Source organism: Dermacentor andersoni, chromosome 2, assembly GCF_023375885.2.
Source record: "Dermacentor andersoni chromosome 2, qqDerAnde1_hic_scaffold, whole genome shotgun sequence".
NCBI lineage: Eukaryota > Metazoa > Arthropoda > Arachnida > Ixodida > Ixodidae > Dermacentor > Dermacentor andersoni.
In genome coordinates, this window is record NC_092815.1 from 69,340,966 (window position 1) to 69,629,323 (window position 288,358).

General features: G+C 45.3%; 10 protein-coding genes across 21 annotated transcripts in view; 5 read left to right on the forward strand and 5 right to left on the reverse strand.

Annotated features, from left to right (window-relative positions):
• Positions 1-281: 281 nt before the first annotated feature.
• LOC126541908 (uncharacterized) lies at positions 282-4,987 on the reverse strand. 6 transcript variants are annotated; one of them, XR_011892766.1, is made up of 10 exons: positions 4,875-4,987; positions 4,063-4,150; positions 3,839-3,882; positions 3,581-3,688; positions 3,127-3,198; positions 2,818-2,897; positions 2,605-2,644; positions 2,367-2,414; positions 2,193-2,277; positions 282-580 (listed from the first exon to the last, which is right to left on the reverse strand). XR_011892766.1 is itself a non-coding variant. In XM_072286423.1 (10 exons), the coding sequence occupies exons 5-10, from the start codon at positions 3,163-3,165 to the stop codon at positions 524-526; spliced, it is 366 nt and encodes a 121-aa protein (XP_072142524.1). In that variant the 5' UTR covers positions 3,166-3,198; positions 3,581-3,688; positions 3,839-3,882; positions 4,063-4,150; positions 4,875-4,981; the 3' UTR covers positions 282-523. The 6 variants fall into 6 exon arrangements, 4 of the variants coding, with proteins under 4 accessions (XP_072142524.1, XP_072142525.1, XP_072142523.1 ...); XM_072286423.1 differs by having other exon boundaries at positions 2,193-2,294; positions 4,875-4,981; XR_011892767.1 differs by lacking the exons at positions 3,581-3,688; positions 4,875-4,987 and adding an exon at positions 4,775-4,866.
• Positions 4,988-5,193: 206 nt separating this feature from the next.
• LOC126541906 (G kinase-anchoring protein 1-like) lies at positions 5,194-72,281 on the forward strand. 2 transcript variants are annotated; one of them, XM_050188870.3, is made up of 12 exons: positions 5,194-5,327; positions 14,219-14,300; positions 20,376-20,569; positions 21,086-21,172; positions 28,803-28,880; positions 36,313-36,508; positions 40,045-40,178; positions 52,363-52,464; positions 56,571-56,634; positions 61,348-61,418; positions 64,396-64,467; positions 71,928-72,281. In XM_050188870.3, the coding sequence occupies exons 2-12, from the start codon at positions 14,282-14,284 to the stop codon at positions 71,949-71,951; spliced, it is 1,041 nt and encodes a 346-aa protein (XP_050044827.2). In that variant the 5' UTR covers positions 5,194-5,327; positions 14,219-14,281; the 3' UTR covers positions 71,952-72,281. The 2 variants fall into 2 exon arrangements, with proteins under 2 accessions (XP_050044827.2, XP_054932977.1); XM_055077002.2 differs by lacking the exon at positions 5,194-5,327 and adding an exon at positions 13,337-13,468.
• On the reverse strand, positions 15,882-20,394 carry Mthfs (methenyltetrahydrofolate synthetase). Its single transcript, XM_050188871.3, has 4 exons — positions 19,454-20,394; positions 19,217-19,350; positions 18,995-19,122; positions 15,882-16,202 (listed from the first exon to the last, which is right to left on the reverse strand). The coding sequence occupies exons 1-4, from the start codon at positions 19,568-19,570 to the stop codon at positions 15,985-15,987; spliced, it is 597 nt and encodes a 198-aa protein (XP_050044828.1). The 5' UTR covers positions 19,571-20,394; the 3' UTR covers positions 15,882-15,984.
• Positions 72,282-78,669: 6,388 nt separating the features above from the next.
• Pmvk (Phosphomevalonate kinase) lies at positions 78,670-105,533 on the reverse strand. 2 transcript variants are annotated; one of them, XM_050188868.3, is made up of 5 exons: positions 105,338-105,533; positions 98,905-98,992; positions 84,918-84,981; positions 80,226-80,517; positions 78,670-79,048 (listed from the first exon to the last, which is right to left on the reverse strand). In XM_050188868.3, the coding sequence occupies exons 2-5, from the start codon at positions 98,988-98,990 to the stop codon at positions 78,912-78,914; spliced, it is 579 nt and encodes a 192-aa protein (XP_050044825.1). In that variant the 5' UTR covers positions 98,991-98,992; positions 105,338-105,533; the 3' UTR covers positions 78,670-78,911. The 2 variants fall into 2 exon arrangements, with proteins under 2 accessions (XP_050044825.1, XP_054932976.1); XM_055077001.1 differs by lacking the exon at positions 105,338-105,533 and adding an exon at positions 104,644-104,890.
• LOC126541904 (schlafen-like protein 2) lies at positions 86,684-95,040 on the forward strand. Its single transcript, XM_050188867.3, has 7 exons — positions 86,684-87,093; positions 87,971-88,070; positions 88,414-88,541; positions 88,955-89,051; positions 91,131-91,292; positions 94,623-94,684; positions 94,774-95,040. Exons 1-7 carry the CDS (start codon positions 86,891-86,893, stop codon positions 94,817-94,819), a joined length of 798 nt encoding a protein of 265 aa, XP_050044824.1. The 5' UTR covers positions 86,684-86,890; the 3' UTR covers positions 94,820-95,040.
• Positions 105,534-105,676: 143 nt separating the features above from the next.
• On the forward strand, positions 105,677-128,599 carry LOC126541903 (uncharacterized). The gene is made up of 11 exons (XM_050188866.3): positions 105,677-106,701; positions 109,631-109,742; positions 109,811-109,870; positions 109,953-110,008; positions 110,935-111,079; positions 111,663-112,595; positions 113,372-113,483; positions 115,169-115,304; positions 118,056-118,173; positions 124,165-124,274; positions 128,444-128,599. The coding sequence occupies exons 1-11, from the start codon at positions 106,010-106,012 to the stop codon at positions 128,520-128,522; spliced, it is 2,553 nt and encodes an 850-aa protein (XP_050044823.1). The 5' UTR covers positions 105,677-106,009; the 3' UTR covers positions 128,523-128,599.
• Positions 128,600-167,690: 39,091 nt separating this feature from the next.
• LOC126541901 (serine hydrolase-like protein) lies at positions 167,691-173,333 on the forward strand. The gene is made up of 2 exons (XM_050188865.3): positions 167,691-168,032; positions 171,414-173,333. Exons 1-2 carry the CDS (start codon positions 168,022-168,024, stop codon positions 172,381-172,383), a joined length of 981 nt encoding a protein of 326 aa, XP_050044822.1. The 5' UTR covers positions 167,691-168,021; the 3' UTR covers positions 172,384-173,333.
• Positions 173,334-192,022: 18,689 nt separating this feature from the next.
• On the forward strand, positions 192,023-243,356 carry Hydr1 (abhydrolase domain containing Hydr1). 2 transcript variants are annotated; one of them, XM_055077000.2, is made up of 5 exons: positions 192,023-192,451; positions 194,718-194,996; positions 201,066-201,332; positions 228,087-228,209; positions 243,022-243,356. In XM_055077000.2, the coding sequence occupies exons 1-5, from the start codon at positions 192,233-192,235 to the stop codon at positions 243,109-243,111; spliced, it is 978 nt and encodes a 325-aa protein (XP_054932975.1). In that variant the 5' UTR covers positions 192,023-192,232; the 3' UTR covers positions 243,112-243,356. The 2 variants fall into 2 exon arrangements, with proteins under 2 accessions (XP_054932975.1, XP_050044821.1); XM_050188864.3 differs by lacking the exon at positions 243,022-243,356 and adding an exon at positions 232,510-234,198.
• A 2,342-nt stretch (positions 243,357-245,698) lies between these two features.
• On the reverse strand, positions 245,699-287,814 carry LOC126541891 (transmembrane 6 superfamily member 1-like). The gene is made up of 9 exons (XM_050188854.3): positions 286,957-287,814; positions 284,008-284,079; positions 276,219-276,348; positions 270,284-270,366; positions 266,776-266,876; positions 264,653-264,751; positions 261,507-261,605; positions 254,807-254,926; positions 245,699-253,471 (listed from the first exon to the last, which is right to left on the reverse strand). Exons 1-9 carry the CDS (start codon positions 287,183-287,185, stop codon positions 253,268-253,270), a joined length of 1,137 nt encoding a protein of 378 aa, XP_050044811.1. The 5' UTR covers positions 287,186-287,814; the 3' UTR covers positions 245,699-253,267.
• Positions 287,815-287,878: 64 nt separating this feature from the next.
• LOC126541894 (repulsive guidance molecule B-like) overlaps positions 287,879-288,358 on the reverse strand; it is a 26,804-nt gene continuing 26,324 nt past the window's right edge. For all 4 annotated transcript variants that reach the window (XM_050188856.3, XM_050188857.3, XM_055076998.2 and 1 more), the window contains exon 6: positions 287,879-288,358. This exon is cut by the window's right edge and continues 148 nt beyond it. The gene's annotated coding sequence lies outside the window, so the exon portion shown is untranslated.

The following is a 288,358-nucleotide window of genomic DNA, read 5'->3' on the forward strand; positions in this document are numbered from 1 at the left end:
TGCCGAGAATGCCCACACATACTTCCAAATACTCTTTACTTGCTTATACTTAATGCTAAAAACTGAACAGTTCAGGCACCTGTTTCGGTACTTTCAGCGACACTGGACAAGGTCCGGTGCTGTCCTTTCGAAGAAGCAACACAGCACCTGTTTTAAGAAATGCTATCTGATGAATTGCGCATGTAAGCACAGATTCAAACATCTTTGAAAAAATTCAGGGTATTCAACTTGGCCTTATGCTTTAAAGTGGACCTATTAAGATATGCAATTCAAAATGAACATACCATTACTCAGTATCTTTTATTTACATCTTTGGCAACAATGGTAATTCAATCATAACCATAATCTTCAAGCTTGGAAAAAGCATCTCTGAGTGTCTCGTACACACGAGTCTTAGACATGCCAATGAGTTGAGCCATGCCACGGATGGTCTGCGTTGGATACATCTCCAAGGCTCCGACCACCTTCTGGATGCGCCACCTCTCCCGATGACTAGGAAACACTTCCATGCACTGTTCGTCAGTCAGCCGCCGATATGCCTGTATAAATTGGGACCGATGTGCCTTCGAGAATCGCCACACTGCATAAGGAAAGAATGAGCCTCAGTCTAGCTCATCCTATCTTTCGAAATGTGAGCACACATTTTGGGGGGCACTTATCTGGAGACTATTTCTGTGAACCTTTTCTTGGTAACTGTTCCAACATCATCATCAAAGGTGATAAACTATTATCATTTGGTGCTTTTAGGTGCATAATAGGGCCCAGTAGTATGACGAGTTACGAGTTATAAGAACGAGGTGGTGGCACACCATCATGAGCCATACACAGCTATCTTGCATAGTGGCAAAAAATATCAGCGAATGTTCTCAACAGCTTTCTCTTGATTGCCATCAATTTTTTTCCCACACTGTCCTTGCTCGTATGATTACAAAATCCCTACCATCCAGATAGTGTTCACATACCGCAAGACTGAATATTACAAAATTCCGGAGCAAAATTCTGAACCTTATTTCTTACCAGCTTTTTTTGTGCGTGCACAGGCTAGCTGTCATGGCTGACTTTCTTTTATACAACGCATACGGAAAATATCTTTTTCACTCTAAAGCCAGAAAGAGCCTACACGAAGGAAAACTATTAAGGCAAGAGATTTTCTCAAGCAATTTTGGGTACACAACTTTCAGTACGCGAAAACTAGCCAAAGAAGCAGAATTAGATCACATGAAAGGAACTGTTGAGCAGGGTAAAAAAAAAAAGAAAAAGAATCTATTAGCATTACCTCTACAAATAATTTATGTAACTATGAGAATGGGCAGTGGAAGTGCATAGCAATTTATGCAGGACGAGCATATTTGTCTCCCACAATCAACACATTTACATTAAGGCAAGGATACCCTGCATTTGTTTAAACCTGTACCATGTTAATTTGTGCAGATAGTGTCATCCACATTAAGTTACAAATACACAACTCTAAAGGGCTCCAGCAACAAAATGCAAAAGAACAATATTTAAAGTTTCATTCTCTAACAGTGACATCAAGTCTAGAAGCCACAAGTGTAAATTTAGCAAACAAGCACAATACTTATGAGGGCAGAATGCACAGCACCTACCACCAGTTAATATTGACAGCGGAATGCGTGCAAACAGAGCTGAGACAAAGGCACACCCAAGTGCAAATAAATAAGCAAAAGACCACTTTTCAAATCGCCATGGCCACTGTTGCCAAGAGCGAAAAGACAATTCATTTGATCGTCTGCCAACAAAACACCACGACATTAGTGCACAAATGAGAGGGCGATATCAATGATACAGTTGCAGCACATTCTGGCCCGAATTGGCTAAGAACGTGCAAAGTATATTGCCAAAGAAACTGATTATGCCATGAAAAAGAAAAATGCTGTGCAAGTCAACTTTGAAAGCATCACCACAACAATGAAAACCTAGTCCACAAAGCACACTGCAGCTGCATAAATGTCTGTACCATAGGTGCCACAATGCCATGTCCTAATATAGCAGTACAATGGACAACTTGCACCAGCAAGACCACCAGCAAGACAAACTTTCATTTTGGCCTAACCTGCTAAATAAAATCCACCTATACCGTGGATGCTACTAACGGTGCTTCAGAACAGCACTAAGGCACATGCAAGCCATCTACAAGTGCTTAATAACAAGTGCATCAAATGCAAACACACACTATCTGCAGAAACAGGATCTTCAGTGAAGAAGGTGACTTCCACGGAACTGCTTAGTTCTTGTAGATGTGCTGGAGCAAGAATGCTGAAAGGAACAAAAAACTTGGTGAAACTGCATTGGATTATTTCAAAAAAAAAAAAAAAGAGTAAGCATAAGTTGTCCAAGAATCTCACCAACAGGGTTCCGCACATTCCGCTGCATGGTCCATTGCCTTCAAACCCCTGAAATGTATCAAATCTATCAACTCTTCTGGAAGTGTCCTTCCTTACAAAGCCCAAGCATTGCAAAAATCAGTGGCTGAATAATCAACTCATTTCTTATCAGTGTTGGATCTCAGTATTTTTCATCACCTACAACCTATTTTCACAATACATTTCGATCTAGTCCAGATCAAAAGAATTCTACACTCACCTTATTTGAAAGGGTGGTCACACTTGCACACCACACCATGCTGAAAGCAAAAGACAAAGATATTTAACATACACAAAGGCATTTAAATTTATAACCTCAATGCAAACAAAATCAGCAAAATTTAGTTCTCCTCAAGTATACTTCGGTGTTGGATTGCTCTACTAATCATCACAGTTCACTTTTGGCACAAGATTTCAAAGCTCTAGAACTTACCTAGAGGTTGGTAGGGATGCTTTGTGTCGGGAATCATGATCACTGACAAGCTGGTCAGTTTCCTGTGTCAAGACTGGCCTCTATGTGAAGGAATGAAAGGGTGTGTTTAACATTACAGCCTAAGAAATCTTGCTAACAACAGCCAAGCACACATTTATCAGAAAAGTTGATATTCACCAAAGCAATTCTGAGTTGGATCTCAGATTTTTCATCATTTGAGCATACACTATAATACAACTCGGATGCGTTATGAAAAATAATTAACTACGATACTCTGACAAGTCAAAATAGCATGACTACAGTACTCACATTGTGTTCACAGATGCCATTGTCAAGAATTGTGGCCATAAGTATTCACACCATAAACAAATCATGTCATGCCTGGAAAAAAGAAAGGTGAACTTAAATCACACCCCACTCTCTGCACCTTTAGCATGAGCTCTATACACACCCGTCCAACATAACCAAGCACCATGTTGATACTAAATAGAGGAAATTCACGCTTTCACCTTGCGTTTTGCAGCGTGCCTCAAACATATCGTGAAAATCAGTTCTGTAAGCAAGCTTTCTACGCATTCTTCATGACAGTGAAAACACAAGGGAGTTATATACATGCACAGACCTGAGCGATGCTGATAAAAGTGATATGCACACAATATGAGGAAGAATATAATTATTACAATAATTTAGGCAAAATACTGATATCAACAGGAAGAGTACAGTATCAAGAGCAGAAAAGCGGTCTAGTTGACTTGCTACCCACCTAACATATTGGACGCTCCAAGATCTGCATCACTCCCACGAAAAGCGGTCAACTGCCATACCCATGAAATGTTTCATATCTACAAGAACTCTTCAGGCAGTGTCCTTCCTTACAAAACCCAAGCATTGCAAAATATCAGTGGATGAATAATCAATTCATTTCTTACAATATTCGAACGTCAATATTTTTCATCACCTACAACTAATTTTAACAATACATTCTGATCTACTTAGATCAAAAGAGGAATTCTGCACTCACCTGCATTGAAACGGTGGTTGGTCACACTTGCACACCACACTTTGCTGAAAGCAAGAAAGCAATGCTTTTCAAAAACACACAGAAGTATTTCAATGTTACACTGTCAATAAAGGCAAAATCAGAAAAATTTAGTCCTCCTCAAGTACATTTCGGTGTTGGATTGCTCTACTAATCATCATAGTAAATACACCATTGGCACAAGATGACAGAGCGTTAGCACTTACCTAGGGGTAGGTAGTGATGCTTTGCGATGATTGTCAGGACACATGGTCACTGGCAAGCCTGATCCGTTTACTGTGACAACTCTGGCCTCTGTGTGAAAGAGAACGAAAGGACGTGTCTAAACGCAGTTCAAGAAGTCCCGATATGAACAGCCAAGCAACCACTTATCAGAAAGTTGATATTCACCAAAGCACTTCTGTGTTGGATCTCAGATTTTTCATCATTCGAGTGTTCGTTAAAACACAGCTTAGATGCATTATGCCAGCCAAGTTCACTACGGTAGTGCACTATAGCATATAGCACTCACATTCGATTCATGGATGTCATTGTCCAGAATTGTGTCCGTAAGAATTTACGCCATGAACAAATCACGTTACGCTTGGAAGGTAAAAAAAAATGCGTTCACACCCTTATTGCTTTGCGTGCACACACATGCTTTGCGTACACGCTAAGCATGAGGTCTACGTTCGTCCAACGTAACCAAGAACCGTGTCGATACCAAACACAGCAAATGTATGCGTTCACCTCGCGTTGCAAAGCACGCCCAAAACATGTAATGAATATGCATTATGTAAGCAAGCATTGTAGCTATTTTTCGCGGCTGTGAATACATTTATATACGTGGGCATGATATGATGATGCATGCGATCAATATGCGCATGACAAAATGTGGATGAATATGATTAATACAATAAGCCACGAGAAAAATATTACCATCCACAGAAAGAATACAGTATTAAGAATAGTAAAGCGGTCACGCTGACGTTCTGTTGCAACCTAATTGATCAGATGCGCGCGGATTTGCATCACTCACCGAGAAAAACAGTCCCGGCAGCCGCCGCAGCAGTCCGTGGCAGTCCATCTAAACATGGCGACATTGCGATATCGGCAGTAATCATGATGGCGTTGACATTGGGCTGGCCCAAAGCCCTTCGATCCACGCGCCACCACCGTCGGCGAAAACGTGTATGGAAGGGCTTTAGGCTGCCCGGGGCCGAGGTAGGCGCTGCACTGTGAAGCACTATAATAACTTATTAGAAATTATCAAAAAAATCACGAATGACATTACGTCACTTTTCGTGCCAAGCAACACATGCCAAGCAAGACTCACAAGCGCTCGCAAGACCTTCAAGATTGGATTTTGTGAAAATGGCTGCCATGACGTCCAAGCTATATACCAAATCTATGCGTGTCTTACCACGGCGGAAGGAAGTTTCTACTTCCATGCGTGGTACCATCGTACCGTCACAGAATTCCTACAAATAAGGTATCGTGTCTTTGAGAAAATGCGTCGAGGTAACGGGCTGATAGAATAAAGACGGGCTGTTGCAGATAGGTTCTGTTCGATTCACGCGTGCAAAATGTGCTTAGCGTGTTCCATTTGCCACAGAACAACCAAATCCCCTTCATCCACGCCATGGAGTTTCATACAATACACGCGGTAGTACGGCCTCCGAAATTGTGCGGCAACGTGCTGTCCAACAACAGAACTAACGGAACGGCCGCAATCGTGCTCACACGCAGGACGAACTTTGCAAAAGGAGGCTGTGGACAGTGGCGTAGTAACGGGGGGGGGGGGGGGGGGGGGGGTCATATTTCTGAAGACCCGCATCCATGCCCGCATCTTTCCGCCGGCTTGGCTGAGCGTAAATAGTAGCGGAACGTTTCATGTGCGATGCGTTTATGTCCCACCATAGTTTGTTCGTTTGTTTGTCGTCAGTATGTATGGGCCCGACAGGTTGCCTAGGCGGCGCTGCGGAAACGCCGGTCAACAGAGCCCTCTATGCCGCGCTTTTAGGTTTCGGGTAGTACAAAACGCGATGGTTCTTTATTCTATGACGCGATGCCCTGCTGGTGAATGCATGGCTCCGCAGTATATCTGGTCGTCTCAGTTGCGCCGCGGTGGGAATTTTGGAGAATTTCGTGCATGGGAGGCTTTGTAGCATGCCTTCCGTCGCCAAGGAAGCAAAGCGTTGTGCCGAATGCGTGCACTGCGCACGAGAAGTCGCAGATGCCGTTTCGGTGCACTACCGCTTTCGTGCGTCTGCTGATCAAGTCGCGCGATACCAAGCTGCAACGTCAGACTGCTGCAATATGTATCTATTTGCTTAAGCAGGTGCTCCAACTCAGAACTGTTGCCCAATATAACAATGAATTGGTTGTCTAATGAAACTAATATAATAATCTGCTGGCGTTAGCACCAAACTCAGCTTGAGGGGTTCTGACATGTGTTGACACTGAGACTGCCGGCCACATGCATGCTTATGCGGCAAAAGCGCATTTCCAGACATGGCAATCAGTGAATACCGTGATTGAGTGTCTGTAGCCTTAGCGCAGATGAACAGTAGCTTTTTATGTATTTTTTTTCAGAAGAACGATGCTGCAGCAACAGTTTCGTTTGTTGTCATTCTTTACAGTAACATATAATGTGACAATGGCTGTTTAAACACCACTTTTTATATACAGTACCATATATGTTATTGCTGCTACTGACTGTGCCACCTCAGTCGATCAATTTTCTTTCGCTTGTTCTCTCAGCAACGCATTCTGAAACAGGTTCAAGTGCTCTATGTATATGGACCTTTGCTTAATTAGGCGGGCCGCTTCACCATAAGAAATTGCTTTAGGTTATGTAAATTCCTGTGCATGGCAGTTTTATAATAAAAAGAAATCACCCGCATGCACCTTTTTTCATGGTTAAGCTAAAATGGGACGCACTCTTGACGAGATGATCTACAGGCTACTCTCTCAGCAAATGCAGGTGCCTTTTCCAATAGCTGAACACCAAAATGAAACAACAAATGTACCCTAAACACATAAACAAAGCAAGTGAGAACAGCTGTATACAGCCCGGTGACAGCACAACTTAATGAGGAGAGCTGCGACTTGTATATTACCCAGCCGTTTTGTTGGTCGCCACCAAGTCGTCACACAGTGTGTTGAAAATTCCAGCGTGTCAGGCCGATGACCTTCATGACAATTCGCTATGCATCAATAATGGCGGTGACGATGCTTGGAGACTGCGCACTGCTTGAGCTAGTCTGGCATATTATTCTAGAGTTTGCTACCAATTCACCAGGTCCGCCTGCCTTCAGCACGGTTTGTCGAACAAAAAGCGCCTACATTCCATGACCTGTGCGGCATTCGATAGTGCACAACGCCCTATGTTCGTGTCAAACACTTTTCAAGTGCGAGAACTATGCACAAAACAAGTGAGACCCGTGTTGCTCTACAGGACGGCGTATTTTCAATACTACCCAGCCAACTTCGTTGACTGCTGCCATGTCGCGTTCAAAACTCCAGCGCGTCAGCCCTATACAGTGTTCCATTTATCAGTTTTGTATCAGTTTCGCAGTGTTTGACGTAGTAGTTCTGCGAAAACCCGCAAGGTGGAGAGAAGTAATTAATAAAGGGAAAATGTGTTTGACGTAGTAGTTCTGCGAAAACCCGCAAGGTGGAGAGAAGTAATTAATAAAGGGAAAATGTTGCCTGTTGCCTTTGCTTCGTGTGTTGTCGACAAATTCGACTTCGCCCTGCCATCTGCTAGCCGCCTGGTTAGCTCAGATGGTAAAGCGGCTGCCCCGGAAAGGCGGTGGTCCCAGGTTCGAGTCCCGGACCAGGACGAATTTTTCTTCAACTATGAGGCTTTTCTTTCGAGGAACCCGTATGGGTTTCCTTTGTAGCAATTGCTACGAACGGGTGGATGTCTGATTTTCCCTTTATTAGTTTCGCAGTGTTGAATAAAAACACTGTCTCCTAGTCATAGGTAACCATCTCTTTGTCATTTTGTTGTTGTTGTCATGGTTGCATCCCACAGGGCAGGGCATTGAGCCCTATTCTCTTTAATCCAACTGTGGTTGGCCTTGGTGAAATATTACCTAAGACAATTCACCTATCAATCTGCGCTGATGATATTTGTCTTTCGTCTCCTGCGGCGACTCATCTTCAAGTGCGTGCAAGAATTCAGTGGGTAGCCACCCAAACTTGTTTGTATCTCCGCAAACAAGGCTTTAGTGTATCCATCGAAAAATGCAAGTTAATCGCGTTAATGCGCAAACCCATGGCACCATACCCTGTGTCTCTAAATGGCTAGAGTATCAAATACCAGAAGTATCACCGCTTTTTAGGTGTGATTATTGACAGGGCCCTTTTGTGGAGCCCCCGCTACATCTACCTGAAGCGGAGACTAATTTCATTTGTACAAATAATGAGGTTCCTGTGTGCAAAAACCTGGAGCACGTTGGTATGGTCCATGCTGCAGCTGTACAGATCACTGCTTCTGGGCTTTTTACATTACAGCTTGCCGGTTTTGGCAAATATTTGTACCCTCGAAAGTTTCCAAGGCCAGGCTCTACAGACATGTCTTACCTCGATGCACCTCGACTCATGCAACAATCATGATTGCTAGAGACTACTTGGTTCCAACATATATAACGGTTGACAACCTTAGAGCACACATTACCCAGTCACTATATTGCTGCTTTCCCAGTACAAAGACCTCAAGCCATATTTTCCAAACTTTCTGCGACACATCAAGGCTACCTTCCGTCGGGCTTTGCCCAGCAGCAAGACCACTGTTACCACTCTGGTGCCTATGACAGCCACAAGTACATCTCACGATTCCAGGAATTATGAAGAAGACCCATCAATCAACAGTGGCTCTATGTCAGTTCACACTGTCATTACTGAACAAGTCATATGAACAAAGAACGCACATTTACACTGATGGATCTGTCTCAGCCACCAGCTCCACAAGTGCTGCTATCATCCCGGCCTTACAAGTTACAACTACTTTCAAAGTGTCCCATATAGCAACCTCTACGGCAACAGAACCTGCTGCTCTACGTGCCGCTGTTAATTACATTGCACAATTCAAACCTCGAAAGTGGGTCATTTTTTGTGACTCCAAGGCAGCCCTTCAGCATCTGCAGCCAGCCTTATGACACAAGACACGTGAACAACTGGTGTTTGAAATCAAAGAAATTCTCAATGAAGCCCTCATAAATGGACCTGACATCATCTTCCAACGGCTCCCGGTGCACTGTGGTATCATCGAAAATGACCTTGCTGATGATGCCGCTCGGTCAGTCCATAAAGAAACCCTGACGCTTCCCATACCCTTATCAAGGACAGACGCTGTGAGAAATTGTTTGCTTGCTCAAACCAAGACTGAAACTTTGTGAAACACCCCGATTTTCTCCAACTGCCATCTCCACCAGCTGGATCCTACATTGAAGCTGCGGATTCCATCGAACTTCTCCTGCCGTGGTGCAACCTTACTGTGCCAAGAGTGCAGATTTTTGGGCTACTTGGTTCATTGAATCAATTGCTGCCTCTGGTTAGAGGCGGCTTTTACAAAAGCCTACTCATTCCTTACTGGAATGACCGACACACCGATTTGTGACTCGTGCAAATGCGAAGAGACGATCGAGCACGTGTTGCATTTTTGTATTCTCTACGAGATCGAAGGCGACCTTCTTTGGAGGGTGTCAAACCGATTGGCAGACCATTTTCACAGACTAAGATTCCTGGACCATGGTCACACGTGTCGCAGGCTCACGAAGCGATGCGGGCACTGCTACATTTCATGAAATCGACTGGCCTCAGTGACCAATTATAGGCATGAAGTTATGGACAATCGCACGTATTCACACTGATAGTACCTTTTTCCCTCCCCCTCCTTTCTTTTCATCAATTAAACACCTTTCCCTGTCTAGGGTAGCAAATCGGACATGCAGCTGGTTGACCTTCCTACCCTTCCTTCCTCCTGTGGTTGTTGTTGTTGTGTGACTTCACGTCACAAATACAGTGTCCTGTTGCAGAAGACCTATGGGCCCCAGGTGCCAGACGACCTAGCTACGCCACTGGGCTATGGACGTGCTCGTAGTGGTTGAAAACAATGCACACGTGTCTCAATTGGCATGTAATCTAGTTTTCAATTAAACTGTCCTGGCATTACTTAATATTTTTAAAAGGTACAGCCGCCCCTTCCACCAGTGCAGACTTGCTGGCAAGAGGAGCGCAACTATAAGGTCAACATCTCTGCCTTTCTTCCCATTATACATTTCTCTCTCTTGGCAGGGCACATCCAATTATTTTCTGGCATCCACCTGCACTAACTTTTGGAATATGTCATTTGGCAAGGTTATTTCAGTTGATGCCACGAGTACGAATAGTAAAAATGAATATATATATATATATATATATATATGGAAGAGCATGATGATTGAGATGTTAAGAGTGAGACTTTGTACACAACAAAAACGTATCTCTCTCAGTCACGTCTCTTAGGCCTTGAGGGCAGCAAAATAACACACAGGCAGAACCTCAACAAGATCACCCACACTTACGCGGGAACCAATGATGAACTTATTCACGACATACAGAACAAATACATAGGAAGCATTATGCGAGAACTGCAGAACATGTAAATGGGCAGGGAAAACTCCGTGATAGACGGGGAAATCATGGAGGCCAAGGTGAGAGCCGAAATACTCAGGCTATGCACAAAGTCGGGGCCGGACCCAGATGGCATCGCAAATAAAATTCTCCAAAACCTAAACAACGAATCCATCCCGACAATCACAAAGTACTGAACAAGTGCTGGGAGCAGGGCACATTACCGCGGCAGTGGAAAACTGCACTTGTGGTGATGATCCCCAAACCTGGCAAGAAATTACTGATTGAGAACTTCAGGCCCGTCTCTCTGACCTCGTGCACAGAGAAGCTGATGGAGCACGTCGTTCTCACTAGATTAAGCAACTACATGGAGGACGGAGGCCTGTATCCATTCACGATGCTTGAGTTCAGGCTGAAACTGTCCACTCAGGACTTCCTACCCCAAATCAAACATCAAATCCTTCACTCGTGGGCAGAGGAGTGGGACAAAAAGCCATCTTAGGGCTGGACCTCACCAAGGCCTTCGATAATATGACGTACAAGGCTGTCTTAGGGAACTTCCAGGATCTGAGGGTAAGTCAAAAGGCCTACACCTTTGTCCAGAACTACCTCCTGAACCGCACAGCTCAAATCACGATAGGAGAAATCAAGTCGGATGACATAGAACTGGGTAGTAGGGGAATGCCGCAGGGCTTAGTGTTGTCGCGCTTTCTCTTCAATGTGGCCATGATCGGTCTGCCGGAAATCTTCAGCAATATCCGCGGCCTCAACCACAGCCTGTATATGCCAACGACATAACATTGTGGGTGACAGGCGGCGGCGAGGGTGAAATCGAGGAAACCCTTCAGCAGGCCACGGATGCTGTTGAACACTACACAGTGGAGAGGGGGTTCAGTATCTCCTCAGAAAAGTCCGAACTCCTGCTGGTGTACCCTACTACCAGGAAACAATATGGAGGAACACCAAGCATTAACATCAAGGTAAACGGGGGCCCGATACCTTTCATAGATAAGATCAAAGTATTAGCACTCTGGTTGCATGTGGAAGGCAGAAAACTCGATGCCATCAAAGCGCTACAGAACAGCGCACAGCAAACACTAAGACTAATCAAATGGATTGCCAATAGACACTATGGCATGAGGAAGGTCAGCCTAGTTCGTTTAGTGCAGGCCTTCGTCATCATCCGCATCGTCTATGTGGCATCTTACCTAACATTTGGCATGGCAGAAAACAAAAAGATGGAATGCATCATTAGACGAGTGTTCAAAAGGCAATTAGCAACCCAGTCACAACACCCAACAACAAACTCTTAGAATTGGGGCTACCTAGCACGCTTGATGAACTAATCGAGGCGCACACCATCACCCAATACGAAAGACTCACACAGAGCCCCATGGGGCGACACATTCTATGGAAACTAAACATTCACTACGAAGCACAACACAGCACGAAACTCAGCATTCTATTAGAGAAGAGGAGGAACTTTAAAATTCCTCCACTGTCAAAGAACTTGCACCCAGAGCATCACAAGGAGCAACAAGAGGCAAGAGCGCACCACATTGAGCGCAAATCATGGCCTATGTAGATGCCGTGAAATATAGAGACGTAAAAGGATGGCCATCGTAGCGGTAGACATGGATGAAGAACCCCTTGCGAGCAGAACCGTGAAAATGAACAACCCCGAAGTTGCGGAGGAATTAGCAATAGCATTAGCGGTGGCCTCCACCAAAGCTAAATTTACCATAAGTGACTCAAAGATCGCAGTTCATAGTTTCACAAAAGGTTGCATCTCGCCAGAGGTGCTCAAATTTCTAAATAATAGCATCGACCATCATCGTGGGAAAATCCAAATTACTTGGGCGCCCACACACTCTTCTCTCCTGGCAACGATGCGGCTCACAATGTAGCTAAAGGACTTACTTGCTGAGCAAGTGAGCCAGCCCAGCCGGAACCGAGAGGAGACCGCATGGTCGGCTACAAAGAAATCACCGATTACTATCGGCTGGGTAGGCCCGGTACCCACCAGCTCATCCAGAGCTAACCAAGAAACAGGCAGTAGCCTGGCGTCTCCTGCAAACAAACACCTACCCTAAACCGGTGGCCTGCAGCAGATTCTATCCAGGGCAATACAATGATCAATGTAAATTATGTGTGGGTAGAGCGGATCTGCCACATATGCTATGGGCATACTCCAAGGCAGCTCTTTTCGAGGGTTGCAAAATTAAAAACCAGCAGCAGTGGCAGACCCTGCTGCTCAGCTCAGACCAGTGAGACCAGGTCTGGGCCATCCAGCTAGCCAAAGCAGCCGCTGAGACCCAGGGGATCTCAGCCGTCTGCTAGGCGGAGGGAGGCTGCATCCGCCCTCGTGATTGCTGGCATTATTAATGGTTGACTCTCTCTCTCTCTCTCTCTCTCTCTCTCTCTCTCAGTCACAATATAGTTAAAGAGCTCGTATCATTTGTAGTGTGTATTACATGAAACTAGGTACTTCCATGCATTTATATCTCTGTTTTCTTCTTTCCTTTTTTTCAATGTTCTGTTCTGTCTCAGCATTACTGTCGTGCTGCCACATGTACAACAACGAAAAGTCATGTACATAACCTCAACACTATATATTCTTATACCCCTGCACCTCTGCCACAACAGAACAAAAATTAATTATGCAGATCCAACGCACATGCTGGAACCTGTGAAGCGGTTAATTCAATGCTTTATAATTAACAACGATGCATACAATTTAGTTTACTTTCACCTCATTCAACAAGTAGTCTCATGGAATGTTTTTGTTGATCCACCACAAAGGTAACAACTTTATTGTCATACACTGTTAATGTTTATGTACTTTAATGTTCACACGCTATGCCGAAACGCAAACTCCAATTCACGCAGATGCATAGTGGGGACTTGGACTCGGCGATGCCACAAGGATGAAAGTGATGTACGATGATTGTTGGGGAAAGAATGGTGTAGAATATTATGACACATATCAATGAACATTTAGGCATAGAGGTGGGCAAATGCCAATTCTTTTTTTTGTATGCGAATCGAATACAGTATACTCAAATGCAAATTCATATATTTGCAGCAGGAAGATTTATGTTTCGGTATCATTAAGTACAACACCTGCACTGAATAATGCAAAAAAGATACCTAACTATCAGTGACACAAGATTAGTAGTGTCATTAAAATATCTGCATGAATAGCCTCTCAACATTTTTAGATCCTGGCTGCAAACAAGATCTCCAAGAATAAATGGCTGTTGTATGGTTTCAAATAAAAGAATAACAAGTTGCTAAAAAAAAAAAAAAAACACTGCTGAAGGACTACTGCACCATAAAAAAAGTAAAACCGCCCATTGCACAGACGATAACATTGGTTGTAGTGTAAAAGATGAAACTGCTGCATAGCTAGACGGCCAAAAATACTAAATCACGGAATACAAGCAAAAATCAGATTGTGACGTAGGTTTCTGTTGCGAAACCAAGAACAAAGCTTGATTACCCACTTTGTTTCTGCATTGCTTCAAAAACTTGTGCTGTTGTCACGCTTCTGATATTTAGCAATACTTTGCTTAAGAGATGTAGAACAGAAACCAGGCTTAAACAGTCGGTTGTAGAGATATCCTTGGTTAGTTTGGGTATTCTAAACTACCAAATAGTTGATTATTGAATACTACACACTAAATATTCATATTCGTATTTGGATCTTTGTATATTTGCCTAGCCTTATTTAGGAATTCTGTACCTCTTGTGTCACAGCGAGACATACCCATTCCGAAAGATTGGCCAAGAAGAGGCAACATTTGCAGCGGCACATACAAAATGGCTAAAAAGAAAAAAGGTAAGTCAGAGAATTTGTGAAATATAATTAACCATTCTATTAACAAATCGGTGTGCTTTAGGGATACCTGTAAGCCGAGATAAAATATTCAGGTTTTATGTAGGTGTCATAGTGGGAAATGCCCATTCTGGAGGAGTGTCTGAGAACAGGCATGCACACATACTTCGTTAGTTGCTAAATAAAAAAAAATTAATATAGCAAAGCTGTTCAATAGAATTAACCCTTTTATTTATAGATCGGTGTGCTTTAGAGATGCCTGTGAGCCAACATTATATGTCACGTTTCATGTAGGATGTTAACATAATAAAAGAAATTCAGCAGCATGTTACACTTCTGTAACATGTGAAGGCAAAAGCCTGCTGCGCACAGGGTAATGCATTAAGTTTATCAGAGGGGTCAGACTTCTTGAAGACATAACGAGCCGCAGTGTGAAGTAAACATATGGCACTGCTGGTCTACCTCCTCAACAACACATGCAAGTACCAAATGCTCTGCCTAAAGGTTCTTTCGTTCTCTCTTTTTTTCCTCCTTTCTTTCTTTCATTCTCTTTGTTTGTTCTTTCTCTCTTTCGTTTCTTCATTCATATTCAGCCATTGCATCTTTGCTTGCGTACGGGGATATGAGCCATTCCTGATTATGATATCTTTTGCATCACCGCACTAGACGCAGCTTTTTTCGGGTTTGAGCCATTGCAACGAGTGGCTTTCGCCTTAAAAATATAATTATTATATGTATACTTCGTCAGCATACAAAGGTTGTATAACCCACTTTGCTGGTAGTTTCACATAACCTTCACATATATATCCGCAAATATTTCTGCTAGAATAGTGATCAACGTAGGCAAAGAAAGCTTCGATTTACAAGTAATAATAAGAATAATTCCTTAATTTCAGTACTTTCAGAGGTGGCATCATGCATAAATATTTCATGTCCTTAATGGCACATTCAAATGGTCGTTTCAGTGTGCTTTGGTATCACTATGAAATGTCAGACAGCAACTAAGCCACATTGCAGGTGTAAGAATGCTCTAATGACAAAAATGGAGCCATATCATTAATACTGGTCCCGCTTTTTCTCGAAATAGAACTTTAAAGTTGTTTTATATGACTTTCATAGAGCCACACAGCGCTTTGGAATGACCAGGCAAAAGTGCCGTAAGTTTCAGGATAAAATCATGCCTAAATATCACATGAACACTTTCACATAACCATAATTTTTTATTACTATTTAGAAATTTTTGCGTACTGTATTTAAAAAAAATTGTGTATCAATTCTTGCTTCATAGTCAGCACAGTAGCCTTAAGGGTAAGGAAGTGCCACTACATTTAGTTAGAATTTGCACAAAAAAATATTTTAGCCTGCGCAAGAGTGTTCTAGCCATCTTCCTGTACTGTCACTAGCACTAACTGAAAATTATGAATAGATTTCCCTTTCTCATTTTCCCTTTATTAAATATGAATATATGTTTTGTTTGGTGATATACTGCTCCTCCAAAAAGATGTTATACACCTGCCCAATCAGTCAGGCCTACATCAAGATGTACGGTTGTGTACATATTTTGAAGAACTGAACATATAAGAATTTAATAAAATATGCCTCTCTTTTATTACCCGATGCTTGTCAGTGACAGTGGTCATGGTAGAATAAATGCGACATCACAAAACTGGCAGAGTCCTAGCATCAATCAGGCATGGAGAACCTCATCAACAATCATGTCATGGTCATCTAATGGTATGTTTGGCACAATTTGCTGGCAGAAGCAGAGACCTAGAGTGTAAGGCCTTTGAGCTTGCGCTTTGAGGCAGCGACTGTAGTAGATATCATAGTATCCTTTTCCATGGCCCAGGCGGGCACCCTGTGGCGTGAAGGCTACAGCAGGTACCACGAGAAGGTCAAGGCCGCCTGTATTCAAAAAACAAAAAAGAGGCACAGCATTGTTATAATGCTCAATCAAGCTTTTATTTTGAGTCAAGTAATGCTATAGGAGAAAAAGTGCAATGAGCTAACAAAAATATTTGTGATTACTTCCCCTTTCCTTTAAGTAGTTAAAGTGACCACATTTTGAGCGAGACAAGTAGTTGCATCGGAGAACTTCAGCGCAACCTAGCTCTTTTCTCTTTCGTTTAAGCTTTTCACAAACACAGGCCAATGCAAATGGGTCACAACTTCCTCGGAAACAGTGCACCTTATATACCAGAGTCAACGCACTATGTAGAGGGTGGTCCTTTATGAAAGGGAACACACGAACGCGTGGCCTGTGCTCTGCGGGGGCTCTGTTTAGAGTGCCAGCAACAGGCAGCAAGGGGAAGCACTTCCACTTGTAGCACCATCCATTGGTGACCAGAATGAGCAGACACGGCTGATAGGCAAGCGGCTGTGGATTGCCTCCAACGCCAGGTGGATTCCCAACATGTGGGGCCTGCAACGCAGCACCTGCTGCTATCAAACCGCACTCGGCCGTGTGCACATTGGAAATGTGGAAGGACCAACATATGCCCGCTAGTTAATAGGCTCTACCACTGTATTTCAAAGAGTAAGCATTCTTTGGCGAGTACCGCAGCAAGAACTGTCCGCCGCGCGAAAAGTGTATTGCCTTGTATCTGAAAAAAAAGAAAAGCGACATGTGTGAAGTTACGACATTTAATCATTATAATAGTGTAAATGTAGATGATTGGTAGCTTTATAAGTGATGAGGAACAATCGAAAAAGAATGATAAGAGAGAATAACCATAGAGACACATAGGGTCCACAGAAAATCCATAGGGAAGCCTATTGTAGGGGTGGGCCAACCTGAAATTTGCGTGTAGGCCAACAAATTTGGAAGTGGGCCAATCTATATTTCGGGATTCGCCCACTTAACATTTGGGGGTGGGCCAACTTGAAATTTGGGGTGAGCCAACCTGAAATTTGGGTAAAGACCAACATAAATTTGGGCTGAGCCAGCTTAAATCTTGGGGCTATTTCTAGCAGGCGCTTGCCTATTGGCCATGCCTGGTTATTCTTACTGCCAACAGATGACGCCACAAGCTGCCACTTGCTGGCACTCTAAGCAGCCTCCGCAGGGCACGAGCCACGCACTCACGTGTTCCCTTTCATAAAGAACCACTTAAAGGTTCTTTATTCTATGACCACCCTGTACAAGAGTCATACAATACATACAGGGTTTGTCTATAAAGAAATGATACTGTCTGCCACATGGCGCTGCAGTCGCCAGTAGCATACAGTAGCGCGCTTCCCGGAGGCGGGATTTGTAGTGAGGATTCTAAGCTAAGTAACACGCCCGGCCGGCGGCAGTAGCGTCCAAGCTGTGACGCAGTGAGGATCTGAAGTGACGCAATAGTTGTTTTCAAGTTTTTGTGTCACGACAGAAAACGTCAAAAATGTAGCGTTCACTGGAGCAGCGGTGCACAATTAAATTTTCCTTTCACCTGGGCAAAATTGTTTCAAAGACACTTGCCTTGGTTAAGGATGCTTACAAAGACGACGCCCTGTCAAAGGCCCAGGTTTTCTGGTGGTTCAGTGAGTTCAGAACGGACGAGAGACTGTTGTAGACATGGAGTGATCTGGATTCCCTTCGACAAGTGGCTTGGACGAAGATGTGGCCAAAATAAAAAATCTCCTGGACTCCGACCGTCATTTGAGTATGAGGCTAATCGCCAAAGCCCTCAACATGTGCAGAACAACGATTTACAAAATTATTTCTGAAAATTTGAACTTCACCAGTTTGTTCAAAATTGGTGCCAAAAGTGTTGAGTGATGAACAAGAACACCACACCCACATCGCCTTCGTTGTGACCGCCTACCTAGGCCAGATAGGGGTTGCAACCTTGTCACAGCCACCACACAGCCCTGGTGAGAGTCCGGCAGACTTTTTCTTACTCCCAAAGGTCAAGAGAAGCCTGAAAGGTCACAGTTTCGACAATGTTACCGCCATTCAACAGGCTGCCACAGAGTCTGCGAAAGAGGTTATGGGAACTGACTTCCAGGAATTCTTTGCAGCATGGGAATCGCGTTGGCAGCAGTGTATCGACGCCCAAGGAGACTGTTTTGAAGAATTTTAATAATATGTACCGATCGGATCAATAAATTTATTTTACCAGGCCCAGCCTCATTACTTTATGGAAAAACACTGTATACACTACATATACAAGAGCACAATGCGCTAGCTACGCAAGAGTCCTGAACGAATGAAGTTCAAGTGCCCGATGTCTGCCACATTATGCGAAGCGCTGACGCATGAAAAGAAACATACAATTAGCCAACGCCTCCTCCATATCCCTCCCTCTATGATACGCAAGCACGAAAAACAGTGTTTTGCCGGATTAACACATGGTTCTCCCAACAAGCTATATGTTTTAATTGTTGGTGACTGCACATTCCTCTCTTGGCATGGTTGTTGTTAGCCTCATTGTCTCTTTTCTTCTTATTTGACTATAAGTGCAACAGCTTTGCATTGTTCCTCCGCAAAGGAGCTTTTAAAGGTTCCATATTTTTCTGAAATTTACATGTATTATTTTAGACGGATTGCACAGTTGCTACTTCTAGGTCCAAACACAAAATACGTATTTGCTAACAGTGATACGGTGTTTACACACGCAACAGTCATCCGTGTATGCACGGCGAAGCTGTAAATGTTACATCTGTGGATCAATTAAGACGAAAAATCAAGTGGTAATGTCTGTAACACATCTCACCAGTCACCAGTGCTTCTTCACGCGGGTCGAAATCAGTGTGCTGCTTGATGCGCCACTTTGTCATTGGCAGCTTCCCCAGTTCTTCAAGCGATGCGAGTTTGACCATGTCCATTTGTTGTGACTGATCGCTACATAATTTGAAAATCACATATTATTGTTGAACGAAGTGCTCCGAACGAAAACGCGGACGTCCAACGTTGTAATTTTTTTTTTAAGACTTACTCGTATTTTGGGATGAAGCACTCTTTGCCGTCGTTGATGATTTGTCGAATGATGGGCTCCGTCGAAACTTCTGTCTCCATGTTCACAAAAATGGATATTCGTTTACTTGCCTTGTAGCGGGAATGGTTTACAAACTGCAGATGACAAGAGTCAGTTGTAGCACACAGCCGGTGAACATACGCCGTATCTTAATTTAAATATGCTGTTTTGTGTTCAAGTTAAGTGAGTTGTAAATACCTTGTCTAGTATGATCTTAGACTGTCGGAACCTGTCTTCTGCTGTCATCGACTTCAGCTGCTTCTTGATTTCAGCTCTTATTGCATTTTTAGCCGCCTTCAATGACGCCGCGGCCATGGCAGCAGAGAAAGTAATAAAGCGCCTAAAAAAAAAAAAAAAAAAAAAAAACGTGCCGTCGAGGGGCACCTTGTCATCTTATCAACATCGTGGTAAAACCACGAGAAAACAAACCACGACAGCCATGACGGCGTCAGTTCGTTGCTTGCATGGTTGCTAAGGAAGTCAATGTGTGGTGCCGTGGTGTTCTTTGTTTCGGATAGCGCCAAAGCTAGTGCTAAATTTTTTTTACTGTTGGGCAACAAAATAAAGTCACGCAGTGCTCTGTGTTACTGAATATAAGGTAAATAAAATAAATAAGGTTTTAGGCGTTATAACTTGGCAAAAAAACGTTATTATGTTTTAATCGGTTTGAAGAAACAAGAACTGCAAGAACTCTCAAGCGATCGTCGCGCCAGATGTTGTTGGTTGTCTTCCTTGTCATATGCGGTCATATGGTCATATGTTGTGAGCAACGTTTGAAGCGGTGGGATGATGACATAGTAAGCGCGTTTTCTCCGATTCGCAAACTATAAACCTCTGTTTTGTGGATTCATTTTCCACGGCATTCTGCAGTGTGATTTATCGGGTCAGTTAAGCGGCACGTGTTCCCACCGTGTGCACGGCGACGACGAAAACAAAGTTGCGTTTTCTGAACGCGTGGTTCAGTCGTTGGTAAAGGGTGATTGTCTGCAGTGTCTCCAGAAGCCTGTGGTCTTGTTGCCTAGTCATCTGCGCAACTATTTGATTGACTTGCGTCGTTCTGCGTTTTGTGCCACTGAGCCGTCCATTTCTTTTTGTCGTGACCAACTCGGTACTTTTTAAGTGCAGCCGAATTGCGGTGAAATGGCCGCTATCCTGCCTTCGCGTTTTGCCGTTCTGAAAGTTGAAGGCGAAGATCCCGAGGATTCGAAGACAACAAAAAAGCCGCAGCCCGCCAAGAGTGGTTCAGCTGGGGATCGCAACTCCGTGACGACCAAGCCGAAACCCAAGAAGAAGAAGAAGCCGGCGGAAAACCAGGTATGCTCCGACTACATTAGTTTCTTTGATGTTCGCTTTCTGGCCGCTACAACTAACAGGTGCATACATATTTATTGTGCTTAGCATGTTAGCGGGGTCAATTGAATGCTTACCTATGTTATGTGAACTTGCTTCCCAGCAATCTGGAGGTGCGTAAGGCTTACGTTATGTGCCTCAATCTGGTGGCACCGTAGTTTCACTTTGCAGCCGATAACTAGTAACCAGCTCAAACCACTCTTTTTAAGATGGAACCATGCGCATTAAATCTGCCTGGGAATTTATGGTGCCTGGAGAATGACTCTTCTCAATTTAAAACGCACTTTGCAGTTCCTTAAATGGCTGTTTAAGCAGTAGTTACAACTGACCGCACTTTCTCGCATTTAAAGTGTGTGGCATTCTTCTGTTGTAATTCTGGGGCCTGTGGAGTCTGTTGCATAAATTGAGGTTAGTGTTCATGTTTGAATAATTTGAAAGGAATGATCATGTCCTCATGCTCTACTGTCATTGTTCAAACAGGCCAATGCGAAACAAGCCGCTCCGCAGGCTGGCAAACCTCAGGAACGAGGGGACGACTGGGAGTCTTGGAAAAGGAGAGATGATCAGGTAACCAGTGTTGTCTCCGTCTAGTGCTGCGCTCTGTTTTGGTTTCCATTATGCTGCACTTATGTGTGTATACCAGCTGCACCTAGTTATATAGCTAGCTTACTTGCACACTGTTTTCCAGTGAGATTTGTGGAACTTCACAACGCGAGGCAAACCAAGTGTATAGGTGACAACGAACCCACCTGCGCTTCCGAAGCATCCATGTGGCTTTAGTTTCGTCTAGCCTTGAAGGAAAACTGTTGTGATTAACTTGTTGAATGGGACCTTGCAACATATGGTGTTTGCCACTTGTGCCGCTCGAAACAATGCTATATATGGGGCTGTTGCATTGCCCAGGGTGCGCTGCGAAAATGGTGCTAAAGAGTGTCCTCTGTCCTAAACTGGGTAGTACCAAGCTCGGTCGTCTGCTTTGGAAAGCATGTTTACAATATGGACCCGCCACTTTCGGTTTTGTTGTACCACGGCTTGCAGCTAATATCGGATGCCGAAGATATTTTCAGGGGTGGCACGCTGCGTAAAGGTAATAAATTATGCAATGCCAAATAAATGTACGCCGTTCAAGAAATAAGCGGCGAAGTTTTAGTGCGGTGTCAATCGCAAAAGAAGCGAGTCGCGTACGAAGTTGAACTTCAGGTAAGGTTTGCACGCTGCCAGATTCAGGCGCACAAACGTGAGGAAATGCTTGCTATAAATGAGTTCACAGCAACGACAAGCAGACATCATGTATACGGAACTGCTCAAGCGCACGACGGTACGCATCACGACAGCAGTGGTCTTTTATCATGCCGCGAAATGGCAGGCCTCCAGCAATCTTTGTTGACTGAATGCCGCTAGACAAGTAGTTATGTCTGCACTGTAGTAGTGGCCATCTGTCCCTTTAGCAACTGATAAATAACTGATGCAATGCATATGAGCTCGCAGCAAATTACGTGCGAATCGCGCTGCAGCGTGAGCTCATGCGCTGCTCACTTGATTTAGCTTTTAATGACAGCGCTCGAACATTGATGTGCTGCAATCAATACTACCTTGCTGCGCTGCCTCAACGTGCTGGCTTGTGGTCAAGGATGAGCACATTTAACTCTCTAACCTGTGCTGCTCGTAGTGGGTTAGTGAATTGTCACTGAATCAGCCTGACCATTTGTGCTCATCTGCACACACCTGGTCACTTCACCACTTCGCACCGGTCGAATTGTTAATTGTCGCTCGGCTGGGTCTCGAATCTTGAATCACCAGCCATGCCTGCTGCTATGTCGGTCTGCTGTCGGGTCTGTGTACAAAAGACCGAATTTTAGAACGCATATAATCAAGCAAGCTTCAAGACAGGCGAAGCAGTCAGCATGGCGCGAAGTTTCACTTGCCCAGCGCGATGAACTGCAACTATACAGCGCGCCCTACGCTCCGCTTCGTGAGGCCTTGAAGGAAAACAGTAGAATCTGATGTTGGGATTCAGACCTTCTTGTTCGTGGCAGCCCACGACGCAGAAGTAACGACGGTGACGCTTTTTCGAGGCTGAGCTAGGTCTCTCTGGATCAGCGTCGCCGATTCCTTCTGCTCCCAGCATTACGTCCCACGGCACACGAAGAGTCCGTTTTCTTTAAACTATAGGCCGCGGCAAGCTCGCATCGTGGTCGGCGTGGTCTGTATGAAGTGACGAGCTTTTTCGCACTCGCAACAGGGCAGTAAAAAGCGCGAATCGACGCAAAACTCGGGCTAGAAACATGCTTCGCCACAGCCAGGGCTCAATACTACCCAAGCTGGTACTACCCAGATAACGTTTTGCGCGCTGCCACCAGGCACCGCTACTATACCTCAAACTCCAGCGCAAGACGCCCATGGAGGAGGAGGAGGATTGTGCTAGCTATGGGGGAATCTGTTCTTCATACGGTGCATAGTTAAAGTCACAACAATAAATTAATTCATTCAACCATATATTGTAAGCTTTTTCGATGTTCTTGTAGAAAGCGAGCAAAGATATATAATATAGTTTTGGAAGCAAATAAAGATTGATCATCTTGCAGGATTCAGGCTACAAGCACATTACTGCTAACACATTTACATTTTACCCACGATGTGATGACAGATACTGTACTGATTAAATATTGACACATGGACTTTCTTTATCCTTTTCTTGGGAGCGCTTTTCACCGTCTAACAAATGTTAACGCTCAGCACAGAACGTGCCTGCATGTATCGGAAGTTTCTGGAATGTTATCGATGGTTCTATCTGCTGTCTGTTGTCACCGAAACTTGTGTAATTTGATTGCATGTATGCGCGACGCGAATGGTGTAGAACTTTCTGGAAGACACGCGGGCACCAGCGATTACTCTGGAACATTCGATGGCTCGTGTATAAAAGCCAACGCACTTGACCAGCAGATGAAATTTTTGATGATTGCTAACAAGGTTCACTGCTATTGCTGCGCTTTTGAGTGCAACTTGCATTTGTGTGCACAAGTTCGCCCAATAAAAAGTTAGTTCCATCATTCACAGTCTTACCGCTGCATTATTCACCGTCACTACTATGTGACAATATAAACTGATGTAGCCATTCAGGAGTTGATTGAAAAGAGGTGCGAGGGTGAATTGCCCGAGTGCAGTGTGTAGCTATGTCTGTGCTAATTGGTTCAGGGAATTCATTGTGGCATACCAGTGTAAACAAACATGTCTGTACAATGTTATAACTGCAAACCTTTCCGAATATTTCATAAAGTTTATGAATTTTGGCTCGTTCTGTGATTTTACAAAGGTTTCATGAAGGTTTACGGAAAATAAACCCTGTTGAAGGAACAATAGAGGGGCTACCTGCTTTGAGAAAGTTTCCGAAGTTTCTGAAAAAAGTATTTGTGAACTAAAAACAATCCATTGCTCCTCAGTCTTAGTTGTTCCAAATTTGCTGTTGCTTGTGGGCTTTATCTGAAAAAATCATTGTACTGAGTATGTACCAAGTCTGCCCCAAAGGTTCATGCAGTACTTAAAGAAACATTCATTTTACAAACTTTAAGATACAGTGATGCAATCTCCTTCAAAATAATCCCATTAGACATGGTGCACTGGCTCAGCCTCTTTTTCTATTGCCAGGAGCACCATTGGAAGTATTCTTCTCTTAATTGCTTCAGCAGTGATGTCTCCTTTCCAAATGCACTACATGCCTAAAATACCGCTTCCTGGAACACCAGCTTGCATTTGGGGAACAGAGGGATAAATGCGGCCAGTAGGGAGGGTGTTTCTAGCACAGTCATCTGATGGAATTACATGCCATGAACTTGCGCGTTGTCAATGCAGAGTGTGCAGGGGCATTATTATTGTGCAGAATCCAGCATCCCCCTTTTAGCAAATTTGCTCACACAAGGAGTGCATGATCTTTCGCATGCGTCAGAGCCTCCATGTAGAAAGCTGCATTGAGTTTGCCCGTCTGGTACAAATCATAGTGCACAATTTCATGGCATTAAAAATCACAATCAAAATTACTTTGACTTTTGCTTTGTTCTGTTGCATTTCCTTTTTTTTTTTCTTTTTTTGCTCTTGCTCTGCGACCAGCTCAATGTCATGTTCATAAATTTAAGTGTGGTTGCTGGTAATAACGCTTTACAAGCGTTCATCCCTGTCATCTGAATTGTCCCATCAACGCAGCATTCCTTTTTGTCATAACTTTTGCTCAGGGGCCAGCAATTTTGGCACCACGTTTGTGCAAACCTTTTTCATTTCTATAGTTTCACTCAAATCCTGTCAATGGACGACTTTCCAAAATTAAATGTTACTTGTATCATTCAAATAGTGATTGGAGAGTCAATGAACTCAAGAGAAAGCACATGTAAAATGCTCTGATCTTCACATGAGGTAGGGGGTTGTTCTGATCATGCATTGTTCTTGGAGTCTTCATAGCCATCCTGGAAATGCTGGGCCCACTTGAACAGTTCTTTCCTTTAGGGCATCCTTTCCATAGGCCTTTTGACATTTGATGAATTTCTGCACTATTCTTGCCCAATTTACAAAAAGTTTGAAACTGATCCTTTGTTCCATCAGTTCATCCATCTCCATTTCAACAAAGACTAAAAATAGGTTGCACAAAAGTGTACACATAAATTTCTGCCTTCTCATAGTGCAGTCTGGTTCATCGTAGAGGTCAGCTGGGTTTTTTTTTGAGTGGAGAGAGCAGAGCTGCTATATACACAGCCACATTTTAGCTTACTGCATGAACAGACTTCGTGTCCCACGAAAGATACGTGCTCAGCGTAGATTTTTAAAAAGAATGCAGGATATCTGCCCTCCATTTTCGGGTCTGTGTTTTTATGAATTGTAATGTTCACAGGTAGGCAGATATGAATGCGTAGAGCCCCATAATTTAAAAGGCAGGCATTTCCTAGTCAGGTCTTCATAGTGCCTGTAAACATTTTATTTATTTATTTATTTATTTATTTATTTATTTATTTATTTCATATTTTTCTTCACAAATGGTGTGTGGTTTGACTGTGTGGCAACGCTAAGAGTGCAAGGAGCAGTGATGGCACCTGCTAGGAAAATAGCTTGCAAGTGAAGCTGGCTGATGTAATATTTGGTTTAAAGAGGCCGTCAGGTACGCTGAAAGGCAAAGCATGAAATGCATCCAGTGGCAGTAAAGCAAAGCCCTAGTGGCTGCAGTGGTGTTTGGCAGCTCCCTTGTCACTTTCACTCCTTTCGATATTGAAGGGTTTCTTCTTTGTTTACTTCCTAAGTGAGAATCTCTAAAATTTAGATCCATTGGTTTGTATTACATTTAGTTCTGTTGTATAAAAGAAGTAGAAAGTGCATGCTTGCTGTTTGCAGCACTCAAGGCAACTACTGCCTCACATTAGCTGCCAAACCTCACTGCTGTGTGCTTAATTGAAATAATGAAGGAGCAATGACACAAAATATTGTGACACGCTGACGAAGATGTTTTAATCCTGGTCCGAAGAAGATGCTCTGGACTTCATGCACTGTCTACCATGTTGTCAGCTGCTACAATTATTGTAAATATCTTGTAAATATACGTCTGACTGTTTTTAACCCCGTAACATTTCATTTCTTTTCTATATTTCTTCATTTCTCCATTAATGATGGTATGGAGTCTTTATAACTCCATCAAATTTTAATGTAACCAGTTTATAATGTGCACAATGTTCAGTACAGTTTCAGTGGTGAAGCAGGCACTGATTATATCATTGCTGTGTCACCAAAAGCTGCACTTGGTAGAATATGAAGGTTGATGAGCTGAGGACCACTTCATCCACAGAGAAGTATTAGCAAAGGCCCAGTTTTACGATACATGTCACGCTGAGAAGTTTAAAATCAAAAGGGATGAAAGGGGCTGATTTGGCTTGTGTGGCCAGCTTTCTGCAGCATTGTAATTGTGGGGCCTTTAAAAGGCCTCTCACTAGTTCCCATAGGAAATATTCATTATACATTGGAAGTTGTAAAGCACCATCTAAGGAGCATTCTACCACTAGAATTTTTGGGAAGGATTTTAATAGTAGTGGTGGTAGAAGCAGGTGAAATATTGTGAGGCCATGGTTTGAGGAGGTGAGCTACTGTCCTTGCAGTAAAGGCATTCCTTCCCTGCCTTCTCCCCTAATCAAGGGCCCGTGTAACATTTACGTCATAACTCCATCTTGCTTGCTCTTCTGTGACTGTGGCACATTTCCTGAGTCAGTCTATGTACACTACATAACTAATTCTACACAAACTCAAAAATGAAACTGATTCTTACTTAAAAAAAAGCTCAATGCAAGGTAGCTAGCCACACTGCCATCAAACACGTTTTTTTTTTTTTTTTTTCTGCCTTGGTTTGCGGTCAAAATTTTCCAGTTTGCTGTATGTGTGGCATTTCTAATGCATTGGATGGAAGTGAAGATGACTTTCTGTGGTCGGTAGACAGCGAAAAGGAGATGTTGTTGGACTCGGATAGCAACTATCTGCTATGATCCATCTCTGTGTGTGTCTGTGTGTCTTTGTGTGTTGCGTAGGATTGTTTCAACATGGTATGCATTGACTAAGGCTTTATTACCTGATGTGCAAGGTAGAATTGGCCGCAAGTAAATTTTTTGATATTTGGGCAGTAATATAACTGTGCGTTACGATCGGGGGTGCGGTAGAATCGTGCAAATACGGCAGGTGCACATTCACGAACCCCAGGTGGTCAAAATTGATGCACAGCTCTTTACTTCAGTGTCCCTCATAGCCCACTGTGCTGTTTCGGGTTGGTAAACCCTGCAGGTTAATTTAAATAAACAAGTGTCAAAAAACAGGTTCATTTAGCATCACAGGGTCTCTATAAAGGACCCCTAAACCATGTTTTACATTTTAAACACAATTTAAATAAATGCATATTGTGTACACTGTACAGAATTCTGTGACAATCATTTTTAGTAAACATGGCACTGTTACGAACCATAAAAACACAAATTCAACAATCTCATGCTCCTCTCCGGGCTTTTCTGGGGACGTATTCTGCAGCAATCACTTTCAGCAATAGTATCACCAACAGGCTTGCACTGGTTGGCTAGTTGATCAAAATCAGATGAGCTGATTGGCTGGTTAAGCACTACATCGCACGAAAGCAATAGTAAGTATCGCCAAAGTGATTATTGCAGAATATGTCCCCTGGTACTTCCTTTGCATGCGGTGACATCACCAGGGTAAAAACTGTTAATTGGTCAGTTGTTGAGGGACAAGACGCCCCCGTGTGCAGAGCCGACTGTATATTCCAAGAAAGGAGGGAGTTTGCCCCCTTATGCAAAACTGATCATTTCGTCAAGCTTGCATTCAGTTGACTTTACATAAACAGGGTGGTGAGCAGGCGGACAATGAAAAACCTGTTCTATTGGTTTTTCTTTTATGTTTGGCTGACATGACTCGCAGCTTTTGCGGCACTCCTAGTAATCGGTAAGGCGGAGTATAGAGAATTAAGCTGCAAGGAGGAGAGAGAAATCGGGGGAGGGTAGTGAAGATGAGCAAGACTGTGGAAGCCATGTAGTCATTCATCAGACACTTTAAACATTTTATTATAGCATCATTTCAAAAAAAAAAAATTTTTCTGTTCATGTAGACTGGCACACAGCTGCCACTATATAACAGAATTTTGAGCTCAAAGAATGGTTTAAGGGCTCTTTAAGGTCAGTAACATTTCATATGTGACCATTAGACAGATCAGTTTGGGTGCATTTAAAAAATAAATGTTTTATTCCTGCTTTTTAGGCTGCTTTCACCAATGTTTGTCAGCTGGTTCCCAGTGGCACATCTAAAGCATGTGCTTCTGAATGGTATAGACGCAAAAAGTGACATTGTTGGTATCTCACTACTATACCCGCCGTGGTTGCTCGGTGGCTATGGTGTTAAGCTGCTGAGCATGAGGTCGCGAGATCGAATCCCGGCCACGGCGGCCACATTTCGACGGGGGCGAAATGCGAAAACACCCGTGTACTTAGATTTAGGTGCACGTTAGAGAACCCCAGGTGGTCGAAATTTCCGGAGTCCCCCACTACGGCGTGCCTCATAATCAGAAAGTGGTTTTGGCACGTAAAACCCCATAATTTAATTTCAATCTCACTACTACATTATAGTCATACTTGGAACTACTGGCAGTTATTGACTTACTGAATATTGTCCTTGACAGTTTGTCTCTGACGTCTATGAACAAGACCTCCAGCAAGCGCTGCTTCTGAGTCGGCTGGATTATGAAGAGAAGAAAGAGGTATGTCCCGCTTTAGATGTTGTGTGGCAGTCTCAAAAAACATGCCAGAGCAATGTGACACATCATCTTGCAATTAGTCTTTCTGTGGGCCTCTTTTTTTTTTTTTCCTGCAGTAAAGGCCATCACATCAGTGCATTAAAGGGACACAAAAGGCAAATATTAAGTCAACATGGACTCTTAAAATACCATTCCAGAAACCTCACAGTGCTTGTTTCGTGCCAAGAAAAGACTCAGTTTAAGAGAAAATCGTATTCTGTCCTTGTACCTTTAGCGAAATTCAAATCGCCCGCCCCCGAGCGAAGAGTGGTGATGTTGCATATGCCGTCACTACTGTTTACTGATGCCAGTGAGTAAAACGACATCCCACAGATGGCGTTACAGTTTCTTGCACAAAATGAAAACGCACACCCATGGAGAAATCGAGCCAAGACAGAGCATTGGATTCGCCGCTGCAGCTGCTCTTGGTCAATTGGGGTGGACCGTTGCATCCTGTAACATCACATAAACGTGCTGTTCTCTGCTACTTGCAATTTCTCGTAGTTTCGCGAGCCAGCGAAACTACCGTAACACTACGTGCTAACAAAACTACTGAAACACAAAAGCATGGGCAATGCAAAGTCACATGAAAATAATACCTTTCAATTGATTGCGTCGTCGTCAAAGTAATGTTGGGGAGTCTGTGAGACCCACTGTCTAGAAATCAAATAGAATTTGACAAGTAGCATTTTCTTCTGTCTTTTAATGCAATGAAATGATCATTTTATTATGAGTGGTTGAGTACTAGTGATGGAACTATAATGAGGAGTTCCTGTGTCATAGGACTATACTTCAGCTTGACTTAATATCAGCCATTAGTGTTCCATTAAGTAATATTCAAAACACTGCAAATAAGCATTGTTGCAAAATTTATCTGTAAAGAAGGTCGCTTCTTGCCAACTTGTAAGTACAAGCACCATTCTGCCTGTGGCATTATGTGATGCCTTACAGCCAAACTTGCTCAATTTTGAATGAGCCCTACATTATGCAGTTTCTGGTGCTACTTCCTTCAAGACATCACACTAATGACACCTATTCACTTCATCATAAATGGCTGGATGTTTTGAGTGACTTACACTTGATAGTTGATAGCTAGGTCCCTCTTGCCAGTGCTGTTGGTGTCTGATTTCCAGAGCCTGCATAATTTAAAAGATGCAAACTTCTTGGCTTTTAGTTTAGGTTTGGTTTGAGTCTGAAAGTGACTGTGCAGACCTGCATATTTTCATCTGGAGCAGTTGCGAGAAAGAAAGTGTAACGTCACAGCATCTGCACGTTTCAAGGTGCCAGATGCAACATAGCAACTTGCGTGTGTACAACGCTTTTCTCTGGCACTCATCATCAGTACTCATATTGTATTTCTTCTAAGCACAGTTCTACAGAAGAGTTACCTGCTGGGCTAGTTGGTGATCTTGCATACTGAAAAGATTTTGCGCCAAAAAACAACGCACACAAGAAAGATGACGACACCACAGGGGCTAACAAAGCACCCGTGTTGCGTCGTCTTTCTTGTGTGTGCTGTTTTTTGGCGCAAAATCTTTTCATTATACAGTCCTCAAGGGCTGTAGACAAGAGCTTGGGCATCTGTACGAATATCAAGGGGACAGGCATAGCCTAATCAATGGAGAGCTTAGTTACTGCAGCCAATAAGAAGCTGCGATGCACCATACTTTTGTGTTTTGACAGCTTAAGTGACAAAAGTACAGTAAATCGTAGTTATACAATGTCATCAGGACAGGAAATGAACTTTGTTAAAGGGATACAGAATGAATAACTTGTTACCAAAATTTCTGGCTCCAATGATAGCTATCGTATAGAGAATGACCAAAACAACATTCTTTCTGAACAAAACTGAGCGAAAAGTAATTATTTATATAACTCGCATGAGCCTTCCCATTTTTTTCTTCAGTTATCGCAGACTGGATGTTAAATCCTGCGCTTCACAAAGGTTGGTGGACTGCCTCATTCGGTCTGAATTTAACATTTAACTACAAGAAAGACAGAGAGGGCGAGCAACTAAATGTATTTATTTATTTCCACCATCTTTTTAAATGCAGCATTTTGAACTTAAGCATGCCAAAACATTTAATGACAAGTCGACTTCACTCCTCTGACATCATTGCCAACATGGTTGCTAAAACACGATTGTGTTGGCTGGTATTTGCCACATATTTGCCGTAATAAAGCAACAGATTGCTTTCTTATTCACAATGTTTTCGCCCATTTCTAAATCTTAGTGTACCTAACTGCACTCTGTACTCACCGGCGTAACTTTCCAATGCTGCGTGACGACGCTATGCAGGCCATCGGTGTGCGGCGACATCCAGTTAAATGCACTGTATTGGGGCTCGCGTTTTTTATTGGCTAGGCTAATAATTTTTAATAAAGCACTCAAGTAAAAACTTTATCTTGTCTAGATGTTCCTCCATCGACTCAGAAAATTTTGCGTCTGCGCAAGTTCTACTTACCGCTAGGACGCTTTCCTACGAAGGGGAACCACGTGCAAGCACAGAGACCGGTATAACATAAATTCAAACATATTTTTCTTGCTTGAAACAAAAAGTAATTTATTAATGTTTCTCAGTTTTTAGACAATGGATGTTTATAATAAAGGCACTATTTAGCTTATTTTTACCACAAACACCTCAATGCTAAATTTACGACCAAACATAGGCTAAAACTAACTTTTTTTCAAATTTGTTGCCAGCTGTATAGACCATTTCATGTTATATTCATCCCAAATTATTTTTCACTTACAGCACAACTTGCTGGCAATTAGTTACTATAAAATACAAGGTTTCGGTAAAAGTTATCTTTCTGCAAGAAAATTCCCATTATGCACCAAATTTTGCATATTTAGTGCCGTATAAAAATTTCACGACGACGTAAAGATCGATAACACCTTTTTAAAGTGAAAAGCCTATCTTCATTCTCAAGGGAAAATTGTGTGCTCGCCTAATTTAAGAAGAGAAAATTTTTTAACAATGCGTTTTACAACTCATACTTTCGAGCTTTCTAAAAAACTTCACGTTCCTAGCGGTGCTCAAAAATTTTTTTTCGCAGAAATTTTTGCAGAAAGACTTCTTGCTTTAAATAGATAGTCCTCAATTTTTTTCAAAGAAATCGGTGATGGTCGAGCGCCAAGGTTGGGACAGTTGGCGTGGAATGACCCAGACGTAAGCGGACGCAACAGGAAATTGCCCCTACTTTCTGTCAATGGCCTGCTTCTCTTCGTGTGTACGCAGTACGTTAGGACGTTGCCTTCTCTCGATTTCGAAAGACTTCGTGTTTGCTATTGCCCACGAGCCAGCTGAATGGTTTTTGGCACTCGTCGCTGTGTCGAAGCATGCGGACAAAGCCTTTGCAATGCTTGTCATCAGTATTTGCAGTGCTCGAGTGCCAGATTACAGGTGTCATAAATAGCTGGGATTTTCGGTCTGTATGGCCAACGGATGAAGCGCAGATGGCAGCACTCCCGGACATGAAGCTACGTAATAAAACTTGGATTGTCTCAAGCCTGCTAACCTCATGCACTAATGGTGGCAGTCATGCAGCAATGGTGGAATCGGAATTACCTCTAATTCCTTTGTCCGTATTCGTGCATGCTTTTAGCTCACTGTTGGTGTGGGATCGGCTGTGAGGGAAACTTGAGAAAGATACTATTTATATAATCTAGTAAGGATTAATGCATGTATGATGCACTTAGCACAAATGTGCGTCCCATAATTATGATATTACACAGAAATTGTCCACGTTTCATGTGCTCTCACTGCCTAAGCAACTTATTCATGATGAATTTGACAAGCCAACATGTGAAGGAAGGAATGCAGCCCAAAGAATACTGCTTGCATGTCACTGCATTCTTTGCAGACAAAAAGTAAAAACAGCATTATGATTAAACTGACAAGTGTCACTCAATGACGTGTGGGGATGCGTGACTCTCACGCCTCCCCTGAGATCTAGTTTTCCCGCATAGCTCGTCTCCTGCAGGGCGGCTTCGCCCGCCGCGTGGCCTGGCACCCGCGGCGGTCGGAGTGGTTGAGGCGCAGTGCGGGAGATGGCGCGAGTGTCGCGCTCTGCGGGGTTACTTGGGCGCCGAAAGGGAAGGCGCTTGCCCTCTTTGGCGGCGGGACAGCGAGCGGGACGGACCTGCCGTGCTGCGCGTGCGCCGACCCATGCTTCTGCGAGACCGTCTCGCGTGGCCGCCTTCGAACGCGCCACCGTTGGCGTGATCATACACGCGAACGACCAGGCGTTGGGATCCAGCATGGGGCGAACATATTCGCTCGCTATGCGGTCGCGGTGAGTCGGACTTCTAGATTTGTCGCGCGCCCATCGGCATGTTTTGTGGATAGCAACTCGGCTAGCAGGCATTGATCTATGAAAGGTGCAATAAATGCCCTTGTGACTGTTTGCACAACTGTGTTGTCATTCCTTTGTCCCAAGAGCACGGAGGAGAAGCCCACACATGATAAATATACGTATGTGCGTACATAAAAAATGCTTATTATATGGGTTTGTTTCAACATTAGTCATCTCTCAATTGCTGATGTCCAATTATTTGGTTGTATACCCAAATATATTGCAATCGTAAAACTCTCATGGGACAGCAGCCTCATGTAAATCCGAAGGTTTCAGGTGTACTGTGGAGATGTTTTCCAGAAATTATATATTAGTAGGGGTGTGCGACATTTGAATAACATATAGAGTAATGCCCTATTCAATTCATCTTTGGCAGGATTCGATGTGAAATGTTACTATTCGCGCACTCCTACAAAATAGACAGCATAGTACACAGGGTTAGGCTGTTTTATTGGGATAGAAATTACGCACACTTCCAGCGCATGTGCCATGCTGTCGCGGGTGTGTTGGCGCACCCGTTCGATAGCCCGCTCAGCCCGCGCACAATGTATTGGAGGTCGCATCATTCAAGTTTCAGAGCCGTGGTACAGTGAAATTATAAAAGAAGCAGTAGCACAGAACGTTCGCATTGGGAAAAGTACACGTGCTCACCGCTGCTAGCACTCATAGCGCAAGCATTATGATCACAGTGACCATTGCAAGCACACACGCATAGCACAGTCCTCAGATGTTTTCCTAGTTACGCCGACAGCTGTTTTCGTTGCTTTCGCAAAGGAGTTTCTTTACCTCCCCATGTGACAGGCATCCAATGCCAAGTCCTCACACTGGCCTTTGGAATAAGAATACATGCTCTACACAAGCAGGAACTGCATAAATAGATTTGCCAAAAGTACTTTTTTCTGAAAGTAATCAGTCTACATAGCGTAAATTGTGCACATATTGTCAACCTTTCTCGCGCTGTCTGTCCTTATTCATTCCCCCCCCCCCCCCCCCTTTTTTTTTCTGCTGAATCCGGAGACTTTCCAGAGCATGTGTGCATGTGCGCATGCAATAGTGGAAGGGCTTTGCAAAAAGAAATGGCGGAAAACTCTGCTTGATCGGCTGCCATTCACTGCAACAAGCAGATAGATGGCAATCACTGCAGTAGTTTTCGAGGATACGATGATTACTCAAAAATGAAAGTGGGCAACGGGGGGGTTCAAGTATTGTGCGAGTGCGATGTTTATGCAGTTAAATACGATATATCTTTGTACACGAGAAGACCACCTACTGGAAATCACATGTTTCAAAACTTCACTGGGTGTCGGAACACGTGGCGTACGGTTTGTTGCACATGGCTTGGAATGCTACAGGTCACGTGCCATCCGTGACCTGTAGCAGGCATCCGCACTTTTCACTGCAGTTGGGGAAATAAAGGCTTGCTTATTGTTTGCTGTTAATCCTGGCGTTCAACTGGCGTCGCATAGAATAGGGCAAACACAGTACTCTGCCAAACGCATTGTCACACCTCACCGCGTGGGGAAAGCAAGTTTCCAGTGTGGGGACCCTTTTGGACCCCCTTCTCTGGTTCACGCCCGACTTGGGCCAGTTTTTTGCCCAAAACGCAAACATGCAGCAATGGAGAAACCGAGCCAAGGCAGAGTTGTGGATTCACTGCTGAAGCTGCTTTCTGGTCAAGTGCCATAGACCATTCAGGCATTCTGCAACATCACCTGAAAGTTGAATTCTCTGCTGCTTGCAGTTTGTGCTAATTTTGCAAGCCAGCAAAACCAGCGCAGCACTACACGATAACGAAACTACTGAAACGCAAAAGCATGGGCGGCACAGAGTTGAGCGAAAATGAAGCCTTTCGATTACCTTCATCGTTGTCAATGGTAGTCTCCATGAGTTATTTTCTTTTCTTTCTAAAAATGAAGTAGAACTGGACAAGCAGCATTTCATTTTGTCTGATAATGCAATACAAGAATGTTTTTGTAATGAGTGGTTGAGTACTAGTGACAGAATTTACCTGAGGAGTGCTTTCGTCATCGGGCAAGTACTAGAATGTCCCGGTGGAGTCTCTAATCAAGCCGTGCATTCACCTCAATTTCTCGATTATTAAGCCTCTGTTCGCGATAATATTGATGCCTTAGAGATTCTCGAGCACTAATCTATTACTTTAGCTTGACTTGATATTTGCCTTTAGTGTGCCTTTAATGTGTTGCCTTCAGTAGATGAAGTGAAGTTTAGAGTAATAATAAAACATACAAACCAAATGTCTGCATGTTCTTGTTTTACTTCGTACCGTAGGAAAAGAGATGTACTTCCATTTTATCTGCTTGTTTTCACGTCATACAGTTGTGTGCGCAAAGAACAAAACTGTCATTTACTACCATGTTTCAACGTTGCGATCATGCTTTTTCATCTTTTCACGCCTGCCTCAGTGCTCGTGATCGTGGTACTAACTTATACCACTAATCAGCTGTCCTCGTGCAGAGCATGCAACAGCTCATGTGCGAGACCATCACCGGAAGTGCGCCACCTAGAGAAAACATGAGAGAGATAAGAAAGACATAAGGCGGGGCCTGTGACATCTTCGTCACGTGATCCTGCAGCTCTGGTTTTGGAGAATACAGGGAAGGAATTTCGCTTGTGGAGGCTAGACAGGGCAAGTGGAGAGTGTGTCTAGGTTGGCAGTGACACTCTCCTCCTGAAATCATGGGTTTGCGGCACTTCAAACATTTCTATCTCTGCTATTAATGAAGTAATTTGAAAAAATCTTGCTGTATGTGCTCCTTAGAGGGCACGTAACAACTTCCAGCGTATAATCGAAATTTGCTGTGTGGCCTGGCAAGGGTCCCTTTAAGCAAGCAGTCCTGTGTGGATTTCCCATCTTGCATTTCGTGCTAAGCAGTTTTATGCAGCTCCACTTTGAATCTTGAATCCAATTTGAGATGCACATGCTGCAGTCAGGACTACGAAATACTTTGAATAAAACAATATTTCACATCAATAGATTTAGCTTATTTCTGCTGTGCCTTGTTGTTCGCGAGTGCAGTTTTATGAAGCTCACCAAAAAGAAACCACCGTGGCGAACCTGGCAGCTCCAGGCAGCCGTGGCAATGTCAACAAGAACAAGAAAAAGAGCACAGCTGCAAAGAAGGAAAAGAAGACGACTACTATGACTCTAGAAGAGTTCAACCAGCTAGGTGGAAATTCGTCATGTTCTGAGATGGTTGAACCAGAGAACCGAGGTGAGTCCTGCTTAACAGCCGCCATGGTGGCATAATGGATTTGGTGTTGCACTGCTAAGACTAAGGGCACGGGATCGAATCCCGGCTGTGGTGGCCACATTTCGATGATGGCAAAATGCAACAATGCCTGTGCACCATGTATTGGGTGCACTTTAAAGAGCCCCAGGTGGTCAAACTTATTGCGGAGTCCCCCCCACTATTGCGTGCGTCATAATCATATTGTGGCTTTGGCACAAGAAACACCAGAATTAAAAATTTATTAGAGTCCTGTTTAAAGCGGTATCCACATGGGGAAGCCCTTTATGCGGAGCGGAGCATGACGTCATGGAGCCATGACACTGCTTCGTACAGCTTCCCTGCTCACACAGACTGTATGGTGCAGTCATTGAGGGATATCACTGTTTGCAGATGATCTTAGCGGCCTATACTCTTGACACCCAGCATAAGCATGGGTGCCAGTACGTTGTTGTGAGATGAAAAAGTCGCTTCATTGCCGAGCTTCAACTTGTCAGCATGTGTTTGTGCCACTGTTTAACAATGACTCCAAAGCAAACAAGGCTGCCAAAAAATGGGAAAGACAGCAACAATTCCTATGCTACCTCAATATACTGCTGGTGAGTGTTGTGTGACAGGCTACTAGACTAGTCTGCAGGATCCCTGCCGTCTCCCCCATGAAGAGCAAACTTTTTTTACCAGCACAGCAAAACTTATCCCAATCCCGGCGATGTCTATGTCAGCTCCTGGACTGCGAGAAAATGCAACACTTTCACGTGACGTGGATCGTGATTCACAGATTTCTCACCTCTCTGAATACCACTTAAGGCACCTAAAAATCAGGACAGATCAGGCTTCCTGTTGGTACAAGAAGAGGATGAAGATTGTGTACTTTGTTTTAAGATATTTGTGTAAAGGTTTACATTTTTCAAGAATGTTGCTTTTGCGCAAAGGCTTTACCTGTCCATTTTGAAGACACTTGTAAGACTTGCAGTGCCATTGGATAGGCTTATTGTAGCGGAGGTAAATTAGGTGTGCACCTCAATGCTGAAAGGCAAATCTAGAAACAGCAACGATAGTGGTAACATCTTATTAGTCATCAGTTGAATGAATTCTGGTGTTTTACTTGCCGAAACCACGTTTTGATTATGAGGCACGCCGTTGTGGCCGACTCCAGGTTAATTTTGACCCCCCCCCCCCCACCTGGGGATCTATAACGTTACTCCAATGCAAGGGACTCGAGCATTGATGCATTTCGGCCGCATTGAAATGTGGCTGCCACAACTGGTATTTGATCTCGTGACCTCGTGCTTAGCAGCACAACACCGTAGTTGCTAAGCCACCATTATAAGCATTTACAGATCTTCTCATTGATAAAAAAAAAGAATAAATGTAAACATTATCCTTGGGATAATTGTGCTACAATGGACATATTTGCATTAGACGTTCAATGGAAAATACCATATTTTCCAGAAAACACGCAGCTCCACATATGTCCCCCCGCCCCACACACACACACACACACGCAGACAGACATTTTTCGCGAATTTTGAGGAAACATTTGGTGTACAAGAAGCACCTATTTTAACGTCACTCTAAAAGTAGTTGCATCCTTTGGGGTATATATTTGCCACACAACTATGATCGGCATCTGTCTTGCCTGCATTTCCTTGCTTTAACATTGCGAGCCCAGTACTTCCAAGTCATGAACGGGATGCGTATTATCAGCATGACAGAGCATTCTTGATAGGAAAGTAGCGAGCGTAGCGTTTTTAAGAAAGGAAGCACAACCAAGACAGATTACGCTTAATGTTGTGTGACAAACAAACACCCCAAAGAGTGCAACTGTTTTTAGAGTGTTGGTCATCATGGTGAAACGGGCTTCTGCATGCTGTACACATTGCAAAATGCCATGCTTACCCATTTTAGGGATATATATTTGTGAAAAAATTCTACCAGAAACAAGTTTAACCAACACACCTCATAGGTGCAGAAAACCAACATTTATTGAACTTCACTTGAAGCTGTCGAAGGCTTCACACCTCTTAGGTGCAGAAAACCAACATTTATTGAACTTCACTTGAAGCCGTCTAAGGCTTCATCCAACACAGGGGGAAAAAAATCAAACTTGCTTCCTTAAACTTGAAATATAGTCATACCTTAACAACGCATACTAAAGCGAAATGGTGGCCGGAAGCCAGAAGCACTTTGACTTGTCATGCAGGTGAGAAGACATGGTTATGGTAACCAAGTGGTGCTTTCTGTAACAGGTATATCTCGGGTGCTACCATAAAAAGTGGAACCCTTTTCTTATTGCATCAGATCCGTGGGTTTAACCTTGTCTTTAAGAAAAACTGAACTAAACTATAGTTAGGTACAACTTTAGAAGGCAGTGGCATTTGCCCCCCTCAAAGGTGGATGCACACGAGCCTCCACCAATGGGCGTGCACAGATTTTCCTATCTCTGCCTCTGTGCACAAGCATATGAAAATGAAAAACGGAAGGGACTGCGAAGTGCGGGACAGAAGAAAAGAGAACCTGCTGATTATGCTGTATGTAAGTGGTATTTCACAGATTCAAAAAGGTTGCGGCAAGAAATGACGTCAGTCTGGCTTGTTCTGCACCCTGTAACCTTGCAAAACTTTGCATGAGGGTCTCGCAGCATAGTTCGCAAAGGAGTGCGTGCAATAGCAAGCATGTCAAGAAGTTTCACATGTGTGACGTGTAGAGTGTAGTATTCCGTTGAAATGTGGCAAAATTGACATAATGCAAACCGGCCGCTCTGTGAATGATTGGATGAATGTGAGCATGATAATCTGGTACCCACAGGCACGGGAGGTAATCTTACGCTACATTGTAAGGAGTGCGGTTGCACTCCCATCCTCGGCCATCATCCTCAGCCCCATCAGTCATGGGGGAGGCTTAAGACTCGCGAGGAAAGAGAGTTCCTTGAAACCTATTGTCTATAAATTTGGCCCGGGAAGTGTGTAAGCACGTCATTGGTGTTCCCAACCAAGAAAGAGCTTCAGTTGCTTTATCAGTGTTGCCATGTATAGATAAGGCGATTGTTGTGTATATGGTATGCTGTGTTTTGCGCATGTTCAATACGGACTTGGGGGACTTTGTTATCAAGAATAAAGTTCAATTGGTGGTCCAGCCACCTTGTCACTTTGTCTATGTCTGCTTCTCGTTTTTCCCTTTATCAAGTTTGCTGGCATTCTCCTAGTATAATCTGCACATACTATCATTTTTCTTCGGTTTCCAGAAATAGAACTTGGCATGGGGGGCGGGGGGTGGCTGGGCAAAACTCCTTACTGCTTTATTGAATTCAGAGAAAAAGAAAGCCTGCTTTAACAATCATGTTGTGACACTGTGCTAGAAGTGCTTGCCAATGTGCAAAATCAGAGTTTGCCAGCGCCAAGACCTGTACCAAAATGTCAAATGGCCTTTCCACCACTGGCACTCCCAAATATATTACTAAAGCAGTGTAGAGTAAGGCATGTTCTGTATTTTTCTGTAAATTCATGATACTTTGTTTGCAGAGGCACCTGACATAAGAAACAATGAGAAGAGGTCATTGTCACCACCAAAGGAGGCCATCTTCGAACAGGTAGCAAGGGATGCCAAAAATATTCTGTCACGGGAGCAAAGGATGGAAGAACTGAAGACAAAGCAGGTAAAAATAGACACCACTGCTATTTCATCCGGTTGACTGAGTTCTTTAGGTATTGTGACTAGCTGCATAGGCAATGCGGTGTCAGAAAACGAATTTATTTACTTTATTAAAGAAATTATTAAGCGTGTAGTACATTTCATGCAGTCCAGATTGGAACACTGGCTAGAAAAGAAAAGAAGAAAGGTTGACCCCAGTGTTGATGCGGAAGAAGACATGGTCAAAGTACATTCAATAATTAAATGTTGATTATATCTCTCTATTCTGTCTCTTTTTGATGTTCATTGTTCACTCATTTCGTATCTTATTCATATTGTATTTCGCATGCAATTACGTCAAACTTGTTTTATTAAGCGTCAGCACTTGGTTTACCCTTTCGTCTTTTAGCATTTGACACTGGAATGCGCCCAGAGTGTTTACGGTTTCCTAAAAATGCATGCCCAAGGCTTGGACAATGCACTTGGTGGCCAGTGGCTCTCCGCTTTCCCTCTTTTGACCCAGCTCTCCTCTGTCTCTAACATAGGCACTTGGTGGTGGCATGATAGAGAGTGACAGCATCAGAGGCACTCGCATTCAACCCTGTTTACGGCTCAATATACTCATTTTTGATTATATACTTAGTTGCCGAGCACCACTACTTGTCATGAAAAGCTGACACCATGTTTATGTTCCTACATCATCTTCAAGTCACTTAGAGGCCCTGAACCACTTTTTATCGGAAGTGTTAAGATGCATTTGAAGTTAAAGTAGGCTATTTCAGAAATACTTGCCGCAAAAAGTACTTCAATGTGCTCAGCAGAAGCGGAGTTATTGGCAATCAAACAATGCCCTTTGTAGTGCTCCTGCTCCTTTTTCGATGCCTTGCACTGCGAAGGCTACGGTGGAGCGGGGCCTTACATTTGGGGACTACAATGCGCTAACGCCACATCCAACTTGCGAATTTTTAAGCACCTGCAGTAAGTCTGCCAATAAATCAACCAGGAGCGGCTACAAGTCGGCGCATGCTGGCAAGTGTGTGTGTGGTCTGACCTTAACTTTTGTGTGCTTCAAGGGTAGTTGAGAGTTCAAAACTAGTCACAATTAGTGACACCCGACAGCTGCAACACCGATAAGCAAGGTGGTCAAAGTTTAATTCCTATGCGGGTGCCCGTGGCTATACGTGAGCAGATGATAGTAGGCTTCTTGCTGAAGTATGTAGTTACTATCAAAATTCTGAAGCATATTCTCGCTTACTTCAGCTTGTTTATTAATTTTCATCAATTAATATACACAGTAACAGTAGGAAGAGGTGCGCTGATCTAAACACCCTCCTTGATTGATGTCGGCTATTAGCCTATAGTAACCGCACGTGGTAGTCCATTATATTGCTACGGCACAATATGCGCGATCACGAAAGGCCAGCAGTGTGAAGACGACGACGACGATTAGAAGCTAGCGCGGGCTGTTGCCTCTTGGCCAAGCGCAGCGTATTTTCCTTGTAAATATATTTGTACATAGCTTTTCGTCTGCGTCTTCCTACGTAACATATCTGGTGGAGGTGGACGTTCCCTGTACCTCGTCACGGAGCTTCGCAGTGGACGGTACGTCGAGCCTTCCTTCATGGCTCCCGGCGACGACAACCCGACTCCGCCGGCTCCGACACCTGCTGCCACTTCGACGACCTACATCACTCTCCCCGCTCCCCGTGATCCTGGCGTATTCTCGGGCCAAGATGGGGAAGACGTCGATGACTGGATCAGCCTGTATGAACACGTCAGCCGCAATAACCGGTGGGACCCTACTATTATGCTCGCCAACGTAGTCTTTTACCTCGGTGGCACACCTCGAGTTTGGTATCGCACGCACGAAGATGAGCTCACCAGTTGGGATTCACTTAAGACACAGCTTCGAGACTTGTTCGGCAACCCCTACGGTCAACAACTTGCCGCGCAGAAGGCGCTTTCCGGCCGTGTGCAGACGTCTTGGCTCTGTGCCGCAAAGTTGACACCCACATGACTGAGTCAGACAAGGTTTCCCACATCCTCAAAGGCATTGCCGATGACGCCTTCAACTTGCTCGTTTGCAACAACGTAGCGACGGTGGATGCTGTTATAAGAGAGTGCCGCCGCCTGGAACTCGCCAAAAGCCGACGTATTGACCAGCAGTTTGCCCGTCTGCCCAACACCCCAGCGACATCTTCCTGTGCCGACGCTCCTCGTCCCAACAACACTGCCGATGTTACCAGGATCGTCCGGCGTGAGATCGAGGCCGCCTATCCGGCTGCCTTCGACTCCAGTCCCACCAACACATCTGCAGTCACGGTCTCACTGATCCAGGCAGTTGTCCGCCAGGAGTTTGAAAACATGGGTCTTCACACCATCTGCTCGGCCCATCGCCCTAATACCCGCCCGGCTTCTTCAATTTCGCCCCGTCCCGCATCTTCTTACCCACCACGTTTCCGCAACCCATCTGAATGGCGCACTGCTGACGACAAGCCTATTTGTTTCCACTGCCATCGAATCGGGCACATTTCTCGGCACTGTCGTAGTCGCTGGAGTTCCCCGAGCCGGCCTACTTATACTGCCTACTCTCGCCCCTCAGGTGGCCCTTCTCGTCCCTATGCCGCACGCTCCGATAATGCCGCCACTGATTCTCCTGCAACGAACCGCCCCTATTCTCGTTCGCCTTCGCCCCAACGACGACAATCTCGCTCTCCCCAACCCCGTCGCTCCTATTCGCCGACTCCCTTCGGACGCCGCTCCCAGCCGGAAAACTAGACGATGCAGCGCCTCGAGGTGACGCTGCATTGCTCCCTACGCCGCCAAATCCTCTACTGACTTTGCCCACTCATCTGAACCTTCTTGACGTGCAAGTCGACGGTGTTTCTGTGTCTGCTCTCATAGACACTGGGGCGCATTTGTCCGTAATGAGCGCTGACCTTCGTAACCGGCTCAAGAAAATTATCACGCCCGCCACGACGCCTGTTGTCCGTGTCGCCGATGGCGGAACAGCCCCCGTAATTGGTATGTGTACCGCCCGCGTCTCCTTCGCCGATCGCTCAACAATCGTGCTATTCACAGTCATCGCCCACTGTCCCCACGACATCATCCTCGGCTTAGACTTCCTTTCCGCACATTCTGCTCTCATCGATTGTTCCGCCAGTACTCTCCGCCTTGACCTGCCTGTTCTGGATCCTGCTGAACCACACCCCAGTCGCCTCAGTTCCGCCGACTTCGTTCGCTTGCCACCTTCGGCACTGACCTACGTTGACCTAGTGTCATCCCCACCAGTCCCCGACGGTCACTACATCGCGGCTCCTATGCAAGGCGTCCTCCTTACACATGGGATCACAGTACCCCATACAGTTTTATCTATTACGGCGAATTGCGTCTGCCTGCCAGTGGTCAACTTTGGCTTGACGACACAAGTGCTGCCACGTGGGATGTCTTTGGCCCAGCTTTGTTCATTCGAGGATCACTCAGTAGCATCCATTGCAGTAGACGACACTTCATCCGATACTCCTCTACCATCGCAGTCGGCAAATTGTACCATCGCTGACTTACGGAAAATGATTGCCCCCGACTTGCCCTCCGAGCACGCTCGTGAACTCCACCGCGTTCTGTTTTCCTACCACGATATTTTTTACTTTAACGATCGTCCTTTAGCCCAAACTACAGCTGTCAAACATCGCATTAATACCGGCGATGCCCCTCCTATTCATCGCCGCCCGTATCGAGTGTCACCAGCTGAGCGTCAAATTATTCACGCAGAAGTTCGCAAAATGCTTGCCAAGAACATTATTGAACCATCATATAGTCCATGGGCGTCACCTGTAGTACTGGTCAAAAAGAAGGATGGCTCATGGCGCTTTTGCGTGGATTATCGGCACCTTAACAGGGTTACCAAAAAGGACGTGTATCCCCTACCTCGGATTGATGACGCCCTTGACTGCCTCCACGGTGCTCGCTATTTCTCTTCTATTGACCTTCGCTCCGGCTACTGGCAGATTGCCGTGGACGATCTCGACCGCGAGAAGACTGCTTTTGTCACACCCGACAGTCTTTATCAATTCAAAGTGATGCCGTTCGGTCTATGTAACGCCCCTGCCACTTTTGAACGCATGATGGACTCCCTTCTTCACGGTTTCAAATGGTCCACGTGCCTGTGCTACTTGGACGACGTTATCGTATTCTCCCCAACGTTCGCTACGCACCTCGAGCGCCTCTCAGCAGTCCTGGACGTTTTTCGGCGAGCCGGTCTGCAACTCAACGCATCGAAGTGCCAATTCGGCCGTCGCCAGATTACCGTCCTTGGACATCTCGTTGACGCGAACGGAGTGCAACCGGACCCAGGCAAGATCCATGCTGTTACGCACTTCCCTGTTCCGAAGTGTGTCAAGGATGTGCGCAGCTTCATCGGCCTTTGTTCGTACTTCCGCCGTTTCGTGAGAAATTTCGCCGCCATAGCACGACCACTAACCGACCTTTTGAAAAAAGACGCTCCTTTCCAGTGGGGCGATAACGAGGCCTCTGCATTCTCTCATCTAATCGACATTCTCACAACGCCTCCCGTTTTGGCCCATTTCGATCCTTCTGCGCCTACCGAAGTCCGTACTGATGCCAGCGGTCACGGAATTGGAGCAGTACTGGCACAACGCCAGCGTGGCCACGACCGTGTTATCGCTTACGCCAGCAGGCTCCTCTCACCCGCGGAGCGCAACTATTCCATCACTGAGCGTGAGTGTCTGGCCCTAGTTTGGGCGGTTGCGAAATTCCGCCCATACTTATATGGCCGATCCTTTTCCGTTGTCACAGACCATCACGCGCTTTGCTGGTTATGCTCACTGAAAGATCCTACAGGAAGACTTGGTCGCTGGGCCTTACGCCTCCAAGAATATTCGTATACTGTCACCTATAAATCTGGCCGACTACACAAGGACGCTGACTGCCTGTCTCGCTACCCGGTCGACGAGCCTGACGACGCCGACAGTAGTAGCGCCAACGGCATTTTCTCTGTCTCTGCCTTCGGTAACATCGCCGATGAGCAGTACCGAGACCTATCGCTGCGAGCACTTATCGAGCGTCTGCGCTCTACACCTACCGACGCATCCGTTCGCCGATATGTCCTCCAGGGTGGCATTCTGTATCGAAGGAACTTCCTCCCTGACGGCTCTGACCTTCTTCTTGTCGTGCCAAAACAGCTACGACAGACTGTGCTCTTTGAGATGCATGACGCACCCACTTCAGGACATCTTGGGGTAACCCGCACGTACGACCGCGTCCGCCGCCGCTTCTATTGGCCTGGTCTCGCTCGCTCCGTTCGACGCTATGTTGCTGCCTGTGATCCCTGCCAGCGTCGGAAGACACCTCAGGTGCTACCTGCCGGTCATCTCCAGCCGATCACCGTCCCTGTGGAACCGTTCTTTCGTGTTGGATTAGACCTGCTCGGTCCCTTTCCCACGTCATCTTCTGGGAACAAATGGGTAGCCGTCGCGACTGATTACGCCACCCGATACGCTATCACTCGGGCTCTCCCTACCAGCTGCGCCACTGACGTCGCGGACTTTCTCTTGCGTGACATTATCTTGCTTCATGGCGCCCCGCGACAGCTGCTGACTGACCGTGGTCGAAACTTCCTCTCGAAAGTTATCGCTGACATTGTGCGTTCCTGCTCCATTCAACACAAACTGACTACTTCATACCATCCTCAAACCAATGGCCTGACAGAGCGGTTAAACCGTACTCTTACCGATATGCTGGCCAAGTACGTTTCCAAGGACCACCACGACTGGGACATTGCCCTTCCTTACGTAACATTTGCGTACAATTCTTCCCGGCACGACACCGCCGGATTTTCTCCCTTTTATCTACTGTACGGTCGCGAACCTACCTTGCCCCTAGACACGGCACTTCCTCCTGCTGCGGTCTCAACAAGCGAGTATGCGCGCGACGCCATCGCCCTCGCTGACCATGCACGCCAGCTTGCCCGTGCTCGACTGACGGCCTCACAGACCACTCAGCAGTGTCAGTACAACGCCCGCCATCGTGACGTACAGTTTTCACCTGGTGCGCTCGTGCTCCTGTGGTCGCCCTCTCGTCACGTCGGACTTTCAGAGAAGCTCCTTTCGCGATACACAGGGCCCTACCGCGTGCTGCGCCAGGTGACGCCTGTGACTTACGAAATTGCTCCTGTGGCCTCAACCTCGTCCTCTCCTGTGGCATCTAGTGATGTCGTACACGTCAGTAGGCTCAAGGCCTACTACACTGCTTCCGAGTCCGATCTTTAGTCGCTCCGGGACGGCGCTTTTGCAGCCGGGGGTAGTGCTACGGCACAATATGCGCGATCACGAAAGGCCAGCAGTGTGAAGACGACGACGACGATTAGAAGCTAGCGCGGGCTGTTGCCTCTTGGCCAAGCGCAGCGTATTTTCCTTGTAAATATATTTGTACATAGCTTTTCGTCTGCGTCTTCCTACGTAACAATATTACAAAATAAAGCATCCAGAAGAGAGTGAGGAGGAGGCTTTTGTTCAAAACAAAGTGTTTGAAAGAAAGGGACGTTCTGCTTGCGACTTCCACGCTCTTCGCACAACTGCAAAATTTGGCTGAGATGCATGTGCTGTCCGTGGACTATTTTTTCACCAAGCCTGAGGAGTGGTTCAGGACCCCTCAAGGGGAGACGTGGCTTTTGAAACGCTATAAATGGCCCAAAATTTGATTTTTTTAGATAACATTTTCAGTTTCTATATCCATTTTTCTATCTGATTCCGAAATATAATAGCTAAGACCATGTAGAAGCACCCTAAACATTTGTTGTAGCAGCCAAGGTGGCAAAAATTTGCTTTGAAATCACGAAAGAACAGTGTTTTCAAGCCACACTATCTCCAGAACAGCGCAACTGAGCACCGCCATCTTGGTCTTGTAGGAGAGTGCATTTCTCCATCAAATTTGCCGCTTCAACTATCTCCTCCATATGGAAACAAGCATACAAAAAGCAAATGATTGAAGGTAGTTCTGGAGTCTCCGACTGGCTGTACCCGCCGCGTGACTCCAGTGCAGTTCGCCACTAGTCCAGCGTCCGCTCCATAGGGGCGTTGTGTGCTCTTTGCACCTTGTGAGCTCTCGATGTCTTGACTACCGTGATCTTGTAGTGTCCACCAACGCTGCAAGGCTGGAAGGGGACAATGGTCAGTGCTCTGAGCTGGTGCTGGCTACAAAAGAAGAGAAAAATAAAGATGGGCAACACGTCCTCCATGCACAAGCAAAGCATGTGCAGTCCTGTTCTAGAAGCACACTATGCTGGTCCTCATAGTTGGCCGCTCCTTGGCGACCTCTCGGTTCCTTACAGTAGTAACCTGGGAGAATGCGCCTTTCACTGAGCGACACACTGCCATGGCTAACTGGCCGGAGCCCCAGTTAAGCCCACCGCTACCACTGTTCCAGTCACGCTGCATTGGTGCGTGGTTTGCGCAGTTTGAGACAGCTCTCAAGCTTAACAACATCACGACCCAGGAGTTCAAGTACAATCTACTCCTCTACATCCTGCCACTTGAGCTTCAACTCCACCTCAGTGTTCCATCGCCTGGCCCGCATCCATACAATGAGCTATGGTAGATTGGGCTGAACTTCTACGGTGCTACGTGTACTGCCCTCTTTTTGATGTTGATCACACAGTACAAGACTCCTCAGGTCCTAGCCGCCGTTCATCTACCAAAACCTCATCCTCTTCCTCATAATGCCACCTCGACACGCCTTGCTCAAAGCTCGTTGACACCACCATGAATGACAAAGGTGTGTTATTGCAGTGCCAAGTGTGCCTTCCATCACATGATGCAAAGCTGCATTCCCAGGGTACGAGCTGTACCATCTACCGCCTCCATTCGCAGAACGTTCAAGCCCACACTACGCCGTGGCTCTACAAGCCAGCAAGAACGACGGAGCTGCAGCAGTGATCTCTGTTCCTCACCTGGTACACATGCACTAGCCTCCTCCACTCTTTTCAGGCAAAGACGCCGTGTGTAACCCATTCACTGCACTGCTGCCAGCTTCGACCTTCTGAATGTCTTCACTGAACTATTCACTTACAACGGACTAAACTCGCCCTACGCCACAGTGCGAGGACGCTATGGTTGGCGTTCTCAGCCGACACCATGGTGCCGGCTGCAAACGAAGATGCAAACGCATGCCCGATGCACAAGCATGGCATGCACAATCCTGTTCTAGAACCCTGCTATGTTGGTCCTCTTGGTCAGGTGCTCCACGATGACCCCTCGGTTCCTTAGAATCTCGACGAGTGTCAAAATGGGCGTGACATAGACATCACAAAAGCACGGCTGACCCCCTCCATTAAGCCCAACAACTGGAATGCATTGACACGCGCCTGTGCATCAAATGCGTTAAATGAGTTGGTCATGAACGGGCTGACAAGTCGCGATGTGCTGAGATTTTGCTTACTACTGTTGCTAAAATATTGTGCGATGTGTCGCCGGCGTTCACCAATCAGAGGAATTTCGTGCAGTGATCTACGGTGCGGTTTTTCTTTCTTTATTTTTATTATTTTTAAAATTTTTCTTTTTTAAGGGTGCGTGTGATTGATGTGGTCTCGGGTGACTCAAGTTAAATTGGCTACCTCTGCTCTCTTTTCAGCTGCAAAAGTAACTTTCGAAATCAAGACACTAGTACCTGAACAATAGGAGGTACATCTTCAGTCATGCCGTCCATTTCAACTGACAGTGCACTCTTGATTCGACATGTGAAATCTAGTTCAGTACAAGTTCACGATACTCCTTCACTCACTTTTTTCAGTGCAGACTTCTTATGGGCTAGTTAGTTATGAATCCCTCGTGCAGCACTCAAGTGCACTGATGGAAACATGACGCAGCACTGTCATGTTTGAGTCTGTGTGTCCTTGTACTTAAGCAGCGCAATAAAATGACTTGTTTGAAATATGCGTACCATGTGCAATGGAAGAGGACCTGCATCACATAAGACCCACGCATGCAGCCACGTATGCCCCTACTGCTTCAATGGCTGCTTGAGCAGCAGCACATACTGAGTCAATGTAACTGTAATTGGCCTTTCATCTCTTTTTTCGTTTACTGAAAGAGCGGATGGTGTGAGTGCATGTGTGGGGAAAGGGAAAATATGTCAATAGGGCTTTAAATGTGTAGTCAGTATGCTTAAACTGTCCAAATCCCTTCAGCTTCAACTAAAATGTTTCTTGCTGTGACACTATAAACTGTAGTCAGCGAGAAGATTAACTCAAAACCAAGTTCCTAATGCTTCTTCACAGAATCCATTTGCTTAATTAATGAATTAACACTTCCACAGCAACGTATACAGCATACGTGCTTGAAAGGATGAAGTGCACAAGGCATCGTGATCAGTGAGAAAGGAAAAGAGGGTGGCAAGGCAGAAATAAAGCATGCATTCAGCGGAATGGCCTCTTGTCTGCTTCTCTTTCTTGCGATGGTGAAGTTGACAAGATACACAAGGAGATATGTCCTGTTTCAGCAGAGCCACATCCTTGGAGTTCAGTGCAGTCATTGGCCACATGCACATATTCACCCTCTGCTGAGCAATTTCTTGCAGAATAAAGCCAGTGCACACAACACGGCTAAGGTCATTACTATCAAAGACCTGTCCATGCAGCCCAAGTTTTCCTATAAGAGGTGTAAAATACAACAGGCTTCTTCGGGGCAGACGCAGCTGTCCCCTGCTTCTAACAAGGGAAAGTTGACGCCCCCACCTTACCAATAGACATGTAGTCTTTGATCAACATCCTAGCTTCTGACCAGAAAATGCCCTCTGCTCCACCTTTGGGTATCGACAGCTTAGCAGCACGTGACATCTTGTTCAGCTCGGGCAACTCGACCATGTTGGCCAGCAGTTGTTCATCGGCGGCAATGCTGCGAAGAGGCATGCGACGGCCGGGGAAGCGGCCTCACTGTTTGCATGGCCTGTCAGTGCGACCAGCCGATGTACGATGCCCAGGATGCTCTGCGCTGCTTTCCCAACTGCAACAAGAATGCAACACTCAATGTAGCCCGCACAAAAAGCCGTTTGTGTTATATGGCTCACCAATGACAACCTGGCTTCCCTGGACTATAACGTTTATCACTACCACCACCACCACCACCACCCTGGACTATTTGACCAAGGTTTCTATCCACACTTATTTTGCTGAAGTTGTTGCCAAGTTGTTGCATGTCAAGTTCCAAGCCGTGCTCAAAACGTGCCGCGCGACTGAGTGCAAAGGATGAAGTGCACAAGCCAGTACGGGAAATGAGAAGAGAAGATGACTAGGCAAAAGTAAGGCAAGCATTCGGCGGAACGGCCTCTTTTCTGCTTCTATAAGTGCTAATATTTCCTCTCTTGAGCTAAACAGAACATACCTTTGCCGCAGTCTCCATACCAAACTCACCTCACTGGCAAACTCAAGGTTGTTCAGCGCTGGGTAACATGCATCCACTACTCCAGTCTTTTTGGTGGTTGCAAGCTCAATACCAGTCTACGAGGATCGCCTCAAAGCCCTGAAACTCACCACGGTGGCTTAGCGGCCATGGTGTTGTACTGCCAAGCATGAGGTTGCGAGATCAAACCCTGGTCGCGGTAGCCGCCTTTCGATGGGGACGAAATGCAAAAGCACTTTTGTCCCCTGCACTGGGGGCTTATTAAACATCCCCTGGTGGCCAGAATCAATCCATAGTAAGTAATATTGCCGTGCAACTGGCCCCTCAAGGCACTTTGCGTGTATTCGCATGTTTCTTATATGCTTGGAAAAGCACTTTTATGTGGCACGTATTGAGCAACAGAAAGCTGTATCTGGAGATTTTCATGTTGCTCCACAATTTTCTAATTTACATTTTTCATCTAATCATAATATTTGAGAAGTTGAGTAATTAAGGCTAATTAAGTAATCAGGTAGAATGCAAAAAATAATGAGTATCTCCAAGCGACGGCAGACAATACTACTTTGGTTCCATCCAGCCACATGGTGCCTGCATATTTTTCAAGTTTGGCTCGAATTACATGGGCACCCTATATAGCCAACACAGTTATAACAAACTAAATCTAACAAACCTTGACAAACTAAAAATTTCATTGGCCACACATTACTTTAGTGGGTATTGTTGCTGCTATAAGGATACAGAAACTGCAAGATCCGATTATAGTGAAGCAATTTTTCGTGTTCGCATGACTCAATATGTATTCTTCTAGCGAAAATGATACTCTTGCTGGATGGGTTTTCTGACAGCCAATACTCTGGACCAGCACGATTCCATCATTGACCACTAGAACCAGTGTATAGCGGCTAACCAAATTTTGGATGTTGCACGATGCGCCACTCAATGTTTCAGATGGGATCTGCATGATTGTCGTGAACAAAATTGTCACGTCAACTTGGAACCAAATGGCAGCTTCGTTTGCTAACTGCTGACGTAGTGGCCTAAGCATTATGCCTGTGATAAAAATTTGTGGAAAGTCATTAGCTGGTAGTATGCTACGAGATCACACAAACAAGCTAGGCTAATGGCCATAGTTGCTTAGCTTGAACCTCCTCGGTATTGGTTGGTAGCTGTTCTGAGCAGAAGCAACTTGAAATTGCATATGCTAGATGCGCATGTGAAATTGCACATTCTGGATGCACTGTTGTATGTTGAGAACAATGCAAAGTTTGTGTATGTAATTTATTGTTTTTCCTGTGCCATGTATCAGCATGGAAAGGCACTGATGGGCATCAAAGTTTGCAGAAAACTCTTTGCTGGCTTGTATGAAGCATCGTGCTTGTGTTTCTTTTTCACAGACCGCGTAAAAAAAGAAATTGTGAAAATTTAGTCACCTGCAATAAATTGAACTCGGGCCTGCGAACCGTGCGAACAAAGGGAACCAAATTGTATGTATTGTACTTTGCTTGCACTGTCTCGTAATGGCTGCCTTGGGCGCAACAAATAAAGTGAACAATGATGTAAGGGAGTTTTAGTAAGCGTGTGTCATACGTATGCTGTCATGTAACTTAGACAACCATCATAGATGGGTACTGCTGGCTTTTTCCCCCCACCTATGTGGGGTGTATGCTTAGCTACAGCAGATATAAAGAAGGTACTTTCGTGTCGGATGTGGCTTCGTTATGATGAAGTTCAACTCGGTGAAAGCTGTAGTGCAATGAACAGTTGACATCTTAAACTTTGGCACTTCTTTTTCCCCAGCCTTTCTTAGCAGAGCAAGCCAGAACGTTGCAGTTCCAGGATGAACTGGAGAAAAAGGACCAGCAGATAACTGCACTTAAGAAGCATATTGAAGCCCTGGCTGTAAGTATTTGGTGACGCCTTCCACTTCCTTTTCACATTTGTTTATGATGGCTGCCTTCTCTCTCTCTCTCTCTCTCTCTCTCTCTCTCTCTCTGGGGCTGTTCTGTAAAAATTCAGCTCACCACTTTCTGCTAACACACAAGCTTAGTACATATTGTGCAGAGTTGCCCACGGACCTGAATGCATACCTGCCAACTCTTCCGAATTTTCCGTAAAATGTACGAATTTCGAGCAGTCTTACAATTTTATGAATTGAAATTTTACGGAAAACATTTTATTTGTGGAAAAAAAGAAATGGGATAATGTAATAAAACTACACCCTGGTACCTTGCGCCACCACAAGAGGGCAATGCGTATGCGTGATATCATCATAAGGAGCTGCAAAGTTGTAGTGACTTCTGTCGTCTGCTAAGGGAGTCATGAATCCATATCCAAAGCTCGATAGTGCCAATATTGCCTCTAGCGCCTCTGCAAACCTGTTGCCATGCTGTTGCCTTTGATCGCGCGGACGCGCGGGTTTGGACTTCAGTCAGCTTCAGTCACTGCAGTGTTGGTCTTGCCTCTTGTGCTACTAGCGGCTGCGTTGGACACAGTTCGACTCTGGCCTGTAGCGGCTTCTCAGTGCAATGGCGGGCTCGAAGCCTCTACAGTACTTCCAAGTGTTTTTGAAATCGCACACGGCAGAATTTCCGTGTTTCATGCCATCAGAGAAAAGGGACAAGTTCGGATTCTGCATCACGTGTGCCTGTGATGTGAGCATCTCGCATGGCGGCAAGTCTGACATCAAGGTCTACATCGCTTTGAAAAAGCATCAGGGATATGTGCGAGCCGCGGACAGCCAGCAAAGCCTAGCAAGTTTTGTACACAGTGACAACGACCTTGGTGTGATTCGTGCAGAATGCCTCTTCACGGTGTTTTTAGTTAAACACAACATCCCGCTGAGTGTCAGCGATCATGCCGGTCCGCTTTTCCGGAAGATGTTCTCCAAGTGCGAAGAAGCGAAACGCTACGCCTGTGGACGAATAAAGACGACATCAATTGTTCGGGAAATGGCCGCCAACGCGGAGACTCCTTTGCTGGATGCCCTAAAATAGCAAGTATTTTCGATCGCTGTGGGTGGCAGTAACAATAGGGATACGCAGCTTTGCCCTATTGTTGCGACATATTTCATTAAAGAAACGAGTAGTCGAAAGCCGCCTTCTTTGCCTCAGGACAATCCAAGGGGAAGCGACGGGTCACAAAATTGCAAATCTGCTTCTGGACAAGACGAAGTCTCGGAATTTGCCTGTTGGAAACTTGTTGGCTATGTGTTCGGTCAATGCCAATGTCATGATCGGCAAGAAAAACAGTGTTTCTACTGTATTGAGAGAGGCTCAACCGGGTTTGAGAGGGGTTGGTTGCTCGTGCCCTCTCATCAACTTGGCCGCCCAAAAAGGAGCTTCATGTCTCCTTGTAAAGGTTGATGAGGCCTTGGTTGACATTTCTTTTTACCTAGAGAAAAGCTCGAAACGGAAAGATCATAGAGTTCCAAAAAATGCATGATGCCGAGGTCAGAAAGAAGAAAAAGAAGAAGAAACTTTATTAAAGAACAGTCCGGCAGTTTTTGTTGTGGTGGCCTCAGGTGGCGGCTCAAAGCCCTTGGACTCGGGCGGCATCTTCGGCTTGCTGGACGGCCCAGAGCTGGTCTGCCAGCTCTGAACTTTTAAGAGCCGCCTCCCAGCGGCGGCGACGCCTACGGAGAAGGTCCCTGGCGGCTCCCGCATTCGGGGCGTCGTCGGGAAGAAGCGAGCTCGAGCCTTCCCATACTCTGGCAACGGCCGCGATTATGGACGCGTCGTGAACGGAGCTGTTTTGATTACCGTTGTTGCCGGCACATTCCCAGAGCATGTGTCGCACCGTTGCTCTCTTTCCGCAAGTTTTACACGCGTCTGTTAGATACAAATGCGGATAGTAGTGGTGTAAGATAGCGGGGCTAGGGTAGGTATGTGTCTGGAGCAAGCGTAAAGTAACGGCCTCGTTCCTGTTCAATTTATCCTGCAATGGCGGGAATGTGCGTCTTTCGAGTCTGTAGTTGTTGGGTGAGGTCTCTGAACGTGGTTAGGCGATCGCCCCACGCCCACTGTGTTTCTTGTTGCTGCATTTCTGTCGTAGTGTCCCAATCCGGCAGATCCGATCCCCTGCTTTCAGGGGCGGAGGTGGCGGCCACATAATCAGCGGCGGCAGATTATGTGGAAGCATGTGATTATGTTGAAGCATTTGCCGACACGTTGGCTGTTGTTGCGAAAGCATCCGAACAGGCTGCTTGGGACCAGTGGAAACCACTACTCAGCTTTTTTTTATCAAAAACAAAGCAGTGCAACAAGCAGAGCTTGTTTTTGGAGTCATACCGAATTCCGAAGACTTCCTCACAAACAAGTTTTGAAGCATGCTCATGATGCACCATTGCTTGGATGCTGGAAGTGTTGTGCTGAGTGCTGCCAAAAAATAAGTGTCATGATAAATTAGACAGTTATGACTGCCATTCACCCTTTTAGGGTCACTGCAGTATATGTGCGGCTGTGGAAACAAGTCTCAGGTTGTCAAAGGCATACATGTAAGCCAGAAATTGCACATTTAAAGAATGAAGCTTTTTGTAATAAAATGCCACCAGTGTTGCTAGGGTGTAGCTGCTGCTTCGTGCAAGTTGAAAAATATAATAATAAGGCGATAGCTTTGTTGCCATTACAGCCATTTTCCATGGCTGTTGATTGAGAATGTGTTTCTAAACTACAACATGCGGTGAAGCGTGTAACAAATGGTCCGCAGGCCCTCCCTCCCAGAAGTAAGAATATTTATCAGAAGTATGAACATTTATGCCCTCCTGTTAAATTTTTCAGTGTAATACCCCTGTTACACAGGTGACCTTAACCGCGGTTAACGTAACCGCGGTTATCACTAAATAGGGTTAGTGCGGTTACACGGCAGGGGAAATAGTGATTAGATCGCTAACCGCGGTTGACCGCCAACCGAGCTTAGCAACCTCGGTTTAGTGTAACCGACGTTTCGGGAATGGGCAAAACGGCAGACGGTACTTCTCCCGAGTGCAGCGCCGGCGCTTCCAAGATAGCTTCCAAAAAGCATATCATTTGGCCTGATGTGACAACTGAGGCACTGTACGCATTTGGGAAGATAATCTGGCCGCTCTGCACTCAAGTAGTCTAAACGCATGCCTGTGCACAGAGATGATGGCTACGCAGAAATTTCAAAATTTAAGAACTGCGCAATCAAACTGAACAAGTGAGACAAACACAAACACTGTGTGTTTGTGTGCGTCTCACTTTCTTGTCCAGCTTGATGGCGCTGCTTTTAAACTTATAACTTCAGTATTTCTAACATGTACATTTTTGTGATAATTTGTGCAACGTGAAATCGCAGTGTACAGACATTAACACCTGAAAGCACTGCCTTTTCTTCCTTTTCCTTTTCTTTTTTTTTGTAAATGCAATCATATAGTTCCAAAGTGCATTCGCATAAAGTTTACTCCCTTTAATTATGTAACCAATGTTTGTTAGTTGAAACATTCATTTGTTCATTAATATTTTTTTTACCTTTTCATTGGGTGGACTTAATTTAATTTTATATTTACCCATTTATGACCCTTAATTCTGACTTTTTATATACTTGTATGCCCACCAGGCATGCTCGCAACTGAGAGCAGGAGTATCGAAAATTAATAACGTACACGTGCAAAATGCAGTCTTAAACGTTAAAACTCTCAAATATGGCAATTGTTTTACTGACAAATAACATCTTTATACCACTGTAATCAAATGTTGAAGAAAATGATTCAAAATGAAGTCCATATGCAAGAGATCACGTGACTCGTCATCAGACCGTTAACCGTGATCGGGATAGCCCGTGTAACTCTGGCGGACTACGGTTCGCGTTAACCACGGTTGAGCAAGTTAACCCTAGTTAAGTTTAAACCGTGGTTAAGCTGCCCGTGTAAGTAGGGCATAAGCTGTGCAAAAATAGTACGATGTACAAGGTTGAGGTCGCACATTGCTCTTGTAAGTCTACCTATGGTTTGTGAACTAACACATAATCATCTGCCCCTTTATTCTAAGGCCGAGCTGAAGGTGGTGAAGCTTCGCAACAAGCAGTTGTGCAACATCTTGGCCCAAGGCGAAAGTAAGCATCAATTTAATTTATCATGCAATGCATCCTTATGTAAGAGCATTTCCAGTTCTGCCTGCAGTTTTGCAATTATCATTTTGCTTTGTCGCAGATCATCCAGTATTCTGCTTATTCAGGGACTGAAAATTCAAATCTAAGGCTCATGTTACTCTCACTTGTGGAAAGGCCAGCTAAGGTCACTGTTGCTTGCAGTTCTTTTGTCACGCGATGATTATAATAATGTATTTCTGTGCATGTGTCACTTGATCATAAATTTATTATGGCTAGCTTGTTGTCTTTAGTTTCACTGTCACTTGGTGTAAACCAGCTAGCAATATAACTGTGTGGTTTGTATTGCTCGGAGACAAATTTGCAGAAAGTCACTGTTCATTAACATAAATGAGAAAACGGTCAAAAAACGTACTTTCCTATTAGACCGAATGTAGTATTGAAGCATTCTCAGTGATCTGATGGCAGCATTCTCGAGAAACTGTAAGGAGGAAACATCTATACTACTTGTGTTTTGTGCCAGAGCACATGCCTGCATTATGCTAAGTTTCCATTGGAAAGGGTAGCAGCTGTGGGGTACTGGGGGATGCTGAAACTGCTAACTGTGCTAAGTTAGTGGGTGTGGGTTATAAGTTCTGGTGTTCAGATTTGGTTAATATTGTGATACTATCATTGTAGGACAACATTGGTTTAAAAGATTAAGGTTCACAATTCTGCTATGCTTTGCAATAATTTCATACATAAAGGATCACAAGGTGGAAGTGTGGCACTTCGTTTCTACAGGAGTCTCCAAAATGGCTTATCAGCCATTGTGGATATTACGAGGAGTATATTTCTGACTGCAAAAACTTGCAGAACACAAGAGCAGCGGGAAAAAATAGAGAATTCACATGCAGTCAATATGGTTGTTCTAGATGTTCTACCATATAGGCTCATGTAAGGGCCGCTCCCTGAACTTGGCAGCCCAAAATTTGTGTTTAAAAAAATATATCCTACAAAGAAGCAATTGTGTTCAGTGCCCCAATGCCGTGCGCGTGCATCAGAGAATCTTCGCGCGTTGTGTACTTCCACATGCAGCTACTAGATGGTGAGAGCTATGCATTCACCTTTGATGCAGTGGTACATGCAGGGTGTGCACAAGTCACCGGCTGCACCAGCACCATTTTGCCCAAAAGGTTTAGTGCCATGTAAGGGCCGCACCTCCTCAAAATTGGGGAAAAAAACTGTGGCTCTTACGTGAGTCTATATGGTAAATGCATTCTGAACTTTTGTGTGCGACCATGTTACTGTTTTTCAGTTTCGCCCTGCTTAGCTAAGTCACTCAAAACTTAAAATTTTGCATAGCCGTCTAGGCTTCTTCTCATGAGCTTCGTGGTAGTCTGTCGCAAGAGAACTATAGTCTGCCATGTGTGCAGTTGGAGGACATTGCATAATTCTGTGATGCACTGTGCTTGCTGGCCACAAGACTAGGGAAGCAGACAGAATTGAAGAGCGGCATGTTCCGTGTACTTGAACTCGATAAAACTATTGTACAATACATTATGCATCATGCAGCTATGCTAATTGCAGTGTTTGAGCTGAGTCACTGGTGCTGGACTCAGATAGACGAATGCTGACATGACATTGCAACTATCTTTTTTTTTTTTTCACTGCTTTGAATGAACCTCCAATACCTCTGTATCCTAGAAAAATATACTAGCAAGCATCACAGGACCTGCAATAATTTCATATGTAGCGACCGTCCATCGCTCCGCCCTGCCTCGTCGTGGGAGTCATTGCCTCTTGCTCCGGAAATCCAATTTACCTCGCCTTGCCTTGCTGTGGGGTCATTGCCCCCTGCTCTTTCTTGTGTAACTGAGGTGGCTGCCCGACTTGGGCCCCACTACTGCCTCTCAGCAAACCTGCTTTTACTTTTGAATAAAGCTAGTCGACTCTCCGTTCTCAAGCTGTCAAAACGTGTATTTCTTGCCTCCACTAAACTGAACTCCCGACAAATATGGCTGACTTCCGTTAATTTGACTTTGACGGGAGTGACGAAATTGATAGAATTATCCATCGGGACGAATTAAACAAGATGCAAAAACACATTGATGATTGATGAGCAAAAAGAAAAAAAAAATTTGTTGCCCAATGGCGGCCAGTTTCCTAAAGTCGGCTTTGCCAAAGTTTGCTTTTAAGTCAGCTTTGCCACAGTATATCCGTGCGACGTGGTCAAGCCTTAAAAGACTGCTTGGCAGTTTTGGTTTCGTGTCCAATTGCAACGTGCAGGCTATTTCGGGCCAAGTTCCTTCAAGAAAAAAGAAAAAGAGTTTGCTTTAGGATTATGTAAATACCATAATCAAACATTGTGAGCTATGGTTAATGCTTCAAAATCATTCTTTCGACGAGAGATGACGTGTTCAATGCATTCATTGTCTTCTAAGTTCTGCTGAGACGGACGCTGCCACTAAAGGTGTCGCTATTGGAGTTTAACATAGTAGTCAGGCGCGTGCTTGCTGACAAGTTCTAATTATGCGGCAAAGGCCAATTTTAGAATCGAGCTTTTCCTGTCATATGTTTGGAGGACGGTGTTCCTAGTCCAGGTCTCCAGTGGCCGTGGTGATGTTGCCAACCTGCCAGACCAGTGCCTGCTAAAACTGAATTCCATCGTGCAGCACGGTCTCCCAGTTATTCCGGGTTAGGATGTGGTTTGTGAAGGGTCTTTGCCCAGGCAGTGGGTCGTTGGCATGTGATGTAATTCGGTATACCCCACAGCCCGGGCAGCCACAGCAATAGGATGTGAGGTGTAGGACATGGAGGAAGTAGAGATTCAGGAAAGTGTTGGACTGTAATTGCATTGAGGTGGTGGATGGCGTTGCAACGTTTGTTACATTGACTTGCTACATTCTTATGATCGCTGCAGGCGGCTGCCACACATGAGCACAGCGAGAAAATAATGGGCACAAAACTCGTTTATTTTCTTAATAAGCACCACCACCATACGTAACCTCAGTGCTACACGACTTCAGAAAGTTTTGCTCTGTTTCATGACATCACGATAATGCCAGGTCAGGCATTTGAAGACCCAACTTTAGTATCAAATTAAAATGTCTTAAGTGTTTCCCAACCTGCATACTTGCCAAATGTTATCCTTCTACACACAACAAAATGTTCGGAAGAAATCTGCGAGAGTACTCTTTTTAACAGGGCTCTAAAGTCATATATCATGTTTTACCAGAATTACTGAAGCTGGCAGCACTGGCACACTTATTATTTAGCATCTTCAGTTTACATGCTTATTGTCTCACCTGATCCTTGTTGCTTGGGACTGGCTGAAAGTGCCTTGTTAAGCGACTTGAACATTGATTTGGTGAACATTAGTGAAAAAATATCATCGCCTTTCTACATTAGCACTTTGCAGTACAGTCGCCGACCGTTTATTTGGACCTCACAGGGACTGCGAAAATGTCCGAATAAACAGGTGTCCGAAAAAGCAGATTAAGAAAAAAAAAAAAACGAAATCCTTTATTTCCACGGACTTATTCGGGCTTAGCAGTAGGCTTGAAGAAATCGTGAATGTGCCGTTGCACGCTGTTCCGTTTATGCGCAATCAGATAAGCCTGAATCTCTGAGAGGGTCGTACAGTCACTATAGGCGGCTGAAAGCACAGTCACTGCTTGTACACGCTCCGCATGCGATGGCAGCGTAGCATATGGTGCGTCATCTTTCGACTCGGAGTCATCGCCTGGCGGTGCAGCAGAAACCTGACGAATGATCTCGCCGTCGTCAAGTTCTGCACATGTCAGCACAAAAGTGTCAGCAGCACCTGTGAAACTGTCGAATGAGATAGTGTCCAGAATCACCATGCTCGGCAGAACATTTTCGGCGTCAGTAGGGAGCACATCGAAAGGCGACAAATCCTAGGCCTCGCGGCACCCGCTTGCCAGCATTCCCCAGCGCAATCTGCGCGGGCACTGTCGGTGCAATTAGACACTTGATGCGATGTTTCCGTATGCCGCATTGGATCACCGTAACCTTGACACAGTACACAAAGCAAACATCACCGCACCGTCACGCCAACACCAGTCGCACAAACGAAAAACGTTGCTTACTCACAGTGTCGTGCACGAAGAAACAAACAAATCAGCTGCTGTATTGTCTGTATATGGCTTACTAAGCTAAGAGCGGAACTGCTGTAGCCACGAACCAGGCAGAAACGATGATGATGAGCGGGGATTTGAAGCAGCAAGGAGGCTCCGTTCAAAATAAAAATGGCGTTCAGCAAGTCGAACCATGCACCGTTCAGAGTCTGTGCATGGTGCTCTCGATCGAGTTGGCTCAAGGACTGTCCGAAAAATCAGACGAGCGGTTGCAAGGTGTGCAAACTTTCGGCAGTTGTTATACATTATGGTCTATGGGAAGAATGGCGGTGCCGCGAAGCAGACCGAATAATCGAGCATGTCCGAATTTTTGGAGTCCGAAAAAAACAGTCGGTGACTGTATATGTACATGCTTATTGTCTCTTTGGGGCCTTGCTACTTGTTTTTGTGCGTTGTGTTCGAACTGAAAGCACTTTTTTCGTTCAATATTGATGTGGACATTTTTAGTGAATTCTCGTGACCTAGTGCTAGTGTTATTGCAGAAGAGATTTTACTCAAGAGTCTCCAAAAAAAACATGAGTGCCTGTCAGGGATGCTCGATTGTTCACCGATTCACACCTAATTGCTTATACACTTGCAGTGCAAGACAAGGCAGAGATCCTGCGGGACTTCGAGGAAGTGACACAGGTCAAGGACGAACTGACTCAACAGGTATAGCACATTCATCTACTCTTGAACGAAGCACCTCTGATAGTATGTAGCTCAGCTTCTGCTTTGCGAGTGGAGTTTGGTGGACGGTGCTCCTAGTCCAGGCGGTCAACACTAGTCAACACAATGCATAGGTCAAGGCAAATGTCTAGCAGTTAAGTATTAATCTGCAAGTCTTCACTTCAAATCTAAGGTGCTATGATCACTTGAACAATAATTAGGTGCCTATCCTTTGTAGTACATACAGTAAAAGCTTGTTAATTCAAATTCCGCGGTGATGCTATGAAAACTCAAATTATACAAAATTCAAACTAATGGAAGTCGAATAAAAAAGGCACCCGGTTAAGGTGTGTTTATAGTCCGACATAGTGTGAGCGCGCACTTGCTACGTCACGTTGGCAAGAACAATGTCTTTAGTTCAATGCACTGGCGCAGCCAATGTGGTCCGATGTCAAGATGGCTGTTGCTCTATTCGCGCATTCGTCGCGCCGACTGTGCTGACCCTGTGCTGCGACTGTGCTGACCAATGCATGACGTGAAGAAAAAAATATGCCCATGCCGCTTCGCCAACGGTTGCAAACAGCCGTTCAAAGTCGTCAAAGCGGTGTGCGGGTTGGGGATTGTTCAGTGCATGCTCCGAAGAGAGCAGCTGACGGCACGCGCGTCGAAGTCTATAGGGGATGGCAGTTCGGCTGGCGCAGTGCAAGTGGCACAGCGTGACTGGCCACAAGCAATGCACGCCGAAAACATCGGGCTATAAACACGCCTTTGTTCTGCAGGAACAAGAGCTGAGCTCTAAAATGCACTCACGAAATGCACCACAACCTGCTGCGACGTTGGTCTCCGTTGTACTTTCGTAGCTGCACCAGCTGCCGAGTCCCACTACATGTACAGCCGGCGGCCGCACACATATCCCAGCGATGCTGGGATACGTGTAATAGCCACAAATCTCAAAGGCTATGCTTTGTGGTACTGCGAGCGCTGATAAACTTCATGGCCGTTATGTTTCAGACATTACCTGGTGCCGCTTCTCGGCAGAACAGCTCGTAGAAAATAGAGCATAGCCTACAAGATGTAACAGAAACATGCAAAGGTGTAAAGCAAGAAAAAGGAGGGAGAAAAGGCGCCTCGTCCGCTTTTTTATCTTTAAAGTCTTAAAAGAGGGAGAGAGGTGACCTGCAGCAGAGGCGTTGGCCATGGCTGACCAGGCGCGAACGTGTCTCTCCAGTCAGGCCTAAACAATGGGCTGCAGATGAAAAGAGCAGAGTGGCACGGCAACACCAGCGTTTCCAACGTGCTCCCGCACCCTAGCACACTCCCACACTCCCCCATCCACAGTGGCATGGAGTTCAAATTATTGGTGGCGGTGCGGATTTCAGTGTGAATTTGCAGGATGCGTTACATATTGCTTTCAATACATTGTGGGACGGACCGCGGCAGCTACTTCGAATTATCCTAAATTTAGAATTAACGAGTTGTTTTTACTGTAGTTTGGTGCCAGCAACATTGGCGAATAAGAGCAGTGGCAATTGCATGCCATTTAAAGCACTAGGAGTGAGCCTGCATGCTGTAGGTTCAATGGATGCAAGATCTGCAGTGTTGTACACAGATGCCTTCAGGCTGAGGCTTTTTTTGTTCAGCCACTGGCGACTACTTACCCTATGATACTATGTATCTGTAATCTTTCTTTCTCTGTTTTTATAACATAGTATTATTATTATTATTTATTTTCTTGAAATACACTTTTCAGTATTGAACTACAGATGAATGATTATTTAAGTGGTCTGCACCTAATTGGTGATCCACACATTTGGGCATATCTATCGTTGAAGCGTAACGCAGAACTGTCTACAGCTATAGCTTGAGTAGAGTAGAGTACTCGATGCACAGTAGCAAATCTGTAGCTGCTGTAAATGCCAAGGACCTGTATGCAGGATGCAGCTGTACATAAAATTAGAAGGGCCATGGCAGTTTACTAGCTGCTTCCTGATGTTCTTGTGAAGCACTTGATAAATGGCGTACTTCTAGGGCAGGACATTACTGCAGGTGTCATCCATGCTTAAGTCAGCTTAGGATTGTTTAGCTGCTGTATTTTCATTAATTTGATGGAAAGAGGTTGATTATTACTCTATAATTATGAAAGGTAAACTTCCCTTTTCGAATTTCGTACTGCAACCTGAGTGCAAATGCATCACAGTAGCATCACGGATTTCATTGTATTTTCTCATACTTTGGCTGTTGATTCTAAGGCGGGAAAAGTTCTCAAAACTTTCTTGTGGAGTCGTTTATTGCTTTAGACTGCAGTGTTGGCCTCCTTTACCAATTAAAGACAAGTGGGGAAAGAACTTCATGGTGGTGTTCTGACCAGCTTTCTATTCTTACCTTTTTTTTAGCGTACCTAGCCTCCTGTCACAGTTAGAGTGGCCACTTTGCTATTGCAGAAGCGTGGTTTACTAAAGCAGCTTAACCTAATATTCCTCTTCAGTTTCTTTAGCGACATCTATCGGCTGGCATAAGCAGTGCTCATTAACAAGGCATTCATTTAAAAATAAGCATATACAGCAACATTTCTGCAGCTCTTCAGAATAACAGATAAGAAGGGATGCTGTGTTAAGTATTTCCAGTCTCGTGTTAAGCATTGCTTTCAGGCTCCTCCTAGCAGTCGTCAGCATGGGCTGTGGCAGGCTGCAGTTTGTAGCGCTGCTTTTCAGTGTGCCTTGGAAGAAGTATATTATGGAGCAAGGGATGGGCAGCCCCATTCCCTCACCTAAGCTCTTCCACCGCAGCTCCCCTGCACTGTAGGTACGCACAAAGCAGGGAAGCATATACAGCACGATGACAATTTATCATGAAATTTCAGTTTTCATAACTAAACCAGTAGAGGTTGAAATTCCAATTGTGCTCCATTGTGTTTTTGTGTCGTGAAGCGATTTCACGTTTCTTAGAACCACTGATCAGTAGTGCACGACTTGTGTTGCAGGTTACCGAGCTACATGCTGCACTGGAACAAGAACGGTCAAAGGTGCGCTTGCTGCAGCAGGATCTCAAGAAGGTATGGCTGCATTTTCTTCCCATCCATGCATTAAGAAACACCAAACTCACTATTGCCATTGGTGTGGATGGATGATGGTCAGATATGCATCAAGCAAAGCATCAGCATAGCCATTGGTAGAACAGCTGCACTTATGGCACCAAATTGTGCCAAGAGCAGGCCTTTATGCCATCCGGCTCCAGAACAGCATTTTAGTGGGAAAATGCACCAAGCCTGCATTCGGTAGAAGCTTAAGAATTAAAGCCTCTGTCCATTAAAGCTGACTCGTTAGTAAAACTGAAATCAAAACCTAAGCACGCTGCCGTAGCCACAGGTCATGGATATTGACCCTTTTTGCGAAGCAGCTTGCTCTAAAGAAACAAGATGCCACTTACAGCAGCACGCCGCACTTTGCCTCAGCAAAAGCGTACGAATACAAAACAATTACCTCTTCTGCCTTGCTTCTGTGCAATCAGCTGTCAGAAATGCAATTGGGTTTTCGTTAATGCACTGTAGTCCAATCATGCTGCAAAATGGGGAATGAGGAGAGAAGACATGTGCAGTAGGCTCCAGAAATGGTGACTGGCATATTAAGGAATAGAATGAATTGGTGTGTCCAAGCTTACAGACGGCTGCTACATAATGACTGCCTGTGTTGCCGGTTCTTCACAATGCACTGCTTCCCTCAAAGATTTAAAAAAAAAATTCACTTATCCACCAGCGTTGTATCGCTAACCTCGTCGGAAAGGACCTCATCCCTGGAATGTCTGCACAAGTATTATACAGTGACAAAGGCAGTAGTGTCGCTTCTTGGCATATAATCAGTTTCTCACATTATTTATTCAAATCCAGCCCACTTCACATGTACTTACACTCACTCTATTACTAACGTATCAAGAAATGAACGGGCGGCCACGTGAATAAGTGCGTCGAGGCGTGGGTGACAGTGACTGCACCGACAGCACACTAATGTCCAAAGCTGAACATTTCGTAATAGTCCAGAGAGTAAGCGAGTGACTAGCGATAATAAGTATTTGCTACAAGCTATTACAAAGTACAGACCATCTATGTTAAGTTTGTGCAACGAAAGAATAAATCTATCTCAACTGAGCACACCCATGACCGATCAGGCACAAAATAAGGAATCAGATAGTGACCGCCCGGGGTACTTTACAGAGTCAGAAACGGCGGCAAGCCGCTGCTTAAAGGTATTTCCTAAGTAAAGAATGAAGAGCTAAGCACACTGATACTGATTCAATTCATAGGCGGAAAGTTAGGGTAGCTTTGAACACAGTTTTAGCCCACTTGTAGTACAGGCACCGTATACGCTGCTTGCTCCATTTGGGCAAAGGATAATGAGCTCCGAAAGCGCTTACATGTCCTCTGAAGCTGTGGTTAAAGCTTCACATGTCGTCCACCCAGTCACCATCTACGACAACTGCCGAAACAGGTTTGCAGAGCTGCACCGGCATCAATGAATTGATTGTAAACACAGAGATAGATAGCTGAGGCAATCAATGGATACATTGCCATGTGATAAAACATGGCAGCCTCACTCAGAATCGCAGTGAAAAGGGTCAATAGCTGATACTGTCGGTTGTCCATTTGCAGTTTTTTCGCTTTTGTTACGTTTCTCTGTGACAGATACTCCAGTGTACTGCCACTGTACTGTCTATTTGTTTGTGGCATTCATCTACAAGTTTGTTATTTCTTGTACTAGCATGGCATGAGGTTGGCTCAGTGGGATGTTGGATAAAAGAAACCTCGACTAACGTTAGGTCACAAATTGTTTGGCGTAGTTGTTGGCAGTGCCACTTAGAAGATAACTTGTAACATGTCTACTCAACTGCTGACATGTAATTATCTTGCAAGTGAGGACCTTTCTTGCAAACCTGTGCGATCAAATTAGCAGATTCCATGGTTGTAATATAATCGACTTTAATGAGTTTCCTGGCAAGTTATTTGGAGAGATTAGCCTATTGAAGAAATGTGTGGACCTCATGGCAGTAAATTCGGTTCAGTCGTGGACATTCTGGGCATGGTCTTGTTGACAGCCTCTAGTTCTGCATTTTTCTTTTGTTCTTGCTCGCTTGAGGTTCACTGAACAAGCTGCGCCTGTTGCATGTGTTAAATAGTGACTCCATAGCGCATTATATGCGTGGAGAAAGCCATTCTAATAAAAATAAAACACTAGTTTGGCCATTTTTAGCCTGAATGCCTCATTGATATACTTATAACACTAGCATTTATTGAATATTTGTTATTTCAGCTAAGACCATATTTGCCACATAGATGTATATTGGACACTTCGCCGAAAGTGCCTGACCTATGCCAGAAGGTCTAATGGTGGTTTCACCACTGCATAGCCAAGTCTGAAGTCAGGCGCCTTCTACCTCGTCATACAGTTAAACCTGGATATAACGAAGTTGACAAAAGCTCGCAATTTTTCGTTACATGCAGGTTTTCGTTACATGCAGGTTTCGCGTGAAGGCTCGTACGAATGATGCAGAAACGAAACCAAATAGCTCAATATATCCGTGAAGGTGAACTCACCCTTCAATCATTTATTTTACACTAAAAAACTGCGTAATTTCCGCTTGCTTCTTCGGCACGAGTGTAGGCACAACACGCGGCTCCAAAGAGGCTAAATCGTGTAGAGCTCCTTCATCGTCGAGCGAGCCGACGAAACGGCGCATAACGTCCATTGCGTTCATCACCTCCTTTGCAGTAGGCACGTCACACGGATCTGCCTCACAAGCACCATCATCACCGCCATCCGGATTTTGCACGCTTTCAGCTACTGCTGCATCAGACATTTCTTCTGTAGTCACGGCGGCGTTGTCGGCAAACAAAAAGTCAGTCAGTTCAACGTCGTCGGGTACACCACCGTTAGTACATAGCTCGTTCCACGCTTCGGCCACATTGGACGGAGTAGAAAGGTCTTCCTCCTCCTCGTCGGCACCAGCCCGTGCGTTTTTGGCTATTCTGGCCTTTAAAAAGCAATTCGCGATAACTTCTGCCCTGATCTCTTGCCAGGAGGCAGCAAGCATCTCGACTGCTTGATAAATGTCGATCTTCATCTCCCGTTCCAGACGGATGTCGAGAAGTATTTTCAGGATTAGTCGGCGCCGGTAACAGCATTTAAAACTGTTAATGACCCCTTTGTCGAGGGGTTGTATTAGGGACGTGCAGTTGGCCGGGAAGTAATGCAGTTCGATGTTCGACAGCTGCAGGCCCTCGACGTGGTGCGCCGAGCAATTGTCCAGCAGTAGGCAAACTTGACGGCCTTGCCGCTTGACGTCCTGGTTAAATTCCTTTAACCACTCAGAAAATATTGGCCGAGTCATCCACGCTTTGGAATTCGCCACATACTTCACGGGCATACGCTTCGTTCCCTTAAAACACCTGGGACGGGCACTTTTGCCGACAACTAGCGGGACTCGCTTGTCTGTGCCGTCGAGGTTGGCACACAGCAGAATCGTTATGCGGAGCTTGCTCTGCTTTTCACCGCGGCAGTCATCGCCTTTTAACGCTAGCGTGCGGCCCGGAAGCATTTGATAAAATAGAGCTGTCTCGTCGGCATTGTAGACATCAGCCGCCTCGAAGCGACTCAGGATTCCAGGCAGCTTGTCAGCCACCCACGAAGCAGCAGCATAGCTGTCTGCGGAGGCAGATTCGCCGCTGATTACTCTTCCGACGACACCGTGCCGGCTCTTAAATCCCTGCAGCCACCCGTTGCTTGCCTTGAAATCGTCATGACCCAAGATACACGCAAAATCCTTTGCCTTCTGTTGCAAGATCGCGCCGCTTATGGGTACATTTCTGGCTCGCGTGTCCAAAAACCACGTGAACACTGCCTTGTCCACATCAGTGTATGTGGACAGCTTCAGTCTTTTTTTCTTCGAGCTTGTTCCCGACTCCACTGCGTTTCTGATGCTGTGTTCCGCACTCAAAATCGTTGATAGTGTGCTCGCTGGAATGCTGAAATGGGTGGCAACGTCCTTCTTCTTCTCGCCCGCGGAGACTGCATTTAAAATTGCGAGTTTGTCTTCAAAAGACAGAACTTTTCGTTTTCTGGCAGTAGAACTCATCACGACCAACCGACGACGCAGTTAGAAGCGGAGACGCACGACTACACGCCGACAGGCAGGCCTAGCACCTCCAAAACAAGTCGGACAAACCAGTACCAGAGCACAGTTGACACACGCACACGTGCAGAACGCAGGACAACACTCAAGATGGCGAATGCAACGCACCCATAGAGAAAGAAAAAAAAGTGACGGATATCGTTCGTCATCGTCCCTCCCCCTCTCCCTTCCGGCGCCTTGGCAATGAAAGAACCGGCTATCAGCGTTGCTTTTCAAGTGAATTCTTACACATAAGTGTGTATAAGCCGTTGAAACAAATGAAAATCACAAAATAAGAATGCTTGTCCTCAAATCCATACGAAACAAAATAATTCTGCAAGAAAAATCAGCTGCCGATACCAATGCCACCTGGTGCCACGCTAGACAAGCAAAGCCTGAAAAGACTGCTATGTTAGGCACGGAGCGGCGCTAGTTGCCGCCATCATCATCATCATCGCTAACTTTGCTCGGTCGCGGCAATCCCTGGCGTGCGCGTAGCTGCTGGCTCCTTACAGCATTAATATTCAATAATCTAGAGCATTTCTTCGGCCGAATTTTCCTTAAAAGTGCTAAAAGTAATGACTGATCAGCTTTGGGAGTTCGTTACATCAAGGCTAACCGCCGCAACGCGTTCGTTACATCAAGGTCGAAAATACATGGGCTTCAATGGGGGCAGCGTTGGGGAATTCAAAAACTTCGTTAAATCCAGGAATTCGTTACATATAGGTTCGTTACATCCAGGTTTAACTGTATAATGTTTGTTTTCCCAGTTACTAATACCATTTTTGGGGTTGTCCCGACAGAATGAGACCTCACTGTTCGTAGCAAAGCCACTGTCCTGGTGATACACCTGTCGGGGCACTGTGGTCACCGTACCTGCTTTGTTTTCTATGTTATGTCTTTTCAAACTATGGCAGACACCAACTAGCCTAATAGTATGCTGGAGTCACCATAAGCACATTCTTCTTACATACTAGTTGAGTATTTTGTGTGCAGTGTATGTCATAAAACGACAGCAGCTGGCATTTTACCCCAATGCTATATCTTGCACCTTTTTTTGCGTCACCATCTTTCTCTTCCCGCTTATTGTTTGAAATTAAGTGGACGTGGGAAATAGGAGCCTGTCTGAATCGGTTTATTTTGGCAACCAAGATGGCAAAATATTGGCTCAATCTGTTACTCGGCTCCCTACCAGACCACCACACTATGGGCTGTGCCCTCCCTCCGATGAGACGCAGCTGGCTGTGTATCGGCTAGGGAATGCCGGTCAAGAAGAGAGAAATATGGAAAAATTGTGCAGTCTAAAAAATTGATTTTGCTGATGCTCTTGTCACCCTCTTGAAGCCTCTCCTACTGTATGTTATGCTAGCATGCGATGGGTGCATTTTCTTCTATGATGTCAGCCTTATCTGGCCACACTGGAGAGCAAAGTCTAACTTTGAGCATTGCTTCTGAATGTACTGTAATCGATGACCTTCAAGAAAATGATTGTTTGGGTAGTCATAATGAGCGATTCTTTCACTGTTTCACAGATAAGTCGCTGACCATTTGTTTTCTCTCCATTGGGATTGGCTAAAAGTCTGAAGAATCTAGGGTCTGAAAAAAAAAAATCAATTAATATGGAATTTACCACAAGAAGAGTTTCTTTATTCCTCAAGTGGCATGAAAAGCTTCTCAGCACATCGCTAGATGCCCATACCCCTGCATATTACCTGGGACATGATCGGAGATCTTTGTTTAAAATGTGTTCTCTTCAGTTGCTGCAACATCACAAACTGGGCAGTATGCAAAATTTGTGAGAACGGAAGGGAGAGAGCAGCCAATAGGCAAGTGGTGAACATTCCAGAAGTTTACATGCCTCATTTGTCGTCTGCTTGCAGACACTGTTACTACAAAACCAAATGTTTCTAGTCTTCCAATGAATAAAATCTTTATATATAAAAAAAGATGCTTTTTCTTCTCAAGCTTAAGCACATTCTCAAATAGTAATACGTACAGCTACTACAATTTTTAACTATTAGTTTCTCTGTGTGGTCGCTAGGTGATGTCGCACTCACCCCCCAAGGAAAAGAAACGGAAAACACGGGAACAGTAGCGTGCTTTTCAAGAGGGAACAACAACATTCCACTGGCTCGCTGGCACCTAATGATGGAGTCGAGTTCACCGCAAAACAAACTCACTGTTTGCTTCTGTAAATGAAAGTGACGCCGCTATTCCCTTTCTCCCCTCTCTTCAAACGCATTTCGCACCTCCAACTGCCCTGCTTTGTCGTTGAGCAACGCCAACATAACATCCAAAGCTTCCATTGCAAGCGCCATTTTCTTAAATGAGACTATGGATTGGATCCAAACGTGCCATGCAAAGCTGATCTCGCAATGAGCACATGACCGCTCGAATTTTACACTTCTCGTCGTGTTCTGCTCCTAGCAGATGACTTGCTCCGTTTCAACATGATTGGCAGAAGCATGTCATCATTATGGCATCACCAAAAACGTGGCCGTGCACCGCGGCTGACAGCATCAGCGCAGCTGCCTAGGCCAATCACGCACGGCATAACAGAACAATGATTTCCGGTTGCACCCCTGATTGGGCTATATTTTGGCCATTTTCATGCTATCAGATACTAAGATAGACAAAAGTATGGTCATGCACCAAATACTAATTTCTCGGCACCTTCAAACAGAGGTCGACTGCACTCCATTAACCAGATGATTGTGGATTTTTTACCACTTTCATTGACTGGTACTTCCCTGACGTCATTGTGGCCCTCATCACTAGAGATAGTGAAGCTCGAGTTGGCGACATATGAAGTTGTGTGATGGTTCTGAGTGACAAAAGCTCATAACGGTGACAGTGAAGTCGCCAGAGAGCATGTCACTATGTAGGACATTAAGGTGATAGCTGGACTTGGCTTATCCCACAATTTGGACACACTTGGTGGCGACTGGATTGTCTAGACTAGGTCAGTAGTGTCCTGTTGCTGGTTTTGTTTGTGTTTAAAAAAAGACACTGGCAATATATCAAAACATTGCCTTTCACCACGTTGCAGTGGTCAGATTAAGATGTCACGCAGGCCGAGTCCGAAGTGTTCAACAACATGCCATAAGAGTATCCCAGATTTTTACTATATTCTTTACATCTGTGGGATGTGCAGCAATTCTGCAAATGTACGAATAATCATGCCAGAATGGCTTATAGCAGTCTAAGTGCTCTTACACCTGTTCAAACATCAGATTTTACTAACCTTATTTTCCTATGCCTATGAAGGCATAGAAACAATTATCATGTATTATCTTGTCTACGTTACAGTACTATCTGCTCATGAAAGTGTGTTCTCCTTTTTTGTTATTGCAGGGTGGGAAGAGAGAACCTCGGTAGCATTTGGTCCGGCCCCAAGTTTTTTACTGTCTGCCTGCGAAGTGCAAGGGCTGCACTGTAAATGCCAGGACAAGACACGTCGCTAATGGGGCCTTGTCTGCTGAGAAACATTGCAACTACTGCCATTGCACATCTTCTAGCGGTCTAGCAGGCTGGCTCGCTTCTTATGTACATACATCAGGCGGACTGTGTGTTGGTTCTTTTTTATTTCTTACATAAACATGTGAGGTGTTTGTCCGTTACTTCAGGGAACAAATGAAGTGGCTACATCTGTTAATTTAATTTGGAGGTGATGTAGAACATTGTTGATTAAAGTCACATTCTCTGTTACCTTAGTGTGTCTGTACCGGTGTTTGTGTGTGCCCATTGCACAAAGAATGATCAAGGCAGTGGGTCCCAAGAACCAGTAAAAATGACAAACTAATGATGATGGCAGGGTTAAAATAGAAAAGAAGGCTCTAGCTCATTTCCCACCCTAACCTGGGATGGCCATTTTGATAACAGTATTGAAATGATAGTCAAATGATTAAGAATAATCCTACACAATGCAATGTGAAGTGCAATGTGAAGAAACTTTGCACATATAATCCTCATTTCTGCATTCTTCTTTTGAGACAAGAAATCTGTCGTGATCCAGATTCCTTGCCACAATTTGTTCCAAGAGTAAAAGTTTTTCTTTCCTTGATAAAAACACAGAGTCGAACCCGGATGTATCGAATCTGAAGGGGATCACAAAGAAAGTTCGATATATAGGTAATCCTACGTATAATATAAAAACTATACAATGATTTTCAATGGAATTTTACAGCTGTTAAATGTATACAATAATTCGTTATATGTGGGTTCGATACATCCGGGTTCAACGGTAGCAGATTTGTATAATAATGAGCTAGTGATAGGTGACAAGGTGCAAGCAAGGATTCTTTAACCCAGAGCACCCAGAACAGGTATAATGCTGCTTTCAAGTCTCATCTTGTTCAATAGAGCCGTAATGGTCCACCTGATGAAGAAAATTTTATGTTGGTGTCCTTGAGATGTACATATCTGTAAACACCATGCTTGTTTTGCTTGTTCCTTCTTCCGAGTCCCAGGGTGTCTATCAACCGGGAAAACCGGGAATTCTCAGGGAATTTGAACAGTCTGGAAAAACTCGGGGAAAACTCAGGGAATTTGTGCATCTATCAGGGAAAATTAGCTGTAACTTTATTGAAAGGGAACGAAAGTCGTGTTAATGCTGGCTCCAGTAACAGAGGAATCGCAACGAATCGTCATTGACGCCGTGTCATCGGCACGATGTATTGCCGAAGTAGTTAACGACCGATTTTCTAGACGCCCGATTTTTCGGACATGCCCAATAATTTGCACGGCTTTGCGGCACCACCACGTACTCCATATAGTCAATGTATATTGCCCTGACTGCAGGTCTGAAATGGCATTAATCAAAGCTGCCACCGCCGCTATTTTGATTATCTTGCCGCCTCGAACCGGCACTCTCGAACGCAGATCCGCTGGCAGCCGTAACCACCACCGCGGCAACGTTAGGCCTAGCTGCTTCTATGTTCGCTATTAAGCTTCTTGCCGTGCGGTGCCGTGTTTTTCATTGAAAGAATTTGCCGCTATCACCAATGGCACCGACTCCGCCTTTGTAATCCTCGCGATTGGCTTTGAAGCTCGCAGAGCACAGCGCATTGCGTAATGCCAGTCTCCGAAAGTTAGCTTCGCCTCAGTACACTAGTGTTAGGCGGTGAAGCATAAGCGTGGGAAGGGGGCAATTGTCACGGGACACAGTATGTATTCGTTAATTACACATGCGTGCACCCCGTCTCCTGTCACAGTACAAGCACTGATATGCCTAATAAGTGCACTGGCAGGCCTTCAGAGCTTTTTCAGACGTGCCTGTGGTAATTTTAGCCCTTAAAGGCAGTTAAAGACATGCATTAATTTTTTTCAGACTGCCCGATTTCATTTTTTTTTGCGGCCCCTAGGAAGACCGAAAGATCAAATGTTGACTGTACTACTGACCAAAAGGATGCTTCAGATGATCCATGTGGTGGAGGATGAGAACAGAAAGGACCGACGCACTGAGGAATTAACGGGAAAGGAAGGGTGCCACCACTTTTTGAAGGAGCTTGAGCTAAAAAAACTATGCGTTGGCTGACGCTGAGATACAGGTGTCCCTCATCCAAACCAAAATAAATTGTTTTAAGCAGTGAAACCCAACACTGAGATGTTGTGTACGGGCTGAGAGTATGTCAGGACAGTTGAGGTTGACTTCCCAGCTGCTGAGAGAGAACCTTAGTTGTGACAAAGTTCAGGGCCTCATATAGATGAGCTTGCTATCAGTTCATAGAAATAGCGCATATTAAAAAATATTTACTTATGTATGCATCTCCTTTTCATTCGTATTTGAAAATGTTCGACTCAATTTGGAATGGGCTTTACCATTTCTTTCGCTGTGCATTTTACTAACACCTTCCTACTGTTTTCTTTTTAAATAAAATAGATATTACTCCTTACTATTCAAACTGGATTAAGTCATTTTTTTTGTTTCAGCATGCTTGAGTGACAGCATCGGGCAACGTGGTGTCAGCCTGTCTTGACATAAAACAAAGTTCTGGCTCATTCAGGGAATTTTGCAAAGGTGCTCAGGGAAAACCTGGAAAACTCAGGGAATTTGGAAATGTCAACTTGGTAGACACCCTGGAGTCCTGTCTGTAACGTGCTTCGGCAAGTTTAATATGGATCGCCAACTCACCCAAGTACTTACCCTAGTATTTCTCATATTTTATGTGTAGGAAATGGTTCCTGATCCACACCATGCCTTGTGCTTCCTGAATCTTAAATTTATAATTGTACAGTGTGATCCACTGTCTGGAGGAACACTCTAATGTGTGGCTCTCACGTTGCAGCTGCTGTAGCTACAAGTGTCTGCTGAAGCTAGGCAAATGCACTGCACATGTGTGTTAAACGATGCCATGGCCATTAGTGAAGTCATCTGCTGCAAAGCTCAGCGATTGTACACATGCGGAAGGAAAAATGTAGTAGCTGCACTAATTTTCTTAAAATTTGTGTTACTTTTCTCAGCATAGGAAGTTGATGTTCCTGTAATCAGACAACATGCTGGAGACAGATTGAATAGCATATTGAACTTGGATCAGGTGAAAAGAAAAAGGTGTTATCTTTTGCGTGAATGTGCGTTCTAAGCACTTTGTAAAAAGGGACCATTTCATCTGTAAGCTCACGACAATGCTGCCTCTAGGTGTGATTACTTGTGCATTGACCTAAGTGCTAAGGTTACTGAAAAAGTGTATTAAATTTACACTGAAGAAATAATTGATGTTCAGCATTTTGGCAATTGTATCTAGTAAGATTTATTTTATGTGCTCTGCACAGTGCGAACGCTCCAAAAATTTGTCTTTCAAGGTTTTGTGTTAAGTGCGCAGGATTCTATGTGCATCTTTGGTTCGAGGCTATTAAACTTGCACGTCAATAATAGTATAGGCAAGCCTTGCACATTTGGTTTCATTTCGGTGTACAGCAATATGTATAGTCATCATCATCATCAGCCTGTTTTATGTCCACTGTAGGACGGAGGCCTCTCCCTGCGATCTCCAATTACCCCTGTCCTGTGCCAACTGATTCCAGCTAGCACCCGCAAATTTCCCAATTTCATCGCTCCTGTTTCTTCTGCCGCCCTGGACTGCGTTTCCCTTCTCTTGGTAACCATTCTGTAACCCTAATGGTCCAACGGTTATCTAACTGACGCATTACATGACCTGCCCAGCTCCATTTTTTTCTCTTGATGTCAATTAGAATATTGTTTATACCCGTTTGCTCTCTGATCCAAACCACTCTCTTTCTGTCGTAACATTATGCCTAGCAATCTTCGTTCCATCGCTCTTTGCACGGTCCTTAAATTGTTCTCAAGCTTCTTTGTCTGTCTCCAAGTCTCTGCCTCATATGTCAGCACTGGTAAAATGCATTGATTGTACACCTTTCTTTTCAATGATAATGGTAAGCTTCCAGTCAGGAGCTGACAATATCTGCCGTATGCGATCCAATACATTTTTATTCTTCTATGAATTTCCTTCTCATGATAAGGGTTCCCCGTCATTAATTGACCTAGGTAAACGTACTCCTTCACAGACTCTAGAGGCTGACTGGCGATCTTGAACTCTTGTTCCCTTGCCTGGCTATTCATCATTATCTTTGTCTTCTGCATAATAATCTTCAACCCCACTCTTGCGCTCTCTCTGTTAAGGTCCTCAATCATTTGTTGTAACTCGCCTGCATTGTTGCTGAATAGAAGAAAGTCATCGGCAAACCGAAGGGTGCACAGATATTTGCCGTCGATCCTTACTCCTAAGCCTTCCCAGTTTAATAGCTTGAATACTTCTTCCAAGCACGCAGTGAATAGCACTGGAGAGATTCTCTCTCCCTGTCTGACCCCTTTCTTTACAGGGATCTTCCTGCTTGTGTAGAATTAAGGTAGCTGTGGAACCTCTGTAGATATTTTTCAAGGTGTTTACAGAAGCATTCTGTACTCCTTGATTACGTAATGCCTCTATGACTGCTGATACCTCAACTGAATCAAATGCCTTTTCGTAATCTATGAAAGCCATATAAAGAGGCTTATTGTACTCTGCGGATTTCTCGATAACCTGATTAATGACATGGACGTGATCCATTGTAGAGTATCCCTTCCTGAAGCCAGCCTGTTCCCTTGGTTGACTAAAGTCCAGTGTTGCCCTTACTCTATTGGAAATTATTTTGGTAAACATTTTATAATCGGCTTATAATTTTACAACTTTATATTGTCTCCCTTTTTGTGTAGTAGTATAATGTTTGCATTCTTCCAGTTTTCTGGGACCCTTGCAGTCGATAGACACTTTGTATAGAGAGCTGCCAGTTTTCCAGGCATTATGCCTCCTCCATCTTTGATTAAATCGACCGTTATTCCATCGTCTCCTTCCGCTCTTCCTCGTTTCATGTGTTGCAAGGCCCTTCTGACCTTATCGCTAGTTACAGGAGGAGTTTCTGCATCTTGATCATTACTGTTTCTAATGGAGGTATCCTGACTCATCTGGGTACTGTACAGGTCAGTATAGAATTCTTCCGCTTCCTTTACTATATCTTTGAAATTGCTGATGATATTACCCTGCTTATCTTTTAGTGCATACATCTTGGTTTGTCCTATGCCAAGTTTCGTTCCGACTGATTCCAGGCTGTGTCCATTTTTTACAGCTTCAGTCTTTCTCACGTTATAGTTTCGAATATCACTTATTTTTGCCTTGTTGATCAGTTTTGACAGTTCCGCGAATTCTATCTTATCTCTCGAGGTGGACACTTTCATTTTTTGTCGTTTCTTTATTACGTCCTTTGTTACTTGGGAGAGCTTGCCTACTGGTTGCCTTGGTGCCTTGCCTCCCACTTCAACTGTGCTGCCTCTGAAACCAACCTAGTTACGCTTTCATTCATTAGCTCTATGTCCTCATGTATCTGTTCCGTAGCTGCATATTTGTTTGCAAGTACCAGCTTTTACCTTTACTGCCTCTAGGTTGACCTGTTTCTTCTTGACCAATTTTACTCATTCTCTCTTCAAATTGATGTGAATCCTAGCCATCATTAACCTATGATCACTGCACTTTACCCTACCTATCACTTCTACATCCTGCACTATGATGGGATCAGCAGAAAGTCTGAAGTCAATTTCACTTCTTGTTTCACCATTAGGTCTTTTCCATGTCCACTTTCTGTTGCTACGCTTCCTGAAAAAGGTGTTCATTATTCAAAGCTTATTCCTTTCAGCGAATTCTACCAGCATCTCTCTAGCGTTCCTAGAATCTACGCTGCAATTGCCAATTGCTTGCTCACTAGCCTGCTTTTTCCCCCACTTTTGCATTGAAGTCGCCCATTACTACAGTATAGTACTGAGTTTGTACTTTTCTCATTGCTAATTCAACATCTTCATAAGACTGATCTACTTCATCATCATCGTGACTGAATGTTGGAGCGTTGGTTTGTACTACCTTTAATCTATACCTCTTATTAAGTTTGATTACGACTACAGCTACCCTCTCATTAATGCTGTAGAATTCGTCAATGTTGCCCGCTATGTCCTTATGGATTAGGAATCCTACCCTGTATTGCTCCTTATCTGGCAGACCTCTATAGCAGAAGACATGGTCGTTATTCAGCAATGTATAAGCCTCGCCAGCTCTTCTAATCTCACAAAGGCCAATGATATCCCAAACAATGTCTGATAGTTCCTCAAAGAGTCCTGCTAAGCTAGCCTCACTCGACAGAGTTCGGTAATTAAAGGTTGACAGGGTCAGTTTTCATTGGCAGCCTGTCCAGACCCAGAGATTCTTGGCACCCTCTGCTGCGTTACAGGTCTGACCGCCAACTTGGTCGGGTGCTCCGCAGCTGCTGGGGACTGAGGGCCAATGGGTGTTGTAGGAATCGTCTGGGAGGTAGTGGCCGAAATACTGCACTAGGGAGGCCAATTCCTGTTCTCGTGAGGGAGTGACTTTGTTGAAGCTTAGTGGGCCTTCCCAATTTGGTTGTACCTGGTTTAGTATAGCCCCACTTGCTTTCGGCATCTTTTGACGATGTCAGGCATCACTCCAAGCCTGCAGATGTACTATAGTATTGCATCTGTATCGTTTTGTGCACTCTTTACCAGCGTAATTTATTGGACACTGAATGGTATCCATGATCAGTGGTGTTTAAACATGTTTAATAACAGGAAAATAACTGGAAACAGTTATACAGTTGGGTAGAATAGACCCCCCGAAGCTCAACTTTCAAAATATTGATTGCCTTCGCAAATGCTTGGAATGTTTCGTTGAACATCGATATGAATGCAGAAGCTGATTGTAGTGAGCAATATAGATCTGGTTATGTTAATGAGGCTTGGCACAGGCGGGAAATGCAGTCTTGAAGAAAGCCATTGGCACATCATGAACAGTGCTCGTGCACAGCTTGAAGAACAGATTCAAGTTGGCCTTCCAAGTTGTCGTCATCGTTGTTGTTTATCACAAAATCCCAGTTGTCCACATGGTCGAGCCCACACTCGGTTGTGGCATCATCGATACCTGCCGAAAAGAATCAGTGTCACATGGCTCGTTGAAGACTATGTATCAGGTGTACGAGCAAGCACAGCAGAAATTTGGAGGTGATTTTTAGGGGGGCAATATATCATTAGCGGTGGCAGATGTTAGAATCTGTTATGTAGACCAATAATGGAGGCATTAAGTAATTAACATTCAAGTTGATTCAGGAAACATGTGAAGTTTAATACTACTACTGTAATTCATAATTGAAGCCAACCAGTACATAGGACAACCATTTGCTGAAAACCCTCTTTTCTAGCATGAGAGAGGTACAAGAATTAGATTAATGAGATGTGCTTGCCTGAGGCTGCTGAAACTTCACATTCTTTAGATATGGTTCATGTTGAACAGATATTGAAGCGCACTGATACCCAAACAAAAGGTTAAGGAAAACGTCAAACTTATAGCCTGGCACCTATAGTCTTCATGTTCCATAAAAATTTTTAGTCACATGAGGCACTGTCCAGCCTGCTTTTCTGTAACCTTTCGTGTGTGTGCTGGTGTGCTTCAAGACGTGCTCAACATGAACGCTAATCGGCTCTACTAGCCACTTTGTTTAGACATGGACCTCAAGCATTTCTACACATTTTCCTTGTGCTCCAATTTAGCCAACCTCAAAAAAATTTACCTTTGCACCACTCATTGACGGTGGACATCACCACTATCCATTAGGAAATGTCATTCTTTCAGGCATTATTTATATTTATTTTTTTTCATTGTGGGAAATAGGTGATAATCTGCCATACATTACAAGGCCTGGCAATTAAGGCAAGCATGGCAACAGTTCGAGCCCACAAGTCTTGATTGCTTCCATGAAACAGCCTGCTCATAAGGCAGGGTGTACTGTCCTGGAGGGAAATGACCTCATGCTCAAGCTTTCAAGAATGCTTCTTCGCAGGGGCCCAACATTAAAATGGCCCACATCTAGGGTAAGCGCCTCACAGACACTTGAAACTTGTTTAAAAAGTATGAGAAATACTTCGCCCATGCTAACGAAAAAAGTTGTCCAACTTTCAGTGATTGATTCGCATTTATGAGGGAAAGTTTTTATCTATAAACCATGCACATACACATATGAAACGGAATGTATGGGCATTCAAGTTGGCATATTGCCGCACGGAGGAGAGATCTGTGCATGGATCAGCTCGGAAGCTCTCACCTGGGGTCTGCACCCATCCGCGGTCTCTGCGCGTGCCTTCGCGCGCTCTGACCCGGACAGTAAACGTGGGGCAGGCGAAAGTCTCCCGGAAGTACTCGATGTCACTCTCCCGCCGGGCGTCGCTCACCATCCACACAGGAAACTCGGGCCGGCCCCTCTTCTTGACCGCCAGGCGGCAGAAGAAGGACAAGTCCTGGTTGCGTTTCTCCTCGCCCCACGCAACCATCTTGGCGCGGTACAGCTCCTTGTAGTCGGACGAGTCGAGGAGTCGATTGTAGTCGAGGTTGTGCTCCTGCACCATGTAAGGGGAATATGTGGCCTGCTGCGATCCAGTCAGATTGACCCCGAGTCGCAGCCACAACCAGGAACCCAGCTGGACTCTTGATGGACTAGGAGTCGCTTCAAGTAATGTCTGCCATACAAAGTAATTTTGATCCTACACGCCTTCTAACAATAATTTGGACCATGGTGCATGGGACAATTCAGCACAGAAATGCCAGCAAACGGGAAGAAACCCAAAAAAAAAAGGACACAAGGAAAACAGACAAGGAACATAGATTGCTAGTAGATTGTGTCTTCCTAACGTTTTCTATGTCCTTCCCGTTTTCTGGCAATCCCTTACGTAATAGCATGTACCAATTCGCTCAAAATGCCACTTATGAAAACAAGGGACAATTATTGGTAGAACTTAAGCCTCAAAGCGTGCAAAACCGAAGTTAACCTGCAGTGCGGGTAGACACATCGAGTGCAATGGAAGCGTATATGTGTACGGGATCGAAAATAGGCGCACTTGAATGGTGTGTAGCAATGCTCGATCTGCGCCGAGTTTGATAACAGTGAGCTGTAGTTCTATGTACGTTTATGCAAGTAGCTGAACCGAGCCCTCTCGGTTGTGTAATCTTCCTTCGTGTAATTGTCGCATACTTAGTTGTCACAATACTGCAGCCCCCCCCCCTTTCTCTCTCTTTTTGTGAGTTCGAGTATAAGTGCTGCTGCACATGACTGATGATTATTCTGATTTCGAGTGAATTCGGCTTGGTCTCATTTCGGTTACTGAGTGAATTATAGCGTTCCCCAATTATCATGCACAAAGACTTAAAGAAAGAGCAGTTGCATTACTCGAAGAACACCTACTGCATATTGTTTCCAGTACAGTGGAGTAGCCGCCAGTAATTCTTTTGCTACTGAGATTTAATTCAGTAATTGCAGTTATTATATCTAACTCGAGAAATACTATCATAATTTTCAAAGTGTCAATGAGGCATTTGTAGGCACCCCAAAATGACATCTAAATGCGGTGTCTCTCAAGGCCAGCTGATCACATTGATAACAAAAGCCCCTTCATAATGCGGCCAAAGTGCCGCTCTGACCACATACAAAATGCGAAAAGGAATGGAATAGGCATAGAATTTTTCAAAATCACCGCACTGCTCGCACCGCATCGAAAGAGTGCGCGCGAAGCTATATTTCGCGCCAGAAACTTGCTTCAGACCAAAGCCAAATTAAAGTGACCATTTTATTTTTCATGAAAGTGTACACGTGCTACAAAAACAGGTTCGTGTCAAAAAATATAAGCAAAATAAATAGACCGGGAAGCGACCAACGTATAGAGACAAGGCAAAACCGAGACCGGGAAGCGACCAACGTGTAGAGACAAGGCAAAACCGATGCGTTCAAGAAAGTAAATATACCACTTCTAAATGAGCCGAACTGGCAACCAGGATGTCCGCACACAAAAAAAAGCATCAGATTTCAGTGTGCCCTTATTATCTACGAATTCGTAAGCTCCGTTGAACATCAGCCTAAAGGAGATGTTCGAATCAGCCTCCTTTTGTGGCTACCCAGTACTGTGTCCATTTTATCAAATCTTCAGTGGCTTTCTTGATGACCGATGTTGGAATTCTACGACAGACGTCCGTTCTCCTTGCCTTGAACTAATCTGACGTCCGTCTCGATCATGTAAGCACGATCTTTCACATAACCTCAAAGAAAGAAATCGAGTAGAGAGAGGTCAGGTGACCTGGCTGGCCACTTTACTGGCCCGTGCTTCCGATCTGTTGCACATGAATAGTCGCATCCAGCCAGTTTCGTGCTCAGCTGCTGCTGTGTGCTGGTGCCCCACCTTGCTGATACCACAGAAGTGGAAGACATGATAGCGGGACTTCGCTGAGAAACTCATCCACCAATTGTTCAAGGATTTCGTCTACCTAATGCTGTCCAGTCAGTGTGTGATTGAAGAAGATGGGAGCGATCATAGCACCGGCGTAAATTTAGAGAAAGGCATGGCGACTGGGACGAAACAAAACGCACCTTTAAACATTTGCACTGATGTTGTCAATTCGCTTTTGTGGCGGTAGGTGTTGTGGCAAAAAAAAAAAAGAAAGCACCATCCGTGCACTTTATCTACGCCAAGACAACAGCTATCACAGCTTGTTTTCAACTAACACCAAACGCGATGTGTTACTTTGGCCGAGGCATGGTAGATAAGGCACTAGCTTGACCACGATGTTTCACAGCTAAGCTGTATATGGCAAGCCGATTTGTTCGTCCGTTCATCCGTCTGTCTCATGTATGCCAAAAACTCCTCTGATGCAACCCCATGCAAATGCACAAAAAAAAAAAAAAAGAGCAAAGGAGAGGCACGCAATTGGCTGTGCCAGTAGTGATGTAGCTCTCCGTCGCAGCCGAGCGGGCGCAGTAGTTTCTCTCCGGCTCCGACATGGGTAGGCAACACGTCATATGGACTCCTGAGCAGCAGGCAGCTTTCGATCAGCAATACTGCGAGCAGAACTGGGAACGAGCTCGCCTACACCATCCCGATGCTGCAGCCTGGACACAAGAACAGGCTCGTGCAGCCCAGCACCAGCAGCTGCTGCGTACCGAGTATCTGGCAGCTTACCAAGCCGTCGTTTAATGAACCGTCGGGATTAACTCAGTGACAAACACCAGGGCTGCACATTTCAGCTTCGCTGGTTAACCATCCGTATGGAGTGCTTGGGCGGTGATTTATTTCTTTATTTCCTTCATTGCGCTCTACCTAACTTAAAAGGGACCTGTTCAAGGGCACTGCTTTATGATGTAGGTGGGAGTGCAGTCACATGGTATTCGCCATATTTCGCAGGGATTATTTATCAGTATGAAAAAAATAGTACAATCAGTACATCGCTGAAAATAGCGCAGTTATGATAGTTATGATAGTATGCCTCGAGTTAGATAATTAATTACAATTACCTAACAATTAATTCTCAGTAACGAAAAATAACTGGCAACTACTCCACTGTACTGGAAACAATATGCACTGGGTTTTCTTCGAGTAACGCAGTGCTTTCTTTTTAATCTTGGTGCATGATAGTTAATTAGAACACCCTGTATAAATTTATGATCGCTGCATGCAACTGAATATGTTTCAATCCCTAATAAATGTTGTAAATTATTAGAAGTATTTTTTTTATGAGTCGTTAGCTTTGCTTACTGGAAAGAGAAGTGAGACTGAGACACATATCATTCACGTGCATTTCACACGCCGTTTATAAAAGACTCTACCAAAGGGGTCACTAAAGTCTACAGGTTTTTTTTATAGTCAAAAAAGCACGCAAAGGAATTTGAAGTGAGGTGAACATACAGCAACATATTTATTCTCTAGGCATAAGCTATTCATACGTTTAGAAATAATTGTTAATTGGCTACCTTCTACTCTTTAAAAATATGATAAACCTTTTCCTGTGCATATATTTGAATATATTGTGTATGTGCACGGTGTTTACAGTGGAAATGTACAGTGGAACAATGTTGAAGTGAGAAAATACGGATGAGGCAGCCGCTGCTGGTATTTCTAATGCACTTGTTCTCCTGTTTGTCAGGATTCGCAGAAATAAAGCAAAGTGTGAATTAAAATCCGCGCATGTCCGCGCCAGTAATGTGAGCTATTAGCCACAATAACATTTTAAGTTAAAAGGTCGAGGCAAGTCAAAAGAAACCTGAAATAACATGGTTGACAAAAGTCTGTCAATGCCATGTCAGGAGATGGGGGGGTAGACTTTGGCATAGCCGAAGGGAGTCGCAGCCCCCAGAGCCTCCCCCGTAGTCGGCACCTATGATGATGTGTCAACCTGATAATGCGCAAGCCTTTGTGACTAGGAATTCGGTACCGGGCTCGCAGCATTAAAGAAAGGGAATGCGGGCAAGACAGATGATAATTGTTTGGGGACAAAAGTGTAATCGCCATCTGCCTTACATGCGTTTCCTTTATTGAAAACTCGGCGCTTGCTGCTTTCCTGTCGAAAATGCTGTGCCCACGCCGATATCACGCAAGTGGTTTGTGACTTGGAAGTACCGGGCTCGCAGTGTTAAGAAAATGCGGGCAAGACAGATGAGAAATATTGGTGTGGGACAAGATAATCCCCAAAGGATGTAAATTTTTTGAAGAGTATTATTGGGGATAAGATAAGCCCCAAAGGGTGCAAATTTCCTGTAGAGTACGAGTGCTTTCATATGTTGGTATTAAACTTTGATATCGTCCAGAATTAAAATTGCGCTTTACTGTTCACATGCATGCTGGTTTACAGAACTACAGGTGGTAAAAGCTGATCTGGAGTCCGCTACTACGGCGTGCCTCATAATTACATCGTAGCTTTGGCACGTAAAACCCCAGAATTCAATGCATGCTGCTCACAACAGCAAGCTGCACCTTACCTTTGCATATGCCTCTTTTATTGGTTCCGAAAGGCGCAGTATTGCGCACTTGTCATCTCCAATCCTGCAGGAAGAAAAGAAGCGCTCGTTATAGCACGCACGCACACGCACGCACGCACGCACGCGCACACACACACACACACACGCGCACACACACACACACACACACACACACACAGAGAGAGAGAGAGATTTCGTTTACCTAGAGGCTGAACTGAGCTAGCGCGAGCTCTATCTGCAGAGTTTACACGGATTGTTTGATCGAAGAACTGATTTAAGACCTTGACTGCGTCAGAGTTAAATAAACGATCGCTAAACGTTTTGTGTGTTCTCTCCTGTAAGCTCTGCGTCATACGTACGTCAGGGAGACACGGTTTTTCGAGCGAGTTGTCACGATTTTCACATATGCGCTCAATCTTCTTGAAATTTGGTTGTAGCCACATCGTCGTAGCGTATATATAATGCATGCAAGCTGTTGTTTCGCATTGTTGCTAAGAGGTCATATATAGCGAACTACAGCCTACTTGTCTTATGTGTCACTCTGCCGGCGAAGAAGCAAAGATTGCAGCGGGTTTTAATTTCTGCTGGGTTCATCCGAAGTGCTATCCTGGACATGGTAGAATTCCACCACAGTTTCAAAATCTGTTATAGCGGCACTGTGTAAGAACCACGGTGGTACCACCGTGGGCATCATCGTGTTCCAGAACACGGGAACTGGTCCTCGAATACAGCACAATATCACCCGGGCCCTGGTATGTGTAACAGGGAGTCTACACTAGTCTTCCTAGTAGCAATCACAATAAGAAATTGCAGTACTGACACAAATTTAGGAGATTGTAGAACTTACTCCACCACGCGCGCCCTTCTCGCACGTAAAAATGACACATGTCACAATGCTTATAAAGGTCGAGAAATGCGGTTTGACTATAAAAAAGATTCGCACTGTCAGTGCAGTGAACAATTAATGTGTCATTATTTAGTATACTTTCGCGGCCCCTCCAAGACACCAAAGCTGGAACCCGGACTGGTGCGTGGGAATGGTGCGTTAGTGCGTGGTTGGGTCCGCCAATGCCGGCCTTGGCAGCCCCAACTAGCACAGACCACTGGTGTGATACACGCCCTGCCCCTTGGTTATCCCGAAGATCCAAATATCTGGTGCTCTCCCGAGGCCTCCGCTCGCCAGTAGTATCATAGAGAAAGAACTTCAATGTAGTGCTTTTATTTTCGACGCGGAAATTCCTTTCTGCAGAAGCGCGAAAGAGGCGCGCTCTTCCGAGTTAAAGGCTTTATTCTGAGTGACTGGCTGCTACTGCCACCAGCCGGAATGGCCTGCGAAGAACCTCCCTCGTAGCAATACATGTATGTTACTCAAAATTAAATTCGGTTTCATGCACGAGGCAACTGCAGCGACAGCAGGAACAACTTCAAGTGAATACAACTTGTGAATAGTGTAACAAATTGCTTCGTAGAAATAAAAGCTATGGTAGATTATGGAGAGCGCTGTGACACTTGCAGAGTATTTTTTTTTATAATTGGAAGATTAATTCATTGCAAAAAAATGACAAATCGAAATACGAGCAGGGCATCATGCGCTCATCTAACACAATTTTTTTTAAATAAAGCTCAAAACTACGCTTGCTATTGAACAATAATCTGTGAAAGATTACACACACAATATATATATATATATATATATATATATATATATAAGAACAGCAAAACCACCGGACAGCGGTCTCGAATTTAGGACGCAGCGTTCAAGAGATATGGTGGATAGTCATCATCATCACGGTCATCTGTGCTGGCCTTTTTGTTAGTATTTGCCGTCGAGAAAAGCACGTGGTCGCGCGACAATCACTGCCTGTGAACCGGGGAAATCAAAACGTTTTCTGTATAACTGTGATTTATTGAAACTCGAACGCTAGTGCCAAGCGATCCGTCACATCTGGACAACGCGCCAGAACGAAATAACGATGCAAGACGGCGGAAAGACTGTTGACGAACGAGCGGATGACGCGGACGCCACCGTCGCTCCTAAGCGAAACTTCTACAAGTTCGGCGAGCACGTCCTCATGGAGGAAGATCAGCGCACAGAATTCAAGGCTCACAAGGATATGTCAATCGAAGAGCTGTCGCAGGCGTGCAAGGACCAGCACACTCGCCAGACCATCTCTAGGTAGTACATACCAAACTGTTGCAGCTAGAGAGCGACGCTTGTTTGGTATTGTTAACTTATTGCAGAAACTGTTAAACGACTCAGAGAAAGATACTGCACTCCACAATGCCATAAACGATTAAAGAAATGCAAGCATTAATGTACTCTAGCGACGCTGGTCCAATGACGAAATTGCAGCACGCCGTGTTAGCGGGGAACGCTAGTGAGTTGTCAAATGGTGCGGGCACTTCAGTACAGTGGCGAGTATGAAGGGCGACGTATACTAAAACGGAAATTGGTGAAGTTTATTGCTTCAGCACAAGAACAATGATGTGCGACGTACGTTAAATATTGATACTTGCAGGTTAGTTGGCAGTGCAGGCGCTGTAACGACTTTGGTCATTCTTTAATATTCAGTGTCGCAACGGGGTGCTATAACGTTGCCTAGTGAGTTTCCTTTTTTTAGTAAAGCCGTGCGCTTTCTGTTAAGGACACAAATACAGGATCGCATTTCTAAGATAAATTTTGCTTGCAACGCAATGCGAAAGTAGCAGCGCAGAAGCACATGAATTTATAGCGCTTTACCGGCTGTGCTCTTGCTTCAGTGTGCTATTCGTTAACAACAATTGGCCGAAACTTAAACTAAGTCATTAAGTATTGAGTGTATGAAATATTGTGTGCATGTAGTTAAATCAGAGCGAAATGCGAACCCGACATCCACCGAAGCTACGATAAAATACCTGTGTACTGTGACAAACACATAAATTGGGTAAGCACAAACTAAATATTCAATGTTTTTCAGCATAATAGTGCTTGCCCTATTCTTCGTTATAAGACATTTGATTACTACTGGTTCATCTCAGTTTCACATCATTATCTTGCATTTGACATTTTGCAGAACTATCTGTGCCTTCTTGAACACTGGAAGAGGTGGAACTGTCTTTCTGGGAATCCTTGACAATGGTGATGTCAATGGTCTCCATCTCACGGAATACCAAGTAAGTCACTAAAGAACTGCTTTTAGCCTTTGAGTGATTCCTTCAATAAAGTGACGGAATTGCAGCAGTGCACTCAACTGCTTCATTTTATTGCTGCATCATTCTAGAGCCATGATAATTCTACAAATTTGTGGCAGTTGTAAAACACTAAGGTGACACCTGCAGTGATGAAGCAGGGCCTATTTATCTGGCATTTTCTGCATGTGCTTTATCTGTGCTCACTTAACTGAACTTGTTCTCTATGGCCACTTTGGGGGTTCCAGTAGTTGCTTTGCCATAAATATTTTTCCACAAGCATTAGAGTGAAGGATAGCAAGCGGTCATTGATGTGATTTTCTTGCAGAAAGACCATTTGCTTTTGAGCCTCGAAAATCTGATGCTGCGGTACAAGCCACCTGTCCCAAAGCACATGTATGAGCTGCGATTTGTTCCAGTCATATCTGAGGGTGTTCCATTGCCAACAAAGCAAAGGTGTGGTACTCAAGGCAGTTATGTTTTGTGATATTGTGTAACTTAAGAGGCACTTTTCTCAAATAATACAAGAGGCGTCAGAAGTGCTTGGTGGTTGATATTGTTAAGGGTTTGAGGAGTGGCCCCTTGCCCACAGTGGCAGTCACCCCAAAGGACGAGGGTGACCAGCATTGTTTCCCTACCACTTATGAAACTACAGTACTGAATTGTGCTTTCAGAAGTTACTTGGAGCACATTCATTTGAAGCATGGGTCAAGCTTGCCATGTTGCATGTCTCAGTAATAGGTGGCCACTCCTTAGCAGTGCAACGTAATAGCCAAGATCATTTAATTAGAGTATGTTTACTCTTGCATTTTTTGTCTGGCTATATTGACCTGTTGTATTGAGAGAAGCCTGTGATCTTGATTGTGCAGTCATGAAATGAACAGCAAGGAGCGGTTTAGGCCACATGAATTGAGGTGTTCGAGGCCATGCTGGTGTGACAACGAAGCCACTGCTCAGCTGAATGTTGTAAGTTGCTGTCATATTGGTACCTGGACCTGCCGTGGTTGCTTAGTGGCTTTAGTGTTGCGCTGCTAAGTACGAAGTGATGGGCTCAAATCCCGGCCACGACGACCACATTTCGATGAGGAAATTCAAAAGCATCCATGTACTTAGATTTAGGTGCACATTAAAGAACCCCAGGTAGTCAAAATTAATCCGGAGTCACTGACTACGCCATGCCTCATAATCAGATCATGGTTTTGGCACGTAAAACCCCATAATATAATTTTTAAGATTGGTGCCTGATATGAGCTTGTTCTTGTTCCATCTCATGTAGCAGTGTATATGTGCATAATTTTATAAGAAAGCAATATAGTGACAGCAAGGGAAAGGAGATGAAGTCACCTTTGCAATCACGAACTCCTCGACTCTGTCATATGGAAAACAGTGCCAGCTATTGCCTGAAATATTCCCTGCTATTCAGTAACACTCCTCAGCATTTTCTGAGCTATAAGCTTAATGTCAAGCACTCTGAGAATCCACTCGAAAGTAATGTAACTGAATGGGGCTTCTCAAACAATGATTTTTCATAGAGATTGCTGAAAAGCATTGGTTAAGCGCATTGACTATTTCAGCCAGAGGCTTCCCTCAACTCAGAAGAACTTAAGTTGGCGGTGCACTTGTGAATGTGGTGGTCAGTGTTTTTTTCTAGACTGTGTTCCTACACCCTTGAGCTCTTGAGATTCCCTGCTGCAGCATTTTGGTGCGTGTAATAAATTAGCCTGCAGACACCACATTCATGTAGTTGATGCTGCATGAATGAGTAGTACGCTTGTTGAAATGTAACATGTTTGTGGTTGGAATTACCTGTTCATAAATTATAAAAATACAAATGAGAAGTTAATGTGAGCGCCCCATTTGTGTCTTGTGAGGGTTCGCTCTGCGTGCGGCCAGGGCTGAAGGCGAGCTCCAGATCTAGCCACACACCGTCGTTCTGTGGTACTCCCCAACTCGTAGCGCATGTAATCGCGGCTATGTCAGGTTCAAACAAATAAGGCAACGAGCGGCATCAACTCTAGCATGTTTATTGCTACAAGCAATAAAGGACACTGGCAGGGGGAAGTCCTCTCTGCAATAAGTAATAAATAGCATTGCCTTGTTGCCTGGGGTAGTCAGGCAAACGAGGTCACTCACGGGTTGCAGCAGCTGATCGAGTCTGGTAGGTTAGAGGTCGCGCGTCAGAGAGAGAGTAGGTCTTCCCCGGTGGTGCTGTTTTATACCTTTTCACCTTTGCGAGGGGAATGCCCTCCTCGCCCGTTGGATACCTTCCCGCGAGTTGGGGGGGGGGGGGGGTCGCGTGCATCAGGAGAGCGACGGAGAACTGGGAGAGGGCATAGTTGCGCCTCTCCTGTGTCTAAACCGGCTCTCAACGCGTCCACTACAATATAATGAGGCGGGGGAAGATGGGTGTGTGTGCTTCCCACAGTCTGCATGATTTCATTTCAAAAATTATTAATTTCAAGGACACTTTGTTACCAAGCACCATCTTCTGGTTTGAGGGTTAGAGATTCGGAGGGAAAGGGTAATGACGTTTGTATAAATTTGTGCTTAAATTTAAATACAGAAGCTTTATGATCTCAGGAAAAAGTAATAGGGAGGTTATCTGACGAATAAGCCCCTCATGCCACCTCGGCATCTATATATTGTTTTGAGAAAAGGTTATATGTATGGCAGCATGAGCAAGATTGATCTTTAAGAATATTCTGTGTGTGAAAACTCAACATGGAAATGCTTGGCCTAAAATAAGCTGAAGATTTAATATTTGCTTTTAGACATCTCATGTTTATTTTGGATGCATGCATAATATTTAAATGAATACTGTAGAAAATGAAAGACGATGCGCCCTTAATGGAAGTGAGGTGTTTACTTATCGTTTTCAGATGAGTAACAATTTCTTCAGTGTTCTTTTTAGCCACTGCATATGTCATGCTAACACTTGCCACAGCCAACACACACTAGCCCATTGCACAAGCTGCTTGATTCACTCCATTCCTTGCATGCATTGTACATTTGATTGTTTATCCTTGATCCGGCTGCATGAACCAGGGTGGACTGGTGCTGCGGTATGTTGTCGAGATTGACATATTCCCGTGGAAGAGCTCTGACCCAAGGAACCACACGCTCAACATCAGCAAGATGGGTATCCATCCCATGTTTGACAACGAAGAGGACATTTGCTTTGTGCGGCGTCAAGGCAGCAACATTCGGGTAATTCTATGTGTCTACAGGGTAGGGTGTCTCATGTAACTTGAGCCAAATTTTAAATGTATGCAAATGCCATGTAGCTGGACCGAACCAAGGTAATGCTGTGTGCTGTCGCTTAGAGATAGATAATTTTTTCATTCTTCCTAATGACATAATTAATGTTAATTAATTAATCAACTTGTCAATTATAATTATATAAAAAGTGCCAAGGAAGAAATTGTAGAGCAACATGAAAAACTCCCGACACAGATTTCTGTAGCTCAATATCTGCTACATGAAGTGTTTTTCAGAGAGCGAAAGAAGCCTGTAAATACACATAAATTGCGGGCAACTGGCTGCTTGAGGCACTTTGCATGCATTCGCGGGCCGCCTCCTTTCACGCTTGGAAAAACACTCTTATGTAGCATGTATTGAGCAACAGAAAGCTTTATCAGGAGTTTTTCGTGTTGCTGTACAATTTTCTCATTGACACTTTTAATCTAATTATAGTAACTGAGAAGTTGATTAATTATTTAAGACTAATTATCTAATTAGGCAGAATGGGAAGAATAATCTGAGTATCTCCAAGCAAGGGCAAACCACATTACCTTGGTTCTGTCCATCTATGTAGCATTTACATATTTTAAGATTTTGGCTCAAGTTAAGTGAATTATCCTGTATATTGGCATTAAGCAGCTAAATACAGTCACAACAATCGCAGTGCTAATAGTCTTTTGCTGCTTGCATTAAACTAGGTCCAAAAGGCAGCAGTGACAGTTTATTCACGACTGCTAGATTTGTGTTGCTGTTTGTTGTTAATGTTTTGGCACTATCTGTGTCTTTTTAGGGAAAAAAAGATACAGAAGAGTTCATTATAGAAGCTGCTGAACATCTTTCGTATAACAGTTGTCTCCACAGCAGAATGAGCACTGCAAATATTAGTGAAAGTCACTGTGTTAAGCATAGCCTTCCCACACACACATTTTATAGGAATGTGTATTAACACATATTTTTGATCTTGTAAAAATTGTACCACATGCTTTTTGCACTTGGTGTGAAGGTCAAGGAACACTCTCAAGATATTTTTACTTGATAATAAAGCTTACCACGACATGTCGCACCTGTACCCATTGCAATTATCTTGACGTAATGACAAACAGCGATGTTTGTCAACTTCATGTAGCAATATGGCTAGGTATGACGATGTTGCTCATAAAAAAATAAGCAAGAGTGCTGTGCGCACGTCTTCTGACTGCACTTGTGTGTGGCAGCCACTACTGATTGCATGAACAGAGGAAGCCAGTGTATTATGATATCATGATGCAACCACCACCTGTGTACTGAAACTGAAGTTGGTTCATAGAAACAAGTATAACAGTAAATTATATAGGGCACTCCAATGCTTGCTAGTATTCTGGTGTTCAGAGGGCCTTTAGATTCATTCAACAAAAAAGAAAAGGACTAGTCATAAATGTCATGGCAGTACTCCTTTCAAGTTTAAACGCTTAGTTTTTAGTCACCACAAATAAGTTCAATGCATGAATATAAAATTCACCATCTGACTGCAGCACAATGCAATAGAGAGGAACCGTATAGGTGTCTTGAAGAGCAAGCTCCATAGTTGAAGAAAAATTCATCCTGGTCTAAAATGAAATTTTAGGTGATGCTTATTATTTTATAAAGCCTGCTGCTTTCTTGTAGCTATGAAGTGCATGGAAAATACAAGTCGTATTACAATCTGTCATTACCATTTAGCACTGAACACACTGCAGTAGAATATGGTTATAGTTTCTTTGAACAAAGAAACAATTGTCATGTTCCTGGTTCTATTGGTTGTTTTGGATATATATGTACTGTTGTAATGTTATACCCGTGCCACACGGGTGAGGTTAATGCCACTAAAAGTTTAATACCTTAAGTTTCTTATTGCCATTACATTTCGATCACTGCTACAAGTGCATACTTAATGACATTAAATGTTGTGATGGCGATAGCTGCAGTGAAACGGTTAAGTTTGCTTGCCAATCGTAATACAATAAAAAACAATTATCTAGGGAGCAGACGTTTGAGAAATGGTGTGAGAAACATTAATCGGTGTATGGTATGTAGTTTACTTCAGGAATGTTATTGTTGCACCCAGCCGTAAATTGTTTGAAGCCAAAGCTAGCTCAACGGCCAATCCATAGCGTAGCCAAAGCATCAAAATTGGAAAAATGGCGCTCACAGCTTTAAAGCTCTCAAGCAGCGATCCTAAAGAATTTGATCGTGTGTTCCAGTTTGTTCTGGCATATGTGCTTCTTCAAGCCAAACATCGCTGAGAAATTCGAAGGCTTCAGTATGAGGCCAACAAGGCAAGGAGCCGCCGTCGTGCAATCAAACAGCTTCTCCTGGCTAATGCACTCACGGTTAGTGCTCTAGCCGTGCATAGCGGCAAGATCGCCTGCTGATCTCTACGAAAATAAAGAGTTCCTTTTAAAAAAGTGAAGAATATATTAGTTATATTTACCTACAAGTTAGCTTAATATCGTCAGAATGTGGTCACCACGGCCACGGCGGGGACATTGGAAACGAGAGTACGCATTCGACGGCCAAGTGAGTTGTAATAATTGTAAGAAGGCACTACGCAGTGAGAAAGAGCAATTTTTTAAAGAAAGTGAAGAATATATTAATTGTTATTCACTAACAATCCGTTTAGTCTCATCAGAATGTGGAGACATTGGGAATGAGAGTACGCATTTGATGGCCAAGTGAGTTACGAGAACGCTCTAAATCGCGAATAGCATTAAGTTTGAACGCCATTAAGCATGTCCATGTGGCACCCCACGAATGACATTAAAGTTTAAGGCATTAGCCAGGTAATGTCATTTTCTGTGCCAATGTGGCATGGGTATAAGGCAACAAGAATTGAATGTTTGCATTAAACATGCAAGAAAAACGACGACACCAGCGAGAATGACAGGACAAGTGCTACTTTCACTTGTGTCGTCGTTTTCCTTGTAGTTTTTGAGGCAAAAATGTAAGGCAACTTCAGAAGAGGTTAATCTTTATTTTATAGTAATTTGCAGGTATATAAAATACATATTAAGTACCTAGCATGCATCAAGTCACGCTGTCTGTTAGACCAGCACGGGCACTTGTGATAATGCATAGTAGGAACAGAGCAAAATATAGCATATATTTGGGACAGTCAACAGCTGAGCCTGTTAATGTAATAAGTTATCTTTTCCTGGTAGCCTTCACTTTCGCAGTATTGAAATTGTGTGCTTTCATTTGTAAATACTAATGTAAAATGCTGCCATTGGCAGTTCCTGAAGACCATGTCTTGTTCTTTCTTTTTCTTCCTAAACTTATTAGTGCACTCTTCAAGATGTCATTGACATGACTCGTCAGGAAGTTAAAGATTACTACTCTCCAAAGTAAGTTTCACGCTTTGTTTGCCAGTACTTCAAAATAGATGCTGTTTGTGTCTTTAACATGCTAATTTTGTGTTTGCTATTTATTCCAGGTCAGGCACTAAAAAGCCCTTGGAGGGAGCTTCCACGGTGACTTAGCATTATCACTTTTCGTTGTAAGGCTTGAAGTGTCATGCCTGATGAGAAAAGCCTTTGGAGAAGACATCCAATGGTGCTTAAACTTGATTACACTTGAGCACATTGCATTCTGAGGCATTAAGTGTCATGCCTTGAGTTTATGTTCCATTCCATTGTATATGTTCCTTGGCACCGTTTTGACCCAGTGACCTGAAATTCATTAAAGTCATTTACCCATACAAGCATTTACTGCATTGTCTCAGATATGTGGTATAGGGCTATTAAAGGGGAAGCTCACTACACTGGCAGCTCAGACACTGAGGAAGGTGCTTACATTTGAAGAACTGCCAGTGTGTGTAACAGAATGACCAGTATCTCTAATTAGTTAAGCTGATTGAGGCTTGTTCTTACTGCATCAGCCATAAAATGATCTAGTAAATTCTGTGCGTGTGTTCCAGATTATTGGAATTCATGCTGTTTAGGTGCAAGAAGAAAAGGGAATAATATACAGACCTCGATATAATGTACTTCAATATAACAAGGTATTTAACTTTTCCTAACTTTGTCCATAGATCACCATGTATTTTGAACCTCAATATAACGAAATTTCACTGCCACTGTGAAGGAACATCCAGACAATAAATGGAAACTTCTGCTGACGCAGATGGTCAAGTGGCAAAATTACATGGGGCTGTTTGTGAATGCACCTCTCAGATCGCGCCACCGAGAGCAAGGTCCACTCGAAGTAGAGCACTGTCATGTTCCGTATGAAGTCAAGTGCAATACGATCTTATCGCACCTGGGGCCCTGTAGGCTTTAGGTGCAAGTGAAAGAGTGCGAGGGTGAGCCAAGAAATATGGTGGCATGATGAGTGCTGTCTTCCTGTGTGCGCGAGCAAGGGGGAAGGAGGAGCGAGCTCGTGGTAAAGCGATCAAGTGCACGCCAGAGCGTGGGGTAGAGTAGGGGGCAGGTTTCCTGCGTCTCTCTCCTTTTCTAGTGCACCGTGGCGGCGGCTGGCTGTCAGCGTGGCTGAGCACATATGGGCGCTGTTTTAGAGAACCTGCCCTGTGCGCAAAGACCGGGGAACTGAGATGGTGTGACATCGTGCGCTGTCTACCGGTGTGCTTATTGCTGGAAGTTGCGTAATCTCGAGTTTCGAAGACGCATTGAAGTGAGAGGCAGAGGAAGCATTCGCTTCCCACTGCGGGCGACACTATCAGCCGCGGGAGGGGGAGTGGACAATATTTACCTTGGCGTGGACACGAAAGCGTGGCCGATGTGAAGATATTGTCGACACGAAGTGCAAACATATGTTTCGTCGCCGACTCCCAATTTCAATGAAATTATTTTTTTCATTAAAATCTTTTCTGGTTGCCCGATAATTAGGAAAATCTGTGCGGTCCCTTCCGTTTAAGAAAAATCCATAGGCCACTGTTCTTACTTGCATAAAAGATCGAATTTAAGTATACCAATATTTCGATATAACAAAGCAAATTGCCAATCTTACCGACTTCATTATATCGAGGTTTAACTGTATTGTTTTCAAGCGTCTCTTCCCCATCATTTATGAAGCTGAATCAGAAAGTCTTTGCCCTTATCTTCTTTTTTTTAAAGCCAAATTATGGCAGAAAATGTGAAGTCAATATATCCATTCCCCAACGGTAGACCTTCCACGGCTTTATCTGACGGTAGCTCCACGGCATGGCAGTGCTGTTATTGAATGTGGCGGTTGTGCTTCACATGGCCCCAGTGTACGAGCAACAAAGGATGATTCGTTTTCTATGGAGCAAGGGACGAACGTCCATAGAAATTTACAGGGAAATGCAGCCCACGTATAGGGAAAGGTGTCTCACTTTGAGAAGCGTGAAGTGGTGGTGTTTCGAGTTCACAAAAGGCCATGAAGTGCAACGGTGGTTCCACAGTCAGCCGGACAAATTTTACCTCAGGGGCATCTCAAATTTAGTGCTATGGTGGTACAAATGCCTGAACCGGTATGGGGACTGTGTGGAAACATAGTGTAATGTAAGTAGAATAGTACGTATATTTGTAATGACCTGTATATATGTACCGTATTTTGGCTAATAAAAAATAGGCGCAAAGACTTTCTGGTTTGCCCTTATACTTGCGACAATTTAGATTGTAATCAATTGTAATGACTACTAGTTATTTGCATTTTTATTTTCTCAAATATAAAAAAATTTGAACACCTTCCAAATGCATGCAACATACTTTTAAGTTAAATAAAGCGAACTTTTCTATAGGTTCTTCAAATTAAACATTACACTTGTTTTAAGATTGTGAATATGCCATGTGCACCTTGTATCTGGGTTTGTTTTGAAAGAGCCATTCACCTGTTAGTCAATATATATGTGAACTTTATATGTTTTTATCGTAAAATAACTAACATTGATAGCTTTCTACAGTTGTACTAATGACAATTTTACAATTTCTGGTAGCATATAGTTTGGTACAATATTGATTTAAATGTTCACACAAACATTCACTGGCCGAACTTGCAGAGCCTGTCTTGTCAAACCGGCTGGATATTTTAACCTACCCACAGTGCCCAGCTGTACCAACCCTATAGAGAGCCAACACTTTTGTTTGTACATTGTACAGATCAGTCTAGCTGTGACTATAGAGCAAGTGCCTAACTTCAGTGGCCCTACAAAGTAAGGTCATTTAATAATTTTCCCTCTTTTTCACCAAATTTTATATTTCTTCTCTACAATTGCAGTATTTTTCAAATTCAGGGATTTGAATGCCATATTCACAGGCGGAAAGTTTTTATTTTGCCAAAGGGGGGGGGGGGGGGGGGGGCTGGAGCTCGACCAGCTTTCCAAACCCCATATATATATATATATATACACCTTTAGTAACAGTTGCACTTGAAGAAACTCAAACAATTGTTCACTGAAGTGAGACGGCCTTATATGAGTATTTACAAGACCTCATAGTAGGAGGCACTGCCATTTCACAGCCAGAGTCCTCCTGCACCACCAAGAATCTGGCGTCTCTTGGTGGTGTAATATTTCTTCGTGGAATTGTATTGACTTCACTATCGCTAATACTGCTTCGCCTTTCCGGCAAAAGTGCAGCCTCTCATTTTTTTTTTTTTTATACGAGTATAAGCTCTGCTGCGCATAACTGCTATTGTTTCTGATTTCGAGTGAATCCAGCTTGATGTCATTTCGGTTACTGAGTGAATTATATACCAGGTGTTTCAGTGAACACTTCCAAATTTTTTAAAGGTTGCCTGTGGCAAATAGCACTATTCTAGTTCATGAGCTGGCCTACACGAAGGGGCGGACATTATTTGCACAAGAAATTGAAATGCATAATCAGCTAATTAAAAAAAATCAATAATTTAGTTTTTAACTAATTACCTTATGGCCCATATTGCAATTTACAATTTCTAACCGTGGAGTTTGCAAGGCAGATACACTTGGAATAAATTCTCAGATGACACCAGTTTCGCGATACTAATTCCCGAACTTTGCGGAGAAATGCGTTGGCATTCCAGTTGCTTTCTTAACAAAGCAAAGTTTTATGCATTCAAGCACAAAAGTAACTGCAACGCCAATGATATGGGTGACGGACCTCTGGTAATGACATGTTAGGGGGTAGGGGGGAGAGGGAGGGAAGGGATGCTCTAAGAGGGCTCAGGCCCCAGAGGCCCCCCTTGTCAGTGCCTATGCACCTGAATGTGCTTACAACATTTGGAATCATTTTGGATTTGCTCAATCTTGATTACAAGGAATCAAGAACTATATCCTATTGTGGGTTACATTTGTGCATGCCACTGCTCTTGCCAGTCGTGTTAGTCCTTCAATGATATTCTGCTGTGTATGCATCACGTACACTTGAATGCGAAAGTCTAGAAATTGCGGCATATGCAAAAGAAAAAAATTATTTCCTTCTAGCGCCGCCGTGCAATGTGAAATTGTAGGCACTGGTCAAGCATGCGCACGTGGGCAGTATGCTTGATTTCAGCCTTTATGCCTAGGCTGAGAAAGAAAACGAAATTTAGTGGCAACTCTGGTCCTTAAACTTTTGCACTGTACTGTACATCAGCGATGCAGTGAGAAGGCATACTGTGGGCTCACCTTTTCCTCAGCGTCTCTGTTATGTAGTCCTTTCCAGACTTTCTTTTTCCGCTGAACACAAGGATCACCTTGGGGTTCTCAGCCATTGCTGCACAACAATGTCCAATAACAACAGGCACATGAGCCATAAGGGATCTAGGCTTATTGGTTTAGAGTTGTCAATGGGTGTTGTGCGACAAGATGAGAAGGCCACAGGTGGGAAATAAAGGAAGGGTAAGGTTTCTTGTCTATAGTTGCTTTTCTCTTTGTGCCCTCACACCCTTTTGTTGCACATAACCAAAGGTTGCCACTGCACATCCTTAACTAAGCAGTTTTTGCAGACCTTAGAAAATTTTTAATTCATGGTAAAAAAAATATATATATATATGGTGCTGCAGCATGAGTGGTTGTGCACAGAACTACCCAGTGCTGAAATATTAGGAAACACACATACACACAGACAGCATGTTTCCAGATTTGCAGTGCATTCTGCAACTTTGCTTGGTCGTCATGCTTTCTAGAGTGGGTATAAATTGTAGGTTGTTACAGATATACACAGACAGCATGTTTCCAGATTTGCAGTGCATTCTGCAACTTTGCTTGGTCGTCATGCTTTCTAGAGTGGGTATAAATTGTAGGTTGTTACAGATATTCCGTTACAGCAGCAAATAAAGATAATCGCTAAATTAATTATAATTTACTTTTATTATGGGAGGAAACATTGCCTGTTAAGCCACTGCATTCTCTTAAGCATCACTGCAAGCCGGCCCAGTTAAAATTAATTCATCGTGAATGAATGAATAGAATTTATTGATAGGAAAGACAGAGAGGTCGACCTGAGCTAGTGCGCTCTAGTCTGCTACTCTGCACTGGGGAAGAGGGAAGGGGAGTGAAAGTATAGGGATGGATGATGATGATAAGAGAAGTGGTGAGTGCTTATTTACATGAGACAGTTGCCTCGCTAGAGCCGCTCGTCAAGCTTGGTGTCCTGCAGGAACTTCAACAATACTTTTGTTGCACGCATTGAAATTGCAGTGTCAGGCCATGGGCCGAGGATAGCTTCCTCCAACAGTAGTTGTCTGCCAACGCTGGCTAGGAAACTGTCTAACGTCCTTCGCTCCAGCATATATGCTGGGCAGTCGCAAAGTACGTGTTGCAGTGTTTCGGGCATCTGGCAGTGTACACAATCAGGGCTGTTCGATTGGCCGATGACGTGTGCGTAGCGACGGGTGAAAGCAACGCCGAGCCGAATCCTGAGTAGCAATGATGTTTTGCTCCGTGTAAGCTTCGGGGGCAAACAGAATTTGCAGTCTGGGTCAATCGTATGTAGACGTCTGTGAATGTTATCAGAGTGGGCTCTGTAAGCCTTTGTAAGGTCCTGCATGAGTACCTTGATCATGGAGTTGGTGTCAGGTCGCGAGTAGGCAATCCGTATTTCATCAGAGGAAGAGAAGGCCAATCTTGCCTCACTGTCAGCGAGTTCATTACCAAAAACACCACAATGGCTAGGCAGCCATTGAAAGGTGATCACGTGGCCACTTAACTCGGCACTGTGACAAAGTTCGACGATTTCCAGCACGAGCAGATAGTATGGTCCTTTCTTTAAAAAGTATTTTAGCGCCTGTAGCGCTGATTTGGCATCGCACAATATCGTCCATTTATGGGGTGTCTGCGTTCTCATAAAACAGACAGCCTCCCGTATTCCCGCAAGTTCCGCAGCCGTAGATGGCGATTTGTGGTCTAATCGAAATCGTTGAGTAATTCCAAGTTGTGGGATGACAAATGCGGCCGTTGTGGCAGATGGCGTGACCGAACCATCGGTATATACTTGTACAGTCCCACTATATAATGTAAATATACGGGACAAGGTGAGCTGCTTCAAGCCAATGGAGCAAACGTGAGATTTCTTCCTAATTCCGGGTATCTGAAGCCTCACTAGTGGTCTTGGCAATGTCCATGGAGGTGTCGCGGGGATGTCGGTGGCCTGGAATCTTGCAGGTACAATGCTTGCATGACATGCAATAGCTTTAGAAAAAGCACAGTCAAGGTTGGTGCTTGGAAGTGTTGACAGTGGATGGTGTGAGTGTCTGGTTAGCAGGCGAAGATAGGTTCGCACAGGTTCACAAGAACTGTATATGTCGATAGGACAAGCCCGTGCTTCCGCTATTGTGCCCTTAGTTGACGTGCAGCGTGGCAAGCCAAGACATATCCGTAGTGCTTGTGCCTGAAGGCTCTCCAGCGTGCGTATACAAGATGACCCCATGTTAGATAACGCAGGCATGCTGTAGCGTATGTAGCCCACAAAAAGTGCCTGGTACACTTGGAGCAAACTTCGCTCAGAGGGGCCCCATCTCAGTCCTGATATTACACGAAGAACGTGTATGAAGTTGGTCAGTTTAGCCCTAAGCGCAGTAACATGTTTGGTCCAAGAAAGACTGCGGTCTATTATCATGCCAAGATATCTCTGGTGGGTGACTAAAGGGAGCGCCGTTCCGTCGACAACGATTGGATAATGTGACATTGATTTGCGCGTGAATGCCATGACTGCACACTTAGTTGCTGAGAGTTGCAGGCCTCTACGGCGCAAGTACTTCGCTGTTATGGTAGCCGCATGTTGGAGCCTTGCACGCACTTGTGGACGTGTGACCCCAGATGACCAAATACAGATATCATCCGTGTATGTACTGATACGCGCTGTTTTAGGTAGCTCGTCTGCAAGGCCCACCAGTATGATATTGAACAATATTGGGCTAAGGACACCACCCTGCGGAACACCCCTGCGAACGTCATGTCTATCAGTCTCGCCATCCGAAGTGGACATGAAAATGGTGCGGCCACTGAGGTAACTCTGCAGCCATGCATACATCCGGCCACCAACACCAATATCCTCAAGCGCCTGAAGAATCGAATGGTGGAAGACGTTGTCGTAGGCACTTTTGATATCCAGAAATATTGCGCATACCAGATGACGGCGTCTCTTTTCCTGTTGAACAGAAGATACTAGGTCGATCACACCGTCAATGGATGATCGGCCTCTTCTGAATCCATTGATGAAATCAGGAAGTCCACCACTTTTCTCGAGTAGCCATTCCAGTCTGCTCAGTACCATCCGCTCCATCACTTTACCGACACAGCTTGCCAAGGCTATTGGCCGATAATGTGAGAGATCATGTGGGCATTTCCCAGGTTTTAGCAAAGCCACAAGACGACTGCACTTCCAGTGATTAGGCAAAGTTGCTGTGTCCCACGTAGAGTTGTAGAGCGCCAGGAGAATTTCTCGAGCTTCTACTCCAAGATGACAAATCGCGGAGTATGTAATTCTGTCTGGTCCTGGACAAGTTGACCGGCGGGAAGAAGATATCGCAGCGTCGAGCTCGTGCATAGTAAAAGGCGCGTCCAGACGGTGATCACTAGATGACGGGAAAGTCAGTCGTGAATGGGTTGGTATATCGTTCGAGGAGCTCACGAGTAATTTGCAGAAGTCATCGGCGACCTCAACTTCACGCCGGCCTTGCCGTATGGCCACAGCGCTGAACGGGTGAAGCTGTTGTGGAGGCGAGCGAAGGCTTCATACAATTTTCCAAATTCTAGAGAGAGGTTTTCTCGGATCCAGAGAGCCACAGAATGATCTCCAGCGTTGTTTGTCAAGCTTGTCAAGGTGGCGCAGGACATGACGCTGAGCCCGGCGTGATGCAGTGACGTCTAATGGTGATTTGGTCCTTCTGTATTTCCGTTCTGCTTGACGCCGTATCGCGCGAAGTCGCTCGTACTGGTCATCAATAGATGACCTAGGTGAGGGTGCGCTGAGGTGTTTTGTTGTGTCACGTAAAGTGGCCGCGATGACATCTTCAATATCGGATGGTGCTTGGATGGCTTGACATGTGGTGGTCACAGATTCTCGAAATGTTGGCCAATCGATAGAACGCACAGTGTGCGGAGCTGGGGGATGTAACCATTTCAACTGAACATATGTTGGTAGATGGTCACTTCCATGGGTGTCGAGATCAGTACACCATCGTGTAGCGAACAGCAGGCTTTTTGAAACAAACGCAATGTCAAGACAACTGCTGTAGTAAGAGCATCGAAGGTATGTTGGCGAGCCATCATTGATCACCATCAAGCCTTGACTAAGCATGAAGTCAGCCAAGTCTCTACCGCGAGCGTTCGTCGAAGCAGAGCCCCACATGGGATGGTGGGCATTAAAGTCACCGATGACTATGTGGGGACCCGGACAAGCTTTCAGTATGGACAGCAAATATGAACAGTCTATGCTCGAGGTTGGGGGTATATACCCGCCAATTACTGAGAGTGTGCGCCGCTTGTACTTCAGCGTTATGCAAACGTACTCGTTGGAAGCGTGTGCAGGAATGTCTTTACGAAGGCACGTTAAATTCCGACGAACAAAAGTGAGCACCTTGCTTAAATTGTGGTCATTCCTTGACCACAGTGGCACATATCCAGATACGCGTAGTAAAGACGTCATGTTTGGTTCACATATTACAGCCACGGAAAACTGGTATTTGAACATCCATTGCCGAAAGTCTGCGAGGCAGCCTCGTAGGCCTCTAGCATTCCACTGCATTATTGCAGATCTTCGTAACTGGTTTTCAAAAGAGAGCGCCATGATGCCTTATTGTAGAGCCGCGAGGAGCGGTTCCAAAGCATCTAGAACATGTAGCGCGGTCTTAGCAACCGGCGTCTGTAATCCGCAGAGAAGTGAACGCATCGTAGTTATCAGGTGTTTCAGCATACTTCGTACATTTTCATTTTCTGTCTTATCCTTCTCAACCACCTTTGCAGACACATCACCCGACGCATTTAAGCCTGTTTGTTTGGGTGGGAGCGACGGCCAGTCAATGTCAGAGTCGGTCGGCGGAAGCGTCGTTTTATGCAGTGCATGCGTTCCACGTGCTGCTGCCGAAGAAGGTACGTCGAGCCCGCATCTTGATCGCAGAAGCAAACTTGGCAAGCGAGTAGTTTGCCATGCGGCCGATGGTCCATCTGTACGGAAAGTACTCTTGTCTTGCTGTCATCTTTGTCGCGATCGACGTCTGCGGCGGCGTATCAATGTAGCAGCCTGTCTGTGAGTGGAGTTGTCCCGCACCATCTTTCGAAGCACTGACATTTCGTCCTTGATTTTCTGGCAGTCTTTTGATGTCGCTTCATGTGGACTGGCGCAATTAGGACACTTTAGGGCAGTAGCATCGCAGCTATCATTTTGATGGGCCCCTCCACACCGTTGGCATGTTACGCCGCCCTTGCAAGCTGCACTTACGTGTCCTATTTTGAAACACTTCCGACACTGCACCAGTTTTGGCACGTAAGGGCGCACACGGTGTCTTACGTATCCTACTTTTATGTAGTCAGGTAATGTTTCAGAGTCAATGACTATTTTAATGCACCGGGATTGACCGAAGCGGTGAATCTGCACTATTGGTGCGGTGGAATTCAAAAGCCTCTTGAGGTCAGTGTCTACGATTTCTTTGTCCACGTCAGAAATAACGCCAGTCGAGGTTCCTTTTCCATACGCAAAGAAGGAGCGCACTGGGATGTTTCCTAGTAGTGTGGCAGCCTTTAGCATATCCAGAATTGACTTGTTCACGTCCACCGAAAGGATGTTCCTCCGTGCGTTAATTCTGATCTCGCTGACTTGGCCTGGCGCAATTCGCTCAAAGTACTCCGTTAAGCTCTGCCTGTTCAAGGTATTCAGATCGTCGGTAGCTGTGGTAGGGACGTAAGCAACAGTGAATGATTGCTTACCACTGTCCTGCCTGGGCAACGATTCACTGTCTGTTGATGTCCTCCTGAGTTTTCTCTTCAAACGGCGACCAACGGCAAGTGTGAAATCGTTGTCCGATTCCATTTCTTCAACCGTTGAGCTGTCGGAAGATTCAAGGGCGACAGTGGAAGTGCCAGTGCGGTCCCTTGTCTTCGATGCAGCCAGTGGTGGACGACCAGGGTCAAACGCTTGGTTGGGATTCCTATCCCCCATCCTGGAGGATGACCTTGTGCCCTTTGCACAGCCTCTGATGTTGAAAAACGTCCAAGACACAGGAAAATGAAGAGACCACAGCTATACGTTCTTCTTCCGAGGCACTTCTTCCTCCTCTTTGCGCAAAGCAAATGGGGACAAAGAACGATACACAAGGACGAGCAGTCGTCCTTGTGCATCTTTCTTTGTCCCCCATTTTCAAGCGCAAAATTCCACGGTGCATCATTCTCTTGACTGTAGACGCCCCCCACCCCACCTCCTTTCATAAGAAAAAAAAATCATTTGTATTGACTGCAGGTACTAATATTAAAGGGCATTCGTGCGAAATAAATGGGTGCATAAAATCAACGTTACTAGATTACTCGATATTCAGTAACGTTGTCTAGATTCGCGTAAATGCGATGTTTAACCATTGGTTTAACTGACAAGAAGGGAATGGTTCAACTTCGCCATCTCGCTTACCGGCATTGCAGTGAAGCTGGCTGTCCTATGTACGACGAGAAATGTGCACAAGCGGTCATAACTCAGTTGAGGTCGCACACTAGCAGTACTCAACCGCTTATGAGCAGCGCAAAATTAATATGTTATAACAGTTTACACACAACTGAAGCCTCTGGCACCGCCGCAATCACCCGCCTGAATCGGTGAAAAAAAAATTGTCACGTGATCGTAATTTTTGCAAAGCGGCAGGTGGCAGCATAATCGTTAGTGCGTTTAATTGTGCCAAAAAACGTGTCTCAGTGTCGTTTGTGTCGTCACATAAGCCGACGCTACCGAACGCAGCGAAGTCATCGTCTCTGCTGACGCGAAATACAGAATCCGTGGTCGTTGTCTTTGCTTGTGCAAAGCGAGTAGACTGGCCATCGTGCTCATGTGCTTCTGTGGTTTCTTTTGTATTGTGTGGCCTTGTGCAAGAAACGATTTCAGGCGATTTCAACGCTTTCATTCTTGTTGCTCGTTCGGTGAAATCCTTGTCGTGCTCGTCTAGTGAGCGTAATTCTCCGACGTGGTGTTTCGTGATCGCTACCAGAGCGTCTGGGCTTGTCGAACGTGCGTGAGAAAGGAAACGACCTCCAGAAACATCCGTGCGAGAGCCCACTGTGTGCTCGAGTCCTCTATTGGCGCTGCCCACTTATGAGCCAAGGAGCGGCCGGTAATACCGAGCGTGATTCTCACGATGCCTTCGGCGTAAACCCGCAAGCTTCTCCGCGCTCGAGACGACCTCAGGAGCCTGCTGATCTGTCTGACAAAACAGGCAAGCCTGAAGATGCCCTGAGTTGCCTGAAGTCCGCACTCCGACCACATTTTCGACGCCGTGGCTTTTCACGTCGTGCTTCGAACGGTCCACTGTCAAGCAACGCTCCGGAAAGTGTACCCTGCAAGTTCTTTTCGAAAAATGGTCACTGTCGGAATGGGGACCGATGTCGGTACTCGCACGAGCTAGGAGTACAGTCTTCAGCTGCCGCTGCACTTACTACTGACAAACCGGTCGAAAATGACGTTGAAGGTGTTGCTCCAATCGACTGTACCGACAAAAGTGTCCAGCGGCCACCGCCGAAGGAGCCGTGCCTCTTCTTCGAGCGCCACGGATTCTGTCGCTACGGCCGCGGCTGCCGCTATGCCCACAAGCGCCGTTGCGACCAAGCTAAAAGCACTACCCAAGCTCCGCGAGAAGCCACCATGAACGACTCACCACAGCCAGAGAGCGACGTCCTTGGCCCGTCGGCGAGCTATCAGAAGTCTGCTGTTGGATCCGTCAGCGAAGTTGGGCAGGATGGCTTTGCTCAGCAACCACCCAGCGAAGGGGAGCTGCTGAAACAGTTGAGGTAAATTGCTCTAGGCAGCCTAAACGTGTTGCCTTCTGCCGTGCCGTCGGTTACTTTGCGTAAGCGTTAGCTACAGTGCATGTTTCTTGTTGCGTCGGTGATATAACAACCACGTTGCGATGCGAGCATGGAGGGTCTGGCTAGACAACCCGATTGACGGTCGGTGCCCTCGCAACTCGTCCTACTGGCGGGAGGTCTTCGCCTCAGCCTTCATTGCATTCCGCGGCACTCTGCGTTCTCGTTGTTTCGGCTTTTCCGCCTTCGACGAGACCTGAACGAACTAGAGGAAGTGCGTCGGCGGGTCCGCTTGTTTGGTTTTTGCCTTTCCGTGCAAGCGCAGATTTATTACATAGCCTCACGCATCGCTAAACTTTTTCCTGAAGCCCATATGCACAGTTAGTTCGAGGTCACAGGGCTGACGTCTTCTGTGTGTCTCAGCACATACTTGTTCGTATGCCTTCACCTTACCTTGATTAATGTCTGGATAAATCATAGAGTGGCCATTTATTCCACGTTCTCACATTCAGCCAGCAGCGGGATGAATACAAGTGTATAAACAGAGCTGTTCTGAAGAAATCCAGAATCTTGGACTGACCTTGCCACTTTCCTACCTTGTGCATTCTTGCTCCACAAGCTGCGAACAAAAAGCAAATTCTTATTAAACTAGCTTTGAAAGCCTTTATAAATTGTGTCTCTTTCACTAAAAGATAACCTTGTAGACTGAAAGCGAGCACTGAGTGTAGTCAGGGTTGAATGGAAAATTTTTTTATTTGTAAATGTTTGAGCAAAAAATAAAGATCAGTGTTTATTGTCTAAGACAGACTGCACCTTTGCACAAACATTTTTGACGGCTGGTGCTGCACATGTGGGATGCATTAAACGTGTGTTACGGCGCAGTGGCTTTGTCACACTCATTAACTATTCCTACGAACTCTTAAGCACTTTTCTTAATATCACTATGACTTCCCTTTTATTAAGTGGTTTCTTTCTTTATCGCACCTTGGAACATAGGGTTATGTCTCTCCTTACATACATGGTGTGAGGGGCAGTGTTTATTGCTCATCTGTTGCAGATTTTACATGAGCCACCATCAGCTGGTGTTTCTGTACAACCACAAAAAGAGTGGAGGTACCAAAGCAGGGGACTGCGTGACTACAGTTGATAATTTCCAGTGGACATTGCACACTTCTACCTAACACACAAACAGTGCAATCAGTGTACAGTCAAGTCTCTTTAGGCTGCATTCTACTCTACGTGTTTCTGAAAACGCTGCGGCTTTCTCTCGGATCCCCGGCTGCGGTGTAAACTGGAGTTGTGTGCCCACACCTGAAGGAGGAGACTTTTCGGGATCTTAATCTCTGGAATTTTCAACAAGTGTCAGGGAAATGGTGATAAGCCCTGAAATGTTTACAATGCAAGTGCTCTACTTGCTGGGTCGCATTGCTGGGTGCATTGCCATTAGCAACAGTGTATGCCAATGCTGTCATGTTTTGTTAAACAAAGTGATCGAATGTGCTTTTTAAACAAAAATGATGTCCCTAAAAAGCATTTTCAGGTGCCAAAAGCAAGAGCAGGCATATATAGGCACAATGGACAGAAACAGGCATTTATAGGCACTGTAACATTGGTGCTAAATGACTTCTGAAACCACAGTTAGTGCTCATACACTACAAGATAGGAGCCCTAACACATGGAAACAATTAGGCACTTGCCTATAATTCGATCTGTGATCATGATAAATGTCCCTGTGGACATTTTCGCAATTGGCCCTGGGACTCCTGGACAGAATGTTTGAATCACAAAACCTTATTTATACCAATGCTCTATGTGAATATACTATTTCTAACCATCGTCAAGTTTTTCCTGTGAGAAGAATAGTAAGCCATTGTGAAATATATGCACGGCACACAGCCAGGGACCTGATGAAGTGTCAAACCCTATTTCCGAGGCCAACGTGTTGAAATGTAGCAGCTTGCATTCGAAATAGGCAGTTGGTGTGTGAGCAGCTTGGTAATGCACTACCCTTCTAGAAATGGTGCTCATGTGACAAGTGTTCAACACTGCAGCTTACACCCCTGTCACAAAGGTACTTACAGTCCTTTGCCTGTATCGGACTTCTCCAGGACAATTGAAGCAGAAGTTATGATGAAGAATATGTGATCCGAAGTAAGGTGTGCCTGAAAATCATGTATATCAACACTGTCTGCATTGACTTGAGCACACTCTAAAGTGCCTGTGTGATAGTTATAGTAACCCTTGTGTTACAGAAAGGCAAGCATACAAAACACTGACACAAGAATGAGGAGGACAACACATATGCATTGTCTTCCTGTGTTCGTGTTTTGTACTCCTCTATATTGGTAGCTTAGCAAGAAGCTTGTCTAATTTAGAGTTTTTTAGATACTTTAATAAGAACTTTGCCTTTTCAGAGTATTAACTACTTCAATGACATAAATAGTCAGGTTTGGTTGTACCAAGCATCTTTCAACCGAATGCACATCTTGAATAGGCAGGAGAGAGCGCAAAAGGATACAAGGCACCGCACAGTCTTGCTTTGCATCTCACACAGAACATCTCATTGACGAGTGTGCCCTGTGACCATCCTTGGCCACAGTGATGGCCATTTGCAAGGATTCATCACATTTGCTTTGTGTGATTTGGAAGCTTTTTAAAAATGGGAGTGAATGTGCTTGCTTGTTCTTTTAGTGTGGTATGCTTACAAAGCTTCAACAAGTGACATGCCACCAATCAAGTAAAAGCATTGTGGAGCTGCAACTACTGCTGCTATGTGGTAACCAAATTATTTCTCAAACTGTTAAGATATTACTGCATGCTTTGAACTTGGGTGTATTTCCATTTTGACCCTGTTAACTGGCTCTGATGTGCAGATCTGTAATGCTTTTGATCTGTTTTCATTGCCTCTTTACAGGGACAGAGAAATTGATCAGTTTCGAAAACGATTTAGAAAAAGCAAAAAGATACTTGGTGGGGATAGCACCGACAAGTACACTTTTGTATTTGGACCTACAGATCCTGACTGGGTATGCTTTGCTTCCAACTTTAGATTGCATGAATTTGCCCAGAGCTGACATTCTATTTTTCCCTACAGCCATTTGATGTCAAGGAGCTAACAATGATGGTTACATTTCCAGAGTTCTATCCGAGAGAGGTACGCCTTTTGCTGTCTGCAAAACATGGCTTGGTATTAATTTTTTTTTTCTCTTCCTCTCTTTTGCTTCCCTCTTTTGCAGTGCTTTATGATGTCTGTGCTTGATGAAGAAGGTGTCTTACCCCCGATGCTGCTGAGGTAAATAATCTCCTGGTTTGTTACCTTGATTGTAAAGGTTTGTGAATGTGTAACACAACATTCTGTTGTGAATTTGTGACATTGACAATGCAGAACAAGCAAAGCACAAGGTTATATGCTGTCTACAAAAATATAAAATTGTACCAAATAAAAATGGTACAGCCATTTTAGAGGCTTGATTTACATTTTTTACTATAGTAAGTGTTTTCTTCTTCTTTTTTTTTCTGTAATGGCTGTTCTCAGCATTCTCATTCATAGGCCTTTCTTCCAAAACAGAAAGTTGAATTTTCCATATAGTCTCATTGCCCTAGTGAAAGGAGCCTGTTCGTATCTAGTCGGTAGATTTATTATGAACAGTGAGGCCCAAGAAACATTGACATTGCAGGATTAGGTAGGGCCTGTGTACATCATATATGTGCCTTGTTCTGTTTATCCACACCAATTCACTCACTCGGCAGTCATTGGCATGATGGTTATGGCCAGCACGTTACCTTAATTGGACTTAAATTTGTGGAAATCGGGATTAAATTTAGTCTTAATGCACAATTTTCCCTTGCATGCTGATTCCTCCATATGCCGGGTGTTTAATCGTTGCCCTAGCAATAAGCAGTGCCACCATGTTTTCGACAGATGTTATGGGAAAAGGCCAACTTAATGCTTTTTTGATAGGAGTCTAAAAATTGTTTTCCTGTCAGGACTGCCTGACAAAGATTGAGGTATATTAGATGCAAGGCCAAGAAAGAGTCAAGTAGAAAGGATAGTGATCGTGGTTTCTGGAATGTTGTGATTGTACCCAAATTTGCTGAAGGAGTATAGCATTATGAATGACTAGTTGTAATGAGCTCCAGTAAAGGACACATTTTTAAGGCTTAAAGTGACTATAATTTTTTTATAGTGTTAATTGTTACGGTTTTGTGCACCATCAGGGACCTCAACAAGGCCATTAAGGCATGGCTGGATGAGAAACATTCCACAACAAAACAAGTTGGCCCAGGATCACTTCACTTGCGTCCATTCCTTCGCTGGTTTGACCGCAACCTTGAGGCACTCTTTATTGAGGGCTTAAGGAAGGTAAGTTTGTCATATGTGTTCTTATAGTTATGGTATTGGTATAATTTGGTTTGGTGCCTAAATGTATTCCACTGACCCCAGTTTCTTCATTGAAAGTTTGTTTAGGCATTTGTGGGAATGATAACGTATACACAGTGCTGGTCTGTTATAAAGGTGAAATATAGCCTGCTTTGAATTTACCCATGTTGTAAATTCTTGACAATTAAGGTTCATAGTTTTGATGCTTTGTGGCAAAAATGCAATAATAATGGGGTTTGTGCAGCTGATTCTCTGGCACATGCAGTTCAAGCCATGGGCCAGTTATACTATAATATTTGAAACACAGAAAACAGTTGTTTGATGGCTCCTTTATGCTTCTTCTTATTTGTTTTTATCGCTGCATGGAATGTACTCGTGAAGCAATGCTTCATTATATTTATTTCGACCAGATCATTACCACATTGCAAATAATGTAAGGTGTAGTTGTCTGATGATTGCTTGATGCCCTTTTCCAACTTTTCTTTGTTGGAAATAATTATGACGTGAAACCAACCTAATAGTTTTTGAATTCTTAACGTGCTGATCTTTTTTGCTTTTTGTTTAGGTGAAAAAGATTCAACTTGCTGAAGCTGCTGGCCTTGAATTTGTGCCCTTTGAGCAACTGGCAGGTGCCACGATGGAAGTTGTGGAGTCAACTGTAGATGATGCATTATCCGAAGGAAACGAAAACAATGCAGATGCCGAATCTGGCATCATGACAAACAGTGCTGCCTGTTTTCAAAACAAGGCACATCAGGGCACATCACAAGACGATAACATAACAGACAGCTTGCATGTGTTGACTATTGATTCACGCGCAGAGGAGGAAAGATCCATAGAGAAATGGCCATCCGGGTCATCAAACGACCAACCTTCAGACTGCAACCAACAAGTCAGTGGTGTTACAGGTGTTTTGAATGGCTTGGACATGTCCCTAAACACAAGCTTTGTCTCCAGCACTGGGAATGGTGAGAGACCCGACCAAAAAGAAAAGAGTAAGAGGCATGAGAGTGTTGAAAAAAAACAAAGTGAGCCTGCAGAAAACAAGGTTCCACATCATATCATAGCCTCCTCTACTACGGATGCCGATGTCTGTTCTGGGAAGCCTGCTGCTGATGAGAAGCCCTCATGTGGTGCTCAGAGAGTGGGTGTCGACGTTCATGTCAACCAGAAGAAAGGCACCGAGGTGAAGTTTCGGCGATTAGAGCTTGGTGAAGGTGTAGCCACCTTGGAGTGCACAAAAGTGGCAGTCAGGGTGCAGTGTGGCAGGTGCCGTTGCAATGTGGATGTCGTCTCACCTGCACGTCGCCGCAATGTGGTGACGTGCGGCCGCTGCTCACGCACCTGCAGCGTTACATTTCGACCAAATTTGATGCATCAGTACAACTCCGTGCTCGGCTATTTTGACCTTGTGAACTGCTTAGCTGTGGACCTGGTGCTGTCTGGCTGTGCCTTTGCCCTAGACTGTTTCAGCTGCAACAAGAGGATGACTGCTGATGTGAGTTAACTGCATGTGGGTGCTAGTCTTGCAACTTACGGTAGGGCTTAGTGTGTATTATCATTACTTATGCGACCAAACACATTCTTCCTATTACTGTTGCTTGGGGGTACATGCTCAGTTCCTTTGTACATAACTTCTGTATGGCATCTTGTTGCCATCGTTAATTGTTTACAGGATGACCTTTTGTGACAGTGCTCAGAAGAGCATTAAGGAAACCATTAAATTTGAAATTAAATTCGGGGTTTTACGTGTTGAAATCACGATTCGATTATGAGACACGCAGTAATGGTGGACACTGGATTGATTTTGACCACCTGGGGTTCTTTAACGTGCACCCAATGCATGGTACATGGGTGTTCTTGCATTTTGTCCTCATCGAAATGCATCCACCGTGGCCGTGATATGATCCCGCGCCCTAGGGCTTGGCATGAGGAAGCCGTTTATATGCCAAGGTCATTTTGACCTAGGTAATGGTAATGAGCTGGTAATGAGATCTAGCTGTTGAAATCGAGTTCAACCATGGGACTACCTAAGAAGATATTTTTATTGCTGCATTCCTTCTCTTTTGTTTGTAACGTTGCATGTTCTTTGTAGAACGTAATTTTGATCTTCTTGTAAAGAATTGTTGCATGCATGTTGCTTACAACTGAAAATTGTTTTTATTTTTATTGTTGCCAATGCACTGTTAAAGTCTTCATGGTAACGCCTAGTGCTAACAAATGGTGTTACATGCACTGAGATTTTTCTTTTTCTTTTCTGTTTTTCATATGCAGGGCATTCACTATGGACAACGTCGTTCCCTTTGGTGCCAGTTTTGCAATGCCAAGATAACTGTACTCATGGAGTCTGTCAAGTTTCTTCAATTGCAACCATCTAGAGAAGCTGGTTAGTATAGTGATCACGGTAACACGATTCCATCTAATTTCTTTTTCTGATGCATTCACCTTGCTATTGGGTCGCTTTTGAATATTCAGTTTCTTCAGCAATCATTTCAACATATTTTATTGGTCTGTGGATTTTTCTGCCCATCGATTGCTGTTGGACCTAGTGTGAAAAGCATTTATTTTTGCAGAAGTGCTGCAAATTGAGCTTGTTGGTGCATATTTACAAGAATGCTTGGGGACAGTGTGAAAAGATGGGACAAGAGATAGACAATATAAGCACAGACTAACAACCTTTATTTCAAAGGATGTGCATATGCTTGGTGAAGATCCACAAACAATCAAGTTCATGAAAATGAGACACCAAAAAGCTACATAACAATGTAAAATGATTTCTGGAGCACACAGTTCAGCCATGTAGTCAGATGCCCAAACTATCTAAATTCTACTCCTTGCAGTAGATTATGAGGTGGCACACCAACGCATGTGGTGCCTCTCCTGTGAATTTTTATGCCTAGAAAATTTTGTGTAATTTTTGGTCTTTGTATTGCCTTAGAATTTCATTAAAAGCGAAAAGAAACAGTGACAACCAAGATGCAAGACCAGAGGGAGACATACACACAGTCTTTCTGGTCCTGCGTCTTGGTATTCACTGTATTTTTTTTTTTCCACTTTAACATGAATCAACTGGCCCAGCAAATCATGATTGTAAGGTTTCCATTCTGCTCAAAATTTAATGTACAGACATATAAAGCAGCATGAGGCCAGGTTTTTCCTCCATCTCGTATGCATGTTCCCTAAGGCGGTGGTTGAAGCATTGGCCTGTTTGTCCTATGTAGCTGCAGCTGCAAGATAGTGGGATATCCTACTGAACACAAACTGTACTGCTGACAAATTGCTGCAAACTTCATGTCTTGGCTTGGTTTAGTTGGCTTTTCTGCATAACATGCCCAGCTTCTTCAATGCAGAAATAAAGGCAAATTCCAGCTCTTCCAACACTTTTCATCAGGCTGTGGCTGACCTTGTGTACGTACAGTATAACAGCGTTAGCCGTCAGCTTGCTTGAAGCTCTCCATCCTGAGGCATCATCCATGCTCAGTCTTCTTAGCGATGCCTACCAGAAGCTGGCGTGAGTACCTTGCAGAAGGCAAACGGACCTTGATTTGGAAGCTCTTCCCTACTTGGTGGTGGTGGCGTGGCCTGTTAAGCGTGCTCTTCAGTGCTCTTATGGCAATACTATGATTTACAGTCTTCGTTTAGCCTGATGAGAAAGAAGCCTTCTTCGATTGCACGGCTTAGCTCCAGGAGACATGATGCCCACCAAAGAAAAGCTTGAGGCACAGAAAACAGAGCTCGCCATTCGCTGGCAGTTTTTTATTAGGATAAGCTTGCCTTTTGCTTTGTTTTCCTTTTACTTTGTTATGTTGCTTACTGCTGGCACACTTTACTGAATTTAGTTTGCGCATCTCCCCGTAGGATAGTATGTATGTCCTTTCAAATAAGAGTTGTTAGTCTGCACTCATGTCGGTTTATCTTGTGTCCCGTCTTTTCACACTGTTTTAAGTATCCACATTTATATTTCTTCATTTATTTTGTATGTTTATGTGACAGGACTTGCATTTAATCTATTAATAAAAATCACTATAACAGTCTACATTTTCATAATTGGCACCCCAAATTTTGCTGCAGAACATGCAGGTTCGGCATTCTCCATAAAGGCTCCCAAGATGGTCAAAAATGTTAAAGATCCAGCCATTCAGGAAGGCAAGCCTCTTCCAGATGGGGGCATCTGCAAGCACTACAAAAAGAGCTTCCGGTGGTTGAGGTAGGAAAGGCTGGCATTTGATTCTCTTACCTCAGTGGTTATGGTGTTGTTTTTATTTGTCTGCTCTGTGCTAATGCTTATGCTCTTTTCAAGAGCATAAACGAGTGTAATGATCATTACCTCTTACAAAACTCACTACTAGCTATTCATCAATGGTGCCTTAAATGGAATATGCAACTTAACCTAGATAAAACTGTCCTCTTGCGAATTTTGCACAAAAAGCAGGTTTCTCCTTTCTCTTACAGCCTTCTAAATCATTCTATTATGCAGGTCACACATCATAAATACTTAGGGGTTACAATAACAAACGATTTAACCTGGTCTGCGCATATTGCAGACATTGTTCCTCATCATTTTCCAAGCTGTGCTTTCTGAGGCGGAAGCTTAGAGGCGCTTCAAGTAAGCTTAAACGTCTTGCATACATAAAATTTATTAGATCAAAATTAGAGTACGCGTCGGTCTTATGGGACCCATTCATATAGAAGGACATTTACCAGCTTGAGATGGTGCAAAGGAAAGCGATTAGGTTTATTTATAACAAATACAGAAGGCTTGATTCACCTACGACACTAATGAAAACAAATAACATCCAACAACTTCAAGTACGTAGGAAAATATCCCGTTTGTTGTTCATGCATAACCTTTTAGCACATAAACTAAACATTTCGCATCCCGCAGTACTTAAACAGCTATCGTCTAGACGAACACACCACACAGGAAGTCATTTACTGGAACCAATTTTTGCGAGAACTGAAACATTCAAACACAGTTTTTTCCCGAGGACCGTTTCCGACTGGAACTGTCTTCCGGGGGCCATTTTCCAGTCCTCTAATATTGTTAAAGCTCTAGAAGAGTATTTGTTTGAGTGAATGAGTGCTGTATATGCGCATATACGTGTATATATGTATAAATGTGTACATGTGTATACACATTTTTCTGCTTGTTTATTAGCGGCAATCTGTTAAACTGCCCTTCTTTTATTTTTATTTTTTATGTCGCAGTGTATTTCCATGCCTTGTATAGCCCCTCCTGCATGGGCCATAACTGTTGGCCTGCAGTATTCTGAAATAAATAAATAAATAAAAGCAGGTGATTTCAGGGCTGTACACAGCTGTGAAAATGTTTTTAGATTGAATTTTGTATGTAAATTTGAAGCTGACCATTCGTCGATCTTAATCTCAAATTGCCTTACTTTTATTGCGTTTATGAGAAGATATCAGCGTCATCAGGTGTTAAGAGCGGAGCCTGCTTGACATGGTGTCAGTAAAATGTGAGTTATCAAATACTCACGAGTACCATGTTTTTTTCATGAAATTGTGGTTGTTCTAGCTGCTGCAGCTGTTACGTTGATTTTGCTGTTGTGATAGCATAAAATTGGCTCTTTGTTGTTGGCACTGAAATGCCCACCAATCGAAATGACATCACGCTGCACATTTTATTTTGCCTCTGCCCATTCCAAGTAGAACCACTATGTAATGTTGTAGGGCGAGGTGTCTTACTGGTTACTGTTTTGACATCATCTGGAATACTTTCAACAGTGCATTGACCAAATCTGTTTAATACGTTTTTGCATATTGCAAAAATAGGCAATAGACAGACAATTTATCAAACCAATGGTGCACTTTTCACTGAGTGTGGTTTGCCTGCTGCTGCTGGTGGGTTTGTCAGAGAATTTCCACTTATGTACTAGGAAATGAGTGTCATGAAGAGTTTATTCAGAAAAGGTAAGTTACTTGGTATAACTGTAGTGCTGCATGGAGGTGGGGAGGGGTGAGAGAGTATGCAACATACGTTAGCAATAGTAACTTCTGATGACTGCCAATGGAGCGCAGAGACAATTTTATTGTGCGTTAACTTGGGAGCTTTGGAATTTGGTGCACAAATTTCTACTGGTGCTATAGAGAAAAATTTTGGGTGTTCACTTGCGCATGCTGTTGACATGCACATGCCATTTTGTGGCTTGCCATGACCGCATGCACTTTTAGTTCTGCTCAAGGATGATCATGAACCAGTGCTTGGTGCTGCAGATGTGTGGTGGCTGTACAGTGTCCACAGGTGTGTGTGTGTGTGTGTACACATGCTGCAGCAAATACAAGCTGTAAAATATGTTAGCACTGCACCTCAGCTTTGCTGTGAGGTCGCCATTGCCGCAGTAACGAGAAATGACATGCTGGCACGAGATGTAAGAACACACTGGTTCAAACTGACAAGAAACAGGCAACACTTGTGCCACCAGATGACTTTGTGACCGAAGAATGCAGGAAATTGCCATAGCTACACAGAATATGAGTGGAAAGGGAACGCTGGTGGCTCTAGAAAAGGCTATTCAACTACTTGTAGTGCTTTTAACTTAGCATAAAATCATGAAAATTTTGGGAAAGCTTCCCATAAAGAGATTCTGTTTATGTATAAATGATTCTTTTCGATATTGTGACGGTCGTTTCTAGGACCCTTTGACCAAAATATGCCTACTTCAGAACATTTCGCAGATGTACTATGGACCTTCTTGTCTTATTCTTTTACGCATGGATTCATAAACTTGCGCAAATAACATTGTTTTTTGTTCTGTAGCAGTGTGTTGAACCTGATTTCATTTGATGTAACAAATGTTGTTAGTACCTACAGATGAATTATACATGCAACATGATTTTGTGGTCCTGTTGTGTAATTTTTTTCATGCTTTCTTGCCTTGGTCTATGCCTAATATTGTTCTAAATTGCGTTCTGTTGTCTCTGCTATTGTTAATTCCAGGTTCCCTTGTTGTGGAAAAGCTTATCCTTGTGACAAGTGCCATGAAGAGCAGGAGGGTGGCAGCCACGAAATGAAGTATGCCACACGAATGATATGTGGCCACTGCTGCAAAGAGCAGGTGAGAAGCATGAGTGGAAACACACTTACGAGCAGTTAGTAACGTCTTCTAGCATTCTGCCAGGAACTTCTGGCAAAATGCTGGCCTGTTTATTTTCAATCCACCAATCAGTTGGAGAGGGAGCTTGTATATGTGTGTAGTCCAGCACTTACTTTGTGTTTGGTAAGTGAGGAGTTCTGGCACCCATACTGTAACTCTTAATAGACTGGTTGTTTGCCCTATGCATCACATATACCTCCCAATGCCATATTAAGGTGAAAGCCTTATACGCCCCATGAAGCGAAAAATCCACCATCCGTTGTTTTCATCTCATGGTACCAAAACCCATGTGGCCAAGTGAGGACATCACATTCCCGGCGCTGGACCTGCTGCCTCTCACACTGCGAAATCCCACTGTGAACAGCCAGTGTCAGACTGATACCGTGGCCCACACTGAAAAAAAAAATGACTTGGCCCACTCCCAAAACTTGACTGAGGTGGATTAAGGTAGAGTTTTAATGTAACGTGATTACTTAGACAATCGATTATGCGTTTGCATTCAAATCACGTAAGGATACATAAGAGGAAGCTCTAGCTTGGGCCCAGCTTCGGTGCCGCCTATTCAAATACATGTAAAACGCAGAAACATTTTTATGAGATAACCAATGGGCTGATTTTAATGAAATCTGTTGCTGCAGCTAGAACAGATATGTCACTTCTGTAAACAGCATTCATTAGAGTATCCAAATTGGACAACAAATTTGATCTGTCAATTTATATTTTACATGAATCTGTTACATTGTTTACAAGGGTTTTGCAAAAGGGTCATTTTATGCTAACTGATCCAGACATTGCACTCTGCTATCTTCAATTTCCTGAAAAAAAAAAAAGTCATGGCTTACTGCTTTACCGTGACAAATATTAACCCAGCTTCGTTTTGGCGAAACAAACTTTTTCGCGCTGTGGCCGCCATCTTAGGTTTGCAAGCGATCGCAGAACCGTCTTACAAAAAAAATCTGTACAAAATAAAAAATTTTACCAATGACTATAAAACATGTTTCATACAAATAAAATACATCGTTCTTTCATATGCATTAAAGTGAACTGAATTTGTCTCACTTTTGTTTAAGTAGAAAACACGTAATAAGGTACAGAAAGGTGGAAATTCGAAATTATTATGAAATTTTATGTTCTCACAGTAGTCGTCCCAACTATTTTCCTAAGTTGTCCAGAAGGCGAAGGAGCCGATAAAAATGTTTCAGAGGTCAAAAAACAATGCGAGTGAGCAAAAAAAAAAGCTTGAGAAAATTTGCTTTTTGGGGAATATTCAACCGTCAATTGGATAGTGAGGTGTTCATGGTAAAAATATGAAAAATAGTAAGTTGCACAGTAACATTCAATGGCATTTATTTCTGAAAGCTTAATGAGAAAAATGTTTGTTTTAAGTGAGAAAATAATTCTGGAAGTTGAGTCCTTGCGTTCAACCCCAGCATTGCTCCATGCTTTCATGTAAATGAAAAATTTGTGACCAGAAGTCACTATATATTTTTTTACTTTTTCTTTTAAATGCAACAAACCTCATCAAATTTATTGCAGTGGTTGCCAAGAAAAACGATTTCTCCTTTCCCATGTATTTAGATAGGAGCCCCAAAGCTGAAGCTTCCTCTTAAATGACTGTCAACTTTCCCTCCTTTCAAGAGGAAACTTTAGCTCGAGAGCTCCTATTTAAATACATGTACATTGGAATGGCAAAATTATTTTTCTCAGCAACCACATGACCAATTTTGGTTAAGTTTGTTGCATTTAAAAAAAATTAAAATCTAGTAACTCTAGTAAGTAGATCATCAATTTATGCTATAAATTGTTTTTTAAAAAAATTCTTCCAAATCGCAAAATTTTTAAAAGAACACTCGAGTATAATGTTTATAATTATGTAGCAGTAAAAATATCGGGATTCTCTAAAGAGCATCTAATAATACATCAAAAGCAGAAAAATGGATGCGTTATACAGTGCTATGAAATATACCACTAATCCATGAGCAAGGCCCTGTAACCATAGTAACAAGCTCACATAATCTGTAAATTCATATATCATATTTGTCCGCTTGAAATACTCTGACAGGTGCAGTTTACGTAACTGCAATATCTGTTTTTGGTGCAGAGTTGTGTATTTGTAAAATTCATGCCTCTTTATTTTGTTTAGCTTACTTATGTTCGACAATTTTTGTAAAAAAAAGATGTGAGGTCCCATTTCAAAAATTGGCTTCCTACAGTTGCTGGAACTTAATTTTCTCTCTATGATGCAGCAAATTTAATTCAAATCAATCCTGTGGTGATCTCAAAAAAAACATTTCCGTGTTTTACATGTGTTTGAATGGGGAGATTGGAGTTGGCCTCAAGCTAAAGCTTCCTCTTAATGGCAACTAGAATATTGCTGCACCGATTTCCTTTCTAATCCACATCCCTGTCTTCCTTTCTGTTAACATTGCACCTATCGTATTTCTTTCCATTACTTGTTGTGCCATTGCAAAGTCGTTAACTTCTCAAGCTTCATTGCAGCCTCCAAGTTTCTGCTTCTTATGTTAGTACCAGGGGAATGCAGTGATTGTACACTTTTCAAAGATAGCTATAAGCTGCCGGTCATGACTTCATAATGCCTGCTGTATATGGTTTGACACATTTTTATTTTTATTTAACTTTCCTTCTGATGATTAGGATTGCCTGTGAGTAATCGGCCTAGATAAACATACTCTTGCACAGATTCTAGGGGCTGACTGCCAATCACGAAATCTCGTTCTCTTGCCCGGCTGCTAAAAGTTACTTTAGTCTTCTGCATAGTATTAATCTTCAGCCCTTTCTTGGCTAAGGTCCTCAATAATTTGTTGCTATCCATCTCCATCATTTCTGAACAGGACACATCTGCAAACCACAAGTTGCTGAGGTGCTTTTTGTTCATTCTCACTATTAATCCTTCCCTAGTACAAGAAAGCAGTGAATAGAATTGGAGATTGTGTCTTCTTGACTGAACCCTTCTTTTTATTGATATTTTTCAACTATTTTTTTCTGTGTGTGAAGAGTTAAAGTAGGTGTGTAACCTTTGTAGGTATTTGCCGAGATTCTCGCGTAAGCTTCCTGTACTCATTGACTATGCAATGTGTCCATGACTGCTGATATCTCTACTGAATAAGATGCCTTCTCATAATCTGTGAAAGTCATGGAGCGGTTAGCTCTATTCCACTAGTTTCTCAACTACTTGATTGATGACATGGATGTGATAACATGGACTAATTCAATTAAAGAAATGATAAATAATAGAAATCAAAGTTGATGTAATGTGAGGGACTTCACAAGTGAAGTGAAGCTTCTTATGAAATGATCAATAAAAATAAGGCCCCTTTGATGCCTTCAGGTAGCATATGTGGGTTTATTGACCATTTGCCTTCACCCCAAAAGATCACATATTTTTGATGCCTGCGGCTGAAAGAATGTTCCACATCCGCCGCCAAGGTTTGTGAGTGGTGGCGCTGGCTAAACAATCTTAGGGTTAGCTTTAGTAGCAAAACATAAAAATTCCTAAGAAAGTGGACGGGGAAACAGCGGCGCGGTAGCTCAAGTGGTAGAGCATTGCACGCATAATGCGAAGACATGGGATTGTTCTCCGCCTGCGGCAAGTTGTTTTTTCATCCACATTCATGTCCATTAATTTATCATTTCTTTAATTGAATTAGTAAGTGCAAGTAATTTCCCCGATGTTTTCTTTGGTGTCATTGTTTGTTCGCTTCTTATGATATAATTAATAAAAAATCGAGCTCCTAGGTTTACCCCCTTCTCTTGTGTGTGTGTGTGCCTGTCTGTGATGCATCAATGGTTATTGTTTATTGAACTTACACAACAATATTTCAATGATAAAGCCATTGAGCATTTCACACTAATAAACTCATTGGCAACATGTTATTGCATTATTGTTAATGAAATACATGCATGGGCGTTCCAGTTATGTTAGCACTTCGATGCATAAAACAGTGCTTTCTTAAAAAATTAAGCACAACAAAGTGCATTTTTCCGCATGTTTGATGGCGCATGACTTGAAATTTGTGCCATGCTCAGAATTCATTTAAAGTCTATGTGCCTTGCAGTCTTACAGGCTACAATTAGTAAATTTCTTTGTGTGCGGTAAAGTAAAGAAATTTTTGTAAGTGACTTTTTAATTAGTTAAATATGCATTTTGATTCATCACGTTATAGTAATGTCTCCCACAGCGAGTAATCCAGCTCAAGGACAACAATTACATCTTCCTTGCGGTTTTTCAAAATGCCTGTATAGTCTAAAAAAATTCACTGACAATTACGGTAGCCCCTAATGCGAAGTTTGAGCGCCGCTCTATACACGTTTTCATTTTGCTATATATTGACTGGCGTGGACAATCTGTCTTGTGTGGCATGTTGCAAATGAGCAAAGCGGGGCGCAACTGCCTCGCTAATCTGGAGATCGCAAGAGCCAGTGTGTGGATAATGCACGGGCGCGATTTACAGTAGCCACTGCTGACAGCCCTCCCAGAAGACGCATGCTACTCTGGCCATCGATTCTTGCCGCACTACACTTTTCTTCTCATGCTATCACCATAAGTTCTTCCGTTTTATGCCTTGTGGTTGTACCCTTCTCTATGCTTTCCTTCTCGCGTCCTTCATCTCCTGTGGCACCCTGCGTTCACTCTTTCATCCTTTGCTGGTTTGCTCGGTTACACTGCGGGAGAACGCCGACGCTCGCCGCAAGAACAGGCGCCTAAGAGCTGCGCTCTGAAAACGAAAGTCTGTTGTTCCATTTAAAGGAGACTGTACTGAGGGATGTACACAGGTCACTTTTTTTCAGAGATGCTGTAGTTTTACAACGATTACTTAATAAACATTGCAGATATATGATTTGAAGGGTAGACAGAAAGATCATTACTGCTTTTGTGTATTTGCACACTTTCTATCTATAATATACAGAGGCTGTTTGGGCTATTGAGGATAGTTGGGTGATGAACTTGGATCCTTGTTTTAGCTCCCACAAAGCTGGGGCTTTTCTGCCTAGGATATATTTTTCCAGGTCTACAGTCCATTGTTTGTTTGAGTCCTACCTGGGGAAGCAACAGGTCTTGATATTGATTACCTTAATTGACGACGACGCCAGCGCCCGTGGTGTCGTCGTCTTTCTTGTGCATGTTGTTTTTTGGCGCAAAATCTTTTCAGTATGCCTTAATGACTATGCTGGATGTGGCTGCTGTTGCACCACCATTGTAGAAGTCCCTCACTTTCCAGCAGCTGCACTAGAATAGGACATTTAGGAAACATGAGAAGGAAAGCAAAGCTGACACGCACTGGCAGTGGTGCCAAAAGTGTCCTGTTTTAGTAGCATTGTACCATTTAGCCAGACGTTCATGAAGGGTGGAGATATTCTACATGTTCTGCACATTAAAATGATAAACAAACTGATCCTGTTGTTCAGTTTATACAACTGCTTGTTAAGTAATTTTCATTTGTGTAAATTCCACAGTATTGTTATCAGTGTTCTGATTGTAACAGTTTTTAGGAAATCACATTTTATTGTTTCTATCACTTGTGCTTGTGGAGCATTGGAATTGGTACCTATTTAGTACATGAAGGAAACGGTGCAGAATTAAATTCGTGGCCTTGTGTGCCCGTAGAGCAGTAGACTTAAACATCTCACAAAAAGCACTATTATTTTTCTTCACCTTCTGCTTGCAGAGCAACACTCAAAATTTCAACTAGTCTTGGTTTTTAGATCAACCTGATTCCATTCCAAAGCAGCTGGTTTATGTGGTACTTTTAACTATTGAGCACTCACATGAACAGTGTGCTTTGGTCGCTGCATGCTATTCTGACATTAAAGCTGCTATGAACTACAGTTACTATTACCATTGCTATACTAGTACTACTACTACTGGCAAGTACCTTGCTATAAGGTTGGTAAAGTTTTGCACATCATGCTGTGCGTTCAACATTGTTACAGCCCTTTGCTGCTGAGAAGCCTTGCACTGGCTGTGCAAACTTCATGACAAAGAAACCCACAGCACACTGGGAAGGAGGACGTGGTTGCCGGGATAAGATTCATATGAGCAGGTATGCATTGCACTCACTGGTTGCCATAGGCGGTATTGTATGTGGCTGTAGAGCTAAGGGGCTAAAGGTTTGATGTTAACATGTTGGTGGCCACTGATGCAAGCTAGCTTTCATCATTTTTATTTGTTATTGCGCCCTACAGTCCACTCATTATAGCTTGTTATTGTTCTGTCAGAGCTGGCTCAAGAATTTCTGTTGATTATTTTTACATGACTAAGGCAGGCACTTCCTCTGGCTTTCTCATCATTGAGCAGTGCCAAAGAGCACACCGTTAACAGCACTTGAGTCCTGTTGCTGTATTCACCAGCCTACAAGTGGGTTTAAAGTGAGCTGTGTTGTACAAGTGTTGTACAAGTGTTGCCTCTTTCACATTTGCATTTTCAAAGAGTACTGAAGTCATCTAGCTCTATTGCCTCCTGGTGCTAGCTTGCACAGAGGAGCCAATCAGCCTCTTGGACTTGTATGATCTTTTGTTTCAATGGTCTACAAAAGTTTGTGTGAAACAGTAGTATTAAATTGTTAGCTGTAAAGCTGCTATTTTAGCATTTGAACCATGAATGAAATGGTGTGTTAAGCTTTATGCAAAGCAAGAAGGCTTCAGATTTGCTTTTTTGGCAGGTGCAGCCTGATGGCAACTATGTATATATATATATATATATATATATATATATATATATATATATATATATATATATATATATATATATATATATATATATATATATATATGGTGTCCACTTTCATGACATGCATCGATAGTAGCCTGTTAAGCTGCTTGAAATCAGGCTTACAGTCTTCTACCAACTCACATAAAGGTATAAAACCTTTGTTTGTGAGTACAGCACTCATGTCTGATTCTTTTTGTGTCTTTTCGTTTTCACACTTTCTTGTTTTCCAGGGTGTTAATCTGCAAACTTGGCCTGCTCACTTTTTCAGCTGGAGAACTTCATTTTCATTATTTCATTTGGTGCTCAGTTTCTCGCAAGATAACTACATCTGAAATTATAGAATAATTTACTAGCGTAAAAAGGTAGATTAATGTGATGCTGTATTGCTAATGAACCGCACTGCATTATACCGGGTTCCTAATGAAATGTGATGATGATGATGATGAATTTGTTGTTTTATGGCGCAAGGGCCAATTATGACCAAAGAGCGCCAGGCCAGTGTTGATGGGTTTGCAGTGGGTAGATGAATTCCGTGAGTGATTGTGACGTAGCTGTAAAGGGCCTAAGAGCAATCTCTGTAAAGTGCATAAAAGCTATATGTAATAAAATTATGGCAATGACTAGTGAGTACTACTAAGAACACAAAAGATACATTGTGATAGAATGATGATATTTAAAAAATACATGAAGGTAAACGTTTGCAAGAAGCACTACTGCCTAAGAGAAATGTATTGAAAATACCTTAAATATAGGGAAGATATGAAAATTCCATTACATCTTGATTGCTTTTACCAGAGTCGTATGTTTAAAAATACATGTAGTAATTATGCAAGTAATTGTGCAATTTAGTTTAATTATCCTAACAGAAAGAGCCATGCGATTGATCCCAATGGAAGACTTGAAGTGCACCACGCAATCAGCTCATAGGAGTTTCCAGAAATGCAAAATGTTGATGCCGCTAATTTTTACACCGTAATGAATTCTGGCCACTTTCACACAAAAGCGAAACTGAAGTGTTCAAGAGCACAACTGTCACGCCATAGTATAGACGCTCTTGAGTTATGTGTTCGCTTGTGCCTCACAGGTAGATGAGTATCAAGTGAGTGTCCTTATCAAGCTGCGATCGAGGTCACTTTATGCTCACCTGATGATGAGATGCAAGCAGTCATATCATTCATCGGCGTTAACTATGGATGTGACACTTGCACTCTTCAACTGTTCAGTTTCGCTCTGCTGTGTGAAATTGGCCGAAAATCATTATGCTGCAAAAATTAGCAGCATTTCATTTTTGCATTTTTGTAAATGGTTATGAGCTCACCGGATGGCACGCTTCAAGTCTTTCATTGGAATCAATCATCTAGTTAAAAATGTAATTAGTCTAATTTGCATAGTTACTTGTCTAATTACTACATTGGGTGGTAAAAGCAGTATAGATGAAATAATATAATTTTCTCTTCTTTGCTAATTTTAAGAAATTTCGAACATGTTTCATGAAACGCCCCGTATGAACTTGGCATTTTGATAATTAATCGTCACCAAGCAGTTGTACTTCCCCTGATAGTGCCATAGCAAAAGAGCTTCATTGAAATACATCTAAACTCCCTTCTTCAGAAGGCAACCACCAGAATCATATTAATGGTAGCAAATATTTTATTCCCTGATATTACTTTTTCTGTATATTATGTAAAGCAGGCACAGCATCAAAAAGCATTTTTTCCAATCGCACTGTGGACTATTGTAGACCACAGAGCTTGCAACTTTAAAGGGGCCCTGAAACACTTTTTATCAAAATAAAAAAAAGTGCACTTGATGTTAAATCGTGATGTACGTGATGCGCGTGATGTTGATGTCAGACATACATTGCCATAAAAAGTGCTGAAATGTGTTTAGCGGAAGCAGAGTTATTGGCAATCAATGATTGCCTTTGATTCCCGTCATGGTGTTCCCATTCCTTCTTCAATGCCTTACACTGCGAAGACTACAGCAGAGTGGGGCATGTCCACAATGTTCCACTTACTGAACGTCCCTGTGGTGCACAGTTCAAATTAGATACTGGATGTTGTAGACGTCACTATATTTTATTTTGTTGCCCAGGAGACTATGCCTCAACTTATGGTTGAGTTCACGGTGTCTCATCTCTTTTCTGTGCTACATTGTACTAGATAGCTACGCACAGTTGTTTTCTCGCACCAAGTGGAAAGTAGCACATTTCCTTTCACACTTTTCTCTACAGCAATCACACAATTTCCAAGGGTCAAACGAAACGTTGTCTTTATTTTCACTCATGCGAGTTTATCAGCAGCGCTCACACCGGGCAAGAGATGTATGCTGCACTGCGGATTCGTGTTAAAGGACTCCTAACGTAACGAGCTTTGATTATGTAGCAAGGTAAGGTTGTAGGCCAGCTGGTGAAACATTGCGAATAAAACCGCTACAGACACAGGACTAAAAGAGACGACAACACAGGGCGTTAGCGATACAGCTTGAAGGTGTGCAAATCTGGAAGCAGACAAACTGTTCCAATAGGATGTTGGTGCTCAGGCCAGTTCACCATGCACCTGGAGCCACATCACCCACAGAGAAACAACCACTCAGAGCACACAGTTGTTCTCAGACAGCTGCAGCAAGCTCAGCGAGCTGGCTCGTTGCAGCATCCCACGGAGGCTGCGGTATCTGAACCATGTAGCAGACGCAGCTACATGCTACTGCGTGCAATGTTTGGTATGTGCATGAAAGGGCTGGAGTGTGCACTTGCACTCATGTGCTCCAGTCTGGCCGTGTCATGGTGCAGACCAGCTTTGTCCTGCACCATCTTGACCGACTGATAGTAGCAACATCCAAATTGTGCATTTTAAGTGCTGTCACTAGCTCAATATGAAGCAATGTCTGTCAAGGCGTCTAGCCAGGAGTGAGCATGCATTGGCAAGCGTACGTGTGGTCTAAGTTTTGCGTGATTCGAGGCTAGTTGAGTGTCCAAAGCCAACGAAATTAGTGAGACTCTATGGCTATGACACCGATAAGCACTGTGGCCATAGTTTAATTCCTACGTGGGTGGCCACAGCTGTGTGTAAGCAGTTGTCTTCTTCCGCCATACATAATTCTTATTCTTAAGCCTGTTTATTAATGAGTCAAATATATGCAGTAACAGTCAGAAGCTCAATGACCCAAACACCTGTCTTGATTGATGTCAGCCATCAGCCAATAGCAGCTATATATATAGGAATGTTTAATATGATGACATATGCAAGCCTCCTGCAGCTTCAAAATGGCTGAGGAAGAGGCCTCATCTGAAAAGACGGTGTTTGAGAAAAAGGTGACTTCTCACTCCGCTTGCGAGTTCCACGAACTGCACATGACTGCAAAATGTGGCTTTGATGTGCACAGCAGCACATGCTATCCATGTACTGTGTTTCTTCATCAATCCCAAGGGGTGGTTCAGAAACCCTTTAAGCTATACTTATGTCAAGGCTTCTACACTGGTATTTTGTTCTTTTTTTTAAGGGACGACAATAAGAAGTTCAGTGGTACGAGTAAGACCATTTCAAGGAAAGCACAAGAGAAGCTTACTGGCAAAAAGTGATGCTGAGAAAGGCAGCTTCCCTGGAACTTCTTGTGATTACTTTTGTACTGAAATAAAATTGGTTTAATTTTGTACAATGTGTGCTTCATTTTAGTTATAGGAAAAAGCTTACGTGATGAACCGTTTCAGACGCCGATAAAGTTCGTTGATTGAAAACTTGCTTTCACTGCATTTCTTGCATCTTCAGAATCATAAAAGGCGTACCGATTAAGAATTTTCAATTGTTTAGTGAGCTTTGTAAAGTTTACAGAATGTGGACTCCATGCGAAAACTCGCTACAGGAACACCAAACATGATAACATCAACTATTTTGTGTCCAGCAGGCTTGAAAAGCACTTATCCAGCCACTTGAAAATTATGACTGGGGCAAAACACTGAAAAACAATGAAGGACATGAACCCGCTACATACAGCGACATGCTGACACCAAGCAATAACACCAAACCATCTGACATGCCACTCGTTTTACGAAAGCGTTTTGCAAATTTTATTCAAACTTGCAGTGCTATTCCAGTCAGAAGTGTTTCAATATGTACGCAACACATTTTATATATTACTTTCATCCATACTGAAATGGTTGAGGTATCTGGTAAAGCATACTGAGTGTGTACCTTTCAGTTACGTTTTATTCAGCGTAGTGGAAATGATGTATGCTATTAATATAAAAATCTGAATCCTGTTCATACAACTGCGCAATAAAGTTTTAGGCGGCATTTGCTGCATTCTGCAAAACACTACTGAGAGTAATAGTACTGCGGGTTTCCGCAGAACTATTACGTCAAAGACTAATTAGCAGGCCAGGGACAAAAATAGCCGGTTGTCATGTATTAGACGAAAAGAAGGAGAACCGTGGGGCCCAGTTTTGTGTAAGGTCATCGTTCTTGTAAGAACGTTCGCGCATATTTGTTAGTCCGAATCATATGAAACCAACAGATAATGAAGAAAAGGAAAGCATAGGGGAAATTAATTGTAGTTTTAACTGACTTGTAAAAATTAGAAGCTAACGGGAAATGGGGAAAAAAACCACTTGCTGACGGCGATAGCCGTACCCGCCATCGCATTACGCGCGCGTTGCACTGCCGGTTGCGCTACGGTGACGGCAGTTCCTACGTTCATGCATTCTTGGGCATTTGTGTATGCGTATACAAGATCTAACCCAAGGAGTGTTAATCAGCGCCACACTTCTACCGCAAAACCAAAAACAAAGCTTGCGTGACCGATTTTGTTTATGTATTGCTTCAAAAAACTGTCGCTGTTTTACTTCTGATAGTTGTAATTTGCCACACTTTGTTCAGCAGATGGAGAACACTTACCCGATTTTAACAATCGGTTGTTGTGAAATAGTTGGTTAGATATTCGAAAATGCGGACTAGTTCGTTTTCGAATACGAACGAATATTACATACCAACTAGTGGTATTTGAAACTTCAAATGCTCGCCCACCCCGCCCCCTATAGTAAATATATTAAAGCTAAAGCCTTCTATACCATGCCGGTAAATTCACTGTTTTCCTTCAGCTGCACAGATATTAGAACAACACGAAATGTCTAGGTAAATGATTTACCTCACGTTATAGCTTATATTAGAGTGTTTGCAAACACCCACGTTCTTAAAATCCACTTCACAAATATATATATATATATATATATATATATATATATATATAGGGATAATTTTGGTGACCTTTTTGTCTCACTTCAGTGACACGCTTTAGAATATATTGGCAAGACTGGACCGTAATGTGCAATTGAAAACCAGGTCTGTCGGTGACAACGATAACTTTCACTGACGCATTTTTCAGGCTTATAAATACTCATTGCCATGACGATCGGGTAATCCGCAAGAGAGGCGATCTTTAGAGTACGTGACACCTGGGCCCGCTCTGAGTATGATACACTTAGTCATGAACGTGAACTTCTGTATAACCTCCAATGAATACTATGCAGTAAATCAGCGTGTCATTAACACATTACATAAAATAACGCGTCATTGTTTATTGGTCTGCGGACACTTAAAAAGCGGCATCTGCCTAAACCCCCCTCCCACCCGCGCCGCGCGTCGGCTCGCTGCGCGGTCCGTGGGCTCTACGTCTCAGGCTTCGTGGTGGAGCATACGAAAAACGAACATGCACTGCAGAAGTCCAAGTGGAAATTGTATACAAGTTTACAGTAGTGCAGCTTCCGTAGTTGGCGTAGCGTCAGTGCCGACATGGTAGCGGCGGCAGAGCGATCCCTGCAGGCGGCACGTACTGCAAAGGTCACGTTCCAATCCGCAAACCCTCTTCCTCTCTCTTGAGATATATATATATATATATATATATATATATATATATATATATATATATATATATATATATATATATCACAAGACACCAGCAAACAATGACACCAAGGAATACATAGGGGAAATTACATGTACTTATTAAATGAAGAAATTGGAAATTAATGGAAATGAAAGTGCATGAAAAAATTGCGTGTCTATGCTCGGGCCCCTCGGTTAACCCCCTTCCTTCTCGTATATATATATATATATATATATATATATATATATATATATATATATATATATATATATATATATATATATATATATATGAGATTAATGTTTCTCTGGATGATCCAATTTTAGAAACACACAAAAGGAACGAACAAACGAATGTGCGAAACGTTTCTTTTTTTTTCGACGTTTCGAGCAGAGTCCAGCTTTCGTCCCTGAAATCTTTCTCTTGATATATATATATATATATATATATATATATATATATATATATATATATATATATATATATATATATATATATATATATATATATATATATATCACAAGAAACCAGCAAACAATGACACCAAGGAATACATAGGGGAAATTACATGTACTTATTAAATGAAGAAATTAGAAATTAATGGAAATGAAAGTGCATGAAAAAATTGCGTGTCTATGCTCGGGCCCCTCGGTTAACCCCCTTCCTTCTCGTATATATATATATATATATATATATATATATATATATGAGATTAATGTTTCTCTGGATGATCCAATTTTAGAAACACACAAAAGGAACGAACAAACGAATGTGCGAAACGTTTTTTTTTTTTCGACGTTTCGGGCAGAGTCCAGCTTTCGTCCCTGAAATCTTTCTCTTGATATATATATATATATATATATATATATATATATATATATATATATATATATATATATATAACGTGTGTATTTGTGTGTAGAGCGAGAGATGGCTTGCCGACCCCCCCCCCCCCCCCCTCCCACTCGAAAGATAGTTGGTACGCCACTGACACGTGCATGCATAGCCATAATAGACCCTCTACTACAATTTCACGCGGAAAATCACAAATTGTTGGGTGAACGTGTCATGGTCCCCTACAATAACAAGGATACGAGCACGCGCGCGGTTCCCACATGCCATTTCCGCTGTATGGCGGTTTCAGTTATCGCCTTCGCAGTATAATCTGTGTCGAGGTTTCAAATGTATTTTTAGCTGCATATTATACACTGTCTTTGAAAAGTTGATCAGCGTACACGGGAAACGGCTCAACGGTTCGTAGCTACCGCGCAATTGTAAGCGTGGCGTTCTTGTTTTACTTTAGGGTGAAATAATTATATTATTGATATATAGACACGATAGACAATTATTGCGTGTGTATGTTTTGCTGTCCAGTCATACGTTGCCAAGGGGTCGAGGGTTCTCGAGCCGTCTCATTGCGGCTTTTTCCTCACCCTCTTCCATTGTTCCATGGAAACAAAGGTTCATTCATTCGTACCTACGTGTAAAAAAAAATTAATCTTGTCGACTTCTGCAGAACAAATATATCTGTGACGCCACATCGGCGCGGCGGAAATTTAGTCATTCAGCTTCTCTTCTGATAACTATGACTGGCAAGCCCTCCACTTCCTCTGCACAAATGCAGATAGATAGCTGAGAAAGGAACTGTACTATAGAATGGAAACTTGGGCGAGTTGGTGTTATAAATACATGTTTCGAAAAGTAACTGCGCTGAACGGACAAGGACATAGGCAAAGAAGAAGCGCCAGTGGCGTGTTCTTCTCTGCCTATGTCCTTGTCCGTTTAGCGCTGTTATACTTCTCGAAACATGAGCTGAGAAAGAGTAGTCAACAATTCTGTTTTTAGTGTGACTTTCGTGGTCGTTTTATTAAGTTGGTGACAGGCTCTGAGCGATTGTACCGTGTTTTGCTTATCACGCATCGCACTGTGACTTGGCGCATTCGTCCCTTGACTTTTCTGTTTGTAACTGTGTTCATTATGATAGTACGTTGTACATGGTTGCCGTAGCCTAGAATAATACCATATGCGTATACAGCACTGCATGGTACAATAATATGGGAGGCGTCAGTCTCCGTGGTAAACGACTTTGAAAAATGCCGCGCCCTCACCGGACGAAGTGCGTCTTGCGTGAATTTCATAAAACTTTTTTTTTCTTGCTGGATTTGTAGAAGGCAGCTGTAGAACTGCCCGTTGACTGCGTTTTATTTGCCGTTTTATCGCCTGGCCGCGACGTTGTTTTTGCGCTGCTGGCAAAATGCCATGGAAGATTTTCCTATACTCTAAGCCGTGCCCTTCCAAGTCTTTATCTTCGCATGGAGGCGCGGATTATGCTTTTATCAGCGCCAGGAAAATTTGCGGCGATAAACTTCTGAGCCCTTATGGTAGCGATCATTCTTTCCTTGCTGAAAACAGTGAAGCGCACGTATGATCACTTATTGATTCGATGTTCTGTTTCAATTTTCAAGGCGCAATGGCAGAGCTGCACGCTTTTAACTATAGGTTAGGCTATGATATAAGGTATAGAACGCGGAACTTTCTGCGCTCGAGAGTGAAAGTGATTACCGCTAGTGATAGAGCAACCGAAAATTTTTGTTGTTGCAACAATCTGGCGTGCAGGTACATATAGCAGCGAACCAGCGACGATATGGGACGAGCGAAAATTTGCCGCAGTGTTGCGTAAGGCTTATAGAGAATGTGGTGTTCCGTTGCAGTGACACCTGTCAAAAATTTGATAACTAACTTTTTAAAAGAAAGTTTACATTCTTTGGAATCACTGCGCCCGCTACTTTCCTCTCATCATTCATCATTCATCATTTATTATTCCCTTAAGGGTCCCTTCGGGGACATTACATAAGGGGCTCAAGAATATATGCTATGTCATGCTGATAACGCGCATGTCGCTCATTGTATGCATGGAGGAAGGAAAAACGTTAGGAGGGAGCATTGCGCAACGCGACTGAAGCCAAACCTGGTGGCCCAACACGTGATCGCACGTCAAAGTGCATGCGCGGTTGGTTTTGTAATGTTCCCGCTCTGCAGGCAGAGCCACGGCAGGGCAGCCGAACAAAAGCGCACCGAGTAAAAATTACTGGCACAGCTACTGGGAACCAAACGTCTAAGCAAATCTCGATTCTTGCTCCGTGATTTCGACGCAAGAGGTCACGTGTTGGGCCACCACTGAGCAAATGTATGGGCTTCGCAGAGCATTCGCTTGCCAAGGCTGGCTGCGCGACGTAATGTTCTCTCCTAACTTTTTCCTTCCTCCATGATGACATGGAGCGTACACGGTAGAACAATCTGGAAATACCGTGCGCACAGCATTAAAGAGAGGAAAGGCAAGCAATACAGATGACGATTATTGCTTGGGGACAAGGTATAAGCTCCAATTCGCAGATTATCAGAAGTGAGACAACGACAAAAGCTTTCGAGTCAATGCAGAAACAAAATGGGTAATGCAAACTCTGTCTTCTGTTTCGCAGAGGAAGCCTCCATGGCAGCCTGTGGTTTTTGCTTGCAGTTTGTGATTTAGTGTTTTAGGCAGTCTGGTCGTGTAGCAGTTTTATGTCTTACGCTGCAACCTGTGATGATTTCTTTGCAAGCCATTTTACATATATATTTACGGCACACAAGTCCTGCAGCTTCTTTTTCTTCTTGTTTTTCTACAACTCCGCATTTTTCCTATTATTTATTTAGTGTTCTTGAAAGATAGTCATATATACAACCGCCATTGTTTCTTAATAAACGTGTGGAAACAAGCTGTAAAGTTCTTGAGATACTATTCATTCTTGCTGATTTATGACAGTTATTGATATTGTGCTTAGAACTGACGTTTTGTCCCTGAAAGTTTGTCTTTCTGCACTAGTCAGTACAGGCGTGTTCCTAATTACACCGAAATGTTGCTGCTGTAAATGTATGAGTTTGCGTTTAACTACTATTCGACATTCGATTCGATATTCTATACTTACTATTCGTATATAAAAAAGAAAATTTTGATATTAGACCACCTCTATACTATTTATCAAACTGGTTGTTTCTAAAATATGTCTAACATTGAGCTGCTTCATTTCATAAAAAGTCTTGCATCAGAGTGCATCTTATACCGGTTTCACACGGACACCTTGGATCGCGACCGAAGCCGATGGGGGGCCGAAATTCTCGACCGCGAATGGCTCGCTCCCACAGCTTGCACAAAGGAGCAAACTGCAACCGAGATATTCGATCCTGATCGAGCTCGATCGCGATCGAAAGTGCGCCGTGTGACAACCGTATTAAATCTTGCATCGCATAATATTTAGCTTAACATCAAGGGTAACTTATAGTCGCTACAGTGTTGTTAAAGTGACGGGCCCCGTCACTGCAGTGCAGATAAACACCTGCAGACGAAGTGCTTAAAAGGCGCAACAACTGGCGTCAAATTTAAAACAACCATTTAGCATCCTCATGGGTGTTAAATAGGTGTTTAAACACGTTAGCACCATGAATTACATCAGTGCTGAATAGGCGTAATGGAGATTGTAAACACAAAACACCATTTCAGCACTCTTAAAAGGCTGTTAAAATGTATACCGTGTTCTTGCGTGGCCTGTGGTGAGGTAGCTACGTTGCCTCATATGCTCTGGGAGTGCGGGTCGCTGGGCCCGACGTTCACCAAGGAAGAGTGGGACGCGCTCCTGCGAAGTCCTGTCTTTGAGGATCAAATCCTGGCCGTCCAGCGCGCCCGCGATCGGGCCGGCAGACTAGATCTGTCAGTCCCGTCGTGGGATTAGCCGGGTGCGCGTTTTATCGCGCTTTGCTGGACCAAATAAAAGTTTATTCACTCACTCACTCACAGGAAACCCCCTGACCGTCACATCGAAACATGGAAACCATCAAATTTACGCAGATAATTTTTCCCGTATACGGTGACGTCGGCAAATCAACTCGCCGGTCGTTTCTCGACGATCTGTCGTAGGGTGCACTAGATTTTGGCTCAGTGATTCACCAGAAAGCGACGGGAGATATGCACCTTTTTTCTGCCATGACCCGACCGTTAGCCTCGCCCAATCCTCCTGTAGCAGCGAGCAGTAGTTGGGCACAGCTGCACAGGACATCGTACTCGGGAAGGTCGCGCAATGTCGACATCCACGAACTCATCGCCCCTGAGATCGCACTCACGCGTCAACCGTGCCAAGAAAGTGTCCACGTGCCACGCTTGCGAGGGAACTCTGAGAGGGGGCGTTGCGTCATCGTTGTGTCAGTTCACAATAAAGCGCGCCGAACTCTTCTCGCAACGTTTAGCTCCGTGCCGCACTCTCGCTGTTCTAAAAGTTGGCGGCCAAAGAAAGAAAGAAAGAAAGAAAGAAAGAAAGAAAGGGAAAACAAACACAGCTCTAAAGTGGGCCTAGTCGCCTGGTGAGGGAATCACACACGGCGCCCGCGTGGAGAAAGTGTTGTGCAGACCCACTAGCCCGCGAAACTGCGTGGCGTCATAGCATCCCCTAAGCAACGGCCTGGCACGCGAGTGCCAGTTCGTAAGCGGCACATTCGCCTCCCACAGCCGTAGCTCCTTCCCGCGCGAGCGTCCGTATAGTGTTTACGGTCGAGGCGGACGGTGCACGGACGACGAGGGTTTGCGAGCAGCGTGTGTTTGCGGTGCGCGCGGTACTCGATTTAGCCGCGTCCCCCGTCGGAGCCAAGACAGTTCGCTCTCCCGCGACCCGAAGGCGCGAAAATTTGTGTCACCGGAGCGCTGGGTTTCTGGGCTCAGTCGCCCTTGATCTTCGCCCTCGGCACAGGTGAGTTTCGTGCGCTTTCGCTTTCGTCGGCTGAAGGATGCAGCGCGTCGCACGCGCGTCGTCTGCTCTAGGAGCGCGATCGGCCCGCTTCTTGACTACGAACAGTCGCGTCTTATTTGACGCATGCATGAGCTCATGATGCCATTAGGTCACTTGAGGTGCGCTGTCTTCTCGCAAAGTGATGGCGACCCGTTACCCGAACGGACGAGGCGGAGGATGTTATGACGAACTAGGCGAACGAAATCGTTTGTTCGGCCACTTTCTAGCGGGGTCGGCACACTTCCGCGTTCCAGCGCCGCCGCTTTCCAGTGCGCGAGCACGCACACGCTTGACGCAGCTTGACAGCTTTGTCGTGCTTGCGATTATTGCTTTTGTTACTGGCAGTTGTACTTGCGGTGGTCTGTGCGTCAGCAACGTTTGACCCCTCCACTTGTTTATAAGAGTGTACGTGCTGGCTTTGTTCTGTTTCGATAGGATGACTCAACTTTATCACTGAAATCCATAGAAGGCACCCCCACCCCCGCTTCCCCGTAAGTATTGAGCCGCCTAAGGACGAAATGTGCGTGTAATAGAGAGAGACGTCGTATGTGATCCCGCAACGAGGTGCACTTCGAGCAACGTGCCGAATGAAGCTGTGGAATATAACATAAAAATGACAGCATTGACCTAATGTGACGCGTATGTGGCAAGAGCGCGCAAATTAGACTTACTTTCTACTCAAATCGAGAGAAAAAGAAAGAAAGAAAGAAAGAAAGAAACTGTGATTTATTTAATCGAACTAACCGCTGTGACTCAATTGCTACAGCGATCAGATGCTGACTTTGAAGTCATATTTTTACCTGGCCAGCGGCGACCTTCCAATGAGAGAGCGTGATGCAAAAATGAGCAAGATCATCACGTCGTCGAAGTCAGGCCGGTGCTTGGCGAGACTAAGTGTAGTTTTCAGGCCTCACTCGATTTTCACCTTCCTTCATCCCCATTGTCATCCATCATGCTCCCCTTTCCTTCTCTTCCCACAGCGCAGCTAGCTGAGTGGAGAAATGTATGCACCTCGATAAGGGCATTTCTCATCATTAAACTCTCTGGTTCTCAGAGTCAAAGCATTTTGGGACGTAACGGTAAGTCACTGGATGACGTCGTTCAAACTATTACTGCGTTAGCTGTTAAGGGTAATTCGTTCAGTTTTCCTCGCGGTTGCTGCAGGTGTTTCCACAACTTATGTGGTCACAATAAGAAAATAAAATTTTGTTCACGTCCGAGCTTGTTGTACGTGCCGTCGTTATCATGGTTGTCATCGTCGTTAACGTCGCCGTGCAGTTGTCGTCGTAGTTGACATTGTAATCGCGGCAGATGTCGCTGCTTTGTGCGGCTTTGCGTGATAATAAACTACGCCTCTCCCACAGCAAACAAAAAAATAATAATACAACTTTTAAAAATATCCGCGTCCTATACCCTGAGAGGAGATAGGCTTGGTAAGCCAGGAATAGACGCAAAAACCAGTGACGCAGGTGGCATGGCCGCCGCCTCCATAAAGTTCACTCACCAGCTCGCCGCGACATCGTGAATTTTTGGCGACGTCTATAGCACCATCATTATTTGTCCGCGGATGCGGTCAAATAATGATGACTACTTTCGCTACTGTTTCTTAAATGACGTCCTTCTCTAGCTTGAATGCTTACTCTTCTGTGTCGGTGCTACAGAGGCGCGCCTTCCTTTGCCACTAATTCATATCCAAGTGATAGGTTCCACTGTGTCTTCGCTTTCGAAACTGCAGAACTGGTGACACCTAAACTCGCGCGCCTCTTGCATGTGCACACTAACGCCATTGGACACAGCATGTTTCTTTACTGCGTCTTGTGCCGTGCGTGCTTGCTTGCTACTCGACGTAAGCGCAATCGCTAGGGTACGTCTTTCTTTGACTCGCATTTAATTCCGCGGTATCTGTCCTGCGCTGACGCCCTGTACAGCGAACCTATGAATTTCTCGAGTCCCGCGCCCATTTACTCACGCACCAGAGTCTTTCCACAGCAGTCCTTCTTCCGAAGCTGCCTCTGCATGGTGAAGGACGCACTCAAGAGTCTTGTACGTCAGCTGCAGCGATTTGGCTTCGCGGAAGGGTTCGCGAGCAGTTCTCCAGGAGCAGGAAAAGGCGACGCGAGAAACAGGTTAAGGTTAAAGAAGTTGGGCAGACTCCACGCATAATGTGCGAGTCGGCGTTAAGCGAATCTTTCTTGGCTGTTTGTGCAAATATTAAGGCTCTCGCTTTGTGATTTATGGGCCAAGAACACGGCGGCGCCGGTGAACCTGCAGTGATGCCTGAAATTTCGATGACTCTTTATTCAGTGTGTAAGTCTGAAAAAATCGCCAGTTTGTGTGTTCGTTCACTTTCGAAGTAAATGTGATCCTTTCCTCAAATAAAGTTGCAGAGGGACAATTAAGGACACTTAAACTGTATTCGGAGCAAAAGCATCCGTCAGGCTGCTAAACCTTTCGCTCTTGCTTCGGTTTCTGTATATGTACGGAAAGAAAGAAAGATATAAAGAAAGAAACTTGAGAGCAACATACAAGCTAGTTTAGGCTATAGTAATTTATTCATTCTCTCATGTAACGGAAAAATATTTGCAGCTACATGAATGGCCTTGGCGTCGGACACAAAGCCAAGCTCGAAATTCCTTGCACGTCACAAGTAACGTCCCATTCACAGGTGCATCTGGACGAACTATACGGACAAGAGGCGGGTACAAGAGTACATGAGGCGGGTATACATACAGGGTGTTTCAGCGAACACTTTCAAAAGTTCTTGAAGGTTGCTTGTGGCAGATAGCACAATTCTAGTTCATGAGTTGGTCTACTCGAAGTGGCGGACACTACTTGCACAAAAATTGAAATGCATAATCGACTAATTAACAAGAAATCACTAAATAAGTTTTTAACTAATTACCTTGTGGCCAATATTGCAATTTACAAATTATAGCCGTAGAGTTCGCAAGGCGGATCAACTCGGAACGACTTCTCAGGATGACACTGTAGTGTCGAGATATTAATTCCCGAACTTTGTGGAGAAACGCATAGGCGTTCTAGTTACTTTTGTGTTTGAATGCATGAAACGACGTTTTGAAAAGAAAGTAACTGGAACACCAATGCATTTCTCCGCAAAGTTCGGGAATTGATATCTCGAAACTGGTGTCAGTGTGAGAATTGGTTTCAAGTGAGTCCGCCTTGCGAACACCACGGCTAGAATTTGTAAATTGCAATATGGGCCATAAGGTAATTAGTTCAAAACTTAATTAGTAAATTTTCGTTAATTAGTCGATTATGCACCTGCATTTCTTGTGCAAGTTATGTCCACCACTTCGAGTAGACCACCTCTTGAACTAGAATTGTGCTGTCTGCCACAAGCAATCATTAAAAATTTTTGAAAGTGTTCGCTGAAACAACCGGTACATCACAGATGTGCAAAAGTATCAATGGTGTGAGATCAACACGAGGAGGCACACGTGATCAGCTTTCACGAAGAATGTTCGAAAGCGCAGACGTTCAAGCAGGTTGTCTCTCTCTCTCGAGGAAACCGTTGAAGGCCTGCGAAAGACGGCACCCAACAACGTTTCTTTGGAGGAGGAAAAAGTGTAGGGATTGTCGACACCATTCGAGTTGCTGGCCGTACTATACAACCACCGTAGCACGACAGTGGTTGTATATATAGTGCGACCAGGCCACAAGCGTGCGCAATCCATGGGGTCTGCAGCTTCGGTGAAGGACTCGTCACCTGACGTTGCGCTCATCGCAAAGAAAGCACGGTTGTCAATGCTTTATAAGCCAGCAGCGCGACAGCTCAAAGGTGGCAGTGTTGCGGACCGCTGTAGGATGTGCGAGGGTGTGTGCTGCATAGGGGCCAGGGACAGCCTGTGAGCGCGTGACGCGTTGGTGTACCTGTTTGCTAAGATATTTCGTTCGTTTTCCGCGCTCATAGCTTTATACTCGCGTATTTTCGGTCCTTGGTCCCAGGCGCCCGAGATGCACTACAGCAAGTGCACTGGCCATGCTACAATTTACACAACACACAGGAGTCTATAGGTTCAATACTCTAAACATGCTCCTGTGTTGACCAGTGCGTGCATCACCGCCCCATGCACTATATTCTTGTCATAATCATCCTCTACCCCTCTTTCGTTCCGCTTCTCCACTTCCCCATAATCTGCAGGGTAACTCAAGCCGACCTCTCTGGCTTTACATAAATAACTTCAAATGTTAATTATGTACGTAGTTCGTGTTAAGTTTATCAGACAATAATTGCATTTCTTGCGCCGCCTTTTCTTGCTTGCGTGGAACTGCCCGCGAACCCTTTCGCGAAGCCAACTCGCTTCAGCAGGACATCGCCGTCAGCACTGTTTTTCACACCGGCGTCTCCCGCATCGCGAAAATTCGTTTTGCGTCAAGCTGGAAAGGGAAACCATGTGACAGAATGCTTCCGCACCTTCCGGCAGGTGCGCATGCAGCGACGGCTGGATTGACACCGTAAATTACACCGAGGGTTGTTTGTTTATACTCTGCTTGATATTGCAGCCACCGCAGGCATGGGTCGCGCGCTGCATCCCTCATCGGACAAATTGAGAAGCGAGTTCTATTTTTGCCGTCGAACTCGAAAGATTCAACACTGTGGCACTCCGCCAAAGCTTGTTGGGACGGTTTATTCGTATCTCCATGCAGTTTAAACGATCCGATCTCCAGTGATGGAAATGACGGGTACTGTCTCCGCGTTATTCCATATTAATTTTCTCTAATGCAAAACATTTGCATAATCACCATACCTACTCAGTTGTGTAGATGCAGAAGAATAAGCAAGAATGTATTGTGCGCGCCATATATACTAATTGCCCTGATCATATATCTGAATGTCCAGAAAGCGCTGAGAAGATGAGATTTGAATTATGGCACGTCAACAATGGGCGCCTTAACGGCAGCCGTGGCATTTCGCTACACGGGTAGCCGCTACGACAGTAGCCAGATGAATAACGCTGAGATAGCCCGACGTTCTCGAGTGAGTGAGAGTGTGGTTAAGTGAGTGTGTTGCGTTGCTTCAGGCCAATGCGCACAGGCCGATTCGTTCAGGTGCACTTAGCCTCGCAAGTTGTCAGCAGCTGCCTCCCGTGTGGGCCTGTTGGCAGTGACGAAGTTTCTTCAATATGTCATATCACCGATCGGATAATCCGGCGTCCTCTAAGATGGAGACAATATATATAATCGCGGCACATCCCTTCTCGTGCGCTTGGGTCTTTCTGGGTACAAAAGTTCCGGACGGGATATATTTACAGAATAATCCGCTGCGTAAACGTCTTGTATACATGCTGTTTGACGCGGTAGCCCAGAGATCGCGGGTCGCAGCGGGCACTGCTTCGTTCCACTTTTTGCTTCCCACCACCACCACCACCATGTTATGCGCCTGAACCTGCGCGGCACCGAAAGAGAAGGAGGTCACTCTCCCCTCGCGTGAGAGCAGATGACCTCCTTATTAACTCCAGGGTATACATTTCGCTGACTTCCTGCGAGTTCGCGGATATGCGACCCGACTTCCTTTTGCTGGCTTGGCGCACGTTTGTGGGTGCGAAAAGCGCTGGCATTTTCAGTTTACTGCGTGGTGAACGACAGAGACAGTGTAGTCGCAGTGATGTTAATAATTCGAAGTCGGTAAATGTGACACAAATGTCTCGTCTCGTCCTGTTGTATACGCGTATTCTTACTTGTTGCAGGTTCTCGTCATATCGTTATTACACGAGCCCACCGAAATGACGAAGCATGCTGCATGCCCTCCATCAACGTAAAAGGGAGCGCTTGGTTCGCGTTTCAGGCTGTCAGGTGCCCTTTGTTTTTGCGATGAGAAGGAAAAAGTACAACACAAGGAGTTTCTAGAACACCTGATAACGCGCATTAGTGTTCCTTCTCGTGCTTCTGCATTAATCATCGTTTGAATGCGTATATGAGGTGTTCCTGTCCGAATTGGCGCCCTCTGTGTATACATACACTTCTTCGCCTTGCAGCCTTTCTGTACGGAACCCGTCATGGAGACGTTCAGTCAATTTTTTACGTCTCCAGCTCCAACCTGGCATATTTGATATCGACAGGAGACTGTACGTGTCAACTCATATTCTACAATTCTTGTATTTTTGTTGTTGTTGTTAAGCAGTACCGCAGCGACCAATGTTTTCTTTATTGATCAGTATAAAATGTATCCTGCTTCTCTCTCTCTCTCTCTCTATATATATATATATATATATATGTTTTTTGTGGTGCAGGGGAGGGGGAGCTGTACAAGTCTTCGTGCTCTTGTCGCTGCGCGGGTACATTATTGTTACTATTATTACTGTTCTCGTTTTCCATTCATGTTTATATGTGGTAGTAGTATTTAGTTGCAGCAGCATAAGAAAAAGAAGAAGACGTTGTCGTAATTTATTGTTGACCACCTACTAATAATAATAACTCGATGGTGACGACAGTGTCTATGCGCCTGTTTCTTTAGCGTGCACGGTCCGCGTGCGTTTGAGTGCATATACCAGTGTCGCACGAAGTTCACGGTCGGGCTCCTGTGTCAATCCGATCGAGCGGCCTTTCTGCCTTTGTTCTTCGACATTAAGCTGTTACAGCTGTGTCCAAACGTTGTGTGGTTGACCCACTTTGCAGCCGTCGGTGCCCTATGTGTGTCATCCATGTCGCTCTGCTGCAGCCGGAAAGGCAGACACGAACGCCCGACCCACAGCGTGGGCTCGCTTCGACGTCGCAGCTTTCGGGTTACGCCCCTCCCGTGTAGCGGAGCCGTGCCTCCCTTTCAGCAGCCCACTCGGCTTGCCGGCCGGTCATCGGCTCGACGGATGGCGCTGTTGCCGGGCGCTTGCCTCGACGCAAGAGCGCGGAGCAACGGCCGTACGGAAGGGCCGCATGCGCGTAAGGACTACGGCCCCGCGACCTCATTCTCACGTGCGGAGTGCGGTGTTCAACGCCCGGCGTATCGCTGCCTCGTTTGTGTCGTCACAGACCAGGTTCCCCGTTAGCTTAACGAGACGCGATGTCTGACTAAGCCGTCCGCCACGATTATGTTGACATGCTTCAAGGAGTGCGATCAGTGGAGCAGCGCTTGTTTCGTTCGTCGAACGCGAACGCGACCTTTAGGTCAACGCGGCGCGATATGTTCGGAAGGCGTGAAGGCTCCGACGAAGGGTTTTACGCCATTTCCGGTTCTTTTTCACACATGCATATAAAATTATCCTTCTTGTTTTTCTAGCCTTTCGTTTATTCTGTATATCAGGTTTATGTGAGGTAAACTTCGCTTACTGACAACGGCAGTAGCGTCGTGAAGAGCAGAGAGAGAGCAGAAACATTTCAATGTGAGAAAGGCGGAGAGGACGACCGGTGTTTTGTATCTGGCCTGCTATATTCCATATATAGGGGAGTAGAAGGGAAAGGAAAGGGGGGGGGAGGGCAGATGACAGTGATAGAATACAGGGAACTATGCACACGTGCGGGGTGTACGTAAGTCACATGTTCTGTGCACAGTGCGACACAACACAGGCACCTGTCAAGCGGTGCTACTCGTAAAGGAGCCGTGCGAACTGTATGTGGTGGTGCGTGGCTTACACGGGCTTTGCGCACGCATTGGTGTTATCATCACGATGAAAAAAAAAAAAAAACTTACACTGACCTTGTAGAGACTCGTGAGGGAGTCAGGAAATCTTCGTGCGCGTGCATTCGAGGTGGAAATGGATTGGGAGGTAGCATCGCCTGAAGTGCAGTTAACCCTGAAGTCTTATATCGAACACGTCCGCTATACAATATGTATTGCGGTGGTGTAAACACGCTATAGTCAGGCTTCTTACATTTGCAGTGCCCGCAGATCTGATAGCACAGTTTATCGCCCTTGACAGCTACGACACAGGATTTCGGTGACCGTGCTATCTATAGCGAACGTCTTCAGTTTACGCGAAAGGTTTCGCGAAAACTGTGACCACCATAATGAACTTTAATACTGGTGGATCCGCAGGACATTTTGCATTCGAGATAAAGCAATTACATCGAGTGCGTGCGAGTAATTGCTACACATTCCAGGAGATCAGAAGGAAAATATGCCTGTCATTGGAATGTGTGATCATGGCATTGGAAACGCTTTACGTCGTTCATCGTGAACTCGCTGAGCAGGCGCTGCATGGCAATTGAGCGGCTACGTCACGCACAAGAGTCTGCGAACGAATGAACAACTGCTAGTTAGCTATAAACCTTGCACTCTTCCTCCTGTATGATCTCAATTATGACCTGACATTTTTGCGTGAAAAAGAAGAAAGAAGAACGCCTTCCGTTGCAATTTATAGAAAATTGATATGTACGTATGTAGTGAATACGATTTCACACTTCCTTTTAGGTAAACTTATGGGTCACGTTTCGCAGCCTACCGGAGCTGTTTTTGCTCCCCGGCGCAGTGCCTTCGTCGCTCTTCCAATTCTTCTTCTGTGAGGACACGTTTGTCAACTTCGAGACCTAGACCAAGTTAAAGCAAAGCCCCATAAAACTTTAGACAAATTTTCCCAGCCACCCGCCACCTACAGCCGCCGTAAAGGGAGAGGAGGATGGCTGTCGTGAACGCTCCGGCTTTTGTCTGCGATACCGCGTTCAAAAATACGAGCATTTCGCTTTAAAATTGGATGGAAAGCAGCTTTGTGCTTTGTCCGTGCTTGTGAGAGAGGCAGCCTGGGAAGCCGAGTGCTAGTAGCTCTTCTTTCCTCTTTATGACTCCTTTCACTAAGGCGCTGAGTCGTGCCAAGTCGTGCTCCCCAAAAGGTTGCCAAAAATAGCATCCCTTCCTCTTCACGATCACTCCCTCTCTCTCTTCCTCTCTGGCGCGGAAGAGTTCAATGGTTCAACCACAGAACACCTGTAAGGTTCGACTGTTCGTCTGGACGGCGTCCGCTGTCTCCTGCGTCACATTTTATGTACGAGCCCTCTTTCTCTCGGCTTCGAATGTTTCTATACTGCACCGTGTGCTTTGAGTGATTGATTTGTGTAGTTCAACGCCCTAAAGCAACACTGGGGTTATGGGAGACGCCGTAGTAGAGGACTCCGGATTGATTTGGCCAGCTAGGATTCTTTAGCGTGACCTAAATTTTAGTGCGGCCGCCGCGACCGGGATTCATATCCGCGACCTCGTATACTTAGTAGCAGAACGTCATATCCACTGAGCCATCGCGAGGCAGGGTTCGCGTGCCTGCGTAGGTAGATGCGTAAAGCACCGACGCAGCCTCCTCCTTGGCTTCACTGCGATGTCCTCACTTGAGTCCTCCATGCACTGATACATCCCATACGTGCCTTAACACCGGCCTGTTGCAGTTCTCGCGTAGTAAGTTCGCGAACTCAAGTACAACGAAGGGATGACCCGGATGGTAGGAACAAAGCGCTAGTCCTCCTTGTACATTGTGCAAAATAAACGTGCAAGATAACGCTCGAGATAACGCCGAACCGCCACAACAGTGCGCGTGCTCTGCGGTCACTCGAGCTGGTGAGCGTGCTTGGGCGAGATTGCGCGCGAGTGATAGCGTGCGTTCGCATATACCCCGCAGTAGTGCTTTTCAAACGTTGCTTTTGTTGCGTCGCTTTTGGCTAAACTTTATCTGTAGATTGTTTGCGCTTATTCGTGACGCCAGCCTCGATAGTTCCCGAAGGCCGTTTCTGCGGCACTTAGGACGCTTTCGCCTTGGTTTCGCAAAGCCTTGCTTTTGAAAAGGCTGGAGTATCGACAGGTACATGCGTTTTGTATAACAGTCACTTTTACACTAACGCGACCGCATTTCTAGCGCATCGAATCCACGTAAACAGCGGTAATGGGCTAGAAAGACGAATCACATTGGTGCTCCAGGAGGGTGTGTACATTGAAACGGATAAGTCTGCTCACGCGGTGCATGTATACGCTGGCGTATTGCATTATTGCATCGAGAGAGCGAGCAAAAAGAATCACATTTTCGTCATACGGGTGAAGCAGTGAATGCGAGAGCAACATGTTAGAATATTACACGAAGTGTAAGACTTGGGACTGTCGTGCCAGTATGAATTGAAATAAACGTAAGCTGACTAAGTAAAAACGAACTGTTGTGCTTGGGTACTTCTGTTTGAATCATGCCGTCGGACAATTTCACCTATGTTTATTAATGAAAGCCAACGTCTTTCCTAGCGAGTTTACCACCACTTTTCCGTATCGGGTATGTTCCAAACTTTGTGGGTCGATCCAGGAGGTAGTGCACAGCCTCGCCAATGAAATTAAATCATCTTAGGGTTTGAGCTTAGTTATTATTGCACGCCTTTAATATTAAAGTCGGAGAATATTTAACGTGAAAGGCATGCGCTGCCGGTGTTTTGTTTCATGTCATTTGTTTGTGGGCTGCTATTCTCAAAATTCTGAGGAATAATGTTGTCAAGAATGTAAGACCTGGTACGAGCAACTTTAGTGAAAGAATGGCGTGGCAATATAACCCGCATATACCGCATGTAATATAGCAGGGCGTGGCATATAGCGTACATATACCTAAATATATGCGGAACCTCAAGGCGACGACGATGGCAAAAATTCGCTTATATTGCTATCGCAATATAAAAAAGAAAGGTTCAACCAAGTGTCGACGCTATAAAAGGCAATGCGTACGTGCATGGTGGTTCAAATAATTAGATGATGAAATTTTGATTATATCTCTCTATTCTGTCTCCTTTTATAGTTTATTAGTCACTCATTCTGTATCTTATTCGTATGGTATTTCACGAGCAATTATGTCGACCTTGTGTTCTTAGGATTGACACTTGGTGCATCCTTCTTTTCTTTTTTTTGACCAAGAGTCCGGGCGAGCCAATCCCGCATAGTGCATATAGTGCAGACAGCGCAGTGTAGGGTTGATGTTTTTTTTTTTACTATATTGGCGCTAACTACGCCCGTATTGTTAATTTTACCTACTCTGCGACTAATTCTCGATTTTTAGTTGTTTCGATGAGGCCTAGATTTTTATACCTTTTGCGGCTAGCTGCGACGCTCTGGAGGCGTGAAAGATTCTCTCTCTCTCTCTCTCTCTCTCTCTCTCTTTTTTTTATCTGGAAGCGGTTCACAAAATACCAAGATACGCCAAACCCGCGCGAAGTCAGCAAAGACAACCTCGTCTTCAAGACAGACTATACTGCCAGCGTGTGGCTCCCCTCCATTCACCGAGGAAACCCACTCGCCGGAAACAAGTCAAGTTCTGGCTTGCTTCGGACGTAGGGTGATGCGCGCCACATGTAAACGTTGTCGCATAGTATTACCGCAATGCGCTAAGAAATGCGATATGCTACAATCGCATTCATGTAAATGCGGCTATAGTCGGATACAACTTAAGAGGAAGCTCTATAGCTCGGGCCCAACTCCGACGCGGCCTATTCAAAGACATGTAAAACGCAAGAACGTTTTTCTGATATAACCCCTGGGCCAATTTTAATGAAATTTGTTGCATTTCAGAGAGAAAGTTAAATTCTAGTGGCTGTTGGAAGCGGAATTTCGATTTAGGGCCTGAATTTTGTTACAAGAATTTTCAAAAATTCGAAAGTTTGAAAAGTATAGAAGCACGAAGTTTACAAATTCATAGCTCTGCATCAAAAACAGATGTCGCAGTTCTGTGAACGGCATCCATTAGATCATTGAAAGCGGACAAATTTGATATGACATTTTACATCTTAGGCGAATTTGTTACGTTGTTTACAAGGGTTCTGCAAAAGCTGTATTTCCATGTTACTAAATAGTTTTACAATTCATGTGTAACATATCAATTTTGTCCGCTTTAGATGTTCTATTAGATGCAATTCTGTGAATTGCATTATCATTTTTCGTTGCTGAGTTACGGAGTTGTAAACCTGATAGTCTCGTTTTCTGAAAACTGATTTTCGCCAATTTTTAATAATATATGGACGACCTAAATCAAAAATTCGAAACCGACAGTCACTAGATTTTAAGTTTTTCTTTTAAATGCAACAAACCTCGTCAAATTTGGTGAAGTTGCCGAGAAAAACGAATTCTCCTTTTACATGTATTTAGATAGGAGCTAAAGCTTCCTCTTAAGTCTGCTGTGGAGGCCCGCCCACGCCCTCATAACCGCCATCCTTCGCGAGGCTTCAAATAGTTCGTATACTTCAAACTTTTCCTGTCACCTAATTAAGATGGTAACCACAAAAACAAAATTATAAGCGCGTAATTTTGCACGTTTTCACTCGTCTGTATAGCGGGACGGTGAAAGCCTAATTCTTTATTGAACTGAAATGAAACGCTTGCTTCGCTGCGACTATTTATTGTCAAGTTTCACTTCAGTTGACAATGAAGTTTCATGAGTAAAACGGGGTCAGCAGTGAAATCAACTGTGCCGCCGACTTTTGACGAGTGAAAAACTCGGACTTCATACACTTTGTCCGTGTCTCTTGCACACCTCATCGCTTTCGCCGGTGAAAAGACTCTTCAAGAACAGCAGACGCTCCGGGGGTATCAAGTACGACGCCATTTTGAGATGGTCGCTTGACGACGATTTTGTTTGCTTCTGTGATTGGCTGGCAGAGAAACAATCCCGCGCGGTCCGTGTGCCTTGGTAGCCAATTTCTGTTTTTCTTTTTTTTTTTTTTTTAATTTGTATCCCACTATAGGGACGACTGTTAAGGGTACTTTAGTTAAAGTTTGTGGTGTCATGTCGCCGATGTCAGCGTCAGTTTTGTCGGCGTTATGTTTCCTTGATAGATTCAGAACTGAATTTTAATGTGAAAGCATCGAATGGCCCATTGAGCGAAAAAGCCGGCTTCTGGAGCCTGCGTTCTAACTTGTCCTCGGTAATCGCTATATAGAAGTTCATGTATAAAAAAAGTCGCAGTCTCGCCCGAAAGGCGAAGCATCGATTGCGATAGCAAATTAGTAGACAGCCATATCAAGTAATGATGGTCCGCATTAGCGTTTAAACACTCGCTTACTAACCAAATTAACAAGCATGGTGTAAGCGCGCACAGGCAAACATGCACACATCACACTCGTTGACCGCGGATACTCGCTTTCAAAACGTGGGGAAGCGTGGTTAGCAGCAGTGAATGAAGTGACCTTCGTTCTATCTATCGCTTCAACGCAAACTGAACGCCGAGAACACAGCACACGGAAAGCTACGAGCCGTCGGCCCACCTAGGCTCTGCTACCAAAGCCTGCATGAACGCAGGGTGTCTAGGGCCTAGTCAGGTGACCACGTGTGTCACCTTTAGCCCTCTTCACCTGGACAATTTTATGCTGTCTAAATTTCAATAAAGTCAAAGCCAAAGCTAGCTCACTCTGCGATTTGCCGCGACTCCTGCTTTATGGTCGTACACGCATGGCTGACGGAAAGGCTCGCTGATCAATGGAATCAAGAAAGAAAAAGAAAGATCGCGGATGCCAAGCGAGGCAAAACAGAAAAATGGTAGGTGACCCTAATCTTTGACTTAGGTGTCTCTTAGCGGCACTCGCAACTCGGCGTTGGTGTTCTTTAGGTTATCTTTGGGCGAATGCAACGCACGAACCGAACTCGGAGGCAACTGTTTTCCGTTAATTAGCCGGTTAAATATCGTGCCACATTCTTGTGTTTGACGTCATTAGTGACGTCATTACTACCGCTTTATACTTTCGGGTTTCCAGGAACTTCGCCAAAGTCCTCCTCACGTGGCGGGTCTCTAAAATCTACGATTCTGTGTTTTGGTGTGCGGTAATCAGTGATTTCTAATTAATTCTAATTATTCCAGACACTTCAGTAACTCATCTTGTAACTAAGCTTACGCTCTGATATCATATCTATAATGAAACCCATGAATTTTGCACTGTACTACTTTTTCTGTTCTTTTTTTCTGATTTATTTTGAATTTCATCCCCGGTCGTCTCAGTGATTTCTAATTAATTCTAATTATTCCAGACACTTCAGTAACTCAACTTGAACTTGTAACTGAACTTATGCTCTCATATCATATCTATAATGAAACCCACGACTGTTGTATTGTACTATTTTTTAAAAATATTTTTACAGATTTATTTTGAATTACGTCCCCGGTCGTCTCAGTGATTTCTAATGAATTTTAATTATTCCACACACTTCAGTAACTCAACTTGTAACTAGGCTTATGCTCTGATATATCTATAATGAAACCCATGAATTTTGTACTGTACTACTTTTTTTCATTTTTTTTATTATTTAATTTCAATTTCCTCCCCGGTCGTCTCAGAAAGTGAACCGGAAGTGCTGCGCAAGAAACAAGAGCGTCACTCGATGTTCTTGCCAATAATAAGAATAACCATTCACAATTATAAGAGGTTTATTTTTCACTGTCACCCCTATCGTTATTCCGAATCCTTTATTAACGTTATTATTCGATATGAAATCAGACATATATACACAATGGATTGATTCGTTGAACGAAGCTTCTTTTCACTTCAAACATATACATTTCTTAATTATCTACTCATTTGATCTGATTGCTCAGTTATGCACTATATATTGTTTTCCAACTTTCCTTGCTTTTACCCTTTCGTTTCATTTCTGTATTTGAACATTTGTTTTTATTGGTTCTTCCAACTGCTCGATTCTTTGGCCGCCCTCCACTATGGACACGTGGCATGTTTTGAGGTTCATCATCATGATCACGATCATAATTATTATTGTCATCAACGTCGTCATCGTCGTCGCAGTTTCACGAGCTACCGCTGTCACTGCTGTCACTGTGAGCCATAGCCATCACACTTCCTCCATTGCCCAAATATAGGCCTCAGCCAACTTACTGCTGGTCGAATTGTCATCTTGCGGCTCGCATCCGGAGTGCGCATCGTGCCAAGCTCTAATGATAATAAATCACGCATGTGCCAGCAGTATGTTAGGCGGCAGCTGGCTGCATAGCTGGTATTCCAGCGATATAGCGGGCGAAATAAAAACAAGAACAGTACGGAACGCGCACAGAAAAGGAAAACAGTTATGGCAAAGAGGTCTTGTATATCCTGCCACTTTTCTAGAAATGAAGGATTTTCAATCAAACAATGCAGAGAACGTACACGATGACGACCTTGCAATGGACCTCCCAACGTTTCCTCCTGCAGTGGTAGTTCACGTGGATAGTGAAAGCTTCAATGCGAAAACACAGGATAGAACAATCCAGTTAAGCGACCATGTTTGACGTGGTGCAATAAGCATATGTAACAAACGCTGGCTCTATGTGGCTTTAACATATAGCTTGATTTTAATCCGCCAGAAGTTGCTTTCTCACGACGTTCATGGTAAAATATCGAATCTTTACATTTCTTCACAGAAACGTTCAGCAGTAGCACGAGGACTAAACTAACACTGCAGTCTAGATTCTGCCTGCACCGCTTGCTTTTTGAACTGCTTCTCAAAATTAAGCCGTTCTTGGCAGGTTAAATTTATTCGGCGGTAATTTGAAGTAAATCTAATTGAGGCTTTCATCTGCTTGCAGCACACGAAAAGGCATAGACCAGCATTTGTTTGGGCTAATCAACTCAGTTCAACAATCTATAGGTACTTGTTGCTTGGAGAACAGTTATGACGGATCTATTTGGTGAAACTCACAGAGCTGTTCTGCCCAACTTTTCGGGGTCAGATATGCCTTAAACCGTATGGCTGCAGCCAGCAAGAAGCCGAAGCCTCATTCCATAGTCGTCTTTATATTTTTGTATAAAGGAGGCTATGCTCATTCATTACTGGTAGGGGACACATTGAAGATATAATCATTCAGAGGATGAGATGAAAAGCCAAGGGAATCCATATGAGGATTGTGGTGTCCTCTTTATGACGCGGGTATACGATGCGGTCTTTCATGCACTGACGAAGCGTATGGAAGGACTCTGGTATGATTAAACAACATTGTGGTTCGATACATCGTGATGCAGAAGGTACATGGATTTTCCTCTTCAAGGTAGCCGATGATGCACTCTAGTGCATCATCGAGTATACTTTACGCATTGCAAATGGCGCTGTAAAGAACTGCTTCAGGGTTTCAAGTCGACGATGTAGTTGTGGGGAGCGCACGTGTCCATTTCCTCTCGCGTATTCACGTCGTCGCGTTCGCACGTCGCGGCGCGAGACACATGGTGCGATTTTGGGTGCGATCGGTCGTACGACCATTCGCATCGGCAGCCGCACTCAACAGGTTCTCAACCGAATCCGCCGCACGCGGCGCTGAATCGCACGCCGCGCATGCGACCAACTTGCTGAAAGCCGATAAATTTTGTTGAGTGATGCGATCTCTCGATGTTTTTTTTTTATTCTACCCTTGCCGCAATGCTGCTTCTGTACCTGAATAATAAGCACCCGTCGTTAATGCAGACTTAAATCAAACAAATCCGCACGGTGCAATCTCTGCATATGCCGTTGTGATTTTTCTGCAGATGAATACATGCGACATCGCCGAATAAGTGCAGTCGAAGTCGCTTCAAGAAGAGTAATTGCCAATTTATTGATGGAAACGCGTACACTAGCCAACGAAGTCACCAAACAGACGGGTTAATAAAAGCGCGTGTTAGTGCTGTACCGCCGATGCAATTCTGCTGCATACGCCGATGAACTACCGTTCCCGCTGCAGTTTGTGCAATTTTAAATTCCCCAAGGGAGCTGCTTGGAAACGTACAAAGCTAAAGACTGACTAACTTCTCAGTACCTATTTATATTACTAGAGAGGGGTGCCACATGATATATTTAAAAGCAGAGCAGCGCCAGTCAAAGTAGATGAGCGCTGGCGGCAAGGCCCGGTTTAGTCGTCTGCAGCGTAAGTATAAGAAAGAATTCAGTTGAGTACAAAACTCACATGCAAGAAGGGACTACGTTGTGAAACAAACAACTCACTCGGCGTGTTAAGTTTGCTCAGGCAGCACCGAGGTGTGATGACTTCCCAAACGGGACGCGAACTCTTCAGCGAGAAATGGAACAAAAATACCATATGCAGCAGCTATTAGCAATTCTCGCCCTGAGCTACCTATTTTCTAAACACATTTCCAAAAACGCAAACAATATCTAAGATGCCCTCGGGCGAAAAGAATAAAGCTGTTAAAGAAGCACTTCCTTGGTATCATTCCGATAAGACACAGCGTGATTTATACCCTTTACAAACAAGGCAGGGTGAAAACTTCGCAGCTGAAAAGAATCGACAAGAGTTATGCATGGAGCAACTAGCAACAGTTAAACATGTGCGAAGCCACGCATAAAATAGATGTAAAAAACATGAAGTGCGCGACAGCTGGTGCGAGGATTTACCGCGTCACATGAAACCAACAGTTTCAGTTCTTGCAAACTTCAGTAGCTTTAACATACAACGCAATGCGCTCGTGCAGTCGTGCTGCCTAGCTAGCGCAACGCAGTAAAGAAGCGGAAAACAAGCGGCAAACAGCATTCCGAACTTTAGCGAAATGCCTTTAAACCTCATGCTGCACTGCAGACGAACTTCGTTGCTCATGCGTCTAACTATGATCGAGTGTGGAAAAAAACACCGACGAGACAAAGGAAAGGATGAGAACAAGAAATTTCCCTTCGAAGCGACGATCCATTTTTGCTACCGTTGCTCCCACTGATGAGGCTTTGCCGGGAATGATTAGAACCGTATCGCCTGCACGTTTTCACCGGTATTTGAGCCCCCACCCCCCCCCCCCCCCCCCACCCTGCAACAATTCTTCTTCGACATTCCCTGAAGTTTTGGCCACCCCACACGTGCGAATGGTGTTGCCTATCTTGCTCGAAAACGTGAATAAGACAGAGAAGCACGATCAACGACACAACAAACTACGGCGCGCGCCAGGCTCCTCTCCCGCGTGTTCTGCGCAAGGCCGCCACCAGTGGCGCGTCCGTCGGCGTGCACGGCGCGTTCTCTTTCTCTGGTGCCCCGTCCTCGAACCTGCCGCATACGGATACCTGCCACAACCTGTGACTGACCTCGTTGCCTGACTGCCAAGCACAATAAGGCAAGCCTATTTATTACTTATTACAGTGTGGACTTTTCTCTCTGCAAGTGTTGCCTTATTGCTTGCAGCAGGGCCGTCAAGAGGTGAAGGGGGTCCAAGCCGCAAATTTCACGATCCACGCAGTTTCGGAAAACTACTGCAGTTTAGGTGCGACAGCCATAAAGCAGCCGAAACTTTCTCCAGCAAGCACGGATGGCATGCACGAAGCGAACGAGCGCGCGGCCTAGTGAGCCGGAGCGAGCGGCGTCGCGGCGTCCTGGCCGTGACGTCACTTGCGGGAGGGCGCCACTCCAACTTCTCGCCCCTTGTAGTAAATAATAACGTCTCTCGTTGTAGCAGAAGGCTATCTGTCGCGTAAAGTACTGAGGAGCTGAGAGTTTCTTTTGTGGCCACGTGATGCTGCTTTTCAGGTGGATGTGACGACTTTCCCTGCGGGAAAGTCATTCTACCTTGAGGATTTCAACTCACTCGCATGTCCAGTGTTCCTGCGCTTAGAGATGCCGATTAGTTTGTTTTGTCTCTGCGAACTAACCACTAACGCGTCACTTTTTTTTGTTGGTTTGTTTGTTTGTTTTGTTCCAACAGCTTGCCCTGCGGCAAACGTGGTTATCTGAACAAAAGCGCGTGCAGGCTCTCCTCGTGTAAAAATTCAATTATACACGCTTGCATAATTTGTTATTTATAAGCAAGCGCGTATAACTGTCACTCTAGTCCGCCGCTATAAGGTTGACAGCTCCTAGGACTTTCTCTCAAGTAGCCGTCGGTCCTGGCCACAGACACAACCTTTACTGAACGTCCACTGCAGATTCTGGCGTAGATACTATACGTACAAAAAAGAAACAGACATAACATTAGGGAAGTCATCACTGAACCACGACCTCCCTGATACGATCTCGGGAACAAGCAAGCTGTCCATTGTGTTTCCCAAAAGGCTGTGCTGATTACAGCCACTGACGGCGCCTTTTTCTCGAACACTGGTTTCTCAAACTAAGCATTTCAGAAATTTACTTGTTTATCCGTGCTCTTAAACCCATCACTCTTTGTAAAAGGAAGGAGGGAAGCGAGAATAAGCTGCACGCTTCACAGGCATGGGAGAGCAGAAAAAGCCAATAATTTATCTACGCTTGTGAAAATAGGATGGGGGAATATTCGCAATTTCGAACATGAACCGAATACATTAGTTACGAGGAGCGTAATTCGAATCGAGAATTTGACATTCGATTTCTTCGATAATCAATTAGCCCAAATTGAAAGGATGCTGCTCACTCGAACGGACTTGCAAATCGCATTGTGGCTATTGAAATTTAGATATACATCTCCGCCGTGCTCTCGTTTTAGTAGTATTACTTCAGCTACTTCGAACAGACAAGTATTCGAAAGGCAAGTATTCGAATGGATTGATGTTCGATGCCCGTATACCTTTAACATTCACATCAGAGGTGGATCCAGGATAGCTCCCAGCGGGAATCGAGAGGAGTAGGGGAGGGCGCGCAGGGTTATCGCTCTGAATCCGACAGCGATTCGCATTTGAATTCAACTCGATTTTCGCTGTTCGAACACCCCTGACGAATACGGAACGTGCAAAAAGAAAAAAAAAAGGAGATATTCGCTTTTAACACCAAGTAAAGGTACAAGCGCGCTAACAAGTTGGTTGCTCGAAGTTGCTCTCTACACAAAGCACAAGAGTATAGCTCTAGTCTAACTTTGGTGTCACGTTGGACCTGCTGCGGTTGTTCAGTAGCAGTGAGCGTTCGGGCCCGATCTGAGCACGATCTGGTCGCGGGGTTCGATTCTGAGCACGATCGAGGTCGCGGGGTTCGATTCGCGGGCGTAGCGGCCGCATTCAACGATGCGAAATGAAAAAAAAAAAAAAAAAACGCCCGTGTGCTTACATTCAGGTGCAAGTTGAAGAAACCCCTTAAAGTGCCCTCCGATTCGACGGCTCTCATGTAGGCCCGGCGATTTGGCACGTTAATGAAACAGTGTGAGTCAGCCAATCAATAAAACTGGTGTCACGTCGGCCCATGGAATCCATGCGACGACGCCAACGTGACACCAGTGGCTTTTGTGGGACACTTGAACACCTTTTATTGGAGAGTCCCGCATTCATCACACAACGTGCACTGCTAATTAAGGAATATGGACTGATTGGACTCAGGTGCCTTGACGATTACATGTTTTCGAGAGGGAGTGCTGTTCAAAGCGACCATGCAGGCCCATAGAGCCTTGCTAACTTTCACGCAGATAACTGATTTGGCCTCCCGTTTATAGATTTTTTTTCCGCGTTCCTACTTTCTTTTGTCCGTGTCTTTGACATTTGTTTATTTCTTATTTTCTGCCCTATTTATTTTTTGTTTCCTATCTTCTTCACCTTTTCTCCTGTTTTCATTCCCTCCTCCCGAAAGAGAGTAGGCAGGCGTTGTGCCCCTCTCGGTGGCCCAACGCCTGCCTTGCTCCTTCCCTGTTTCCTTTGTGTGCTTGTATGCTGCCATACAACAACAACAACAACAACAACAACAACAACAACAACAACAACAACAACAACAACAACAACAACAACAACAATAATAATAATAATAATAATAATAATAATAATAATAATAATAATAATAATAATAATGCCCCGCATTAAACACCGACATCATTATACAACGGTGTCGCACTCAGCGACAACGCTCAGAACATCCGCTGACAGCGAAGCGAGCGGGACTTCGCTTGGTCAGGAAAGACGGGCGAGCATGTTTACGTGCATACCAAATCAGAGTTCAAGACTTTGGCGCTCTTATTTGGCTGCGGAGCGAATGGGGAGAATCGGTGAGCTGTTTGAACATCCACTTCGGCGCACTCTGCGCGTACACGTTTGCTTGTGTACACTAAACAACGCAACAAAAAAGATAACCGCGGAGCTTTCGACGGAGGAGAACGTTTTCCAGTTTCGTTATCTGAAATGCTCGTTCGCGGACTCACTATACACCCAGAGGGAATGAACAAAAGCAGATGAAAGAAAACACGTTGCGGAACTGACGCGCTATCTCGGAGTGCGTGTGTTAGATAAGACTGTCTTTGGATGCGTGACCAGAAAGCCAAGCGTCCTACTTCTCTTGTTCAAGGCTAAATAAAAACAACAACAACAGAGTGAGTTGCAGAGGGGCACCATACTGCCTTGCCTTCACTATAGTGCTGCGACAGTGAAAATGTATAGGGAATGTCATACAATATGGATGCATTGTGTACGAACCAAACGTTACTAAACCAACTTTATTGCGAAATTATGGGCCGTATAACGTAAAGCTATTCCAATGTGTTTTTATTCAATCTCCGGACGTCAAATTTGCGTAACCGCTGACGCAAGCACCGGGCGGTCACTCGCAGGGTTGTCTAAACAGACCAATCAAACGCTCTCCTCGTTCATAGGAGGTCACTTTTGTTTGCTTTAAAAACGAATAACATTGCCTACAGTGAGCGGCTTGTCTTATCTAACTGGCTAACAAGAGGCGAGGAGCACGCTCAAGTGGAGAGGGATTCTATGGGGCCGAGCCAGTGCACTGAAAATCGATAGCCGAATGAAGAGGGTGGTGCCGGCGTCCGCGGTTGGTCCGCTTTCCCTTACCAATTGCCCTTACTTGGCTTGAGGTGGCTGGTCGAACATCGCGGCGGCAGGCAACGGAAGGTTAGGAATGCCGCTAAAACACATTCTCAGCAATGAAGAGTTGGCAGAACGAGGTAATAAACGTGCCGAAAGTGCTTGAAAGTGTTACACGGCCACGCAAAAGGGTTTATTGAACACAAATAAACCCATGCTCTCCGGTAGGTGCGACTAGCCAGTGCCTGAGCGATCGGCGGCAGCCATCTTTTATTCCTTTCGGAACGGGGCAGCCTGCGGCTATTCAGAAAAAAAAAGTTTTGTTCGGCATATTAATGCATCTTTAACGCGTACACGTCAGTTCGACGCGTTGTGTTTTCGCGGTCTTCTGACGACGCGTGACAGGCAGGTAAAGTGGGTGCAGCCCGAAAACTTTTGACTAATAGCAGGGGGCTAATGGCGAAAAGGCGTCGAATCAGAAATAACTATTTTTCGTTTTTGGGTCAAATCATGCATAATTATTCTGTACACGTCATATCAGATGGGGAGGTATCGCGTTTTTCGTGACGTCGCGTGACAGACAGGTGAAGTGGGGGCGGTCCAAAAAAGTTTTTGACCAATCGTGGAGGGCTGATTGCAGAATTGGAATAGAAAAATTTGGAATAGCTTTACATTATAGCGCCCTAGACTGGCATTTTATAACTTCCCGTAGCTGCACAGTAGGCGATGCACGAAGATCGCCGTAGTCGGGGGCTCCGGATTAATTTTCGCCGCCGGAGGAGATAGCCACCATGACAAGTGCATTTCGAAACTCAACCCTGATAATACATGGACGACAATTACAGTGTAACGTACATCATCTACATCACCAGTAATAAGTAGGGACGTTAATCCTAACTGTTGCATTTATGATGAAACGATTGTCGCTTCTCGCGCAAGGAGCCTGTTGTACACTAGAGAGAGCATTCTGCATTGCAGTTCCGAATTTCTAACCTTCCTATTTATTCTTTTTCTGATACTGACAGGCATCCGATAACCCAAGTTGTTGTTGTTGCCTCAAGTGTACCAATAATTTTCGTAACGCTTTATTCCCCTACTTTCTTTTTTATTTTTTTCGCTGCAGTGCGAGATTATGCAGGTTCTGTTCGAACACACGGCTCTCCCGAATGACGCGATCGTGATATTCCACTATTGGAAAGATAGCTTTCCGAGAGCTCTGATGCTGCAGTCATCGCGCGGGCCGGTGGGCGCATTTATCTTTATGATGACAGCGCACTTACGACCGAAACGCGGAAAGTATAGCGTGCTCCCACCGGGTATAAAGTACTCGAGAGCACGCGATAAATGAGCGCCAACAGACAGACACAGACAGACAAGAAACTTTAATTGGTCCTAAGGGACTACGTTGTCGTAGTCGCGGGCCGCACCCGCGCCGGGGACGGAAGACCGTGATCTTCAGCCCTGTCGCAGGCCCTTTGGACAGCCCGAAGCTGGACTTGAAGGTCGTCGCTCTTGACGGCTTCATCCCAGTCTTCTTGCCTAAAAAAAAAAAAGAATGCTCCGCGTGAAGAGTCGTTCTGCTTCGTTTGGTGTCTGATAAGCAGCGTCGCTAACAAGCATATTTAAAACAAAATCCTCCGCAGATGTTTGCCGATTCGAGCAACTCGTACACCTAAGACAGCGAACCCGTACAAGGGAGCTATTGCCACTAATTGCCACTGCCCAAAATCGACCGAATACATTGCAAACGCTTCTCACTACATCCTGTGCAATTCATTCGCTATAACCTAGTCGTTTCATACTATTCATTGCATCTACGTTTTGTATGAAAAAATAATTATTAAAAGAAAACTGCACGAACGTGCCCATAATAACTGATTAGAAAGAAAATTTAATTTGTATATATCTATGTATGCACCAGGGTTGCTCAATGAAAATTGAGACTGATGCTCTGAAATCCCTATTTCTTAAACGTAATCATCGAAACTTTTATTCCTTTCTTTATGCTCCCCAGTAAGTCCTAAATACGCGTCCCACTGTTCCTTCCTACCAGCCTAGATAATACGAGTGAAGCCGTCTTTTGCCGCGGTCGTAAAAATCGCCTCCAGTGGCTTAACGACGCCTTCTTCCATGTCAGAGCAATACCTTTCTTTTAACCGTGACGTATACATAAATAAGCCGTAGAGTGTCGTACCTGGACTGTAGAACAAATAAGAGGATTGTTTTGATGCTATGTTTTAATGCGAGGGCAAATACCTCAGGGCATACAGGGGTATAGGATGGGGGTGAATAAGGTTGATTAAATGAATGAAAAAAGGATTTTCTGATCTAATGAAGTCCAAGAGGGGTCGACAATGTGGCGTGCACGCAGTGTAATCGCTCGTATTATGCGGCGAAAGTCCCGCTGCTGCGAGGTGCCGGAGCCTCGTCGGTTTCAGTGCAGGGTGTTAGATACGGGACCCTTTTCTGGCATCCTTCGAGTTCACCAGACCACATCGAATCGCCGTCGCACCTAATTAAGGTGCGCAGAAGCGCATCTACCACGTTCCCGAGGCACAGCACGTCCTGACAAGTTGGCGACCCCCACCCACCTCGTGCGCCAGAAGTGGAGCTATTGTTCCACTGCTTGACTCTTGCCGAAAGTGCAACGGGAGCCTGGCACGGTTCCAGGTAACCTGAGTCTCGAGCAAAGCTGCTTTGCAGCTCTGAAAGGTCGCTCGAAAACAACCCGTCTCCCCCCGCTGAGCGCTTGCAAACCCGGAGGGAACGCCGGCTGTAAGTAACCGTTAAGCCCTGGGAGCAACCCCCCATCCGCCTATTGTGACGGCAGTTGCAGACCTGGAGGCAATACCGGTGGCAAGTCATCCCTCGTACAGTAAAGCCCATGGAGCGACCCCCTGAGCCCAATGTGACTGCACTTGCACGGGCGCCTACCATTGGCCGAAAATTACGACACCTGAGCGGGCTCGACGACTGGCTGAAAAGGACGTGAACTCAAGACACCGAAGGGGTTAAAAGCCAGAGACAAGGAGCAGAGAGAAGCATTCCTTCATTCATTCATCTCTTTCGGGCTTCTTGCCACGGGCCGCAGCATCCGATTTGCTGCCGGCCATCAATGACTTTATGACTGTTAATGACTTCATGTTTTACTGTAAATAATGTAAATAAAGCTCCAGTTTTCATCTCAAAATCCTCCTCAACGTCGGCCAACTCCCGCACTCGACGGCAAGATCCAAGAAGGGCAAACCCACAGCAGGTGGTGTATGTCGGCTTCAGCATTTCGCGACTTGCAGAGTGGACACTCAGGACGAGGATATAACGGGCGAAAGTGCGGCCACTTCCTAGTCACGGCAGGAGTGAGGGCAACCCCGACCCGGATCCTCCGAAGCGCAACCTTCTCTGCACGGGTAAGACCGCGGGCGAGGTTTACCGCACACGGAGGTATGAAAGCTCGTGTGCGGCGCCGGAGGTGCTCCTTTCTTGTTAAAAGGAGGGTGGCATCATCTAGATGAAAGAGCTGAGGCAGCGACGATGGAGAGGTCGCTAGACGGGTCGCAGAATCTGCACGGCTTTGGAAGCTTAGAAGGTCGCGTGGGATCCACTCGATAGATATTGGCTGCGGGATGCATGCCGCCAGAAGATGGATCTGTTGACATATTCAGGGCTGCCAATGACGCGTCGCAGAAGCCGCGTCGCCTGGAGGACATCAGTGTGGACGACGATTCGGGTCGTGGGGACCATGGGAAAGGCAGCCACAGAGCTCAACGCTTCTCGAACAGCAAGGAGCTCAGCACAAAAGGAGGCAGGTAATAAGGAGGGCTTATTAAGGGCAGGTGCGCAAGGGCAATAAATTGCAGTGGTCGTTTCACAGTCCTGAATGCTTGCATCAACGTGAAGCACGATGGAGTCAAGCGGCAGGTGGGCATCTTGAGCTATAATCGGTCACGAAGCGACGCCACCGCGTGAGTTGATCGGGCGACGTATATAAGTTGGCTTGTTATCGCTCAGCTGTACAAACCTCCAGGGAGGAAGAACTGGCGATGGTGGTGGTAGAAGAGAGTACGAGAAAGCGTAAGCCCTGAGAGCACACGTTGCGTGTGAAAGGCTGGCCTTAAGCCTGCGAACATCGCGTCGCTGCTGCACCAGCTCATTTAGTGTGTTCAGCTGTGCATTTTCTTGGAGAGCCACGATCGGGGTGATGCGGGGAAGGCAAGTGATGACCCTCATTGCCTCGCGATTAACGTCCTCAAGGCGATGCTTCATGGAATGTTATGAATTGAAATTGCTTTGACACGGAACAAGGCGTAGTTACACCACTGCAGGCGATTTGTTTTTTTGTTTTTGTTTTTCAACAAAGTGGCAAAAGATGGCTTCACTGGTATTGTCTAGGCTTGGCAGAAACGAAGGGACGCGCGCATTTCAATTACTGGGGAGCATGAAGAAAGGGATAAAGGTGTCGATGAACAATTTTCAGAAATTAAGATTGCAAAGCATCAGTCTTCATTGATCAAGCCTTGCAGCTATACGCGTATAATGCATATATGCAGGTGTATACAATGATAACGTATTGTGTCAACCAGTGGTGTCAGCACACTTGATATAAAGAAAACAGAAAAGTATATGGAGTGAACCCTGACAACTGCATCTTCAAGAAGGCTGCCTTTCAAGTTCACGTGCTAAAACATTATTTTGCAGTCAACCTTGGATCCATGTATGACACTCGGTGCGGTCACGAATACGATGTCGTTACTTAGGCAAACAGTAGTTTTTGAGCATTATATTCTGGCCATAGAATAGCTAACCGGGAGACGGTTAGCTACCCCGTTTTTGGAGTCCTTCGCGTAAAAGAAAAGAAATGAAAAATAAATGGGAGGGAGAGCGTGCACCACCAAGGGACCGCAGATGTAAAGCCAAGTAAAAAATAAAATAATAAGGGGTGTAAAGAGCCAAAAGTATTTTTAGAAATAAAAGCCAATTGGAGAGAAGAAAGAAGAAAGTGTCAGGGAACACTCTTAAAACGGTTGCACCCTTTGGGGTGAATAACTGCCACACAACAATAATCGTCATCTGCCTTGCTTGCTTTTCCTTTCTTGAAAACTCGGCGCTAACTACTTTCCTGTCGAGAATGCTGCGTCACACTGATAACGCGCAAGCCGCTCGTGACTGGGAAGTACCGGGTTCGCAGCGTTAAAGAAAGGAAACGCGGGCACGACAGATGACGATTATCGTTGGGGGACAAGATACGACCTAAAGGGTGTAAACTGTTTTTAAGAGTGAAAGGTGCGTTCGAAAACAATCGAAGCACAATAGAAGATTAGCACTCTAAGATAAGAATAAACACCCTATACGAAAGTTGTCCGCACATTCGCTACCGTTGAAAACTGTCCTTGCAACTATAGAAATGTTAGGTTTTAAGTGTAACGAACACATTTTCTTCGATGCACGATGTGACGTTGTGCAAGGTTTCTCATGAAATAGAGCTGTTGGAGTTTCTAGATAATTTATACATGCAGATAACAATATTTAAAGAGCTGAAACGTGGCTCCTGTGTAGCGCAGTGGTTATAGTGTCTGGCTTCCACATGAAGTTCCAGGGCTCGAACCTACCTGCATGCATTTCTTTCGTAGCCTATTTAAGGTTGAACTGTTTGTACTTTGATGCCGTTTGTGCAGTAATGGTCATAAACAACACGTAAGCAGTGGAAATTATAACAAGCTGAGGGAGACATCTTCATTTCGCTTCTACTTCAGCTAAACACCCTTCCTAAAGAGTATTAATCAAATAAGGGTGCTGTATTTAACACCCCAAGGGTGCTCATCTGGCAATCAATTGATTTTAAACCCTTAAGGGTGTTCAAATGTTGAATGTGTAATGTTTAATCCGGAGTCCCCCCACTGTATACGGCGTGCCTCATAGATTGTAGTTTTGGCACGCAAAATCCCAGAATCTAACTTTTAATTTTATGTTTCTTGTACACCGATCTCGTTATTCATCAAAGAAATTCGTCTCAAGCCCGCTTATCAGTCGCCCTTATGTCAGAGTGGATCATTCGGAAACAATAGTCGAAGGAATATACGAAATTTCAAACAAAAGTAAGTTGAATCGAGCACCGAATGTAAACTTCTATTATAGTTATTCGAAAGTGTAGATTATATTTGCACACGCCTAGAAATTAAGTTCTGAGAGGCGAATTAACATGCAGCGTCCTGGCCTCTCACGTCGAGTTTGTGAGCTTCTGTCATTTATGTCATTGCCGTTGTGCACATAAAGACGTTTCTCTTGGCTGGCAAGAAAACACTTCGACGGCATTTACTCCTTCTAATTCTTTTTCATGCTGCTATTGCTATCATCACGGTGTATTTTCGGCATGTGCTGACTGAATTTGATGGCGCGTGACATGCATAACGGGAAGCTATAATAGGAGCGATGCAGTACATGTACATTGTCATCTGCTGTGTAGAGCGCGCCAACGGCCGCCTTTGCTCTGCGGGACGACACCTGGCGACGGTTGCTGGGCCCGAGACGGCGTGCCCAGCAGCGAGCAGGCGCGGCCTAATAAACATGGAAACTTGCACGTGTTGCATTTAACCAGCGGTCATGTTCGTAAGCGCCTCTGTTATCTCGAACAATCTGTGGGCGCGCTTCATTTGTTGCGAAAAGACCGGCGCGCGTTATCATCCCATACTCTTCATTATATGGCGTTTGCTATGCCGCACGCGCCCTCAGACAGAGTACAGATTAGAGTAAACAAAGGGGCGCTTTTCAACGTCGTCACTTGTCGAAAGCAGTTCCGCATGTCTGTTAGGCCGCGCATGCCCCTGGGCACACTATCGCGGACCAAGCAACTGCCGCCAGGTGTCACCCTGCAGAGCAAATCCCGCCGCTTGCGCGCTCTACACAGCAGTGGACGGCGCTGTACATAGAGTCGGCGTCCCCCTTCTGTAGAGCGCGGGAACGGCGGCCGCCGGGCCGCTACGGAAGCAGCCAGCAACGTCTAGCGGTAACTGTTAGGCGCGAGATATGTGTCTGGGCTCACGTTGCCGACGCATTTAATCTCGGGCCCAGCCACTACCGTTAGACGTCGCTGGCTGCCTGCGGAGCGTAAACACCCTTATAATCGGCCGCCGTTTTCGCGCTCTGCACAAAGGTGGCGCCGACTGTACATGAAGATAGATCGCTGAGGCTCGGAAGCAGACAAGCACGTGGCCCAAGGACCTGTTCTGTGCCTTCAGTCCATATTTGCGCGGCTTCAAAAGAAAAGTTCAGCCCATATAACCAAGAAATTAGATTTGGAGCCTGGGCACCAACGGCTGTTGTGAGAAACAGTGGTGCTTTCCATTAGGTAAAATGGAAGCGCCAAGGCAGAGATGAACATGTGTTTTCTCCTCCAGCTTTGAGTCTGTGAGCTCCCTTTGTTGATATCGTTGTATGTGTGCAGTTGCAGACGGTGACGTTATTTTTGGCCTTGCTAGATCTGCATACTTCCGAGATATAGATAGTCATGCGAACGGCCAGGACAATCGCACACTTTATGGCTGCTGTTACGTTTCGCCTACGACGCGCGGTATAGCCGGCGTGGATGCAACGGACGCCGGGGCTTCGTTCAAAGCGGCGGACATTTTGGCCCGTTCAGCGCTGCCGCAACGCCTCCCTGCCAAGCGCGCCCAGGCATGTTTCAATGCCACGTGTCTTCGTGTGTGCGTGTGTGTGTGTGTGTGCATGTTGGTGCCCACGCTTGTCAACGCGCGGCAGCCGGGAAGAGGAGCTCCCCAAGTGTGAAGCGAGGAGGTCTCACCGGCGCCGGCCCGGCGGATGCGTCACTACACTCGTCTCAACGTGTCTCTCAGTGTGTCCGTGGCGCCGTCACGTGCGCCTGTGGCGAGGCGTTCCTTCTTGCCCTCGACTCCGAGAGTATAAAAGCAGCTGCCCCCGGACGCCAAGAGAAGAGGCTCCGATTTCTTCCGTCGAGTAACGTGCTCTCCCGTCTCTCCACTTCGGTCGACCTGACCGGCCGCTCTTTTGCGATGCTAAAATAAACCAGTTGTTCTGTTAGCAGTCGACTCATCCTTTGCCGGGACCTTCGGATGCTTCCAGCTGTGCCCCAGGCCGCCAGGCCAACGCTACCCTTGGGGCTTGCGACCCAGGTGCAACACTGCTTACGGCCCCATATCACACACAACATATTGTAGCGCACCATAAATGTCACATGCCGTTATGCGAGCTGATAAAGTGAGCCTATATTAAGCGCTCTTCAGCAACAAGTGTTCGAACTGCAACGTATAAAGTTTTCACGGCCAAATGTCACATCCTAGCGCTGTCCCTCGCAAAGATATCAACATTACACACGAAGCATACTGCACGACGTAACATCCGCGCAGTGCAAACTATATGAGGAATACGTTGCAAACGGGCGTAACGCTTCCATATCAAGACAGCTTACCAATTGTTCTAAACCCCTCCTACTGCGTGGGTGTTCTCATTACCGCGTCACGTACTAAAGTAATGGATGGAACCGTGTACGCGGTTTTCCCTTGCTAAAGAACGTATAGCATCAGCAAAGAATGCGGCATTGAAGAGTAGTCAGCAGACTTCGAGAGTATATACGCACGCTTCTATTCCAAGAGAACTGCAGCTTGCGTTGAAGCTGCTCAACTTATTGAAAGAACAAGTCGCGGGGCTCAGTGACTATTGCGTTGCATTACTGAGCACAGCGTGAAGGGTTCGATTCCAGACCGCGGTGGTCACATTCCGATGGGGGCGGAATGCTAAAAAACGCTTTTGCACCGTGCTTTCACTTACTGCTTGTTAAAGAACCCCAGATGGTCAAATTAATCCGAAGCTCGCCACTAGGCCATCTCTGTGTATTTTGAGGACGTTAAAGCCCACAAATTTGGTTTTTAACGCACGGAAAGTAGAGAAAGACGACGGCGCTTGTCCTGTCTTTAATTATACGTGTCATCGAACAAGACACTTTAACTTCACACAATCTGGCTCGCTTTCCTTCAGCGCCTCCGCGAAGACATTCGGTCTTGCATTGCGCAGGTAAACTGCCCGTCAACCTGAACGCGGAGATAGAGGAGCTCGACAGGCTCACGCAAACAGGTCTAGCCGGCGATTGCATGCCGCCGAAAATGCTTCTTCGCCGTCGGCGAGCCGCCATCGACGTTTGTTTCGGGCCTGTGGAGTATGACGAATGTCGACAAGGGCCGCGCTGTACAAAAGCGGAAAGCAAGAAAGACGAGAGGAAACGACGCATTGCACGCAGTCGGCGCTCCGGGACAAGGACGAATCGCAGCGTCTCTGAGGACGCGACAAAGCGCGTTCCGCTTTTTTCGACGTCATACCAAGGCACGCAACCTGATAGGGAAATGTAAGCTGCTCGAGCGCGCGCTCACCGCCGCGGCTGTGCGTTGTTGTCGTGCTCGCGGTCGCGGAGCCGTGACTAAAAAGGCTTGCCAGGCATCTGGGCAAGGGCCACGCAAACACACACTATCCCTCAAGGCTTCTCGCGGACTCGTATAACGCGCGCCGCGCGCTGACTGGCTCTTCATTTTTTGTTTCCTCGCAGCGGAGGCGCCGAGAAGAGGAGGCACGTGCTCTGAGGGACGTTGTGAATCCGTTTACACGCCGCCCCCGAGCCGGCCATCCCGCGCCGGCTGATAAGGCTGATTGCGGAAACGGGGATGCCCTCTATCTGGACTCGGAGTCCGGCTCTTTATCGGCACCCTGCTCCATGCTCTTTGTTTAGCGATGATCAGCCGGAGCGGGAGGGGAAGTTGCGCGTACTTTTCAGCCCTCACGGCGCTTCTTCGTCCATGACAGCAAGGGACACTACGCCACCGCCACCATGGCTCTGAGGTACGTGATTCTCACCCCTCTCTTCTGATGCCCCCGGCTAGTGCAGCGAGGTGCAACTGCCGCAGCGTCAACATTCTGGCTCCTTATCAAATATAAAGGGACGATCTAGATTAATTTTAGCAGTACACAAGCGACGCATTTGCAAATGACAACATTGCAAGGTGACTTTGATCGCGAAGCCAGCTGAAATGTGTACGTATATATACAGTTTCAAATGATGCACGCACATCGATGCGAACAGTAAGTGACGGTGCACTGAAGGACTCCAAGTTACTTTCGGAGACCGCCACAACACAAGGTGACCGCTATCTCTTTTAAAGCGAAGCTTTCTTTGCATCTTCCTGCGACTTTCCCACTGCTGCTGCTATCTGGCACACCGCGTCGGAGGTGGTCCAGAGCTTGTGTATACATTGCAGGAGCGAGATAGAGAGGAAAGAATACGACGCGAGGAACTCTTTCGGACCTTCGCACCGCGTCGAATGTGCATAATGTCCCCTGGAGCTCCCTCCGCGCCGCCATATTAACATCTTGACAGCTGCAATTATCCGTGACCCCCCGCAAAAACACTGCAGGAATCGCGGCACTTACCTTTCTACGAACGTGCAAGTCCAAAGGGAAGCTAGATAGAACGGGAGAGAGGAGGCAGATAATGGGTAGAACCGATGAAGTCGCGAAACAGGAACTGCCAGTTTTGACTCGCAGTTACCGTACAAAGGGTGATGGTGGGAGGAGGGGGGGGGGGGGGGGGGGTAACGTGAGAAGCCTAGGAAACGCTACTGACATGACAGCGGTTGTGAGCAAACGGCATAACTTTCAGTTCAAATTGCGGTGCAGTACGTTTCTGCTATTTCTGAAAAATAAGCACCATTCAAATGTGTCAAGCGGACAACTTACGCAGAACTTGCGGAAGCAGAAGATGCATTGAAGCGCACCGTAGGGTCTAGGCGACACTAGGGAAATGGTCACACGTCAAATGAAGACTTCTGTGCCCGCCGCGGTAGCTTTGCGACTATATGGCATTGCTCGAGTTCGCGGGTTCGATTCTGACCGCGGCATCCGCATTTCGGGAGGAGCACAATACAAAAAGACGCTAGTACACTTAGATTTAGGTGCTTCTTAAAGAACACCGGGGCGTCAAAATTTATTTATTTATTTATTGAAAGTACCTTACAGGCCCCGATGGGATCAATTGAGAAAGGGCGTTGAACAAATGACAAGAGAAAACCGATACACGAGAGCTAAAAATGTGAAAGCTAAAAATGTTTACAATGATAACCATGCTTCCAAAACAGTGTTACAAATAAAAACGCCAAAGCAATACAAAATAGTTGTCAGGAAAGGAATGAAAAGTACAGTTCACGGTAACATAAGAAGTGGCGTATCTCTCGCGCAAAATAACGCACATAGGCGCGAGCACATAAAACAAACAAAATTGAAAGAACAAATTGAAGAAAGAAAAGATAAAGAGACATGGCACATATGTGGCACGTATTATATGACATGACATATGTACGGATGAATATCCGGAGTCTGCCACTACGGCGTGCCCCATAATCCGATCCTGGTTTTGGCACGTACAGCCCCTTAATTCAAACAAATCTTACCACTTCTGCAACGATGCGATGTGCCATGTGAGGCAATGATAATGCTCAGCCCTCTCAGAAGTTATGAACAATGGCGCACAACAACGCCTCAAGCTAAGAGGTCTCCCTGTGTATTCTGTGTTCTACGCCAACAGCAGGGATGCACGCAAGGTAACGCTTAACATTAGCTCACCACTCTGGTATTGGACTAACGCTGAAAAAATTAAACATTCACCGCCAATATATCACCGCTGGTTATTCTCAATCAAAGCAAACAGAACAGAAAGCTTCGCTTACATCGATTCCCACAGTGCGTGGGATCCGCATATTTTATATATTTATAGTTTAGATCTGATCACATGGCGGTGATGTCCCTGCCATAGAGTTTCTCATTGTTGTTATAATGAGAAACTCTATGGTCACTTCAGTCGATGGGAGTGGCCACAGATTTATGTATTACTGCAGGAGTTGCAGCAAGCTTAGCCCATCAAATGATCGCGCTTTTATAGAGCCGCCCGCCTGCTCACGGGCACCAGCCCTGGCTTCTCACTCCTTGTATATCCCACTCTACCGCGATTTGTTCGCATTATCCCTTCTTCGTTCTCCCGTAAAATCGCGCAGTATGACTTAAATGCAGCACTTCTTGACCCCCTTTTTTTTAACCGCGTTCCTTTCTTGGTCTGGCTTCCTATAATTTCTGAGCAGTGCCTTCACAAGGCCGGTAAAAGTAATCATATTTCAGTGAGACATTTACTGCACGTTCCTGCTTCGCTATAATTTCTCCTCTCTCTTTTAGGCTACGACTGCAGAAGATAGCGCCACTTCCATGAAGAATCCACTTTCTCCCTAATCACCCATTGATAGAATTGCTTTAGCGTGTTCTATCGTTTTCTGATGTTTCTCAAACTACCGTGCCTATTGATTTCAGAGCTGTCCCGTATAGTACTGGACAAGAGAAAGAACCTAGAAAATAGAGAGTTTTAGAATAGGGGCCCCAAACGTTTCGGGCCCCAAAGAAATAGCGTCGAAGCCACTGCGCATGCGCGAAACGCAAACTGCGTTTGGGTTTTGCGCAGGGAACGCTATTTCACCGATTTAGCGGGAGCTCAAATAGCGTTCCCAAAAGCTTTGCGTCAACAAACATGGCGGCACTCATCGAAGCGACGGCTCTAACCTAGCACCAAACCGGGTTCGATTCGCGGTAACGCGTGAAGTTCGCAAGCTAGGAGAAGTGACTGCGGTTATCGCTTTCTCTCAACTAGCGTGTGTTATGAAGATTGACTCATTAGACGCCGCTGATATTGAATTCGATTGTGGATCTTATGGCTCGTAGGCCTAACACGGCTAAGCTTGGCTGGTGAAGGCACGTAAAGTTGGTTTTGTTGCTCAAAACTAAGCACAACTAATTGTTTGCTGCTTGAAGAATAACCTCTAAATTGTAATTAAACGCGAATACACGCAAGTCAAATTTACTATTCATATCATAAAATGGTATATTTTATTTAATTATTTCTAATAGCTTTTCTTTGACGCCGTAGTGGCGCTGTCAGCGCAAGACGCTATCCGCAAACGTAAAACCTTATTCCAAACCTCTTCACTCCTGCGTGCCCCAACGCTAACATCCGCAAAGCTCTTTGGGGCCCCAAAATGTTGGGGCCCCTATTCTAAAACTCTCTAATAGCACCAGCGGCATGCACTCTAAATACACGAAACACGACCACAAGGTCAACCAGCTACTCCCTCAGAACTTCGATTCACTCCGTGCCCATCCTTCTTTCCCACAATCGAACATTCGCAGATTGAGCAGCCCTGCACTAGTCTTGGCGAGGGGCCTGCTGCGGGAGACGCCGCGGGCCTGTGTAGAGCCGTTTCGAGTGCTGGGCTCGCGCCGTGAGGCGTCCTCAGCGTCGCTCAAGGAGCGTCTCACCCGCGACCTCGTGCTTCCGGTGCCGAACGGCCAGTTGGCCGGCAAGCAGTGGGGGTCGGACGACGGACAGCCAGTTCTGGCGCTACACGGCTGGCTGGACAACGCGGCCGTGTTCGAACCCCTGGTGCCTTTCCTCAAGGCAGAGTTCAAGCTGGTGGCCCTCGACCTACCCGGTCACGGCATGTCCTCGCATCTTCCGGCCCGCGGACACTACACCCTGGACAGCTACGTCGACAGCGTGCTGTCGGCCGTTGACCACCTCAAATGGGACACCTTCTCTGTCCTGGGACTCGGAATGGGCGCTGGCATTGGCTACTATCTCGCCGCGCTACAGCCGGACAGGGTTCCCCGGCTTGCGTCCATCGAGGGATCCTTTCCGGCGACGTGCCCCAGCTTCGAGCCGCACGAGCACGTGGGCGAAGATGAAGACCATCGTGATTTGTACACCAGGCAGGAGGTCATGGACGTCCTGGCATCGAGAGGACATAGCGCCGCATCGGCGGAGCTGCTCATGGCCAGGGGCTGCACGCGCGTGTTTGGAGACCGCTACGTGTTCACGACCGACCGCCGATTGAGGTACGCGCGACCGCAGGAGCTCTACCCTGGCGTGTTCGACAGGACGCTTCCGCGCTACAGAAACAACCTGATGGTGCTGCAGCGGGACTGCGGGCTCTCGGATGGCGCAAGACCGCACCTGGACGCCCTGGAGGCGATTGTGCGCTGCCTCGGTGCCGAACAGTGCTCGCGCTTCAGCTACGTCGTGCTGGAGAGCGGGAAGCACGAGCACGTGACTGATCATGACACGGTGGCGCGCAGGGTGAACGACTTCATGTGCACATGAACCAACTTTGCACCAAGAGGGTCTGGTGCATGACGACACATTTGTTTTCCTGACCAGGGAAGAACTATAAGTTATAATTGGTGGGATCCTATCCCGGTATGCAGGCCATGGAGGAAGGAAAACTAAGATTAATTGTAGTTTGGCATTATTCAAGCATATTATAAGTAGTCATTACGTAACAGGTAATAATGGCAATGGCGTGGCGCTCGGGAGCACTAATGTACAAATGGCGGTCGTATGACGTTATAGGAAGCCTCACGTGAGTTTCGAAGCGCAGTCACAACATTAAACATCCGCAATGCGCCAACGTGGTAGAAACGCGAGCCAGGTGGGTATGAAATGAAGATGGCTTACAAAGGCGGCGCGCGTGAAGGTGACGCTTTCTCTTCCCTCCTCCTCCGTGGTACGCACACACCCATGGTCAATTCAAGGTGCCACTGTCAATGCACTCAGACGCATTTTGACTCCTCTCTGTTATAACTCTATAGTTATTTAGTCCAAAGACACTCGGGTCCCGACACAGTAAGTATGATACTTAACAAAACTTAAGTAGAACGTAGTTTACAAACGATGATGCAAGGAGGGTTTGAAAGGACGTGTGAAGCATAGAGCAGAGAATTACACCTAATAATTACAGTGACCATGTAAGAAAAATAAAGAGCGGTCGCACGTATCGCAAATGCATGTTACTGTGCACAGAAGAAACGTAGATTTTAGACAAGAGACAGAACTCAATCGGTCATAACTATCTGTACATACATATACATGTACATACATACAATTGTAGATTTACTCATATCGTCGCGTAGCTGTGCATGGTATAATTTGCGGGTTCTTGCGTTTTAAACGAGCCGCAGCACCGCTGAAGTGTGGGAGGTGACATGCGTGCTCTCCAAAGTGCCTTAGAGAAAGAACTCGTTTTCAGGGAAATAAAGGTTGTTTTTTTCTTAGTTTTTCATTTTTTATAGTGACCGAGCCTTATCTAGTGCCTGTGTCCACGTTCCTGCGATGGCGATGTCGGTCAAAGCTCTCTAGCTCTCGACAGTGCTGGTTATCTGGCATTCCTGTCACAAAGCAGCGGCCTGTAAACTGCCGTCACTGCAAAAAGCGTTGACAAAGGCCCTTCGTGAGAGAGTCTCATTTGTCCTCTTTGTTCGTTTACCCTGTGCACCGTGCATCGGTGAACGCTTCCTTTTTTTTTTTTTTTTTTCACGTTGGTACTGGCATGGCTCTCTCCAGTCTGTCGGGCAGATGAAAACAGTCACAGGTCGTACATCTTAGATAACAATGCGAGGCAGTAAATGCGTTGGAATGATGAGGCAGTCCGATATTTCTTAACGACCGCGGATAAGACCACGGTGGTAAAACAGTGTGCGCAGGACTATCTGCAGCTGTAAAATGCTACCTTACTTCGTAACTCACAACTTTTTTTCAAAGCAGAGTTGAGGTCATTGTATAACGTCAGACTCTGGATCCGCGGCAAGAACTTTGCAATAGCGTCCAGAGCTGCCGGCATCGTAATACGCCCGCAACTGAATCTTATTCGCACTGCTATGCAACAGCGTGAAAAACCGATGGCCGAATACCATGTCGTAACTTAGCCTTCCGTGTCGCAGCACTCTCTTCCAGTTCTTTCGATGAGCTTCGACTTGCTTCAAATTGCCATTGGTTCACCTTTGACAACAGACGGGTTGTTTCCCATGCCTAAGATTAGCCTTTCTAGATCCGACACTGTTCAGACTGGTCGTAGCAGTATCGCATGTTCATATTACAATAACGTTGGGATCGCGTCGAAGAAAACTATCTCACTTATTTGATAAAAATATCGCACGTTGTGCACAATATTAACCATCAGCGTTCAGTGTGCGGCGCGCGCGCCCCGAACGCTGCATAACGAAACATTAGCCCCCCCCCGCCCGATGCACTGATGGTGTAGACTCCGAGTCGAGGATGCCCAGATTCGGTGCCCGGAAGATATGTGTGTAATAAGCACTTATTTTCGGTGTACTCCCATATAAAACGAAGAGCGTTGCGCAAGCGGGCTTCCCCTGACAATACTTTTTATTGCGGTAAAGCCAGCATTGGCGAACTAACATAGGTGTAGAAAGACGCGAAATTTCAGGAAAGGCAGGTAGGTCGGCGTGACGTAAATGTGTATTAGCTTGCTACAGTGTGCGGAGGAGGAGGGGTGGTGAGGAGTAGTGAAGATAAGTATGAAGAGTTGCTTACCTTTCATGGACGTTCTCACGAGCTCTGCTCCTGCGCAGACACTTATGAAGGCGCTTCGAGGTTGGCATATGCAATGGCTGTACCTCTTTCTTTTGTTTACTTTTTCTGTCTTTTCTTTTCTTTTGAATGGATTATTTTAACGAAAATACTATGGGACGGCGCAATTCGTCCTTTTCAGGTGTCTTACTGGTAGAAGCGGACGTACATCACTTGCGCAACAGATAGAAATCTTTAGTTTGCAAATTAAGCAGATCCACTAAGTAAAACGTTACTTATCACCTTTAGGACATGTGTTGTAATAGAAGCGAAGCTGGATAATAATGGTCGCAACACCGTTGCCAATTAAATATGGGTCGGAAACTTATGACAAATAAGCTTGAGAAGGAGCTTTAGACCGCGCAACGAGCAATGGAACGAAAAATTAAATTAAATTATGGGGGTTTACGTGCCAAAACCACTTTCTGATTATGAGGCACACCGTAGTGGAGGACTCCGGAAGTTTCGACTACCTGGGGTTCTTTAACGTGCACATAAATCTAAGCACACGGGTGTTTTCGGATTTCGCCCCCACCGAAATGCGGTCGCTGTGGCCGGAATTCGATCCCGCGACCTCGTGCTCAGCAGCCCAACACCATAGCTCCTGAGCAACCACGGCGGGTGAACGAAAAATGATACGTGTACCGTTAAGAGTCAGGAAGACAGCCGTGTGGATTAGAGAGCTAACAGCTGTAGTCGATATTTAAGCTAAGCTTAAGAAATGGAGCTGGGCACGCCACGTAATTTATTTTATTTATTTATTATTTATTTATTATTACCGTCAGGGCCAAAGGCATTAAAGAGGGGAGTGGGTTACAGCAAATGAGAAAAAGAAACAAATATAAGTAGCTAGAACGTTTAAGTACAAAGGCTTCTGATTATACAGTTTTAGCTAGGGTTTACAACGTCATGATAAATTGGAAGCAAACTAAGATAGTAAAGCGGTAAATACAAAAACACTTAGGTTACAGCCATGCAGTAAACAAAAAATTTAAAAGATGTTTCGATTACATAATTTTAGCTAGGGCTGCTCGAAATCTTTGGTTATCGCAAATGGATACGACTTCACCAGGAAGATGGTTCATTCCGTGGATGACCAAAGAAAAAATGACTGCAAAGAAGTTTTAGTGTGACATGATTCAAGACCAATTTGTGCGTAAAGATGTCAAGCTGAGTTTCACATGAAAATGTTTTTCTAAATCCATGCTGAGCTGGCGTGAAAAATGCATTGAATTTCAGGAAGTTAACAAGATATTCGAAAATTATATGTTCGAGCAATTTACAGCAAGTGCTTGAGACTGAAATGGGGCGATAATTAGCTGTTAAAATTTTGTTACCTGATTTATGCAATGGAACAACCTTCCCGATTCTCTATTGACTAGGTTGAGTAGATGTATCCAGTGATTGCTGAAAAAGTTTTGTTCGTATAACAGAGCTAACAGCGTTGGTATTCTTACTAAATTTTGAGTTAACAGAGTCCTAAGCAGGCGACGAGTGTAGGTTCAGGGAATCAATTAGTTTCGCAACGCCATCCGTATCCACGATCACTGGAGGCATAACTACATAATCGTACTGGCGAGTAGGAGGTAGGCGGTCTTGCAGGGGACAGAAATTTTTTTCACAAATGCGTCACTAAGGGCGGCAGCGCACTGTTGCTTAGGTATAAGGATACCCAATGGGGTCTTCCAGAGTTAGGTGCTCATCATGCAAGGCGTTGATTACACCCCAAAACATTTTAACGTCAGTCTTTAACATTGATGGAATTACGTTAGAGAGAAAGTTAGATTTAGCGTTCTTTGGTGCTGTTATATGTACGTGTCGAATGCGGACCTATAAACAGACCAGCGTGTGTCCGTTGGCGAGTGTTTTGCGGAGCGATATAGGCGCTTTTTGCGGTTACACAGGCGCTTAAGATAGATATTGTACCAAGAAACATCAGAATTCGAGGTAATGATGCGGGATGGAATGTATTTTTCAGTTAGTTCCTGAACTTTAACGGCGAACATGTCCCGGTTGTGCTGCAGCGTATGATTTTCAAAATTCGGTAGGAAAGTGTCGAGAAGTATAGTTAATTCGTTATTTATGGCGGTAAAGTTAGCGGTTTTGTCAATCTGTATAGTTTTTATGATTTTATTTGGTTTGGGGGTTAAAGCGTTAGTTGAAAATGCAACTAGGCAGTGATCGCTTATGCCAGGTAGGTGTGTAGTCTCCGAGATTGTATGAGGGTGGGATGTCAAAACCAGGTAAAGGGTGCTTGCGGCATTAGAAGCTACACGTGTAGGCTGTGTTACTAGTTGTGACAATGAAAAAACTGAGCACGAGTCTAAAAACTCTTTAGCTTGTACCGAAAAGGGAGAGAGTGAAGAAGGCTGATTGCTCCAGGTTATGTTTGGAAGATTAAAATTGCCCAGAAGTAGGATGGGAGTGAAGGAAATCGCGTGCGAACAAGGTTTATACTGTTGTGTATATAGGTCATGGAAGGTTGTGCAGAGGGTAAATGATAGCACACGCCTATGATGAATTTTTTTATGACCAAGAGTTACGGAAACTGAGACAGCCGTACAGACAAGAGAAGACAGAATGTCATTTGAAATTGCCAAAAGGGCGCCACCTCCTCTGCGCGTAGCACGACTGCAGCGATAAACACGAAATTGCGCAGCACCGTGAAACACTTCTGAGTCAGTGACATGCGCAGGCAACCATGTTTCACTAAGCGCAATGATTTTTGCAGAACACGTGTCAATTGCAGAAGATAAAGAATCGTATTTGTTGGAGGTGCTTCTGACGTTAGAATATAAAACTGGAACTTGAGGAAATGAAGAAAGTGATCCACTGCCCCTCGCACTTTCCTAGATCGGATGACGTGGCAGGACAGGATATCCACGCGCTACATTATCGGTACGTTACTTGAGCTCTTCAATTTGATCTCAAGTGGCGTTGTACACGTATCATTTTTCGTTCAGGATTAACTTATCATATATCGCAATTTGAAAGGTTCAGAAGAGTCTTGGCTCTTACCGAATGCTATCAGTTTTGTGCGCGGTTCGTGTAGCAACGGAAAAATCCTCGCTTCGATTGATGATCTTATGCTTGGATAGGCTGCGCAGAGAAAGTAGTTTCTCGTTGGTTTTGAAGTTTGCGAACTTCACAATAACAGGACGGGATTTACTAGGCGTATACAAACCTAGGCGGTACGCACGTTGGATTGCGTCTGCAGGATGTGGGTCGGATACCAATTAATGTGGTTACATTTGATTCTGTTTGTTGCCATGTCTCATTATTATCAGGGATACCATGGAAAATTAAATTGTCGTGATGCGACCGATCTTCCAGTTCATTTAAATGAGATTCAAAAAGATTATTCCGAGTGCTAACTTCTTCAACTATTTTCGTTATGCTGGAAGCCTTGTGGCTGACATTATCAACGTTTCGCGACTTTTCCTCTATTGCATCTAGCCTTCTCATAATACCAGAAACTTTTGATTCGAGTGATATTTGTCCACTTCTTATGACCTTAACATCTGCAGCGATTTCGGACTGAAACTTCGATGTTTATAAGGAACGCGTATGCATGTCCTTTATGAGCTTGAAGAGTGTGCTCATCTGCTCAGAGGAGTCATCTGGCAAGGACTCAATGTCAAGCGGAGATTCGGGGCGGGTGTTAGGGCCAGGGTTCAATTCAACTTCCCTCGAGCACAACAAAAGGAACACCATAGAAAAACATTCACAAGCGGTTTCGCAAAAAACTCTTGGGCACGAGAGCAAAAGCAAACATGGGTCATCGCTTTTCTTAGCGTATACAAAGAAAAGGAAGCACAAACCTGCGAAGTGAAAACATAGTGGTTGAGAACCATGCCAACGGTACTGCTCCCGTGCCCACTGAAGGTGGACTGGACAGGCGGGCTTTTCATATAGCTGACAGCAGGCGACGTCACCGATGAGCGTAAGGGGGAGTCAGGGGCAGATACAGTCATGTCGATGAAAGGCGCAGCATCTAAGATGGAAACGGGCAAGACCGGCTGGAAATGCTGAACATCGAAGGCAATGATGCCGTGCTTTAAGGTTGGTAACCAAGCAACCCAGAAGACAAGTGGCGCCTGCGAAGTTAATTATGGGGTTTTACATGCTAAAACCACTTTCTGATTATGAGGCACGCCGTAGTGGAGGACTCCGGAAATTTTGACCACCTGGGGTTCTTTAACGTGCACCTAAATCTAAGTACGCGGGTGTTTTCGCATTTCGCCCCCATCGAGCGCCTGCGAAGTGAAAACATAGTGGTTGAGAGCCATGCCAACGGTACTGCTCCCGTGCCCACTATGCAATGCGTAGGGCAGCACCGGTGGTCTACTATAGTTACAGAATGGGTTCGTGTCAAACAAGAGAAACGCTGTCGATGACGGCAGATAATTATGGACCCTTTTCGCAGAGTAGTTTTCTCTAGAGGAACGAGATGGCGTCACCGGTGGCGCGCCGCGCGTTGCCTCAGGCGAAAGTGTGCAAAAGACATACCGCTTTTACCCTGCCACTGCGTGCGATCAGCTGTCAGAAATGCAACTGGGTGATCGGTAACGCACTGTGCTCCTTTTGCTGCAAGATGTGATACGGCCGAGGGAAACCTTGTGCGCTAATTGGCTGAAAAAGTAGCGACTCGTATATAAAAGAACGGAGTGAACCTGTGACCAAATTCACGGACCGCCGCTACACAAGAACTACCTGTGTTGCCGGTCCTTCGCGATTCATGGCGTTCCTCGAGGATAAAAAAAAAATCACTCAACCGCCAGCGCACTATTGGTAACCTCCAGAGAATGGAATGGAATGGAAAACTTTATTGTTTCTTTAAGATATTAGCGAGTTGAGGACGAAGTCTTCATTCTTGAAAACTTTGGGTCCTCTTCAGCCTTGGGTGGGCCCCTAGTCCAGGGCACCACTGAGTCGGGCCACCTCGCTTGCGTGTGCTATGAGGGCCCTTTGGACCCCTAGCTCGCAGCTGGTGAGCCGGCTCTCCCATTGCTCCGCACTTGGTGTTGTATGTTTGTGGAATGTCTTGTTTCTCTCGCATTCCCATGTGATGTGATATAGTGTTGGCCTTGCTCCGCACCACGGGCATACGCCGCAATATTGTGTGGGGAACATCCTGCTTAGTACGTAAAGATTTGGAAAGGAACCCGTCTGCAGTCTACGCCATCCTGCGGCTTCCTCCTTCGTCAACGCTTTGTGTGGTGGGGGGTATTGGAATCTTCGCCCCCTATATAGGTTTAGCAGCTCTGAATAACTGTCCCCGCAAGTAATCTGAGGCTCTCCCGGGGGGACTGAGGCGCCCGCTCGGATGGTGAAACCTCCAGAGAAAGGACTTCAACCCCGAAGCGTGGACAATAGTGGGTATACCGCTATCTGCACAGCGACAAAGGAAGTAGCGCCATTTTCTGACATTGTAAGTTTCTTGCACGTTGTGTACACATATACGCCCCAACATAAACTCACACGTACGCCCACTCTGTCGCCCACGTATAAAGGATAAGCGAATGGAATCAATGCGCTGAAGCATGAGTGACTACACTGACATCGCATGAATGTTCGAAGCTGGGAGGTATTCTGTAACTATGCGCTTATAGCGGACATGTCCATTTCGTCTGCTGCTGAAGTCCTGATTGGCTGGTCTGGGGTATGCGTGTGGAGGAGACAGGCACGCTCAGCTAATCAGCACTTCAGCAGCAGACGAAATGGACATCTCCAGTTGGTGGGCACTTACAGAATACAGTCCCTACCCCTCCTACGATTACATCATCACATCGTCAACAACAGTGACATATTTATCAGCCGTCGCACCCGCTGATGCGTTACGACAACCAGCGTACGAGTTGACCGATTCCATGGAGGATCAATGTAGCAGGACTACTTCTGATATCGGCACGCTCGCCAAAATACGGCGCTGCCGTTAGCGCTAGCACATACAGCGCACCTCGGTGATATCTGCGCGAAAGATACTGGCGGCACCGGTAAACAGCGTTCGTTGTAAAGCAATAAATCAGCCGTCGGGGACGCCTAAATTCCTTCGTTGTACAAATTCGTTGCAGTGATCTTCGTTGTAGAGGCGGTCACAGCACGTTTGAAAGATAGGAATTCATCCAGGGCAAAATCAATCCTTCGTTGTAGAGGTCATTTCGCTATAGAGTCTTTCGTTGTAGAGGCGTTCGACTTACTTAGAATGTGGTCATTGGGACGCCTCCAAGGCTGCGCTCGCGTACGTCATACGCGACCTTGCACACTCATCTTATCAAGGTGACGTTTCTATATATACGTATCATCACTTACAAACTTTCAACTTCATGCAGACTGTGACGTGCTCGAGTACGCTCAACACACTTCAAGTTTTCTCTCTATATACCTCCAAGGAGGGTGAAGTCCGCCTATAAAGTCGTAAGAAAATGCGTGACCGATAGTGGGATCGAACCTCTGTCTTTCAGCACAGTATACCCCAATGCCCTAACCATCAGGCCACGACAAACGCACGCTTCGTTCGTGCCAAAGTTCCTATTTTCTGGCGCGTGCGTCACGTGCCAGTTTCTCGCATTCTTTTCTCGTGACGGCTGCAGCACTTTGAGACGCTGTGTTAGACTGCATTGCCTTCGCCCATATTTTTCGTCACAGGAACGTTATATTTTCAAAGTGGGCGAAGTCCGTCTATAATGCTATCGCATTGTGGTAGTAACCAGCTAAGATGACTGTCAGTCAGCGATAGCTTTCTTATGTATAACCTCCTGCATGTCTCCATGCCATCGTTGAAGACCAAACCCTATGGGCATATCAGTAGGCCCGCGATGTGGGAATCTCTCTACCAACCACAATGCCGAATGCTATACTACGACGCAGTACATCTTGTTGCAGGCTTTTTTTCCCAGGATTTTTCTTCCGGGGGTGGGGGGGGCAACCAAGGTAACTTTTCTATGCAAATGGGGGAGGGGGTACCTTTACAAGTACAAATGTTAATAACGCCCGCCAGTCGTCATAAAGATGCGTAAACCCGCAAAAGATAAATGAAATAAGGTGTATCTCACAGGTACACCTGTGAGATACGCCTCTCCTTTACTAGGCAAACAAGGAACCACATCAAGTGGACTTGCGCAGGAAATAAGCGTAGGAAGAACACTGCCAATAACAATCAAAAAAGCGAAATTGTAAAATAAATATTTCTATAGTAGCATACAACATAAAAAAAGCAGTTGACAACCAAGGCCCACGGCCCACGCGGGGTTGTGTTACCCCGCCAGCCAATCATAGAAGCAAACAAAATCGTCGTCATGCGGTCTTCTCAATATGGCGTCGTACTTGATACCTCCGGAGCGTCTGCTGTTCTTGAAGAGTCTTTTCATCAACGGAAGCAATGAGGTGTGCAAGAGACATGGACAAAGTGTATAGAGTCTGAGCATTTCACTCTTCAAAAGTCTACCTGCCATGGTTGCTTAGTGGCTATGATGTTGGGCTGCGAAGCACGAGGTCGCGGGATCGAATCCCGATCCCAGCCACGGCGGTCGCATTTTCGATTGGGGCAAAAGCGAAAACGCCCATGTACTTAGATTTAGGTACACGTTAAAGAACCCCAGGTGGTCCGAATTTCCGGAGTCCCCCACTACGGCATGCCTCATGGTTTCGGCACGTAAAACACCATAATTAATTAAATCTTCAAAAGTCTGCGGTACAGTTCATTTCACTGCTGAGCCCGTTTCGCTCATAAAACTTCACTGCCAACTGAAGTGCAACTTGACAGTATACGGCATAGTTGCAGCGAAGCAAGCATTTTATTTCAGTTCAATGAAGAATTAGGCATTCGCCATTCCACTATAACAGGTGAGGGAAAGCGTACAAATTTACGCGCTAATAATTTTATTTTTGTGGTTACCGCCTGATTTGGGTAACAGGAAAAGTGTGAAGTACGAATTATTTGCAGCCTCAGGGAGGAACAGTGGCTGGCGGTTATGAGGGCGTGTGCGGGGCTTCACTGTAGACTTGAGTTGTATCCGACTATAGCAGTGTTTCTTTAATTAACTCTGGAAGAATTATAGAGGAATATACATTTTCGGGACAATCACAGTTCCTCTGGATCGCTCGTTTACTGCTCTACCAAGTGCCACAACCGACTGATATTATTATTTCGGAAGTTGCGTAACGTTGCGTGGCCGCCAGTCCCGTGAAACCGTGTATAGCGCAGGACACTGAGGTTATAGACGTACTGCGCCCACCGCGGAAGGTTAGAAAAACACCTATACATAAGCACAGCAGCGAAGTGGCTACTTCAGGCGGCTCGACTAATAACTGTAGAAGCGTCATTCAAAACACATGGAATTGTTCTCCACTTCCGGAGGAGTTTTCTCTACTTCTTTTTTAAACAAGAAGATGTTGATCCATAAATATTTTCATAAACAACGGTTAAATTTGTTAATATTCGCTTTTTCTTCCTGTTTGGCTGTTGCGTTGGCTCTCTCCATTAGTAGATCGCTTAATTTCTCAACTCCTTGGGACTCTTGTTTCCAGTTGCCAATTTCGCACGAATAGTGCTGTACAAATAGGGAAAAACCAGACGAGGTAACGGGTGACAGTCGTATTGCTTATGGGTTTAAGAGGAAGCTTTAGCTCAGGTGCTCCTATCTAAACACATGTAAAAGGAGAATTCGTTTTTCTCGGCAACCATGGCACCAAATTTGACGAGGTTTGTGGCATTTAAAAGAGAAACTTAAAATCTAGTGACTGCTGGTTTGCGATTTTTGATTCAGATTGCCAATTTATTATTTAAAGAATTGGCAAAAATCTAAAATTTTCTGAAAACGAAACTATCAAGTTTACAACTCTCTAACTCGAAAGGAAGAATAATATCACAATTCTGTGAATTGCATCTGATATTACATCTAAAGGGGACAATATTTACATGTTACACAGGAATCTACAAAAATTCAGTGATGTGGAAATACAGCTTTTGCTGAACCCTTGTGCACAACGCAACGAATTGACGTAAGATATAAATTGACGTATCGAATTTGTCCGCTTTGAATGATCTAATGGATGCCGTTCATAGAACTGCGGTATCTGTTCTTCATGCAGAGCTATTAATTTATAAACTTTGTGCGTCTGTTTCTTTTTCGAACTCTCGAATTTTTAAAAATCTTTTTCACAATATTCAGGCCATAAATGGAAATTCCGCTTCCAACAGTCACTATAATTTAACTTTTTTTTCTCATATGCAACAAACTTCATTAAAATCGGTCCAGGGGTTATCTCAAAAAAGCGTTTTCGCGTTTTACATGTATTTGAATAGGCCGCGTCGGAGTTGGGTCCGAGCTAAAGCTTCCTCTTAAGGGTTATTGCAAGGTTTGATGATGGACGCTGTTTCGCATTATTTTATTTTCCACCTTATCTAGCCCATATCGCGGGTATATGGTTTCGAGGATCTGCCACCGTCGCGGCGAGCCGTCACTCGAGGAAATAATGAAGCAAAAGGACAAGTTAAACGCAGCTGGCGTTTTGTCCGGCCGCAACTCGTTTCTCGTGCATACAGACGAGCTGACTACGAACCGAATCCCTTTCCTGGTCCCTGGATCAGTCTACACAAAGAAGGTTGAATTAACGAAGCAACAGCAATGCGCGTGACCGTTGAATAGGTGGTGACAACTGAACGCATCTCGAGTTAATCGCGCGTGCACCGAATCTATGAGAAAACTGGCCTTCACACCCCAGAAGATGCCGATAACTACCGTCATCCAAAAGGAGTGAAAAAGGCAGCAAAATGTTGACCTCCAAATAGCTGTGAAGTCTCAACATTGATTCGGCGGCGCTTTAGGAATGTGTGTGCGGAGTGGTGGCTTGGGTGGGGAGGGGGGGGTATGCCGCTTAACTACGGTGAGCCAGCCCCCCCCCCCCCCCCCCCCGAGTACGTGCCTGTATTGTTGTAACCACAGAACCCTAGTTCAAAAGCAACCCATCCCTCGTATCCTAGCTGCAGCTTCGTTGCAATGGTTATCCATCAGGCGGCAGCTCTCGACGCGGAAGTGCCTGTTGTGGACATTACTGCGGATGAGGAGCTCGCATCTGGCGCGCACGAGAGCGCCTCGACGTTTTTCTCGCCCGCCGCGCCGTACAGGTGAGAAAGGTGGGTGCTAGGAGGCACCGCACGCCCTAGCGCGTGCCCTCATCACCTTCTCTTTTCCTAGTGAATGACGTCAGCCGCGCGCGCCATTAAATCTGATGTCTTGCTCTCATTTTCCTCTTTCACACCTGCGCTTTCTCTCTCTCTGCTCTTTACCCTCCTCCCGGTTCTTTATTGAGCGAGATCGGCCAATGTCCATCTAAAGTGGGCAAAATAGCTAAAGCTATCGCTTTAATAAGCGCCTGTGCGCTAATAATAGAGCGTAAGGTTTCTATGCTGGGGAACGTACCCTTGTTCGATTCCACTTTAGAGCACGTTATCTATTGGAGAGTTTTAGAATAGGGCCCCAAAAGTTTTTTAAGGGGCCCCCAAAAAAAATAGCGTCGAAGCCACTGCACATGCGCGAGACGCAAACTGCGTTTGGGTTTAGCGTCGGGCACGCTATTTCATTGATTTAACGAGAGCCCAAAAGCTGCCCCAAAAGATTTGCGTAAACAAACATGGCGGCACCCATCGAAGCGACGGCTCTAACCTAGCCCCTGATTGGGCTCGATTCGTGGTAATGCGTGAAGTTCGCCAGCTAGGAGAACTGACTGCGATTATCGATTTCTCTCAGCTAGTGTGTTATGAAGATTGATTCATTATAGACGCCGCTGATTCGATTGTCGATTTCATGGCTCGTTAAGCCTAACATGGCTTAGCTTGGTTGGTGAAGGCACGTAAAGTTGGTTACTCAAAACTAAGTGCAACTAATTGCTTGCTACTGATAGAATAACCTCTAAATTGTAATTAAACGCGAAAACGCGAAAGTCAAATTTGCTCTTCCCAACATAAAATGGTATACTTTATTTAATTATTTCTAATAGCTTTTCTTTGACACTGTAGTGGCGCCGTCAGCGCAAGACGCTATCCGCAAACGCAAAGCCCTATTCTAAAACCCTTCACTCCGTGCCCCAACGCTAACACCAGCAAAGCTATTCTAAAGCTCTCTCATGAAGAGACCCGCAACGAGGTGACACAGGAACCTATAAAGCACATTCATATTGGCACGTGTACTTATATTTATCGGGCAACTACGTTTCGCCGCTTAACTGTAATCACACAGCGAGGGACGCGCCTGCATGTATCCGACGTTTCTGGAAAGTTATCGACGCTTCTATCCGCGTGTCTGTTGTCGCCGAACCTTGTGTTATCAGATTTCATCGCGTGACACGAATGGTGTCGAACTTTGTGGAAGACACGCGGGTCCCATCAGTTCATCTGGAACATTCGACGACTGATCCATAAAAGCCGACGCGCTTGACCCGCTAATCAGATTTTCGACGATCGCCGACTGTGTTCGCCGCTATCGTTGTGCTTTAAGTGTAGCCTGTTTTGTGGGCACAGGTTCGCCCAATAAAAGCTAGTTTTGTCTTTCACAGTACTGCTACTGTGTTCTTTGAAGTCACGACCACGTGACATCTGGTGGAGGTGCTTTTCGTCCATGTACCGGACGCCCCCGACAAGCCGTGATCCAAGCCCGGACCGCAAAGAGAGTACCAGCGTAGTCCTGGACCATCGAGAAAGCCGTCGTCTACAACAGCTGCCCCCGGAGCACGGACTTCTACCTGAGAAGCCCAAGAAGATTGTGGCCAAGACAACCACAATGGCTGCCCCAGTGTCACCCATCGTACTTCAACAACCCAGGGAGCCCCCTACCTTCCGTGGAGCTACGTCAGAGGATCCTGAAACCTGGCTCGAAACCTTCGAAAGGATCTCGACCTTCAATAACTGGACCTCTGAGGATAAGCTACGACACGTGTACTTCTCCTTGGAAGATGCCGCGAGGACTTGGTTCGAGAACCGGGAGTCCACCCTAGCAACATGGGACCTGTTCCGCAGTAACTTCCTGAGGACGTTCACGAGCGTTGTCCGAAAAGAAAGGGCCGAAGCTCTACTGGAAACCCGAGGCCAACTACCCAATGAGACCATCGCCATATTCACAGAAGAGATGACCCGTCTTTTCCGGCACGCCGACCCGGAAATGTCCGAAGAGAAAAAAGTGCGTTTTTTGATGCGAGGCGTAAAGGAGGAACTTTTTGCCGGAATGGTAAGAAGCCCACCGAAGACCGTCGACGAGTTTCTTCGTGAGGCGACGAGCATCGAGAAGACACTGGAATTGCGGAACCGGCAATTCGACCGCCGTACCAAGCCAACAAGCTACGCCGGAATTCAATCACTGGCCACGGACGATCTGTGCGAGACAATCAGGGCCATTGTGCGCGAAGAACTGCGCAAGGTTTTGCCATCGTCGCAGCCTCAAGTGGCCTCGATCGCTGACATCGTGAAAGAAGAGGTGCACCGATCGCTTGGAGTTCCTGAGGTGCAACCACAAGTACCGCAGCCTCAGCCAGAAGCGATGACTTACGCCGCCGTCGCACGCCGTCAAGGTCCCCCTCCGCGACCGCGCCAGGGCCCTGCAACGCCCCAATTCCGTCGTCCGCCGCCGCCGCCAGTACGACCACCCGTCGCCCAGCGCACCTACGCGAGGAAGACGGACATTTGGCGCGCCCCCGACCACCGCCCGCTCTGCTACCACTGCGGCGAAGCCGGCCATGTTTACCGCCGATGCCCATACCGCGAGCTGGGATTGCGAGGCTTCGCCGTCAACGCACAGCGCCCGAGGGAAGGTGAACACCCTCGTGACATCGCCGACTACCTCGCCGCTACTCAGTGGAGCCCTCGACGACCGTCCCGTTCGCCGTCACCAGGCCGCTACCTGTCGCCACAGCGCCGACCATACACTGGCCCAGCCCGGGGCCGGTCCGTCAGCCCATATCCGGAAAACTAAAAGCAGCAACCGATGGAGGTGCGGTTGCTGTTCGTCGAACTGACGAGGATCCTCCGCCGCCGACGAAGACGCCGAAGAAACTAACTCGACGATATAACGACACGCCGCCGTCCCGACGAACTCTGGAAGCAAAGAATACGACGACGAAAGACGACCTGACGACGCGACGTTCCAGCTTCCGTTCAACACGACGCAGCCGTGATCCGACGCCGAGACCTAACTGCAACGCCAGACAAAGAACCACCGACCTCGACGTGCTTCTCGATGGCCACGCAGTTACCGCCTTAGTGGACACAGGGGCCGATTACTCCGTAATGAGTGGACACATCGCCGCCCAGTTGAAGAAAGTTAAAACTGCATGGGAAGGCCCTCAAATTCGAACCGCTGGAGGACACCTCATCACGCCGAGTGGAATCTGCACGGCAAGAATTACCATTCATGACCGGACTTACCCTGCCACCTTCGTTATCCTGCAACAGTGTTCACGAGACGTCATTCTCGGCATGGACTTCCTGAACCAACACGGCGCAATCATCGACCTGAAGTCGAAGTCAATAACGCTGTCGGAAGATCAAGCGATACCGCCGGAGAGCCCTCGTAGTCACCACGCCTTGAGTGTGCTCGAAGATCATGTGAGCATCCCGCCTCGCTCCAGCATTGTTATTTTGGTCGGCACCGAAACACCCGCTGACGTAGAAGGCGTCATCGAAGGCGACCAACGTCTACTGCTCGACCGTGAAATTTGCGTCGCAAGAGGGATCGCTCGACTGCACGGAGGAAACACGAAAGTGTTGCTGACAAACTTCAGCCAGGAGTTCAAGCACATCAACAAGGGCACGACGATCGCATACATCGAGGAAATTCAGGAAACCAGCGATGCCTTTGTCCTCTCGGATTCTGTTGCATCTACTCCGACGACCGTAGTTCCCGAGCCAGACTTCAACATAAATCCAAGTCTCCCCGTGATTAAGCAGCAACAGCTCAGAAGTCTGCTTCGACGATACAAAGACTGCTTTTCGACGTCATCGAGGATTCGACAAACACCAGTCGCAAAGCATCGCATAATAACCGAAGAGTGCGCTCGACCACTACGCCAGAGCCCTTACCGAGTTTCGACGCGAGAACGCGAAGCTATAAGGCAACAAGTCGACGAAATGCTGCGCGACGACATCATCCAGCCGTCGAAAAGCCCGTGGGCGTCTCCAGTTGTTTTAGTGAAGAAAAAGGACGGAACCCTACGTTTCTGCGTCGATTATCGTCGACTGAACAAAATCACGAAGAAAGACGTATACCCCCTCCCACGGATAGACGACGCATTGGATCGGCTCTGCAATGCTAAATACTTCTCATCGATGGACCTCAAGTCTGGCTACTGGCAAATAGAAGTCGACGAAAGGGATCGCGAAAAGACCGCCTTCATCACGCCAGACGGCCTCTATGAATTCAAGGTTATGCCATTTGGACTGTGCTCGGCGCCTGCGACGTTCCAGCGCGTGATGGACACGGTTTTAGCAGGATTGAAGTGGCAGACCTGTCTTGTTTACTTGGATGACGTCGTCGTCTTCGCCGGAAATTTTGACGATCACCTTAAGCGGCTTGCGACAGTATTAGAGGCCATCAAGTCATCAGGGCTCACTCTGAAGCCGGAAAAGTGTCGCTTCGCTTACGATGAGCTTCTATTCCTAGGCCACGTCATCAGCAAATCTGGAGTACGCCCCGACCCGCAGAAGACAGCTGCCATCGCAAAGTTCCCGCAGCCAATCGACAAGAAGGCAGTGCGCAGATTCCTTGGCATGTGTGCCTACTATAGGCGCTTTGTCAAGGACTTTTCACGCATCGCTGAGCCGCTAACACATCTAACGAAATGTGATGTCGAGTTCAAGTGGGAAACGCCGCAGGCCGACGCATTTCAAGAACTCAAACGACGCATGCAGTCACCGCCGGTACTTGCACACTTCGACGAGGACGCCGATACTGAAATCCACACTGACGCCAGTAGCCTAGGCCTCGGTGCCGTCCTAGTCCAGAGGAAAGACGGACTTGAACGGGTGATATCTTATGCTAGCCGGTCGCTGTCAAAAGCGGAAGGCAATTATTCTACGACTGAAAAGGAATGCCTCGCCATCATTTGGGCTACAGCTAAATTCCGCCCTTACCTCTATGGCAGGCCATTCAAAGTCGTCAGCGACCATCACGCGTTGTGTTGGCTAGCTAACTTAAAGGACCCTTCAGGACGGCTGGCGCGGTGGAGCCTCAGATTGCAAGAATATGACGTCACCGTAACATACAAGTCCGGACGAAAACACTCTGACGCCGACTGCTTATCACGCGCCCCCATCGATTCCCCGCCGCAAGACGACGAGGACGACGACGCCTTCCTTGGAATAATAAGCGCGGAAGACTTCACTAAACAGCAGCGAGCAGACCCGGAGCTAAAAGGCCTCGTCGAGTACTTGGAAGGGAACACCGACGTTGTCCCTAGGGCATTTAAGCGCGGGTTGTCTTCGTTCACGCTACAAAACAACCTGCTCGTGAAGCAGAACTTCTCACCAGTCCGCGCCAGCTACCTTCTTGTTGTACCGTCAGCGCTGCGTCCAGAAGTACTGCACGCCCTACACGACGATCCAACCGCTGGGCACCTTGGATTCTCCCGGACGCTGTCGAGGATACAGGAAAAGTATTACTGGCCGCGTCTGACCGCTGACGTCGCCCGTTACGTCAAGACATGCCGAGACTGTCAGCGGCGCAAGACACCACCGACCAGACCAGCAGGGTTACTACAGCCGATCGAACCTCCTCGTCGACCATTCCAGCAGATTGGGATGGATTTGTTGGGGCCGTTTCCGACGTCAACATCCGGGAATAAGTGGATCGTCGTGGCGACGGACTACCTCACCCGCTTCGCTGAAACTAAAGCTCTACCAAAAGGCAGTGCAGCCGAAGTGGCGAAATTTTTCGTCGAGCACATCCTGCTGCGACATGGTGCCCCAGAAGTCCTCATCACCGACAGAGGAACGGCTTTTACAGCAGAGCTCACCCAAGCCATTCTGCAATACAGCCAGACAAGCCACAGGAGGACAACTGCCTACCACCCGCAGACGAATGGTCTCACGGAACGCCTGAACAAGACCCTCGCCGACATGCTAGCAATGTACGTCGACGTCGAACACAAGACCTGGGATGCAGTCCTGCCGTACGTAACATTCGCTTACAACACGGCGGTGCAAGAAACAACACAGATCACGCCGTTTAAGCTGGTTTACGGCAGGAATCCGACGACGACGCTCGACGCCATGCTGCCGCACGTCACTGACGAGGAAAATCTTGACGTCGCTAGCTATCTCCAGCGCGCCGAAGAAGCCCGACAGCTCGCCCGCCTGCGGATCAAGAACCAGCAGAGGACCGACAGCCGACACTACAACCTCCGACGACGCTTTGTCGAGTACCAGCCCGGTGACCGTGTTTGGGTTTGGACCCCTATACGCCGACGAGGACTGAGCGAGAAGCTCTTGCGTCGCTATTTCGGACCGTACAAGATCATCCGACGTATTGGCGCACTGGACTATGAGGTCGTGCCAGACGGCATTTCGCTGTCACAGCGGCGCCGCTCACGACCTGAAATTGTCCACGTTGTGCGACTCAAGCCGTATCACCAGCGTTGACGAACTTTGGGACTTCGCATAACTGACCTTTGGACTTGATTTCTTTTCGTTGTTTTGTTACTTATGTTTAATAAGTGTCCTTTTGTGTTTCCCTCTCTGATATTTGTAGCATCGGGACGATGCTATTTATGAGGGGGGTATTGGCACGTGTACTTATATTTATCGGGCAACTACGTTTCGCCGCTTAACTGTAATCACACAGCGAGGGACGCGCCTGCATGTATCCGACGTTTCTGGAAAGTTATCGACGCTTCTATCCGCGTGTCTGTTGTCGCCGAACCTTGTGTTATCAGATTTCATCGCGTGACACGAATGGTGTCGAACTTTGTGGAAGACACGCGGGTCCCATCAGTTCATCTGGAACATTCGACGACTGATCCATAAAAGCCGACGCGCTTGACCCGCTAATCAGATTTTCGACGATCGCCGACTGTGTTCGCCGCTATCGTTGTGCTTTAAGTGTAGCCTGTTTTGTGGGCACAGGTTCGCCCAATAAAAGCTAGTTTTGTCTTTCACAGTACTGCTACTGTGTTCTTTGAAGTCACGACCACGTGACAATATTTTTCACTGAAGTCAAATGGCGTAGCCGGAGCTGTACTGCTTCCAACCTCTCCAGCTGAACACCACGTAAACCTATACTAACTTATGAATCTGTGCATACCTTACATTACTTAGAATGAGGCAAATAATATCAACTTGCTCAACGTTCAGTCGTTCCTGCAAATTCCTTCGCGGCCGGCGCTGGGGCTGTCTTTCTTGTGGAGAGGCTAGCACCACGTGTTCGCGTACACTGAAACGTAGAAGAAGAAGGAGCGTTCGGAAGCATGCTCGCCACGCGCCCCCGCCGTTCCAGCGAGAGAATCCGGGGCACCGTAGCCGGCGCCCCGCCGCTGCCGTTGCCGCCGGCCGCACCGGCCGTGCCAAAATTCCGCGCGGCGAGAACAAAATTGGCCGACCATGCTGTCCACGCTGCAGCTGGTGTGCTTGGTGGCGTTCGCGCTGTACCTGCTGTACTACTTTACGTACGTGGTGCGCAAGCCGTGGGTCATCTGCGGCTCGGCAAACATGCGCACCTTCCTGCGTGTCAACTGCGGCCCGTTGATCGAGAACCACTTCTGGCCGCCCATCTGGTGCATAGGGGCAAACGTCCAGAGCCTCGTCAGCCTCGTCTGCCAGGTGCGGCGCTATATACTCTGGTGCTTGCCTTCTTCGCTGTCGGGTAGCGTAGTCTTCACAGCCGCCTTCGTACGTGCTGATCAACATGCAGTTGGATTTACACAAGAATTGGTATACTTGCTAAACGCGCGCTGCTGCTGCTGCTTCCGCCCACCCATAATGAACGTACGTAGCAACAATAGTTTCAAGTTGAGCTGTGGTTGAAAACAGCCCCAAGAATGGACTTGATGAAAGGAGGTCGCAAAAGCCAAGCAGCATGCAGGAAATGACTACATACATATGTTGTCTTTGCAACCTCCGCGAGTCGGCTTCATCGAAGCTGAATTTTGTCAGGAAAACATGGGATGTGGGATATGTCTTGAGCACACATGCAGGCGATATTCTTGAAGCGCTACAGGCACTATTACTTGCCTCTTGAAAGTCCTTATTTATAGACAGATTTCTTGAGCGGGCGTTGGAGGAGACGAAAATGTAGAGACGTATATCGCTTCTGGTACCTGGCGTAACGGAATGAACAGACCGATATAGTTTTCCCATAGATTAAACAGACATAATTTAGAGGAGGAGCACGTTCTGACTTGCCGCTTTGAGGTCACAGTGAATCATCTGCACGAACCTCTCCGTACACCTTAGCTCCTCGCCTTCACCCTACTTTAGTTTGGTCTTGAAGATTCTTGCATATCGGTTAGTGCCGCAACGTGACGTAAGATATCCAGCGAGTTCAGTCGAAGCAAGGCTGTCACTGCTGTCACTAACGGACTACAGGTATAGTCATTTGGCAGAGGAGTCATGGCATGCAAGGCGCGTCTATTATTAACGCGACAGAGTTAAGGAGCTCGTGTCACAGAAAAGCCAGTGGCGTTGGCGGCGTTGGCCGTGAGCGAAAATATCCAGGAAGGCAATTCATAAATGAAAACAACTTGCAAGATGGGCTGGGTGGGAATCGAACCAGGGTCTCCGGAGTGTGAGACGGAGACGCTACCACTCAGCCATGAGTTCGATGGTTCAAAGCGCGACAAAAGCGCCTCTAGTGAATGCGGTGTTGCCTTAGAAACGTGCCGTAGAAAGTTATACTGCGGTGTATATCGGTAATTATGAGCATGTAAACTATAGAAGTCGCAGTTAAACGATTAGCGAAGTACGTTTCCGCTACATTTCTTCTGTGCTTGGCGCACACGAAGAGCCATCTTTCGGCAAACACAGAAGACCCCCTCCTCGCAATGTACGGCGCTGCCCTGACAGGTGGCGCGCCACTCGCCCGCTTCTCCCCTTCGTCTCGTTTGAGCGCATTGGGGCCGTGCGGGGACCGGTGCGAGGATGCCCCAATACCCTTGCGTTTAATAAGTTTTCTCGCTCTCTCCCCTTCCAACTTCCAGCGTGCGTCACTCGAACCCTCGTGTTTTGGCGACGCGGCTCCTCTTTCCGCTCACAGCGCGATTCTTAGGTGCAGCGTCCGATGCGGGACGCCTCTGACGTGATCACTGCGTCGTAGCGCGTCTGGTGGGAAAGCGTCCCCTGCGATGTGTGCCGTGCTGCTGGCGAGGAGTCATGCGTCTGCGTGGTGCTCCCAAGCGAGATAGAGGACGATCCCATCGATGCGTCAGCCCCATAATCGCGTCCGCCTTCATGGCGCGTCGCGGCCCGGCTGTCCGTGCCGATCACGACGTTTGGCTCGCGTTGATCGTTTCTCCCTCCGAGACACCAAGTTCTTTGGTTCGTTCCGCTTGCTCAGGCGCACGTTTCGTCTTTGTGTGACTCAAGAGCATGCCGAGCGAATGAGTGGGCGGTGCGAACGGGGTGCGATAACGCTATCGCGTTCCACTCTTGAAGGCGAAGCTTAAACGTCCTCCAATTTTTTTCCTTACGTCTGTCGGGAACTGCAGGATTCAGTCAGTTCTCCATGCACCAACCTGCTCGCGATGATGGCTCCGCGACGCGCGAAAGCACGCGGGCAAAAGACGTGAAATCATGGTTGACACATGTAACGTGTATAAGGAGCACCTTCGTAGTGCGCTGCAAGCTACTAACACGTACATGACACAATAATGGGGCCAATGAAAAATGTGTGACCCAGGATGCAACCTACCGTAGATGCAAGTCCCACCGTGATGAAAGACGCTTGTACAGGCATGGTAGAGCTGTTCTCTCGTATAGCGGACATATATTCGCGTGCTGTCGTCACTGATATATGTGGCGAAGAGCGAAGCGGCGAGATCTCTTGGCTCCTCGGGAAACTTCCTTTGACTCGCGGCCACATTGCACGCAGCGCTTCATGCCGCTGCTGCCTCTGCGGCGGCAGGTGTTGACGCTTTCGGACGGCGGGACGGTGGCGCTCGACTGGATCAACGAGCACTACCCGCCGCCGGTGGTGCTCTTCCTGACGGGCCTGTCCAGCGGCAGCCAGGTGTACTACCTGCGCACGCTGGTGCCCATGGTGGCGCAGATGCGTTGCCCCTGCGTGGTGCTCAACAACCGCGGCCAGGGCGGGCTGCCCCTCAACAACTACAGGCTCGTCTCCGCGCTCAGCACCGGCGACCTCGCCGAGGTATACAGTGTGCATGTTACACAACAGGGGCGCCTCGGGAAGCGTATAAGTGCGACGCACTCTGGGCAATGTCGCGTATAACAATCCACGGCCGCATATATCGATCAGTCAAGTCAGTGTGATACGTACAATTATCGTATTTGCAAAACCAGGTAAATAACCTTGGGCCCTGTAATAACATGTATTCCAAGAAACAGCTGGTCTATATTATTAATGCAACAGGTCACTGCATGACCAATTCCAAGAAACTAAACTGAACGTTAAGTTCTTCTGCCGTTCTATAATTGATGCGTTTACCTGACCAGACGGTGTTCGACAGAATTCTTGATTATTAATTACAGCTGGTTGTTGTAATATAAACTGGTGTGATGAATTGTTGGTTTGAAGTGGTTCCAACAGGCTTAAATTGTGTTTTGGACACTACCCAGATCCAATTAAATGTTTTGACTAGCGTTACCGTTCAGGATACTACAGCTTCTGGTTAACGACCTTCATTAAGGTCGGCGAATTGAGCCAGAAAACCAGACATGAGTAATTCGACCGGCTTTTGCGCGGTCCAAGCGGTTCGAGATTACACTCCGACAAGCTAAAGGTGGCTTGTCTTTGTTCCGAACTGAGAGCTTCCACGCCAACCGGATGCACGCGAAGTCCTCACTTAATTGCGAAGCCGCGAATTTTTCATTCGTTGTGTTTATATATATATATATATATATATATATATATATATATATATATATATATATATATATATATATATATATATATATATATATATATATTGCTACGAAACAGCCACCACAGTGTGGCTGCACTGAAGAGGAGGAAGACGACGTGGACCCGCTTGATATAGCGTCGCCATTTTGGCCTTCCGTTAGCTTCCGCTAAATAAATTGTATATAGCATTGGGCTACAGCTACACGTAACATTAATTTGGTGGAGGTGGACGTTCCCTGTACCCGTCATGGAGCTTCGCAGCGGTCGCAACGGCGATAGTACAACTTCGGCTCCTGCTGGCGGCACTTCATCTACACAACCGTCTCCGCCTGCAGCCCCGACCTGCGTCGCCATTTCCCCCCCTCGGGATCCTGGTGTTTTCAACGGAGTCGGCAGTCCTGATGCTGACGACTGGCTCCGCTTATACGAATGTGTCAGCACCAGTCACAAGTTGGATCCGACTATTATGCTTGCGAACCTTCTTTTCTACCTCGACGGAGCTCCACTTGCATGGTTCCAGAGTCACGAAGAGGACGTATCTCGAGCTGGGATCTCTTCAAAGAGAAGCTCCGCGACCTTTTTGGCAATCCGTTCGGTCGCCAAGCCAATGCCAAAAAAGCCCTTGCGAGACGTGTACAGACGTCGACCGAGTCCTACGTGTCGTACATTCTCGACGTCTTGGCCCTTTGTGCCAAGGCTGACCCGACCATGTCTGAGGACGAGAAGGTTAATCACGTTCTCAAAGGCATTGTTGACGACACCTTCAATTTACTGGTGTTTACGAACGTCACCAGCATCGATACGATCCTCAAGGAGTGCCGCCGTCTCGAGCATGCTGAAAGCCGCCGGGTATCCCAGCACATAACGCGACTACCCAACACAGCTGTTACGTCATCCTGTGACGACCTCTTCCACCAGCCGTCGCGATGTGACAACTTGACCCGCATCATTCGTCGTGAGGTCGAAGCGGCACAACCGGCGGCCCCTTCGTTCCCGTCACCTGATCATTCTCCGGTGACAATCTCCTTGATAAAAGCCGTCGTCCGTCAAGAGTTCAAGTGTCCAACGTCGGTCTGCAGTCCATTCGTTCCGTACGCTCGGAACCTCTCCCTCCACGCACGTCCCCACCGCGCTCTTCTTACTCTTATGGACAGCGCAACCCCTCCGAATGGCGAACCGTGGACGACAAGCCGATCTGTTTTAACTGCCGACGCATTGGACATGTCGCTCGCCACTGCCGCAGCCGCTGGACTTCTCCGACGCGCTATTCTCCTGATTACCACCCTCGCCCCTCTACGCAATCCTTTTCCTTCGCCCCTTCTATGCCCGCTCCATCATCTGACCCAGCGACACCTTTGACACAACCCCGCTACTCCCGCTCACCTTCTCCCTCCCGTCGTCAATCTCGTTCGCCCCCGTCGCGCCGTGCTCATTCTCCGACCTACTCGCCGCACCCCCGACCGGAAAACTAGGTAGTGCAGCTTCTGGAGGTGAAGCTGCAATGACGACATTGGCACGAAATCCTCGCTTCACATTACCCACGAACAAGAATCTTTCAGACGTTCTCGTCGACAATGTTCCTGTGTGCGCGTTGATTGACACCGGGGCGCATGTGTCCATTATGAGTGCTGCTCTTCGCCGTCGGCTCAAGAAAGTTCTGACGCTCGCCCCGAACCGAGTTGTACAAGTCGCTGACGGAGGGACTGTCGCTATTGTTGGCATGTGCTCTGCCCGACTCACGATTGCTGAGAGACACACCGTCGTTCTCTTCACCGTCATCGAGCATTGCCCTCACGAACTCATTCTCGGACTGGATTTCCTTGCCAATCATTCTGCCCTCATTGACTGTTCGGCCGGCTCACTTCGCCTTGACTTGCCTCTTCTTGCCGACTCTGTGGAGCCGCCTCCAAGCCGTTTGAGCTGCATGGATTTTATTCGCCTACCGCCCCACTCTGTGACACACGTCGACTTGTTGTCCTCACCAGCTGTACCTGACGGTAATTACGTGGTCGCACCAATTCCGGCAGTTACACTTACACGTGGTGTTACCGTGCCGCACACTGTGCTGACAATTACTGGCAACCACACCAGCCTTCCCCTTGTCAATTTCGTGCTAAACGCGCAAGTTATGCCTCAGGGGATTTCATTGGCTATAATTAGCGCTTTGCAGGATGATGAGATCGAGCCATTCACAGGGGAAGATCGTCACAGCTCAGCCCATACCGTGACGTCACAGCACGGTACTGACGTCGACATTGAGAAGATGGTTTCCTCTGACCTTACACCTGTTGAAGCTGAAGCTCTTTGCCGCGTTCTTGAAGGCTATCGCGACACTTTTGACTTTGACAATCGACCCTTAGGTCAAACGTCCGTCGTGACCCATCGCATAAACGCTGGCGATGCGAACCCTATTCACCGACGTCCATATCGTGTTTCTGCGTCCGAACGAGCTGCTATCCAACAGGAAGTCAAAAAGATGCTTGCAAAGGACATTATCGAGCCTTCCTGTAGTCCCTGGGCTTCTCCCGCCGTACTTGTCAAAAAGAAGGATGGAACGTGGCGTTTTTGTGTAGATTATCACCACCTGAACAAAATCACAAAAAAAGGACGTGTACCCTTTGCCACGTATTGATGACGCTCTAGACTGCCTGTACGGTGCCACCTATTTTTCTTCTATCGACTTACGGTCCGGCTACTGGCAGATATCCGTTGACGACATGGACCGAGAGAAGACTGCATTTGTTACCCCTGACGGCCTTTATCAGTTCAAGGTGATGCCTTTCGGTCTTTGTAACGCGCCCGCAACCTTCGAACGAATGATGGACTCTTTGTTTCAGGGGTTCAAGTGGTCCACCTGTTTGTGCTATCTGGACGACGCCATCGTTTATTCGCCCACTTTTGACACGCTTCTAGACCGTCTTTCAGCGATTCTTGACGTGTTCCGTCGCGCCGGTCTCCAGCTGAACTCGTCAAAATGTCACTTCGCTCGCCGCCAAATCACCGTCCTTGGACACCTCGTGGACGCCCGAGGCGTGAGACCTGATCTGGACAAAATTCGCGCCGTTACGAACTTTCCTGTTCCGAAGTCTACCAAGGACGTTCGTAGTTTCGTAGTGCTGTGCTCTTATTTCCGACGCTTTGTGAAGGATTTTGCGACCATCGCATGCGACCTCTTGAAGAAAGACCCCCCATTTTCTTGGGGACCTGACCATGCCGCATCTTTTTCGCAGCTCACTACTCTCCTTACCACGCCTCCAATTTTGGCCCACTTTGACCCGTCTGCCTCAGCAGAAGTTCGAACTGATGCCAGTGGTCACATCATAAGAGCAGTGTTAGCACAACGCCAGCGTGGACATGATCGTGTTATAGCCTATGCCAGCCGACTTCTATCACCCGCCGAGCGCAATTATTCAATCACAGAGCTCGAGTGCCTCGCTCTTGTGTGGGCTGTTGCGAAGTTTCGTCCATACTTGTACGGACGCCCCTTCTGTGTCATCACTGATCACCACACGCTCTGCTGGCTATCCTCCCTTAAGGACCCCACGGGACGACTCGCTCGCTGGGCGTTACGCCTGCAAGAATATACCTTCTCTATGGTATATAAGACGGGACGCTTGCACCAGGATGCCGATTGTTTGTCCCGCTACCCCGTCGACGAACTGGCTGATGCGGACGCCATCGCTTGCGTTTTCTCTGTGTCCCAGTTGCTTGAAATCGGCAACGAGCAACGCCGCAATCCCTCATTACGAGCCCTCATCGACCATCTGGAGCCAAAGCCTGGCGACGCCTCTCTCCGGATGTTTCTCCTTAAGGAGGGGACATAATACCGCCGCAATCTTGATCCACACGGCCTTGACCTTCTGCTCGTAATTCCATCGCACCTGCGTTCGACTGTCCTCCAACAACTTCACGACGCTCCCTTGGCTGGACACTTGGGCGTTTCGCGCACATACGACCGTGTACGACGTCGATTCTTTTGGCCGGGTCTCGCCCGCCCCGTGGGGCGCTACGTTGCCACTTGCGAGCCCTGTCAGCGCCGGAAGAAGCCCTCCACACCTCCAGCTGGATGTCTCCAGCCGATCGACATCCCACCGGAACCCTTTTTCCGTGTTGGTCTAGACCTGCTTGGACCGTTTCCTCTCTCGGGCTCCGGAAATAAATGGGTCGCCGTCGCTACTGATTATGCTACGCGGTACGCAATCACCAGAGCCCTTCCGACAAGTTGCGCTACTGACGTTGCTGACTTTCTGCTCTATGACATCATTTTAGTGCACGATGCTCCGCACCAATGACTCACTGACCGTGGCCGCAGCTTTCTGTCGGCAGTCGTCGAGGACGTCCTCCGCTCCTGCTCGACAAAGCACAAGTTCAGCACGTCCTACCACCCACAGACCAACGGCCTCACGGAGCGCCTCAACCGGACCATCACCGACATGCTTTCGAAGTACGTTGTGACCGACCACCACGACTAGGATCTTCACTTACCATATGTGACGTTCGCGTATAATTCATCGGGTCACGACACCACTGGCTATTCACCATTCTATCTCCTATATGGCCGAGAACCCGTGTTGCCCTTAGACACTTTGTTGCCCTCAGCCACACGTTCAGCCACTGAATACGCCCGCGACGCCATCGCACACGCCGACCACGTGCGCCAGCTCGCCCGCACCCGTCTCGAGGCCTCACAGGAGCATCAGAGACGCCTCTATGATTGCCACCATCGCAACGTGCACTTTACTCCGGGTTCTCTGGAGCTTCTCTGGTCACCCATTCTACGTGTGGGCCTTTCCGAAAAGCTGCTGTCGCGCTACACTGGCCCACACCGTGTGGTGCGACAAGTGACCGATGTCACGTATGAAGTCGTCCCCGCTGACCTCTCAGCGTCATCGTCGGCTGCAAGTGACATCGTTCACGTAGCGAGACTAAAGCCATACCATACACCTTTCACTGCGGATGTGTAGATTAAGCACCGGGACGGTGCTTCTACTGCCGGGGGTGATGCTACGAAACAGCCACCACAGTGTGGCTGCACTGAAGAGGGGGAAGACGACGTGGACCCGCTTGATATAGCGTCGCCATTTTGGACTTCCGTTAGCTTCCGCTAAATAAATTGTATATAGCATTGGGCTACAGCTACACGTAACAATATATATGTACATATATTTATATATATATATATATATATATATATATATATACGGTGTCGGGCTGAACGAGATAATTTGTGAAATGAGCAGTCTGTGAATGCAAGTGGGTTGAAGCTTCATAGCCGATTGCTCCTTGAGCGTTGCGTACACACGTGCGATATGTGAGTGCTCACGGGCAACAGCTATAGGCGCATGCGCATCGCAGGTAGTGGCGGCAGTGCGCCGTCGCTTCCAGGGCGGCGCGGTGCTGGCCGTCGGCTACTCGATGGGCGGCATGCTGCTCAGCCACTACCTGCTGCAGGCCGGCGACGCGGCCCAGATCGACGCCGGCCTGTCCATATCGGCGCCTTTCCATCTGCGCACCAGCTACGACAACCTGATGAGCTGGTCCTCGACATTCTTCGTCAACTTGTACCTCGCCCACTGCCTCATGAGCCTCGTCAAGAAGAACGCCGACATCATGGGCGCCACCGTAAGTACATGTATAGTACGTATAGGGTGCTGCAGCGCGAACACTTCAAAAAAAATTTTTTGCTTGCCTGTGGCAGATCGCAGAATTGTAGTCCATGAGCTGGTCTACTCGAAGAGGCGGACATTGCTTGCAAAAAGAAAATTATATACATAATCCTCTAATTAATAAAAATTTGGTAGTTAATTTTTATTTTACCAATTACCCTATGGCACATATTGCAAGTTACAAATTCTAGCGGGTGAGACTCCAAGGCACATCTACTTGAACATATCGAATTGTGTGGATGACACCATTTACGAGCTATGCGTCGTCAAACTTGCGGTAAAAATGCCCTGTCGTTCCGCTTTTTGTGCATTGATGAAGCACGGGTAATATCGCACTTGCAGAGCAACTGGAACGCCAATGCATTTCTCCGCGCCAGTTCGGGAATAAATATCTCGAAACTAGAGTCATCTTGAGAATTCGTTCCAAGTGGATCCGCCTCGTGAACTCCCCGGCTAGAATTGTAAATTGCATTATGTGCCATAAGGGAATTGATTAAAAACTCAATTAGTCCATTTTTGTTAATTCGTTGATTATGCATTTCATTTTCTTGTACAATTAATGTCCTTGTACAATTAATTCGAGTAGACCAGCCCACGGACTAGAATTGTGATATCTGCCACAGGCAACTTAAAAAAGAATTTGAAACTATTCGCTGAAACACCTGGTACACAGGGTGTCTCACGTAACTTGAACCAATGATTTATAAAAAGTGGTTAGCCGCACCTGAATGAAACTAACGGCACGTGGTTTGCCGTCATGTGGCGCTCCTTGGAGTATATTTAATATTCCGCTTAATTGGTTAATTACCTAGATGAATTATGCAAAAAAAATTAATATGACCAAGTGCGTTTCGTTGTAGAGGGAATTCAGAAACGACCGATGCAATTTTTGGTTGCGGCGTACATGCTACGTGGTGATGTTTTTCGGCGTTTAAAGAAAGCCCGCAAAATATGAAATAAAACCACGTGACGGCGCCCGTGCGCTATCGTATTGCAGCGCACACTTGCAACGCTTGAAACACACTTGGCCCTATAAGGTGGATATTAAATATTGTGCCTAATTGGTCTTAGTTAATTGACTAATTAAGCGGAATATAAAAATTATCTCAAGAACGTCACATGACGGTAAACCATATGTAGTTGGTTTCATTCAGCTGCGGTTAACCACTTTTTTTTTAATATCCTTGGTTCAAGTTGCATGAAACACCCTGTACAGTGCTTCTTAGGATTATACTTTTTGTTCGGCTAACCGGTGAAACATACAGCTACGAGAATAGAGGCACAAATTAACACAGTTATATACAGATGTAGTACAGACGGGACGAGTGCCACCACGAACTGTTTTTGTGGATCTACAAATGCGTGAGCACAAGTGTTTGGTACAACAGATGGCTCGGTTTTGCGCTTCTTTCCAGGCATCGTGTGCAGTATAGAGGCCAATCTTGAAGGCCGAATAAAGCGGTTACGATTGATTGATTATCCTATTCTATAATTAGTGAAGGAAGGGTAAAACTGCGCAAAAAAATGAAAGGCGAGGACAAGCGCAAGGAACACACAACACACCACGAGCGCAGTTTTTTTTTTCTTTTTGCGCAGTTTTAATTTTTTTTTCGAGTATGAACCAACTATCCCTCCAAGAACGTCCTACTATAATTAGTGCCCATCTAGCTGATAGTGTTTCTCTCGGAATCGATCACCAGAGTGTCTCAGCGGCGTGCGGCATTGCAGTGGGGTAGGGAAATAACCCGTATCCCTCCACTATAGCGCCACATCTGCATCGCGGTCCATCTGGACCGATCTGGATCGCGATGGCGCAGTGGTTACGACGTTCGCCTGCCAAGCGTGTGAGGGGTCGGCGGGTACGATCACCGGCCGCGGCAGCCGCATTCCGGCGAGGCCGAATGCAACTTAAGCGATCGTGTTTGCACGCGTCAATACGTTACGCGAGTGGTAAAGCTGCACGTAAGTGTTAATTGAAGATAGCAAAGAAACGAAAACTTGCCTCGCTCACAGTATTGATGACAAGATTTTCATTCTGCCCTAGCTATGGAGAACAATTTTATTGGAATCTATAAAATCTGTTTCAGAGCGCGTATAACAACGTTACCTTTCTAATTAAACGAAAGAGCCTTTATAGCTTTCGTTCAAATAAATTTGTTGCGGTAAAATTGGATTTTCTTTTTTCTGGAGGGAACTTCGACGAAGGCTCTGAATAGTAGCTCCATTGAAACTTTGTTAAAATCAGGCGATCAGTAGTTTGTTAAACACAATAATAGTCTATTTAACACGATGTATTTTGACATCCTATTGATAACAATCAATAAAGAAATGAAACTCAACAGAATTCTTTTTACTACATACAGACACGATGAAAGTTTAATACCCATGTTTCCAAACTGAACAATCTATATCCAACAATCCTAAATGAAACATACAGAATCCCACACAAAAACCCATTTTTCCTGTATATGATATAATGTTATCGGATATAGAAGTTATGAGGAATACGTTTCTTCTTTTTTTTCCACTATGCTTATTGGATTGTATGGGTTGGGCGAACGTTGGAAAATCTTGAGAGGTTAAAATTAATCCGCAGTCATCGGTGCACATTACCTGCAATCCATTGCCCCTGTCGTGCCAAGAAAAAGTTTCATCATCAGCCTAGTTACGCCCACTGCAGGGCAAAGGCCTCTCCCATACTTCTCCAACTGCCCCGGTCATGTACTAATTGTGGCCATGTTGTCCCTGCAAACGCCTTAATGTCATCTGCCCACCTAACTTTCTGCCGCCCCCTGCTACGCTTCCCTTCTCTTGGAATCCAGTCCGTAGCTCTTAGTGACCATCGGTTATCTTCCCTCCTCATTACATGTCCGGCCCATGCCCATTTCTTTTTCTTGATTTCAACTAAGATGTCGTTTACCCGCGTTTGTTGCCTCACCCAATCTGCTCTTTTCTTATCCCTTAACGTTACACCCATCATTCTTCTTTCCATAGCTCGTTGCGTCGTTCTCAATTTCAGCAGAACCCTTTTCGTAAGCCTCCAGGTTTCTGCCCCATATGTGAGTACTGGTAACACACAGCTGTTGTACACTTTCCTTTTGAGGGATAGTGGCAACCTACTGTTCATGATTTGAGAATGCCTGCCAAACGCACCCCAACCCATTCTTATTCTTCTGGTTATTTCAGTCTCATGATCCGGATCCGTGGTCACTACCTGCCCTAAGTAGATGTATTCCCTTACGACTTCCAGTGTTTCGCTACCTATCGTAAACTGCTGTTCTCTTCCGAGACTGTTAAACAGTACTTTAGTTTTCTGCAGATTAATTTTCAGACCCACCCTTCTGCTTTGTCTCTCCAGGTCAGTGAGCATGCATTGCAATTGGTCTCCTGAGTTACTAAGCAAGGCAATATCATCAGCGAATCGCAAGTTGCTAAGGTATTCTCCATCAACTTTTATCCCCAATTCTTCCCACTCCAGGCCTCTGAATACCTCCTGTAAACATGCTGTGAATAGCATTGGAGATATCGTATCTCCCTGTCTGACGCCTTTCTTTATAGGGATTTTGTTGCTTTCTTTGTGGAGGACTACGGTGGCTGTGGAGCCGCTATAGATATCTTCCAGTATTTTTACATATGGCTCATCTACACCCTGATTCCGTAATGCCTCCATGACTGCTGAGGTTTCGACTGAATCAAACGCTTTCTCGTAATCAATGAAAGCTATATATAAGGGTTGGTTATATTCTGCACATTTCTCTATCACTTGATTGATGGTGTGAATATGGTCTATTGTTGAGTAGCCTTTACGGAATCCTGCCTGGTCCTTTGGTTGACAGAAGTCTAAGGTGTTCCTGATTCTATTTGCGATTACCTTAGTAAATACTTTGTAGGCAACGGACAGTAAGCTGATCGGTCTATAATTTTTCAAGTCTTTGGCGTCCCCTTTCTTATGGATTAGGATTATGTTAGCGTTCTTCCAAGATTCCGGTACGCTCGAGGTTATGAGGCATTGCGTATACAGGGTGGCCAGTTTCTCTAGAACAATCTGACCACCATCCTTCAACAAATCTGCTGTTACCTGATCCTCCCCAGCTGCCTTCCCCCTTTGCATAGCTCCTAAGGCTTTCTTTACTTCTTCTGGCGTTACCTGTGGGATTTCGAATTCCTCTAGGCTATTCTCTCTTCCACTATCGTCGTGGGTGCCACTGGTACTGTATAAATCTCTATAGAACTCCTCAGCCACTTGAACTATCGCGTCCATATTAGTAACGATATTGCCGGCTTTGTCTCTTAACGCACACATCTGATTCTTGCCTATTCCTAGTTTCTTCTTCACTGTTTTTAGGCTTCCTCCTTTCCTGAGAGCCTGTTCGATTCTATCCATATTATAGTTCCTGATGTCCGCTGTCTTACGCTTGTTGATTAACTTAGAAAGTTCTGCCAGTTCTATTCTAGCTGTAGGATTAGAGGCTTTCATACATTGGCGTTTCTTGATCAGATCTTTCGTCTCCTGCGATAGCTTACTGGTTTCCTGTCTAACGGCGTTACCACCGACTTCTATTGCGCACTCCTTGATGATGCCCATGAGATTGTCGTTCATTGCTTCAACACTAAGGTCCTCTTCCTGAGTTAAAGCCGAATACCTGTTCTGTAGTTTGATCCGGAATTCCTCTAGTTTCCCTCTTACCGCTAACTCATTGATTGGCTTCTTGTGTACCAGTTTCTTTCGTTCCCTCCTCAAGTCTAGGCTAATTCGAGTTCTTACCATCCTGTGGTCACTGCAGCGTACCTTGCCGAGCACGTCTACATCTTGAATGATGCCAGGGTTCGCGCAGAGTATGAAGTCGATTTCATTTCTAGTCTCACCATTCGGGCTCCTCCACGTCCACTTTCGGCTAACCCGCTTGCGGAAAAAGGTATTCATTATACGCATATTATTCTGTTCTGCAAACTCTACTAATAATTCTCCTCTGCTATTCCTAGAGCCTATGCCATATTCCCCCACTGACTTGTCTCCAGCCTGCTTCTTGCCTACCCTGGCATTGAAGTCGCCCATCAGTATAGTGTATTTTGTTTTGACTTTACCCATCGCCGATTCTACGTCTTCATAAAAGCTTTCGACTTCCTGGTCATCATGACTAGATGTAGGAGCGTAGACCTGTACAACCTTCATTTTGCACCTCTTATTAAGTTTCACAACAAGACATGCCACCCTCTCGTTAATGCTATAGAATTCCTGTATGTTACCAGCTATTTCCTTATTAATCAGGAATCCGACTCCTAGTTCTCGTCTCTCCGCTAAGCCCCGGTAACACAGTACATGCCCGCTTTTTAGCACTGTATATGCTTCTTTTGTCCTCCTAACCTCACTGAGTCCTATTATATCCCATTTACTACCCTCTAATTCCTCCAATAACACTGCTAGACTCGCCTCACTAGATAGCGTTCTAACGTTAAACGTTGCCAGGTTCAGATTCCAATGGCGGCCTGTCCGGAGCCAGGTATTCTTAGCACCCTCTGCAGCGTCACAGATCTGACCGCCGCCGTGGTCAGTTGCTTCGCGGCTGCTGGGGACTGAGGGCCGGGGTTCGATTGTTGTATTCATATAGGAGGTTGTGGCCAAGTACTGCACCAGGGTGGCCAATCCTGCTCTGGTGAGAGAGTGCGTTACCGGTTCTGGTCACCGGGATCAGGCCGCACTCCAGGCCTGTTTGTGCAATTTTCTCAACACACGGTTTGTTTTTTTTTTGTATTTTCCGGTGGAGAATAGCGCGGCACCGGGATTTGAATCACGGTCCTCTTGCACTGGAGACGGATACTCTACCGTCCCCGTAGGAGTTAAATTAAAAATTAATTTATGGGGTTTTACGTGACAAAACCACTTTCTGATTATGCACGCCGTAGTGGAGGACTCCGAAAATTTCGACCACCTGGGGTTCTTTAACGTGCACTTAATTCTAAGTACACGGGTGTTTTCGCATTTCGCCCCCATCGAAATGCGGCCGCCGTGGTCGGGATCCGATCCCGCGACCTCGTGCTCAGCAGTCTAACACCATAACCACTGAGCAACCACGGCGGGTCCCGCAGGAGTTGTACGCCTCATTTAACCTACAGTGGTGCCCTACTTGGTCAGTCAAGGTGGACCAATCTGAGCTCGGTTATACCGCATGGATGGCACTCGGCTAGAGAACTTCGTATTTATGACCTGCACATGTGAGGCCTTACATATTTGAAGATATATATCTATTTTTTTTTTTTTTTTTTTTTTTTTTTTTTTTTTTTTTTTTAGGAGGGTTCCCGTACAGTGATAAAATAAAGGAAAAGACTTTAAAAGAAAGAAAAAAAAGAAAGAAAAAGGGGCGAAAAAAAAAAAAAAAACGGAACATAACAGGTGATTTGAACTCGTGACCCTTCGATGTTGCCCGGAAAGATAGCTCAGTCGGTTGGTTCGTCAGGCCCCAGGCTACTTTCAAGCGCCACAGCTCCTCCTCCGAGCCTCACACTTACGTGGAAAGAGACTCATGTTGTCCGCGATAGTCGGTTTTTGCTGATTCCGAGTAGTTGGAAGGCATACTTTCTAGGAAAAATGGCCGCTCAAGGAGAAGAGCGAACTCGAGCGGCTTTAGAGGCTAGGAAAACTGCCTTAAAATATTTAGACTTGAGGGAAAGCTTCGTTAACAAACTATAACACGGCAATCAGCACTCGAATACGACGAGAGAAATTACTGAGACGTGGAAAATTCCCTTGAAAAAAATCTGGTTTGCTAGACAAATGCTCGTATGTACTGAACCTCTTAAAAGATGAGGGGTGAAATATGCGCTCACCGAGAGGGCATCTTCAGCGCGAGACATCCACAAGGCACCTTACAGAGATGTGGAGAGCTTCGCGGCCGGAACGAAGCATCCCTTCTCCGCCGGCCAAGAGGGGGAAACGTGCTTTCCGATCGCTCAAGGTTGCGCGGACAACGCATAGCTCTAGCGTCTAGGAAAAGCTTAACCAGGTGCGATGGCGGCACGCATAGCGTGGGAAGCTAGCCGCCAGAATAACTATACCAAGGACTGCTGCTGATGAGGGCGAAGTACCTTCGTGTAATTATAATAACCCTAATAGGACTACTTTCGAAAAAAAAAAAAAAAAAAAAAAAAAAGGAAACGGCCCAGAGGGCTATACTACGAGAGCTATGACTGATAGTTTTCTATATTCGCGCGCTGTTTCTTTGTCTCTGCGTGTAGTACAGTTAAGAGAGCCAGTTTAAGGGCGGAGAAGAAGAAAGAAGAGAAAAGCAAAAACTGCAGCGTCGTGGTTTTAAAGCGCACCCGTGGTAGAGAAACGGAATGCGATATAAGCGTGCGTAGCCATGATACACACACGACAAACTGCCTTAAAATATTTAGACTTGAGGGAAAGCTTCGTTAGCAAACGATAGCACGGCAATCAGCACTCGAATATAATTTTAACCCTAATACTAATTGTAAATATTCATCTCATCTATGGGATCTAATGCGCGCGCTGTTGCTTTGTCTCTGCGTGTAGTAGTTGAGAGAGCCAGTTTAAGGCAGAGTAGTTGGAAGGCATACTTTCTAGGAAAAATGGCCGCTCAAGGAGAAGAGCGAACTCGAGCGGCTTTAGAGGCTAGGAAAACTGCCTTAAAATATTTAGACTTGAGGGAAAGCTTCGTTAACAAACTATAACACGGCAATCAGCACTCGAATACGACGAGAGAAATTACTGAGACGTGGAAAATTCCCTTGAAAAAAATCTGGTTTGCTAGACAAATGCTCGTATGTACTGAACCTCTTAAAAGATGAGGGGTGAAATATGCGCTCACCGAGAGGGCATCTTCAGCGCGAGACATCCACAAGGCACCTTACAGAGATGTGGAGAGCTTCGCGGCCGGAACGAAGCATCCCTTCTCCGCCGGCCAAGAGGGGGAAACGTGCTTTCCGATCGCTCAAGGTTGCGCGGACAACGCATAGCTCTAGCGTCTAGGAAAAGCTTAACCAGGTGCGATGGCGGCACGCATAGCGTGGGAAGCTAGCCGCCAGAATAACTATACCAAGGACTGCTGCTGATGAGGGCGAAGTACCTTCGTGTAATTATAATAACCCTAATAGGACTACTTTCGAAAAAAAAAAAAAAAAAAAAAAAAAGGAAACGGCCCAGAGGGCTATACTACGAGAGCTATGACTGATAGTTTTCTATATTCGCGCGCTGTTTCTTTGTCTCTGCGTGTAGTACAGTTAAGAGAGCCAGTTTAAGGGCGGAGAAGAAGAAAGAAGAGAAAAGCAAAAACTGCAGCGCCGTGGTTTTAAAGCGCACCCGTGGTAGAGAAACGGAATGCGATATAAGCGTGCGTAGCCATGATACACACACGACAAACTGCCTTAAAATATTTAGACTTGAGGGAAAGCTTCGTTAGCAAACGATAGCACGGCAATCAGCACTCGAATATAATTATAACCCTAATACTAATTGTAAATATTCATCTCATCTATGGGATCTAATGCGCGCGCTGTTTCTTTGTCTCTGCGTGTAGTGGTTGAGAGAGCCAGTTTAAGGGCCGAGAAGAAGAAAGAAAAGAAAAGCAAAAACTGCAGCGCCGTGGTTTTAAAGCGCACCCGTGGTAGAGAAACGGAATGCGATATAAGCGTGCGTAGCCATGATACACACACGACAAACTGCCTTAAAATATTTAGACTTGAGGGAAAGCTTCGTTAGCAAACGATAGCACGGCAATCAGCACTCGAATATAATTATAACCCTAATACTAATTGTAAATATTCATCTCATCTATGGGATCTAATGCGCGCGCTGTTTCTTTGTCTCTGCGTGTAGTGGTTGAGAGAGCCAGTTTAAGGGCGGAGAAGAAGAAAGAAAAGAAAAGCAAAAACTGCAGCGCCGTGGTTTTAAAGCGCAGCCGTGGTAGAGAAACGGAATGCGATATAAGCGTGCGTAGCCACGATACGCACACGACAAACTGCCTTAAAATATTTAGACTTGAGGGAAAGCTTCGTTAGCAAACGATAGCACGGCAATCAGCACTCGAATATAATTTTAACCCTAATACTAATTGTAAATATTCATCTCATCTATGGGATCTAATGCGCGCGCTGTTGCTTTGTCTCTGCGTGTAGTAGTTGAGAGAGCCAGTTTAAGGCAGAGTAGTTGGAAGGCATACTTTCTAGGAAAAATGGCCGCTCAAGGAGAAGAGCGAACTCGAGCGGCTTTAGAGGCTAGGAAAACTGCCTTAAAATATTTAGACTTGAGGGAAAGCTTCGTTAACAAACTATAACACGGCAATCAGCACTCGAATACGACGAGAGAAATTACTGAGACGTGGAAAATTCCCTTGAAAAAAATCTGGTTTGCTAGACAAATGCTCGTATGTACTGAACCTCTTAAAAGATGAGGGGTGAAATATGCGCTCACCGAGAGGGCATCTTCAGCGCGAGACATCCACAAGGCACCTTACAGAGATGTGGAGAGCTTCGCGGCCGGAACGAAGCATCCCTTCTCCGCCGGCCAAGAGGGGGAAACGTGCTTTCCGATCGCTCAAGGTTGCGCGGACAACGCATAGCTCTAGCGTCTAGGAAAAGCTTAACCAGGTGCGATGGCGGCACGCATAGCGTGGGAAGCTAGCCGCCAGAATAACTATACCAAGGACTGCTGCTGATGAGGGCGAAGTACCTTCGTGTAATTATAATAACCCTAATAGGACTACTTTCGAAAAAAAAAAAAAAAAAAAAAAAAAAGGAAACGGCCCAGAGGGCTATACTACGAGAGCTATGACTGATAGTTTTCTATATTCGCGCGCTGTTTCTTTGTCTCTGCGTGTAGTACAGTTAAGAGAGCCAGTTTAAGGGCGGAGAAGAAGAAAGAAGAGAAAAGCAAAAACTGCAGCGTCGTGGTTTTAAAGCGCACCCGTGGTAGAGAAACGGAATGCGATATAAGCGTGCGTAGCCATGATACACACACGACAAACTGCCTTAAAATATTTAGACTTGAGGGAAAGCTTCGTTAGCAAACGATAGCACGGCAATCAGCACTCGAATATAATTTTAACCCTAATACTAATTGTAAATATTCATCTCATCTATGGGATCTAATGCGCGCGCTGTTGCTTTGTCTCTGCGTGTAGTAGTTGAGAGAGCCAGTTTAAGGCAGAGTAGTTGGAAGGCATACTTTCTAGGAAAAATGGCCGCTCAAGGAGAAGAGCGAACTCGAGCGGCTTTAGAGGCTAGGAAAACTGCCTTAAAATATTTAGACTTGAGGGAAAGCTTCGTTAACAAACTATAACACGGCAATCAGCACTCGAATACGACGAGAGAAATTACTGAGACGTGGAAAATTCCCTTGAAAAAAATCTGGTTTGCTAGACAAATGCTCGTATGTACTGAACCTCTTAAAAGATGAGGGGTGAAATATGCGCTCACCGAGAGGGCATCTTCAGCGCGAGACATCCACAAGGCACCTTACAGAGATGTGGAGAGCTTCGCGGCCGGAACGAAGCATCCCTTCTCCGCCGGCCAAGAGGGGGAAACGTGCTTTCCGATCGCTCAAGGTTGCGCGGACAACGCATAGCTCTAGCGTCTAGGAAAAGCTTAACCAGGTGCGATGGCGGCACGCATAGCGTGGGAAGCTAGCCGCCAGAATAACTATACCAAGGACTGCTGCTGATGAGGGCGAAGTACCTTCGTGTAATTATAATAACCCTAATAGGACTACTTTCGAAAAAAAAAAAAAAAAAAAAAAAAAGGAAACGGCCCAGAGGGCTATACTACGAGAGCTATGACTGATAGTTTTCTATATTCGCGCGCTGTTTCTTTGTCTCTGCGTGTAGTACAGTTAAGAGAGCCAGTTTAAGGGCGGAGAAGAAGAAAGAAGAGAAAAGCAAAAACTGCAGCGCCGTGGTTTTAAAGCGCACCCGTGGTAGAGAAACGGAATGCGATATAAGCGTGCGTAGCCATGATACACACACGACAAACTGCCTTAAAATATTTAGACTTGAGGGAAAGCTTCGTTAGCAAACGATAGCACGGCAATCAGCACTCGAATATAATTATAACCCTAATACTAATTGTAAATATTCATCTCATCTATGGGATCTAATGCGCGCGCTGTTTCTTTGTCTCTGCGTGTAGTGGTTGAGAGAGCCAGTTTAAGGGCCGAGAAGAAGAAAGAAAAGAAAAGCAAAAACTGCAGCGCCGTGGTTTTAAAGCGCACCCGTGGTAGAGAAACGGAATGCGATATAAGCGTGCGTAGCCATGATACACACACGACAAACTGCCTTAAAATATTTAGACTTGAGGGAAAGCTTCGTTAGCAAACGATAGCACGGCAATCAGCACTCGAATATAATTATAACCCTAATACTAATTGTAAATATTCATCTCATCTATGGGATCTAATGCGCGCGCTGTTTCTTTGTCTCTGCGTGTAGTGGTTGAGAGAGCCAGTTTAAGGGCGGAGAAGAAGAAAGAAAAGAAAAGCAAAAACTGCAGCGCCGTGGTTTTAAAGCGCAGCCGTGGTAGAGAAACGGAATGCGATATAAGCGTGCGTAGCCACGATACGCACACGACAAACTGCCTTAAAATATTTAGACTTGAGGGAAAGCTTCGTTAGCAAACGATAGCACGGCAATCAGCACTCGAATATAATTTTAACCCTAATACTAATTGTAAATATTCATCTCATCTATGGGATCTAATGCGCGCGCTGTTGCTTTGTCTCTGCGTGTAGTAGTTGAGAGAGCCAGTTTAAGGCAGAGTAGTTGGAAGGCATACTTTCTAGGAAAAATGGCCGCTCAAGGAGAAGAGCGAACTCGAGCGGCTTTAGAGGCTAGGAAAACTGCCTTAAAATATTTAGACTTGAGGGAAAGCTTCGTTAACAAACTATAACACGGCAATCAGCACTCGAATACGACGAGAGAAATTACTGAGACGTGGAAAATTCCCTTGAAAAAAATCTGGTTTGCTAGACAAATGCTCGTATGTACTGAACCTCTTAAAAGATGAGGGGTGAAATATGCGCTCACCGAGAGGGCATCTTCAGCGCGAGACATCCACAAGGCACCTTACAGAGATGTGGAGAGCTTCGCGGCCGGAACGAAGCATCCCTTCTCCGCCGGCCAAGAGGGGGAAACGTGCTTTCCGATCGCTCAAGGTTGCGCGGACAACGCATAGCTCTAGCGTCTAGGAAAAGCTTAACCAGGTGCGATGGCGGCACGCATAGCGTGGGAAGCTAGCCGCCAGAATAACTATACCAAGGACTGCTGCTGATGAGGGCGAAGTACCTTCGTGTAATTATAATAACCCTAATAGGACTACTTTCGAAAAAAAAAAAAAAAAAAAAAAAAAAGGAAACGGCCCAGAGGGCTATACTACGAGAGCTATGACTGATAGTTTTCTATATTCGCGCGCTGTTTCTTTGTCTCTGCGTGTAGTACAGTTAAGAGAGCCAGTTTAAGGGCGGAGAAGAAGAAAGAAGAGAAAAGCAAAAACTGCAGCGTCGTGGTTTTAAAGCGCACCCGTGGTAGAGAAACGGAATGCGATATAAGCGTGCGTAGCCATGATACACACACGACAAACTGCCTTAAAATATTTAGACTTGAGGGAAAGCTTCGTTAGCAAACGATAGCACGGCAATCAGCACTCGAATATAATTTTAACCCTAATACTAATTGTAAATATTCATCTCATCTATGGGATCTAATGCGCGCGCTGTTGCTTTGTCTCTGCGTGTAGTAGTTGAGAGAGCCAGTTTAAGGCAGAGTAGTTGGAAGGCATACTTTCTAGGAAAAATGGCCGCTCAAGGAGAAGAGCGAACTCGAGCGGCTTTAGAGGCTAGGAAAACTGCCTTAAAATATTTAGACTTGAGGGAAAGCTTCGTTAACAAACTATAACACGGCAATCAGCACTCGAATACGACGAGAGAAATTACTGAGACGTGGAAAATTCCCTTGAAAAAAATCTGGTTTGCTAGACAAATGCTCGTATGTACTGAACCTCTTAAAAGATGAGGGGTGAAATATGCGCTCACCGAGAGGGCATCTTCAGCGCGAGACATCCACAAGGCACCTTACAGAGATGTGGAGAGCTTCGCGGCCGGAACGAAGCATCCCTTCTCCGCCGGCCAAGAGGGGGAAACGTGCTTTCCGATCGCTCAAGGTTGCGCGGACAACGCATAGCTCTAGCGTCTAGGAAAAGCTTAACCAGGTGCGATGGCGGCACGCATAGCGTGGGAAGCTAGCCGCCAGAATAACTATACCAAGGACTGCTGCTGATGAGGGCGAAGTACCTTCGTGTAATTATAATAACCCTAATAGGACTACTTTCGAAAAAAAAAAAAAAAAAAAAAAAAAGGAAACGGCCCAGAGGGCTATACTACGAGAGCTATGACTGATAGTTTTCTATATTCGCGCGCTGTTTCTTTGTCTCTGCGTGTAGTACAGTTAAGAGAGCCAGTTTAAGGGCGGAGAAGAAGAAAGAAGAGAAAAGCAAAAACTGCAGCGCCGTGGTTTTAAAGCGCACCCGTGGTAGAGAAACGGAATGCGATATAAGCGTGCGTAGCCATGATACACACACGACAAACTGCCTTAAAATATTTAGACTTGAGGGAAAGCTTCGTTAGCAAACGATAGCACGGCAATCAGCACTCGAATATAATTATAACCCTAATACTAATTGTAAATATTCATCTCATCTATGGGATCTAATGCGCGCGCTGTTTCTTTGTCTCTGCGTGTAGTGGTTGAGAGAGCCAGTTTAAGGGCCGAGAAGAAGAAAGAAAAGAAAAGCAAAAACTGCAGCGCCGTGGTTTTAAAGCGCACCCGTGGTAGAGAAACGGAATGCGATATAAGCGTGCGTAGCCATGATACACACACGACAAACTGCCTTAAAATATTTAGACTTGAGGGAAAGCTTCGTTAGCAAACGATAGCACGGCAATCAGCACTCGAATATAATTATAACCCTAATACTAATTGTAAATATTCATCTCATCTATGGGATCTAATGCGCGCGCTGTTTCTTTGTCTCTGCGTGTAGTACAGTTAAGAGAGCCAGTTTAAGGGCGGAGAAGAAGAAAGAAGAGAAAAGCAAAAACTGCAGCGTCGTGGTTTTAAAGCGCACCCGTGGTAGAGAAACGGAATGCGATATAAGCGTGCGTAGCCATGATACACACACGACAAACTGCCTTAAAATATTTAGACTTGAGGGAAAGCTTCGTTAGCAAACGATAGCACGGCAATCAGCACTCGAATATAATTTTAACCCTAATACTAATTGTAAATATTCATCTCATCTATGGGATCTAATGCGCGCGCTGTTGCTTTGTCTCTGCGTGTAGTAGTTGAGAGAGCCAGTTTAAGGCAGAGTAGTTGGAAGGCATACTTTCTAGGAAAAATGGCCGCTCAAGGAGAAGAGCGAACTCGAGCGGCTTTAGAGGCTAGGAAAACTGCCTTAAAATATTTAGACTTGAGGGAAAGCTTCGTTAACAAACTATAACACGGCAATCAGCACTCGAATACGACGAGAGAAATTACTGAGACGTGGAAAATTCCCTTGAAAAAAATCTGGTTTGCTAGACAAATGCTCGTATGTACTGAACCTCTTAAAAGATGAGGGGTGAAATATGCGCTCACCGAGAGGGCATCTTCAGCGCGAGACATCCACAAGGCACCTTACAGAGATGTGGAGAGCTTCGCGGCCGGAACGAAGCATCCCTTCTCCGCCGGCCAAGAGGGGGAAACGTGCTTTCCGATCGCTCAAGGTTGCGCGGACAACGCATAGCTCTAGCGTCTAGGAAAAGCTTAACCAGGTGCGATGGCGGCACGCATAGCGTGGGAAGCTAGCCGCCAGAATAACTATACCAAGGACTGCTGCTGATGAGGGCGAAGTACCTTCGTGTAATTATAATAACCCTAATAGGACTACTTTCGAAAAAAAAAAAAAAAAAAGGAAACGGCCCAGAGGGCTATACTACGAGAGCTATGACTGATAGTTTTCTATATTCGCGCGCTGTTTCTTTGTCTCTGCGTGTAGTACAGTTAAGAGAGCCAGTTTAAGGGCGGAGAAGAAGAAAGAAGAGAAAAGCAAAAACTGCAGCGTCGTGGTTTTAAAGCGCACCCGTGGTAGAGAAACGGAATGCGATATAAGCGTGCGTAGCCATGATACACACACGACAAACTGCCTTAAAATATTTAGACTTGAGGGAAAGCTTCGTTAGCAAACGATAGCACGGCAATCAGCACTCGAATATAATTTTAACCCTAATACTAATTGTAAATATTCATCTCATCTATGGGATCTAATGCGCGCGCTGTTGCTTTGTCTCTGCGTGTAGTAGTTGAGAGAGCCAGTTTAAGGCAGAGTAGTTGGAAGGCATACTTTCTAGGAAAAATGGCCGCTCAAGGAGAAGAGCGAACTCGAGCGGCTTTAGAGGCTAGGAAAACTGCCTTAAAATATTTAGACTTGAGGGAAAGCTTCGTTAACAAACTATAACACGGCAATCAGCACTCGAATACGACGAGAGAAATTACTGAGACGTGGAAAATTCCCTTGAAAAAAATCTGGTTTGCTAGACAAATGCTCGTATGTACTGAACCTCTTAAAAGATGAGGGGTGAAATATGCGCTCACCGAGAGGGCATCTTCAGCGCGAGACATCCACAAGGCACCTTACAGAGATGTGGAGAGCTTCGCGGCCGGAACGAAGCATCCCTTCTCCGCCGGCCAAGAGGGGGAAACGTGCTTTCCGATCGCTCAAGGTTGCGCGGACAACGCATAGCTCTAGCGTCTAGGAAAAGCTTAACCAGGTGCGATGGCGGCACGCATAGCGTGGGAAGCTAGCCGCCAGAATAACTATACCAAGGACTGCTGCTGATGAGGGCGAAGTACCTTCGTGTAATTATAATAACCCTAATAGGACTACTTTCGAAAAAAAAAAAAAAAAAAAAAAAAAAAAAAGGAAACGGCCCAGAGGGCTATACTACGAGAGCTATGACTGATAGTTTTCTATATTCGCGCGCTGTTTCTTTGTCTCTGCGTGTAGTACAGTTAAGAGAGCCAGTTTAAGGGCGGAGAAGAAGAAAGAAGAGAAAAGCAAAAACTGCAGCGCCGTGGTTTTAAAGCGCACCCGTGGTAGAGAAACGGAATGCGATATAAGCGTGCGTAGCCATGATACACACACGACAAACTGCCTTAAAATATTTAGACTTGAGGGAAAGCTTCGTTAGCAAACGATAGCACGGCAATCAGCACTCGAATATAATTATAACCCTAATACTAATTGTAAATATTCATCTCATCTATGGGATCTAATGCGCGCGCTGTTTCTTTGTCTCTGCGTGTAGTGGTTGAGAGAGCCAGTTTAAGGGCCGAGAAGAAGAAAGAAAAGAAAAGCAAAAACTGCAGCGCCGTGGTTTTAAAGCGCACCCGTGGTAGAGAAACGGAATGCGATATAAGCGTGCGTAGCCATGATACACACACGACAAACTGCCTTAAAATATTTAGACTTGAGGGAAAGCTTCGTTAGCAAACGATAGCACGGCAATCAGCACTCGAATATAATTATAACCCTAATACTAATTGTAAATATTCATCTCATCTATGGGATCTAATGCGCGCGCTGTTTCTTTGTCTCTGCGTGTAGTGGTTGAGAGAGCCAGTTTAAGGGCGGAGAAGAAGAAAGAAAAGAAAAGCAAAAACTGCAGCGCCGTGGTTTTAAAGCGCAGCCGTGGTAGAGAAACGGAATGCGATATAAGCGTGCGTAGCCACGATACGCACACGACAAACTGCCTTAAAATATTTAGACTTGAGGGAAAGCTTCGTTAGCAAACGATAGCACGGCAATCAGCACTCGAATATAATTTTAACCCTAATACTAATTGTAAATATTCATCTCATCTATGGGATCTAATGCGCGCGCTGTTGCTTTGTCTCTGCGTGTAGTAGTTGAGAGAGCCAGTTTAAGGCAGAGTAGTTGGAAGGCATACTTTCTAGGAAAAATGGCCGCTCAAGGAGAAGAGCGAACTCGAGCGGCTTTAGAGGCTAGGAAAACTGCCTTAAAATATTTAGACTTGAGGGAAAGCTTCGTTAACAAACTATAACACGGCAATCAGCACTCGAATACGACGAGAGAAATTACTGAGACGTGGAAAATTCCCTTGAAAAAAATCTGGTTTGCTAGACAAATGCTCGTATGTACTGAACCTCTTAAAAGATGAGGGGTGAAATATGCGCTCACCGAGAGGGCATCTTCAGCGCGAGACATCCACAAGGCACCTTACAGAGATGTGGAGAGCTTCGCGGCCGGAACGAAGCATCCCTTCTCCGCCGGCCAAGAGGGGGAAACGTGCTTTCCGATCGCTCAAGGTTGCGCGGACAACGCATAGCTCTAGCGTCTAGGAAAAGCTTAACCAGGTGCGATGGCGGCACGCATAGCGTGGGAAGCTAGCCGCCAGAATAACTATACCAAGGACTGCTGCTGATGAGGGCGAAGTACCTTCGTGTAATTATAATAACCCTAATAGGACTACTTTCGAAAAAAAAAAAAAAAAAAAAAAAAAAGGAAACGGCCCAGAGGGCTATACTACGAGAGCTATGACTGATAGTTTTCTATATTCGCGCGCTGTTTCTTTGTCTCTGCGTGTAGTACAGTTAAGAGAGCCAGTTTAAGGGCGGAGAAGAAGAAAGAAGAGAAAAGCAAAAACTGCAGCGTCGTGGTTTTAAAGCGCACCCGTGGTAGAGAAACGGAATGCGATATAAGCGTGCGTAGCCATGATACACACACGACAAACTGCCTTAAAATATTTAGACTTGAGGGAAAGCTTCGTTAGCAAACGATAGCACGGCAATCAGCACTCGAATATAATTTTAACCCTAATACTAATTGTAAATATTCATCTCATCTATGGGATCTAATGCGCGCGCTGTTGCTTTGTCTCTGCGTGTAGTAGTTGAGAGAGCCAGTTTAAGGCAGAGTAGTTGGAAGGCATACTTTCTAGGAAAAATGGCCGCTCAAGGAGAAGAGCGAACTCGAGCGGCTTTAGAGGCTAGGAAAACTGCCTTAAAATATTTAGACTTGAGGGAAAGCTTCGTTAACAAACTATAACACGGCAATCAGCACTCGAATACGACGAGAGAAATTACTGAGACGTGGAAAATTCCCTTGAAAAAAATCTGGTTTGCTAGACAAATGCTCGTATGTACTGAACCTCTTAAAAGATGAGGGGTGAAATATGCGCTCACCGAGAGGGCATCTTCAGCGCGAGACATCCACAAGGCACCTTACAGAGATGTGGAGAGCTTCGCGGCCGGAACGAAGCATCCCTTCTCCGCCGGCCAAGAGGGGGAAACGTGCTTTCCGATCGCTCAAGGTTGCGCGGACAACGCATAGCTCTAGCGTCTAGGAAAAGCTTAACCAGGTGCGATGGCGGCACGCATAGCGTGGGAAGCTAGCCGCCAGAATAACTATACCAAGGACTGCTGCTGATGAGGGCGAAGTACCTTCGTGTAATTATAATAACCCTAATAGGACTACTTTCGAAAAAAAAAAAAAAAAAAAAAGGAAACGGCCCAGAGGGCTATACTACGAGAGCTATGACTGATAGTTTTCTATATTCGCGCGCTGTTTCTTTGTCTCTGCGTGTAGTACAGTTAAGAGAGCCAGTTTAAGGGCGGAGAAGAAGAAAGAAGAGAAAAGCAAAAACTGCAGCGCCGTGGTTTTAAAGCGCACCCGTGGTAGAGAAACGGAATGCGATATAAGCGTGCGTAGCCATGATACACACACGACAAACTGCCTTAAAATATTTAGACTTGAGGGAAAGCTTCGTTAGCAAACGATAGCACGGCAATCAGCACTCGAATATAATTATAACCCTAATACTAATTGTAAATATTCATCTCATCTATGGGATCTAATGCGCGCGCTGTTTCTTTGTCTCTGCGTGTAGTGGTTGAGAGAGCCAGTTTAAGGGCCGAGAAGAAGAAAGAAAAGAAAAGCAAAAACTGCAGCGCCGTGGTTTTAAAGCGCACCCGTGGTAGAGAAACGGAATGCGATATAAGCGTGCGTAGCCATGATACACACACGACAAACTGCCTTAAAATATTTAGACTTGAGGGAAAGCTTCGTTAGCAAACGATAGCACGGCAATCAGCACTCGAATATAATTATAACCCTAATACTAATTGTAAATATTCATCTCATCTATGGGATCTAATGCGCGCGCTGTTTCTTTGTCTCTGCGTGTAGTGGTTGAGAGAGCCAGTTTAAGGGCGGAGAAGAAGAAAGAAAAGAAAAGCAAAAACTGCAGCGCCGTGGTTTTAAAGCGCAGCCGTGGTAGAGAAACGGAATGCGATATAAGCGTGCGTAGCCACGATACGCACACGACAAACTGCCTTAAAATATTTAGACTTGAGGGAAAGCTTCGTTAGCAAACGATAGCACGGCAATCAGCACTCGAATATAATTTTAACCCTAATACTAATTGTAAATATTCATCTCATCTATGGGATCTAATGCGCGCGCTGTTGCTTTGTCTCTGCGTGTAGTAGTTGAGAGAGCCAGTTTAAGGCAGAGTAGTTGGAAGGCATACTTTCTAGGAAAAATGGCCGCTCAAGGAGAAGAGCGAACTCGAGCGGCTTTAGAGGCTAGGAAAACTGCCTTAAAATATTTAGACTTGAGGGAAAGCTTCGTTAACAAACTATAACACGGCAATCAGCACTCGAATACGACGAGAGAAATTACTGAGACGTGGAAAATTCCCTTGAAAAAAATCTGGTTTGCTAGACAAATGCTCGTATGTACTGAACCTCTTAAAAGATGAGGGGTGAAATATGCGCTCACCGAGAGGGCATCTTCAGCGCGAGACATCCACAAGGCACCTTACAGAGATGTGGAGAGCTTCGCGGCCGGAACGAAGCATCCCTTCTCCGCCGGCCAAGAGGGGGAAACGTGCTTTCCGATCGCTCAAGGTTGCGCGGACAACGCATAGCTCTAGCGTCTAGGAAAAGCTTAACCAGGTGCGATGGCGGCACGCATAGCGTGGGAAGCTAGCCGCCAGAATAACTATACCAAGGACTGCTGCTGATGAGGGCGAAGTACCTTCGTGTAATTATAATAACCCTAATAGGACTACTTTCGAAAAAAAAAAAAAAAAAAAAAAAAAAAGGAAACGGCCCAGAGGGCTATACTACGAGAGCTATGACTGATAGTTTTCTATATTCGCGCGCTGTTTCTTTGTCTCTGCGTGTAGTACAGTTAAGAGAGCCAGTTTAAGGGCGGAGAAGAAGAAAGAAGAGAAAAGCAAAAACTGCAGCGTCGTGGTTTTAAAGCGCACCCGTGGTAGAGAAACGGAATGCGATATAAGCGTGCGTAGCCATGATACACACACGACAAACTGCCTTAAAATATTTAGACTTGAGGGAAAGCTTCGTTAGCAAACGATAGCACGGCAATCAGCACTCGAATATAATTTTAACCCTAATACTAATTGTAAATATTCATCTCATCTATGGGATCTAATGCGCGCGCTGTTGCTTTGTCTCTGCGTGTAGTAGTTGAGAGAGCCAGTTTAAGGCAGAGTAGTTGGAAGGCATACTTTCTAGGAAAAATGGCCGCTCAAGGAGAAGAGCGAACTCGAGCGGCTTTAGAGGCTAGGAAAACTGCCTTAAAATATTTAGACTTGAGGGAAAGCTTCGTTAACAAACTATAACACGGCAATCAGCACTCGAATACGACGAGAGAAATTACTGAGACGTGGAAAATTCCCTTGAAAAAAATCTGGTTTGCTAGACAAATGCTCGTATGTACTGAACCTCTTAAAAGATGAGGGGTGAAATATGCGCTCACCGAGAGGGCATCTTCAGCGCGAGACATCCACAAGGCACCTTACAGAGATGTGGAGAGCTTCGCGGCCGGAACGAAGCATCCCTTCTCCGCCGGCCAAGAGGGGGAAACGTGCTTTCCGATCGCTCAAGGTTGCGCGGACAACGCATAGCTCTAGCGTCTAGGAAAAGCTTAACCAGGTGCGATGGCGGCACGCATAGCGTGGGAAGCTAGCCGCCAGAATAACTATACCAAGGACTGCTGCTGATGAGGGCGAAGTACCTTCGTGTAATTATAATAACCCTAATAGGACTACTTTCGAAAAAAAAAAAAAAAAAAAAAAAAAAAAAAAAAAAGGAAACGGCCCAGAGGGCTATACTACGAGAGCTATGACTGATAGTTTTCTATATTCGCGCGCTGTTTCTTTGTCTCTGCGTGTAGTACAGTTAAGAGAGCCAGTTTAAGGGCGGAGAAGAAGAAAGAAGAGAAAAGCAAAAACTGCAGCGCCGTGGTTTTAAAGCGCACCCGTGGTAGAGAAACGGAATGCGATATAAGCGTGCGTAGCCATGATACACACACGACAAACTGCCTTAAAATATTTAGACTTGAGGGAAAGCTTCGTTAGCAAACGATAGCACGGCAATCAGCACTCGAATATAATTATAACCCTAATACTAATTGTAAATATTCATCTCATCTATGGGATCTAATGCGCGCGCTGTTTCTTTGTCTCTGCGTGTAGTGGTTGAGAGAGCCAGTTTAAGGGCCGAGAAGAAGAAAGAAAAGAAAAGCAAAAACTGCAGCGCCGTGGTTTTAAAGCGCACCCGTGGTAGAGAAACGGAATGCGATATAAGCGTGCGTAGCCATGATACACACACGACAAACTGCCTTAAAATATTTAGACTTGAGGGAAAGCTTCGTTAGCAAACGATAGCACGGCAATCAGCACTCGAATATAATTATAACCCTAATACTAATTGTAAATATTCATCTCATCTATGGGATCTAATGCGCGCGCTGTTTCTTTGTCTCTGCGTGTAGTGGTTGAGAGAGCCAGTTTAAGGGCGGAGAAGAAGAAAGAAAAGAAAAGCAAAAACTGCAGCGCCGTGGTTTTAAAGCGCAGCCGTGGTAGAGAAACGGAATGCGATATAAGCGTGCGTAGCCACGATACGCACACGACAAACTGCCTTAAAATATTTAGACTTGAGGGAAAGCTTCGTTAGCAAACGATAGCACGGCAATCAGCACTCGAATATAATTTTAACCCTAATACTAATTGTAAATATTCATCTCATCTATGGGATCTAATGCGCGCGCTGTTGCTTTGTCTCTGCGTGTAGTAGTTGAGAGAGCCAGTTTAAGGCAGAGTAGTTGGAAGGCATACTTTCTAGGAAAAATGGCCGCTCAAGGAGAAGAGCGAACTCGAGCGGCTTTAGAGGCTAGGAAAACTGCCTTAAAATATTTAGACTTGAGGGAAAGCTTCGTTAACAAACTATAACACGGCAATCAGCACTCGAATACGACGAGAGAAATTACTGAGACGTGGAAAATTCCCTTGAAAAAAATCTGGTTTGCTAGACAAATGCTCGTATGTACTGAACCTCTTAAAAGATGAGGGGTGAAATATGCGCTCACCGAGAGGGCATCTTCAGCGCGAGACATCCACAAGGCACCTTACAGAGATGTGGAGAGCTTCGCGGCCGGAACGAAGCATCCCTTCTCCGCCGGCCAAGAGGGGGAAACGTGCTTTCCGATCGCTCAAGTTTATTGAATCCTAAATGGTGTCTAAATGGTGTCCTAAATTAAGAAGTTTGCAGGGACAACATGGCCACAATTAGTACATGACCGGGGTAGTTGGAGAAGTATGGGAGAGGCCTTTGCCCTGCAGTGGGCGTAACCAGGCTGATGATGATGATGATGATGAAACGATGTCTACGGTGATGCCTACGGGTGGCGCCCCTATTCCAGGGCCCCACTGGCTTCTGCGTCTCGCCGAGCCTGGTCGAGGGTCGCCAGCTGGCTTCCTAAGTCCAGTTCGGTGATTCGCGCTTCCCACGACCAGTTAGCGAGTGAGTCCATGATTAGCGGCGAGGCGGCGTTTGCCGGGCGCCTCGGGCCTTCCCACGTGATGTGCTGGAGTGTCGGTGTGTCTTCACACCACGGACATTTGTCTTTGTGTCTGTGGGGTACATATTGTGTAGCCTTTGCAAGTGAGGGAAGGTGTTCGTCTGTAGTCGGCGCCAGACCGTCGCCTGCCCCTTGATGAGCTTGGGGTGGGGAGGAGCCCTTCGTTCGTCGGCCGATTCTTTGGATCTCTAATGTTTCTCGTGGCGTGCCGGGTGTGTGTGTGTGTGCGTCGGGAAGGGTCGGGGGCGTCCGTTGGGTCGTAGTGATCCGCGGCTCGGCTTGTCATATCTCGAGCCAGGCAGTCTACCCGTCCGTCGCCGTCCATTCCGGCGTGTGCCGGGCACCAGGTAATCCCGTGGTCTTGCGTGAGTCTTGGTCCCAGGAAGAGCTCCCCGCAGGTATAGTCGTCATGCGTCCTGAGAGTCCATTAGTACATGAGCCGATTGGCCGTTTGCTTCGGCGGCTCGTACGAATATGGAGTTGGCCGCGGCCTCCGCCGTTGCACTGGACGATGTGTGCACTGACCGTGCGTGCCCTGTTTGTCGCGACCGTCACGAAAGCGGGGTCCGTCTCGTTGTGCGGGGTAGAGACTGGCATCCGCGAAATAGGTGTCCAGGTGGTCCTGCCTTTGTAGCAGGGCTGTCGCCCAGGCTCGTCTTCGTCATGCGTGGTGAATGTTGCGTTCGGTGCATGTTGCGTTCATACACCGCTATGTTCGCAGAACGAGTGCTATCAGTCGAGTCTCGTTCCCGCAGAATTGCGGCGCCAACATGTAGTGCAGGCATCTGAATAGACAACGTCCCTGGGGCGTCGCTTTAATGGGCTCTCGCTGGGCTATGTCGTGGAAGCAGCGAGCTCTTCATAAGTGTTAGCCCTAGCTCCCGGAGGCGCTCAGACAGGAGATGAGCGAGATGGGTCGTAGTTGGCCTAGTTCGCGAGGTTTCCGCGGCTTGGGTATTAGAATAACGTTTGCCGTTTTCCATTCTGTGGGTAGTCGGCCGTGGGGTTTCCATATCGTGTCAGTAAAGAAATCGGTTAGCTGATGGATGGCCGAATCGCTCAGGTTTCTCAGCATCACGTTGGTAATTCGATCGGGACCAGCTTCCGTGTTCTTAAGTGCCTGAGCAGCGGAGTAAAGTTCTGCGAAGCTGATGGAGGCGTCCACATCTCCGTGATAGTTTCTGGGGCTAGGTGAAGGTGCCTGAGCTTCTCCGGTGCAAGTGTTCTTTAGTAGTTGGATGAGCTCGTCTTCCATGCATGGGTATTCTCTGACGAGTTCCCTCATGACGTTATTCGCTCGACGTCCGCGATGCTCGTGGCTGTTACAGTTGCTTTAAGCGCTTGGTGCAGCTCTTGTCCCAGGTAAGATGATGGTCAGGAGGTGAAGTCCCCGTGCTTTCATGGGCACCTCTTGGTGTGAAGTAGAGAGGGTGGCTATGTTAAAGCCCGGTTTTCGGAGAGGGTGGTGGTCTCTTGGTGTCCGTGTTCGTTTCCCATGTCTTAGTCCGGCGCTTTGCCGCGCTTTCGTTCCAACGCTTGTTGATTCCGTTTGCGTATATCGTTAGCACCGTTTGCCAGTCTGCATCGGTATCGGGGGGGGGGGGGGGGGGGGTAGATTAGCTCCGCTCACCTTCGTATGGTTAGTTCGGTACCCCGCCGACGTACTGGGCCCAGTGAGGTCCATTCCGTCTTCGTCGTTCGATGCTTGCCGGTGTAGCGTCCCGGTGTTCGTGAAATCTCTAGTTGCTTCCGTAGCCATGATTAGGTCAACCAGGGCAAAGGTGGTCGGTGAATGTCGCGTCGTCTCGGTGGTTTCGGAGCGCGCCGATGGCACGTCCGTTCACTTCGGCCGGTTGATTGGAACTCCGTTGCGAGAAGACAGCGCTTACTGGAGCGCCGCCCAAACCAACTGTCTCCTCACGGAATGCTATCTACGCTATACACACACGGCAACAAACGAAGCCCCCGATGCAAGCAACTGTGGTAGCTATACCCTGACAATCCCCACAACCTTTGGGACTGCCCCATGTCAAACCAACCCTCACCCCAATCTTTTGCCTCTATCCCTATTTCAAAAGGGCACCGGTCCTGCGTAAACTTACCCACTCCCACCGCCACCATGCAGGAAGCTCTGGCAATTAAGGCACACCAGGTTGGTCCTGGACACTTAATGCCGGACCAGGCACACGAAATAATAAATTTTTATCACTTTCTCTCTCCTCGGCAACGTCCTCTTTCATAGAACCTGCGTTGGTTTGGGGCGTAAAGCCATATATCAATCAGTCATAGCCCTTTCAGGAATTTGCTTTTGCGCCATAAAACCCTACATAACTTCCAGGAGTAAAACAAGTTTATTGACGACCGGCAGAATTCCTGCAGGCCCTGTTCATGACGTTTGGTCTGCTGTTTTATGAATTTGTGGAAAGACCTTACTGAACTTGATACGCAATACGCATTTAGTTGTACATGCAGCCAGTAACCGTGCTGACTGGTTCTTTGCTGTAGGTGCTGCATCTCAAGTACAGTTAAGGCTTTTACGGTTATGGAATTCTATTGACAAAGCAAGCAATGCAGGCATGGCGGGCCACGTAGTCATGCAATACCGCAACGAATAATTAATGCACGACGCTTAACCCTGTCGAAATCAAGGGCCTTCTCCGGAGAAGTGATTAGCATAGATTCTTTATTTAAATCAATCTATTTAATCGGCAACTCACCGTGTATTGTTCCATCTGTAGCTCTAAACACCTCTACACAAGACAAGCATTTCGGCCAGCAGAGTCGTCTCTGCACGAAAACTTCGATAAAAGGAAAGCCCGTGTCCAAGTTTCCTGTAAATGCAGTTTATGGCTTCTCAGGCAAAACATGCACCCACGCAGAAATCCATGTACGCGGTATATGTTACCTTAAAGGACCCTTAGACACGTGACATGTTTGAATAGAAAGATTGAAGCTCACACTGAGAAGAAGCTTGGTAACGTTCTCACCCACTTTTGTAACGTCATGCATGTTGACAACGCCTGTTTGGGCCACATAAACTTCATCAGTGTTGTATGGTCAAATGTGTTCGGGAAGGGAGCAGAGACTTAACCTGATGACACGTTGGTAACCAATTGCTGCATAAGAACTCCACCATTTTCTGTGAACCCTAAATAAATAAATAAATAAATAAATAAATAAATAAATAAATAAATAAATAAGGCCCTTCACTTATTCCGCTAATAAACAATTTATGCCAAAAAAAAATGAAAATTACTTGGAGACGCTGCACCAGTCTTTTCTGATATAGTGTTTCTCTTTAGAGATTTTAAGTGCTAAAATACAGCCATGTACTGCAGAGAACCGAAATTTTATTTCGGTTCTCTGCAGATATTGAAATTTTTTTAAGATAGGACGTTCCTTGTTATTTAATACCCGCCGCGGTGGTTTAGCGGTTATGGTGTTACGCTGCTAAGCACGATCGAAGTCGCGGGGTGGAAACCCCACCGCGGCGACCGCATTTCGATGGGGGCGAAATGCAAGAACGCCCGTGGTCCCGTGCATTGGGGGCACGTTAAAGATTCCCTGGTCACCCGCTACGGCGTTCCTCATAATCAAATCGCGGTTTTGGCACGTAAAACCACGGAATTCGTTTATTCAGTGGAGCGTAGCTTAAGCACTCTGTTAGAGTGAGAGGAAACACAGGTCCGGCTTTTTATTCTGTCGTGTCTTCAATGGCCCGCGCGTATGAGAGATAACCAAGACTAAATGTGTGCAGGACGTGATCGACGTGAACCGGCTGCTGCAGTCTCGCACGCTCTACGACTTCGACAACCGCTACACGGCGCCGGTGTTCGGATTTCGGGACGCCATGGAGTTCTACGCGTTCGCCAGTCTCAATGTGAGCCTACTCAGCTGTATCTACTGCATACGTGATTGCACCCGCAGTTATTAACAACACCGCGGCAGCACATTTATTCACATATACAGTCATGCGCAATGTGCACGTAGTAAACACCACGTTAGCACTGAGCCACTGATGAATGTTCGAATTCGTACAAGCTCGAAAGTATTGTAAAATATATATAGCTATTTAACTCTTGAATCGGGTCAGCCTTGTGGTGTACAACACATAACATCGGTGCAGATATCTATTTTGTAAGTTCATGCAAATTGTGCTGTTCCCTCTTTTCTTCTGCACCATACTTATGCAGAGCACGAGGTCGAAAGTTCAACCACTGACCGCATTCCCACTATAGCCAAGATGGGAAAACGTTCGTTTAAGTATAAATTTAGATGCACGTAAATAACAATCACGTGATCGAAAGTTATCCTGCGCCTCACACTATACGGCCGATCCCTTGCCCCTGTGCTGCTTTGGTCGAGGCGTTAAGCCTAATCAATCAATGAAACAACCAAATAATAAATTACTCAACCAATCAAATCCACCCAGCTAATTCCCCTCTGTTCGAAGTTCTGTTGACAACAGCATCGTGGTAGCGGATCAGCCGATAAAAGCGATTCCTTTGCGCTAGCGGCGACGTTACTTTTCCGATGGTCAAGGCCAATGTTGCAGGCGCGTGAAATGGAACGACGCCAAAGGCAGCGCAGAAATTGGCTCGGAACAACATAAACCCATGTACCGGTTGTCCCACCTAACTTCAGCCAAACATTAAAAATATATCAATGCCACGTAGCTGGAGAGAACCAAGCTGAAGTTGTTTGCCGTCGCTTGGAGATACTCAGATTAATTTTTGCATTCCGCCTCACTACATAATTAGCCTTAATTAATTAATCAGCTTCTAAAATATTATAATTCGATGAAGGTGTCCACGAGAAAATTGCAGAGCAACAAGAAAAACTTCTGATCCAGAGTTTTATTGCTGAATACGTGGCACATAAACGTTTTTCCAAGCATATGGAGAAAAGCCCGTAAATACACGAAAAATTGCCGCGCGACTGGCTGCTCGCGTCACTTTTATGTACCACGTATTGAGTAACAAAAATCTGGATCGGAAAGCCTTTCTAGGCTCATGGTGAAGTTTGTGTCAGCAGACCTGACCGCAGTAGTGTCCGCCGAAGCGTCATCACGCCATATGAAGACAGATTAAAGACATTAAAGAATTAAAAATGATTGCTGGTGACAGTTAGTGAATGATAACGTTATAATAGAGATTGGTAAAGGTTAATAATGACTAGTAATTACTAATAATGACTACTGATTACTTGTAATGACTATTAATGACTCCGAAATGACCAATATGTTAACGAATGCTTGTAATGACCACAATTGATTAGAAATTACTTGGAATATGTCTAGTAATTAGTAGTAAATACTAAAATGACTACGAAATGGCAATTATGTCCAACGACAACTTGTAACGACTACAATTAATTAGAAATTACTAAAAATGCTTAGTAATGACCAGTACTGACTAATAATGACTGAAACGACCTCTAATGACTACTAATGACTACGAAATGACCAATATGTCTAACAACGAATTGTAACGACTAGAAATGACTAAAAATGCTTAGTAATGACCACTAATGACTAATAATGACTGTAATGATTTGTAATGACTACTGATGACTATGATCTGACCACCATCTCCAACGACGGCTTGTAAGGACCACAATAAATTACAAATGACTAAAAATGCTTACTAGTGAGCAGTAATTACTAATAATGACTTGTAATGGCTAGTAATTACTACTAAATTACCAATATGTCTAACGACAACTTATAACGACTACAATTCATTAGAAATGACTAAAAATGCTTAGTAATGACCAGTAATGACTAACAACGACTGAAATTACTTGTAATGATTACTAATGACTAGGAAATGACAAATATGTCTAACGACGAATTGTAATGAATACAATTGATTACAAATGACTAAATATGCTTACTAATGAGCAGTAATGACTAATAATTACTGATATGACTTGTAATGACAAGTAAACAGATATAGGTAAGAATGTGTAATATGAGGAAACATAAATAGGTTAAGAGAAATGAGTAAAGAGAAAGAGGCAAACATAACAAGGAAAAGAAAAGAAGTAAGACAAATAAAGAAACAGATGGAACAAGAAAGAAGAAATGGGTGAGAGAAGAAGAAAAGAGAAAGACAAAGAAGAGAAAGAGAAGAGGCAAAGAGAAAGAGGTTAATGATAAGAGGAGGAGGAGTAGGCTTTCGCAGTTCACCTCCTATAAGAGATCTTAAGAGACCCTGTAATTTTTTTATGTTGCTCTACAACTTTCGTGTTGACACTTTTCATGTTTCAGAAGATTAACTTAGACTTATTACGTAATTAGGCGGCATGAAGAAAACAGTCAGAGTCTGAACCCTCTGTCCAGCTACGTGGCGTTTGCAGATTTTTAAGGTTTGGTTCAAGCTATACGTGGACAACCAGTATATAGGTTTTGTCGTTCTATAGCAAGACACTCTGGGGCCGGATTTTGTAACGTCATTATTTCGTTGCTCTCGTCTTCCGTCATTGGCTGCACGCCTCCGCGCCGTTGTTATCGCAGGAATCAGTCACTTTTCGTTACGGACGATATGACTATATAATAATGTCATCAAACTTGAAAATATTCACTAAATAGATCTTTTTCAGGGATCCTTTCGTTTCTGCGTGACGTGACGTCCAGCTCAACGCTTCAGATGGAGCAATGGTCATCTTTCCTGTTGGCTGTCTCATCCCATCTGACGCGCGCTGAAAATTATGTTCCTCAATGTGATCGATCGAATAGGAATCCTTTAAAGCAATATAACTGACAACCATCAAATCAAATTGACAACGCATCAAGTCATCGTTGTCCCTCCCTTCCTTAGAATCGCGCAGAACCACAGCCCTCCTTTTCTTCTTAGAGAGCAGCTCTAGGCGCCCGTTCCTGCAACGAGAGTCAGCGTAACCGAGCGAACGAGCACAGCGAAGGATGAAAGAGCGAACGCGGAGCGCAGTGGGGGATGAAAGACGCGACGAGGAAAGCGGAGAATGAAGGCTCAGCGGAATCATGAGGCGGAAAGCGGAGGAGGGTATGGCGAAACCATGAGAAGAAAAGCGTATATGGTGCAACGACGATGGCTACGAGATGGCGCCAGAGTAGCGCCCGTCGTCTGGGAGGTCTGTCTGCGGCGACTGCTGTGGATCGCGCCCACGCGTCAACCACGCGCTGTTACTTGCGATTTGCAGACTAGCAAGACAGTCGCGCCACACTTCGGTCCATTTGCAGCGTGCCGCACGAGACAGATTGTCTGCGTCGGCCAATATATCTCGAAATGAAAACACGTATAGTTTCGCATTAGGGAATATCATAATCGCCGGTGAATTTTTTTTCTTTCATATCTTGCAGCGATCGTGCAACCTTCCTTTCCAAACCTTCTTGCACATCGCGTCGTTTGCATAAGTGTAACTTTACACTACTTTTTGGCCGCAACCTCGCCTTCAATTCATGTGCCTTACCGCTCGTCATGGAACTGTGAAACCGTCTCCCCGATGTTTGCATTCGTGATTGTGAAAAGCTTGGAAATTAACATCTATTTATGAATAACCGACGACCTTGCTCGTTAGTATTTTATCGCTTTTGTTTCACTGAGTATTGTATAACGTGCTCAGTGCTTTCCGTTCTTTTCATTGTACTTAACATCTGTTTGCGAGTGCCTTGTTCGTTAGCATTTCTGATTTTGTTGCATTAAATACGGTGTAAGGTTGTACTCTTATACATTCTGTAAGTACATCGCATCACCCCTCACCTAATACTTCAACCATATAGCCTATAAGGTGTGTAAATAAATAAATATATAAATTACCGAATCCCAGCCACGGCGCCCGCATTTCTATGGGGGCGAAATGCGAAAACACCCGTGGTACTTAGATTTAGGTGCACGTAAAAGAACCCCACGTCATCCAAAATATTCCGGAGTCCCCCACTACGGCGTGCCTCATAATCGAAAGGTGGTTTTGGCACGTAAAACCCCATAGTTCATTAAACATTTTAAATGACCGGGCTAGTTGGTAATGATTCATTATCAGGATGATAGCGCGAGACATGACGAGGACAACTGGAAGGAGGGCCCGACCTGTTTCCTTCATTCCTTATGTATCCTCGTCTTCTCCTGCGCAATCGCCCCGTAACGCATTTTCGCCTCCCCTCAGACCGCGTGCACGCACGCACATTTCCGCGCGCGCAGGGCAAGCTGTCGAAGGTGCGGCGCCCGTTGCTATACCTGGTGGCGGCCGACGACGTCTTCGGCTCGCTGAAGACGCTGCCGGCGGCCGAAATCGAGCAGTCTCCCTGGCTGTCCGCGATCGTCACCCCGCGCGGCGGCCACTTGGGCTTCGTCGACGGCTGGCTGTGGCCCCGATTGCCCTTCTACTCGGAGCGCGTCGCGGCCGCGTACGTGCGCGGCCTGCTGGCACTCGCCAGGGGTCCCCTGGGACTGAAGGCGCTGCACGCGCTCGTCGACAGCAGCGTTCACTCGAGCTCGCTGTTCCAGCCGGCCAGAGAGAAGCTGATGGCGACGTCCATTATGCCGCGACCGGAGGACGATGAAGTCGCTGTTGCGGCGACGCCGTCAGGCGAGAACAAACGCAACCAAGATATTCTGCGAACAATGATGATCGTGTGACGCGATCCTGGACGATGTCTCGACCACCGCGGCGGCGACGGCGGCGCTTGCACGACCCGGACCTGGCGTATACCGCCTATCCTGCGCCGCAACAACTCGTGTTGAATGTGGAAACGACATGCAGGTTCGAGGCTTCGCTCGGTTGATTCGAATATGCCACGCTCATTGAGAATTAAATCGATCGAAATTCGGTACTGGCGCAGCGCTAAGTGTTTATTGGAGTCTCACTCTATTGCCAGTGCCGTGGTAACAGAAGAGCAACGCACTCTGCTGTGTGCTAATTCATGCAGCTCAATTGGATTATCCGAACGACGCATGGTTGTTCCGCTATATCAAGTCGTCCGCTTAGAGCTGTATAGTTTCAAAGTATATTTGTACCGGATGCTTCCGCCGAAAGTATCGTAAGAACTCCTTATATATAGTGTGGCAGCACAAACGGCACTTTTCTCGATACACTTTTTTATGCACGGCAGCGAAAGCCAGCAGCGAAGTGTGCGGCGACGGCAAACGATCGAGCCATAGTGAACTAAAAGTAATCGCCCTCTTGATCGCTTAGTACGCGGTACAGTCGCAGAAGTGAGCGGCTCGCGTGCTCAACACATGGCCATTTCGACGACGCCGTAATTTCCCAATGCCGAACCAGGAAATGGAATATCTCGAAATATACGTCCCCGCCAGTTCATGGCGGGGACAGAGGTCCCCGCCCGAAGTTCACGGAATGAAAGGAAGGCTGCAAATTCTGCGGCGTTTTTGGTTGCAAGTGACTGATAAGCGATAGCGATATCCACGGTCCAGTTTTCGTTCAGCTCACTCATTTGAACCACGGACGGCCATGTCTAAGTCGTGTGCCAGTCTGAGCGTCTATCGAGCAGTCGTCCATCGAATGCGAGGTCCACTGCGATTTGCTCTATAATTGAGTCTTTGACTCAGTGATTGAATCCGCGTGGCCGAAACGTTTTCCCTTGTATTCACATATTACACGGAAGCGGCGGCGCCTCCAGACACATTTAGTCAGTTTATTTGTTTTGCAGCGTCATCAAATATTTTCATAATGGTTTGCCGAAAGAGCACCCGTGCGCTAGTGTGCTAAACCTAGTTGAGAGCAGACATTTCGTTCTAAGCTGGAACTGCGTGACGATCGTACCCTCTACACCCTTTTATAAGTGATAAGACGTAACAAAATACTCTGGGGAAAACAGCGGAAGTGAAAAATGTCATGCTTTTTCAAATTTAACGAAGTTAAATAAACACTTCAACGTGCTTTTCGTCTTGTGTTCCTTTTAACATGCAGTCCACGTAAGCAGCGTACACTCTAGTAGCGACTTCCATCACGTGGCCATAACTAAGCTACGCAGTGGTTTATACACACCCACCTAACACCCCTCAGGAGAAGCCACACACTGCCGCAAAATTTTTTCGAAATACCCCCCCCCCCCCCCCCTTGCTCTCCCCCTTCTATTTTCTCCTGCATACGAGGTAGTATTGCCAAATGCCGGATAGTCAGCACAGACATAAGGACAGACAAAAAAAAAAGAGGGTCTCTTCGGGCGAGTTCATTGAGCAATGCTTCACCAGATAGCCTAGCAAGCAAGTCTTCAAAGAAAGATGCGAGCGACGGTCGTCTAAAAAGAGCGTGCAGCTCTTCCTAAGAAGAGCTCCCATTAAGCTTGCCTAACAAAGAAAAGTTCGACGACCTTGGCCTTCCACGTTAGCAGGCCTGGAGAGAGCGCGCTGTCGGCTAGGACAATGGGCCACTAAAAGACAATAATTGAGGTCGGCGCGCCAATGGTTTACCCCGTGTGTAGCGTGTCTTGAAGCACACAATTGTTGCGGATGCTCTAACTCCTTCACAGAGGAAGAAGCATGTGCTCATTTAGGCGCAAGTACATTTTATGAAGTGCAGCTGCCGGTCTAAATTCGAAAAAGTGCGATGTGTTAGAAGAAAAAAACGGCAAACAAATTAAGTGACCCTGGAACTAATCGACTAAATTAAGGTATCCGGGTGCTTTTACGTGCAGAACCCACGATTTGATTATGAGGCCACGTGATGCCAGATTAATTCTGACCACCTGGGCCTTGTATCCTCAACAGTGGCGCATACCCACTATGGGGGATTGGCCAAGAAGCAGGTGGTTTTCCGTATGCTTAGAAGTAAAGCGAAACTAGATTTGAATAGTGGAGTGTGGGACGATAGAACTGTAATTTAGAAGTGCAATTAAAATATTGTTTAGAATTTTTATAAAATAAGTTAACGTAAAGAAATGAAATAATAGAAATTATTGATAATCTTAGAAATTCAGCAAGGTACTGTATTTGTCTGTCTAATAAAATTGTAAACTGCAAGAAAAGCATCCCTGTGGCTGGATCCCAGTGAAGTCGCCCCAAAAGAATGGTTGGCGAGGTTAGCGATAGCCCAAGTTTGGTAAATGAATATTATATAGAAGGCTATATAAGAACAGTTTTCTTTGTCTTAGAAAGCGGCGGCATGAGAGAAAATAATGTTCGATAGTTTCAGGTGCCCTGCAAGAAGAACATAGAGGGGACATAGCGAGACCAGACCCGTGTAAGTAAAAATTTTAACGTGCACCCACGCATGGAACACGAGCATTTCTTTCATTCCACCTCCATCGCGATGCGGCCGCCGCAGCCGGGATCGAACGCCCGACCTCGAGCTCAGTAGCGCAACGCCATAGCCATAGCCACTGGGCTACCGCGGTGGTTGGGAAATAATCGAAGCCCATAGAATATCAATATTGACAGAGAAATGTGTTACTGCGCCAGCTGTTTCGCTATCTGACGAGGAAACTGCATATCTGCTAAATTAACCTATTCATGACCAGACATATTCACCGTGCGCATGGAACATTGTGTAGGATAACGAAGCCCTGCCCCTTAACAAACCTAATGACTTTGTCTTTATGTTTGTTCCCGCCTGAACATGAAAAAAATTGACTGTCACTTAAGTATCCTTACGTGATTTGAATGCGAAAGCATGACGTCAAGTTAATTGGTTACGTCTGTTACGAACGGCCTGCAGAGGTACCGACATACAACATTCTCCCATCCCATCGACCTGCAGAGGCTGGCGATCTTCGGGGAAGCGACCGTCGGAAAGGCGCAACCATGGCTGCGGCGGCGACTCGTTTTGAAAGGACAATACGTCAGTCCCCAGCCAGACGGCGCCACCACGTCTAGGAGCGGGCGGCGGAGCAAGTGTTGTTAGTGCGTACGCCGTCCCCGGCACGATCTGTTTGGAGCAGGGGAGCTCCTGGAAGATATGTTGCGGTGCCGTCTCACGCAGCTTAGAAATCGTCAGTCAATGGACAGACGCGGCGGCCATTGTCTGCGGAGTCGGCTCTGGGATAAAGAGGCGCCTGCTCGGGGCAGCACCGTGTCTGCGAGAACCCTCTCACCTTGGTGTGGTCAGTGCAACCTGTGCGGAAGTGAGTGCGTAAACCCTACCCCTCAAAGGCGGGTCGGCTACGATGACCTTGGACACTCCGAATGGGTCGACGATTGAACGGCCGTTTTCCCTCACCTAGGGACCAAGGGATGACAGAGTGTACTTAAGGAGCCGTTGGCGGCTCCTCAGAGTGCATTCCTCTTTCAGTCAAGTTAGACTGATGAACTGTAACGTTCTCATGTAGATACTGTAAATAAATCCCATATTCCTCGTTCTCGATGAGAACAAGTCTCTCCCTTCAACAACGTCCTCAGCGTGGATAAGTTGGACGACGGCATGGGCCAGCTACCATCCGTTTCATGCCCCACCCCAACCATTACACGTCCATGATATACGCGACTCCGTACATTGTCACGTGTCCTACACTACTCTACCTTCCACCTTTACTATTTCGTTACCGCGAGAAAATGGTCGTTTTTAATAGGTCTCGGATAAAAATTATTTACCACTTCAAATAATATTCCAGCACACATTGAAGCATATAGCATATTGTACATAATGAAATGTTCGTTCCAAAAAGATACGTTGCAAAAAAGAAAAAAAAAGACGTTATTGCGTAACACATAATTCTAGAAAGCGCCATTTTTGCTGCCAGTTGGTAAAAACGACAATAAAGAAACATAATATCTAAAAAATCATTATATCAAAGGAAATTCAGAATATACATTTCAAAGATAAAACAACCCAGAAATAGTGTCTGAAATAATAAAAGCTCAGTACACCGCCATTCTTCGGATACAGAAAAAAAAAACTGACCAGAAACTGCTTCATCGCTCGTGCCGTGCGGTGAAGCAATTCCTGGATATTGTGAAGCGTAGGTGCACTCCGCACTTTCCCACAAAACGTCTGGTTTTTGTTCAACTTTGCGGTCCTCGTAACACATTTTGCAGTTCCGCTTTTTCGGCATCTTCTGAGGATGGTCCGATCAGAAGTCCAAGGAACGTACTTCACCAGTTCCTCTGGAGTCGTGCGCCTCTTTGCAGGACCGATCGCTCTCAGCGTAACTACAGAATTATGTATCCAAACATATGTTTGCATTTTTGCAGATTGTCTTTAGCACTTCTGCAGTGAAGAAAAGCAGAAAGAAATCTCACGCCGTTGTAAACTGTCTTGCGCCGTTCCGTAGTGCTGGGCCGAGTTGTGCTACGGGCGGCCTTCTTGGCGTGAACGAGTTTCTTTGCAGCCGATGGCAGCACATCATGACCAAGCAAATTATGCGCCCTGAATATAATCAGTAGAGATATCATGTCGCGCAAAAAAAAATCGGCAGATAGACGCGCACAACGAAAGAGACCGTTGAAGGCCGTAAAAGAAACTCGTCGGTGAACAGTTGCGGATGTCCCCGGCTGACTCAAAACATCGTCGCCGTCAGAGCTTGAATCTACTTTTCTGTCATCTTCGGAATAATAACTCGAGTCCTGGTCACTAAATTCAAGTGCGGGTGCAGCATGTTGGACATGCGGCGGACCTTCAGAAAAAACACCTTGGTGAAATAAAACGACCAGACTCCAAACCAAAGCTCACGAGTGAACAACTGGCGTCATTTTCGGGTAATTATCACCGCTCAGCACTATCGGACGGCAAAGCCGGCGACATAATTTAATTCTTGACTCACTGGGAGTCATTTGATTAAAAAAAAATTGATGCTGGTGCGACGTAATCGTTCCCAAAAAGGGCCGTCAAAAAGCACAACTTCGCCAGAGCGGGAAAACTTGAACTGATGGGCGTCGTAACGAGAAAGAGCTAATCCACCTTTTTATTTGTACCAACCTTAACCTAATCCACCTTCCTCTTATTTGCACCAACCCACACCTTTATTCGCTTTACTCCAACTGAAGTCACCTCTAACTTGATCTAACTTTAATTCACTTTACTCTAATCACATGAATTACTCCTAATTAACATTGTTATACCATTTATCTGTATTACTGTATAGACGCGTGTAAGGGACGCACTTCTTTTTCAGTTTTGACGAGGTGTGGCCCTTACACGGGACTGAATCATTTGGTTCGGTCCCGTCTAAAGGTCACTATACTAAATGGTTCTCATCATCTAGTAGTGGCACGTGGAAGACCACAGCGCACGAAAATTCGCCGATGCGCGCGCGCGGCATCAAGGCACCGAAAGCGCTTCTCCGCTGGATATTTTTGTCCCAAATTCTGGGCTGCAAGTGGAGGGGCGGCCCTTAAACGAGTCAATACCGTACTAGTGACGTCAGATGTGATGCTGATGACGTCACATTGATTTTTGGTACCATTGGTTGCAGACAACACCGGCTTTCCTGCTTCATGTACATTTAATGCTTTCGTAGTAATAAACAGCTAGCCGATGCGCTCACATTAACCCTATTGGCCTCGAGTTCCACCACTGGAAAAGCTGGCGCCACCGTCGGCGTGACGTGCTATGAGGGATCACGTGGACATAGCGGCCGCGTCGGCTGCTTCGGGAGCGCCGAAGCGAGCTGAAAACGTGAGTTTAAATTCCCTCGTACGCTGCGGTCCTCATTTAGTAGCGAGATTTTCCCGCTTCGAGTGTCTCCTTTACAACGCTTGAAAGCACTACGTAGTGGCTGCCTTTGAAGGCGCGCAACATGGTAGGCTACTGCTCGGTGCCGCAGTGCCGGACGTACGCAACGGAGCCCGGTGTCAGCCTTATTCACGCGTAGCCGCAAGACAAGAAGCTGCGTGAAGCTTGGCTTGCGAAACATAAAACCGGCAAACAGTCATCGGCTACAACTCGGGTATGCAGCAAGCACAGACGCGAGGAAGATTTCTGCTACGGCGCCGGGTCTGCGATGTTCGGAAAACGCGCACTGAGACGCCCGCCCGAGTCCGCTGCCCGACTAATGTCATGACGGTTTGGTTTATGAACTTGTCGATGCTATAGATACTGGCAAGTTCACTGGAGTGGAAAGGGAGTGGTAAGAAGCACATAAAAGAAAGCCTGGCATATGGTCATGTTTGTTTTATGAATTAATGCACCGGATTACAAAAATACAGCGGGAAATCGCACGCTGAGAACACCGATAAACATACAGTGCGACGCAACTCGAGAAATAATATTGGAACGTCCAAGAATTTAGGAAAAAAAAGAAAGATTGAATCGTCGCGACGGCACATCAAAGTCGAAGCGTCGAAGTCTCTACAATGAAATTTTTACAGCTCTGATAGCGCCCACGCAACAATGGTTGCTTGTATACTGTCAAATGCTCATATTCTGCGGCCTAAAGTTCATGGCACGGTGTGAAAACGCGCACGCGGCGAAAGCGAAACAGTGCGCGGACAAGCATGCAGACGCGCAGTCGATCGCTGCGAACCTGTGCGATCGCTGCATTGAGGCTTCATTCTATTACGCTCCATTTCGTTATACAAAGACTATAAGAACGTATTTCACATAGTTTGCTCTCAGCGTTTGCCTACCTTTCACGCAAGAAGCCGGTTCAGGAGACTCCATCGCGGCGACCGCGTGTGGTGGCGTTCACTGTACATATTCGGTAAAGAGATAGCGTCTGTAAACGACTCTGTGCTTTCAGTTTGCCCAAGATTATTATTTAGACAGTAAAAAACTTCTTCCATTTCGAAAGTACTTACAGAAATGTCCGGGAGAGCTCCCGCGTGGTGTTTTCAGTGAGCGCTGACAGCAAAACCTATGAGGAGCGAGCCGCGTGATCCTTCATACTACGCCAGCGAGGCGCTTCCGATAGATGGCGACTCCGTAACTCCTCGCCGCCAATATAGCCATTTCCACCTTATATATACATGGCAGTAGTTCATACAGCCCACGGAGGAAGGAAACTCAGGAGAGGCCCTGACGTCACTCTTTGTGAAGCGAAAATGAAGCCGGAAGTTGGCGTTGCTCATGTTGTTGCTCCGCCTATTGGGCCAGCTCTCCTCTCTTGTTTACATTTCTCGCGAAACCACGCCGCGCTGCGCGCCACCGTGCTGCTCAGACCCGCACGCTCCGCAGCAATACTAAACAATCGTTAGCACGTTAGCATGATTCCGCCAAAGAGGGTAAAATTTCCCGCGGATATTCCTTCGCCCGTTGCCATTGCCGTGGCGCGGTACATTGCGTACAGCGTTCCATGCGCGTTCATTTCACGAACTTTAGTTCCTCCTGTCTCACCTTGCCACAGCAACTTCCGGTTGAGCACGGTCCAGGAAACGCAGCGCAACAAAACACGGACACCAACGCAAACTTGCCCGCACGGCGCCTTCGCCACGGTACGAAACCTACGGAGCAACACGTGTGAGCGCACAGAACAATAACAAAGCCGCCATTGTGGCCCGAAAGGCGGGGCCACTACAGCAAAGAAATAAAAAAAAACAGCAAAACAAAGCAGAACCTACTACGTCATTTCCTCCACACTTTTCTCCTAGCGCGCGGAAGGGGTAGGGCCTCTCCTCAGTTTCCTTCCTCCATTATACAGCCCTTTTATTCGAACCGAGTGACTCGGCAAAGGCATAGCGCGGCCCACGATGATGATGACCACACACACAAGCGAATAAGAGGGGAAGACAGACAAAACGTTATTGATGGCCCTGAGGAACCGCGTTAGGGTACGTCCCTTTTCAGGGAGTCCCCGTAGCCGTCGCGGGCCGCACCCACGTCGGGGTCGGAAGATCGTGGTCCTCCACCCTGTCGCAGGCCTTCTGGACAGCCCGTAGTTGCTCTGGGCGATGAGTGGTAAGCGATGAGCTGCGTAACACAGGCCATTGCCAGAGCATATGAGATAAAGAGCAGTACGCCTCCCCACAGCATGGACAGTAGGGTTCTACATTAGGCGCGAAGTGACTGAATCGGCCCCTGGAGGGGAATGACCCCGTTTGGAGCATGCGAAAAGCCGACGATTGTAGTCTAGCAAGTTTAGGATGTGGTAGCGGAAAGGCCCACCGAGCAACTTGATAATGTGTCAAGATTTCATGGAAGGTGAGAAGCGCATCCCTGTGCAGTCCTAAGTTGCCGCCCGTGAGTCCACCGGAACCACCCCGGTGTGCAAGACCTCGCGCACAGTCATGGGCCAACTCATTGGCGTTAACAGCCTGAGTGCACATTGATTCCCATATGGGCCGGGAACCATTTGATGATATGAAAACCAGCAGCCCCCTCGCTGCCGAGGATCGCCGTGCCTCCTTTGAGATCGAGCCGGAGGCGAACGCTCAGGCTGCAGACCTGGAGTCTGTAAAGATATTGGGACATAGAGGGTCCTTCAGTGCTATAGCTATAGCAACCTGCTCGGTTACTGTAGCAGAAACCTTCCGCACGGATGATGAGTTAATGAGAGTGCCATTGGAGTCAACCAAAACTACGGCATAGTGATCAGAGCGCCCGTACTGGGAGGCGTCAATGAAACATGCAAGATTCGGAGTGGCTGCAGCCCCTTTTAACAGGGAACGAGCCTGGGCTACTCAGCGCCCTACATTGTATTGAGGGTGGACGCTACGTGGCATGGGATCTACTTTGAACATATCTTGGACCATGGGTGATAGGGTCTCGTTGCGCTCCGTGATTTCCTGGTGACCGCATCTAACGGATTCGAGGATGCGTCTCCCCGCTTGTGATGATGAGAGCCGTATTATTTGGACTACTCGTTGGGCCTTGACCATCTTTGACAGGGTGTTGTGCATGCCTAGTTGAATCAGACGCGCGGTGCTGGTAGCGAGTGGTAAACCCAGCACGTGCTTGATGCTTTTGTGCATGAGGGCCTCATTCCGTTTAGACCAGCGCAACGCGGAGGCTACATAGTTAACGCGGCTCATAAGAAACGCGTGGTATAGTCTGAGGAGATTGCTCTCGCTTAAACCCCGCGTGGTTCGGGACCCCGAGGATAAGCCGAAGCATGTGGGCTATAGCCCGAGTTGCCCCCGCGAGATTCTAGCAAGAGTCCGATGTCCCTGATGGTATCCACTCTGTGGATTTGTTGTCCGTCCCTCATATAGAGGGCTATGGGAACTTGACCTAAGGGTGTAGAGCACCTAATCATCTGTCGGGTGGGCCTATACAATAGAAGTTCGGACTTGGTCGGTGACAGACTCAAGCCCGTGTCTAGCAGGAAGTGTTCTGTGATGTCGAGCGCCTCTTGGAGCACACTCTCAACTGCAGCTTCAGACCCTCCCATGCAACACACGGCAATATCATCCGCGTAGAGGGTGTGACCCGTTCCTCTTACTGTGGCCAGTCTGTCCGAGAAACCCTTCATGGCGATATTAAACAGTAGGGGACAGATGACCGCCCCTTGCGGGGTGCCTCTCGCTCCCAATGTAATTTCCTTGGATTTGATTTGCCCTATTTTGACAGAGGCCTTGCGATCCCTGAGAAAGGAGCTAACGTACGCATGGAATCGTGGTCCCAGGCCCAGGTCCGAGATGGCATCTAGCACAAACCGGTGCGAGATGTTATCAAAAGCCTTGGACAAGTCTAGAGAAAGGATGCCCTGAGTGTCTCTATAATGTCGTCATCAATGATTTGCCTCTTTATAAGTAGCATGATGTCCTGTGTGAAGAGTGCTGGCCGAAAGCCGACCATGTTGTGAGGGAATAACTCATTAGTTTCTATGCGCCTAGATATGTATACGGTTGTGAATGGCATGTTCGGCCACCTTACCGACGCAGGACGTGAGCGAGATGGGCCGCATGTTCTCTGGCGCAAGAGGTTTGCCTGGTTTCGGGATGAGCACCACTGAGGCTGTCTTCCAGGAGTAAGGGACGAGGCCCGTTTCCCAGATTTTACCGACTTCCTCGGTGAGCAACGCAACTGAGTGTTCGTCCAAGTTGTGGAGGAGCTTATTGGAGATGCCATCCGGGCTCGGTGCAGAGCGACCGTTGAGAGTTTGGAGCACCTCCCAGATTTCAGATTCCATGAAGGGGGCGTTGAGCTCCCCCACCGCTCCCCCCCGGTAACGAGGATGTACAGATGATGACGATGTACAGATAAAGAAGTGGCATAACCTGTTTCTCTCTATAAACACTCACACAAACACACATATACACACTTAACAACAACAAAAAAAGGCAGTGTGGTAGCCTAATTAGTGGCTACATAGTGGATATGACGTTGCACTGCTAAACTAGATCTCACGGGTTCAAGCCAGGTCGCGGAATTCGATGGGAACGAATATGAAAAAAACACTCGTGTACTTCTGTCTAGGTGCACGTTAAAGAAGCCCAGGTATGAGAACTGAACAGGGTGCTTCATAATGATATTGCCAGACGTAGTTCGCCAGAATTTTTTAATTAAGAAAATACAAAAAAAAGGAGGTAGCTAGGTCGTTCGGCTTTTTTCAGGGGTGTACACGAAAGAAATTATTCACGAGTCTGATTTTTGATGAAAACATGTTGGGCTTATCTTATATTTCATACCTAAATTGAATGCCCTTCCCAACTGTACATCCGCTCAACTAAGCAGCTTCTGTATTATAAACGGCTGCTTTCAGTTATCCAATGCACTATCATAAGAACAATAATGAAGCAATTAAAGAACAGCATGCCTCACATACACAGAGATATTTGTAGACCTGCTGTGTTTGTTGAAGAAGGTAAGTGTGGTACCACATTGGGCACCCAGTTTTAATGGGTTGCAGACATTATGATGCTGTCAAAAAAAATAATAATAATAATAATGTTTTCCTTGCCTGAGTCAAGTTAGCAGATTTACAGACTGCCGCAAAACGGGGCGTTTATATTGAATGACAGCTGCGAACTTGTTCAGCATAACCAATTAGCACCCGTACGTTAATTCTCTAAGGAGCTGGTGCGCATCTGCACAACAGTTATGACTCTCCAGCAGCACAATCATTCGTTCTGAAGAATGCATAGGTTTTTTCAAAATTTTGGTCCAAGTTAGCTGGGACACCCTGCATATATCTATGTACCCTTAGATTTACCTAGAAGTGCATTGGTCTTCTGAATCTCTTCACGCCACACAGTCAATAAACCTGGTTTATTTCACTATAATATTGTTTTATTTGATCACTGTCCGTGATCGATATTCCACCAACTAGAAGAGCGCGTAAAATGACCACGATACAATAAAATTTTCTTTCGTAGTTTCATGTTACAGATAGGTGGCTTCTGTGGAAAACATTGTGCTGCTTTTAGAAAACAACGTTAAAAATAGCAGTTAAAAATAGCAGTTCACCTGGCTAAAACTACAATTTGTGCCGTACATATATACCCTCAGTCAGGCGCTCACTGAGGGTATGTATGTACATATCGTCTGTGGAAAAGTAGTTGTGAGTAGCACTCTGTCTCGTTTCCCTCTCTTGTGTGCTCTGTGTTATATTTTGGCGCCTTAAAAATAGATATAATGAATCAATGCCAACTTGCCCAGCAAGAAGTTATCTTAAGCAATCCTTTCAGTTCAATCTGGTCTCACAGTTAAGTTGGCTGACACAATCAGCCTTGTATATGCCCTGAACGCAACCACGGTGGAACCCGGGAGCCACCTGCATGACACTCACGCAGGTTGTTTTCTTTCGCAGCTGATGGTCATTTGTGTCCTTAGAACAGCGCCACTCTTCGAGACAGGGAATGCTGCGGACGGCGCACTGCCTGCGCGATGCCCAAGATATATGGGCACTTTGCATACAAGTGCACGTAACCAAAGGCCAAGCAGCTGCCTCGCCAGGCGCATGTTGCTCAACGACGTATAGGTATGTTCTTGCCAGGGGTGGCAATGTAGCTACTGCAGTGTGGGAGATACAGTGTTTACGCCGTCGAGCATACATATGTAATGGGAGACCTGGCGGCCATGTTGCGCAAAGGTACAATTCTGTGGCATGTCCGAAGTTAGTGGCTTGCGGGGCGATTTATGCGTTCGTGGGGCATGCCAGTGCACCGGGCCAGCTGCACCGAGGCAGTTGAACCTCAAACAAGAGGGCCATGTGGCGTTCGCTTAAGTGATGTTGAACTGTGTGTTCCAAAAAACTGCACTAGTAAAGGGGGGCGGTCACAGTGTGTATTGTCGGTGGTCCCGCCTACTTTAACATAAAACTTATTGGTAGAATCTGAGTGAGGAGACCTAAAATAAGGATACCACCCCAATTTTCAAGGGTATTTAAAAGAGTGTGTAGCGAGGAAAGGTGGAAGAGAGTGAGCTGATAATCGGCCGCCTTTGGTCGATGTATGCGACTTTGTTTCAATAAACCTATGCATTTCTAAGTTAGCCTCCCCGAGAGCAAAGTGTCGCCGAACAGCAGCGATGACTCCTTGGAGAATCATCTGCCTGGAACACCTGGAGGAGGAGAAACTTAACTCTCACTGTACATAACATTGCATCACAATGACAATATTCTGAGTATGCTTCTTTTTTATTGAATATCATACAACACACTCAAAGAACAAGTGACAACCGCCGATATCAAAAGTGTGACACATCTATATGCTGAAATGACCAAGTATCCTGAGGCCTGAGGAGAGACTAGAGTCACAGGGGGTGGTACAACATGAAAGAGTAAGTAAACTGGCTCTTCAGTTCCGAGAATTAAGTGAAGCAGAAATGCTGCAAGGTACAAGGTGGTGAAGGTATAAACGCAGTTAAGAATGAAGAACAATATTTATATAGGCAGGAAAATTACATCATTTAAGAGAAGCCTTCACCCCAGGCACTCCTATCCAAACACATGAGAATAGAAAAATCATTTCAGTCACCACACTGCACTGAAATTTATGACGGTTGCTATTTTTAATTAAACGTTAAAATTTACCGACAGTAGAGAGCACATTTTCGATTTAGGCCATCAGCATTAAGTTGAAAACTATGTGATTCAGCAATAAGTAAAGCGCCTCTATTGGGACATCAATACATAATTTATTGACATGTTTTAGAACAGTATACCGTATATACTTGTTTAATGGCTGCAGCTTGTTTTCTCTCGAGATTTGGGGTGAGAAATTGGGGGCTGCGGCCATTACACGTAAAAAAACACCTTTTTTCCTTAAATATTTTCGGTGGTGCTTGTCTTCATGACAGTACTCGGTGACTACAGTATTCGGTTGTACTGACTGTCTATTCTTGGCTATTTCTTTAGCGTGTCACCAACTGGCTGGAATAAATGGTGACGACCCACAGGCCAGTGACTGCAGCGTCTCAGAGGCAGCTGCTAAATCTCGGAAGCAGTGCTTTTGCTACCCGGAGGCGCCGAAAACTCGACACGGCTGCCTTGTTTTGCCACCAGTTCAAAAAAAAAAAGAAGCTTCTGAATTCTCGCACCATACAACAGATAACACTGCCAACCTTATCAAAAATCAAGGGTGCAGTTTTTACATGGGTGCGGCCATTACTTGAGTATATACGGCATATCAATTCTGTCTGCTTTAGAATTTTTGTAAAATCCTTCAAAAACAATGTAACAATTTCAGGTAAGCTGTACAGATAATGAATGTGCCCTCTTCAGGTATTTTTAAAAGATCAAGTTTACTGAAACATGCGATACCTGTTTTTATTACAGCTTTATGAAGTTATAAATTTATGCTGCCATATTTTTAAATTATCAATTTTGAGCATTTCTTAGAAAATATTTAAGCACTTAAATAAAATGTCTGCTTCTGACAATCGATTGAACCTACCTTTCTCTCAAATGCAACAAATTTCATTAAAATAAATTGAGCAGCTGTCTAAGGAAAGCATGTCTGCGTTTCAATGTACTTTAAAAGGGAAATTGGAGTTGGCCCCAGGCAAAGTTTGTCCCATAATAAGCTATTCTATACCATCTTATTTGCAGAAGATACGTTTCACAAACAAAAGCACAGCTAAATCTCTTCAAACATATTTAGTACAACCATATAGATCCACATAGATGTTGACATCCTTCATGAACCACTGCTGTACAATATCTCTCATTCAATGTAGAAAAAGTCATTCCAGTTCTGTACAGCATGTACATTTTGTAAATTGTTGCAAAAAACTAGACAAGCACACTGAACTCAGTTATACAAAATCAAGCATCATATTTCTTTTCTGTTTGCACTGGCATGTTGCACTAGTGTGGTGCCTAAAAACAACAGTCGCTGGGAGCTTGAGGCACTAGCTTTGTATTAAATGTATAATAGGTAACTTCCATGCAAATGCTGTACATCAATATTATTTTCGACCAATTAGGATGGATGACCAGAACTTGTTACACATATTTTACATTTTTTCCTCAATAATTTCTACGCACGTGTGTATGCCAAGTCCTGCACAATCAAAAGCAAGAAAAAAAAAAAGTTGCCTAACGTATGTCTAGTTGACTATAATAAATGGTTGGAAAAAAACTGTACAGACAAAAGAAAGGTGAAAAACATATTGCGCTCCGATCTTACTGGGAAGGATTAGTTTTTTTTTATTTATTTTATAACTTGTTCAGTTCCAGGCACGTACCCAGGGGGGGGGGCAGCCCCCCCCCCCCCCCGAAATTAAGCGAAATACACCCCCCCCCCCTCGCCCCCTATCCGCCCACGCCACAACCCTCACACACATTCCTAAAGCGCCGACAAATCAATCTACTCGGCGATCAACATTCTGCTGCCTTTTACAGCGAAAGCAGTGTGTGACTAACTTCCGTATATTTTTTTTTTTTTTTCGGCGTCCGTTAACAGAAAAAATCATCATGTGGGCCGATCCTGGTGATAGAGCAAAAAGGGTCCAAGATCAATGGCATACCCCTGTGGACTCTGGAACCTATAACGCGCCCTTCGGAATCTTCGGGATGGGCCCACGTATGGGGAGCGCTTAATGCCTGCTTCACCTTCGCCGTGGGTGGGCCCGGTAATGCAATATCTTCGGCATCGGCCTATGTATGGCGTGTTGTTAACGCCTGCTTCAAATCCACCGTGGGTCGGCCTGGCATTGCACTACCTTCAGGATGGACCCACGTATGGCAAGCGCTTAACGCCTGCTTCACCTCCAGCACGGGTGGGCCCGGTATTGCAATATCTTCGTGATCGGCCTACGTATGGGGAGTTCTTAATGCCTGCTTCACCTCCACCGGGGGTCGGCCCAGTGTTGCACTATCTTTGGGAGCGGCCCAGGTATGGGGAGTGCTTAACACCTGCTTCACCTTTGCCACGGGTCGTCCCGATATTGCAATATCTTCAGGCTGACCCGCAGCGGATGTAAAACACTTCCCTTTTCATTTGAGAGCTTTGACTGTCAGCTTTCGCTGCCATTCCATTTTCACAGAGTAACAGAGTAGAATAGTTGTCAATTTTTTCACTCCTTCTGGATGGCGGTAGTTATGGGCATCTTCTGGGTTGTGGAGGCCAGTTTTCTCATCGATTCAGTGCCCGCGCAATTAACTCACGATCAATTCAGTTGTCACCATCTATTGCAGCAGGCAGGGCGTAGTTTATTGTTTTAGTTATACTATTTTATGTCACTATGAGATGTCATCTCCAGAACACACAGAAAAATTAGAAAAGAGTAAAACCTCAATGTTGTTTCATAAATAGAACAAATGTGAAAAAATATAAATAAAAATATTCTGCCACCATTTAAAAGCACTGTGCTAATTCATAGCAGCAAGTATGTCTTACTCTGCTTCTTGTTCAGCCTTTTCCAATCATGTTCTTGCTTTTGAAGGACACCTACTGAAAACACTGTTTGCATGTTCATCTCATCGTTCACATTGCATCATGAACGAAACCTAGAGACAGAAATACATCGTTACAACTAATAATTGAAAGCAATGAGGCTTGGTATGTCATTGGTAAACAAGTTTAGATGGAATAAGTAGAGCATAAACAAAAATAAGAATATACAAGAGAAGAAAATCTAAATGCAATGAAAACATTCCACACTCAGTGGCTCAAATAAGTTAACAAAAATGCCAGCTTCACACACACAGTGGAAAGTGACAAGATAAAAAATTAAGAAAGAGTATCACTATTTCACATGACTATGGTAATTCGTAATGGTTTGCCATGTGCAGTGAACGGAAGTCTTCATTGGGCATCGTGGTGTGACAGAAAACAATTGGTGCTGAATTAGAAGTGCCAACACCATAGACCAAAGTGAAATGCTATGCCCAGCAGGCTTGCGCTACAAGGCGCATGAATCACTCAGCTGTAGCTGCCAGTCTAATTCACTGCCTGAATGTTTAGAGAGAGATGAAATTTGTTACATAAGAGCCAGCAGTGTTCCAAGACTTCCACTCAACACACAAACTAGCATTTCAACAATTCACAACTAAAAGAGCTCATTTTAAAAATACATGCCGAGTGTTCTCTCAAACAGAAAATTCTATGTTTCAATACCTGAACTACAATTTTTACAAGGAGTAAATAAAACATTAGTGGCTTGCTGAGTGGAATAGGCACAGAATGAAGTCCCCAATCCACCAATTCTATTGACAAACCTTAGACATTTCCTTTCCAACTTGGCCAAGGTATTCAATACACTCTCAGCAATTCTTGCTTTATACAAATGAACCTTGATTTAGGCTTTCAGGCTTAGAATTATGATAAGTTATGGAAGGCAGATATCACCTGCAGTGGCAATAATTAATAAAAGCTTCTGTGTACTAAAATACCTTAGCAGTGGAGTAGGTGGAAGATGGTTTTTCAGGTGCAATTCCCAACCCTCCCCACCACTCAAACTGCCATATATACAGCCTTTGCCATCAATGGGAGCATGGCAGCCTGCAAAATTTTGACACTGACTTGTGCCGAGTGTATAGAGGACAAGGAGCAGAGATGCTCCCCTTGAGCATTTTTGACAAGGGCTGTACATATTGCATGTAGGTGGTGGCATAGTGAAAACTCACGCAAGCACTACAGCAGCGCTTCTTTTCTAGTTTTTGTGGCTACAAACATTGAGCCCGAACATTTTGATTGATGTACTCATTACCCAAACTTGTGCTGAAATTGTTAGTTATCGATACTCCTTGCCAACACATTAGACAAATGTTATGGAAACAAAAATTACACTTATAAAACGCGAGAACCTAGCTTTACTAAAATTTTGACATAGGAAATTTTTCACTGCAACTATAATGAATGTCACTATATTGAGCTTGAACTGCATGGCAAAGCACAGCTTCAACATTTGGACATGGCTTGTGCTGGTGATGGCTAAATGCAAGCTAGTTAACTGCTAAGCAGAATGTGTTGCAACACAATAGCAGCTACAAGAACAATCTGCCAGCAAACAATCCACAAGCGTTACAATATAATAATCCAGTGAAGAGAAACACAAAGTGTATTCAAGGGCTAGTTCTCAAGCTTTTTTTTTTCTGCTTGATATGCAAGAAGTACTTCAGCTTCAATTTGGCAGCAATTATCCTTGTACTTGGTTGAGTACCAGCAGATACTCATTAAAACAGTTTCAAACTACTTTTTAAATAGAATAAATAAATTGCGACCACTAACATACATACATGAATTACACACAGTAAAAGATACAATTTCATTCATGTCACTCCACATTAATTAATGACCACAGAGTTATTGAAGTTTGCATAAGACATGCATGAAATTGTTTTGATAGCAATGCTACATATAAAAACACAAAGCTATATTCCTTGGTCTACAAAATGCCTATTCAAATTCACAGCACATGCACATTAAATGCAGGTTTCATCACTCAACATGCTCAGTGTGGCAGCACTTAAAAGGTTGCGATTCCTGTGAATCATGATCCACCAGTGGGTCATGAACTCTTACCCTTCTTGAGCCCTAGAAGGGCAACACCAGTGCTTGTATTCTAAAGCAACAAGAATTTTTTTAATGTTCACTAATCATATATCTACTGATCATACAAGGTTGCGATTCCTGTGAATCATGATCCACCAGTGGGTCATGAACTCTTACCCTTCTTGAGCCCTAGAAGGGCAACACCAGTGCTTGTATTCTAAAGCAACAAGAATTTTTTTAATGTTCACTAATCATATATCTACTGATCATAAGAGGTTGCGATTCCTGTGGATCATGATCCACCAGTGGGTCATGAACTCTTACCCTTCTTGAGCCCTAGAATGGCAACACCAGTGCTTGTATTCTAAAGCAACAAGAATTTTTTTAATGTTCACTAATCATATATCTACTGATCATAAGAGGTTGCGATTCCTGTGAATCATGATCCACCAGTGGGTCATGCACTTTCACCCTTCTTGAGCCCTAGAAGGGCAGCCCCAGTGCTTGTATCCTAAAGCAACAAGAATTTTTTAATGTGCCCTGATCATATATCTACTGATCATATATCATATGATCATATATCTACTGATATATCATTGATCATAAGATCTCTACCTGCATTTTCACAGCCACTCAGGGGCAGTAACCAACATGACTCATAGGTGACCAATGCCACAGTGCACGTGTTAATCATCGTGAAAAATATCAAGCTGTTAAAAGTGACACACTTAAAGCAGTTGGTCCACAGCAGCTGCTTTAACTACAACTACACATCAAGAAAGTGAAATTCACCTTTGACTAGGAACTCCATTTATAAAAAGCCTCAGGACGGCTACAAAGGCCCATACTAAGCTTTGTTCTGCATTTTCACCAGCAAGGATACACAAAAGTCATGTTTATAATTTTTCTTGCCACAACACCAGTTGGTGCCAACATAGCAGTGGGGTCACACAACCATACTTTTTTTTGTTCACTTCCACAGCTACAATATGTACAAAAACATGAACTTACCAAACAAAAGTACCAAAACATGACATTCACAACGTTTCAAAAGCGGTAATTATGTGCAACATATTTCCAACATACTTTTGGCATGGCATCGTATCATTTTACACTACATGATGCGCATGCTGCATCAAGGCTGAATAGTACTCCTTGTGATTTTACACATAGTGAACTTATCCAGGATTACAGCATAGACATCACCTGGTGTGAAATAGACGTCACATCAGTGCACTGAGAATATGTCAGAGACATGCAATGTGTGGGTGGTAGTATTTCAAAGGCCTCTCTCATAAGATCTACTTTTTGTGATAAAGAAAGACAATGCAAATGTCCATACAACAAACTATGATCAAGAGAGCATCACATAAACATCAACTACAGTCTGCGCAAGCAAGCAATCTACATCTTGTGATGTTTCAGTGCATGCACACAGGCAATGCCTCCAAGAGTGTCAAAACGTCAACAAACAATGACAAGAACCTGAAAACAAAGCAATCACAACAACCAAACAAAACTGTGATAAAAGGCCAGCAATAACCAGAGTATTCTCCACCATGACCATGGATCAGTAAGCCACTCGCATTGCCACACGTCAACAAATGACCTTACATCTCGCAACCCTCCTTTGCAAGAAAGCAAATGCTACAGTAAATAAATTTATTTAATTCCATTTGTTAATGTAGGCAAAACTTGCTTGTTTTGACAAATGATGCTAGTATTCCAATACAACTGGTAACAAACACACTCATGAGATTTACATGTGTCTCATAGCTAAGCAGCTCAGCATGTGCCAACTATGGCTCTTAAAATCACATGGAGCCAATTGGCCTTCCTGCAGCATGCTGGCCACTTTGAGAAGTTTTTTTGTTTTGTCATGCAAATGCTTTACACTGACCAAATATTTCTACATGCTTAGCAGAGAAAAAAGCATTTTCAGCTATACTGATGCTGTGCTTCAAACAAATTTAACAAAAAGCTCAATAAAACAAGTAGGAGCAGAAGCTAGGAAAAATATCATGAAGTGTCTTCCACACTTTTTAGTGCCCCAGCCATTGAAAAAAAAAAAAATATTTGGCTTCTCCTCTTAACTGTTGCTAAGTTTTCTAGATTTCATGCCAACATTGCAGGGGTTTGTCAACGGCTTGTGCCAAAGCAGTGAAGAGAGGTAGGCACACTGCTTGGACATGCCATGCCGCTTAGATGACCTATAGTCGCTGAGTAGGGATATACATCCTATGATCGGCTAGGACATTCGTCGGTTGCTATGTGAGCGCAGCACAGCAAAAAACTGAGTTTCGCTGTTGCACCTGTATGCTAGGCATTGGAACCCCAGGGCCAGCAGGAGGTTCACAATCCAGAAGGCAAGCCACGAGGCTGGCTCAGGAGGCACCCGCATCACATATGGTGTACGTGGATGGAACGATGCGCCGATGTGTGTCACTTGTCCCTGCATCAAAGGGGAGATACTAGCGATGTCAGAGTATGTGGCAGTATGATGGCTAATCAACTGGCTTGTGTGAATATTCGACATTTTCAATCTAATATTATGCTATTCGATATTCACGTTGGCTCGAATTTCAGCATGTATTCAAAGTTTTCGAAGAATTCAACACGAACAAATATATGTATTTTTCCACATGTAAGCCACGCCTCCAATTACAACACCTAAAAAAAAAGACGGAAAGATCTGCTTCTATAAGCTGTAACTGCATACAATGATAGAATCTTTGTAAAAACAGTCTTCATTCGGCCGATCCATGAATCGTCCACATTATATCTTCAGCCAGCTGCTTTTTTACTACCCCATCGGCAATGCTGCTTGTGGGGAACTTTGCCCTAAAAGTGGTTTCACTTTAACTGAAACCACACCTCAAGGCGATATTCATGCTGCCGTAACGCCACAACTCAAGTCGAAATTCACATATAACCCGCACCTTGATTTACAACTAAATTTAAAAAAAATCATCTGTGTGCTTGCTTAACAGAATGGGTTAAGCGCACATGTAGACAGAAAGCATCAAGCTTAATTTGCACAACATAGCATGAACTGCCAGTGTTGTGCATTCAAGTTTTCACTTCACAGCATAGCAATGACGCACGAACGCACCCATGACCTTAACCACCACAAAATTCAAAGTAGACTGAAGCACAACAGTGAGGAAGAGCCTGTAAACAGATTTTCTGTGCAGCTGGAGTTGTAAGAGATGTTGAACTTGTGTGTTTGCATGAAAATATCTGAATAATGGCACTGAAAATAAAATGACTCCAGAGATGAACCATTTCCTTTCTTTTATTTTTTTTTGCATGAATAAACTTCTTTTCTTTTTTAGATTTTCCTACATCTGGCATGTATGTCAAGGTTTTATGCAAATGCCACAACTAAAGTATTCACTTTGAAATTATTCGACACTAATTACTATTTGCTTCAATTTCACTTCGAAACAAACTATGTTCACACAAGCCATCCGATCAATACGATGCAGAGGAAAAGTACAATACGAGGAAGCAAGTTGAACCTATTAAGCAAGAAGTAATAGGATGAAGGAACACAATTGGTACCAATGATAGCAAACAACAAGATAATGTCCTTGGAAGAAAGAAATTGGTGGAGGATGACATGGAAACAGGGGGAAAGAAGGCAAGCATTGCCAGGCAGCAGTTAGTGGCATGGAAGGTGAGCTTGCCGGATTGCTATAGCAACAGAAGAGTAATAGACCTGCTCTCCTTGTCTGCTGCTCTGAAGAACCCTAAAATATAACCGACAAGCGCATGAGAACCACACCTGCAACACAGCACCAGCCATGAGAAGACTGAGGTCTGGCATCCACTGGCAACCAGGCACAAGTATTGCATAGGCACTGGCGAATTGTAGAGGAAGATGGTGGAAAAGGTACACAAGCATCTGCAAATAAGAAAACCAGCCAGGGAGCAAACTGAGCCCACTGAAACATACAATTCTGATGATGATGTGTGGTGTTTTGTGGCGCAAGGGCCAGGTTTGGCCAAAGAGCGCCATGACAAGTGGTAATGTTGATGTATTATGGATGGCGTGCACAATGAATTCCTTATGGTAGATATTACATGGCTGTAAAAGGGCCTAAAATCTGTAGCTGTAAGTGGAGTAGAATATATAGTTGCTAAAATAATGAAGGTGACTAGGCAGCAATGTGGGTTATGGCAATGGGCTGTCGTAAAAGCACTGTGCAATAAAACAACACTGACACCAGAGTTTTAAGAGAGCCCTTGAATGCAGGGCTGTTAGTCACGTGCTAAAAATTGCCTGGCCAAATGATTTTCAGGATGTCGGTTTCTTCTAAAAAATCTCAGACTGTTTGCAGATTGAAAAATGGTTCGTCACTAAGAAAAAATGCAGGATGGAGAGGTATATTTTCGCGATATGCAGAAGGGAAATACTTTTTCCTCTCCGTTTCTATTGCAGGGCACTGGATAAGAGCATGGATGACTGTGAGGCCATCGCCGCACCTACTACAAGTAGGAGGATCCCCGCCAGTCAATAGGTAGGAGTGAGTACTGCAAGTGTGTCCGATTCTTAATCGGCAAAGAAGTACTTCTTTGTACCGTGCTGTTTTCTCACTTATCCAACTCCGCAATCTTGGTTTTATAATATGTAACTTATTCAATGTTTGTGTATCCCACTCTGATTGCCAATGTTTCCTCAATTTACGGCGTAAAAAGGGCTTTAGGTCTGTGGCAGGAATGGGGATATTTCCATCTGTGTCGCTAAAACTCACTGACGTAGCGTTTTCGTCAGCAGCTACGTTGCCTTTTATACCTTTATGGCCAGGTACCCAGCATATTATAATCGCTTGGTTGCAGATATATGCGGAGCACAACAAACTATACAGCGCATTCAAAACGGGATTCTTATGTTTTCGTTGGCTAATCAGGGCTCTCACGACACTTAACGACTCTGTAAATACAACAGCCTTAGCGACATTTCTGCGCCTTATGTGTTTAACAGCCAAAAGTATACCGTATGCTTCTGCCGTAAAGATACTGGTGTGTGGGTTTAGTGGCCCTGATGTTGAAAATGAGGGTCCGAGAGCTGCGTAAGCAACACCAGCAGGAGACTTCGAAGCATCTGTGTAATATTCGTCACAGGAATACTTCTCTTTAAGTTCAAGAAAATGTGATTGTATGTGAGCCTCAGGTGCTTGTTTTGATATTTCTAAGAAGGAGATGTCACATTGGATAGTTTGCCACTCCCAAGGCGGTGGAAGCCGAGAGGGGGCCATTAAGACATTCTCTAAGAGAGAGACTCCTGTTTTTTCTGAGAGTGCTTCCAACCGGAGGGACAGGGGAGGCCGGACACCTGGGCGGTTACGGAATAGCCTGGCAGTGGAGGAGTCGTGAATAATTGAATGACATGGATGATCCACAGCTGATTTTACCTTCAAGGCATACGAAAGACACAAATATGTCCTTTGGTAGTACAGCGACCATTCATTAGATTCGACGTAAAGGCTTTGCACAGGACTAGTTCTAAAGGCGCCTGTTGCAAGGCGGATGCCTAAGTGGTGGACAGGATCTAGCATTCTTAGAGTACTAGGTCCAGCAGAATTATAGACTATGGCCCCATAGTCAAGGCGTGTTAATATTAGGCTTTTGTACAACTTTATTAGGCATCTCCTGTCGCTTCCCCAAGCTGTGCGTGACAACAGCTTCAGAAGATTCATAGTCTTGAGGCACTTTGCCTTAAGATACTTCAGGTGTGGCACAAAGGTTAGCATACTGTCTAGAAGGATCCCTAAGAATTTGTGTTCACAGCTCACAGATAACCGTTCTCCATTGAGATTCATTACTGGTTCCGCCAGTATACCTCTTTTATTAGAGAGCAGGACGCACGTACTTTTTCTCGGATTTAGCCTAAAACCATTTTCGTCCGCCCACTTAGACAATTTATTTATGCAAAGCTGTACATGTCGCTCACAGATACTTAGATTACATGATTTAAAACCTATCTGGATGTCATCTACATATACAGAATAAAACATACTACGTGGTATGGCAGTCTGGATCGAGTTCATTTTGACTATAAAAAGAGTGCAGCTGAGCACACCTCCTTGTGGAACACCAGCCTCCTGCGTAAATGGACGGGACAGAACGTTACCAAGTCTTACACGTAACGTGCGATTGGAGAGGTAACTCTGGATGGTGTATAGCAAGTTGCCTCGAACTCCCATTTCAGACAGATCACGGAGGATTCCAAAGCGCCAGGTTGTGTCGTATGCCTTCTCCATATCTAAAAATACAGACAGGAAAAACTGCTTATGGACAAAGGCATCGCGGATATTTGTCTCGATGCGGACAAGGTGATCTGTTGTGGATCTACCATCTCTAAAACCGCACTGTAAGGGATCGAGTATCTTGCTGCTTTCAAGAAAATGGATGAGGCGACGGTTAATCATTTTCTCAAATAATTTGCATATACAGCTTGTCAGAGCTATGGGCCTATAATTGTTGGGTGAGGAAGGGTCCTTGCCCTCTTTGAGAATAGGGATTACGATTGCTTCTTTCCAAACAGAAGGAATGTAGCCTGCAGAAAACATGGAATTAAAGAGTGACAGTAGTGTTTTTTGTGTTTCGGGGTGTAAGTGTCTGATCATCTCATACATTATCCTGTCACTTCCTGGAGCGGACTTGTTGCAACAGTTCAGTGAGGCCTGGAACTCAGCCATTCCAAATGGACGGTTGTATGCTTCGTTGGATGTGCTTTTCCGATCCAAATTCATCTGCTCTGCTAGTCGCTGGTATTTTAGGAATGTATCTGTGTAGTGTGATGTACTGGAAATGTGCTCGAAATGTGCTCCTAGACAATCTGCCTGATCCTCCAAGGTGTCTCCTTGTGTATTTAATAAAGGTAAGGGATGAGTTTCGCGGCCTTTTATTTTGTTAACCCTGTTCCAGGCTTTTCGTTCGTCTGTATATGAATTCATGCTGCTTATGTAGTTTTTCCAACTTTCACGTTTAGCGCGGCGGCGCGTTCTTCTCCCTTGCGACTTGATCGCCTTGAAATTAATGAGGTTCTCTGCGGTTGGTGAGTTACGGAGGAGATTCCAAGCCTTGTTTTGCTTTTTCCTGGCTTCTCTACACTCCTCATTCCACCATGGAATACGTCGTCTTGAGGGCGACCCTTTTGTTTGGGGGATACATACTGATGCAGCATCAATAATGAATGCTGTTATGTATGCTACTGCGTCGTCTAGGCTAAGTTCACAGATATCATTCCAGGGCAGCTGCGTTAGTTCGCGAAACTTCGTCCAGTCGGCTGAATGAACTTTCCATCGAGGAACATGTGCAGGATACTCACTTTGTTTTTTAAGGTTTAGGACGATGGGGTAGTGATCACTGCCATAAGGGTTATTAATGACATCCCACTGGAGATATGGCACAATTGTACTAGACGCTATGCTTAGGTCTGTCGAAGAAAATGTTTTATGTGTAGAGCTGTAAAACGTTTGCTTTTTCTTATTAAGCAAGCAGGAACTCGAAGTGAATAGGATGTTTTCTATAAGCCGTCCTTGCGCATCACAGCGTGAGTCACCCCACAGTGTGCTATGCGCATTTAGATCACCGACGACTATGTAAGGGTGACGCAGCTCATCAATAAAGCTTTGAAATGTTGTGCTAGAGAGTTGATAATTTGGGGGGATGTATACGGACGTGATAGTAACTAGTTTATTGAATAGTACTGCTTGGATAGAAACTGCCTCAAGGGGAGTTCGGAGTTGCAGTTGCCGACAAGCAACGCCTCTGTCTACTATAATTGCTACGCCGCCGGACGATGCAACAGCATCATCTCGGTCCTTCCTGAAAATAGCATATTGCCTAAGAAAGTTTGTTTGCGTAGATTTAAGGTGTGTCTCCTGAACACACAGCACCTTTGGATTGTATTTGTGTAAGAGTTCTTTGACATCGTCGAGGTTGTGGATCAAACCTCTTACGTTCCAGTGTAATATTTGTGTATCCATATTGTTTGTGTTTATGTGCTGTGTGTCAAGAGATATCACTTAGACTGGCTCAAGGGACCTTTTCAGGCCCCTTGATGCGGAATATTTCTTTTTTCTTGGCGCGCTCCAGGGAGCAACGCCGTTCCTTCGGCGTCTGAGACGCCGGAGAAGTTTTTGTTATATCCATCGCCTCGTCAGAGGCGCTGGATGACGCCCGCTCAGCGGGCACGCGCGGGGGTTTTTCGGGCCTGTCTGCATGAGCAGTGGCCCTGGGACCAGCAGGCTCGGAGGTCTGCTGGTCGTTCGTGGTAGGGGGCGGAGGAGCCGTGGCTGCTCCCGCCAGGGGGGCTGATGGCGTAACCGCCGTCACATTCCGTGTGACTTGCGCGGCCGCCTGAAGATGTAGCGCTGCCCCCCGGCGCGCCACATCGGTGTAGGAAGGACTGGACTGATTTTGGAGTGAGAAACGCTTACGTGCCTCTGGAAATGATAGGTTGAGTTTTACTTTCAGTTCTATGATTTGTTTCTCCTTTTTCCACGAGGGGCACGATCGCGAGTAGGCGGGGTGATCTCCTTCACAGTTGGCACAGTGGTTTGGTGAAGTACAGATGTCAGAAGCGTGTTCAGAAGAACTACACTTAGCACAAGTAGCACGTCCTCTGCAGGTTTGCGACCCATGCCCAAAACGCTGACACTTAAAGCATCGACGCGGATTTGGGATGTACGGTCTAACAAGAAGCTTGCAGTAGCCGGTTTCTATTGATTCAGGGAGAATGCTGGTTCCAAATGTTATGATTATATGCCTAGTTGGTATTTCTTTGTCATCTCGTCTTATTTTAATCCTTTGCACTTTGACAACGTTCTGTTCTTGCCATCCTTCTAGTAGTTCGCTTTCACTCAGTTCGAGAAGGTCATCTTCTGAGACGACCCCGCGCACTGTGTTCATGGATCTGTGTGGGCCCACTGAGACTGGAATTTCTCCAAATGCAACAAGTTTCGAGAGTTTGTCATATTGCGCTTTGTCGCGAAGTTCGAGAAGAAGATCACCACTTCCCATCTTAGTTACTTTATAGCCTGGGCCAATTGCTTCAGTGAGAGATTTCGCAACGACAAATGGTGAGATCATTCTGACTGTTTTCTTATCGTGCTGACTATGTACAACGTGGTACTTTGGAAAGGATTGTTTTGGCTGCATGAAGAAGGTGAGTGTTTCATCGGTGCGCCCCCTCTTCAGGGAGCGATCAGGTAGCGGAGGAAAGTTATTTGCCATATAGAGCAGGAAAGTTCGGCGGCGATGGTGGCCACCCACCACCGAGCCCAACAAGGGGACGCTACAAGGTTGGAAGAATACCTGCAGACGCCAGCCATACATCGCCGCTATAACCTAATATATATATACCCAAGGCAGGATATATAACACACGGTTAACCCTTGCCGCCAGGAAATACGGAAGTAATAAGAAGTGAAGAGAAGACAGAAAAGATGGAAAAGTGGGAGAGAAAGACGAAGATTGGAGAAGAGGACAGGAAAAGGCGACTGCCGATTTCCTCCAGGTGGGTCAGTCTGAAGGTGCCGTCTATGTGAAGCCGAGGCCGAAGAGGTGTGTTGCCTCCGCCGGGGGGCCTTAAAGGTCCAAACACCCAGCATCGGCTCAACCCCCAGGATCCCCTTTTCCCCAGACACGGCTAAGCCGCGCACAGCTACACGCGGGAGGGTCCAACCCTCGTGTGCTCGGGTACGTGGTGTCGCAACGCACCAAACGCCTGCTTGCGCAGACGCCCCTGCGGGGGAAACATACAATTCTAAACAACCGTACGACAGAGCCTAAAAGCACTTGTTTGAGAACAGTACACATCAATACTACTGTCAGTGGTTACTACAGACAAAAATGAAGTACCCTTTAATGATCAAAGCCTGAAACTTAAGATATTTATCTGTATGGGCATCAAGATTCAACAGTACCATGAAAGAAGTCGCCGGCGATATAAACAATGTGCAAACCAACTACTGTGTTCTTCCAACATTTTGACACTCTGTACATCTTCAACAATTTCATCACATATACCTGTCAAAACGCAAAACCTAAACAACTCTCGTGAACATGTCAAAATTCCTTAGAGCAACTTGGAGAGCACAGTAGTAGAGTTTTCAAGCTTACACTTTGCAGGCACAAATGCACAAGGTGCCATACCAGATGTGAGAACAAGCATTTTGAACAAGTTAATATGAGCTAATGTCAAATTCAAAACCGTAAAGTTGCACCACTCTTTCGGAGAAAAGGCACAATTCTGAGCGACAGGAAATGGAAGTGATTATAACAAAGACTAATTTCCCAGATGCTAAATAGCACTTGCAATCAGCACACACTGATGGAAAACATTCTAAAATACACACAACTCAGAAAGCACCAGACAAAAGGGTCACCTTTCAAGCACCAAAACATTATTCTCTGTGCTTGACAAATGTATTATAACACAACAGAAGTAACTGCCAAGTAAGTAGGCCACCAACCTGCATCTTTGGGAATGGGGCAGGGTCTCTGTGTAGGAGGTATGGCTCTACGTTTGCAACATAACGATTTATCCAGCCAATGTTTGTTCCTAACACCGCCTGTTAATAAGGCAGAAGCATAAATTAAACACAAAGTAAGCAAAAACAAGTAGTCACCAGCTCAACATTGACAGCAACAAATGACAACACGATTAATAATGGCAGTCACATCATGCACACTATCATAGAGATGCCAAATCTAAATGAAACTGCTCAACTGTGAACAGCAAAATTAGAAAATTGCGATTTAGGTAGTCTAAATTATGGTATATATTGTTCGAACTGTGTTCTCTATGAGCCACTCCTGCCAAATTATAAACAATGGTGCAACTATTTCAGTTTCCTAAAAAAATTTCAGTTTCCTAAAAAAAGGCTCTCATAGATCCGACCAAGACCAAGGCAGAAAACAACAAAACCATCTACTGGTTCATCCACTAGTTCGAGAGACCAGACTCGGAACTCCTGGAGAAGGTACGCGTTAAGTGCTTCGGGGACACAAACCCAGCAGCTTACACAGAGCACTACTGGGGAAAAGAAAACATTAACCTGGACAGACCCATCACGCGAGAAGAGGTCTATGCAGCGATTCGAAACACTACCAGAAACACGGCCGTGGGTGCAGACAAGATCAATAACGCACTCATCCGCAACCTCAGTGAAGAGTTAGTCGCAGAATTAACCGACTTTCTCAACAAACACTGGGAAGCTGAGACCGTCCCAGAGGAGTGGAAGCATGTGGAAGTAGTCATGATTCCTAAACCGGGCAAGAAACTGCAAATTGAGAACCTCAGACCGATCTCACTCACATCGTGCCTGGGAAAACTGTACGAACGAGTGGTGACGCTGAGACTACAACAGTACATGGAGGACAACGAACTGTATCCCCACAACATGTTCGGCTTCAGAGCAAAATTATCGACCCAAGACATACTGCTTCAAATCAAAGAAGTACTCGGGAACGTCCCCAGGAGCGGGGAGAATATAATAATGGCATTGAATATCAAGGGGGCTTTTGACAATGTGAGCCACGAGGCTATCCTCACGGGCATCAACGACCTGAACTGCGGGAGGAGAGTCTACGGCTACGTCAAAGCCTTCCTTTCAAACAGAATGGCAACAATTGGCCTGGGAGAGCTCCGATCAGAGAAGTTCCTTACTCCAAACAAAGGGACGCTTCAAGGGTCGGTCATCTCCCCCACGCTTTTCGACATAGCCATGATTGGCTTGGCAAAACAGTTAAAAGAAATCGACGGCATACACCATGCTGTGTGTGCTGACGACATCACCATCTGGGTTAACACAGGCTCGCTCAGAGAGAAAGAAGAGAAGTTACAAGAGGCAGCCACCTGCGTAGAGGACTATGTCAGAGCAAGAGGGCTAGCGTGCTCCACTGAGAAGTCCGAGCTCCTGAAAGTTTGGAGAGGAAAGCAAAACCGCACAGTCCCCCCATCAGCGACGAGTTAAAGCTCAACGTCTACCTCGAGGGGAAGCCGATACCGGAAAAGACGCTCATCAGAATCCTGGGGATGTGGATACAGTCAAACCAACGCTGCACCCACACCCTCGCCCTACTCAAGGCATCCACCCTACAAGTGGCCCGCATGATCACGCGCATCTCACACGGATGCCACGGCATGCGAGAGGAGGACACACTCAAGCTGGTCAGAAACCTGGGCGTCAGCCGAGTGGCATACAGCCTCCCATACTACAATCCCATCAAGAGTGAGGTACAATAGGCAGACGCAATTCTACACAAAGCCTACAAAACCGCACTCCACCTTCCCCACAACACCTCAACCGAAAAGCTCCTAGCTTTAGGACTACACAACACCTTCGAGGAATTGAAAGAGGCGCAACTAGTCTCCAAACAGCGCAGACTACAGCAGACCCCATCTGGCAGGGAGCTCCTGAAGAAACTAGGCTGCGCCGATCAACTTCAAGAGATACAGAGGACCGAAACAATTCCGGACAAGTATCGCAACACACTAGAAGTAGCACCCATACCCCGGAACATTGATCCCAACCTGCACAAAGTATGCAGAGAGGCGAGGGCTGAATACCTACAAAGGCACTAGCACCCCAAGAAACAACGGTATATGTGGACGCAGCCACATACGCCAGAGCAGCAGGGCAGAGCAACAGCAACGCAGTAGCAACGGTGATTGATTTGAACCTACATGAGATGCAGCGCATCACTACGAGGCTGTACGATAGTCAAGGCTGAAGAAGCAGCCGTCGCTCTAGCGGCAACGGAGGGATATTAATCTAAACGGTCTCTAACAATCCTTACAGACTCACAAACGGCGTGCCGCAACTACCTACACGGCAGAATAGGGCACAGAGCGCTCCGGAAACCACATAACACAACGACAGCCAAAAGAAGAACCAATTAGGCATACAATAGTATGGACCCCGGGAGACACGGGAGTGGCAGGGAACCAAGAGGCGGACAGGATAGCTCGAGGGTACACTTATTGCCGAGCATCCAACGTAGGCGACCTCGAGGGGACCGAACCTGTACCCCAAGACTATTCGGCGATACTAAATTACTACAAGGGCTGCAGAAAGCGGTATCCACCACCGCACAACTCCCTTAGCAGAGAGGACTGTCGCATGGAGGCAGCTACAAACGGGGTTGTACCCGAACCTAAACGTACTCAGGAAAATGTATCCCACACAATACAATGACAAATGCACCTGGTGCCACGAAACACCCACGCTGTATCACATAACATGGGCATGCCAGAAGATAGACGTGGTACCCGTTATACCAAACCCGAGTGCAGAGCAATGGGAGGGAGTGCTCTCCAGCAATCGCCGGGTCGACCAAGAAGGTCTGATTCGGCGAGCACAACAGGCAGCAGCATCCAGCGGAGCCCTGGACTAAGGGCAACCGACCGTTGTGCTAGAAGATGGACGAAGCCATCTGAAGACCGCAGAAGACCAGCGAATCTAGAGCTAATAAAGTTTTTCACTCACTCACACTCCTAAAAAAAATATCTCATGCTTTTACATTTGCACTTGACAGTCGTCTTTATATTCTAAATGTTCGTTGCAGTACAATTCTAGCAAATAAACCTAGAAGAATTGCCACCAAAAGTTCTCACCAATCCTCTAAATATGGTTATAAAGCTTGCAGTGAGTAGGTAAAAAAGCAAGACAATATCTTGCTTGCGTTTGAACAAACGTTCCCTTGGGCCAGTCACCTGCAAATGGCAAACCAGTAACATATAAAAAATGAGCAGTTCAAAATCATTTTAAACAATGCGATTCCATAGTTGATAGTTATCACGAAATTTTTGCTGTGGTGTCACAGTTAGCTTCTAATCTTGTTTACACATTTATTGCCCATCTCACTTTGCAAGTTCTAACCAGCATAACCGAACCTTTACATAGCCTTTTGCAGAATCTTAAAGGGAGTTGCATACCTGCATCGAGAGTGGCAATTTATATTTCACATAAAACAGTAGAACTTTGGAAGGAAAGGAGAAGACGGGGGGGGGGGTAGGCAAAGAAAGTGCTACCTAATTAATGAAAGTGTACAAGCTTTCAGAACCAACCCACCGATAAGCACAGTGCCGCACAAAACTAATGGCTGCACTGCGCAATGCTCACTGAAAGGTGCAGAGTCTGGGAATCCAACCCACACAAGCAGGAATGAGGCACAATTCAAGGGGTGTATTGTGGTGCCTCTTTAAAACATCCTCAAAAAAATAAAAGTAGGGAGCCAGGTGCAAAGCGTAAGCAGGCTGAAGACACCCACCTATATGAAGTTCTAGCTATGGTAGAGGGTGTCATGCCATCCTCTATACAAAAGGTCCCCAACCAACTTGTGGTACCTTAGGGTTCCAAAGCTACCACCACTTGGTGACGCGTCGCAGGGGAAAACAAAGATGCACAACTTGTTTGAGGGGTTTCACGAACACTCAAATCAACATATGCAACTTGCTTTGCACTTGTTATTTACACCACTGCAATGACACTCAATTCTTTGCCTACCTTGCCCTTCACATTTGTGTGAACACTGCGTAACATTTTCACTTATTTGTTTCATAACCTTAAAAAAAATGTTGGGGAAAAGAGCTTTCTAGAGGGACTGTGGGCCTAAGCTTTTTAGGTGAATGCATACCAGAGCAGTAAGGCTACAGAGGGTACCTCAGCACTTCTGGTACGACAGTGGAGTTCTTAAAGGTGAAGTACCACTAACCTACACTGATTCTTATACAGTCCACCTAATCAAAAAAATTATGCACATCCCATGCACTATGAGAATCAGTACTATGCAAAGCATGTTGCAGGTAGCTATTGTTTTGCAGCACTTACCATCCATTGCCATTTTGCAAGTTGCAGGCTATCCTTTGAGGTTCTGCGAAGTGTTATCAGATGGAGTAACATGTTTTTGCAAGGCGAGCAATCGTCTGTGTGATGACAGTGACAGCTGTTGTGTGACCACCGATTTATTGTGCTTCAGCGAAGAAACATTACAACCTGTTATGACCTCAACTGAACCCAAAAGTTGTGCCCTGGGTAAATCAGGCCAATCCTGAAGATGGTGAAACATCACACAGCGTCTCAAAACACTAGCTTCCACAAGGGGAGGATTCGGTAATCTGGCACAGTCTCACATTTATAAGCAAACTGTCACTATGCGATGAGACACATGCACCAAGCATTTCAAAGCACAAGATTTCCTGAGCAAAGGACTGGTAAGATTGTTACTCTGATTTTATATGTATACGTCTAGGCCTTATGGGTACAGCTTCGGGCTCTTACACTGGGGGACCCAGAAGCACATTGAAATGCACCACTGGAGACATAATCTTTCTTTATTGAATAAGTATCAAGTATGTTGAAAGAGAAACCTACCTACCTACAGACCTACCACAATGTGCCTGGTAAAATTCAAAGAATGCTTCTCATTACATAATGCTATCCAGCGTAAAGAGCAAGATGTTCAAGCTGTACATGCCATCTGGTGTACAAAAGACAAGAGCTTATGAAGTTCACTATAAAAGACCTCCTAACGACCCAAAAAGCTGCAACATGAATGCAGGTGTGGCGTGAAGACTATTCCCGTCAATAAACTATGCAAGCCCAGGAGACAGCTGAAGAATGTCTTGCATTTAAGCCCATAGACTGCTTCTCCAAACCTTGATGTTAACCATCATTGGGAATGTTTGTTTGTACACTCAAACAGTATCATTTCACCCGATGCTGTGTACACACATACCACAGGGGCAATCCTCTGATGTCTCAGTTGGTAGAGGAAGCAGGGAGCAGCAAAGGCTACCAGAAGGTAGAACACGGCCCCTGGTGTGATGCCATGTTTTCCTGCCACCAAGAAAGCAACAGGAAGCAATGCTTACAAGCGGTGACCAAGTGCTGCTGTGTTAAGCTCCAACAGGCCTAAAAGTGCCACATTCGTGTTAGTAATGCTGCACAAATATTTGAAATATCGATTACGAATTGGGTCCTTTGTTCCCACTCAAACAATTTGGTTCAGGAGCTTAATAGTCAATTTCATCGATACTGTTATGGAGAATGGAGGAGGAGGACATAAAAAGAGAAGGCCGAGATGACAATGTGTGAAGGAGCGAAGAGAAAACGAAGAATGAAGATTGAGAAGACAGATGCTACGGCCAAGACTGTATGCCGGCAAAAACTGAAGGCACTTTTCAGTGGAATATTCAATGAAGACTGCGTATAGGAGCTACTACAATTATTAGAGCCTGGCTGCTCAACAAAAAGTAAATTGTTGCTATGCAACACAACTACCATGCCAAGCATCTAAAAGCACTAGCAAGGATAAGAGAAGCTGGTAAGGATGTCATTCCTTCTTTCTATGCATGTATCTGTGGCCTAATAGGTAGAGCATTGGGTTACGGCACTCGGGGTATAAGAAACAGAAAATAATCTAAAACACCACTGAATATTACACATTGTTCTGTTTGTGTGGTTTAAAGATATCTGCGAGCCGAAACAGTGTAAAACAGAGCCATAGCAAGAAAGTGTAAGAGTGTAGGTTCAAGATTAGTATGCAGAAGACAAAGAGAACAAGAATTTCTGATTGGCAGTCAGCCTCTAGAATCCGTGCAAGTCTACACTTATTTAGGTCATTTACAAAGGAATCATGAGAAATAAATTTCCACAAGAATAAAAATGGGGCAGAGTGAATACAGCAGTATGTGTTACAGTGCTATGCACTCCACAAAATCATGACCGGCAGCTTACTGCTATACTTGAAGTGTGCAATCATTGCATTCTACCGGAACTAACATATGGGGCAGAAACTACAAGGTTAACGAAGAAGCTTGAGAAGAAATTAAAGACAACACAATGAGCGATGAATGAAAATGGTTAAAGGGCAACTCTAGAAATTTTTGATGTCCATCGACCTTCACAAAATTTTGAATACAGGGTCCATCATGAAAGTAATGCGCATTTTCTGGGGAAAATAGATTTATTGACCGGACCTGTACAAATGGTTAAAATTCTCTCCCCCTGCATCGATACACTTATGGAGACATGTCTGCCGTGCTTGGAAGGCACCCTGAAAGTCCTCGACGGGAATGTCTCTCAGGAACGCTGTAACATGCTTTTGGATGTTTCCCACGGTCTCCCAATCCTTTTCTTTCAGGGCTCTCTTCAGTCAGGGAAACAAAAAAAAAGTCGCACGGAGCCAAGTCGGGACTGTAAGGGTGATGGGATGCAGGACCACCGGGGTGTTGCTCCTGGCCAGGAAGTTGGTAACGATGAAGGATGTGTGGCTGGGGGCATTGTCATGGTGGAGCTTGACCGTTCCTTTGATGTCAGCCCTTGCGCGTGACCCGGCGTTTCAATCTCTTGAGCACCTCCGGGTAAAAGGCTGAGTTGACAGTTTTTCCCTGCAGTACAAACTCAAAATGGATGATTCCTCGGGCATCAAAGAAGACAATGAGCGTCAATTTGATGCGAGACTTGCTCATTCGCGCTTTCTTGGGACGGGGGATGATATTGTGTGCCACTCGCTGCTCTCCCTTTTCGATTCTGGGTCGTAGTCTAACATCCAGGATTCGTCTCCGGTTAAGACAGAGTTAAGAGAGTGCGGCTCATTTTGAATCAAATCCAACAATTCTTGACAGCTTTCTGTTCTTTCTGATCTTCCGTCAACACTTTCGGCACAAGCTTCGTGCAGACCTCGTGCATTTGCAGATCATCGGTCACTATTTCATGTACTGCAAATGTGGACGTGTAGGGCAGGGCGGGGCAGAACCCTCGCCACATTTCCCGACCGGTTTTACCACGCTGCCATGGATAGTCATGTCACAACAAAATCATGCGCATTACTTTCATAATGGACCCTGTATATGTTTTCTTTCGCGCTGTGGTTATCTCTGTCAAATAATATAACTGCAAGTCATTTAGTTTTCCTGAAAATGAATTTTAAAGATTGGCTGCACGTTCCCGACTCATGCCCAGGAATGTGTAACATATTATAGGCCACCCTGTGTATGTGACATCAGAGTCCACACCTCGACATCGCCAAGAAATGATGAAGCTTGCTCCTTTTTCTACGAGACAATGGCTGACAATTATTGTTTGGCAGATGTGATAACCGATGCTTCTCTTCGTCTTTCCACAGCACAATGCACTGAGTTTGGGGCACGTCAGCTGCCTCGTGCAGCGGCTACGGCTCAAAAGCAAACGGCGATCTCATATCATTGCTGAAATCACTGCTGTCCAGTTCGAAAGAGCTGGAAAAGCTCCTCGTGTCGTCAGAAGACATAGTCAGCTTCACTTTGCTGGCGTTAGTGCCATGCGAGCTGTGTGCTTAACATGCATTCTGCGTGTTTGCATTAAGGTAGTGTAGGATCCGACGTAATCGACTCATCGTAGACATCAGACGAAGCAGCTACCCATTTCAGTTTAGGTACCTAAACAAATTGAACCACCCTACCAGTGACAAAACTGTCAATGCCATTTGAAAATGACAGCCTTGTATAGTTCAAAAATATGCCGGAGTTACCTTTTAAGCGTAATATTAAGAGACAGGAAGAGAGTGATGTGGATTAGAGTGCAAAGGTGTGTAGCCGATATTCTAGTTGACATTAAAAAGAAGGAAATGGAGCTGGGCAGGCCATATAATGCATAGGACAGATAACAGGTGGCCTATTAGAGCTGCAGAATGGGTGCCAAGGGAAGGGAATCGCAGTCAAGGATGGCAGAGAATTAGCTGGTCTGATGAAATCTGCAGGGATACCTTTGAATTTAGAAGACAAGGGTAAATGGAGATCCCTTGGCGATGTAAAATATAGGCCGATGATGATGAACATACACAATACATGCAGCTTTTATGTTGCGGTTTTATAGCTTTATAACAAAGAACAGAGGTGCGCTCACTGGCACTACTTTGCTGCTCAGCACTATGTTCTCCATAAGCCAGTTTGCTGGGACGTGTATCAAACGCACATATAATGTTTATCTAAATGCATATCCAGATATTTGTCCCGGGACGACACACCAAAGAATGAAAACCTCAGGATATATATTCTGGAGGACACACCAACATATGAAACCCAGAGGTAATGGCAAAGACAGCTTCGCTTTAAAATCATGGTAAGCTTTCCACATTCCTTTGACATGTACACTGCCATGTACTATATCTGCACTTAATTCATGTAGAATGAAAGCAGGAACTTAACAGTGGGCAACAAATTTCAGTACACGTTAAAGGCAAGAAAAAAAAGAATAAAGCCAACCTGTTGCAACTCCAAGCAGAAGCACAAGTGTGCTGTTGACATTTGAACCACACCAGAAGAGGGCAACATTGTAGAGGTTACCACTGCACAGACGTAGACAGTCAGATATGTAATTAGACAAGGGAAAACCCAATGAATTGAGCTGTGCAAAAGATAGTTGACATAAATGAAGTATTCTATTCTGCAATGGCTGCCCTTACAACTAAGACTAAGTGCAATGGCTGGCACATATGCTTGTACACACTACACCACAAAGTACAAGACCTTAATTGATTTATGGGGCTGCCCGTGCCAAAACCACAATCTGATTATGAGGCAAGCCATAGTGGCGGACTCCGGATTAATTTTGGCACCCTGATGTTCTTAACGTGCACTTAAATCCAAGTGCACTAGCGTTTTAGTATTTCACTACCGTCTAAATACGGCTGCCATGGTCAGAATTTAACCTGCGACCTTGAACAATGCCATAGCTATCAAGCTACCACGGTGGGCACAGAAGTGTTGATTTGGCATGCAACCGCTTCTGTAGTGTCGCCTAGAACCTATAGTGTTTTAATGCGGCACTGCGTCTGCACACCCTGCATCCGCTTGACAAAGTTGCGTGGTGTTTATTTTTCAGAAATAGTAGAAGCGAACCGCATCTTCAGTTCGCCTGCAACCACCGTTTCCTTGCCTTCTCACATCATCTTTTCCTTCTCCCACCTTCTCCCCCTATACGGGAACTGCAAGAGTAGCAGGGCTGTAATTCACTCAACTCAAAACTGCGTCGTTTCTACCCATTCTCTGCCTCCTCTTCCCCCTCCTCTCTACAGTTCTATCTACATCCCCTCTGGACTTGAACATTAATAAAAAGGTAAGTGCTGCAGTTTCTGCAATGCTTTTCATGGGGGTCACGGATAATTACAGCTGTCAAGAGGCTAATATGGCGACATCCAGGGAGCTCCAAAGGGCATTGTGCCCATGCCATGCAATGGAAAGGTCCAAACAAATTTCTTGCGTCGACTTTCCTTTCTGCCATGCTGCTGTTAAGTACATACATGCTCTGAGGCACCCCCCAACACAGTATGCCAGACAACAGCAGCAGCAGCACAAAAATCGATGGAAGAGGCAAAGAAAGCTTCACTTTAAAAACAAAAGAATCAAGTCGACAACCCTGTAACTCGGCAATAAAAGAATGCCATCACAAATCACTAAATTTCATCTATTGAGACAAGCAAGGTCAAGAAAATTGACAGATTATACACCACTCCCAAGAAAAAAAATGTCAATTTATGTATAGGACTTCGTGAATATATTGCAACGGCTTGTAAACCCTCATAAATATTGCAACAATTTAACATAAGTAGTAACTCCTATGTCAAATTTGTTTACTTCAGATGCTCTAAAAGATGCAGTTTCACATAACTGTGATATCTGTTTTTGGTGCAGAATTAAGAACTTGTAAGCTTCGTGCTTCAGTTTTTAACACCAATTTTTGGCTACTTTTGTACGAGCTGTGAGGCCCTGATTCAAAATTTAGGTTCCTACAGATGGAAGAATTTGTTTTTCTCTTTAAAGGAGCCTTGAACCACCCCTCGGGCTTGGTGAAAACACTTTCTGCAAGCATATGCTGATGCAAGTAAACTGGGCCAAATTTTGTACTCGTGCGCAGTGCATGGAGCTTGGAAGCAAGAGCACAAAGTCGCCTTATTCTTAAACACTCAGTTTTCAACAGAGGCCTTCTTTTTACCCATGTTGGGGCAGTCGGCGGCAGCTCCTTGGCAAATTTCCCCAGAGCACTGCCATTGGTCGATAGCTGACATCAATCATAGATTATGTTTGGATCAGTGCGCTTCCGCCTGCTGTTACTGTGTATATTTATTGACTCAGTTTACAAAACTGGCTGAAGCAAGTGAAAATCCTCGCTTAGAATTTCGATAAGAATTATGCACTTCCAGAAGAAGCCGACTAGTGTCTGCTTACTAAGCTTGGCCATGGCCACCCACGTAGGAACTAAACTGTCGCCACACTGCTTATCAGTTTCGTAGCCATGTGGTCCCACTAACTTTAATTAGTTCTGAACACTCAACTAGCCTCAAACTATAGAAACTTAAGGTCACACCACGCGTAAGCTTGCAAGTGCATGCTCACTCCTGGCAGCTCCTGGCTAGATACCTTGACAGACATCACTTCGTACTGAGCTGTTGACAGAACATCTAAATGCGCAAATTCGATGTGGCTACTATTCATCAGTCAAGCTGGTGCATGACAAAGCTGGGCCGCACTACGTAGCATGGCCAGACTGGAGCACATAAGCACGAGCGCACAATGCAGCCCAGTCATGAACATAGCAAACGCACTACAGTTGCCATGCAGCTGTGTCTGCTACATAACGTAGATACTGCAGCTGCCACCGGGGGCCGCAACGAGCCCACTCACTGCTGAGCTCACTGCGACTCGCCAAAGACAATCGTGTGCTTCGAGTAGTCTCGGTGAGCCACATTGCTCCAGGTGCACTGAGAGCCTGCCCAAACACCAACATCCTGATAGAACATATCTGCTTCCCGAGTTGCACACCTTTGAGGTGTGTCGCCATCATGGTCAAAGCTCGTTACGTGTGAACATACCGTAAATACAATATTTGGTTTGACCCTCGGAAATTGTGTCATTGCTGTAGAGATAAGTGCAAAACGAAATGTGCTACTTGCCACTCATTGCAAGAAAGCCATGCATAGCCATCTAGTACACTGCAGCAGAGCAAAGAGATGAGACATGGTGAACTCCTCCATAATTTGATGGATAGCCTCCAAGTTTGGCATGTCATAGGCACCAAAATCAGGAGTTGTGGCATATCCATAAACATCCAAAATCAAATTTGAAGTAGTTTTTGGCAATCAAAGTATTTCTGAAACAGTATTTTAACTTCAAATGCATTTCTTGACTTTGATAAAAAGTGGTTCAGGGCTCCTTTAAATGCAACCAATTTTAGCCAAATCAGTTCAGCCATTGTCTAACGAAGGAATTTCTGCATTTCATGTGCATCTAACCAAAATCGAAGTTGGTCCCAAGTGAAAGCTTACTCTAAATTCTGCAATTGCAACAAGCTTCCAAAAGTTATTACGTATTGAGTTAACTAGCAAAAACTTAATCATAGCAGCGATTATCATGCAAATTTTTGTCCACTGCTGCTATGTAGCTTGATCAGCAAAAAATTTTTTTTGTTACAAATCCCAATTTCTAATAACCTTAGATTTGTGTTACTGAAACATCTACACTAGTGGTGTACTTTTTCAGCCTCCTTCACTAAAAATGCCTATTTATTGTTTTTCAGAAGTCATGCACACACTGTGAGCATCTATCGGCACAGGCTTGTTCTGAAAGAAAAAACTAAAACAAAACACACAGGTTGTGAGGGATACCATATTAAAGGCCTCCGTAATAAGTTCAAGTACCTGATGTTCTTTAAAATTCACCTAATTCTAAGTACACAAATACAACCTTTGTCCATAAAGTTCCAAGACTCAGTCCATTAAAAAAAATGCATTTAACATTGAAATCATTTGCGCGGCACCCCTTCGAAATAGTCTCCCTTGCAGTCTGTACACAGCTTCCAATGCTTCTTGGGGTCTTGGAAACAGCTGGAAAACTCTTCTTTTGGCAGGGCTGTCAGCTCCTTTGTCGTGGCATCTTGAATGGCCTCCATGCTTCCCATCCAGCTACCTTTTAAGGCTCTCTTCACACGTGGAAACAGGAAAAAAATTGCATGGGGAGTGGTCAGGCGAGTATGGCAGATGGGGAAGTAAAGTAATGCTGTGCTTGGCGAGAAATTTTGTCACGCTGAGAGCAGTGTGCAGCCTTGCGTTATCGTGAAGAAGGCTCCATTGTCCAGATGCCCATAGATCAGGGCGACGGCATCACAGTGCATCACGCATGTGTTGGAGCACGCGGATATAAAACTCCTGATTCACCGTCTGCCCTTGTGGGACGAACTCGTGGTGTATGACACCTCTGGCATCGAAAAAAACTATCAGCATCGTCTTTGTTTTGGTCTTCTGTCGCCGCACCTTTCTCGACGCCGGAGAGCTTGTGAGCCGCCATTCAGCGCTCTGCCTCTTTGTTTAAGGATCGTATTGAAAACATCATGTTTTGTCTTCAGCAATGATGTTGTCGACGAATGCAGCATCCTTCTCTGCCTCGGAGAGCAAATCAGCGCTCACTAAAGCCCGCGTGTCCTTCTGGTCCTGTGTGAGGGAGTACGGCACAAGTCTGGCATTTAGCTTTCGTTTCCCCAAGTTCTCACGCACAATTTGGTGGCATGTTGTCTTACTAATGTAGAGAGCATCCGACAGCATGCGGACTGTAATGGTGCGGTCTTGCTGTACAATCTCCCTGATCCAAGCCACATTGCTTTCATTCTGTGAGGTTGCAGGGCACCCCTGCCTTGTGTCGTCCTCCACCGACGTTCTCCCCGAAACGAACCTCTTGTGCCACTCGAAAACTCACACCCGCGATAATATCTCGTTGCCGTAGCGTCATGAAAGAGCTCATACATCTGTGTGGCTGTCTTGTAAAGCAGCACATAGAATTTTATGTTTACACGCTGTTCGAGGTGGACTTCCATCTCTCCACATTCACTCACAATAGAATGCGCAGACGACTAGTGACAACGTATTTTTCTACATGTAGTGCCATCTACACTTTTAAGCAAAATTACACCCTTTTGCCATACAACAATAATCGTCATCTGTCTTGTCCGCATTTCCTTTCTTTAACGCAGCAAGCCCAGTCCTTCCCAGCAACGAACGGCATGCGCGTTATCAGCATGACATGGCATTTCCGACAAAAAAGTAGTGGGCGCGGCGTTTTCAAGAAAGGAAACGCAAGCAAGGCAGATGACGGTTATTGTTGTGCGGCAGAGATACATCCCAAAGGGTGTAACTTTGCCTAAGAGTGTAGTGGCTGCCACAGCAATTAACATAAATAGCTCAGGTTAGCCCGAAAAGATGGCGCTACACATATGCACCAACATTTGTTTTGGGGAAGCATTTATCGAGAAGAAAATAAATCAGTCTCAAAACTTCACGGACAAAGGTTGTATTCCTGCATCTTTCCTCCATCAAAGTGTGACTGCCATGGCCAGGTATTGAACCTGCGACCTTGTGCTAAGCAGTAGAGCAACAGTGTAGGCTCTTCTGAAGACGTCTTGAAGCTCAGCCACCCAATGACCAAATTACCCATTTTGTCGTGAATAATCATTACGAACAGTTCGACAAAACAGTTTGATAAGAAGGCACTATACTCAGACAACTTTTTGTGGCAACAAAAGTAGACCTACCAAGGCAAAGCACACACACAAATGAAAGCAGTTCTGAAAAAAAGGGCCACATTTCCATCCACCATTAGGAGAATAGAAAACAAAAACACCTTATTTACAGTAGCAAAATAAGACAAAAATGGGCCACTGAGTGGTAAACTTGACTTACTTTCTTGCTTTTAGAAAATTTAAATTACATTCTGGGGTTTTACGTACCAAAACCACAATATAATTATGAGGCACGCCGTAATGGGGGACTCCGGAATAACTTTGTCCCCCTGGTGTTCTTCAATGTGTACTCAATGCACAATACACAGGTATTTTTGTATTTCACCCCCATCAAAATGCAGTCGCGGCGGCCATGATTTGATCCCGCGCCCTCAGGCTCAGCAACACAACACCAAAGCCACTACACCGCCATAGCAGGATTTTCTACTTTTCTCTTCCACATCTGGTCAAGTGGAATACCTTCACATGTGGGAGCTACACCAATTCAGTATCTGCTCCAAGGAACCAAAAGACTACTTGGCACGGTAACAAATGTGCAGAAGCTCTGCCCGCGTACCATTCCCTTTGTTGTCACAGAAAGTTGTCCATGAATATAGAGGGCACTTTCTTAGAGCAGCCACAATGTTTACCTACTCCCAAGTCAGTGCGGCCAACATCATCAGATGCATGGCGTACATCACAGTCCCGTGCCAGTATGACGCCATGGCTCCATGGCTGCACCGGAGGTATGGTTCACCAACCTTCAGGTACACATTGACAAAGCCTACAGTGGAGACAGAGCAAATTAAACATCCTCAATAACAAATAGTGCTCAATGTTCTATGCATACAAGGAAGGATTAAGTGACTGATAGCACTTTACATCCCAATGCACTTTCAGGGATACCATAGTGAAAAGCACCAGACTAATATTGACTACACAAGGTAGTTTAGTTCGCCATGAATGCTCACTAGATGCGCATTCTTGCATTCTGCAGCCAGTGAATTGCAGTTGCTACGGCCAGCATCAAACTCGCAATCTCAGCCAAGCTGCAAGAACGCCATCGCCACTAAGCCACCACAGTTCAGATTAGGAGAGCAGAACTCCACTATAATGTTTCTATTTTTACATTTACTAGTAGCACCAATTCCTATGGCTTGCCATATAAAAGTTATGAGAGTTGTATTGTATTGTGTGTTTATGTTGCTGCACACTAATATAAATTATTGCATCATGCCGCTACCATACCCACTGCAACAATTATGCATTGCACTGTTGAGGCTCAGACACCCTCAAGCTATACAGCAGACTCTGCTTAAATGGAACTCGAAGGAACAGAAAGAAAGTGTCCCATTTATACAAAGTCTCATTTAAGTGAAGGTCACAAAAATCACCAACAACAGTTTTATTGGAAAAGTGTTCAGTAAGTTAACATTAGTGCAATGAAAAAAAGATACATTATTGTCTTTATAATATTGCAGCTACTCTTGCACAAGGTTCATATGCGAAAGTCACAATAATTGTACACTGTTCTTTCATTAAAACAGCACTGCAGACTCCATTAACATCTTTTGCCACCTGGTCCAAAATAGTAGTGCGCACCTTAGCACTATATGTGTCATGTTCACTAGAATCTTAGTCTTCACCATAAACTTCTGTGATAATATAATAGACGGTCTCTTAATAGCAGGTAACAAGGGCACCTCTTGAAATATTGTATTCTTGTGTTGTGAGCAAAGCAGTATAGAAGCAACCTGGCTGCAAAAATCTGTTTTGATACAGCTCTCTTCCTTTTCAGGGATCACTTCCTGCCTAGCGAAGCCATCATGGTGGGAGCACCGTTGCAACTTAGATACCTTAATTTGCTTTACCTGAACTATAACTGCTCAATAGATTGGATTTGCTTCAACATTCAGCATCACCATTTGACATCCCATTTGCACCATAACTGTAGATTGGGTACGTGATAGTATCAGTACCAGTTCTGTTTAACCAGAAACAAAATGAAGCATTCCATTTAACAGAAGTTTAGTTAATCTATGGGCAAGCAACCAAAGCTAATGTCCTCGTTCAGTGTAATTTGTCATTTCTGGTTAAGAGAGTTCCGTTTATCCAGAGTTCACCATAATTTTATACCTTTCTATGTAAGGTTCATTCCCCGATACTTTCGCTAAAGTAATCTAATTCATCGATTTCAATGTGCCAAGGCATAGAGTCTAACTGGCATCCGCGTTTTAATGATGCTACAAAGGAAATCCATAGAACAAGCGCATTTCGTATGAACCATTTTTTAACTTCCATTTACACAAAAATTTCGAACTACTTCATTCCAGAGTGCAACAAGTGTCAAATTGTTTATTCTGCAACACAACTCAAACAGGCCCCTCAATTGCCCATCCATTTTATCATTTCAATGAGACCACACAAAAATTATATTTTCAATTTACTTGTCAGGCAATGTTTTGCTTTAGTATTAAGTTACGCTGCTGCGCACTGTCTTTCATAATGCCATGCAGCAACTAACCACATTCCCCTCTCCCATAACAAGACAAGTCTCATTGTACTTCTGGACATCAATCACGAGTGGCAATTGCACATGATTTTGTCCAACACCAATGTACCACCATTATATAGCCAGTTAATTTCGAGTTTAATGTCGTTGTGCTGCCCTGTGGCCTATGAGGAATGCCATAGTCTAGGAGGCTACAGATTAATCCAGCAGCCTGAAGTTCATCACACAACTAAATCTGTGCACGAGTGCTTTTTGCGTTTCACACCATCAGAGAGCAGCTGACACATCTGAGAATTGTATCCATGCCATTGCACTCAGCAGCAAGTGTTATATCCTAATTATGACAGTGACATAATGTCATGTAAGCTAATGACAAAGGGTGGGAAGAATGGTAAATAAAAATACAAGGCCTGCCTCAAAAGTATGTGACCACTGTGCTCCTTTCAGATGCCTGTTGATTTTTTGTGAACAGTCAAAAGTCGTGTGGGCCTATGTCCGGAGAAGAGAGCTTGACAAATCACCAAAATACTGTGCAGTGCCAAAAAGAAAAAAAATATCATGTGAGCAGCACCAACAGGGGTGCTGTACTGGTGCAGTTGCCAAGGTCTTCAAATTCCTCTGTCAAAATCCAGGGGCAAATGTTGCTGGCACCCGCTGCATACTCAAATTATCTTTAAAATGGCATTCACACGATTTTTTTTATATCCCAAGCTGAGCAACTTCTCTGACAGTGAGCCGATGATCTCTCCTTATCACTCGAACATCACAAAAAATAGCATAATTATAGCTAGTTGAAGGCCTCCCATAGCGTGGCTCACTCCAAACACATGTTTGGCCTTTCTCGAAGCAGTTGCAGCATATGTTTATTTGCTTCATGACCAAACCATCATCTACAAGCACTGTTTGAAACTTCCATGTGGTTTATGCTTAGCTGTCGCCAAGCTTTGCGCATAAATTTATGCGTTATCTTTGTTAAATTCGCTTTGTCATTTTTACTCACTCAAAATTACACTGAGACGGAACAACTGTAGTGCTTGACACAACTGCTACCACACAACAGCTGAGGCAACTAAAGGACACACCGCCTACAGGCTAAAGACATCAAGGACCATACACCCTCATTTCATAGTTTGGCCAACCTGCAGCCTGTAGTTTTCTCCAAAAAATAAAAAAAGGTCTGATACATTTCAGAAAAGCCTTGTAAATGTTGAAAAATATGGCAACCGAATTCCACTGCCACTAAGCTACCAGGCCAAGTGCCACTGAGGCAAAACCCATCCTACACACTGATAGAAAAAAAAAGGAAGGAAGGCCTTCATTGCCACCACTATCAATAAGCAAGGTCAAGTCACCAACGCTCTCACAGTCAAGACCCACAAGTCTGAGATAGCAGAACAGGTCGCCATCGCACTCGCGCTCACAGACCCGACCACCACCCACGTCTACAGCGATTCACGCTCGGCCGTCAAAGCCTTTCAGAAAGGAGCAGTTGCAAGCCCAGCACTACAAATACTCAATAGATCTGCACCGCTGCAGCATCACACCATCTGCTGGTTCCCGGCACACCTCGGAGAGATCGAGGATGCCCCTCGCAATCTCAATGAGATGGCTCACAGGAGCACGTGAGACCTAACCCTCCGCGACGCCACCTACTCTGGTCGTGACCATCCCAGCGAGAATCGGGACCCTCCCTCCACATACGAGATCACAAAGCACTTCTATCTAGACCGCAGAATATACAGCACACCTCACAATAAGCTCACCAGGCCTCAAGCCCTCACGTTCAGAATGCTTCAAACAAACACGTACCCCCCGCAGAACAGACTACATCACTACATGCCTGACCTATACAAAACATCATATTGCGAAAATTGCCATAGCACACTAGACGTACATCACTTGCTCTGGCCGTGTGGTCGGACCCACGCAAACAAGGATCAAGACTCCGCCAGGCTACAAGAAGCATTACGCAGCATGGACCAGGCAGAGCAGCTCTAGGCTGTCCAGCGAGCCCACGATGCGGCCAGGGAGTTACAACTCCTGGTCTCAACGTGGGAGTAGCCCGCTCTATGGGAACTTGCGCCCCATAGCTTGCAGGACCTGTTATTAACGTTATTTCATCCATCCACTAAGCATTTGCTATTAAATCTTTCGCAACTTAATCTACATCCCCTTGTCCTAGACTGGATCAAAGATTTTCATCCTAACTGACATAAATCCGTGCATGCAAATAATACTTCATCAAACTTGTGTTTTATCTGGCGTGCCACAAGGCACTGTTTTGGGTCCACTACTTTTCCTCATTTACATTAACGACCTGCCCAGTAACATTTCGTCAAAGATATGCTTCTTCGCAGATGACTGCATCATTTATCGCCCGATGCTTGACGTAACAGATAACCAAGCACTCTAAAGTGATTTACTAAAATTAGATAAATGGTGCGATGGCTGGGTAATGCATGTGAATACTAACAAAACATCTTTGGTTTTTTATTTAAATACTTTCTTAACAGCAACAACACCTATTCACAATCTTATGTAAAGTACCTAGGCATTACTCTCTCCAACGACCTAACTTGTACAACGCATATAACCAAGATTATTGACGACGCAAACCATACCTTCCGTTACCTCAAGCGAAACATAATGCATGCCCCTCCTTCTGCAAAATTACTAGCTTACAAAACACTAATCCGACCCAAATTAGTATATGCTTGTGCTATTTGGGATCCTATCAAACGTGCTCTAACCGATCTCATTGAATCAATACAAAACAGCGCCATTAGATTCGTATATTCCACTTACTCTTACACTATCAGCGTAAGTAGCCTAAAAAAAAAAACAAGCATGTTTACATAGTCTTCAAGTTCACTGCAAAATTGCAAGGCTTTCATTATATCACAAATTTTTTCATGTTTTGCCTCATTGTTCTCCCATCAACCCACCTCTAAGCGCATCAGCCATAATAAAGCTATATACCCCCCTTGTGGCCACACCGTCATGTACCTTCAGTCGTTCGTTATCAAAACAGCCACTGACTGGAACAATCTTCCCTCAAACATCGTCCTTCACATCAACCGTGTTCAGTTCAAAGCCGCCATTGAGTCTCTCTTTGTTAACATAAACTAACTTTGTAAACGTCAACGCCCACCCCTCATGCAAAACCCTGCGTACAGGGTCTTTGAGGTACTTAAAAAAAAAAATTGATAGATATGTCAATCAATTATCTATTTAATCGTGAATAAACAATGTACCCATGTGGGGCTTTCTCCGAAAGCAAAATTATAAAGCAAGGAGTGCATGAGGGCTCCATTTTAGGTCCACTATTATTTTGCATTTATATGAACGATTTACCTGACTGCCTTAATTATACACTTCCTATATTATACGCAGACGATACAACTGTTTCCCGCTTAGATAAATCATCACTTTCACTAACTTGAAATGTAATTAGTGCCCTGTATAAAATTACTGATTGGTGTAATGCCAATTTTCTGATTATAAGCCTTACGAAAATGCCACTCATATTTAAGTCATCACAGAGACATTTACCTTGCTCTCCGACCATAACACTCAATGGGCATGGCATTTATAATTAGATCACCACATTAAGTTTACTAACCACATTGCACACATTAAACAAAAAACAGCATTTGTCATTACTACTCAAATCACGTGCATTTTTTTCTCCATAGAAGCATTATTATCATTGTACTAAGCTTTCATTCATGGTCATATCACTTATAACATTGTTTCACAGGGTAATACTTATCATTGCCATCTTTCCACTATTCAGTACATTCGAAATTGGGCTATTTGCATGAAAACCCGACGCCATTTTTTCTCTCATGCCTCCTCACAACTACGTACAAACCGCATACTTCAAGCTATAGGTTTGTTCAACTATCATTTAGTGATATTACTTTTTCAAATTACTAACTAAACAAGTTTCTTACAACTCGTTAGTTCTGATATACTTCTTAATCCTAATAACGCAAGGTTTGCAGAACAATAAAATTTTCTGTAACTTTTATGTCATACTAATTACGGTAAGATGGCTTCCTCTCTTTGTGCACTTGAACTTTGGAACAGTCTACCATATGCCATTAAATTGTCATCTATCTTGTACTCGTTTAAATACCAATTTACAAATTATTTGCTGTCCGATTAAATTTGTATAATGTTATTCTGATAATTTGCAGCTTAATTAGCTAATGTTCTGCCTTTTTATGCGTGCCCTCACTCGTTTCTTGATTATTCTATTTTTTGTTTCCCTGCTGTGTATTCTGCTTTATTTTTTATATAACAATTAATCAAGGGTCCTGGTGCAGTCTCGGACTATGGGACCCATGTCTGTACATTATTTCTAGTAACTAATTGTTTGAATAAACAATAAACTGAAACTAAACTTTATGTTTCACTGTTCATTGCACTAGAATGCATGTGCTTGTACTGAGAGTTGTCTTTTTCATCTCTACCTGCTAACCTTGTCTTTTCATGCATGAGGATAAATTAAAATTAAATTCTGGGGTTTTATGTGCCAAAACTACAATGTGATTATGAGGCATGCCGTTAGTGGGAGATCGGATTAATTTTGACCACCTGAGGATTTAACGTGCACCCAGTGCACAGGCACTTTTGCATTTCAACTCCATCAAAATGTAGCCGCCATGACCAAGCTTTGACTACACAACTTCATGATTAACAGTGCATTCCCATAGCCACAGCCGCCAAGGCAGGTCATGCATGAGGTGCATGACTGCGACACATTCATCATTATTGATTTACTCTTGTTTTGCATTTGCGATATGTAAGGGCACTATTCTCTGCGACTATGCACGGTCAGCGCACTCTTTTGTGGAAAGAGCATCTATGCCATTCTTTACTGGTCACGAATTATTGCTGTGACAATAGTTGCTAGTGCTTAAATTGTGCATTGGCTCAACACCAATGCAGTTTGGCAAATGAGATTTTCCCAGATATTGAAGATTTAGCACCATAATATGCCAAAATAATGCAATCGTTATGGTAGTAGTATTACAGCAGGTACCTGTCCTTGCAGCAATATCTCGAACATGGATGCTTATTGAATTTATTTGGTGCAAAGTTGATTCCTAAAATTTCACTAGTGTAACAGCTTTTCAGTGCTAGAACAATGTTTTAAAGAGGTTCAAATCGAACTAGCAGCCAGTGAAACCTGCATGCGTTGCAACAGACACAGAAGTTCAAATCTTTTTGTCTCCCCTTTCTTGTCACCATGCTAAATAGCGCTAAATGCGAAAGGAGTTTCTAACATGCTCTGCAAATCAATTTCTCCACATCAAACTTTCAAGAACAGCAACACAGGCTAGCCTGTCACTTCCCTTCAGTATGCAGTAATATGCACTGTACGACAGTGCACAGCAGGCATAGTATTGTGACAGCAATTGATAGTTTAAAGACAAGTACATTATGTGAAGGTTTGTGGACTACAGTGATCACAGAACGAAATGCAACAGGGAGCATTTAGTAGAACCCTGCACATGTCAAAGTACTCAAGAGTACCATGTCATGTCGCTAGGATCTGGTCACTAAAGGTAACGTGGACTCCAATCTAAGTGTACGCACCAAAATTACGTTGATGCGAGACGAACTGCAACCAGTAAAAACGAAAGTTATGTGCAATTAGTTAGCCTTAAAGTGAAGCGTTTCATTCCATGAGCACTGTACATCAACATGGCTTTTTTAAACCCAGTGTGTACCTCTAAAACCCATCATGCAGTTCAGTTTATTCCACAGTACAATATTTGCATGTCCAAAGCAGATATGATGGTATTCGAACAACTCAACCTGGCCGAGAAGTGGGAACCAATGCACGTAGTAAACAAAAGGAAAGTGACAACCTATCTATGAAGAGCGTACATGCGCTTAGGCTTTGAAAGGTATACAAACCTGATATGATTCCATCTAGCTCTAGGCCCACAGTAAGGGATGCAACGCTTGCAAATGCAGATACCGCCAAGGCTGCACAGTAAGAAGCGAGGAATTGAGAAAGCACGCCTAACAATAACTCAATGTTATTACAGGCCAGCGGGAAACAATGAAATGATGACAACACAGAAATTTGTGCATTGAACAATTAAGCAACGAGTTCCTCTAGCAAGATAAGCTCAAATATCGTTGAAATACTAGAACATTCTTTAGAAGCCTAAATTTCTCATAAAACGAGTGCATAGATGGGGTGATCACTTTTAAGTTTAGCAAAATTTTTAAATATTGGCTGCAGCACAACACGAATTTACAAAAACACTAATTAATCAAATTCTGAATTACTTAATCCACTGAATTATATATATACCCAATGTGTGGGACCAAATACATGGGTGTTCCTGTAACTTTTGCACTTCAATGCATAAACGAGCATTTTGTTTAAAAAAAAGTAAGTGGAACCACAGTGCATTTTTATGACGAGTTTGATAGTGCATGTCTTAAAAACTGGTGTCATTCAGTAAATACATGCAAAATGGATACACCTCGCAAACTCACTGGCTACAATTTGTAAATTGCAATATTTGCCATAAAGTAATTAAGAAGTTAATTAGTGATTTTTCTTCATGGAAGCCATAGTATACTGAATTACACTGTCATGCGGGAAATATTTAGGACAAGCTGGCAGATGTCTTAGTGATCACATACGAGAGCACTCAAGCAATGCTGACAAATCAACAGTGACCAGTTGCACTTGCTGATCGCAAGTTGATCGCAAGTTGATCGTGAACGCAAGTTGATCACAAGTTGATCACAAGTTGATCTTGTTGCACACTGCATATGCCATGGCTGCAGCAAGCCTTTGTTCAAAAAGACTAGACTGATGGCCAGACACTCTGATCAAGTGACACGGGAAATTGTAAAGGCATTTGAAATGAACAGAAACAATGATTGCGTGAGCTGCTTATCTGTTGTGTTGTCAAAGGAGGAGATACTGTTCTTGTCACGACAGCAATGGCTTGTTATGCTTTTAGGCAATCTGTGATGATGTGGAGACATTACACTCCCTTTCCATCTTTCATTGTACGGTGCTATATATACTGTGACCAAGTACAATAAATCATCAGTTAATAGTGTTCTGTCCTGCATGCCTTCTGTCGTGTTGTGCGTTTCTTTGCACTAAAAACTTAACACACAGTACCAACTACCCCACTAGTCTGTTTTCTTGAGTAATTACCAACTGGCCCCCCAATGTGCTTTGTTGAGTAATGTCCACCTCTTCGAATAATCCAGGTTAAGGAGAAGAATTATGCTATCTGCCACACATGTATTTTTTTGTAATTCCGGTAACTTCAAAGTGATCAACCTGCATAATGTCTATGAGAACTTGACTGCAGAGCCTATATACATTTACAATAGACTGCGCATTAGGCTACGCCCTGTCACTCTTTAAAAAGATGTTGCGATATTCAATAAGTAAATACTAATATGTTACTTGGTCACAAAAGGCGCTACCTACTTAGCAAGTGCAGGCAGTAAAATGGTATGTAGTACTTTTCACTACTTGCAGAACCTAGGAAAAAGCACTAACTTGGTACTAAGTACTACTGCAGCAGTACAGTTACTACAATCTGAAATATGGGGTGATCATTTTTCACTATTACAGAATTTTTAAAAATTGCCTGTTTTGCATAACAATTCTAGTCCTTGATCTGGAATTCAGGGGCACACATTACTAGCACGAGAAATCGAAATAAACATTCAACTCATTAACAAAAACTAACTAGTTATCTTCTTAATTACCTTACGGCACATATGGTAATTTACGAATTGTAGCCAGTCAGATTGACAGACATATATACACTTAAAATGAGTATCCAGAATGACCCCAGTTTGGAGATAAGTGCCATAAAATTCACTGCAAGAATACAATTTTCCACTTTTCTTAATAAAACCCCTCTTTTAAGCATTTAAGCCCAAAAGTAACTGGAATGCCCATAAACGAGAAGGGGGGTTAACCGAGGGGCCCGATTTTTATTAGTCATATCATAAGAAGCCAACAAACACTGACACCAAGGACAACAGGGGAAATTACTTGTGCTGAATAAATAAAGAAACGATAAATTAATGGAAATGAAAGTGGATGAAAAAACTTGCCGCAAATGGGGAACGATATATCCCACCTGCGAAGGTTGTGGGACCGTTCCCCACGTGCGGCAAGTTGTTTTTCCATCCACTTTCATTTCCATTAATTAATTTATCGTTTCTTTATTTCATTTATTAAGCACAAGTAATTTCCCCTATGTTGTCGCTGGTGTCAGTGTTTGTTGGCTTCTTATATGGAATGCCCATGTATTTCGTACCACACTTGGGAAAATGTACCGAAACTGGCGTCGCAAACTGCAATGCGTACCGTAATTATAATTAAGTTAATTAGCGGATTGTTGGTCTATAGTTGATTGCGCGTTTCGATTTCTCGTGCTAGTAATGCCCGCCTCTCTGAATAATCCAGCTCAAGGGCTCTAACAGGCTATTTTTAAAAATTCCTGAAAACTTAAAAATGATCAAGCCCGCATATACTATACGCTCGACAGTGCACCTTCGGGCCGCCGCATCTGCTGGCACTTTACCACTGAAAATCCACGGCTTTACTTTAAACATGCATAACACGCGCCAATCACCCGCGCCGCTATTCGTCACGCCCAGTGACGCAGTCGGCAGGCGCATGCTATCTCGCCAGGTGTGCACGGAAAACCCAAACAAGCAGCGCGCTGGCACGCGTCGTCTAGCGCTGGGCGCGCGACGGAGCGTGAAGCCGGAATGAAGCAACACGCAGCTGCCCGCGTTGACAATGACGCAAGGACATGCGCCCAGCACTGACGCGCAAGTATATTACAGCAAGATGACACTTACCGTAGAACCATATCTGTTCGCGTTTTCGGCCGTCCGCCAACGGGGCCTTCCTGCCCGTGGCCCAAAATAAGAGGCCGGCTACGGCCACAAGTACCACTGCTACGCCCACACAAACGGGCAAGGCGCTATCCCACTTGAGTAGCTGGGCGACCACGTTGAATGCGTACGTCGTTGGGACGGCGAGCAGGGACACACCGAACACTTTGGTCGCAGACGAGAACGACGACATGACCTGGTTTCGCGACGGCTCTGCGGTCTGGTCTTCGACGATAAAGCGCCCGTGGCGAGTGGTTCAACGCCTGTCCAAAAAAAGCCTTCGACTTCCGCGGTGTTTTCCTTGCAGTTCCCGCAGCGCGTACTCATCAGAAAAGACGGAAGAAAATAAACTCCCCACAACCGAGAACACAGGCAGCAGCCGACGTCGCCTCGAGATCTTGGCAAGAGTTCAACTCGTTCAGCTCACTTTTCTTCACTGCGTCGCGCCAACATAAGTCGGCAACAGCGGAGAAAGCACATTATGCCTCCATCGGGAAGTCACAAAGCGTGCAGCGCAATCGCGACGTTATAAAATTGCGCAGTTAAATTGTTGCGCGTCGCTTACATCAGTTGCTGCCGCGTGACGAGGCCGCCTGTTGTTGCTTTCCTGCACAGCGCGACCCATAGTTACCAGACGCCGAAGATTTGCCGACTAAAGGTAAACGTTTTCGGTTTCGTTCTTATAAACTATGGTTTCGTCAGAATGTTTCATGCGCTGCGGTTATATCCCAGCAGTTATTTTACGCGTCTGCACACACCGCTCGCGCTACGTGCACACGTTGGCATGCGCATAAATAAACCGGTTCTTGACTGTGCTTGTACACAAATTCCTTTCCACGAACAATTGCCACGAACTTCACTCAGGAGCAAGAACAGAGAGACACGGTCATAAGTTACATATTTATTGCCTTAAAAATATATACATATATATAGGTACATATATAAAAGGTCTGTCAGCTAAACTAATCCTAGCTCCAACACACACTCATTTGAGGAAGTAAGATTCAAAAACACTTTATTGTTCGCTTGGCAGGTCAGCTGACCAGGGTCTGTATTTTCTAATAATCCAGTTCATTTTCCATTCTTTTCATCCTGCGGCACTGGCTTAGACAATGTCGCACAGCCGTTATCGTAGGGATTAGGCCACTTGGCACAACGGCTATGAATAATGTAAAATGGGATGGATCATTACAAGATACAGTCCCATATTGTGCCCACTTATGGCACTTTATCAACCTTGAATGGGCAGTTACACACCATTTCTACTCAGTTTTGACAGAAAGCCAAGATAAAAGCTCCTGAAATATTGATGTGCACACACGACTCCACACAATGCCAAAAAGTTCCTGAGAGCAGCCAGCGCAAT

What these genes read in the sequence shown, in the direction of transcription:
- Mthfs (XM_050188871.3), bottom strand. Translation starts at nt 19,570, where the DNA reads ATGGCCGCGGCGTCATTGAAGGCGGCTAAAAATGCAATAAGAGCTGAA. An exon ending in TGCTTCATCCCAAAATACGA is followed by an intron (nt 19,123 to 19,216) that starts GTAAGTCTTAAA and finishes CAAATTATGTAG; the next exon opens with CGATCAGTCACAACAAATGG. An exon ending in TGAAGAAGCACTGGTGACTG is followed by an intron (nt 16,203 to 18,994) that starts GTGAGATGTGTT and finishes TTTTGAATACAG; the next exon opens with GCGGCCTTGACCTTCTCGTG.
- Pmvk (XM_055077001.1), bottom strand. Translation starts at nt 104,875, where the DNA reads ATGGGGGATAGGAATCCCAACCAAGCGTTTGACCCTGGTCGTCCACCA. An exon ending in TAAAAGAGGCATATGCAAAG is followed by an intron (nt 80,518 to 84,917) that starts GTAAGGTGCAGC and finishes TACATGGTGCAG; the next exon opens with GAGCACAACCTCGACTACAA. An exon ending in CGGATGGGTGCAGACCCCAG is followed by an intron (nt 79,049 to 80,225) that starts GTGAGAGCTTCC and finishes TCTTTTCGGCAG; the next exon opens with GTATCGATGATGCCACAACC.
- Hydr1 (XM_050188864.3), top strand. Translation starts at nt 192,233, where the DNA reads ATGCTGTCCACGCTGCAGCTGGTGTGCTTGGTGGCGTTCGCGCTGTAC. An exon ending in GCACCGGCGACCTCGCCGAG is followed by an intron (nt 194,997 to 201,065) that starts GTATACAGTGTG and finishes TGCGCATCGCAG; the next exon opens with GTAGTGGCGGCAGTGCGCCG. An exon ending in CCGACATCATGGGCGCCACC is followed by an intron (nt 201,333 to 228,086) that starts GTAAGTACATGT and finishes AAATGTGTGCAG; the next exon opens with GACGTGATCGACGTGAACCG.
- LOC126541906 (XM_055077002.2), top strand. Translation starts at nt 13,436, where the DNA reads ATGACACATATCAATGAACATTTAGGCATAGAG. An exon ending in AAGAACTGAAGACAAAGCAG is followed by an intron (nt 40,179 to 52,362) that starts GTAAAAATAGAC and finishes CTTTTTCCCCAG; the next exon opens with CCTTTCTTAGCAGAGCAAGC. An exon ending in AGGACGAACTGACTCAACAG is followed by an intron (nt 61,419 to 64,395) that starts GTATAGCACATT and finishes CTTGTGTTGCAG; the next exon opens with GTTACCGAGCTACATGCTGC.
- LOC126541908 (XM_072286422.1), bottom strand. Translation starts at nt 3,165, where the DNA reads ATGGCCACAATTCTTGACAATGGCATCTGTGAACACAAT. An exon ending in GAATGTGCGGAACCCTGTTG is followed by an intron (nt 2,295 to 2,366) that starts GTGAGATTCTTG and finishes AGTTTCACCAAG; the next exon opens with TTTTTTGTTCCTTTCAGCAT. An exon ending in ATCCTGTTTCTGCAGATAGT is followed by an intron (nt 581 to 2,192) that starts GTGTGTTTGCAT and finishes TTCCTTATGCAG; the next exon opens with TGTGGCGATTCTCGAAGGCA.
- LOC126541891 (XM_050188854.3), bottom strand. Translation starts at nt 287,185, where the DNA reads ATGTCGTCGTTCTCGTCTGCGACCAAAGTGTTCGGTGTGTCCCTGCTC. An exon ending in ATCAGAGGATTGCCCCTGTG is followed by an intron (nt 264,752 to 266,775) that starts GTATGTGTGTAC and finishes TGCCATTTGCAG; the next exon opens with GTGACTGGCCCAAGGGAACG. An exon ending in TGGCTGGTGCTGTGTTGCAG is followed by an intron (nt 253,472 to 254,806) that starts GTGTGGTTCTCA and finishes CCTTTGATGCAG; the next exon opens with GGACAAGTGACACACATCGG.
- LOC126541904 (XM_050188867.3), top strand. Translation starts at nt 86,891, where the DNA reads ATGCAAGACGGCGGAAAGACTGTTGACGAACGAGCGGATGACGCGGAC. An exon ending in TCCATCTCACGGAATACCAA is followed by an intron (nt 88,071 to 88,413) that starts GTAAGTCACTAA and finishes ATTTTCTTGCAG; the next exon opens with AAAGACCATTTGCTTTTGAG. An exon ending in CCACTGCTCAGCTGAATGTT is followed by an intron (nt 89,052 to 91,130) that starts GTAAGTTGCTGT and finishes TGCATGAACCAG; the next exon opens with GGTGGACTGGTGCTGCGGTA.
- LOC126541903 (XM_050188866.3), top strand. Translation starts at nt 106,010, where the DNA reads ATGAGCCAAGGAGCGGCCGGTAATACCGAGCGTGATTCTCACGATGCC. An exon ending in GAGCTGCTGAAACAGTTGAG is followed by an intron (nt 106,702 to 109,630) that starts GTAAATTGCTCT and finishes GCCTCTTTACAG; the next exon opens with GGACAGAGAAATTGATCAGT. An exon ending in GATAAGATTCATATGAGCAG is followed by an intron (nt 124,275 to 128,443) that starts GTATGCATTGCA and finishes CTTTTTTTTAAG; the next exon opens with GGACGACAATAAGAAGTTCA.